Below are 288,358 nucleotides of genomic sequence, written 5' to 3' on the forward strand. Positions count from 1 at the left end.
GGGGGTCAGGGCTGGGGCAGGGGCTTGGAGTGCGGAAGGGGGTCAGGGCTCTGGGCTGGGGGTGCAGGCTCTGGATTGGGGCCGGGAATGAGGGATTTGGGGTACAGGAAGGGGTTCCAGGTTTGGGGGGGCTCAGAGCTGGGACAGGGGATTGGGGTGCAGGGTTGGGGCATGGACTTACCTCCGGTGGCTCCCAGTCAGCGGTGCAGCCAAGGTGCAGAGGCAGGCTTCCTGCTTGTCCTGGCAACGCAGACCGCTCTGTGCCCCAGAAGTGGCCAGCAACAGGTCTGGCTCCTAGGCGGAGGTGCTCAAGTGGCTTCGCGTGACTCTCGCGCTTCCCAACCAATGACAGTGTGGAGCAGGTGCTCAGGATGGGGGCAGGGCGTGGAGCCCTGTGGCCCCCCTGCCTAGAAGCCAGACCCGCTGCTAGCTGCTTCCGGGGTGCAGCATGGTGTCAAAACAGGTAGATACTAGCCTGACTTAGCTGGGCAGCACCGCCAACAGGACTTTTAACATCCCAGTCAGCGGTTCTGACCAGAGCAACCCAATGCCAACATTCTGCGAGCCAGTACTGGGTCGCGGCCTGAACTTTGAAAACACTGCCAGAGTGTGTCTATTTCTACCACCAGCACAGAGGGTTTGCACTAGATGGGAGGATCCTCACTTCTCCACGGCTTTCAGGGTGCCTTTTCCACAACAGATCTCCTAGTACCCCACACAGCTACTCAGAATGGGTGTTGGGGATGGGATTTGCACCCTAGAGTAAAAACAAGTGAAACTGCTTGAACAAAATAGCAGCTTGTTCTGACTTACGCAACTCAATTATACAAATTGTGTTGCCAATAATGTTCCAATACAAAAACCTGAAGGCCAGAAAACTTATGCTGTACCATTCAGAAACAACCAGTGAAGCTAGCTAGCCACGCCGGGATATGTGCTGTACCCTCTGAAAGGGCCTTACAATGGAAGGTTTAATTTCTTCCACAGTTTCCTCTGGGGCAGGCGAACTTTCTTTGTCCTTTGCCCCCATTGGACTGTGTGTCAAAATGGCATCACAGATCTCTAAGGTAACAAGTCATAAATCAGTCTGGGTAGGGCTAGATTTGGATTTCCAAAATTAAAAGCCAATGGGTCAGCCAACCTGATTGCCCAAACAGCCAACAATATTTTCAAATTGGTTAACTGTGGGTAAAGAGGATTCGTCCTATTAATGAAACCTGAATTGTGAAAGCTACTCAGGCCTCGTCTACACTACTGGGGTAAGTCAACCTAAGTTACGCTACTCTAATAATGTAGCTGGAGTGACATAGCTTATGTCAACTTACTGTGGTGTCTACACCATGCTGCATCGACGGGAGACACCCTCCCATCAACTTACCTTACTCCTCTTGTTCCGGTAGAGTACCAGAGTCAACTGGAAAGCGCTCTGCAATCAATTTAGCTGTTCTTCACTAGACCTGCTAAATCGACCCCTGCTACATCAATCACAGCAGCGCCAATCCCCGGTAAGTGTAGACATGGCCACAGTTTAAGTGATATGAACAACAAATAAGCATTAGGTAAGAAAGGAGAGAGACTTGGCAAAATACACTTTCAAAACATCCATACACGCAAACAACATCATTGTGCTATTGTCAGCATCAGTTCCCACATAACAAGCTAATAATCCTTGCAATGAAGTGGGTCTCGTGGCAAAATGTTTATCAACGGGTGATGACTCAGAGGTTTGAGTGTGGCCCAGATGCAGGTTACACTTTTACTTCCTAACTGAGTTTAGACAGGTTGGGTGATTCATATGAAGAAATGTCTTTAATGGAATAGCCTGCTGCAGGGGAAGTTGCATTTGTTAGAGAATTCCATGAGGGTTACATTTTGATTGCTCAGTGTTTATGGGGGAAGTGTCAGGACCGGTCAACGTTTCTGCAGTGTTTATATGGATTAAAGATCAGAGCTGTGAGACTCCCCTGTGAAAAATCTTAAAAGACAATTCTGCTTTTATAGTACACAAGCAGCAGGAGGGTTGCAAGTGATGATACTTCAACATTTTTAGAAAAAGTGTAAGAATTGTCTTGGGATTCCCCATTTATTCAAATCAACCTCATTCCACGCACTTTCAACTAATCTTATGCTCCTAACTCCATTGGGTGCTTTCGAAAATCTCCCATTACATTTTGCCTTGTGACAGGCACAGGCATGCATTTCATACACAGTACGGAACTGCATGTCTCCGTTTCTATGCTAAAGATAGCCGGGACAAACTGTGGCCATTAAATACAATGAGAACTGCTCAGATACTTAGTGGGTAAAATCCATATCACATAGTGCACTCTGAAAGAATGACAGTTTAGTCCTGGTGCCATCATTCAGGGTGAGGGACTGGTAAGCCCAGTAACGGGGAAAGTGTCCAGTTATTGAAATAAGAACTCTACAGGGTGAGTACCAGGAAAGAAGAAAACAACGGTGGCCAAAACAACTTTACATATCACTGTGCCACATGAAAATGGAGCAGACAGACAGTGAACAACAAAAGCACACATTCTCTTTTTTTCTCCGTGTGCTAATGAAGAGTTTGCTTTATAGGAGGAAGAATTGGGAAGAGGGGAGGTTTTTTAATCTAATATTTATCTAATGAGTTATGATAATTAATACTAATACTTCTGTGATGCTGTCCTCATGAAAGGATGCTAGGAGTTATGAAACTGTGGCTGGCAGATAAATGGTACCTGCCTCAGCCATCGGTCTTACAAATGATCCTGTATGTACAGCTATTATTTCCAGATGCTGGCAGCTCTGCAATTGTTCACGGTCTCAGTGAAGAATAGTAGCTGTCAAGAGGTTTGAGTGTGTTACAACTTTTAACAGACCTGTTTTCAGCTTGTCTGAAATGCTGAAGAATGGCACATGGAAACAACAACAGAAATGAACGCAAGGCTTATTGCTGAATAGAGATGGCATATTTACTATTTTTTGCTGTGCTGTGCATAAGTATTGCAAGGCAGGTTTGTGTGTCCTTTTGGCTGAAAACAGCATGGAAAATCAGGACAAGAATAGGGCACATGGGTGAAAAGAAGTGGCGTGTACACACGATACACACATCTCCGTGGACTAATATTTAGAGCACTTCATCCTCCCATAGTCCTAATTTACAGTAAAAGGAGATGGGATGCCTTCAGATAGCACTCTATTTTAAACCCACAAGGAGTGAACGGAACTTAATTAACCTTTAATGTGAGTTTGCGTGTAGTGGATAATAGGCCACCATCTATCACAATGGTAACATTTTAACAAATGACCCCCATATTTTGAGTATGTGTATCTTAAAACTTACCAAAGACATGTTATAGTTAATAAAGATAAAAGATTTCTGAATGAAAAATTCTCACTGGATAATATAGTTTTGTCAAAATTGTAATTTTCTACAGGAAAGTGTCAGTTTTGAGTTGTTTTCATGAAAAGAATTAAAATGCAAAAATTCAAAGAGATTTAAAATTTAAAAATTGTTTTGAAGTGTCAATTTGAATAGAAAAAAAATCATTTTGACATGTTGAAACATTTGGTCAAATATGTGGAAATCTTCCATTTTGAGATTCCTGATTTGAAACGTCTCCGAATTTTCCATTTGGTGAACTTTTTTTGACATTTTGTTCAGATTTGGAATGGAAAATAATTTGCAACTGTTCAATTTTTCCTTGAAAGAAAATCCCCATTTTCCAATAGCTCTAATATTGAATATTGCTAATATGACCAGAGAGTTGAGCAGCTACTCTATCATTTTGTTGTTCCTTTGAAAAGCACGATGGTGAACTTTAGCCATCCATATGCAGCATACAGCTGCAGTTTCATTTTCCACTTAAAACCCTTCTCTGTCTGCCTCTCTGTATCCTCCCAGTCTCCCTTGCTAAGAGTCTCACTTTCATGGCTTTCCCACCAATATTTCAGAATTCTTGGCCTTTCCTAGCTCTAATACAGAAGAAACCATGTGACAGTTTTTCTGTGAAGCAATCCCTTTATACCTATCCAATTCAGAGTCTTATTAGTCTAGTTATTGTGCAATCATACACTAAATGACAATCCCTGCCCCAAAGAGCTTATGATCGAAAAGACAAGACATAACAGATGGATGAAAGAAGCAGGAGGGAAGGAGCAGAGTAACTAAAATAATAGGATGTTACTGCCTGTGTGTATGCAATTTCTAGCCAGTCAATAGCAGTTATCACAGCTCATCACAAACCTAGCCATGATCATATTAATTTGCCTATTCAAAACTGTTGCTCTTTGTGGCTACAGAGCAAGTCACACGGTGGAAGCAGATGAAAGGAATCAATGCAATCAGAGACATGTACAGTGACACACACACACAAATGCAGCCCTTTCAGATGATGTGTAAAATCAAAGTCCAGAGCAACTGGAGCTATTAAAGACCCAGTGGAAGAGAAGGATCAGTACTTTTACTGATCTGTGATATTTCTGGGCTGGTAATTCTCTCTCTCTGTGTGTGTGTGTACGTACACACACACACACATTTTTCAGTTACTTATCTGAGTAGCATTATCTTACCAGGGATAAAACTTTCTTCCATCTGTGAGCAGCGGGAGCTCCACAAGAAGTTAAAACACATTGTTAGAAACTAGAGCCACAGATACCACAGGGGAGATATATTCTCCTGTCTGCGTAATTATATCAGCTACATAAACAAATTAAAACTTGTAGCATTGTGGAAAAAAAAGCTCTCTAATTTAATTTTTTTTCACAGGGCAAGACCAGCAGAAGAGGCAGGTGGAAGAATCCACATATTATTTGGAAACAAGGATGCTCCCTACAGGATGCTGTTTTAGCTGACTAGACATTTTGTTTCTCCTTGGAACATTAATGAATATTTTCCAGATATCAAATTGGCTTCCGTTAGCAAGTAGCTAAGGGGAGGGGCAGAAAGAGAGAGAACAGGTTCAGAACCAAACAAAAAGGTTGATGGGAGTAACTCAGAAGAGGGAGGCTCAGAAAAGAAGAGCAAAGCAAAATGCGAGATCTAGACATAGGATTTTAGAATAAATAAACTTGTGACGGGAGGATGGATTTAATGGTTTGGGGGTGGGGGTTGAGAAAGAAAGATAAGTAGAGCAGAGCAACAATAGAGAAAACGGCAAAAAGGAATTGGAAAACACAAAGGGAAGACAAAGTATTCCTTTTAAGGAGAGCTTGAAATCTATTAAAAATAGTTTTATTATAATTTCTAAGACACTACCTTGAAGATTTGATGCTGGCATCTGATGCTTTTGGTTTACAGTGAGAAAAGATGCAAATACATTTAAGTATAAGGTCCCATTGTAGGCTGTGGTCATTCACACACACCCTCTGCAGGCTGAATGTAGACACTAGCCCAGTCAGGGCTGTGCCTCTCTTTCATTTTTCTTCTATTACTGCACTGACTTTTTTGTATTTCATTACCCCATTGCTCGTTTGTTAACATTACAGATAATTCTGCCCATGCTCCTTAAAGCTTGGTCAATCCCTACTTCTCCACACTTGCTTCTTCAGGCATTCCATCAACTTTTCCTGGGTGTAAGCCTCAATTTTTCCCCAGGAGTCAACTGGTAATATCCACCAATCACAGGATCGGCCTAGTCTTTTGTTATTTAAATCTCTGCCCTCTCTGGGCTTATCCTCTTTCCAGAAGGGTTTTCAAGCAGCTTCCTGCTGTTCTCTTTCTGGCCCTGTCTCAGGATTCAGCTTTCCACAGAGCCTGTCCACAAGCTCAACCCTCAGCCCCTTGCCTATGTTGCCCATCTGTAGCTTCCCCCTTTTCCTGTATACATCTCCCTACTAATCCTCTGAGTCAGGTGTGTCCTTGCCCCTCATTAAAGCCAACCTCAGAGCACCTGACTGGTTATCAAGACAGCTGGATTCACTTATTTTAAAGGGGCCAGCCACCCTGTGATGGGTCCCAAGACCATATGCTCATATGGTTGTGTGATATGGCGGTTTGATTGACACCACACAATTGTATATTTTGTTTAGGCCAGAGATTTTAAAACCTTCCCCTTCCCCAAATCTGTACCTACCTCTCCCAACCTTCCAGATACAACTCTCTCTCCTGGTAGCAAGGAATTAGCCTGTGGACCAGCTCACTCAACTTCTCCCTGTAGTTTGGGAGAGATATGGGGACACTATATTCAGACAGAGATTACTCTGGAAACATGGGCCCAGATCCTCCAGACCAGCAGAGCTATGTTTGGCATCTGACCAGGGGAGGAAAAAATCTAACTTTTAGCCACCTTTGTGGCTCCTTGATCATGGTGCAAATCCTGTCTACCCAGAGTGCCACATGGCTGATTGCACAAATTTGGATCCTGGTCACATACCTCTTACCTTGGCCATGCTCCCTACAGCAGTAGCCAAGAAGCGAATAGCATAAGAGCCACTATTTAGACCCTGCAGCACTGGGAGAATGCCAAGGCAGCCAGTTTACAAGGTTTGAAACTTTGGGTAGCACATATACAAATGTACAAATAGTACATATAAGGTACAACTGCATTACTTGTCTCCACATCTCATAAATTGTGTGGGCCAGGTCAATCTTGCGAAACAGCCAGCAATCATGGGGGGGTCTCTTAATTAATAATCATAAAACAGCCAGTAACTCAGGGCTCGTGCAGTGTTATAGGCACTGTATACAACTAAAGGCTGCACAAATGCATGCAAACATGATTAGACATTCCCTCTTTAGACCCATTAGACTTTCACACAGATGAAACAAACATTAAAACAAACAAAGTTCCAGTTTTGTGAACTTGCTCCATGAGATATGTATATATTTTCATATACAAACTAACATTGGCTCTTTGCTTACTGTTTCCAAAGGATGAGAGCTACAATAACAGCCATTAAAACCCTCTCTTCCAAAAAGCAGTATACATTTTTTCCCCTCTAAATGAAGGCCCCAGTCTGGCAGGCTGTCAGAGCAGCCCTAATGTGTGTTATTTAGAAAATAGAAATGGAAAGAAAGAGGGTGGAAAAGCATTGCATTAAATGTGTTACATAATAAAATGCAAACATGAGGAAAATGGCTTCTTCAGACTTCCATGCTGTGAGGGGTTGTGCTTAATTCAGCACTTTCTGAAAATGAGTTAAATTTTTAGTGAATTTGGGGGTAGATGGGATGCTGAATTTATGGAAACTCTCAATGGACATAGTGCTCCTGTCTGTAGTTATGTCCTTAACGTGCAGGGTGCTGAGTGCTTCTTAGAGATGCTGAGCCTCAGTTCCATTGACTTTAATTTGAGTTAAGGGACTCAATACCTGGCAGGATGGGATCCTTAGGATAACTGGAAGTTCACGTCTATTCTCTGCTTGCCACTGTAACTTTGCAGATTTAGATTGTATCATTATTCATATTGGGACTTAATACTTAAAAGGATACTGTGAGGTTAATAAGCATGTTTAAAAAACTGCTTACCTGTCTTAACCTTAGTGCTTATCAGGATCACTTCCCCCCCCCCTTTGCTTTACTGAAAATTGGTAAAACCTAATATTTTTCCAGTCTTTTATTGACAGTTTAGAAAATTGTTAGTGCTACAGTAAGTTTTTTTGCCGATTCCATTAACTCCCTACAAGTTTTATGTAGGTCAGTTGGGCTGCATAACGGGTTTAAGTTTTCCACATTATAAAACCTTATTAATACATTAAAAAATATTTCATGTTAGATATATTCTTTACTTCCTAATTGTATATATTTGTTTTTCTTTTACACAAATTTGAAAAAATGCATTTCAATAATCTCAACCATGTGAATAACTAATTTCATCCCTGTTTACATGTATTCATTAGCAGTTTCCTTTCTAGTACTACTTTTTCTGCTGAAAATTACACAAAAGACCTTCATATTCCTCTTGAAAGTATCTTCCTACAAGAACTTGAACGTTGGCCCTCCAATTAAAAATTAGATGCTCTACTAACTGTGCTCCTATTAAATTATAGGTTTCAATTAAAAACTTCCATTGGATCACTACAGATGAAAATGTAATTCTCTTTTATACAGTGAAAAGCAATTATGAAACTGACCACAAGTTTTTTCTGTCCAGTGCTTAATCATCATTATAAATGCACTAGAAGTGAATAATAAAGAATAACTAATATATGGTACAAAGTTGATATATTTATCAATATTTATGGTATACATCAGTCATATTCCAGTATCTGAGGTACCACTGTATTTCATTCAGCAATAATTGAAATTTGGTGGCATTTGGCTGCAGGACATTTTTATGGCACAACTGCAGTGAAGAGCTATACCAAAGCACGATCCATAACAAAAAGAACCACGGCTTTATTTCATAGACAATGAAATCTTTACTGAGGAAACAAAGAAAATTCTTGTCCTTATATATTTTTGAACCTTATAGGCATCATCATAATTAGTATAACAGATGAAAGAAGACACTTTTCTCAATTATATATTATAACCAGTGATTAGGAAAGGTTTTGTCTTGTACAATATATTCTTTCATGAAGATCAAAGTTTCAGACAATCCGTCAACATGATGGATTTCATTTAAAATGCTTCACAGTATGCATGAGGTGCATTGCAGAATCATAAAAACAGTCTGCATTTCAATAGCATAAATATATGCTCAGGATAGTAAAGATGTAATTGCATTATTAGCCAAATTAATGTAGCATAGTGCAGAATGATGCCAATAATATAAAAATGCTTTCACCATCAGATGTTGCATATCCATCAGCAATCCATTTCTTCTGGTAGAAGAGAAGGTTACTTACCTATAGCTGGAAGTTCTTTGAGATGTGTGGTCCCTATTTGTATTCCAATTGTGCATGCACATGCACACCATCCGCCAGAGCCAGGTTTTTGTAGCAGCGTGTGCTGATGTGCACATGTTGTGCATCCCCTCTTACTCCCAGCCAAAGGTATAATAGGCTGTGTGGGTCGATGCTTCTCCAGTGACCCTCTTACTGCCGAGCATGCCAGTCTGCAGCAGAGGGGATGGAGGGCAGGTATTGGAATACAAATAGGGACTATGCATCTCAAAGAACCTCTAGTTACAGGTAAGTAGCCCTCTCTTCTTCGAGTGATGGTCCCTTTATGTATTCCAATGTGCATGAATAGTGAGCAGTAATCAGCATGGAGATGGGATCAAGGATGCAGGAGGAAATGCAGTCTGTAATATGGCGCAGCCCACGGAAGCATTTGCAGCCACCCGTTGGGTGATGGCATAATGAGAGATGAAAGTGTGAATGGAGCGTCATGTCGCTGCTTGACAGATGTCTTGCCACGAGACATCTGCTAGGTATGCTGATGTGGTAGCTTGCACTCATGTAGAGTGCACTGTGACTGTATCTGGCAGCTGTATGTTGGAGAGAGTGTAGCATGTCCGGATGCACCCAGAGACCCATTTTGAGATCCGTTGGGAGGAGAGCGCTTTACTTTGGACTGGTCTGCAATTGATACAAACAACTTTGGTGATGCCTGAAAAGCATGGGTCTCATGGGGATAGACGGCTAGTGCATGACGGACGTTGAAGGAGTGAAGGATCTTGTCCACATTGGAAGAGTGTGGCTTCAGACAGAAGACTAAGGGAGGCAAATGAACTGATTGAAGTGGAACTCCAACTCCACCTTCTGGAGGACCTCAGGATGCAGCCATAAGGAGACTTTGTCCTTGTAGAACATGGTTGGGGGGGGAGGGGGTCAGCCATCATGGCTGCCAGTTTGCTGACCTAGCTAGCGTAAGTATTGGCTACCAAGAACAGAACCTTCATAGAGCGATGGGAGAAGCAGCACATTGCCAGCAGCTCAAAGGGTGGCTTCATGAGAGCAGATAGGACGAAATTAAGGTCCCACAGGGGTATGGGCTAGAGTATTGGGGGAAAGGTGTTGAGGAGACCTCTCATGAAGCAGATGGTGGTCGGGTGGATAAACACTGAGGTGCCATCCACTGGGTGGAGGAAGGCACTAAGTGCTGCCAGGTGGACCCAGATAAAGCTTAGGGTGAGGTTCGACATTTTGAGCTCGAGGCGGTAATCAAGGATGATGGGAATGGAAATATCACTGAGGTGAGGTGGAGGTGGTGATGGTGAGCTCGAGCAGTGAAATGTTTCCATTTAGGTTGGTAGCAGGCCCTGGTGGATGCCCTCCAGCTTTGAGTAAGGATGTGGAGCAGGCTTTGCCTACCTTCGAGCTCCATCTAAAAAATGTGAAGTGAAGCAGGCCTGGATTGGGATGCCAGACTCGTCCCCGCTGTTGCATGAGGACGTCTGGGATTATCTGAGGCAGAGAGGTGCGGAGTGTCTGAAGAGGTCTGGCAACCAAAACTGACGCGGCCAGTATGGGAACCTGGTCTCATCAAATCTCGCAGTAGACTTGTAGTAGAAAGATAACGGGGGGAAAAGGCATAGCAGAGGTCTCCTGTCCAGGACAGGAGAAGCACATAGTTTTGAGAGAACTGCCCTAGGGTTTTGCTGGAGCAATAAAGAGGCAACTTGCAGTTCTTGCAAGTGGTGAAAAGATCCCAACATAGGGTGACCCAGATTCAGAAGAGGTAGCAGAAAGTGGGGTTGTGTAGTTCCCACTTGTGGTTGAGATGGAGAGCTCTACTGAGTGCATCGACTATGGAATTTTGGGTGCCTGGTAGGTACATGGCCTGGAGTATGACATGATGGTGGCTGCACCGGTTCCACAGGTGTATGGACTCCACACAGAGAGATGGAAATTTGGTGCCCCCTTGTTTGTTGATGTAGGCGACTGCTGTGATATTGTCCAAGAGGAGCTGCATGTGCTGTGATTGGGTCAGAGGAAGAAATGCTTGGCAGGCTAGCTGAACTGTTTGGAGCTCCAGAACACTGATGTGCAGTCTGGCCTCTCATGGCACCTAAATGCCCTGAGTTGTGAGACTGTGTAGGTGTGCCCCCCAGTCCACAAGAGAGGCATCTGTTGTGATGGTGATGTGTGGGGTGGTGGAGATGAAAGGGGTACTGACCATAACATTGGAAGGGTCGGTCCACCAGGTGAGGGAGGCCTGAACTGTCTGGGGAACCATGACCCTGGCCATAAGATGGTCTCTGTGGGGACTGTAAACAGAAAGGAGCCAGAGTTGTAGGCAATGCATGTGTAAATGTGCATGTGGAGTCACGAATGTGCAGGCTGCCATATGGTCAAGGAGGGAGAGGCAATGGTGGACTGTGGTGCATGCTGGAGGTTCATCATGAGGGCCAGCAGCATTGTGAAGCAGTCTGGTGGCAGGTAGTAGGCGAAGGTCGAGAATGGGGTGGCACCCTCTGCCCTTCTTGGAGATGAGGAAGTATGGAGAATAGAAGCCTCTGCCCACATAGGGAAGTGCCAGGGTCTCTATAGCATCCTTTGCAAGAAAAGCTTCAGCCTCTTGTTGGAGAAGGCATTGATGTGTAGGGTCCCCTGGAAATGTCTGGGAAAGGGGTGGGGAAGGGGCTGTGCAGGGGAAACTAAAGAAATTCCATGGAGTATCTGTAGTGGATGATCTCCAGTACCCAACTGTGGTGATCTTGCCCCTATTGTGGGGAAACAGGGCAAGATAGCCCCCAAAGATGACATGTGGGGCCCTGGGTGGCAATGGGGAGGGTTCGCAGAGCTCCACCGACATTTCAAAAGTGTGCCTTGCATTGTTGGTAGATGAGGGTCAAGGCAGCGGCACAGACTGTGGGACACTGATGCCGGGGTCCACATAGGGGTTCCTGGTGCCTGTGGTAGCACGGTGGGTAGGGCATATACAGCTGAAAGTGACATTGTTGGCGTTGTTGTTTGCGGTGTGGGGCTGGGGTACAGAAACCCAGAAAGCGCAGCGTGGCCCTCGAGTCCTTTAACAAATGAAGAGACTCATCAGTCTAAGAATAAAATAATTTGCCCTTGTTAAAAGGGAGGTCCTCTATGGCCATTTGAGAGAAGCCAGACAACTGCAGTCAGGAGTCACGGTGCATGACAATGCCCGTCACAAGTGAGCACGAGGATGTGTCATCCACATCGACTGCCACTTGGAGGCAGACTTTGGCTAGGAAGCGCCCTTCATCCACCAGTGTCTGGAAGTGTTTTAGCTGGTATGGGAGTAGCTTGTCTTTGATCTCTGCCAGCTGGATGGAGGTGTTAAAATCATGTTTGACCAGCAAAGCCTGGTAGTTGGTGATGTGAAATTGCAAATTTCACCAAAAGGTGTAGCCTTTTCGCCGCCCAGTCTGTGCACCACCAGGGACCTGGAGGGTGGGTGGGAAAACAAAAAGTCTGCCCCTTTAGCTGGCACAAAGTAGCACCATTATGCTTGTGTTCGCATGGGGATACAGGAGGTCGGGATGTGCCGCATTGCTTGTGTGGACTGGAGGATGGCATCATTAATGGGGATTGCCATCCTTGAGGGTCCCTGGGCTGGAGGATGTTGAGCAGCTGGTGCTGCTGATCTTGCACCTCTTCCAGTGGTGGTTTGTTGCCACCCTTTGTAATAGGTCCTGATACTGCCTGTGGTCATCAGTGGGAGACATGGAGGCAGGAATGAGCACTTCATACAGAAAGCAGGAAGCGGCTGTAGGGACTGGCGGAACCAGCAGTACCAGCTTGACCTCTACCCAGTGGCATTGGAACAATTTCTATAGTGGGGGTGCTGAAAGCCGCTAAACCCTGTACGTGCAAAGTACTCCACTTAGGAAGGAACAATCAGTTGCATACATACAAAATGGGAAATGACTGCCTAGGAAGGAGTACTGTGGAAAGGGATCGGGGGTCATAGTGGATCACAAGCTAAATATGAGTCAACAGTGTAACACTGTTGCAAAAAAAAAAAGCAAACATCATTCTGGGATGTATTAGCAGGAGTATTGTAAGCAAGACACGAGAAGTAATTCTTCCGCTGTACTCCACACTGATTAGGCCTCAACTGGAGTATTGTGTTCAGTTCTGGGTGCCACATTTCAGGAAAGATGTGGACAAATTGGAGAAGGTACAGAGAAGAGCAACAAAAATGATTAACAGTCTAGAAAACATGACCTATGAGGGAAGATTGAAAAATTGGGTTTGTTTAGTCTGGAGAAGAGAAGACTGAGAAGGGACATGATAACAGTTTTCAAGTACATAAACTATTGTTACAAGGAGGAGGGAGAAAACCTGTTCTTCTTAACCTCTGAGGATAGGACAAGAAGCAATGGGCTTAAATTACAGCTAGGGCGGTTTAAGTTGGACATTAGGAAAAACTTCTTAACTGTCAGAGTGGTTAAGCACTGGAATAAATTGCCTAGGGAGGTTGTGGAATCTCCGTCATTGGGGATTTTTAAGAGCCGGCTGGACAAACACCTGACAGGGATGGCCTAGACAATACTTAGTCCTGCCTTGAGTGCAAGGGACTGGACTAGATGACCTCTTGCGGTCGCTTCTAGTTCTATGATTCTATGATGGAAACCAATTCAAGTCAGGGGGTGCGGCAGCACCCCCAGCATCACAAGTTCCAGCACCCCTGCCTCTGCCGCCTCTTAAGGGCCCGTTGGTGCCAGTGGAGGAGCTGGGAAAGACTGGTAGGAGGCCTGAGAGGGTGGGTACCGAGGGCGGTATGGGTCCCAGGATGTCCAACATGGCCAACGGGTAGGGATCTGGGGGTGCTGCGGGCCCCGGGGTATCAGTATCACACCATCAATGCCATGTTATAAGCGGCCAGATAAGGTGGGGGGGGGAGTGGAAGTGATATTTCCGTCTGAACACAGGGAAGAAGGTGGGCTCCAGTCCAGAAAACTCCTTAGAGTCCAAAGATGTCTCCAGGAGCGGGGGAGCCAGCAGCACAGACTACGGTGTGCTGTTGGTATGGTCTTCTCCGGCAGCTCGTCTGCCAGAGTGGGGCTGGAGAGCAACAGCAAAGATGGGTAGGACAGCCCCAGTTCCTGTGTGGACAGAAGGGGCTCCAGATGGCTGGGGGGTCCAGGGAGTGTCCTTGGAGGCAGCTGAAGACCGAGGTGGAGTCCACAGAGCCGGCTGCAGCGAAGGTTGTGGAAGCAGTGGTGGGACTGGTGGTGCACATGCAGGGGATGGCACAGATCAAGCAGGAACCAGGTCCCACGATGCTGCTGTTGGATCCTTTTTCCTCTTTGCCTGAGGTGCCAGTGCAGTGGTGTCGGCGCGCGACATCTCACCTGACCTGAAATGGCTCAGGTAGGAAATGCTGCTCTTAGAAGCAGCCCTTGATAAGGACTTGCTTCTATGTCCATGAGAGTGCTTCCTACTCTTGTGCCTGAGCTTGTTCGGGACTGCTGGATCCAAGGTGCGGGAGGTGCTTGGAGGAGCACTCACTGCTGGCGATGGCCAGTGCACTGTCGGTTCCAGTGGTCCAGGATCCGAGTGTGTGCACGGCCTCATAGCCTCCTCCTGAGGTGAAGTTCTCATGCTTCTCAAGTCCACAGTGGTAAACCTTACAGATGGCACAGAAAGCAGCGATATTGGCTTCCCGGAGGAAGCGAGACAACATTGGTGCTCATTGTTCACAGGAAATGAGTGAGAGTACGAAACAGTACTTGAACCCAGAACTGTGGGGCATAGTCGGGGGAAGGGGAAGGGGAAGGGGAAGGGAAGGAGGAGGAAAAGCAGGGGAAGTGGGGAAAACTATCACTAAGTAGGTAACCTCTGGAAAGGTTCGTAATTGGTTGGCTTCTTCCTCATAGATTGGAATTCCCTTCCAGGAAGTATTTCTGACTTTCTCAAAGGAGATGGTGTGAGTTACTCTTTCACAGTATTATCCATTTAGATACAACTTACTATTTTAAACTTCATTTTGAATGGATGTAAATTTTACTTGGATTTTAGTTTTCCACTGAATATAGGTATGCAGCTATATTAGCAAATAAAGACATTTTTGAGGTGATGTTCCTAGTTGGGTAATGATAAATGTAAAATTTTTAATTAAAAAATAAGGGGGGAAGGTAACTGATTCTGATACATATTGATTAATACCTTATTCCTCAAGCAGCTTCACTGAAATCAATGGAATGATTTGAATTGAGCAGTATCTTTCCCTCAAGTGAGAGAGAAACTGGCTTTAAAGAGAGTTTATTATGTAATACAATCATACTTGTATAGTAATACTTAGTCACGTGAAGGAGAGAGTAAATGTTCTGCAACAAAACTGAAGTGAAACAGAAACATGGACTTCTCTGAGCAGTGCAACATTTAGGTAGAAAATTAACTTACATTTGTGTTCATGTGCTCAATAGCAGTTTTTATGCAGCAGAAGAATGCTTAAGCCTAGAATGGCACAAAAATATTTTCAAATAGTTTTCACTGTTTTTCCCAGTAGACCACCATATTCTTTTGAGAGCAAACTATTGATCATAGTACAGAGAAAACTTGGATTTTTCTTTTTAATTAGTAAACAACCACATCTTTTCTAGAAGAAAGGAGAACAAAACAAAACAAAAACCAACCCCCCCATCTCCACTACAAAAAACAACACACCAAATAATCCAGGACATTTTTTTTTGTTACAGTTAAAATGTTTAATGACAAAAGTAGGGTTTGCGACAATCAATCAACAGAGCAGGTCCCACTTTTTTTAGAATGGCACAAAATTATTTTTACATTTTTGAGAACTTCTGAGGAATTAATTACAACATATATCTGCAAGTATGGATTTTGGCATATAATAGCAAAACCTACCTTTAAGATCACTTGTTTAGAGAGCACATTTTGTTAATATTGTCACGTGAATGCACTATTTTTGCTAGCCACAAAAGTAGCCTTTAAGACAGATTTTGCAGTCTCAAGTCCAACAATACATGATGTTTATTCTTTGCAGAACTTTAAAAAGGTAATGTAATAAGGAAACTATTGATCTTGTTACATTTTACAAATACATTCTTTAATATGAAACATTAACCTGAATTACTGTATATTTTATGTACACAAATATCTAATACTAGTGTTGTATACTACAGCTAAGTTCCAGGAGGGAAGTGTAATGTTGTAAAGTTTATCTGCAGTATGGGATGTCAGCACACTTCCTCGAAATCTTCCTAAGTGCCATTACATCTAGTAGTTTACTGAATACCAGGAATGAAACAGAATGCAAATAAATCTCTTTTCCTTTCTTGAATGCAGTGAGTTATTTAAACTCAACTACGAAAACCAGTTAATGGTACTAAAACATACATATTAAAGAACAACAGTTTAACTTGTGAAAAAGGGATCTGGAATTTAGCAGTGTGCCTGTAACCTGATCTGCCCAGGAGATGTTTAAACCTGTAGCCTCCTCAAGCACCATGGATTTTTACCTGAACTGAAATAACTCATCCTCCCCAAGTACATCTGATCTGGGGTTTAAACGTCTCTTCTAAATTATTTATAACCTTTGAGTAAAAGCTAGATAGCAACAATTCAAATCCTATTCTCTCTCTTCTTTAGTAGAACTACTTTTATGGTTGTAGTTCTCACTACTGAATTTTCATTAACATATAACTCTCCTTTCCATACTGACTACTCATGACCTCAATTTCATCAGGTAGCAAAATCCTTGAGAGTACAGTTTAAAAAAAAAAAAAAAGTAAGAATAGCTGTGGGGCTATAAAATTGCAGTGTAGACGTTTGGGCTCAGGCTGGAGCCTAGTCTCTGGGATCGTGCCTGCTTGTGGTGTCCCAGGGCTCAGGCTCCAGACCGAGCTTGAAGGTCTACACTGCAGCTGTATAACCCCACAACCTGAGCCCTGCAAACTCGAGTCAGCTGACACGGGCCAGCTGCAAACGTTTTATTGCAGGTTAAACATACTCTAAGAGAGGGGAATGGATAAAGACATCTGCTTTGCTGTCAGAACTGTACTGTACATCTGAAAAAGATTCTAATGACACATTTAAAAAAACCCAGAACTAACCTTACGTTTTGTTTTGTTTAATTCCCAATATGAGACTGCTTTTTTCCTTGCTGGTCTCTAGTAAGAGCCCTATTTATTAAAATGTTTCCTATTGTGCTTGTGATGCTACAGATTCTTTCAAGGCAAGCATTAGTCATAAGTAGCTCAAGTGGTGCTTGGGGCCTCACGCTTTAGTGGCCCTGTTCTGACTTGCAGCTTATGTCTGGCCAAATTCTTTCCCAGCTGGCAGCTTGGGATGTGACAGTTCTCAAGGTTGTCCTTGATGTGATCCTACAGTGCTAAACAGATGACAAACATGCTCCCTCCTCTAAACAACTTCCACTATGCAATTAAAAAACTTTGTACAAAATAGCATAATTAAAAATATACACCTACATACTATACATTTCACTAGATGACTTCTGTAGGTTGACTTAGAATTTCTTCACAATTCAGTCCCCTTTTTGTAATATCGATATTTCCAAGAGTTATTATTTCCTTCTTAGTTACTTTTCTCTTTCTTCCCTCCACCCCACATACTGCCTTATTATTAGATTCTAAGCTCTTTAAAATGTCATTAATAATGCAAAATCTTATTCTGCATTGACAATGAAAACTACGGTATATTCAGATTACACTGGCTGTCTGGCCCATCAGTAAGAGGGGAACAGAAAATGTTGAAGATGCATGCAGCTTAGGACCAATGTACTACAGCTGAAGGCTGAAAGCTCAGCTAGCATTTTATGTTTGTGTACTCTTGGTAAAATCAAGTATAACTTCTTGTACTGGCTTCACATTTTAATCCTATGAATAAATAACTTGAGAATTTCTGAAGGAAAATGAGGGAAACAGATGTCAGTTAAGGAAGACAATAGATCAAAAATAGTTTAGTTAATCAATCTGCAATGGGAAGGTATTTTTCCAGGCTATTTGATGTTAACAATATTTTCTGTGTAAAGTTTATGAAAAACTGGTAGCTTGGAAAGTTTGTTTTCAAACTTTCATTTATAAAGGCCCTATTCAGAGAAATCATAGTTAAAAAGAAACCATGCAAAGACTGCTAAATTCCAGACTGTGGTAATGGGGCACAACCATTTTGTGTGTACAGATTTAAATATCAGATTTTTCTTAGATCTTAAAATCTCAAGGTTACATTCTTTATATTTGATTATACAATCCAAAAATCAATCTGGAAAGTACAACAGGATATTTTCAAAAGGCAGCATGGATAGCAGGGTCACATCTGAAAGTCAAATTTGCACTTCTGAATGCTGGTACAAAAATTCCTACTGAGTGGCAGAAATGATCAGGTCTGCTGTTTCACATAACAAATCAGTCTGCTTTCCACTACAGGATTATCATCTGGGATGCATAATTCCAACGTTCAAATTCCACTAGCACTATACAAAAGGGAAAAAATATGTAACCATTGTTTGGGATTTTATTTCTTTACAGGAACACCTCTTGTAGCCAATTTAATACTTCTTCCTGTGTGACACCAGAAAAAATAAGATGGTGCTTATCTTGATCAGTTTCTCATTTGGTCCAGTTTCCATGTTTTTTAAAAACACCTACAATAACTTAAATACAAAATAAAGGTTGGAGATACAGCAGCATTGCTTAGTGAAATTACCATAAAAATGTGGAAATGCAACATTTTTCCTGTATGTTAACTGATTAACGCATCTTCACTGAGTTGGAAGGATAAAGCAGGTGAAAGTTTGGATCTCCAGTAAAAATTGCTGAACCTAGCTTTGCAGTTCCTCTTGGGAAGATCTCTGTGTCAGGCAGTATCTCAACATTTGTGCTTCATGGCAAGCTGAAAAAGAACGAGAGAGAAAAAGTTACACTATTTGCAATTATAGCCATTCCTGGCTAAAGCAACTAATCTGGATTAGAGATGGGCTGTACATGGAATCCTCCAAATAAACTATTTTCCAGTGGAAAGGTTGTTGAAAGCCAGACCTGAAACGAGATCCAAGTTTTGGCCCAGATTAGCCTTTCCTTGTTCTCCATTCTCCTATTCAGTGGGGAAGGGATTTGGCTGCTTTCACAGAACCAGCTCTATGGGGGCTCCATGCATCAGTTCTCTGTGAAGGGAGAAGGAGCAGAGACTCACTAGTCTGAGCTGGGGGGCACACACATTTCTCCTCCAATCCAATAGAGGTTTCCTGTAAAAGACCACTAAGGCCTGAGGCTTAACTAGTCAAAACAAATTAGTCTTTTGGTCAAGCTGTTTCAAAGATATATGTACTCAGAGGTGAACGCAAAATGGCAAGAGCCGGTACACCATGCCATACCAGACTGGCTTCCCCAGGCTGGCGATTTAAAGGGCCTGGGGCTCCAGGCAGCGGCTGGAGCCCCGGGCCCTTTAAATTGCCACCACAGCCCAGCTGCAAGAGCCCCTGGGTAGCAGAGGCAGCTTGGGCGGCGATTTAAAGTGCCCACAGAGATGGAGGAGTTTTTTTTGTTTGTTTTTAAATGAAGTAGCAATTTACTGGAAAATGTTCATAAGAAAGCAGTGTCAATGGCCACTATCTTTTCTGGAAGCATCATGAATAATCATTTAGGAGAAGTACATTTCTTTAAGTGGCTTAGATAGCAAGCTCTTGCTATCTAGTATCAATAGTTCCAGGTTCCCACTAGACTACAGACATATGAGAGGGAGCCCCGGGGGGTTTGGGGCTCACAGTATGGAAAAGGGGATCCCTTGGCATTAAAAAGGTTGAGAATCAATCAGCTAGAGCTACTTTACAGGTGAGAAACAGTAATAAAACAAAACAAAAATCTATTAGTTCCACCAGTAATTTGTCTTCTGACATAGACTTTGAACAGGTGACTAAGCTGTACTTTAAGGTTCCAGAAAGATTATTCCAATTCCTTATAACCCAATATTCACACAATCTTATTTCTTAAATTAATTTGACATGTAAGTATAATAATGATTAGTCGTATAAATATACAGCTGTGAAATACACCAGTATGTAGTCATAGCATATTAATGGTGAAATTAATTACAAGTTTAAAATAATACAAATATGTGAGCCATTTCTTTGAAATGGGGCCTACGCCTAGAGAATGCTGCCAGGAAAAGCATCCTAAATGGAGACTTTAATTGGCTGCAACAAATGTTTGCAAATGTTAATTTGGTGCTTGTTTCTTCTAAAGTTAATGAACAGTGATGTTCATTATCAGTATTCTGCCAAAGAAGCATTATTTTACCATTTAAAACACTGCATAATTAGATTCCTACTTTTCTCATTTGTTTTGGAATACTGAAATATGCAGAATTTAAAAAAAAATCACTTAATTCTTTATAACAATGACTCAGCCCTGTGTATTGATTGTCCAACTATTCCAAAGTGTTTAATAATTAAACATGAACAAAAAATGACAAATTTACTTCTCCATTACATAAAAGCCCATCAAAAACAAACCCAAGAACTTTTTGCCAATTAAAAAAACCAAAGCAATCGAGCATCTACAAGCCAGTAGGTCACCTGGGTTAGCTGCTCTACACATTACCACCAGACCATGTGAAGTGATGAGATTATCTGCAGAATTTTAATAAGCATCTTTCCTATTCTTTGTGGGGAATTTTAATTCATTCATAACCTTTACTTATTTTAAAGCAAGTTCTGCTTCAGTATAATTAATATTGAAAGAAAGCTGTTTACAAATAACTGATTTGGGTCACGCAGTGCAACTGGTATTAGAGCAGCTTGTGATGATGCCCTTTTCTAAGCAGGGGCATTCTCCCGTGACCAATGGCTTTCCTTCATGCTCTCCCTCATATATTCCAGAGCAGAAGTAAGTAGAATAGGCACAGTCTCTGGCATCCACTCCATGCTTCCGGCCACTGATGGAGAGAAAGGCCAGATTATCTTTCTGATTGCTAGCAGAGCTGAAGCAGCCATGCTGTTTCTTCTCGTTGCCACCCAAAATGCCAGCAGCAGATATCTATGACCCAAGATATGCTGCAGAACTGGAGGACTAACGCATTTGTCCAATACCCAAGAAAAGATTTGGGGTAGTAGTTCAGTGCCGGAGCTCCGCCCTTTACAGAAAAAGCAGAAGTGAAAAATGATCAACCCATTTTATTTAACTGAAATCACTAATTTATTCTGGGAAGAGGCTTCATTTATTTACCTTCCTGAATGTGAACCAGAAGCACTTTTTCTCTGCTTTGCCTTAATTAAAAAGAAAATAAATTCTATTGTAAATAACCCCATCACTTTTCAAGTTCGCCAACTCCCTAACCATTCCCACCAAACATCTGTGTCACTGTCAAGACATGCCACTGACAGCCAGGACATTTAGCAAGTGGATCATATTAATCCAAGCACGAGGTCTTTCATGATGTGTATCACTCAGTAAAGCTTGAGTAGCACGAACTTTTAGCCATCTAATTCCAGCATTACTTCCAAACAGGGTTCAGACAGACAGCCTTTGCAGAAGATGCATTTAGCTACAATAGTGAAAGCAAGTGAAAGTGACTGGCTAGAAAATGAGGACTGGAAGTTCTCCAGAATTCTTTTTTTCTGGCAAAGCTTTGTGTTGTGGTGACTTTCCCTTCTACCTCTCTCTCTCTCTCTCTCACACACAACACACACACACTCATTCTTCTAGCTTTGAATATCATACTAGTATCTTTGAGCTGTGCAATACCAAGCATACTGTCCGCATGCAAAAGAAAAATATTTAATGTGAATTTATATTGCATGTTTTAGTTCTGTGATTCCCAAATGGGATTTTCCTTATGGGGCCTGTGGGAAACAAATACAGCTGCCTTTTTGTCCACAGTAGGTCTTCATTTGTGGATTTGACAAAGTTCTAAGCAGACAGGACATGAAATCACTTAAATTACAAGATATTGTAGTGCTTTGAGAAATATTTTTAGCTCTTTAAAATGATTGTTCACGTGTTTAGCAGACATTTTAATATTATACGTACACATACAGTCTTCATGTACTAGTGAAACCTGTTTACACCTTCATATAAGTGGACCAGAAACGTCGAGGTAGTTGTGGGTAGAAGTCAAGGGAAGGTGTAGTGGAAAGCATGTGGTGATATTTTAATGGGGGATTCAGAGTAAGAGACGTGTTAGTCTGTATTCGCAAAAAGAAAAGGAGTACTTGTGGCACCTTAGAGACTAACCAATTTATTTGAGCATGAGCTTTCATGAGCTACAGCATGCATCCGATGAAGTGAGCTGTAGCTCATGAAAGCTCATGCTCAAATAAATTGGTTCGTCTCTAAGGTGCCACAAGTACTCCTTTTCTTTTTAATGGGGGAGTGTAAGATAAGGGGTTGCTTATCAAAGAAGGCCCTTTACTGCAGGTTTTACTGTACTAAGCAAATACAATATAGACTGTGGGTATAGCTCCTGAGAATAGTTTTGAGAGGCTAGAAATTCTACAGTATTGCTGGGCAATAAATGGTATTTTAAAAATAGAACAGTAGGAGCCACTAGGATATGACTGAGTGATATTGCCTTGCTCCTAAGCCTGACAGCTCTGTTTTTCTAATACACATTCGAATGCAAAGTGCACCATCACTCACTATAGGAACTTCAGAACTGTCAGTTTCTGTTTGCTCCTTCACTTCTCCCTTGCTCAGTTCCTTGCTATTGGTCCTATTCAGCCTTTATTTTGTTTTGTTCTATTCTACAGCATCCTGACAACTTTGGTTGGAGGCTGCCGTAAACATAAATGTATTAATTTTAAAATGATTAACCTATGCTATTCCAAACTCTTCCACTCCAAACACTGAAGAAAACTATGGAGATGGTGGGCTTGAAAGAAAGAAAAGCTTCTGAGAAGCTATTACAAGATTTTTTGTGACAAGAGATTTCAGACTCTCCCTTCTCTGGTTAAACCTATGCTGCTTCCTATCCCTTGCCACTGGCAATTTTCCCTATTCAGGTCAGGAATAACATTTGCAACACCAACCAGGCTACTTGAAATTCCATTATACACTTTGTATTGACTTTTTAGGCATTCATCTAATAATGTAGGCTATTCAATACTGCATTCAGTGTGCTAAAATGCTGATTAACAACTACTGCAAACAACACTTGCTCAATGCATTGAGTTGCTAAATTTAGTCTAAGAAACATGCAACTATTCATGTACAAAGACCATTAAATAACAAAACAATCCTGAACCAGGTTGCAGTGAACTAAAAAGCCCAACAATTATCAGGTCTGTATCTGATCTGAGAACATGAACTTATGGAAAAGTGAAATGCTGGAAACTTAACACTATCCACAACAGGATTTTCATGGTATATTTTCAGGAGTCTGTGCCTTAACTCCCTTCTAAAAAAAGTGAATGCTTTTTTTTTTTTTTTTTTTTAAAATCAAGGAACTCTTTCTGGACCCAGGTTACTGTGTGCACTGGATTATTTGAGTTTATTTCCAAGAACTGAAGCCCAGAAAGCTGCAGTATATAACCAAATCATTTGACTATGATGGGGCTTATAATGTCACTTAGTGTTACCTGCCACAATCTGTTCAAGTAACCTTGTAGGGATATCCATCAGTTGATGAATGGCGGTAAGAGCTGCCAAGAGTTGTGGGGCCAAAAAATAGCTATACATATCTGAAAGGGCTGATCACAATTCCTGCTTTAAGACAGTTCATATTTTAAGTTTCATAAGGAAGTGGTTGCATTTAATTTGTGTTTGTATGTGTTTATTGTGTTTTTAACATATAACAAAGATACTTAGTTGTCTGGATATGAACTTTTTATATTTTGTATACACCTACATAAACAAAAAATAATGGCCATGATTTTCTCAAATGGCTAGTGATTTTTGGTACCCAACTTCAGACCTGAAAAAGGCCTGATTTCAGAAAGTGCTGAGCACCTACCTTCTGAAAAACAAGCCACAAGGGGTCTCAAATTCTAAAACAAGGGGTCTCAAATTCTACACCGCAAAATGATGAGTAAGTGAAAAATTGACTTTTTTTTTGTATTTCATTGCACACTTTCAATGAGTGATAAGGACAGATGGATACATCACTGCAGGTTCTGTGTTATTTTCATTAGAATGGGCTGCGACTGAAATCATATACTGACTTATCACATTGTTGCCCAGTTATCTGAAATAGGGTGGTAAGGACCGACCGGGCAAATTCCGGGAGGGTAATCACTTTTGTTCAAGTCCACGGTGACAGTTTTAATGTGAATTGTCATGGTGAACTGTTGAAGTCTCCATTCAAAGACCGTTTGTGCCCTTTAATGTAAACCATTTCCAATAATATTTTCCCCTGCTTGTTTCTTTATGTGGCGAATATCAGGGCTTCAACGCCCTCTTTCTTCCAGAGGATTTTGGGAAGGCTTGCAGGAACTGGGTAGTGATGCCCTGCCTGAGAGGACGAATTCTGAACTGCAGCTCTCCATTTTCTAAGTGAGGGCAGTTGCAATTCCCTGGTGCCCACAGCTGGGGGCAGAGAAAACAGGAGCCCAGATTTCAGCCTCCTGACACACTATCATCCAGGTCACCCAAACATACAGTACATCTTAAATTCCCAGTGTCTCAATTTGACATATACGCCTACAACAAGGACAACTGCAAACACCTCATACTACTAGTGCTATAGAAATAAATAAAATAAGCAGGGGGTTGGACTAGATGACCTCCTGAGGTCCCTTCCAACCCTGATATTCTATGAAAATAACCAACAACTTCTCATAACGGGCCCCTTCTTTCCCTCCCAAATTCATCTAATTCCCCTGCTACCAAATGTCTGTTTTTCCTCCCTTTCGTTCTATTTTCCTCTAAGGCTGTGTCCTACACTGTGCAATTGATGGGTTGGAGAAGAGTGTGAAGGACAGCACAGCTCCTGGCTGTTTCCTGTTCTCTTTCATCTTAGCAGTTACCCTGCTGCTGATGTCTATCCAGGCTCTACTGTTCCTACTGCTGCAATGCAAAGTGAAGTACTACTGGCATCTAACCACTGCATACATGGTAGGTTTAAAAAAAAAAAAAGAAAAAAGGATATACTGTAGTACAACAAGCAAAGGAGTACTTGTGGCACCTTAGAGACTAACAAATTTATTTGAGCATAAGCTTTCGTGAGCTACAGCTCACTTCATCGGCATGCTCGGTGGGCCACCATGGAGCTTGCCCTTAGGGAAGCTTCTTTTGCACCATTTTGGATTCCACATATGATGGTAAGTCTGTCGGACATCTCAGTGTGAGAGTTGAGGGATCACTGGCAAAAAAGATGGAAGTCAGGCTAAATATTTATAATATCAATCTCGCTCTCTCTCTTTTTTGAAAGCATGTGAATGCATGCATTGTGGGGTGTGTGTGTGACACGGGGGGGACCAATCACACCTATTAGATCCCCTCACAGAATTCTATATGGCAGTTTGAACTGGAGTGGGCTAAGACTTACAGTAGTCACTTTCCTTTACCCGCTTCCAACACAATAAAAATGAGTAGCAGTCAGTATCTGCCAGGGGGAAGGACAGTGCTGCCGCTGGTGAGTCTTGACCACTGCCTTCAATAATTCTTGCTAACTGGCACAAAGACGAATCTGTTTCTATGGAAGTGGATTCAATGTTCGTGAACTCTGCCAGCTCCCGAGTGAGCAATAAACCAATTTTAGAATTTCAAAACACAGTTCGATGCAGGCACCCGTGCAACTCAACCCTGAAAAAGCACTTGGGGGAAGGAGGGGGCTAGTAACTCCTCTTGAACAGTAGAGACTCTTCCATAAATCCAGGCCATAAATTCCATGTTTCTGAAGCATATACATGGATTTTATTCTGACAAGCAACTTACTGTATTACTCTAGAGAGTATATTATTAGGTAGTATTGACATCTGGAACACAGATACCCTCCAATCCCTGTGCTTTTGGAAAGCATTTCTAAATGCAGAAAGCCTCCTTTACACTGCAGCTTAGTATCAATTTCTACCCCACTCCCTTGCAACAGTATTTCTAAGGTCGCTTTCGATTCTGGTAATGAACACACAGTAGTTACCATGCTAGTATCAATCATATGACTTCTGCATACTTTCATCCCTGGCACATAATGTACTTTGTGAGATGGTGCAGTATCTTCAGTATCAAATGCTTAGCAATGGTAGAGTAGATGCCCTGCTTAAGAGAACCAGCTCAACTACAGTCACTCTTTAAGAAAAAAAAGATGAGGATGAGAATGAAATAGATTACAACATGTACACTGCAATTCAAGACACATTTTGGGACACTATGAGGAATACACATTTTCCAGATTTATGCTAATATGGCTAATGATACTCATGCACAAACAAGGAACTAAATGAAATCGGGCAAATTTGGCAACATATTTTATCATATTTAGTACAAAGGTGAACCAAAATTTGCAAAATGAAACGAGTCAAAACTGATGTGGGAGGAAAAATTCTGGGTTCCTGAAGGGTTCTTACTATACACTAATGTATAGAAATGAAAATCTAAACATCTAGCTAGACAGGATAGGTGCATTTGCTTATTAAAATAAACCAACCTTCTCTTCAAACTGCAAGTTCTGTAAAAGTTTTGTTTAATTATTTTGGAAAATTACCCTCCAACATTGGATGCTGCTGCAGTCTGACATCAGGTAATCCCTTTCTCTCATGTGCCTTGGCCACTAGTTGCAGTCATATCTTACCACCCTGTGACATCCTAGAAGCACTTCTGAATGTATTTTACGCCCCAATAGCTAGATGTGAATATAACAGCTAGACTGGGAGCCCGAGAAACTGCCAGATCAGAGAATTAGACCAGAAACTGCCAGATTAAGAAATGCATACTCTTCAGCAGTGACTCTCCATCATCTACGAACAGCACAGGGTCTCTGTAGACAGCACTATAAGAGATAAGCCCTTTCTAGCTTGCAGGGAAATCATATCTCCAGCAACAAGCAGTCATTTTTTAAAATCAGAATGAAAACTTATTCTTTTCCCATCTCAGTTTTAGACTGAAATATGAAAGAGACTAAAAGATATTGCTGAGATACCATTTGCAACTCCTCTGATGTTCACCTTATCATAAAATGGACATTAAGATTATAAAATCAGTTCCTTTTTCATTTGATCATCAACAAAGTAACCCTCGTACTATAGCAACTAATATTGGTTACTCTCAGGATAAATCTCGGGACATCAGCTTGAAAGATGTGTGCATGGAATGGGGATGAAATAAATACTTAAACATTTTTGTTTCGATTTTGTAACATGGAAGTTACAACTAGTCAAGGGAAGCATTAGAACACCAGCTCTACTGCATAGGAGAGAGAAATTATAAACCAGAATTTCCCTGTCATTGAGGGACGTTGTGAGATAAAGGAATCACACACTTGTGAATCTTGGTGATCAATTGAAAAGTTCCCAGCAACTTGTACCTCCTGCAGAGGAGGGTCAACAAACATGAAACACCATTTTGAGCTACTATGATCCCCATTCCACTAAGAATCTTACCTTGTGTGCAGTTTCTGCAAACTGCTGGGCACTGTTTTTCATATCCTCTGTCTTTTCTTCTGCCCGACCTAACCTTTCGCCACGCTCATTCAAAGCCTGACTTGCCTTCTGTACTGCACTGGTCACACTGTCTGCTGCTGAATGAAGTATGCTGTTTCCTGAAATGCCAGATGTATCATTAGCAACCCAATGTTAACACACAGTGCAGCATAAAAAAAATGTGAAAACATTATCAGATTTTTCTTCTAAGTATTAAAAGAAGTTATTTACACCCCTTAATTTAGTCACTCTAGAATAGCATGTCTGATAATCCATTCCAACTACATGACATCTAGTTACATGAATCCTCAGCTAATCTGGGTTTGGTTGTCTTAAACCTGACCACCACCATGATTTTGTCCCGAACCATATCATTAACAGATTATGACCAAACCACATTAAAACAATATAATTTAGGAACATAAGAAAGCGCAACTATGACTGATAGCTAAATGAACATGGTGTGCTACTGCTAGTGGCGTGTTATCTTTTAAATTACGGTACAGTATGACGGTAGTTCATCTCAGGATACTACCTGAGTAAGTCAGTGGAACTGTTCACAGAAATTCACCACACTAATGTAACAGCTCATCTTAAAATTCTATACAATATCTCTATTATGTAAGGTTATCTAATGTTGTACTCCTTGAGAGGCTAGAGTCTTGCAACTCAGAACAACACTTCCTCCTGGATCCCCTTGTCACCATATCAAGTTTATTATATTCAGAATAATGAATTTATCATCTTTCCTCCAAATCGCTGTCTGCTTTCTCCCTTCTTTACACTCTTTGCAGCTCCATGCCTTCGTCATGCCCTAGGTGAATAACCTCGTTGTGATTCTTTTCTCTTTCCTTCATAGCCAGGCTTTCATTACATCCTGTTGCTTTTCCCCCTTTCTCACCACCAAGATCTGTATTCTCCCTCTTTATGCTTATTGCTAAAACCCTCAGCCAAACCTGGCCATCTGTCATCTCACCTCTCCATAGAAAATGGTGCTGCTGCAGTCATCTTTTATCTATTTGATCATGTCTTCTTCCTACCATGTCTTATCACAGCAAATTCAAGCATCACATTTATGGTTCTGCCCAGACTCATTCCATCTACAGTCTCTGTGCTCATTTCTTCCTCGTCCCCATCTTCTCTAATTTAGCTCTGTTTACTGCCCCCTCCCCCGTTTCCTTTCTCATGTATAACTTTTCACTCTCTCATGCGATTCCGTAAACTTGCAACAGCCTTCCATTTCTTGTCCACCTACCACCTCTACCTCCAAATCTTTAAAACTCCAGGCATTCTACCTTGGTTTCCTCAATACAGGGTTCTATGCCCTCATGAACATACTAATCGCTTGTGTTGCGTATGCATTATACTACAAATATTATCTTCCCACTTAAAGCCACAATACAATACCTGTAGATTTCATACTCTTAATAGATTGTCATAAATTCATGATTAAAAGCTAACTATTTAACTTTTTAATGTAACAAACTAATAAGGATTGGGTATTTCCCATTTCTATCGTACTGTTGATATAATAATCTTGGTGGCTTTCATCGGAGAGACTCAAAATGTTTTAAAATCTATTTCAGAAGATAAGTAATTTGCCTAAGTCACGCAGCAAGCTGCTGACAGTCAGGAATTGAATCTAGATATAACTCCTATTCTTCTGCTTTAACCACTAGATAAGCTATCAGTCTGGTGGAAATTAACTATTTGAAAAACTGCTTGGCTAATTTCCAAAACTACCTCTTGCCCAGTAGTTTGGGATTACTGGGAGGACAGATACATAAAGATATCTAGAGCTGGAAATTGGTAGAGGGGGAGAGAAACTTTGTTTTTCAGGAAGACTCCTTCAGGACATTGAGAACACTTTGGCGGTAAGAGTCATCCGATTTCACAGAGCAGTTGTCTGCTTCAATATATCTCAGAAATTCTTGTTTAGCTGATAATTTTCTTGTGTAAAACTGATTCTATTGCTTTTTCATGAGAGCTTATTTTGGCTTTTGCTCTTGCTCAGGTGGCTTGTCCTATAAACACATGTACCGGGCAATACGCCAGAGGAAATAACCTCCCTTTTTACGTAGGTGTGGTCAGCAGCATTCCAACCTCTTGTACTATTTAGTGTTGGTTTTTGGGATGAGGTTTTCAAAAGCACTCAGTGTTGGGCTAACTCTGCTCCCACTGAAGTGAACAGTATTGACTTCAATGGGAGCAGAATTAGACTACCACGGAGTGCTTTTGAAAAAGCCAAACCCTAGTGTTTGGAAATGGTTCATTAGGATGGATATTTTGCTGGTCTTGTATTACTGTCAATCTAAAAATGTAGCACACCTAGAAATTCTTCAAAATATTTTCAGAGAGAGAGGTCAAAATTCCGTATTTAATACTTTTCAGCAGAGAACAATATGGCTCTGATTTTGTCAGCAGGCAAAAGTAATTAGGTTATTTTTCTTCTTAGCTCTTATGGCATTGTATTGTCTCCAGGTGCTATTTTGTTACATTTTGCTGTATTCAGTGACCTGCAGAGGCAGCTATTATCTAACTGACTTTGGTGTCTAGTTTCTGGCTATTGGTTCCATTTGAACTGCAGTTTATTTGGAAGTTTAGCCTGGATCTCAAAATAAATGTATTTTAAAGCTAGTGACCAGATAGCTGAAATAGCCGACGATAATGCAGGCTCCCGTTCCCTTCATAGCAAAGGGTTATTGGAGGTGTGTGACAGGAAAGCTTTTCCGTCACATTGGCTCTAGGAGTATTAATACTCACAACTCTCTCCCCCATCCACATCCCACCCCGAGTAGTGCTGTTAGGAAGAAAACCAACATGATTGAAAGTCCCCATAAAATTCAGCTCCGCAATTGCGGATATGACTGAACTGTGCATGCCCAGAGTTAATATCTAATGCTGTCAATCAGCCAGTATTTACAAGTGCTAAATCATTTAAAAAAAATAGCAAAAGACAGTCCGTGCTTCTATTCTGTTCTCTGGGAAAAGGGTGCTCCCTTAACTTTGTCCCCACCTAGTTTTCACTGAAAGATAAAGTGGCTGAAATGTGAGCCATCTTCTCCCATTCTGTACAGAAGACTATGCAGCAGTCATATTTAATCACTCTTTTTGGCACCATTGAAAGTTATCCATTCCAAATATATAAGGCACCCTTTCATATCTTTGAAAATCATAGCCTCAAAATCCCCACAACCGTAAGATTATCTACTCCTTTTCTTTTTTACCCCCCGAGGAAAAAGCCTGCATGAATCTTGGATGTCAACATAATCATGCACTATCAGACTAGTGCAGTGGATTAGTTGAGGTGTGTAGCTGAGGGCCTGTGACTGGGAATACCTTGCCTGCAGCTCCACGATGTTTAAATCTGAGTGCATGTGTTATCACAGATGCTGCATGGTCACAACTTTCAGGTAACACACAAAGAGGGGCAAGTTTCCATTGGGGTCCAAAACAGGGCTTTTTTTAGATAATAACCAATGTCCCATGTACCAGGTGACTAGTCTGACCTAAATTCTGCATCAAAGCCTCTAGGTTCTGTGGCCCAGTAAAACAGGTTGCTGTAGATGGAACTAGAGAATGTCTTACTAATTTTTCTTTTTAAAAAAAAATTACCTGTTTTACCATTCTGAGAAGGGCAGACACACAATTTTATCTAGCTCAACTGCATACTAGAAGATAAAATGAGAAAACATGTATGTTATAGTGATTTTAACTAAATTATGTCAACGAAATGTGTGTGTTAAACCCAATTATTTCAGCCTGAAAAACAGAAAAGGATAATGAGCTAATTCTCTTCTTCAGTTTAATTTCACTGTACATGAAAGCACAAGCAGATCCAAATTTAGTGCCTAAAAAATTACTGAAGCAAGTGGCTTAATAAGATGGCTTTTAATGAAGCTTTTCCTATCGACGATGGCCTCTCTCATTATCACAGTTTTCTACTCACAAGAAGCCAACCTGCACTTTTACAAATAAATCAATATCCACAAATAAATTGGTAATCCAATTTGTTTAGCACAGATCTAGACATTTCATTTCTTAATTCCTTGTAGTGTGATATAAACCAGAGAAATAAAACCCCTCTCCATCCCTCAGCAACTTCTATTAGCATTTCTAAATGATATGCAAAATGTATCATGATCCTAATGAACAGCAGTAGTACAAGGACACAACCCCCTGTGTGACTGCTTTAGGCCGTTTATCAAACATAAGAAAAGTAAGCTCTTAACACATCATACACACAGAAAAATACATAGACAGATGTTGTCATCATAATGATCAGCATAGGAGTCAGTCTGTCAGATCAAGAGACTAATTGGTCTCCAGCGATATAATTTTTGCTTGTTTGCATGATCTGTTTTAACACATTCATAAAACGTTAATAACATTCTCTATTAACCATGTCATGAAACACTTCAGTCTGACTTACCCACGGGTTTTAACTGTGTGTCAATTATATTACTTACAGGGATTGCTTTGTAAAGAATTACAGTTCATTTTTAATTGTGTATACATTATCAAAAACATTTTAACAATTCCTGTCTGTTTTGAGGAGGAAATGTGTGCAGTTATGTAGATAGAAGAAATGAGTTTGTCACACTAGTAAAACATATCTGAGTTTAAAAGAAAAGCATTTTAGGTCATTTTAAAGAGGCATTTATAGCTCCCTCTGAACCCTGTAAAACTGGACTCATGCTAATTAACAAGGCTTCTTTACAGATATAATTTACTCTTGGCTCTGCAACTCATGAATAAAGCTGCTGTTCCAAACTCACAGAGAGAGAACATTTATACCACATCAACATATATTCCATATATATCCATCCATCTATATATATTATATATATATATATACACACACACACCCCCTAAAAATTTCTGTGTGTATATATGTAATACTGGCCCCACGAAATCAAAGAGATTTCAACCTTGCATGTGTTTTTTTTTTTCTTGAAAATTCTGTAGTTTATAATGAGTCTGCCCCTCAGATTACTTGAAGTGACACCCAACAGTTTAAAATACAACACTATTAAGACATCAGCCACCACATAAAACATTAAGTATCGAATGTGAAATTAAAGTGATATGGGTTGGGAAAGAAGCTGACCAATTCAAACGTGAAATATCTTTGTAGGGAAGAGGAATGTTTTCAACTGCTTTTTGTAAGTGGAAAGCGTGATCTGAGGATGCAAGGAAGCCACTTCCACACACTGTAGGAATCGAGCATTCTCCTGTCCACAAGAGGTGCAGCAGCAGGACTCCTGCTGGAGCGTAGAAACAGTGTATTTATACATGAAGACCAAATATTTAAGCAGTAAGAAAGGGTAGACCAAGAAAACCATAGCGTTAAATGTACAGCATGCAGAATACTTTCTCTGGGCTTCTGTTGGTACTTGGACATGCAGTATATACTGATTTGATTTCAGTGATAGGACGTCAACAAGTGTGAAACTATGGCATGGATATTACTGACGACAGGTTATATTTGAGAGTATTGACCAGTGCTAAAAGTTATTTCCAACATTTCCCAACATTCTTTGCAACTGGAACAATTTCATTTGTCTTTCTCCTATGTAGTATCTGAGGGTCTGTATTTTCACTTGACTGTTTTCCACTTCTGTAATTTGGTTCCTCTCTCTCTCTCTCTCACATACAGTAGGTTAGTCAGGTCCCATTAAAAATGCCATTAAAACTTTTGCCAGTAAAGTAATGTCAGTGAGAGGTTTGACTTTGCAAGACATTTTTAAACTGGCAAAAACCCTAGCATAGATTCAGTTATATTGCCAAAAATAGTGCTTTTGTCAGTATAAATCAGTATATATTGTTAATTTGGGGAACGGGTATAAGCTATACTGGCAGAAAAACTCTTTTGCCGGTATAAACTGTGTCTACACAAGGAGGATGCGTCAGTATAGCTATATCAGCAAACCTTTTTTAGGATTAACTAGGCCAAAAAGACCAAAATGTAGTTAAAATAAATGACTCATAAAAATTGTATTTCTTCCCCTTCTGTTGTCTACATAACATTCTGGAAATATGCAATGAGAAAAAGCTTTGGTCTCCATGAGTAAGAGTCTATTGTGTGGAAAGACTTATGTGACTAAATGAAGAATCACAACATGTAAAGGAATGCATTGCCAACAGAAAAAAAAACAAACTACCACCACTTAGAAGTCAGTAGCTAAAGTTGTTCAAGACACACAAAACTTCTGATAACTAAATGTTCTTTCAGGTTTAAGCTCTTAAATGGCGATAGGATCAACATATATTATATCGGCAAATTTGGCCAAACTCACTGTACTCATTTACATTGGTAAAACCCAGGTTGAGAATATGTTGGTTTGCAGTTCAGACAAGTCCAAACCTTCCTATGGGTGCTTATTAATGCAACTAATAGTGGTGGTGGTGTTGGTAACAAGTAAATCAATTTGGAAAAATTTGCAACATGGTGCATCTCCAAATTTCAACTTTAGAGCTTTGTAGAAATATTTGCTCTTGTGAAAGAATTTTTTTAAAGCAGTTTCAAAAACACCGTCAAAAAGTTCTGGCTTTTCAATGAAAAACATGTTTTCCTAAGGAAGAAGCAAAATCAAAGGTTGTTTTCCATAAACCAAAGGTCATCTGAGAGCTTTTCCTCTTTTCAGTCTCAGAATTGACTTCTTAAATCGTAAGCCAAAAAATATTGCACCTTTTGCAGGGGCAAGGGAGGAGAGAGGATTTTTTTTGGCACTATTTTCACAAAATTTCACTTCTCTAGCTCTATGACCTAGAAAACACCCGTGAAACAAAACTGTACCTATTATACAAAAGTATACACACACTTTGGACAAAGACTAATGAGAGAAATGAAAGATAAAGTGAAGCAAAATAATAGAATCAATCTTGTGATCAGTTTCAATACAAATGCTTTTATAATATAATAAACTGAATGTGTCAATCAGTGGATTTTTAAAAAATGGCCGCCATATAGCACAGGTATTGAAAGTAAGAAGTCTATGTTAGTATTGAATATGTTGATAATTAAGGTGTCAGGCCCATAAAAGGTCTAATTGTCAAGTGTCTCATTCACTATTTTCCCTTGCTTGTAGAACTATTTTATACAATAAATTTAGTGTTGCTCAGCACAACTGCAAGACAAAGTTAATTGTCTCATCACTACACACACATTCATTCTGGCTGTCTTTTCATAGTACACTAGATCACAAGGGCATGGAAATATAAAACAAGCAACTACCTATGTTTAAGGCAACTTATGTCACATTGACAACTCCCTGCCGATGGTCTTGGTACAGCAGTAGGCGATAACTAATCAAACTCTCAGTAGATCAGATTATTTCTCATTTAGTGACTCTCTTTTAGTGACTACTCTTATGTCAATGCACCAGAGAATTATGCAACAGTTCAGTAGGGTTAATAGCAGAGCTAGGCAAATAAGTGATTTTTCATTTTGGTAGGTGATCAGGAAAAAAATAAAATAAAATTCATTTGGGGTTGACCAGAAATAATATTTTTGATTTTTCTTGCCAAAACAAAATACCTAACACATTGCTGAGGATGAAATGATGTCTTTCTTTCAACCAGAAACGAAATATTGTTCGGGTGTTTTTTTTTTTTTTTTTTTAATGTTTTTAACTTCGGTACCGGGCAAAATGGTTGAAACTGTACTAAAGAACAGAATTGTCAGACGCATAGCTGAAAATGATTGGTTGGGGAAGAGTCAACATGGTTTTTGTAAAGGGAAATCATGCTTCACTAATCTACTAGAATTCTTTGAAGGTGTCAATAAACATGTGAACAAAGGTGATCCAGTGGATACAGTGTACTTAGATTTTCAGAAAGCCTTTGACAAGGTCCCTCACCGAAGGCTCTTAAGCAAAGTAAGATGCCATGGGATAAGAGGGAAGGTCCATTCATGGATCAGTAACTGGTTAAAAGACAGGAAACAAAGGGTAGGAATAAATGGTCAGTTTTCAGAATGGTGAGAGGTAAATAGTGGAGTCCCCCAGGGGTCTGTACTGGGACCAGTCCTATTCAACATACTCATAAATGTCTGGAAAAAGAGGTAAACAGTGAGGTGGCAAAATCTGCAGAGGATACAAAACTCCTCAAGATTGCAGTTTGCTTTGGACTAAACTAAGGGTTACAAAGGGATCTCACAAAACTGGGTAAGTGGGTGACTGGGCAGCAAAATGGCAGATGAAATTCAATGTTGATAAATGCAAAATAATGCACATTGGAAAATATAATCCCAACTACACCTATAAAATGCTGGGGTCAAAATGAGCTGTTCCCACTCAAGAAAGATCTTGGAGTCACTGTGGACAGTTCTCTGAAACCATCCACTGCATGTGCAGTGGCAAGAAAGCGAACAGAATGCAGGGAACCATTAAGAAAAGGGATAGATAATAGGACAGAGAATATCATATTGTCTCTCTATAAATCCATGGCACGCCCACACCTTGAATACTGCATACAGATGTGGTCGCCCCATCTCAAAAAAGATATATTGGAATTGGAAAAGGTTCAGAAAAGGGCAACAACAATGATTAGGGCTATGGAACAGCTTTTGTATGAGAAGAAATTAATAAGACTGGGACTTTTCAGCTTGGAAAAGAGACGACTAAGGGAGGATAGGAGAAGGGTCTATAAAATCATGATGGGTGTGGAGAAAGTAAATAAGGAAGTGTTATTTACTCCTTCTGAGAACACAAGAACTCAGGATCACCAAATGAAATTTAATAGGCAGCAGATTTAAAACAAACATAAAGAAGTATTTCTTCACACAGCGCACAGTCAACCTGTGGAACTCTTTGCCAGAGGATGTTGTGAAGGCCAAGACTATAGCAGGGTTAAAAGAAGAACTAGATAAATTCATGGAGGATAACCTCTGCTTGCCAGAAGCTGGGAATGGGTGACAGGGGATGGAACACTTGATAATTACCTGTTCTGTTTATTCCCTCTGAAACATCGGGCATTGGCCACGGTCAGAAGACAGGATACCGACCCAGTATGACTGTTCATATGTTCTTAAGTTAAATCTAGCTAAACTTCAAACAGCATTTCAAAAGAAAAAGTTGAAATCTTTTGTTTTGAAAATATTGAAATGAAACATTTTGACTTTTTCAGAATTCCCCCCTCCTTTTTTTGGGCCAAAATTATTTGCTATATTCAGAGTCAACACCAAACTACATTTTCTGGCCAATTAACTATTTGCCCACAAAAATGAGACCAGCTTTCTTTTAATAGAAGTACTGCATATAAATCCTCACAGTTATAGATCAAAATTCTGATTATAAACAGTAGCTATTACAAACATAAAAATATCAGAGGAGTTTGGAACCAGTATAATAATTTAGAGTGAAAAATCTATATTTCAGGCATCTGCTACAGAGGGGAAGGTTGGTCATTTGTGGTAAAGTCACTGAACTGGGACTCAGGAGATCTGCGTTCAGTTTCCAGCTCTGTCATAGATTTCCTAATTAAACTGTAACCTCATTAGGGCAGGGACTATTTATTATGATGTATTTGTATGGTGCCCAGCAAAATGGGGCCTTGTACTTAGTGGGGGGTCTCTAGTCTCTACCAGAATGCAAATAATTATAGGAGCCAAAAAAACAGAGGGAAAAGAATAAAAGGTAGAATGATAGTTCTGAACGTGTTCTGGAGGCATGATCTTGTAATTACTCACGTGCAACTAATTTATGCCACAAATGTAGATTTGTGGCATGAGTTAGTTGCACGTGAGTAATTACAAGTTAGTTGCATGTGAGTAATTACTCCGCAGGTTTTAACTGAAGGAACTTGAGCTAGGCCAGATGATATTATTGCTGGAATATAAATAGCTCAGGAAAATAGAAACTGAATTCAGAAAGTTACTGGACTATTGTAATATACAAATTCTCATGTTTCACAATTTGAAAGGCCCTTTCAAAATAAAGAATATACCAGTGTGTTTTAATAATTGTATACCGATTCCAAGAGGGAGTTAATTGGTTTGGAAATAATTGTGCTGCCTAACTGCTTTTGAAGCTTTAACCAGCTTGTCTGGTTAATAGAAACTCTGCAGGAATTTGACCTGGTGGTATACAGTGAAAGTTCACATCTTCTTACAATATCTAAAAGGTGACAAATACCCAGTTTCATATTCAATTCAATCAGTCATTTTATGAAAAACAAAAAAAGTACAATTTCACAGCAGTTCTAAGAGTTCTGACTTATTAATGGGTCATTTGTGAAGAGATGCCTAGTATTTCTGAATGCTAAGCCAAAGAAAAAAGTTTGAATATTTACATAGGGTCTGATTTCTTCTCCCATTTATACCAATATGAATCAGGCATAACAGCACTGAAGTTAGTGGGGTTACATGGGGTATACAATCATAAGAGAGAAAGATCTGGCTCATATTATTTATATATTTGAATATCATCTACCACTTGGCACCTTTCTCTGTTACAACTGTGATTCCATTTACTGTCATATTTAAAGTTTAGATGTTTAAGCTGAGCTCTGCACATGATGGAACTTAAACACCTGTACTGCAAGACGGCCCTCCATGCCCGTGGAGCAGAAGCCAGCATCTACCCCATAGAACTTCCAAAATGTCTTTGAATATAGTGGCAAACCTGCTATTTCTCTACTTTTGGTTGCGACTGCTAGGCTGGGTAAAGGAAAGAATCAGTATTAGCTTTATACTTCAGTAGATTTTATTGATGTAAACAGTTAAATTTATATGTCCACATTATCATTTAATAATTCAGTTTCAATTTAATTAATCTAGCTGAAGACTGTATCTAGAGAGGTAACACAGTACTGAACAGGTAGAATTTGGAAAGAAGCCCATTGTTTGATCGCTTTGGGACACTCTGCATTAACCTGATAATTTTTTTAAAAATCAGATTATGACTTATTTTTAAAAGGTTTTTCCAGTTTTCTTGCTTCTGTGTTATCCAATTTAAAAAGAAAGAGCTTTGATGTATCGCCAACAAAATTAAATACACTGTGAATTCATTTGGTCTTTACAAATCTTCTTTGGCAAAAGATTTGGAACTGTAGTCACATTTTCTTTTAATGTCTTTGATAGAGTGGTGTCATTTGAGACTTTATTTATTTACTTTATTTATTCACCACAACTGTATGCTTCATTTCTGAAGAACTCATGTCAACGGCTACATTTTAGACAAAGATGCCTCCTTCTGTGGGCAGCAAACTAATTCTATTTTGAATGGGGAACAGTTTATTTTTTGGTACAAGTATTGGAAATGCCATCTTGTTAACTAAAGGCTAGTCTACACTAGAAGCAGTATATCGGCGCTGTAGTACATCTGGTGAAGATGCTCTATGCCAACATGAGAGAGCTCTCCCGTCAGCATTATAACTCCACCTCTGTGAGAAGCGGTGGCTATGTCGGGGGTAGAAGCTTAGGTCGGTGTAACTTACGTCGCTCGGGTGGAGGGGTTTCCACAACCCTTAGCGACGTATATTATATCGACATAAGTGGTAGTGTAGACAAGCCCTGAGTATCAGCAAACATTTTAAAGAAAAACATGGTAGATTTCATATAATCCTACTACCCTTCATAAAAGGTATGTGCTCCCACTTGTCAAACAGTATGCAGTCTAGGAATCTTCCTGGATTACTCTCACTCAAATTGTAACGGCAGTAAACCTCATCTTTGGCTGACTAAGGAGACTATATCCCATACTATCAGAAAAACACACTTGAGCATAGTAGTCCATGGGTTAATGGGAAATAAGGATCCAAATCCCCTAATGTGGCTTGGAAAACTCAACTTTTAGACTTGAAAATCAAGACTATGAGCAGGCCCAAATACTAACTCAAAGACAGTCTCTCCTCCTGTGACTTAGACTTCTGAGACAACTGCTATCTTGGGGGATGCTGAAACACTCAACAGAAGGATTAGACTATGAGGGGCTGAAGACAGAGTCTTTTCAAGGGACTATAATTGGCTAGGGAATCCTTTTTACTAGAGCTGAGGATGACCAGACATTCAGGCAAAATGCAGAGTGCTACTGCCTTCCCATAATGCTATACTGACATTAAAAAAATTACTTATTTGTCTGCTTTCTGAATGGGGATGAAAAGAGTAAAAGTGGAAGAATAAGATCTGTGAAGTCCCTAAGAATTCATCTTTGCTAGTGAAAAGATAGAGAAAATTGGAATACCGCCTCATTGGGATTCAGGCAGTGTTGCAAGTTCTTCAAGTGTAGTATCAACTACTGCACAATTCCAAATTACTTAAAGTAGGTAAATTTCTAAACATGCTAAAGTGGATGCATTTAAAATACAAAATGTTTATGGTAACTGGATGTTGTGTTTTTAGTCCAACAGCATTGTGAATGCTGGAGGAAAGTCACGTAGTTAAGGTTTGAGTTAATATACTTTCCATTGCACTGGTAAAATCACATCCACAGGTAGTTTAGTAAGACAGCAGATAGGAAAGGGGAGAAAGAAAAGATCACAATCAAGATTTTCTGCATACAAAATCTGAGGAAGGAAGTAATATGAGAGAGAGAGAGATGCAAAGACAGTATATATTGTGGATGTTCTCTAATGCTGTCTACATGAATCTTTGTGAAGAGATTGATTCATTTGACCAGTTTAAAGTCATTTCAAATGTTGAAAAAACAGATTCAATGCATACCTGATGCTTCCTTTCTGAACACTGTATTCTGCTGCCCATGTACTACAGATGTATACCTGTATGCATTACTCCTATTTAAGTATTTCCATTTTATCTCACTTGACATCAGACTGTTCCATGAAATCTGAAAGAGTTCTGTAGGTATCATTGTGCCAAATTTCAAACACTTCCCTAATGTTCACATAAAAACCCCAACTATAAGAACAAATTAATCTTCATTATTATTATTTGAATTGTGGCAGTAACCCAAGGCACCAGTCAGGCTTGCAATCCCACTTTATTAGATGCAATACAAATATGTAAGAATACACACCTCTTATTACAATCTAAAGGCTGTTCCTGCAAAGATTTATACCCAGGCTTAACTCTATGCCCTGCAGGTAGTTCCTTTAACTTTTGGATCTATGCAGCCCCAGGGCCTAATTTGTTCAGTTAAAAATGAATTTTCCTTGGTGATGATTTAGGCTTTACTGCACAGCTGAATATTGTGGTATTTACCAATAAAGAGCTGTACTATGAATTGAGTCTCACCTCTCTGAACCTGTCCTGAAATCATATGAAACTATTTAACAATTGTAATTATTAATTACATTATTGTAATTAAAGTTAATAAAGATGCATATTTGCAACGTGGTTCAAAGAACTAAAGCTGGGCAGAGAATAGTAATTTTGTTTCAGTGAGGATATTGATATTTCAAAATTTGGTTCGGTTCCACTTCAGAATGAATCCCTAACACCTGAAATTCTCTGCAATATGTAATTACTATTCTCCACTCTCTCTATTGGAGCCCAGACTCTGAGGCAGTTTGCCTGGTGGGCTTCCCTAGAGCTGAGTATGATCTATGATTCTATGAGTACCCTGGAAGGCCTGGGAGTCTGGCCGCTGAGGAACTAGAAGCCCAGAATACTGGGGTGCTGAGGAGGGAGGTGGGCAAGCTGGCAGGAAACCACACACCACTGGTTTCTGGTGGAATTTCACAGATACATGACACCATGGAACATTTCAATTTCAACAAATCAGCAAATCCCAACGATCAAATGCGTAATCAAAAATGTTATGATGAATTCTACAAACAATTTTAACTTTTGCGTTTCCTGAGTACTGAACCATGCAACTATAACATTCTGTTACTATAGTGTTTGTATGGAATTGTATGGGAGAGGACAGAGGGATTGGTGTAAAGCAAGGAATTACTAAAACTAGATGTTTCATAGATAAAAGTGAAAATTTACATGAGTGTAATTAAGCCTTTTTACTGCCAAGATGTGCCTCTCTCAGGCATATGCACTTCCAGCTGCCAGCACTATACATTTCATCATGACAGGTTTCAGAGTAGCAGCCGTGTTAGTCTGTATTCGCAAAAAGAAAAGGAGGACTTGTGGCACCTTAGAGACTAACCAATTTATCTGAGCATGAGCTTTCGTGAGCTAAGGTGCCACTAGTACTACATTTCATCATGTCATCAGCCTATTGGCATTAGCTTTAAAAAATGGTGTGATCGCTTCACCTTGTAGATATTTTAAATCCTCTAGCTCATGAACATTTGAACTAATATGTTAGTTACAGCAGTTATGCTGGTATGTTTGATTTAGTAATTTTCTGGTTTTTTGGTAATCCAATGTTTTATTTATATTGAAATTGTAGAAGAACATCTATGACGAAAGCAGGTAACTGAAGGGACACAACTGAAGAAGGATTGATTTTATTTGCAATGGGACTTTTGTTCCCACTTACTTAATTTTGAAAATCCTATCCAATATGTATTTGAAAACAAACCAGTTGGGATAACTTTAGACTCTTCATTTGCATTTACTCTTGGCAAATAGTAAAATGATATAACTAAGTACAGCCTAAACTGTCAGGAACAGATTTATACCTTTACTTATTCCCAATCCAACATTTACATTTTTTAGATGCATCTAACCATCATGTTTGGTTAAGAAATAAGAGCTAACTACTATAAGTGCAAAGAGCAAAAACAATCCAGACTATCAGATCTAGATTTCCCCCATCTGACGGCCTATGTAATTATTCTTTCATCATCACTGGTAAGCTGTATTACTTGCTGTATATAATTTTAAATTAGTTAACCAGGTTAGTGAAAGCAGATGATACAGTTCTAGCAAAGTCAGCTCCAAGGATTGGACATTATTTATTTATATGCTGTAAATATTTACACACACACACACATACACACACACACACACACACGTATTTATCCAGAAACACAGCCAGATATATGTTCAACCTCTAAATATGAAGGTAAGGTACATGTATAAATCACTAGACACAAGCCTCAGAAAGAAGGAAATTGCAACCTTCAGGGCCACTTTGCAATTCCACTGAAATAATAATAGCTACTGTAGAAGAGTCAGTCTTTGCTACCATACCAGAAATGCATCACTCCACAAAATCAAACCAGTCTTGTGACCACTGTGACAGGAACAGAAACAAGATCTGCTGACATATTCTTGACCAGAGGCCAACCTGAAGGCAGCTTTGGTAATTTCCCAGGAGCCTGAGTTCTGTACCTAATTTGTACAAAATGCAATATCCCACAGCTGCCTAAAAGGGAGATTTTAAAGGGTAAAAGGTCAGTGAGGTGCCCAACTCCCACTGAAAGCAGTGCAGCTATATGCTCTTGCCTTTGAAAGTCTCCCTCAGCATCTTAATTCCAGAACGATGATCCACAGACTATAGGCCTCAGCGAGTAATGCTCAATTTTGTTCTGAGCAAAAAATGTATGTCAAAGAAAGGTAGAGCAGTATCACATCACCTCTGCAATGCAGTGAACTCTAGAAAGGATGGTAGTAGCAGGTAGACAGACAGTTTACAGTACACTACTCAACAGCAAGCAAAATAGAAGCTTGCTACAGGACACTCAGGCAAATCCTCCTCTTGTGAAAAGTGTCATGGAATTGTTGATGTCCACAAAGCGCCAGTTTGGTATCAGTTTTTAATGACTCATTAGAAAGCCCTCACACACATTAATTTCATAGACCTCAATGGAATGATAAAGGGCCGAATTAAATCCTAGGATTCTAACCTATGATTGCAGGAAGATTAGGTATTTCAAAACAGACATACACAGATTAATTATTAACATTACAAACAAATATTTCCAACCTCCGTAAGTCAACACTCCCTCTTACAAAGGAGTGCTGCACTTGTATTTCTTCTTGAAATGGTCATTACCTGAGTTATGTTTTCTAGATTGCTAAATCCCTTTTACTCAAGACTTTTCACTTCCAATACAATGTAACTGTTAGTGACAACACTTGACAAGGACTAAGTTCTCCAAATGCTAGTTGGATGGTGGTGGTTTGTTTTTTTAAACATTCAGCTACCACGTGTCATCTTGGGTCTATTTGCTGCATTTCACCAGTTCATGTGATATTTTTCAATAAATAATAAAATTACTGACATAATGAAGCAGGTAGCAAAGGGCTTGTGAGCTTATGTGCATCACTTATTGAAGTCCTTTATTTAAAAAAAGTATAGGTGTCAAACAGAATCTTAGAGAAATATTATTTCTATTCATGCAAATTTTATATGCTAATTCTCTCCTGTGGTATTAATGAAGAATTCTAATATGACATGTACATAGTGTGCTTGCAAACAAAACATTTCCAGTATGCCAATTCTCAGTTGGAAGGGATGCTGAAGGGATGTTTCAGTGCTCTAATTATTGGTTTGAAATACTCAGCCTCCCGCAAGCCATACATTTGAATCTGAGCATTATTGACTCATCTCTTCATCCATGCAAGATGCATAAATTAAGTTCCATGCAGTTTATTGTGAGGTTCCTTAATAATGGAGCACTATTACCTCTGCCATTAAATATCCCATAGGCATTTCAAAAGTAGAGGTATGCCCTGGGATAGTCAACAATTTACCTTACACGGTCTCACTCTTGAGCAGTGTTAACCTGGCTGCTGCCCTACACTCCAGAACGGGTTCATACCATTAACACTTCCCCACTACGGCTCAGCAAAAACATCTGAATTTCCGGTAGGTGGGATCACTTGGAGGGAGCACTTGAAAAATGAAAGGAAAGGAGGAAAAAAAGGCCAACAAATGAAACGTGTCCTGACCTAGGACTTCTGATTCTGATGCACTTCTGATTCTGTGACAGATAGGAGGCATTATCTCCAGAAGAGCCAGTTCTACGTTGGGAAGTGCCACAAGTGTCATAGTAAGTTGAATCACCTGACAAAGTAATAGTAATTAAACCCAACTCCACCTTTTTGAGTTAGGCAAGGCATGTTCCCCCCACCACAAAAAGTATCCATTTTGAAGTGGATCATAGCTCCTATTTAATAGCACCTAGCAATTCTGACTACAACAGAGAAAAATGTAGCACAGGAAAGGAAGAAAAATATTGTACCCAATTGTAACTGCAGGGGAATTTTAGACAGACAGAATGTAATAACCTATGTTGCTATTTAGCCCAACACTTGTGGAAAAAGAAAGAAAAGAGTTGGAGTATTATAGTCCCTTAAAACGTGATCCCCTACCTTTCACAATTCATTCCCTCAATGTTATAATTTTTACCTGTTTTGGCTGAATCCTATATAATAAAATATTAATTTCAGGAATTTAGAAGCTTTTAATGCTGTAACAGCAAGTTGTACACAGTCCAATTTGCCATTTCATTGTTTTGGACTCCATTAAATTTAGATTTACATAAGACTTCCTTTTATATCTGTGATCCTCCACTTAAAACCAAAAATGCTAGGTTTACGGCATTTACAAGCAATTTAAGGTTGCTTGTCTTCACAGGAGATAATAGTTTATTTGATCTCTGCTGGTGGATAATAATTTTCACATCCTCAACAGATTAAAACTATCAAAATTGTCAAGATTAAAAATCTAACCTCCTGAATCACAACAATTCTATTAAAAAATAAAAGCCCTACTGTACCATGAATAACATACCTTGGAAAATAAGGGCTGCAGCACTGATAACATCCCAGTTTGTCAGCTGGGCAACAACATCAGCAAACAACCCAGGGAAATGAGGCTCACTGATTGCCAGCAAACTTCAGTGTTGCTGTCTGCTTTGTTGTTGTTTTGTTCTATAAATATAGAGCTGCTAGCCATGGCAGCTTCCTTTAAAAAGGAATTTGTGTTTAGGCACTAATTTGTGATTTCCTCCACTATGACAGCCTGATGGGGAGTACGCTCCATTTCCTCAATACTTGTTTTAGTCTAATATTCAGCCAAATTTCCAGACAAAATTAAAATTAAAAGACAAAATTTACAAAACACATTATTGTTCCTATAATCACCAATAACCATGATTCCAGCACTCAGAGTTACACTGATGGGACACATACACAAACATTCTTCACTCTGGATACCAGTTCCTTAAAACCATACAGATAAGGTGGCAGTCCCTCACTGCATTGGCTCTGTGTAATACAGTACCAGGGAGATACTGATCATACTGCTCTTTCCACCTCACTGTATTACATCCACAGGAAGGGGAGGTACAGTAAGTACCAGAGTGACATAGAGGGTACATGTGTACACTGTAGCTGGAGGTGTAATTTCTATCTTGGGTAGATATACATGTGCTAGCTTTGACTGAGTTAGCATGCAAAAAATAGCAGTATAGCCACAGCGGTCTGGACAGCTACATGGGCTAGACACCCAAGACAATCCATCTGGGACCCTAGGTATCTACTCAGGAGGTTATCCCATCTCCCCACCTATGCCACAGCCTCTACACTGCTATTTTTAATGCACTAGCTCAGTCAAAGACAGTGCATGCAAGACTACCCAAACTGGAAATTACACCTCCAGCTGCAGCGTAGATGTACTCTGAGGTCAATGTAGCAGTGATTGAGCAGAAACTGAGTTAAATCAACACTTGAGAGAACTTTGGGTAGCAAGATGCAGAAAACAAATACACCAACCATCTTTTAAAAGGCATAGTTTTAGTACTTCCCCTTTTTTTAAAAAGTAGAGAACATCAATTACACTGGTGGACAAAAAACTGAGTAGAAATACTCTACAGAAGAAACACAAGCAACAACAAAAAGTTTTTGCCAAAGGTAAGTAATAAAAATGCCAGGAAGTTATTTCAGGCCAGATCCTTGTTCCGAATCCATCTAATTTGCACTAATCTGACACGAGAAAGGTGATGGCACAGCACAATCCACAATGGGTTGTAAAATTGATATAGCTGGCTTACACCAGCACAGAGTCTGTGTCAGGGAGGTTGTGACCCCAAGAGTACCCAAATGACAAATGGGACACTGTCATATTTACCCGCAAAGGTGGCATGTAATATATTACTGGAGAACTAACAATGCACTGACCATTACTATTTTGGCAGGATGTACATAACCCACGAAGACCTTTATAGATGTGCTGGAAATAGGTGACTAAAATGCGTTTAAACCAGGCAGGTCAGGGGGAGTTGGTCAACAGGTTTTCTCCAGACAAAAGAATGAGGCCAACCCCTCAGAGTAGGAGTGGCCGAATTCAATGGGTTACTTATTTGAACTGGAGGTTGCAGGAAGAGATCATTTACATCGTAAAAGTTACCAGTGGGGGAGGAACCAGCATGGAGTCCACACCCAGCTGGGGAAAAGGAACTTTAACTGGGGAGAATACATTTCTAATGGTTTACTGGACGATAAAGAAAAGGGGAGTGAGCTCCTAAGATATCCACCTCTTGAGGGAAAAAAGGAACTAGCATTTTAATTCTGCAAAGGTGGATCTTCGCTGGAACAGCCAGTCACAATGCAGAAGTTGCTGTAAGTAGGGAAACCTTCTTGAACAAGAACTATAGCTGATTAAGTTAAGTTTTAGCCTTATAAATGTGTTTTACTTGTTATTTGTAACCATTTTTATCTTTATTTTTCTTACTTGGTATTACTTAAACCTATGGCCATTTTTGTTAAGAAACTTGTTTTACTTTTACCATAAAGCAACTCATTGCTTTGTTTGAAGTGGAGAGTTTGTCACTCGCCAGTTAGATTAATATGTGGCTGGGTATTGTCTCTTTAAAGGAGCAGGCAACTTAACAACCTCTGAGTGTGTTCAGGGACAGGGCTGGACGCTGTAGAGAGATGTGTCTGAGGAATTCGGGAGTTGGAGTTCACTGATTGTTACCTGCTTCTGGACAGGCAGAGTTTAATGGCAAGTCAGAAAAGCTGGTGCGTCAGGGAGCTGAGGCATAATTTAGCATCAGCAATGCTCCACTTGCTGAGGCTGAAAGAGATAAACACGGTGGCTCACAATTCTGGGAAGCCTATCAGGTTGTCACTGAGGTGTCTGGGTCAGCTGAATGGCCTAGATGGGCCTGTTACTGCTGGCATAAGTTAAACATGATTTACGGCTGCTCTAATTTACGTTAGGGCTGAACTGGCCCGGGGCTGCCTGTAGGACTGGGGAGTAGAAAGGTGGCAGAAATCCTCCCATACCCCTCACTCTAAGGGTGTGTTGAGTGATGCTAAGATGCACGTGAGGATCTACTACTTTATCTTGAAGCTTTTAAGTATTACATACAAGGGAGAACAATAAAACCAGAGAAACCTAAAACATCACACAGTGCCCTTAGAAACGCCCTATCATGCAATCGAGAATATATTAGTTTAAAAGTTATACTGTCCCAAGTCACTGGAATATCACCTTTTCAAAATCACAATTTTTAATTAGGAAAGTAATTCTGTAATTGGAAAAAAGTATAACACAAGCAACAGGCAACATGCTGGACAGTGCTGGAGAAGAGTATGCAGTACATGCTGCTTCTTCCTGTTACTGAAGGACACTACCCTCATCAAATAAAGGAGCATCCAGATATAGGTAGCTCAAGGTCTTACAAGCAGTAACCTCTCTATGTTGTTAACATACTCTTTTTGCATCTTACCTTTCAAAAGAAATGTTAACGTATCATCTTATTAGTGTAGACCCCTCAGAAGCGCAAGTTCACTGTAATGGAAACACAACACAAGACAGACAACACCAGCAATGGTAAATTGTAAAAGGCTGTGAGGACAAAGCTTGAAAATCATTACGATGGAGCTAGGAAGCTGGTTCTGCTAGAGAATGCATAATATGCAGAAATGTACAAGATCAAGGGTTTCGATTCCATGTAATTGTGGCTTTTTAAACATAAAGCTTGTGTATTATTGTGTGGATGTTATTAATGTGTGTCAAGCAGAGCCAAATGAGGAACCAGAGCACGAGGTGGTATTTAGCCACTTGCTATAATGGGCGTAACGACTCAAGGAGACATGGCTTTGCAATGCAGATCTATTTGTGCTCTAATTCAATGGAGGTGAACGGGCCTTATTTTACAATGCTGTCCAATTGCCCACAATCCCTTGGCTTGTTAGACACACACAAGTTGACCCATTTAGATCATCCTGACTGTCCTCCCAACTCACTTAACTTTGAGACTAATGGAGTCAATTGACAAGTCTTATATAGTAGCTGCATCCCCCCCTCATTAATTCTCCACTTGGAATCAAGTTCACCAACTTAAGCAATAGTATTAAAAAGGCTGTGAAGTTGCTTTTATTTCTCCATCACAGTACTCATCTATCACAGATAATGAAGCACAAAGGCCAGTTAACAACATGCCCAATAAAACAGGAGATCAGATTGATTGGAGGCGACATCTTAGCCATGAGGCTGATTCGGGCTATGTAAAAATGGAACAGGGATAGCTTTAAAAAAAGCCCTAAGTACTGGAAGTCATTAGTCCAGAAACATTACTTGTAGTCAAATCTACTTTCTAGGGAGTATTCACTCTTTCCATTAATTTGCATTTTCGTTAAATACATTTGGTATTAGTCAGGGGATCCTATGTTGTCCACTCAACCCAACTTGCCTTTCCTTCTATGCACCTTGAGGGTAAGTGCTCAGTGCTCAAGAGTCTGACTCAGCACGTGGGAAAGTCACAATGGGGCAGATCATGAAGATTCCATCCTACCCTTTATTAAGGGTACTAAGCATTTGCTATGGTCAGATCAACAAGGACTGCCAGTTCAAATCCAGTAACTCCGAAGCCACTGGCAAAACATCACACTTGTGAGATGCTACCTTTTGGAGCTAGAGAATAACTTCAAAGTGTCCATGCTATTGAATACTTAATTTTCAATTCTGCAGCGTTTACTGATAGAATATTGAATTAGCTGGCACTTGTCCAATTTTCTTTTGTTGAACGTTAAATTTTTTTGAACAATTTCCAATGTTTAAATACTGGTCTTCGACTCACTTCTGGGAACGGCTGATGGTATATGCAAGCTAGCAAGAAGAGAAACTCAAAGGGCAAGCAGCTGGGATACAAAGCAGAAGGGAAAGTGTAGCTTATCAGAGAGCATTTCTGTCCCTTGGAATGTAGTATTCTGAATTGGGTGTTTTAAGATATCAAGGTAACATATCTGTTTTTGAGTCTTCTACCTCAGTTACCACAGAGATAATTTTGCTTGTGAAAGGAATTTGTAAAATATCCATCTTTTATGACTGACTCTGTTTACATAAACAAATTATGTATGAATGGTGATTTATTATTTGTTTTCAACTCCTGTTCAACAGGTCAGTGACATACACTGACAGCATGATCAACAGTTCACAAAGCATTATGAGAATACGAAATTCAGGTCATGCAGCTTAATTACTCAAGTAATTAAAAACAGAGCTAGCCAATACATACAATAAGTTACTTAAAATGTAATAACTTGTGGGCTATAAAATCCACAAGGACTGCAAGTTGTAATATGTAATCAGGAACACCAATAAATACACTATCCAAAAGAAATAAATTATCATTCATATATAATTTTTTTTGCATAAACATAGAGTCCATTCGTAAAAGATGGATATTTTACTATTCCTTTCAAAAGAAAAAATATCTTTATGGCAATGAAGGTAGAAAGACTAAAAAAGCCACCACTGTGGCACCAGATGGTAGAATTATAGATAGTGAATCATTTTTATGCATGTCAAGAAGACAAACTTGGTGACAAGATGGAAAATGTCACCACTGATTAATTTCTTTTCATTATACAAAAAGAAAAGGAGTTCTCGTGGCACCTTAGAGACTAACCAATTTATTTGAGCATAAGCTTTCGTGAGCACTTCATTGGATATATATTGCAGAAGTGAAGAAACAGACCAATAGAGCCAGAAGAGTTCCCAGAAGTCACCCACTACAGGACAGGCCCAACAAAGAAAACAACTTTGTTGAGCCTGTCCTGTAGTGGGTGACAAAAAAGAAAAAAAGAAAAAAAAAAAAGGGCGTTCAGTTGTTTTCTTTGTTGGGCCTGTCCTATAGTGGGTGACTTCTGGGAACCCTTCTGGCTCTATCGGTCTGTTTCTTCACTTCTGCAGTATGCATCCGATGAAGTGAGCTGTAGCTTAGCCCACAAAAGCTTATGCTCAAATAAACTGGTTAGTCTCTAAGGTGCCACAAGTACTCCTTTTCTTTTTGCGAATACAGAATAACACGGCTGTTACTCTGAAACCTTTTCATTATACAGTGGGGACTTGGAGTCCAATACACTGAAACTAGAACTCATCCTTTGGAAATGTAACAGTTACAAGACCACAGGCAATTCAAACTCAGTGGTCACCGTACTTCAGTCAGGTATACAAAAGGGACAAATATGTTTACCACCTTCAACCCTCACTACTTCTAAAGTGACTACTCACATATATAAGGAAAGCAGGATTTGGCTTGAAGTTTGAAATGATAGTTCTGGAGACAGACTGATTACTCTGAATGGAACTGAAGTGACTGAATACTTAGCATGACGCACACAAGACATCTTGGTGACAATACATCTGACAGTCTTCAGCAATGCATTTCAAATGAGCTATGCACTGTATAATTTTCTAACAAGATGAACCTGTAGTACAGGCTTTTCCAACATCCATTGCTAATTAACACTTTACTCTAGTGGCCTTGTTTCAAGCAATTCAGAAACAGACAAAGAAAGGGCTTTTGATACAGAAAGGCTGGGTTTAAACTGACTCAGGGACTTCTTTCTGATCCAGCAAATAGGCAGGATCATCTGTCCAAAGGTGTGTGCGCACGAGGGTGTGGGGGGGGAGGAAGTGGAAGGGTTGGACAGTTTGATTAGGGCCCCATAAGACTGATGGGTGACCTCTGATGAGCCTTACCATGCGTACAGGAACTTTTATTGTTTGCTCTGTAATACCTTTACTTTAACAATAAATGTGCTTTCTTAGAAAGAGCTATGCGGTAGCTTGTAACTACCAGCAATACACTATATGCAGCCATTGAAGAGAAAACAAAGCACAGGTGCTGGCCTTTAGGCAGACTGGCTTGCTGGGGATATCACAGCATAAGGCAGTGAGCTGTAGAGCCTTAAAAACATCTGGTCAGAAGGGAATGGGACAAGAGTCCCTGCCCAGAGACAGGTGGCAGCTGGAGACCTGACTGGACACTCCTGTAATGGACCACGGAGGGGGAAATACAGGTTCAATTGCCTCTGCCACCGTTTCAGGGTAACAAAAACCCCACAAATGGACAAAGGAACGTATGGGATAGGAAATTGTGTTACTGAAAGAGAGGTGTTTAGCCTTTGGGTACAACTGAGCATCCAGATGATGAAGATTTCCCAGATAAAGATTTTGATTGTTCCCCCGCTATCCCGTCCATGCCTTTTACTTATAGACGGTGACAAAAGGGGTAAGCAAGTAACTTTAATTCTGACAGTGCTGTCGTGAATTTGAACTTTCAAAGCTATAATACAGTGGATTAGACAGCAATAAGTAGATTACAAAAAGCTTTATGGAGGACCAGACTGTGGCTGGTCCTCTACGGCTACACACACCAAGGGGCCATTGGAACAGAGTCTTCACAAGGTGGCTGGGTAGCAGCACAGGCCTCCCAGACAACAGTTTCATACCCTGTTAATTTAAAAAGCACACTACTTCATTTTCCATTATTTTGAAATGTTCCATAAATGTTAGTGTGTGTGTAATTTCCTGTTTTTAAAAAAGTGAACTCCCTTCCCCACGCCCAAATTCCACCATATGGCATCATATTGACACCCACATGGTTCATCAGCAGGGTTGGAACCTTTTCTTCCCCGTTTCTTCTGACCAGTTTATACCCCAGTCCTGTCTCTTCACCACCTGTGGCTCCTTGTCCCACTGTACTCAGCTAGCCAGTTGCAGTCTCTACACCTCAGGCTTCTCCTTCCAGTCCCAGCCTCCTTGCTCAGCAAGTCCTAGTCTCACTGCTCCAGACTCCTCATCCCAGTACCAGTCTTACAGGAGGCTCCCAGTCTCCTTGTCCACCCACTCCCAGGTCCTTATCCCCAGTCTCCTTGCCCAATCAGTCCCAATTCTCCCTCCACATCTAGACGTTTCATCAGGTCAGTCTGCCCCCCCTTCATCTCCTTTCCCCCATCCTGCCTGTTCTCATTCCCAGTATCCATGTCCAACTGTAATTCAGAATTCAAAGATTTGATGCAGAGCAATCCAAGGTCAGGGAATACAGTTAGTGTCTCATTTCCTGGTTATTGTCTTCAAAGAAAATACTCTAATCCTACAAAAGTTCAGGTGCCAGATGAAAGGAAAGATTAAGGAATCCGGAATTGGTGTATCCAAGTTCCTATAAAATCAGAAGGGTCTCAGGGCTACTATACTGGAGGAGATTCTGCCTGACTCAGTCAAAACTCCTGCTGGGCTTCTCTTGGAGTATGACCTCTCTGTGCTCCTCCAGTGCAGGGCCATAAGGACACAATTTATTCTGCACATTAAAATTTTGCTAGAGGAGAAATGGAAATGGGATTTCAGGGTAAACACTAACTCCTCAATCAGCTGTTTTCTTTTCACTTTACAAACCAGAGATGACTAAAATGAACTTTCTAGTCAACAGAATAAATATCTTTTTCCTCACACTACATGAATCGTGAGTTGTCACCTCCATTGCAGAAATACTGACATTTCTCTTCTGTTTTAGTACATTCAATTCAAACAATGTTCAGCAGCCATATCAGAATATCCACTTTTATTATGCACTAGATTAACACTGAGTAATAAACTCAAAGTACTGCACACTGTGCAATTAACTCTGACTAATAAACTGCTGGTGGCTGCACTATTGAGAAGAGAGATGTGAGGCTTATACACTCTGCCACAGGGATGAATACCACTTTCAGGAAAGGAAAATTCAGTATCCATAATACTTCGGAGCCGTTAGAGGAAGCCATGAATAAAATACCTGTCCCCCTGAGCAGAATGCACCATGGCACTCATCAGCTAAGTTTTACAAATCTGAGTATGTGAATAAAATAAATGACTTGCCCTGTTCAGACTCTCTCTAGTACACAGTAACAATAAGGTGAAGAATTTATTTTTTCTTGGCTAAACTGGCAGCAATTTCTATTTAGTAAAGCCAAACAGAACATCAGCACCAATGAGGAAGGTTTAAAAGATTTTTTCAAATCTCAAAACACACACTAAGGCGTGACTGAGTCAGGGCAGTCATATTCTCACTTTTTTCAGTCACCCACCACTATTTTTAATATAATACACTTTTAGCACTGTTATAATGATTACTGGATCCATAAATGTTTGTTGCTCCTGTTTTCATCAGAATATACTGCAAATATGATTAACTTTATACTTTTGCCTAGGACCATGGACTAGCTGATAGCTTAGAAACTGGCTTCTAGCTCATGTTTATTTTTCTAGGCTGTTCACTGATTTCTCTCACAATAGATGACAAAAGCATCTCTTCAAACAAGGACTTTGTTATACACCAAAACCTACACAACTGCCACTTATTACATCATAATCAACAACATAATTCAACTTCAACTCATATTTCTAGAAAGATAGTTAGAAGGAAACACACAGTGAAACAAAATACACAGCAGTATATGTCAAAGGTTTCCTAATTCCCATATCCAGTACAGACTGAACAAGAGCTCAGGGGCAAAACCTAACAAAATAATTATGGAATTTATTTATTATTTTAAAGGGAAATGAATCAACAGGAATGTAGGAATTGCCAAAATGGATCAGAGTAGAGGTCTATCTAGTCCTGTAGTCTGTGTCTTATAGTCAGCAGTACCAGCTGTTTCACAGGAAGAAATGCTGCAGTAGACAGTCATGGAATAACCTGTCCCAAAGAAAGTTACCTGCGAAACCCTAATAGTTTCTTTATGCCCTGAAACACAAGGGTTTATATCCCTTTCAAAGGTTTAGTTTATATTTTATATAGTTATGATTTCACCTCTGGATATTCTTGTTATCCATATAATTCTCGAATCCTTTTTGAATCCTCTTTTCCTCCATGATACATTGTTGCAATGAGTTCCACAGTCCACCCGTACATTGTGTAAACAATTTTTTCTTATTAATTTTTACAATGCTGCCTTTCTCGTTAATTGAATGTGCCCTTGTTTTTTGCATTAACAAGTACATATCATGCTTAAAACATGGAATATGGGACATTAGTTTTTTTGGGTTTTTTTGGGTTGGTTACAGATGTCTATGTTCTTCATAGGGTGCTCCTCCATTCACCAATACAAGCAATATAAACATTAAAATATACATACGTTTAACAGACATTTATTATATGGTTCTACCCTTCTAAACGTTTATGAAAGTTAACTTTTTATCCAGAAAAAAAAAAGTGCCTTGGCTAAGTTAGCAAGAATGAAGAGGCATATTGTTAACCCCCATCAAAACATCATTCAGGAAACTGCTCTGTTAGCCCAGAGATCAGACCCCAAGTCAAAACGACAGGTTAAACTAGGATATGGGCAATAAATATAACTATGGAAACAGCCAATCTTTTTTTGCTCTCCTCCATTCCACTTGTTTTTAAATACTGAGACTGATCACAGAATGTGCCGACCACGTAACTGCCTCCAATGTCACTAGGGGCTTGACTACACAGCAAGTTACTGTGCTGCAAGCCAGAGCTTGAATCTACAGTGCATCAGTTTGTTGTGCAATAATGTCCTGTGTGGACATTGCTAGAATGAGTGGAAGGCACAGCGTGTTTACAGAGTTGGTCCAATAAAAGATATTACCTCACCTGTCTTGTCAGTCTAACTTTGCCATGCATTGCTATTTACAATCTGATACAAATTGTGCTCTGTGCACATCAAAACAAAGAGCAATTTTGTAAGTCATGAAGGTGACACCCCACTGATTTACTGTTACCGAGACACTGTTGCAAAATTATGGGATAATATTATGGAACTATCTGTTTTATGGCTTAAATTCTGTATACATTAAAGCAGTTTACCTTCCTCTCTTTCATTATGAATGTCCCTTTTGACTTAATCTTTTTCTACAATTTTTACAAGAACAAACATACTATTTATTTGATTGCCCTAGCATGTGTTTGTTTTAGGAAGGCAATTCTGAGATTTGATTATGTTCACCACTTTCCAGGAGAAAGCTTGGTCCTACTCTTATGCATTTGATCTCAGCACATGAGCCATCGGCTTCAGAAAAATAAAACCCAACAAATTTTGAAAAGTTTTATCTGTTGATTTATATGAGGTCCTTAAATCAAAGAATGGTGAAGTTGATTTATCTTGACATGCATAGGTAGTGAAGAAAAATCACCATATTTTAAAAAAATGCTCTTTGGCAATACACCTTCTATTGCTTTTTGTTTCCATCTCAACTTTCACTGTAGCCATTATTATCCCCAGAGTAAGCAACTGCAACTCATGGCACAAAAAAGCACTTCTGAAAAGTACTCAGATTACTTCTTGCTCACAACACTGCACTCTAGGTAGCAGAAATGGAAATAAATTCAAAGATTTGGCAGCTTTATATTATTTGCCTATTTATCACTGCATCAAGGGTAACACACTATTGATAAAAGAAAAGGAGTACTTAGAGACTAACACATTTATTTGAGCATAAGCTTTCGTGAGCTACAGCTCACTTCACTGCATCCGATGAAGTGAGCTGTAGCTCACGAAAGCTTATGCTCAAATAAATTTGTTAGTCTCTAAGGTGCCACAAATACTCCTTTTCTTTTTGCGGATACAGACTAACACGGCTGCTACTCTGAAACCTGACACTATTGATAGTTTTTCCATTAGGATAAAAACCTCATACCACCATTTTAAAATCTGAATTAATTATCCAGATTTATGGTGTTTCAACTTTATTCTCCTTATTTTCCTTGCTATTAATGGACATTTAAGTTTCCTCTAAGATCAAACCATTTATTTTAATTGTTCTCTTTTCTTTTAGGAACATTCATGCTTACTTTCACTGTATATAAGTATAGCACTAAAGCAGTTATCTTAAGAATTACTTTTTGAATAATACTATCGCTATCTTTATCCTACTTTCGATATATTAAGTTCATTAATGTGAGAGTATGTTCTTATATGCACCACAACTGCTGTGAGAAAAGGACAGAGATACTATGTCCAGTAAAAATTAGTTTTCTGTTTATTTTATCTTTTAGCTTGAGAACGCCTGGAAGCTAGCAATAATCAAATCTTAAGAATAGAATAGTTCAAATTCCTTATTTAAAATGCAGTCATTGTGTAGTTTTATTCTTAAAAATGACTTTGTAAAACATTTGAGAGACAAGGTGGGTGAGGTAATATCTTTTATTGGACCAACTTCTGTTGGTGAGAGAGACAAAGCTTTTGAGCATACACAGAGCTCTTCTTCAGGTCTGGGAAACATACTCAGGGCTTGGCTACATTTGCACATGTAGAGTGCTGGGAGTTAAACCAGCCTTTGGAGTGCTGCAAGCGCACTGACTTGTGACACTGACGCCGGGGTGTTTCAGCCAAGGCGCAGCAAACTTTATGCTTCTCGTGGAGGTGGATTACCAAGAGCACTCCAGCTGCAGAGTCCAGGCGCTCTACGTGCCTTGCCAGTGTGGACATCTCAGGAGCTAGGGCACCTGGGGCTGCTTTAATGCGCTCTAACTTGAAAGTGTAGCCAAGCCCTCAGTGTCACCTGAAATGTGTTAACTACTTTTGCTAAACAAACAATCTCTTTCATCTTGACTCTGCAGCTGGAGTGCTCCTGGTAATCCACCTCCCGCTGAGCCCCTCTAATTGCCCTGGTATCTAGCTGCTCAAAATCAGCAGCCGTATGATCTGCCTCAGCATACTACCCCTGGGAAAACTTCTCCTCCTTTGCTTCACAAATATTATGTGGAGCACAACAGGCTGTTATGACCATCATAATATTTCCCTCTAGATCTACCCTGCCAAAAAGACAGCACCAGCTAGCTACCTTTTAATCTGCCAAAGGTACATTCAATGGTCATTCGTCACCTGCTGAGCCTGTTGTTGAAACACTGCTTGCTGCTGTCTAGGTTCTCAGTTTTCAGAGTAGCAGCCGTGTTAGTCTGTATTCGCAAAAAGAAAAGGAGTACAAGTGGCATCCAATGAAGTGAGCTGTAGTTCACGAAAGCTTATGCTCAAATAAATTGGTTAGTCTCTAAGGTGCCACTAGTACTCCTTTTCTTTCTAGGTTCTCAGTGTAAGGCTTCATAAGCCACAGGAACAAGAGGTAGGCGGGGTCTCCTAGGATCACTATGGGCCTTTGTACATCCCCCAGTGGAATCTTCTGGTCTAGAAAGGAAGACCCAGCACGCAGCTTTCTATAAAGTCCAGTGTTCCATCATGAACTTCCCCTGACCAACCCACATTGATGTCAGTAAAATGGCCCAGGAGATCCACCAGTGCCTGCAAGACCATGGAGAAGTAGCGCTTTTGGTTGATGTACTCCATCGCAAGATGATCTGGGGCCAAAATTGGGGTGTGTGCGCCAGCTATCACCTCGCTGCAGTTAGGGAATCACATTGCTGCAAAGTCATCAGTTATTTCCTGCACATTACCCAGAGTCATAGTCCTTCGTAGCAGGAGGCGATTAATGACCCTGGACAGTTGCATCACCGCAACCCCCATGGTGAACTTTCCAACTCCAAAGTGATTCACGACTGACCGGTAGCAGTCTGGATTTGCCAGCTACCACATAGCAATTGTCAGTAGCTTTTCCACTGTGAGGGCAGCTCTCATTCTGGTGTCCTTGCACCGTAGTGCTGGGGTGAGATCCACGCACAATTCCAGGAAGATGGCTTTGCACATCCAGAAGTTCTACAGCCACTGCTCATCATCCCATACCTGCATCACAATCCGATTCCACCTCTCAATGCTCGTTTCCCAAGCCTTGTATCGACAGTCCACTATATGCAGCTGCTTCATGAATGCCAGCAGCAATATTGAATTGTTTCTTTCCATTGCACACAGCAGGGCAGGCTGCAGAGATTCATTTTGTTTTCCAGCTCCTGAAATACTGCAGAGCCAGCTGCACTGTGTTCATAATGCTCATCACCAGACTAGTCAGCAGTTCAGGATCCATGCTTTCAGGCAGAGATGGCAGGCACACAGTTTACAAAGGGCTGTTAAAAACTATACGAAAAGAAGTCGGAAGGCCATGGAATGACGGGATAGAAAACTGCATCTTGGGACAGTGAGCATGCTGCCATGATGCACTGCGATCCATTTCCAGCGGCAGAGGGTGGTAAGTTGCATAGTGGGATAGCTACCCATGATGCAACACTCTCTCTGTCAATGCAAGAGCACCGACTGAGGAAGTGCTCCGCTGACACAATGAGCATTGTGCACAGGTGCACAACCAACATAATTAAAGAGGCATATGGTTGTTGATGTAACTTAAGTCGACTTTAGTCTGTAGTGTAGACAAGGCCTTAGTTTCCCAGACCTGAAGAAAAGAGCTCTGTGCAAGCTTGAAAGCTTTTCTCGCTAACAGAAGTTGGTCCAATAAAAGATATTACCTCACCCACATTGTCTCTGTAATACCTTGGACATAGCTACAACAACTTTGTAAAACAGGTTATTGGGAAGCCCTATGTATATCTTGTCTAAATCATTTCTGCATCAAATTTGGTTATTTTACAAGTAAAAATGGGTTATTATTTTCTAATTGCCAGGCCTGCAAACTCAGCTTATGCTATAATGGTCAAGCTGCTGTTCTTGGCTCTCATCCCACCATCATCACTTATGCAGCTGGAACTTGGGGCCTGATCCAAAGCCCATCAGTGTCAATGGAGAGACTCTTACTGGCATTTGTTAACAAATCCACTGAAAATACTTTAGCAAAATTAGAATCCAGCTCACTCTCCCATGGCTGCTAGAGAATTAAACTCTCGGATAAGGTGCCATTTTTACAATCGCTCTTCTGACCATAACTACATTTTAAAGTGAAGGTATTTTTGATGTACTTCTACCTAGAGACCATGCTACTCCTATTTTGTTATAAAGTGGTAATAAATAAAATCTTAATGAAATGCAATGGAATGCGTCCATCACATATAAAGGTGTGGAGTTTCCTTCTTATTAGTATTAAGCTCCAACTGTAGCAAGACACCAAACTATAGTTATTAATATTTGTATACCTTTTTGTAAGAGTTCACTTATAAGTGGAAATCCACAAACAATTAAATATGTGCTGTGTCTTAAAGTCAGGAAAACTAGCATGCAAGGAAGATGCAACGTTAAACACAAATCAAGTATTTTAGGGAGAGAGGATATTGAGGAAATCATATTGCTTAATGCCATCAAAAAACATTATTGACTAAAGGGGGAGGGAGGGGAATCGTCAGGCTTATGCACTAATGCAAAAAGCCCATTAATTTTTTCCTACCCCTATTCTGTAACTTCTAGTTCTTTCCCCTTCATTCCCTCAGGAGTGCCTCTGGTAACAGCTGAATAGGAAAGATTTAGAAAGAAGTATTACTGAGAATTTTTGCTTTAAAGTAATATGACAGGAATTACATTTTAGTATTATATTGTCAACTGCTAGCAATACTGCTGGGCAAACATTTTATCTTGCATGCAAGGTTTGTTTCCCCAACATACAGCCTCAAGACTGCAAAGCCAAAGGTAAATGTTTACAGCGTTGCTTCTGTTTTCAAATAAGACCCAACTGGCTCACGTTTAAATGTCACAATGAACCTGAAAGCAGACCAGTTTTTACATATAAATATGTTTAAGATTAGCCCACAAGACTAGCAGAAGCACCATATTGTGCTATTTGTGCATAGCTAATCTGAGCCAATATATAGCTGATGAAAATCAAAGGACTCATTATCACTATTACAGTGGCAAATTATTCTCTGAGGAGAAAGAACTGGATATTCCATAAGTAACTCCTGCCAGCTGTCCTGGAGCAAAGGTTACAGAAGCCAAAGATGCAATATTTTGTAAGAATAAAGGTAACAGCTGAGCTGGTGAAGCTGCTTTTTTAATTCAACTGGCAGAGAGATTGCTTTGAGACCAAAGTGTGTAGCATGCAGGCTGCAGTAGAAAGTCCCAGATCATCATCAGTACCATGCATCAGGGGGAGGGATAGCTCAGTGGTTTGAGCATTGGTAAACCCAGGGTTGTGAGTTCAATCCTTGAGGGGGCCATTTAGGGATCTGGGGCAAAAATTGGGGATTGGTCCTGCTTTGAGCAGGGGGTTGGACTAGATGACCTCCTGAGGTCCCTTCCAACCCTGATATTCTATGATTCCATCATCACTCTGCTGTCACTGGAATTACTATATTTTGCAGTTCTCATATTTATCTACAGGTGGCAGCAACTGTTTGCTCTTAGAAGGGCAGTTGCAGTCTTGATTGAAATAGTTCAAATCTAACAGGGAGCTCTCAAAAAATATAGCCAAGAATCATAAGGGTCAAATTTGTTTCTAATGTAAGCCCAATGTAGACAGGAATTAATTTGGCCTAATGTGTTCGCCAATAATTTAGATCATAATAGCACTGTGAATGAAGACACCAGACTTTGCCTTTAAAGGAAACATATGTTGGGCTTGATTCTGATCTCACAGCGGTTTTTTGTTTTTGTATTTGTATTTATTTAGGAAGTTTTAACAAGTTTACAAACCCTTTGCATGTAAATATCAGAAACAAGACAATCATTACAGCAGTTTTTGCTTAAGTAAAAATCTTAAATGAACCAAACTGTGCCATAGAATCTCTATGGATAGTAATTCCAAGCTTGAATAATAAGAATATAGCAGTAGGGATATGTTACTGACCACCTGACCAGGATGGTGACAGTGACTGTGAAATGCTCAGGGAGATTAGAGAGGCTATTAAAATAAAAAAAAACCTCAATAATAATGGAGGATTTCAACTATTGTCTGGGTATATATCACCTCAGGACAGGATGCAGAGATAAAGTTTCTTGAAACTTAAATGACTGCTTCCTGGAGCAGCTAGTCCTGGAACCCACAAGAGGAGAGGTAATTCTTGATTTAGTCCTAAGTGGAGCACAGGATCAGATCCAAGAGGTGAATATAGCTGTACTGCTTGGTAATAGTGACCATAACATAATTAAATTTAACATCCCTGTGAGGGGGAAAACACCCAACACTGTAGCATTTAATTTCAGAAAGGGGAATTACATAAAAATGAGGAGGTTAGTTAAAGAGAAATAAAAAGGTACAGCATCAAAAGTAAAATACCTGCAAGCTGCATGGAAACTTTTTAAAGACACCATAATAGATGCTCAACTTATATGTATATCCCAAATTAAAAAAACATAGTAAGAGAACCAAAAAAGAGCCACCATGGCTAAACAACAAAGTAAAAAGCACTGAGAGGCAAAAAGGCATCCTTTAAAAAGTGGAAGTTAAATCTTAGTGAGGAAAATAGAAAGGAGCATAAACTCTGGCAAATGGATTGTAAAAATATAATGAGGAAGGCCAAAAAAGAATTTGAAAAAAGCTAGTCAAAGACTCAAAAAGTAATAGCAAAAAAAATTTTAAGCACATCAGAAGAAAGAAGCCTGCTAAACAACCATTGGGGCCACTGGATGATTGAAATGCTAAAGGAACACGCAGGGATGATAAGGCCATTGCAGAGAAACTAAAATAATTCTTTGCATCGGTCTTCACGGTTGAGGATGTGAGGGAGATTCCCAAACCTGAGCCATTCCTTTTAGTTGATAAATCTGAGGAACTGTCCCAGATTGAGGTATCATTAGAGGAGGTTTTGGAACAAACTGATAAACTAAACGATAAAAAGTCACGAGAACCAGATAGTATTCACCCAAGAGTTCTGAAGGAACTCAAATACACTCTGTGCAAATACACTCTGTGCAAAAGGTTTCAAAACTAGTGCAAAAAGGTAAAGGAGACATTGGACATCCCTGCTTAGTCCCTCTGTGTAATTCAAACAGAAGAGATTTAACCCCATTAACTTGCACAGCTCTGTGTCTAGTGATGACAAAAGAAATTGATCTTTTTATGATCTGGCATTATGAATGATTCCAAGTACTCTCTGAATATTGTCTGATATTTTTCCATCAGTGAATCCAGTTTGATCTAGAATTACATAAGCTGAGAGCATAGACTGCAATTGGCTAGCTAATATTTTTGCTAAAATCTTTGTTATGATTCAGCAGTGATTATGGGTCTATAGGAACTGCAAAGTAAGGTCTTTCCCATGTTTAGGGAGACAATCACAGTAGCTTCTTTCATAGGTTGTGGAAGTTCCTCCCCTCACAGGATAGCGTTGAAGATACCTCTCAAGGGATCCACTCATAATTCCTTAAAAAGAAAAGGAGTACTTGTAGCACCTTAGAGACTAACCAAGTTATTTGAGGATAAGCTTTCGTGAGCTACAGCTCACTTCATCGGATGCATACTGTGGAAAATACAGAAGATGTTTGTTTTTATACACACAAATCATGAAAAAATGGGTGTTTATCACTACAAAAGGTTTTCTCTCCCCCCACCCCACTCTCCTGCTGGTAATGGCTTATGTAAAGTGATCACTCTCCTTACAATGTGTATGATAATCAAGGTGGGCCATTTCCAGCACAAATCCAGGTTTACCTCCCCCCCCGGCCCCCAGGAACCTATCCTTGCAACAAAGCCCATTGCCAACTGTGCCCACATATCTATTCAGGGGACACCATCACAGGGCCTAATAACATCAGCCACACTATCAGAGGCTGGTTCACCTGCACATCTACCAATGTGATATATGCCATCATGTGCCAGCAATGCCCCTCTGCCATGTACATTGGTCAAACTGGACAGTCTCTACGTAAAAGAATAAATGGACACAAATCAGATGTCAAGAATTATAACATTCATAAACCAGTCGGAGAACACTTCAATCTCTCTGGTCACGCGATTACAGACATGAAAGTTGCGATATTACAACAGAAAAACTTCAAATCCAGACTCCAGCGAGAGACTGCCGAATTGGAATTCATTTGCAAATTGGATACAATTAACTTAGGCTTGAATAGAGACTGGGAGTGGCTAAGTCATTATGCAAGATAACCTATTTCCCCTTGTTTTCCTACCCCCCCCCCCGACGTTCTTGTTAAACCCTGGATTTGTGCTAGAAATGGCCCACCTTAATTATCATACACATTGTAAGGAGAGTGATCACTTTAGATAAGCTATTACCAACAGGAGAGTGGGTTTGTTTGGGGGTGGGGCTGGGGGGGAAGAAAACCTGGATTTGTGCTGGAAATGGCCCACCTTAATTATCATACACATTGTAAAGAGAGTGATCACTTTACATAAGCTATTACCAGCAGGAGAGTGGGGTGGGGGGAGAGAAAACCTTTTGTAGTGATAAACACCCATTTTTTCATGATTTGTGTGTATAAAAACAAACATCTTCTGTATTTTCTACAGTATGCATCCGATGAAGTGAGCTGTAGCTCACGAAAGCTTATCCTCAAATAAATTGGTTAGTCTCTAAGGTGCCACAAATACTCCTTTTCTTTTTGTGAATACAGACTAACACGGCTTTACTCTCAAACCTGTCATAATTCCTTGAATACCTTGTCAAATTCATCAGGAAAGCTGTCAGGTCCTGCAGTTTTACCACTTTTCATACTTGCTATTGCCTCTAGGATTTCTAGTTCTCATAGAATCATAGAATATCAGGGTTGGAAGGGACCTCAGGTGGTCATCTAGTCCAACCCCCTGCTCAAAGCAGGACCGATCCCCAATTAAATCATCCCAGCCAGGGCTTTGTCAAGCCTGACCTTAAAAACTTCTAAGGAAGGAGATTCCACCACCTCCCTAGGTAACGCATTCCAGTGTTTCACCACCCTCCTAGTGAAAAAGTTTTTCCTAATATCCAACCTAAACCTCCCCCACTGCAACTTGAGACCATTACTCCTTGTTCTGTCATCTGCTACCACTGAGAACAGTCTAGATCCATCCTCTTTGGAACCCCCTTTCAGGTAGTTGAAAGCAGCTATCAAATCCCCCCTCATTCTTCTCTTCTGCAGACTAAACAATCCCAGTTCCCTCAGCCTCTCCTCATAAGTCATGTGTTCCAGACCCCTAATCATTTTTGTTGCCCTTCGCTGGACTCTCTCCAATTTTTCCAAATCCTTCTTGTAGTGTGGGGCCCAAAACTGGACACAGTACTCCAGATGAGGCCTCACCAATGTCGAATAGAGGGGAACGATCACATCCCTCGATCTGCTGGCTATGCCCCTACTTATACATCCCAAAATGCCATTGGCCTTCTTGGCAACAAGGGCACACTGTTGACTCATATCCAGCTTCTCGTCCACTGTAACCCCTAGGTCCTTTTCCGCAGAACTGCTGCCTAGCCATTCGGTCCCTAGTCTGTAGCGGTGCATTGGATTCTTCCGTCCTAAGTGCAGGACCCTGCACTTATCCTTGTTGAACCTCATCAGATTTCTTTTGGCCCAATCCTCCAATTTGTCTGGGTCCCTCTGTATCCTATCCCTACCTGCCACCATATCTACCACTCCTCCTAGTTTAGTATCATCCGCAAATTTGCTGAGAGTGCAATCCACACCATCCTCCAGATCATTTATGAAGATATTGAACAAAACCGGCCCCAGGACCGACCCTTGGGGCACTCCACTTGATACCGGCTGCCATCTAGACATGGAGCCATTGATCACTACCCGTTGAGCCCGACAATCTAGCCAACTTTCTACCCACCTTATAGTGCATTCATCCAGCCCATACTTCTGTTCTGTTATTTCTTTATCTAAAGTTTCTTTATCAAGTTTACTTATCTCTGGCCAGCCTGCTACTTCCAGATATTTTGAATAACTTCAGAGCTTGGAATGTCTAAGTTATAAAAGTTGTTATAATACACAGCAAAAATAGCACATATTTCATAAGGGTGTGTAACTATCTTTTGTGCTGACTGTTCCTAACTGGTGGAATAATCTCACAGCAGTTTTACAGAGCCACAACAAAAAGATGGAGCTCACTGATCCACAAGATAAGTTTGGAAGAAACTTTGTTTATTTTAAAAAATGACATTAACAAAACTACTATTTTCTTCCATAGCAAAATATTGATAACAAAATGTTTAACCACACACTTTTTTCAAGATCCTGCACCAAATGACAGATTATTAGAATTGCAGACTTTGCTAGGTAGAAGTGGGCAAAATTAATATTTTTGTGAGGTGTCAGAACACATTATAGGACTATATAGTCTCTTCTGCTGTTACCTCCCAATGAAACTGCATAAGTATTGCCTTCAGAGACGCTAAGAACCAGCTTAATGAAAAATCTTTCTTCCTAAGAAAAGGATTGTTTGAAATCACTCAGCTGAGAATATTTAAATGACTGCTACAAGGTTGCTTGGAATTTAATGCAATACATATTGTGATGGTGTTACTTAAGATAAGCTTCTGCAGATATGCAAAAGATGAATTTTGACACCAAACACCTATTTTCTTCCTTGCTAACACAATGTAGGTCATAGGTAAAATCTGATGTACCATCAGCAAACGTAGACTCAAGATATCACTGCAGGGAGTGGGGAACAACCAAATACACTCTATCGGCAAAATAGCTAATGGCACAAGTGCCTGCGTCAATTGCGGTTCGCAGCTTTCTCGGGAAAGCACAGAATGAAGTGACACATTTTTTGTCCATTTCATTTCTGCCCACCTGGTACAGACTAGCAGTGCAACACTTGCCTTAATTTTGTTTAAATTCTCCTTAGCTGCTACTTGGCAAGGCTATACGCAGCAGCAAAGGCACTGAGCTATCTGAAGACTGCAGATTCAGAAAAACGGTATTGCATTGGTTCAGTCACACTGGTAAATGGAATGTTCAAGCCTACTGTGATGACCTTTGTCCTCTCTCATTTTTAACAGCTCAAGTGAGGGGGAGACTATTTCACAGTTTAAATGACCATATCATTTGCAGAGCATTGTCAGTTAGCAATACAGAAATAATGCCACCTTCTTTGTTACCTTCACCATTAAATCAACATCAACCAAGGGTCTGTTACAAAATGGAAGGAGTACTACCTCTGTTTAAAGCAGGGGTGGAGGTGTCCCCCCTCAACTAATAGGCGCCTTTTAACCTGTTGCATCAACGTCTGAATACATGGGAAGGGTCTGTGGTCTGTGATTCAGGCCCCAGCCCTAGTGATCAGGGTGACCAGAGATGGGGTGGAAGGGTCAGTTTGCTCCAGGCCTGCCGTTTCAGCGGGCCCCCAAACTGAGTGGCATTGTGACCCAGCATGTAGGGTTACAGTGCCACTCAGGGTTGGCGGTCCCTCTGTTGTGTTCTGGTGTGTCGTAACTCTCTGTTGTGACAGAGGGGCCATAGGGGCAAATATGAGTGGCACTGCAACCCTGTATGCCAGATTGCAATGTCCGGAGAGGAGAGCTGGGCCAAGCCCCATAGGACAGGAGCCAAGCCACCACTACAGAGTGATTACAGTGGAGGTTTGTTCTCCAACTCCCAGCCCTGGGCCACCCCTTACTGGTAATATTGTGGATGCATGCGGAGGGGGCCTCATTTTCAGATTTTGCCCCGGGCCCCGCAAAACTTCTGTGCGGCCCTGCTAGCAATGCCAACTGACTCTGCCTGCCTCAAAAACTTGTTCAGTAACATGTGGATGGTGCTGCTGCAGTCTGAGAGAGAGAGAGGGGGGGTTTTTTGAGGTGAGGGCGTTTTTGTGTGCAAAATATACATCTCTCTTTCACCAGCTCTACTTAACATATTTACACCAGATACTAATGAGACACTTGCATTTCATCTTCAATTGTACTTGTTATTTGATAAAATGTATGTTAATACATATTTCTAATGTAATCAAATGAGAAAAAAAAGAATGACCAGCCAGCATTAGACTTTAAACAACAGACTTTATCCCTGAAGGAACCGTATACTCCATACAGTAAGCCAAAAAACAATGCCTGGCCCATACAAAAGCTACCTTAAAGAGATGGGAGGAAGCCACAAGTTTCAATCTGGATTTTGAACACCCCAGAAGCTAGAGAGTATTTGAAGGATCTACTGTTTTGGTTCAACAAATTACTAGAAAAGGGTCACTTGAAAAGTCTGTTCTGAATTTAGATTCTAACTTTCCCCCAGCAATCCCTAAAACTGAGTTGTTTACACATGATGTTTTAGTTCAGGCCAATTTCTACTTTCCCCCCATTTTTAACTTTGTGATATATATCACTGCATTTTCTATTAGTGTCTCTGAACAGTGTGGTTTCAGACAGAAGTTCTTTGGAATATAATGGACTCATCCCTGGAAATAGTTAAAGATTTCTCTTCACTTTCTAAAAGAGTTGTGGATAATCCCAGTGAGACTTAATAGTCTCTTGCTTCATAAAACAGATTCTAACCTCAATGAATGGGGCTGTTTCTGGTCACTTAATAGCTATTCTGTTTCCTTTCAAAGTCATTGACCTACTAATGCATCTCAGGTTTGCACAGGTTTGAATATAAAGGAAACGAAACAGCACCAAACTCTATTCCATATTACTAAGAATCTCTGCTTTCAGATATCCTCTAAGACTTTTATGACAAATATTTTCTCTCACTCTGTAGGAGATACATGTATTTATATACAGGAAAAAGGTGAGACCATAAATTGTAATACAAGCCAAAATGTTTGTTTTAATATTATGAAAGCTTCTTCTTCTAGTCTATTGCTGCTATGTTGACTCTTTACAGGAGAAGGCTCATTGGTTCATGTGATAATAAAGATTAACAGATTAATACTTTTGCCATGTATTACACATGTAAGGAATAAACAGTAGTAACCAAATGTCCGCAGTGAAAAAAAAATCCCCAATTTTATATGACAGCTTTCTACCAGCTAAGCCAAACTCATCTGTGCCCTTTTCCTAATAATACTGACTTCATTTAGGTTTTCATAAAGATCTCGGCACTTGTGGTAAAACTGTGCTTTTAAAACTTCAGTAGATTAAGATGTACCTTTATGTATACATACACAAAACTACAATTTTGTAATTATACTGTATATTGTTTTATATATAAATTGTTAATGTTACATTAAGGTTATGGAACTGAATGCTCAAACTCAGGAAATACAGATGCTAAATTTGAAAGTTTAATTACCTTCCCATCCAGTGGTGCTTACATATTACATATGGCCTCTAATTATGAGATTTGATGGTATTTTAAAAATATTTCCCAACAGTCCTACAATAATAATGGATACAGTTTTTTGGTGAGGGATTGGCAGAGGATTTCCTATTGTCAGGTGGTGTTGAGAGGCAATGATCATTTGGGTTTTGTGGCCACACTGTTAGCATAGTTATTATTATTATGTGTTTCTGGTAGCAACTACAACTTGCTAGGCACGGTACAAACACAAAAAGGAGGTACAGCCTTGCCATAAAGAGCTCGTACTCTAAAACGAGAAAGCGCTGATAGGGGAAAAGGGAACAACAAGTAATCAGGTCGAGAGATTTGCCAATAACTTGGAGAGCAGTGCCTTTTAAAGTAGAGACTAACCTTTTGACTTTGAAGGCAACATCAGAAGATTCAAACTGCTACTATGGAGAAGTGAGGAACCAGTGGAGGAAGAGCTGATATGGTCAGAATGACATGTCAAGGAAAATGACTATGGAGGCACTGTTTTGTATGGGCTAGAGTGAAACAATGTGAGCGTCAGGAAAGTTAGAGAAAAGGTTGCATCATTCAAGAGTACAGATGAGGGTCTGCACTAGAGTTAACTTCAGAGAAGTAAAGAAAGAGGTATTACACATATGTTGGAAGAAGTGGCAGAATTTGGACACGTCTTAGATGTGCGAGGTGGGGAGAGGTACAAGTCAAATGAGCTCCAGGATTATGAGCCTGAGTGACAAAGCAAATACTGGTGTTGTCAAGATTAAGAAAACTGGGGTAATGGTTTGGGATAGAAGAAAACCAGCTCAATTTTGGCTATGTGCTGCTTGCATTAAGTTGACAGCGAGACATTCACAGTATTACCAACTTTAAGAGATCAAAAATCAGGAGTCGGACCCCCCCAAATAATGAGATTTTAAAAAAAGATTCTATTGTGTTTTTTAGGTCAGTCTCTTGATTTTTGACCCGTCCCTGCCCATCCCCAGGGTGTGTGCCTGTGACAATTAGCATTGCCTGCTCTCCCACATGTACTGGATAAGGGAATTTTGGCCCTTGCTGCAAGAGCTCTCACCCCCACATCTGCCTAGCCTGTTCTCCATTATCATCACCCCATCAGTTCAGCCCCTCTACCCATCAACGCCCACCACCCTCCCAGTTCACCCTCCCAGCACTCACCCCATCTGCTCAGAACCCATCACAACCCCCCCCCAACCTTCTCACTTCTGCCCCCCTGAAGTTCCAGGCCATAGTTCAGCCTTCCCAGCCTCTCCTCTGCTCCTCTTAGGGTTCTTCACTCTGCCCAGGCCTTGGGGGTTTCAGTGGGGTCCCCCTCTCACTTTCCAGGCTGGCAGGGGAGCCCTGGCTGCCCAAGAGCTGACTGACAGCAGGATACTCTCCTTGCTGTGGCTATGGCTCCCACTGTCAGCCTGCCCCACAAGGAGGGGCTCCCATTGTCATCCCAGGGTGGCTGTGGCTCCCGCTGTCAGTCCTGGGGCTGACTGACAGCGGGAGCCTCTCCACGTAGGGCCCCATGAGGAAGGGCTCCGAATGTCATCCCTGGGTGGCTGACAGTGGGAGCGCTGAGCAGGGCTGGCTGACAGCAGGAACCTCTCCTCGTGGTGGCCGTGGCTCCTGCTGTCAGCCCTGGGGTGGCAGCAGGAGGCATAGCCACCTGGGGCTGATAGCAGGAACCCCGGGAATGACTGACAGCAGGCACCACAGCTGCCACAGCGATTTCTAAGTAAAATTAATCCTGATTCATGATCTAGGGATAGAACTTTCAAATGTAAGGTGTCAGGATTAATTTTACTTCGAAATCACATCTCTCACGATTAATTCACGAGAGTTGGCACGTCTGCATTCAGGAACAGATGTCACAACAGGCTGTGGGGTTGGACGAAGTGAAACAGTTCAGAAGACGGAGAGATGTGAGTCATCGGCAGAGAACTGGCAGTTGAAGCCACATGAGCCCATGAGATTACTTTACGAAAGGGCATAAGGAAAAAGAGCAATTGAAATGAAAATCACCTCCAAATAGTAGAAGAAAAGCAGAGGGGGAACCCATCAACAGACACACACAAGAAAATGTCAGAGGTAGAAGGAAAATAAGGAGAGAATGGTATAATGAAAACTCAGGGAGGATAAGGTGCTAAGAAGACGGAATGATCATCTGGAGACGATAAGATTAAATTAGCAAAGAATTTGAGACCACAGGTGGGAAAGGAGTGTTCAGTGAATTTAGAGGTGAAGGGGAATAAGATTCACTGGGAAAGGCAGGTGGGGGGTCAAGCAATGGCTTTGAGGATGAACGGTGATAAGAATATGCTCTGCTTGTATGAGGAAGGAGACAAAGGCCAGTGAGGAGGTGGCAGTAAGAATGTAACAAGATAGTATTTGGGATCTGGTTGAGAACATCTGTGTCTGTTTACCTTCCTGGGGGAGGTATAAATCAGGTTATGCCTTTGTTTCACAGTTTGGAAGACTCAGCAAGAAAGAGATCAGAAGAGTTAATCACTCAGGAAACAGACTGAATAGCTTAATTAGACTGTTTGAGTGACAAGTAAATTTTCCTTAATTTCTTCAAGCAAAAGCACATTAGAGAATTGCTGCAGAGACTTATAAAACAAAGTGCTGCAGAACGAACATAAGAAATTCCAGCCTGTAGGATTAGATAAAACTAAACCTGACAGAGGATTCTGATAGTTCCACAGGTTTCCACCTGTAGAATCTTAAGTGGAAGAACTGGGAATCTTCCCATCAGATGCTCTTTCCACTGTTTGGACAAAGGGAAGAGAAGACAAACCCATATAAGGTTTCAGTAGATGTTTTATACCCAATGAATGATTCCGAGTTCATAGTTACTTTAAGCAACACACTTTAATGCTATTATATAGAAATTATGGGAGGTAGCATGAAACGGAGTAAGATGTTGGACTGATTTTCAGAATGGACTTCTGAAAGACAAGACCCAATTTCAGAATGGCTACTTGGAAACTGAGTAGAATAAGCATTTGTGATATAAGCAGCTTTTGGAAAAGCTTTTGGAGGTAATACAGAGAGTAGACTTTCTACTGGCACTTTATGAATGGCTAAAAAAGTTTCTGAGGGAGGTGACCCAGATGGCTGAACTGGATGAATAAAAGTGGAAAGACAAATTAGGCATTAATGTTCTTTTAGTTAACCAGTCTTCGCAAGAAGAGCTCCAAGTGTTGTGTCCAAGAGCTACTCACCATCAAAACAAATAAGCTGGAAGACTGCTGTGGCTCTTGACAGAGAAGTATCGTAAGGCTTTTGAAGATGGGAGCTTCATTTAACTTCCAATCTTGGCACATTCAGATCCATTACTTCCAAAGAATTAATGTGTGGACAAAAAGTACAGTTGGATACATACCAACTCAAAGAGTTAAAGATTTGTCAGGTGCAGTGAATACCTGTGTTAATACCTGTGAACACCCGTGTTATGAGCTGGTGAAAAATGAGACATTGCTTGGCAAACTCACACTTCATCATCTTTTCTGATCTCACCTCTATGCACTGGATCTTTTCTACTACTAAAAAGTATTGCAGAATTATTCATCATGTACTCGATCTTCAAGCAATTATTTTTGTGTGTGGAAACTAAAAGAAAGAATTTGGATTGTTTTGAGATAGTCAGTAATCCATCTGCCAGATCCATTGGGTAATACCCAGAAACTCTGTAAAGTAAGACTTGTACAGAGTCCTGGGAGAAGTAATGTCTCAGTCTTGTGCTAAGAAAAGTGACAAGGAGAAGAGAAGGCCTCAAACCTTTCAGACATAGTGCTCCTTTGATTCAGGTGTATTGCTTGTGAAAAATCTAGAATTGACAAGAATCCTGTTGCGTATACTGAAGCCACCAGGAAATGAGTGAGTGAACACTAAATGTGTGCTAAAAAGAATGAACCTTGGCAAATGAAATTCAGCAATGCCAAACAGAACCATCATATTGACATGTCACTCAAGAAATGACTTCATCTGTTCCTACGGATATGTTACTATTAAAAAAATTGCCTATTTATTAGTATTATGGGCAACTTTTTTGGATATCAGTGACATATAAATCAATGTGCAATGGCAGGCAAACATATAAAGTTTTCATTGAATGAACGTATCAAGGATATGCAGTATGACCTGAAATACTATCGGAGCCCAGAATTCTCGATCTGAATCACACATGAAGACAATCCACTTATATTATGGATATTCTGCCACTTTCATTACAGATTCTGCTGATGAACAAAAAAAACGTGTCTATGCTTCAGGAATGTGTAAAAGATGCCAAACATGAAGAAGTGAAAACTCAATGATTGGAATTGTACGTAACACTAAGGAGGAAGCAAAGGATTCACTGAATACAAAATTGAGACTGGATGAGAAAACCTCTGTAGTTGTCCCTAAAAAATACAAGGGATAATTAAGACCCTAGAGCAAGAGATGTTAGATAAGACAGTAACTGAGCCATCTCAGTTACTATGCCCAACAGTATGTTAGGCCCAACGTTTTTAATTACAAGCAACATTTTTGTATTCTCAGAAGCTCAATTTATGTACTAAAAGAGATGCAACAGATTCTTGAATCTCTGAAATGAGTTTGACTGTTTGGTACCTTAGATCTGACATTAGTACATGTGCAAATTGAAACAGATCAGAAAAGTAAGGTGGAGACTGTATTTACCATGTGACATTTTTTCTAATCCCCAAATAGCACCTTTTGGACTGAAGAATGCACTTAGCAGATATCAGAGGGTCAGGGATGAAGTAGTAGTGGAGGCGAAGGAAAAAAGTACTGTATTAATATATATATCTAGATCAGTGGTTCTCAAAGCCGGTCTGCCGCTTGTTCAGGGAAAGCCCCTGGCGGGCCGGGCCGGTTTGTTTACCTGCCGCATCCGCAGGTTCGGCTGATTGCGGCTCCCACTGGCCGCGGTTTGCCCCTCCAGGCCAATGGGGGCTGCGGGAAGGGTGGCCAGCACATCCCTCGGCCTGTGCCACGTCCCACAGCCCCCATTGGCCTGCAGCGGCGAACTGCGGCCAGTGGGACCTGCGATCGGCCGAACCTGTGGACGTGGCAGGTAAACAAACCGGCCTGCCAGGGGCTTTCCCTGAACAAGCGGCGGACTGGCTTTGAGAACCACTGATCTAGATGACAGTTCACTCATCTACCATGGCACAACACTTGTAGGCTATACAGATGATTTTTAGCAAGTTAAAAGAGACGTATTTGACCCTTCATGCCACACAAATGTAAGTTTCTTCACTGGAAAATAAAGTCCTTGGGACACTAGTAGTGGGAGTCTTACTTTAGAAAAAGCTCCACATACCTGTCATCATTTTAACACACGATTTTGAACAACACTTTTTTGAGCAGGTCAAAATGACATGTTGTGATAAACAATTCTGCCCTAGATTATATTAGCACTCTTAACATTGCTACCACTGCTGGATCAGCATCAGGGTTAGCAGCAGTAAAAAGTTTTGCAAAAGAACAAACACTAGTGCAGAAAATGCCATTGTGAGTCAACAAGGTTTGTAGTGGATATTGAAAAGATACTGGTGTCGGGAGTCCCTGGGTAGTCTGAAGCTGGCACAGCCAGCCTTATGCCACCCTCTCCCATCACCAGCATAAAAGAGGCATAAAGAAAGGGGGGAGGCATGGCCAAAGCACAATGCATGGCAGTGATCTCCAGGCACTGCAATGATCCCTTGGGCAATTAGTTAAAAAAGCTCTGAGTTTGCTCTTGCCACAGCTAAATGCAGCAGCCTTGTGGACCAGAGATGTGGAATAAACCCACCTCCCTTTATAACTTGGGTTTCACACCTAACACAACTCAGTCAGACCAGAGGACTGGGGCTCCAATATTTTGTCTTATACTTTCCAGTGATCTATGCAATTTTTTTGAGAGATCAAATATATGCTTATATAGTTGCCATAAGAAATTACAAAAAAAGAGCCAGCAATTATTGGGAGAGCTTTCTGCTCTCTGAAGCAGCAATTCACTAACACACACTGACACGTCTTAGAAAGGTGCTAACATTAATAATGCTGGTGCACAAACAGAGATGTTTTGGCATTATAGAGTACTGAATGGGAGTGGTTATTGTTTAACAACAGTTATTCTAATTTAGCTCTTTCAGAAGGGGGGGGGAGAAATCAATGTTTGCTAAATGGAAAAGAACAAAATCAGTGCGGAAAGGAATTAATTTTTCAAGCTTTTAAGTTGGTATTCTGAAGAACTGAGAGGAAAGGATGCAATTAAAAATGGGACAGTATTCTTACATCTCACGCATCTTAAAGCAAAATAAATTAAAACCTTGGGGGGTGGGGACGGGCAGGAAGGTTTTTCCAATAAAGTTACAACTCCACTTTCTTAGAGACCAAACTACTCAGTGCCACAGTTGAATGGTTGTCTATTCTGCTGAGCAAACCAGCTCTTTAGGATGACTGATGTCAGCTCATAACCCAGTGAGTAGTGTTATGAGTAATTCCATCAGAAAGAACATTTCTGTGGCAACTAGACATGGTTCTTTCTCTTTTGTGCAAATATATGCGACAGTTTTTACTTACAGAATCCAAAAAAGAACACTTACACAGAAATTCGTATGTTCAAAACAATGCAGACACATTAACACAACCGTGTATTCAGTCTACATTATAAAAACAATATAAAACAGATTGAAATACTTCTGGGGATTGAACATGAATTAATCTCCCTTTACTTACCTCCCATAATTTTAGACTGGCAGTTGATAAATTCTGGCTTCTTGTCTGTAAGGTAACGCTGACAAGTGTGGTGAAGAATCTGAAAGAATGTGGATTTTTCGGAAGCCGTGCTTGCTACCCATTGGTCAAAAGCATTTTCAAATAGTAAATCAAATTCTGGAGAATCCTAGAAGAAAAATAACATTTGAATCATTGGTACTATATTTTAAAACTGATTAAAAAGGTACAGTGACTCGAGTGAAATCCCTGCAAGCTGCATGGACACTTTTCAAAGACACCATAATAGAGGCCCAACTTAAACGTATACCCCAAATTAAAAAAACATAGTAAAAGAACTAAAAAAGAGCCACCGTGGTTTAACAATCATGTAAAAGAAGGAGTGAGAGATAAAAAGGCATCTTTTAAAAAGCAGAAGTCAAATTCTAGTGAGGTAAACAGAAAGGCGCATAAACACTCCCAAATTAAATGTAAAAATGTAATAAGAAAAGCGAAAAAGGAGTTTGAAGACCAGCTAGCCAAAAACTCAAAAGGTAATAACAAAATGTGTTTTAAGTACAACAGAAGCAGGAAGCCTGCTAAACAACCAGTGGGGCCCCTGGACAATCGAGATTCAAACGGAACACTTAAAGATGATAGAGTCATTGTGGAGAAACTAAATGAATTTTTGCTTCAGTCTTCACAGCTGAGGATGTTAGGGAGATTCCCAAACCTGAGCTGTCCTTTGTAGGTGACAAATCTTTGCAGGTGACAAATTGTCACAGACTGAAGTGTCATTAGAGGAGGTTTTGGAATTAATTGATAAACTTAAGAGTAACAAGTCTCCGGGACCAGATGGCATTCAACCAAGAGTTCTGAAAGAACTCAAATGTGAAATTGTGGAACTATTAACTATGGTTTGTAACCTGTCCTTTAAATCAACTTCTGTGTCCAATGACTGGAAGATAGCTAATGTAACGCCAACATTTAAAAAGGGCTCTAGAGGTGATCCCAGCAATTCTAGACCAGCAAGTCTAGCGTCAGTACCAGGCAAATTAGTTGAAACAATAGTAAAGAATAAAATTGTCAGACACATAGAAGAACATAAATTGTTGGACAAAAGTCAACATGGTTTCTGTAAAGGGCAATCATGTCTTACTAATCTATTAGAGTTTTTGGAAGGGGTCAACAAACATGTGGATAAGGGGGATTCAGTGGACATAGGGTACTTAGATTTCCAGAAAGCCTTTGACAAGGTCCCTCACCAAAGGCTCTTATGTAAATTAAGTTGTCATGGAATAAGAGGGAAGATCCTTCCATGGATTGAGAACTGGTTAAAAGACAGGGAACAAAGGGCAGGAATAAATGCTAAATTTTCAGAATGGAGAGGGGTAACTAGTGGTGTTCCCCAAGGGTCAGTGCAAGGACCAGTCCTATTCAACTTATTCATAAACGATCTGGAGAAAGGGGTAAACAGTGAGGTGGCAAATTTTGCAGACAGTACTAAACTGCTCAAGATAGTTAAGACCATAGTAGACTGTGAAGAACTTCAAAAAGATCTCACAAAACTAAGTGATTGGGCAACAAAATGCAAATGAAATTTAATGTGGATAAATGCACATTGGAAAAAAAGTAATGCACATTGGAAAAAATAACCCCAACTATACATACAACATGATGCAGGCTAATTTAGCTACAACTAATCAGGAAAGAGATCTTGGAGTCATTGTGGACAGTTCTCTGAAGACATCCATGCAGTGTGAAGCGGTTTAAAAGAGAACTAGTTAAATTCATGGAGGTTAAGTCCATTAATGGCTATTAGCCAGGATGGGTAAGGAATGGTGTCCCTAGCCTCTGTTTGTCAGAGGGTGGAGATGGATGGCAGGAGAGAGATCACTTGATCATTACCTGTTAGGTTCACGCCCTCTAGGGCACCTTGCATTGGCCACTGTCGGCAGACAGGATACTGGGCTGATGGACCTTTGGTCGGACCCAGTATGGCCATTCTTATGTTCTTATGAAGATTACATGCAGCAATGCACAGTTTTAATAAAGCTATTTAAAATAAATTAATTTAAATGACAGACATCCACTTTTATAGCTGGTCTGAAATTCTTTTTTCCTGAAGAAATTTTTGATGAAAATGAAAAGAATGTTTCTTAACGGAAATTTCCAGGGGTATATTCAAGTTTTCAATAAAAACTCAAAACTGAAACATTTCAGCAAAAAATTAGAGTTGTAGTGCCTCATGGGTGTCTAGTGTGCTCTTTCTCCTCTATGAGTGGACTACAGTATACCACCCATAATGCAACACACTCCCCTTTTTGGAAGGGGGAGCTGGCAACATGGATTCTCTGGTTGTGATGCATTATGGGAGATTACTCCAAATGGGCATTCCAAGCCATTGAGGAGAACAGGGACACATGAAGCAAACTACAAGTCATAGTTTGGGTAGGTTGTCATGTTTCCTAAGAGGCTGCAGGGCTGATTCAACTTTGGCAGCGGGCAGTCAGTGAACAAAATACAGCCACATTCCAAACAAACACTGAGCCAACTGCAAAAAGAAACAGACTCTGATCATGTGATTTGCTTCCTTCATCCAGCAATCTAGGACAATCCATCCATATCAATGACAGGATATCATATATACACTGATGTACAGCAATGAGCTACAACAGGACATGTGTTAGGCCATTGGTACAGGCTTCAGGTATGTTTAGCCTTTTGCCTACAAAGTGCTCCAGTAATTTAATAATGCATGCCCTGGCACGTCTTACTATTACAGCATGTCTGATTATATTGAAAATTAAATAGAGAAGTTCATTGCACTTAGGGTGACCAGATAGCAAGTGTGAAAAATCAGGACAGAGGGTGGGGGGGTAATAGGCACCTATGTAAGAAAAAAGCCCCAATTATCTGGACTGTCCCTATAAAATCGGGTCATCTGGTCATCCTCACTGAACTGTATTCTTCCACTAAGAAAAATAGTTCCTGGTAGAAGGAAAAGAGAAAATGGTATTGTGTTTTCATCCTTGTCAGAATATATTTAACAGTAAGGTTCCGAGTGGTTAAATGTTTCCAGACTGCTGCTGACAGGACAGCTTAGCACTTTTTGGCATGGGCGGTCTGTTTCAAATGGACTTTTCCCTCTCCTTCCCCCTTATATTCTCTGCATACATCACCCCTACAATGAAACAGCAGCCTCCATTATCTTTTCCCTCTCCACGCACTTAGTAGAACGGGTGTATGGATTTTTTTTTTTAATTTTGTTTTTCAGTAATGAGATCCCAGATGTGCACTGAAAGGAGCTGGTACACAGGTGCATCATCATTAAAAAAAATCATATGACCAATCAGAATGTGACTTTAGACAATCTAGAAACTTAGCCATACTCAATGAGCATGTTTCATTGTATAATGAATTTGTTTTACTTTATACTACATAATGTTTATGACCACAAGATGTGATTTAAATCCCCAACTCCTAATGCTGCACACATTAATTTCTAGCTGGTGCTTAAAAAGGTTTTATCTTTAACTAGCTTGTCCTTTGCAAATCTGTCTGGTGCACTTAACACAGATAGAAATTCTGAAAGAAGAAAGACCCAGATAATAAAAAAACAGTGTTATGTTGAATTACATTCATGTACCACTTTAAAGACTGCATCTTTGCTCTTTGGGACTGTAACATTATCTGATTAAAATATAACCGTATAGATCATTGTTGCAACCACTGTTATATATTTGCAGCAAATCTTGTACAAAGGTTGTCAAACGAGGTGTCTATGAAAAGGTTATGATTTGTTGGTTATGATTATGCTATCTGTATGCTTGTATCATTTTTGTATTTGAAGTTATAATTATTGGCTCTATACCTGGATTTCAAATGTTTGCTCCTGGGGTAATGCCCACAAGGTAATGCCCAGCACATCTTGGAGGGACTATTCAAATTGAGTGGCTCATCGAAAGAATGTTTAACTGACAATGGACCATGGGAGACGTCTATCTACACTTAATGGAGTTTCCTGCTGTGACTAGGCAAAATTCATGGACATGTGACTTGCCCATGTGACTCCACCCTCCATTTTATTGCTGTAATTTTCCACAGTAAGAACAATGGAAGGCCCTCCACATGGGAAAAGCTATAAAAGGCCCTGAAAACACCTCTGTTTTGTCTTCAGAACTGCTTCTTATCTCTGGAGGAACTTTGCTATAAACTGAAGCTCTGAACAAAGGACTGAATGACCCATCAAAGCTGTGGATGTACTCCAGAGACTTGACCTAAGCCAGCAGTTTATTCCATCACTGCTACAAACCTGAACCAAGAACTTTGCCATTACTGTATGTAATTGGTTCCTTAAACCAATTTTAACTCTCACCTTTCTTTCTTTTTATAAATAAACCTTTAGATTTTAGATACTAAAGGATTGGCATCAGTGTAATTTTTGGGTAAGATCTAAGTTATATATTAACCTTGGTGTGTGGCTGGTCCTTTGGGATCAGAAGAACCTATTATTTGATGAGATTGTAATGAACCACTCATCTAAATCCAGTGTTTTTGGTGGTGATATAAGAACTGGAATGCCTGAGGAAACTGCCTTAATGTTTTCTTGTTAGCCAGTGTGGTGAAACAGAAGTTTACTTTTGTGGCTGGTTTGGTATATCTTATAAAATAACCACCACCAGTTTTGGGTTGTGTTTGCCCTATTTTTCAGCAGTTCGTCCTAAATTTAGCATCCTCAGTTGTGACCCACTAAGGCATGGTTTCAGGGACAATGGACAGTCTACAGAGATTGCGAGTTTGTTGGATTAAGGGGGAGCCTGTAAGGAAGCATTGCACCAGGAAAGAGAGAAAGGTCTGTGACCTCTGCAAGGAAGAGATTCAGTTGGCATTTTAGGCAGAGCCAGTTCCAGGAACCCTCCTTCCATAGTCTCTCCACAGGTATTGGTCTATCTTATTGGAGGAAGCATCTAGGGATAGATTTTCAGGTTCTATATTGGATGCAGCTCCATGATGAACTGAAGGCCACCAAGGGTAGGCTGAGAAACGTGTTCTTCATAGGGGTAAGACAAAGGGGCTCTTCTTCCCTTTTGAAAAAGGGGAAGAGAGAAGAGGAGAAAGACAGGACCAGATATGTAGGAGTGAAGGAGCATAACAGGAGTGAGCTTATTCTGCTCAGTCTTCACCTTAAAATCGGGAGAAAACATATACTGCTCCATAGGATAGTCAAGAGTTAGCACTTAAACCTGGTCACTTGAGAATACTTGCTTATACATCAGCATGCAAGGCTGGAAACTGTCCAAGATTTTTTGTGAGGAAGAACCCAGGAAGAAGGGGTAACAGTCATGATAGGGCCCCTTCCACCTGCAATTCGGATAGCAGTAGAATGGCCTTGATCCTCAACAATAGAAGCAAAAATCCTAACAAAGTTACTTTCTCCTGAAGTACAACATACTCACCCGATTAGAGTCTATGCCATTAACCTGGCAAAGCTGCTCAAGCATCCACTGTGATCTCCTTACAAACGACGTGGAACCTTCGAACTGTTTGACTTTTGTAATAGACGCCTGGGAGGGTTTCTTGTTTGTCACTGAACACATAAAAGAAAGCAAAAAAGTATAAATACACACATGTGTGCGCGCGCACACACACACACCCCACACAAAAACACATTTATGTATGGCATAGCATTAGCAAAGAAGCGTCATTTACAGAACTTAGGATAAAACAACTCAACACTACCTCAACGCTACCTGTCAGGAAGGCACTACTTTCCACAGCCTCAAGTATAAGGGAGGAAAAGGATAACCACAAGGACTGTAAAGCACTTTGCAATCCACTGATGAAAAGTACTATATATCAAAATATCAACCAGAAATCATCATTTTGGGGCAAGCACACAAAGTAACAGTGACCTGGCATATTAATAAAAAAGCAATGGATGCCTTACAACTAAAACAACAGGAAATGAAAAATAAATTTTGAGAAAAAGGGAGTGTGCAGAATGCCAGGAAACACAGAGACAACCTAGAAAAGCACACAGCAGAATGACATGGAAAACTTGGATCACCATGTTTGTGCAAAGACCAGGAGAAAATGTGAGTGAGTGATTCTGAGTGAATGTGCTTCACTTGTGGCATAGAAACTGCACTGAGGATGGAGAATGTAAGTTTTCTTCTTTTCAAAAAATAAGTATGACTTGTATATTTGATTCAAAAACTATTCCCTTTGTTGTAAGTAACCTTTAATGTATGTGCATTTACATTTACTTACTACAATTACAGCATTTTAAAGTTATTAATTAATTACTGCCTCACAGTCTTCCTATACATTAGCTAATTTACTGTTAAGATTACTAATGGTAGATCATTAGTATAACTTAAAGATAGGGCTTAAACACTACCTGCCTTATTCACTGACGGATTTTGCACATTAGTAAAGCCAGCACGATTTGGCCCTCAATACTGAACTTTGTATATGTTAAATGATAAAAAAAAAAAACTTTTGCAATTCAAGATGAGAAAATTTGCATTCATATTACAACACCGCAAGCTTTGGTCCTTCTGAGCATACATCCCCAGACATTCAAAACTCACCAAGTCGGGCCTTGAAAAATTATGAGATAGACTTAAAAATCATCAAATTAGAAAGACAGACAGACAGAAAGAGATTTTAGGTTCCTTGCACTGTATTTGCCTTCTGGTTTCGAAGGCTTTAGGGCACATTTGCTTCATATTTGCATGCTTTTCTACAGAACCATAAGAGCCAGACCTTTTTTTTTTTTAAAAAGTGAAAGCTGAGCTTCTCATGAAATAACATGACTCCTAGAGCTGACACTTAAAGACAGACACCAAATATAGTTTGGTTTTGTATTAAAAATATCATATGCTATAGTTTCATGAACCGCAAGTTTTTTATTTTCTGGTTCCCTATAGTACTTAAGCGATGCTGGGCATTGAAGTCCACATGCCCTTGGTACCTGCCAATCAATGTCAGCTTTCCCTGGTTAGGGGGCTTCAGCTGGTGAATCTCAGCACTTCTAATAAGCACTGGGATAGGAAAGTGGGCAATGGGGAAGCATTCATGGAAGGCAGAGATGTACAGAAGCAGAAATCTTTCTTTTCCACCCACCAAGAGTCCAAAACTTAAAAGATTGTTCAAGACAAAAACTGCCTAAACCTTATTAACGGATATGAAATTTCATTGTTCAACACCATATACTCCTGTAAGCAACTTCTCTCGCTCTAGCATATCACATTAGCTCCTGTAATGGAAATATTCAAAATCTCCAAAGAGATGGGGACAAAGTTACTTCTATTCCAGTGTATCCTTGTTACAATGTTCTGTGGCACCACAGTGATAAATTTACTTCCTTGAGTCTCTAAACATAAATATCAAACAGTGTGCTCTACAGGAGATGGACAGCAAGCCAAAACCTTGCCATATACATAACCTATTTCCAGTCTTCAATTTTAACCAATAAATTGGACAAGCAACAAAATTTAGCATGCTAGAAAGGGAACTATGAGTATTTGATTGGCATTTTTATTAACTGTGTTCCCAACATTTACAGATCGTTCTTTACTTTTTAACTCCTGTGCCATGGGCTATATTTCCATCCAGGATCTTCACCTGCTTTAGGCTCTGGCTTTCACACTGGTATACAGAATATGCCAGGGAACATCTGTAAAATTGTCTCTAATTCATTGCATTACTGGCTGGTCTTTTGGTGATTTTTCCTGAGTGAACTCCAAGTCGAAATTACAGAGACCCTCTTTTGATATACATATGATGTGACAAAAATCATTGTTTCCTCTCTGATGCCATGTCAGGATACATATTCCTTATTGGTAAAACAAGTACGATACTTCTCAGGTCCAGAGGCATTACAAAGTTCCTTATAAGCCTTTATGCTGTTAAATGCTTCCGAAAACACAACCAAAAAGTTATAGATCTGTGTCCTTGTTACCAGTTAAATATTCTTATTCCTATACCCTTTCACTGGCTTGTTGCCCATGCCTTGGCCTATACACTCATTCATTTCTTCCTCCTCTTGTATTTTTGAGACAGTGAAGCAGCAAGATTGTAAATTCTTCAAATACCCACGTGCTGTTTGCCCACCTTCACTTGTCCTTTAATGTTACTGTGGACTTTCATGTCAGTGATTGATTCACAACCCTACAGAGTCTGCCAGTAGTCCCTAACATAACAACCTACACTGATTTAATATGCTCAACATTTAAAAAGTTTAGTTACTTATTTACAGTATATAGTCCATACACATAGTAAACTATATATAATAATGACAGGTTTCAGAGTAGCAGCCGTGTTAGTCTGTATTCAGAAAAAGAAAAGGAGTACTTGTGGCACCTTAGAAACTAACAAATTTATTTGAGCATAAGCTTTTGTGAGCTACAGCTCACTTCATTGGATGAATGAATCAGATGAAGTGAGCTGTAGCTCACGAAAGCTCATGCTCAAATAAATTTGTTAGTCTCTAAGGTGCCACAAGTACTCCTTTTCTTTTTGCGTATACATAATAATGACACTACTGTCCATTTCCCTGGATATTTCATAAACTTAATTGAATTTTGCACTAAAAAAAAGGAAGTAATTGAACCACAGGCAAAATACAGTTTGATATTTATTCTAGGACAGAACTCCCTAAATTCTCTCACTTGTTCAAATAAATAGGTTCCATATACTTCAGAATAAAACAGAGATCATGTAAATAAAAACCAAGCTCAATTGTAACAAACAATATACTGACTATACTCCAAAAACATTAAGAGTGGTGGGAACATACCACATTAGACTGCTGTTGCACTTAAAAAATATAGAAAACCATGCAACTTAAACACACTATCCTCAGTGTTTTGAAATGTGCTTAAAAGATTAAAGCTAACTTTCAAAAACAGGAAAAAAGGCTTCCTGTATTAGACTCACTCCCTAAACACAGAAAGGAGAGGTCTTTTTTGTTGATGTAAATCATATATATTTTTGACCTCTCAATAAGAAGTTTAGGAACCATCTTACAGTTTTTAAATAACTATATGAATTCTTTGTTATATCTTATTCCTGTCTCCTACTTCATATTTCTGTTGCCTTATGTTGTCTTCACTCACTTGAAAGTGCATTATATTATTATCCCTGCATTTCTCACAATGCTATTTTGTAAATTCACTGTGCTGGACAATCTGGTTATTTAATAACACTGTGTTATTACTGTTTTCCTCTTGTCCTCTGGATTACCTATATTTCTAAAATCCTTTTACCCCCTAGTGTGCCTGAAGCAGAGACTGTGAAGATTTAGGGAGACTTGCTGTGTTTTTTGCTTTCAGATGCTGACATTTAAATCTCTCACTTTTTGATACAGTACATAAAGCAGCATGTGAAATTGCAGAAGTATGCATTTTAAATCAGATCTTCTATAAACACACTACTGAATAACTGAACAATACCAAAAAGTTTTGTAAAGAACCAAAGCTTTGGTCAGGCAGTTTCTACTAGTACATAATACTTAAAAAAAACAAAAAAAAAAACAAAAAAAAACCCAACAAAAAAAACCCCCAATACCCCAAACCCTGTCTTCCACTGCCTCAACACCCATCAGATAAAGGGTTTACATCTACATTCATTAGTTGTTAGGGGAAAAAATAAAGTCATTTACCTTTACTATAACATTGTCACAAATCAATGTATCTGGTTATAAAAAGACATGGCTTTGCTGGTGCATTTGAGTAACAAATGAAGACCTTTATCATATGAAAAGTTCTAGTCTTTTGACATTATCTCAGATTTACACACATACACCCCCTATTGTTTCCCAGTTACAGGAGAGATTCAATACAATAACAGAAAATCCACTTCTGGGAGAATAAGGACAGGCCAAAACCCCACCACCTATATGCTTCCCAAGGCATACAGACAAGGAAACCCAGGCAGACCCATCATATCTGGCCACGGTACTCTTATTAAAGTAATATCAGGACCCACAGAAACCATTCTCAAACCGCTCACCACACAAAGGGCCAACTTCTTCTAAGACAAAACTGGTTTCCTCCACAAACTCTGCAACATTGACAATCTACCTCAAAACACCATTCTTGCCACCGTGAATGTCACTATCCTATACACCAACATCTCTCACAATGACAACATAGCTACCTGCTTCAAATATTTACAAGACAATGGACAGACAACTTAAACTCCCTCATAGACTTCCACCACTTCCACTGCAACAATCATCACCCATCCATTAAATTCCCTCTGGAACACTTCCACACTAGCATCAACTTCCTGAACACCATGATCAGCTTCAGCAATGGCACCTTACAGACAACTACAAAGAAGAAACCCATGGATCACCACACCTATCTTCATAGATCCAATAACCACCCCAAACACACTAAGAAATCGGTTATCTATGACCAGGCTCTCAGATACCACAGAATATTCTCCGAGGAGAACATAGAGGATACACACGTTAACACTACTAAAAACCACCTTCCCCAAACAAGGATGCTCCACCAGAGAAGTAGATGGCATCATGGAATGGGCCACCCAAATACCCTGAGAAAACCTGCTTAAGCACAGAAATAAACCCCCTCTGATCACACACCCCTAGTTGTTACCTACCACCCCACACTGGAATCCATAAAGGGCATCAAACAACTACAACCCATACTCATCCTGAAAGAAATCTTTCCTGAACCCCCTCTTCTGGCCTTCAAACAAGCCCCCAACCTCTCTAAGCTCATTATCAGAAGCAAGCTCCCTCAGACTAGGGGACACCAACTCAAAAGTGGCACCAGACCCTGCAAGAACAACAGATGCAAAACCTGCAGACACCTCTCCACTGCTCCAATGATCAACACCCCCCACAACATACCTTTCAAGATCTATGGCTCCTACACTTGCCTAACACAACATATGGTGTACCTCATCCAGTGCACTAACTGCCCCAATAACAAGGAGGTTGGTGAAGCCAGAAAATCACTACAGCAATCCAGAATGAACACATACAGGACAAAAGACAAAAACATCATGTCACCTATAGGTGTACACTTTTCACAGAGTGATCATTCTCTATCTGATCTATCAGTCCTCATGCTCAAAGGAAACCTGCACAACACATTCATGAGCCAGAGAGCTTAAAATTCATAACTTTGCTAGACCCTAAAAATCATGGTCTTAAGAAATAGACAGGATTTGTGTCTTATTATAACAATCTGTGACCTATTAACTTACCTTCTTTTCCTATGACAATAGGGGTGTTAACTGACCACTTCACCTTGAATGGTCCCTTATAAGTCGTTAGTGCATATTCTATTAAAAACTTATCTGTCCAATCTTGTATTTAGCTATGACACCGAGTGAGTTTCCCAGACCTGAAGAACTCTTTGTGCTTGAAACCTTGTCTCTCTCACCAACAGAATTTGGTCCAATAAAAAGATATTACCTCATCCACCTTATCTCTATAATATACACACACACACAGACATCACTTTTCCTTAAGGTATAGTAAGGCCCAGATTTAGCATTATATTTAAGCACTATGGTCCACTTTTGAAGAGCAGCACTTCTACTTCCATAGATCAGAGCCTTAGTACATGAACACTATTCTAAATCCTCATTCACAATATGAGCCAAAAGCTGTCATGGTACATCAACCGTAAAAACAATGTTCTATAAAAAACATTAGACTCTTTTAAAATCTGATGAGAGACTACTTTGATTTATATTCATTTGAAAAAACAAAACAAAAAAACCCAAAAAACGTGTTGCCTGAATCAACAAAAAAAGATAGCTGGCATAACACTGGAATCTTGTTGATGCTGTTCATTCAGCTGATGTAAGCCAATATTGAATAATATTAGAAAAAATGAAATCCTTGGAAACAGTTCAGGACAGAAGTAGTGATACTAAACATCCATTATGAAGTGCTGATGTTACAGGTGATACAGTACTGTATGAAAAAGGGAGATTATTTGATGTGTTTCCTTAACATTCTTTCAAGACTATCTACTTCTACCCTAGATGGGGTTTCCAGCTCAGACGAGAAAAAAAAGTTTGGAAAGTGTGTTCCATAGGTCAGTAACACATGCGATTGACAAACAAGTCATTTGAAGTTCATCAATATGAAACAACTTCAGTAAGCTGAGCCTCTGCAGAAGAAAGGGGACAAAACAAACCTCCACGGACAGTCCTAGAGTCAGGAGAACATTTCTATACCAATTTAGCAGAGCACTCATATCACTCCATTCATAAGGTTGTGGATTGATGGATTCATGGTCATTAAACGTAGAGTAATCAAAAAGACAGGTTCCAAACATCGATATTTGGGCAGGTCTTGCTAGTAGGAAACAAGATCTATAAGTGGTGGGAAAAGTAGTCGGAAAACCCACCAAAAAATTCCATGCCAGCTCCCTACCCTTCTCATGTTGGTTGATCTCTTCAATCAACCTCTTTACACCACTTTTTGTAGTAGGCTATGCTGTGGAGACATGAGTGTTCGAAGATACAGCTCATTAATGTTAGTTACTCTTTGTTTAAAAACCCTTTACTTCCTAGAAATTCAATTTGATCTTAATTGGCATGATACTCTTGGAATACTAGCTGTTCTCTCTTTGGGTCCCATTGACCTTGAACTGTCACATGTGATTGAACAGATCTAGTTATTATTTCTCCTTGCGTGTGTTAGTAGTTAAGACAAATTCTAAGCTAGAACTTCCAGAATGCCCAAAACCAATCTTCCCGTCCCCCACCAAACATATTTAAAAACAACTTGAAAACTTCCTTTTGAGCATGACGGCTTGACAGTGTTATGACAGACATTACACAAACGTATTGGCAGATAGGAGTAGCATGCCGACTACCTACTCATTACGTTGCTTTGCAAACTAGAGCATAAGAACGGCCATACTGGGTCAGACCAAAGGTCCATCGAACCCAGTATCCTGTCTTCTGACTGTGGCCAATGTCAGGTGCCCCAGAGGGAATGAACAGAACAGGTGATCATCAAGTGATCCATCCCGTCGCCCATTCCCAGCTTCTGGTAAACAGAGGTTAGGAACACCATGCAGAGGCTAGGGACACTAGCAGCACTTTCACACAAGCTACAGAGTGGGTATGAACTTTGCCAGCATCCTGTAAGTCTTGTTTTTTTTTAAATCAGTAAAAATAAGTAAAAAATCATTTTGTTTCTGTTCCTTGCTCAGACAGATACAAATAAATATATTAACTCATTTTGTCCTTATTTCTTTAAACATGTCCAATGCTTTCTGTAGTTTAAACATCAGCATTCTATGCTATGGCATGAGAAGTTTGGGCTGAGGGTAACCTCAAGGAATGGTGACATGCTATGGAACTCTGAACTAGGTTAATATACATCACATAATAGCAGAAATGTATTATGGAAAGGCGACAGTCATTCCATAGTTAAAGACTGTGCTAGCTTCTTGGCATTAGCCTGAATTTCGGCATCAATCACATGATGAAAAATAAGCAACAGTATCAAATGTAAGAAGGTTGCATAGGTTTAAGAGATATGCATCCAAGAAAAATATTGTTTCAACACCAGATCAGAGACAGCGGTAGAAATATATAGATCAGATCTAGCTTCTTCATATTGTGCCAAAGTCTTGTAAATTGTTATGACAATTTGACACAAACTGAAACAGAAACCTCTTCTAATTCTGGCTCTGAAGCAGTAAATGCAAACCTCCTCGCCACACACAAAATTAAAGTGGTGCAGATATGAGGCTCCAGTTTTGACCCATGTGTCATTTAGAACAATTTTATTTATTTCTTCTGTTTTCTGAACTGTAACTGCCTGATTTGAAGCTGCTTGTAATAATTTATGAATAATACAGTGTGCTTGAGGTATTGTGTTGTTTACTGTATGTACAAATTGAGTTAATTCACTAACACGTTTGTCAGGAAATGCACCCAGAAATGCGGGGGAGGAGAAGAGAGATCCTGGTATTCACTTCTCTACAATCACTTCAGGGAAAATACAGAGCTATCACTTTTAAAGTTCATCTTGACACCCTGCTGAGCCACCCAAACCAGTGTAACAAGACTCAGGAGACACAGGAGATGACAAAGGACTTTGGATAAAAAGGCAAGCCCCCGCAAGGACAGGAGCAGAGACACTATTGGGGAACCGACTGATATCCAGACCCCAGATGTCAGGGTAAAACATATCTGCCTAAGTCTTTAGGAAAGAGACACACATATAGACTGTTTAATGTTTTATAAACCTCTTATGCCTTGCCTTGTTCCGACTGTTAAGATTAAATGACACTTTGTTTTAAGGAAGACTGGTGTCACTCTATTCACAAGCTCCTGAAGGGAAGAACACAATGGAATCTGCTGGGTAAGCATGGCTGGCACACATTGTAACATAGCACCTGGTCTGAGAGTGGGAGAATAGCAGGATTCCACCGTATGGAGATAAAGGGAAGAGGCCTCACACTTGAAGGGGTATACTCAGATCTGAGACAAGCGAACAATGATGCAACTAGCTCTGTATAAGCACTTATTTCCCAAATTGGAACCACAAAATAATGCAAAAGCACTATTCCATGAATATATCTATCTATCTCAGACTACCCCCACCACAGCAGCCTTAGAAAAAAAGAGAGAAATAGGGTTCATTAAATCCTGGCTCTGGGGGACCAAACATTTTTTAACTGGACCAATTTTGAAATATAGGTTGCTGTTGTGGAGGTTTTTTTATTTTTATTTTTTTTAAATCTGCTTTTGAGGTCTTGATTTAGGATCGATGCATTTAGCTATGTAAGTCTTTACTTTGGAATAACAGATCTTCATTTAAAAATTCATTATTTTTTATTCAAAATACACTGTATGTAAAGTTCAAATGTACTAACTGCTGAAGATTAACAGCAGGCAGTGTGAAACTCTAAAATCCTTTAGCTAATCAGAAATTCTATGACAAATGGCTTGATTGCCTCATCGCAATACAACTGGAAATTCTATGCATTTATAAAGTGCTGAATGCATCAAATAACTGCTGATGCAAGGAATTAGTGTATAAAGCCTTGGAGCAGTTATAAAGGAAGTGATTGCTACAATTGTTTATATTTTAACAAAAAAGAATTTTAGCTTTAACTGTGAATGCAGGAAAAGTTGCCCACACTGCTTAGACTGGTTTCAGAGTAACAGCCGTGTTAGTCTGTATTCGCAAAAAGAAAAGGAGTACTTGTGGCACCTTAGAGACTAACCAATTTATTTGAGCATAAGCTTTCGTGAGCTACAGCATGAATTAAATTGGTTAGTCTCTAAGGTGCCACAAGTACTCCTTTTCTTACAGCTTAGACTATTTTTTATTTTATTTTATTTTTAAATCTAGAAGATTTTTTTTTAAAAAACCCTATACTGAAAACAATGGGGATGGATGCCACTACAATAAAACAAAACAGACTTTAAATTAGTTTTATGAAAATTATGTTAAAAGTGACTGAAGATGGGAAATTTGTCACTGTCCACGGAAATGTACTGCGTGGGTGTTAAGAGTGTGGTTAAAAGAATACCACTAACTTGGCATTTCCTTGCTTTTAAGGTTTTTAGCTGGGGTAGCGTCACGCCTAGCTAACCTTAATTCCTTCTAAAAGCTTATTTATGGAATCACAGACAGGTTAGAATAGCAATTTTGTCTGAAGAAAGAAGAGACATGAGCAATGAGTGGTTAGTGTAGGAGAGTTACTGTGAAAACTTAATAGCCCTTTCAAACCTTATGTACTATAATTCACTGTGGAGATATGTACAGTATTTAAAATATGTTTAATAATTATGAAAATCGAAGTGTACATTCTTAATATGGATTTTTTTTTCAGTTGGACACCTTAATTTCCCCTCACAGAATGAAATGAATTAGGGTTGACTTTTCTTTGATTTATGAGTATACAAAGCATCAAATATAAAAAAAGGTAAACATTTAAATTCTGATATTTTAGGGAGAACATTTGCAAAATATACAAGTAAATTTCCTTTCATTTTAACAATAGGGGATTTTTATGGCTCAGTATAAAAAAAAAGAATCACACACTGGAAACAGATTGACAATAGACAGGCTGATAACTTTAGTTTTCATATTATAGAATCCCTCTATAATTCTTTCTTAATTGTAAGAGTGCTGCTCCTTACAAATATCATTAAATAAACTAGGAAGACAATACTCCTACAGGCTTTCAGGTCCCACCATGTGTAGCACAAGTACATAATACAGACTCCAGTCCCAAATTTTATTTATCCTTACTTGCCTCCCTCTCTTTCCCAACCCCTCAAAAAGAAAATAGATAATTTAAAGAGAGGTGTGAATTTCTGCGTGTCCTAAATGTTGATGATCCAGGTTCTAGTGAAATTCGTAGTCCAAAAATGGTTAGCAGTATCCTGGATACATATGTGTATCTTCAGTTCATAGTCAGAATTAACACATCAGGCTTCATAACACAGTGTTTAATACCTGATACAGTCTGTATCTGGGAGCTATATCTTGCAATGGTGGTAGCAGCAGGGGAGAAAAAATATTTTTCTAATAGGCTTTTTTAATCTCCGATTTGAAGATTTCAATTAAATCACTGATGTTATGCATGGGTGCTGGAAGAGTTAAACTGCAGCTTTGTATCCTTAAATACAAGGGAACTCAGTACTCAAAAGCTGCCTTTTCCACTCCCTCTCCCCCAAACTTTTATGTCAATGCAACCAATTCAAATGAAGTCGGGTCCAATCCCAGAGGAATATGTAATATTTTACAAACTTTCAAAGACAACGTATCAATTGAAATGCTAACTTTCAAGTTCTCAAAACGTATGGGATGAATTATATATACTTAATATTGCCATTCACTAAAGGGAGCTGTGGTTTCTGACCTTCAAACAAAGTATCTTTTTTGTTCAGCTGTCCAATTTCCACTCAATTCCACACCACTTTCTGAGTCCACTTTTATATTCAGAAGGAGAAAATGGAAAAAAAGTGACCATGCTGAAATGGTACAGAAGTTTCAGAGACCCTATGACAAATCCTTTCTTGTAAAGATTATAAAGTACACAGTCTGTAAGAAGAAAAGATGCCCCCGACAGGGATTTCATAAAGGTTTCAATTCTTCTTTGAGATTCTTAAATCATTTTTAGTACATGAACTCTCAGAAAAGAGATGCACCTTTATTCCTCTAAAAGGGAGGAAGAACTCTCCTGTCTTCTCTCAGTTATATAGCTATCCTGGAGCAGCGTTTCCCAAACTTTCAAAAGCTAAGTCACCCTAATTCAGGAAAATAAAACCTTCTTCAAACTGCATAATACTAGCAAGGCAGCATGGAGACAACTTGCAGCGTCACTGCCCAAAGGGGCCATGTACCATGTGACGGGTTCGGTCACAGAGACCCCCTTGGGACTGTCACCTGATGTGCTGAGACTACCTCTGAGCCCGTTTTCTCTGCCAGTTTGGGGCTCCAGAACCCTGCCTTGTTGAGCCAAACACTCAAGCCTGCTGCAACACAGACTCAGGGTCTGAACCACACCCCCAAAACTGCAGATTTAACTGGGAGGGGGGGAGGGGGGAGTGTGGATGCTACTTTTCGTACTCTGAACTATGCTATACCAGGTAACTATCAGAAGGTCGCAGTACCAACACAGGGTCAGCATCATCCAACCAAGGCTCGCTGATGCAAATATGGTAACATTAAAATCTAGGTATCATTACCTTGATGCAGTTCTACGTTAAATCCATAATCTTAATATAACCAAAAGACTTTGAACAGACTTTGACTTTGGTTTCCAGGTAGTATTGGTTATCTTTAGCCCCAGTCCTGAAGTCAAGGGTTTACCATGGAGGCCCAACAGCCAAACCATGTGTTGTAAGTTCCAGGATCAGAGCCTCAATCAATACTGATTTAGCACGTCAGAATATATTGCCAGAACAATGCCAACTGGTCTGCAGAATATTTTTTTTCAGCTTCCAGAATTGTATAGGTTAAAGTTTTAAGAAACAAAGGACTAAAACATAATCTTCTGTCATACGGATGAATGATAATCAACAAAGGAATGAAAGCTACCCCGCAGATGCATACTTAATCACAGTACTGTTCAAACAATCACAGTACAATTCAAACAATAGATTAAACTCCCCTCCAAACACAGCTGGACAAGCTCTCCTTTTATTTATATATAAAAAGAGGAAGGATATTCTAGAAATAAAATCTGAACATTATTCTTTAGAAGCAACACTAAAAACAGAAAACCATGAATACAGAGTAGTAGATTGCAATATGGGATTCAAATTATGCAACCTTATTTTCTTCTTTTCTCCTTCTAATTCTGCAGCTTTTACAATAGTGGACTATGTATGAATCAATAAAAGATGTTTTCTTAAAAAAAAAAACCCACACATGAACTAAGACCAATAGTGAGAGCTACACCACCAGATTAGTTCAAGGAAAGTAATGAAGCATTCTCTTCTGACATTAGGAACTAGGATTTTCTCTCACACACACTTACACACAATGTAGCAGTATATTAAGTAAAAAGTTCAAGACTATTAGCAATGTGGGTAATTGGCTGGGGGGGAGGGAAAGCAGGATTACATTTTTGAACTCTTCTAAATTTGAATGTCACAGAGTAGCAAACACTGAAGTGCATCTAGGAAAAGACTCCTCTTACAAGGTTCACTGTTCTACTGAAAACAGTTAAGCTCCCTGTGTAAACTAGCCATGAACAGGACAGAAGAAAAAGCCTGCAAATTTCAGTAGTGTTAACACAATTTTAATTATAGTATTACTCATGCCTAAACATCTGATCTTCTGCTCCTTCATCATCTTCTTTTCAGACATACTAAACCCATAAAAAAATGCAGAAATTGGGCTAGTTTTTGGCTTGTTGCTTCTTTATTTTGATCAGCTCCCGACAAGCAAGGGCAAGGGGGGGGAGAGAGTCAGGGGTGCACAGAAGGCCCACCACAATCCCAGACTGCACGCCGGGGGAATCTAGTCACATAGAGTGTTAGGGTTTAGGGATTGGCTTGTTTTGAGATGGGATTAGCTTGATTTTTGTTTTATTGTGAAAGTCGGGGTGCTTATTTACCGTGAAATTTGGCAACTGTGCTTCTTTCCCAAATACCTAATTTAAGTCATTTTAAATTTAGTTTTAGAGTGGTTCACACATACATCCCTTTCTTTCATGCATTTTGTGTGGAAATTTTACGTGTACGTGGAGATGATCTGTCCCGAAAAGCTACCAGTCTAATGAATTACTCTCTTTCACGCACAGAAACTACAATTCTGTAATGCATGAACTAATGACATATTATATCAATCACAGTATTAGCATATACAGCAAAAAGCAAGCACATAACACACAAAGAGGAAGAACAGTCCAATCATTGGCATGGCACTTGGGAAATTAGTTTCCCTGCCCCACCACCAGCTTCCAGTGGAGCCTTGAGTAGGATGCCGAGTTTCTCTGTGCCTCATTCCCCCCCGCACCCCATATCTGTAAAATGGGAATAGTAGTACTACCCTACCCCCCAGGGTGTTAAAAGTATAAATATATTAATGATTGTGAAGCACTCAGGCTATGGTAATGGGGGCTCTATTATAGGTGGCACAGGTAGTAATACCTATATTTAAGCTTGCCCAATACTTTCTATTATTAGATCCTTGAAGTGGGGTAGCTGCTCCACTCTGGCATGGAATGGCTTAAAGCAAGCCAGAGAGGCTCCACAGAGCCCCAGCCAATCCTGGAAAGGCTTACTGGGAGCCAAACAAGTGGAGGTTTGAAAGCAGCGAATCAGACCCAGGCTGCTCCCTATAAGAAGGCTGCAGGGCAGAGAGGAGTGGAGTCTCTCCCTGGAGGGCAAAGGTAGAAGAACTGGCTCTTAGATAGAGAAGCACCTAAGACAGAGCAGGGCTGGGCAGGGTCAGCAGAGGCTGGGAGAGCCCTAGGCTGATGACTTCAAGACTGGGGCCCTGACACAAGGGGGCAGAGAAGGTGCTGTGGCTATGGGAAGGTGCCCCAGGGAAGCAGACAGTAGAGGAAAGTTGGAGGAGGACAGTAAGTGGCTGCTGCTAGAGGGTCCCTGGGTTGGGGCCCAGAGTAGCAGGTGGGCCCCCCGACTTTTTCCCCCTCAGGGCCTAGAGTAGCAGGTGGCCCCCCCCACTTTTCTTTCCCCCACCTGCCAGTGATGAGAGTGAATAAGCCAGGCTGCAGGCTGCCCTTGGAGCAAGGGGCTAGACTGAGGCCTGCAGTGAGCCACTGAGGCGAGTAATAGAACCAGAAGCTGCCGGTCCCCTGGAATGGGGGAAGAGCCAGCAGAGCAGGCACAGCCAGAGGGCAGTGTCCAGAAGCGGACGCCATGGTCTGGAAGTGACGTGGGTCCAACTGGGACGACGGTAGAGCCCAAGTGACTAATGGCGGGCAAGACACCAATAGCGAAGGTGCGCCTATTTTCAGTTCTTTATAAAACTTTGTGAATAACCACGTGGGATGAAAGTAAAGAGAAATGGTTTTCAGACCCAAAATGTAATAATTAGCTTAATTGTTTACATACTAGAAACACTCTGCTAACTGTTCTACCGCTGATGATGAATATCTCCTAAACACAGCTCATGATGGGAAAAGGAAAATTAAATAAATTGTGGCACAAGTTTAAATGTAAAAGAAACAAAATAGAAATTACTGAACTCACTTGCAGATCGGATGCATGAAATTAAAGCATCCTGTATCTCCAGTGAAGACTCATGAGTATGGTGGGATCTTGGAGACACGTCAGCATTCAAAAAGCAGAATGACTTTGTTTTTCACCACTACCAGAATGTGAGCAGCCAAAAACTAAGGGCAGTAAATTCACGAGAACAAGACACAATTATGCAACCCATTGTTTTCTTTTTTTGTTTTAATTCTGCTATTGCTATGAGAAGTACAAAACTTAAGTAACTGTTTACAGATAGAACTTTGCATTTCAGTTTAAGAATAAGAAGTTAGTTTTATTGGCAGAGTGAAAGTTTGACAATTAAACAGAACCACATTCCTAATTGAACTTGGCAGGTCATTTTGTGTTGTGTTTAAACAGAATAGCTGAGGTAATTAAAATGAGTTTTTATGAAACTACTTGTAGTCATTTATTTGAATGAATTGTTAGATTGCTTAAAAAACATCAATATTAATGACAGGTTTCAGAGTAGCAGCCATGTTAGTCTGTATTCGCAAAAAGAAAAGGAGTACTTGTGGCACCTTAGAGACTAAGAGCTGTGGCTCACGAAAGCTTATGCTCAAATAGATTTATTTAGTCTCTAAGGTGCCACAAGTACTCCTTTTCTTTTATCAATATTAATATTAGTTAATATTTGTGCTAATATTTTAATACTTTGTTGTAGTTTTGTATTTTAAAACACTGGTTTTACAGCATCATGTATATATGTTTATATGTCCTTAGAATGCCTCTCTACTATGCAAATTCTTAGTCATTTTTGGGAATGTAGCTTCCTGTTCTCACAGAGCTATTAACGAGGTCCAAAAAAAATAAAGAAGTGAAATTGGTATCCTATGCATCAAAACAGTTTTATTCAGCGTTCCATAGCTGAGCATTCTAGGCCCTACTGTTCATTTAGGAAATGCTATTGTACATGATTATTTTTCTATTTTGCAAGATTTTGTGGGTTTTTTTCTTTTTACAGGAGTATTGTCAACAAGACATCTACTCATTTGTAAATAGTTCATAAAAAGATACTTGCCATTCTACACTTACTTCTGAATCGCCATTACAATTTTGTTTTGTGGTAAAAGCAGTTTCTATGTTTAAAAGACCCACAGAAACAAGAGAGGAATATTGTGAAACTGACTGGAGTGTAAAGTGGCCTCCCCAGTCCAGCAAACAGATATCCACTGTGGAGATATCCGTGTGTTCATCGGTCCAGGCAACAGGTACAACTGGCATGAGGATCACCTAAGTCTCTGAATGCGACCAGAAGACCCAGCAAGGACATAAAGGAATAGACAGATATTCTGTGGCTGCCCTGATACCAGACTCTAGTTTTCTGGAATAGAAAGTCTCTTCTCTCTGGTATTGACATCTGCCCCCAGGACAATCCGTCTCTGTTGTGAATATTATATCAGGAAGCTCTGTTCCCTATTCATGATCAGCCCCAAGGTTTGGATCATCTGCACGTGACTGCTCTGGAAGTTTCCTGGAAGGTTTTTGTTCAGATGAGCCAGTTGGCCAGGTAGACCACATGAATTCCAAAGAGCTACTATCATGTACCAACATCCTCCTGGCATTTATATAGGACACTACTGTAGCCTTCCTTTTCCTGGATTTATCAGCTTGTAAAGCCGAATATTTAGAGTAGTCTTCAATAAATAGCGGTAGATCTACTATACATGCAGCTTAAAATAAAATCTTGTCAATAGCTTCACTTCTTGGTTTGCTGGGTTGGTTTTATTATTAACCTGCAAAGATCTCATTGAATAGGTCTTAGAACATATTTATTTAGTAGAAAAGCTTTGATGGTTTTACTACGAAGTACAGATTCCTTCCCCACCCCAACTCCCTTGCCCAGTTTTCTCCTTATGCTTTTCAACTTGCTAGGTTCACTACTTCCTACTGGGTAAAATTGAGAGCCAGCTGTTTATATAATAAAAGAATGTACGTTAACCAAGCAGTTTATTGTCCCCACCCTAGATTCCTCTCCTTCCCCAAGGTGTTTTTTTTAAACCTGGTTTAGCTCAGGATATTTGAGCAAAGTAACAGAAAACACAGTTTTTATCAATAGCCTTTCTAGAATATTCTGGGGGCTCTGTCATTTTGGAGTAATTGCAGTATGTACAATATGGTTTAATGTCACCAAAAACCTCTTTCCCTTTCTTCCATCCACAGTATATTTTACAACTGATGGGGAAAAATTGTATAAAGGAATTGAGGGCAGTTTCCAGATACAACGCACACAAGCTGCATCTGCCAAAATCTAAACATTCTCTCCACATCCCTTCCCAAGAGTTCAAATAATAAACATCCCACCACAATGGTATCTGTCTGATTTGGCAGCTACTCTATCTGTACCATTAAGCTAGGCATGTCAACCTTTCATTCCCATTTCCATAACCCTTCCAGATAAAGTATGAGATTAGCATAAATGTATATTCCCAAACTAAGATTTGCTTAGCTTTTCTTCGATCTACAGTGATTTTTTAAATTTTTTGGGGGGCGGGGGGTGGGGAGAGAAGAATTCTTCTTGTTTCCTGTAACATTCCTCTTATGCCTTATATAATCAAAAACACCATGTTATAAATCAAATCTTGTTTCCTTTTTAGCTAGGCCTCAAAGTTAAAAACTGTGGTTAGTCATCAGATCAAAATCACATGCTACTTTCCTGAAAGGAAAAGCTGAATAAAGCAGTTTTCACTGGCCTTCATAACAAAAGAGTTGGTTTTGCTCAGAATGCTATTTACAAATATCGATGCAAGAAAAATGTAAAAAAAACCCTGAGATTACTGATTATGAAAATCAGCATGTGAAATGTCTCTCACTCTTAAAATGTGCATGTATCATACTGTTGGGCTTCTTTGAAAACTATCACAAAGCACACGCAGAATGTGACCTATTTTTCTTGTGCAGATTTTCCTCCCCTTAATAATTGTTCTGAAAACAGACACTTCTGAACCCAATCTCACAAGGACCTTAGTACCTTGCAGAATCAGGCAGTATGAACTCTCAAAGGTAGGCAACAACTAGTCCTTGTGGAGCTATTCGAATAAATTTATGACATCCAGTGTGCCATACATATTCTAGTCTTTCCAGATTATTGACAAATAACTCATTTGTTATTATTATATTATTAATTTTCTAAAATGCTTGAAGGGGGAAAATATATCAAAGTATTACAAACTCACAGATGGTGTAAATTATTTCACACACATTATATTGCTCTTATATATATTATACTAAGTGCACTGCAATTAAAAGATCATGGGGGGAAATCCATACATTGCTAATTTACTTCGTTTACCATTTTTCTGCATAGCTACATAACTGACACAGATAAAAAACAGATATTGAAATGGAAGACTTGAAGCAGTCTGATAAAACTAGCTTTGTCATTAACCTTTAATAGATTAGTGTGGCCTTTCCAAAACAGCTTATTTCCTAGTCGCCACCTCCTTCTTCTATGCAGACATCCGAGCTCAATGTCCAGGTTCCATAACCAGAGAATGGCCTCTGTTTCAAGGCACTGTAAATCGCCCTCCAGCTGTCGAGGGCACTCTTCTACCACATGAGTTATCTGCAACGCTGCCCCACAGTCACAGCATGCACAGGAAACTATGTCAATCTGGTGTTTAATTGTCGCAACTGTGGACCAGCCAAAGTGTGGCTTGTTGAGCCTGTCTAGGATCTATGATCAAGTGGACAAGGAGGCAGTGCAGTGATGGACTCCTGAATTTACGTAGTGTGTTAGACTCTCTTTCCCACCGATGCGTCCATTGTATAAGAACGTAGTTTTAAACTCTCTGGAAGTGCTGACCATCTATGCATGGTAAAAGGCCAGTAGCACTCTTGTCCAGGATTGCATGAGCTGCCATACCAAAGAAGTGTCAAGAGATCAGCCTGGGAATGGGCGACAGGGGATGGATCACTTGATGATTACCTGTTCTGTTGATCCCCTCTGGGGCACCTGGCATTGGCCACTGTTGGAAGACAGGATACTGGGCTAGATGGACCTTTGGTCTGACCCAGTATGGCTGTTATGTTCTCTCCAACTTGTAGGATGAGGTTTCAGTTACTAATAATTTCCTGGATGAACCAAACCACACCATTGGCCTACAAGGAATAACTTGCAGCAGCTTGGCAATTAGTCCGATGAGCCACACAGTGTCATGGGCTGCCACCAATAAGGACTGCACCAAATTTATTTCCTAGCAATTCCCCTTGGATGCTACTTGCACACAATTGCAAATGCTTGGAGGGACATTCAAAATCTCACATTCAATCGAATATACAACTACCCTTTCATAAGCTAAATATGATTTTCTACAACTTGTCACAAAAAAATTACTCAAGATCTTGGTTCTTAGATGCATTTCGACTGAAGTCCCAATAAAACTCTCATTCCCAGACCAACAGTCTGCTTCTAACCTGCTGTGTCTCTCTGTCCTGTTATTTTGATCTCAAAACTGTATACCCCCCTCTCCCCCACCACCCCATTCAGCATTTGCCACTTGCTTATTTACTCAAGGATAACAAACTTGCTAGATTAGTTTCTTCACATTCATACAACAAAAAAGTCTCTTGCCTTTGAGTAGAAAAGCTAAACTCTCTGCGGCTTACAAATATTGTGCTTTACTCTCTGCACTTCTAAAACAGAGACAGCGTCTTAATGAGCAACATCTCACAGCTTTTGCTGAACAGTAAAAATATTTAATAAAAAGAATTAAGACTCGCATTTAGTCATGTATATTTAAAATAATCCCATTTCAAGCTAATTTAGAGTTTAAGGCTTAATATTCATGACATCAAGTGGACTCCTAGGAGGCTAGCTTAAAGATGTTTTTTTTTTTTCTTAATCATATTTCAACATCAGAAGTTTTGCCTCTGGAAAACTGTTTAAAATTTACACCAGGAAGATCTCTACAGATTGTAAATGGAATTTGGCAAAAATCCTATACCAGTCAAACAGATGTGCCTCCTTAAGCACACAGGACGCTAAGACCTATCTCACCAGCACTGTGAAAACAATGCTTGACCTTTATAGCAGAAAGAGGTCTCAGGGCAGGAAGAGACTAAGGAAAATAAGCTAGATGCTCCAGTTAATTAGGCAATGCATCACATTAAAAGTACTAGAATTGGGTGAATAATGGAGTTTTTGGTTCACTAGCACAGCCATTCTGACAAAAAAAATAAAAATTAATTTCAGGTCACACAGACTCCAAAAATTCTGAAAATAATTCAGTGAATTGAAGAAGTCAGCAATAATTTTGTATTGGGTTGACTGCAACATTTAATTCGACACAAAACTAATGGTTTGGTTTCTACGCTCTTTTTAACACAATGGTCTTTTGCAATGAAGGCATATTTGAATCTGGGTCTCCCACATGCCAAGGCAGTGCCCTAATCACAGGGCTAACAACTGAAAGATGACAGGTTTCAGAGTAGCAGCTGTGTTAGTCTGTATTCGCAAAAAGAAAAGGAGTACTTGTGGCACCTTAGAGACTAACCAATTTATTTGAGCATAAGCTTTTGTGATCTACAGCTCACTTCATCAGATGCATCTGATGAAGTGAGCTGTGGCTCAAGAAAGCTTATGCTCAAATAAATTGGTTAGTCTCTAAGGTGCCACAAGTACTCCTTTTCTTTAACTGAAAGATGGGAAACCCTTCCCCTCTTCCCTGTTCTGTGAGCGTCGCCTAAGGGCTTGTCTACATAGTGGGGTAATGTGCTCTATGGGGCTATGAGTCCTAAAGCACACTAACATGTTGCACATTAACTGGTCCACGTAGACCCTGCTGGTAAGCGTTAAACGTTCCCCGGTATGCTTTAACTTAGTACTCTCTCAAACAACACTATGTTAAAGCACATCAGCAGGGTCTATACAGAGCAATTAATGTGCAACACGTTAGTGTACTTGAGAAATAACACTCCTATAGAGTGCATTATCCCAACATGTAGACAAGCCATAAGTCCCCAAAAAATCTGCTTTACCAAAACTATTATAAGAATTAGTGTTAAAATTGTGAATAGTTTCGGGTTGACAAACTACATCCTTCAGTGAATAAACTATTCATTTAAAAAATTTTGCACAGCTCTAAAAGGTAGTGCATTAAGACACTCTGATGGTGTCCGACCCTGTTCTGTTGAAGTCAATGAAAGCTTTACCGCTGAATTCAGTGGGCCCTGGGACCAAACCTGTGAAGATCTTTACTGACTACATATGTGTAGGAAGATGGTTTTATGAATTACCAGACAGGCAGCACTTTCAGCAACAGATCCTAGGGCACTGGATCTGTAGAAATGGTGCTACTGTTGAACTGCCGAAATAACTCCCTATAGCACTTAATGCCAGTGTTTCATGGAGGTCTCCTATCCAAGCACTGGCCTGGCTTGATCATAATTAACTAGTAATGTCTAATAATCTCAATTCAAGGCTGAATTGCTGCAACTTTATACCATGTAATTAAAACTGTAAGTTGGGTATAGAGGTTAGGGGCCTTGGTCAGGAATGGGTGGGTGAGGTTCTGTGGCCTGCAATGTTCAGGTGGTCAGACTAGATCATCACGATAGTCCCTTCTGACCTTAAAGTCTATGAATCTATATTTGAGAGAAATTTTATTTGTAATTTTAGACGATAAAGATGGGCCACAGTGGATCAGATGTCAAGATTTTATCTTTCAAAAAGATCTTATCCTTCAGAATGTCATCTCACAACATCTGAAGTACATCTAGTAGTATTATAGTATACGTACCTCTTTTTGAAAACTTACATTTAACATAATGGTGAGTCCCAAATATAACACACCTCTCTTCCATGTGCACCATGGTGTAACAGTGCAGTTTAGATTCAGATCATAGTCTGTCTCTGTGAGACAGAAAGAATTTAAATAAATAGGCCAGTTAAAATAACGCACTGTGGCATAGTGTAACTAAGAATTGTGGAGGATGGCTCGGTCACTGAGTTGGCCTTCCCTTTTTTATGCCCTCTTCCATCCAACAATCTATGGTCTCTTTCCTTCTCCTTCCCCCTGTTCATCCTCCGATTCTTAGTCCTTTCAAGCTCCTCATTATTCCTTCATTCATCCCCTTTCCCTCAGGTTACTTATACACTCCACTCCTTATCCCTAGATCAGGCATCATCTCCTCATCCTTCATCTGTCAACCCTCCTTCAGATTCATGATTTGTTCAGCCAATTCTTCCCCCCTCTTGTAAATGGTTTCCCCCTTCTATTTGTTTGGTTGCTCATCTTTTCTCCCTTCTGGTATACTTCAGTTTAAGGCCTGTCTTCTATTCACAGTGTGGAAACATAGCTCTCATAATTCCCATTCTGTTAAAGCTGCTTCTCAGCATCTTAGGTACTTAAGTCCTTCCTACTGCCAAATGGCAATATGACAAGAGGAGAGTACTAATTGGAACTTCTGCAAGAATGGACACATTGTCTGGGACCTGGAAGCATAGTGCTTCCACACCAAATAATGGAGGTACAGTTTTTGTGGTTTTGTATGGCAAGAAGTGAGGAATAGCATGCTTATTTAAACTTCAAGAGAATTTTAGGCAGGTAGAATAGAAATACAAAAATAGACTCTCTGTCTAGCTTAATGTCTAACTCAACAAGTGCCGCTGGATCTTTGGTGAACATAAATGCTCAAGTGGTGAGGGATCTGTCTTGCATCTCATAGGAAAAACAGTCACTAGCAGCACAGTGCCGCCTCATAACAATGCAATCTAGAGAATCATTACCACAACTTCCAAGAGCATGGTCAAAGTACTGACCAGGCCAGATTCTGCTTAGATTGTACATAAGAACATAGAATCTGAAAAGGTCACAGTCTAGACCATACCACAGTATTAAGACCACCAAATTATCTGACCAACAGTTTAGATGGAAAGCTAATTATTTTAGCCTTATATATTCTCTACCTACCATAACACAACAAGGCTGCCTGTGAAAATTAATGTAAGCAAACTTCAATATCGCTGGATGAAAGACAGTATATAAGGACTACTTACGTAAAAGTAAATCAAGAGCCAAACGTGGTAACATGAAAGAAATTAATACCATGATTAAGTCCCTGATTGAGCAAGACACCTAAGCACATGCCTACCTCTAAGCATGTGAGTAAATGTGTTGCACGTGGCTAAGTATCTTGCTGAAGAGGGACCTAAATAATCAACTGGGAAAATGTAAATAATATAGCCAGGTATAAAACTTTTGTTCTTTTCACGGATACATAGTCAGTTAATCAGAGATTTCAGTTTTCAAAAAGCAACTGCTCCTCATATTTTGAAGGAATGAGAACTTATTCATGTAGTTTAATACATTGGGCCTATATAAACTAAATTTCAATTTATGTCATTTGACAGTGTCTATTTAAAATTACCTGGCTTGAATATTTAGTTTGTATTTCTTTGCATTACTTCGCTAACTCATCATTCAACTGTATAAGAGTGATGTTTCTGAACGTGCTTCCCCCCCCCCATAATTGATTTATTACCATCACACAATACTGACCTTGTTTAACTTCATCTGAAAAAGATGCAGATATTTAGAGTAACTAGAATTTGATTTAGCCTTCTTCTCTACAGAGTAATATCAGTCTATACTTAAGTATTCTACCAATCCTCTTTCATACACTAAAAACAACAAAAAGCCGTACCTCAGAATATCTCGCATGACAGAGTGTAACACCAACAGAGCCTGTCATGGGCGGGATCAAACCTGGGACCTCTGGAGCTTAGTGCATGAGCCTCTACCGCATGATCTAAAAGCCAATTGGCTGTTAGCTAAGGCTGTAGAGCAGACTCAATCTCTCTCTCTTTCTACGTGGTCTTGGTGTATGGGTTACAAGAGCACACACAGATATTTGAGGTTTGGAGGAAAACACATATTAAACTATTGAATGCTATTTGTTTTAAGTAAAATATTGGCTAAACTAGGATAGTCACTAAATATCCTATTTTATTTTTTAAAATGTTTAATTTAAAAAAAAATCAACATCTACTCACAAAACAGGTTACGTTTGATTTCTGTTAATTTACACTACAACCTGGTTTTGTTCCTACTCTTCCGATTTATTAAAATGGAAAATCCATACTGTTTAACAGCCCTGTGATGGGATCCCTCAGGCCTTCTATGCTCCCTTCCTTAAGGAAACCCACTGAGGCGAGGCTACCAACAAAATTAGGTTATGTCTACACTTGAGCTGAGAAATTTATACCTCCTGCTTGAAGTGTAGGTACACCCTTAGTCTTCCAGAGGCCTAGAATGGCCAGGAGAAGACACTGCACAATTGACAGACAGCAGGCTAGTTATGAAGGCTTGCCTGCTTCCTCTGAGGGGGAGCTCAGGGAAAGCTGGGGCAGGACAGGAGCTCTTCAATGCCAGCCCACAACCAGGTCAGGGACTCATCTTAAAGTCTCGTGAGCAAGAAGGTGAGTCTAGACTAGATGCGATAAATCGATCCCCACTGAATTGATTGCTGCCCGCTGATCTGGTGGGTAGTGAAGACATACCCTAACTCTGCTGCAGGCCCTGATTCCTGACAGTGCAACATTTAGTTGCAGAGCTGCCCATAGTGTAGCCTATTTTGCATCCCACCTTCCAAATTTTAATCAGTACATTAATCAGTATAGTTATAATGGACTCTTATTTTGGTACGGTAAGACATTAGCTTACTTATTTTGGTACTATAAGCCAACACATGTGCCACCAAATGGCAGATGTATCATAGTTTCAGAAACAGTATTGCAAATAAATAATCCAAACCTACTGTCAATATGGAATCTGGGTGTGGACCAAGAACCCCGCATCCAACTGGAAACAAAATTGATGCAAATTCATTCTGTTTATGTAGCCTTTATCCCTGTTATCTAAGAGTTTCAAGTAGACATTCCGCACTGCAGCATGTGTTGTGTAGACCCAAGGAAGCTGGTTACTTCACGGTGGGTTAGGACATTACTGGTGAACCAGATACAGTGTGAGCTAACTTTGGTTTATGTTGTGATTTAACCTGCTTTTAAATTTCCCCAATAAACTCAACCCCTTAAAGCTCATTTCTTCTAAGAGTATCTTCCTGACACATTTAAAAAGAATTCCATCACTAGAAGATTTGGTTTATATCATCCCTTAAAATAGACAAAGATATGGGGAATGCTTATATTCCAGTTTTTGCTAAGTTTAGCAAACAAACTTGTAGTTTATAGGGGTTGGGAGAAGGGAAGGGGATGAGGAAGAACTGTGACCTCAACCACCAACTTGTTTGAAAAATGTGTCTTCATATCAATTAAGACAAATCATCTAAGACATTCTTATTTTTCAGCAACTAAATTAACACAACATACGGTTGATAACCTTGCTGCTTTTTAGAAAGCAATACAATGCATGATACTGTACTTTCAGGAGTGTAATTCACATGACAAGTCTAACCTGAAAGAGCCTGGTAACTTTTTATAAAACTAACTCCATGCATTCGGAGTCAGAAAATTTGAAAGTTGTGTCCACTGGTCTCTGCATGTGCCCTGGCTCACTCTGTTCTTCTGTCTGAGGCAATAAAGGGCAGGGAGGACTGACCATGTCTTCAGTTCCTTCTCTACCATGAATTCACCAATCCACAGCAGAGAGAAAGGCAGGTGGAAAGTGGAATACAGACAGGGACCACACATCTAAAAGAACCTCCAGTTACAGGTAAGTAACCTCCCCTTCTTCTTTGAGTGATGGTCCCTATTGTATTCCACTGATGGTGATAGACAAACAATACTTAAGTTGGAGGAGAGTGTGAGGATGAGGATGGAATGGTTGTGAGGAGAGCTGCCGTGCCAAAGGAGGCATCTGCCGCAAAGTCCTGCACTACCATCTAGTGAGCTGCAAAGGTGTGCACCGAACTCCTTGTGGCCACTCTACATACGTCTACAAGTGGAACATCCTGAAGGGAGGCTATGATTGAAGCCTGAGCTCTCGTGGAGTGAGCCCACACCCTTGTTGGGCGAGGCAGTCCTGACAGTTGGTAGCAAAGTTTAATGCAACCATAAATCCATTTGGAGATTTTCTGGGTGGAGATGGCTTGTCCCCCGAGTCTCTCTGCTACGACAGAATAGTCTAGGGCACTGCCTGAGTGGTTTCGTTCTGTGCAGGTAGAAGTCCAGAGCTCGCCATACATTGAGGGAATGGAGTCGACGTTCTTCTGCAAAAGTGTGTGGTTTGGGGGGAAAAAAACAGGTAAGTGAATGGCTTGATTGATGTGAAACTGGGAGACCACCTTTGGCAAAAGTTTGTGGTGTAGACATAGGGAGACTATCCATGTGGAAAACCGTGAAAGGTGGGTCTGCCATCATAGCTCCAAGCTCGCCGACCTGTCTCGCAGCAGTAACTGCAACCAGGAAGGCAACTTTCAGGGAAAAGAGGGAGCAGGAAGCTAATGGAACAAAGGGTGACCTTGTCAGCACAGAGACAACTAGAATCACGTCTCGTTGTCCGGTGGAAGGGTCCCCTCATGGATTGGGAAGGTTCTGAGAGACAACATTGTGCCCAGGGTCTCAATATGGCCAACAGGTCAGATCCAACAGATTGTGGGAGGTCCCCAGGGCATAGAGTACCACTGACTTTGTGGTGGTTTGGGCACAGACAAAGGGGTTTCCATGGTGCATAAGAGTGCTAAGCCAAAGCTGGTTCTTCTCCCGGTTCTGAGTTGTCAGAGAAGAAGGTAGATCCTGTTTCTAATGGTGGTACCATCACAGCCGGTGGAAGAGAGTGTAGATTATCAGTGTGGAAGGTGAGAAGCCCCATCCATTGGTGGAGATATAATCTCTCTAGAAGTGAAAGGGCTCAATGCAGCTGGGGGAGAGAATCTGGCTCTGGGAAGGCAAAGACCTCATGGGGAGCAGGTATGACTCTTGATCCTTCCAGTGAGAGAGCACTCTCTCCTTGCCGGTCATATGAACAGGCACCGGGGTCTTTCCTGGTGCAGGAGGGTCCCGAGCCTTGTGGGGTGCCGGAGATGGTAGTACTGATGGATAAGCGCCCAGAACCACTGGATCCCATTGTTTGAGCGTCTTTTTTCTCATTCCTGTGAGACTTAGATCATGCTTCGACCCCGAGATGTTGGAAGTAGTGTTAAACTTTTTGATCTGGAGGAAGACTTAGTCCCGTGCTTATGGGAGTTCTTCCTTACCTTCCAACTAGGCCCTGTGGGGTCATTCCACCAGCACCGGAATCAGATGTAGTAGCAGAAGGCATGCTCCTCGTGGAATCAGGCCAATGTACGGGGGACAGCGGGAGGATGTCCCTGGCCTGGGTCTGATATGGTCACATGGAGAGATCCATGAGATGTTTCCAGAGATGAAATGCCTGGTCTTCTTGGGTGTGGCAGGCGAAGAACTGACAACTACTGTACTGTGCTGAGATATAAGCTTCTCCCAGGCAATAGAGGCAGCGTCAGTGGTCATCACTGACTAAGACGAATCATGGGCAGGAGGCACAGAGTTTGAAGCCTGGAGTCCTGGGCTTAGTCCAGTACCTGCACATGGGTACCAGGGGAAGGGAGGGGGAAACCCCCCAAGTCTATCTAAAACAACTGAGGCTAGTAACTATTAAGAACGTCTTAAAAATAAAAAGTAATAAACTTGTAAACTACTGTAAAAACTGTTTTAAAACTATATACATTTATCGTTTCTAGAAGGTGCGAAGCGAGATCCGGACCATGTGGCAGTGAGAAGGAACTGAAGATGCGGTTGGTCCGTCCTGCCCTTTATTGCCTCAGACGGAAGCACAAGGTGAGCCACGGTGCATGTGCAGACCAATGGACACTACTTTCAAATTTTCCAACTCCAGACGCATGGCACGCATGCATAACCCTCAGTAAAATACAACAGGGACCATCACTTAAAGAAGAATGACTGCTTATGACAAAACACTGCATGTTGATGAAGGTACTTGGTAGGTATCAATACATGTACAAATCTCTATAGTCTGAACTTCTGCCTACACAGTGGAATGACAAAACATTGTTTTTGAGAAATAGTCCATTCCCACCTTTAAAAAAAAACCCAAAAACAAACCCAACCCTCCCCCTTTTCCTTTAATCTAAACTGCTTATTTATTGTAGATTTAGCATTCAATGGTTTGAAACATTAATGGGTTTATACTTTAAGTTATTACCATTCTTTTTTCTTTCCTCATTCAGCAAACAGAGCTTATTAAATCATTGCTGGAGGCACTTGACATGAGACTGGAGAACAGTGAAAATTTGCTCATGCGAAAAGTTTTACTGAACCCAAATTGTTTCTGATTTGGCACTGCTTTCTGGCAGTAATGGTTGAAAAAGCACACTGCTGGGATGATGAATCTAAATTCAGTTTACCAGATTTTGTTTTTCTGTGACTTGAACTCACAGGCTGGGGGTAGCCCAGCTTCAAAAATTAGCCATTTCGTTCCTCTTGTAATAATAAAGTAAGTATCAAGATAAAATTAATAGAATCAAGAGCAACTGCTTTCATCTGAATTATCGATGAATGTGAAGCTTGCATAGATTTTAGAACAGTACATAATGTACATATTTCCCTGCCCTCACGTTCTGTTCTTTCCAGCTTAGGAGCAAAGTGGTGAAAGAATTGCTGAAAGTTAAAAGAATTAAACTAGATCATGCTATTCTGATGATATTGTTATAGGAGGTTATTGTCTATTCACAGCTACCATGAAACATATTCACAGCTACCACGAAACCCACCATGAACAAATCTGTCAAACAACATACAGTGGATAGATTTTTAAAACTACCTCAGGAGGACAACACATCATGCACTGCCATCTCCACACATTACTGTTTATAAAGGTAGTCACATGCTAGCCAAGTCACAGAGTACTCCTCATATTAAACATGGATAGCTTTGTGTTTTAAAAAAAAAAAAAGAGAGAGAAAAAGGAAAAAATAAAGTCTTTTTCAAAGGGATGTTAGTATTAAGATAGCTGTTCCCAGAACTGAGGCAAGAAATGATTTTTATATAAACCACTGTGAAAGCCTGTAAACTTCATTTTAAAAAACATTATAGGAACTTAAATCCTTTTAAGAAAAGCTGCTTTTACTGTCAATATAAAAGCACTGAAGACTGGTTATTTTTCCACGCCGTTGAGAGAAAAAATGTACTATAAAGCCCATATTGCAGATTCCCACGAGCAATACAGGGAGCTCCTCCTAGAACATCTCTGCTTCTGATTATCTTAACAAAATATAAACTTGCTAAAACTTTTAACTCAGAGTAAGTCTGGAGATACAGGGCCTTTGCATTGAATGTGGCCTCCAAGGGCTCCCCCAGAACCGGCAGGCTACAGGGGCTGAAAACCATCTCCTCCTAACTGGAGGTTAAAAACAGATTAGACAAACACCTGACAGGGATGATCTAGGTTTACTTGGTCTTGTCACAGCATGGGGGGCTGGGTTAGATGACCTCTGGATATCCCCTCCAGCCATACATTTCTATGATTCTATGAACCTCAATCCCTCCTTATAAGAGTAATCTGCAGGAAAATGCTGGAAGATTCACTTCTAAATTCTCCCTCTGCCCCCAGAGCACCACAATTAGGTTTTTCATTGCAGTTATGTAGGTGGCTTAAATGAACTCATTTCTGTGTTTTCCTATTACCTTTTCTATTTAAAAAAAAAAAAAGAAAAAAAGTGAGTCAGTATGCAGACTCCCACACTACAATACTGTAGTCATGTCCCTGTTAGCGAATTCCATGTGTTCTGATGTATCTATTTATTTTACTATGGTCACACCCACTTTTCACCAATCCTGGTTTCCTTTTGTAAGAATTGAAATTAAGGCATTATTGCTTGTACGCAGGAGCTCCTTCCTCTTAGTGCACATTCTTGAAGAGTGGTGGGCTTGGAAGGGCACATGTTCATCCTTGGGGCTGCACATGTACTATGTGAGGACCAACATGAAATCTGGGGCATGTCGGCAATCAAATGGACCTTTTTCGAGGGAATGGAAATAGGAATTTAAAAAGATATATACCGAATAGCTGAAGTGAAAATGAAAAACCTGTACCCTCCAGTGACGCTGGCAGACCAGGTGTAGACCCAGGCCAGTTTATTTATGTATTAGTATAGATCAAAGTGATTGTTAAATGTTTAAAAGTTTATTTGGTGTTTAAACTTCAAGAAAACTAGTGGGATGTTACTTGCATTGTTTTCACTTATCTGTATCCCATTATAATGTAGTAGCAAACGTTTAAATTGTGTATATCCCTGTAACTAAATAAACCATCAAACAGGAAAGAAGACTTCTGGAATGCAAATGAAGAACTTTAACAGAAAAGTTCTAAATTTCAAAGCAAGCAGTTATTGTGTGTGAGGATCAGATACAATCTTCATTCTCTGTCATCAAGGGAAAATCCCCTGTAGGTAGTGACACTGTCAGCATGCCTTCTGTGAGATGAAGCAGTGGTGAGCTGGAGCCGGTTTGCTAGAACCGGTTGTTAAATTTAGAAGCCCTTTTAGAACTGGTTGTTCCACGAGGATCAACTGGTTCTAAAAGGGTTTCTAAATGTAACCGGCCAAAAGGGGCGCCTTAGGCACCGACTCCATGTGTGCTCCAGCCCTGGAGCACCCAAGGGGAAAATTTGGTGGGTGCAGAGCACCCACGGACAGCTCCCCGCCCCACGCCCCACCCCAGCTCACCTCTGCTCCGCCTCCTCCCCTGAACGCGCCGCCCCGCTCTGCTTCTCTGCCCCCACAGGCTTCCCGTGAATCAGCTGTTCACGCGGGAAGCCGGGGAGGGCTGAGAAGCAGGTGGCGGCTTCCCGCTCAGTCCCAGGGAGGCGGAGGTGAGCTGGGGCTGGGGGGCGCAAGGAGGGCCGCCCAAGCCGCAACAAGTAACCCGAGGGGGGGGGGAACCGCTCCCCGCCCCAGCTCACCTCCGCCACCCTCAGCCTGAGTGGGAAGCCGCGGCCTTCTGCTCAGCCCTCCCAGGCTTCCCGCCGAACAGCTGATTCGTGGGAAGCTGGGGTGGGGCGGGGCACGGAGAAGCAGAGCAGGGCAGCACATTCAGCGGAGGAGGCGGAGAGGAGTGGAGGTGAGCTGGGGAGCTGACGGTGGGTACTCTGCACCCACCAAATTTTCCCCGTGGGTGCTCTAGCCCCAGAGCACCCAGGGAGTCAGTGCCTAAGGCGCCACTTTTGATGTGATCAGTGGGGGAGCAGCTGCTCCCCCCCAGCTATGCTCCCCTGCCCCTAGGAGCCAGAGGGACCTGCCAGATGCTTCCTGGGAGCTGCCCCAGGTAAGCACCACCGGGACTCCCCACCTCACCCTCCGGCAGGTGCCTCTGGCTCTTAGGGGTGGGTACCCACTACGGTGGCCCACGAGACCCTCCTGCCCGGTTCTGGGGGCAGTCAGAGGACAGGGGAGGGGGGTGGATGGGGCAGGGGTCCCAGGGCGGGGGTGGGCAATGACCCCCTCGTGGGGTGAGGAGGGAACCTGTTAAGATTTTGGCAGCTCATCACTGAGAAGAAGCTTTAGTTACTGATTCAAGAAAAGATCCTGCATCTCTGGAGTGTTTGCACTCTTACAGGGAAGTGTACCAGATGCAAAGTGGAGATCCCCAGAAACAATCTGGGTTCCCTGAAAAGACTTTTGGGAAACTGGCAATTAATTACATCAGTGCCACAATTTGGAACTACAAACTCTGACTCATCTGAGCATATATTTTACCTGCTTTAACCTCTCAATAAAACTCTTTTTTTCTTACCTAATAAACCTTAAGTGATTCAGGAGTTCATGTTTGCCACTGACTTGGTGAAATCTAATTACAGAACACACCACCAGCTTGGGGTGTCTGCCCTGAGGTAAGCACTCACAGTCATGAGCCATCTCAGGCAGTGTGTCACCTTCCCACTTCTGTTCAGAGTTGAGTACAATAAGTAACACCACAATGTGCATGGAGCAGAATGAAGAACATCTTGACTATTCTACTTCTCTAAATAGCTCTGCTGAGATAAGTTTTAAGTCACAACAATGCAGTGAATGTAATATGAAAACTGCAGTGGAGAAAGCAGCAGTTGCACCGAATTCTCAGCTAATGTAGCGTGAACATTGTCCACTGATTTGAAAAAACAGCCAAATGCTGTCCAAGTTTAACATTTCTTGGGACAGACTGTAAAGGTGTAACCATGTTTCAACATCTGTTTCTTAATGTAATTAAGATTCTGTTAAATGTTTTCATATTAATAGTAATAAAAATAAGTATTTCTTAGTTTAGCAAGAAAGTTTCAATACAGAGGTTATAGAATCATGCTTTGAATTGCCTGCAAGGTGCTGGAACTACTTAAAAGATTGGTTAATTTATCATTTAGAAGTGAGTTTCACGTAATAAAAATAACAGAATTTTAGAAACGAAAGGATGGAAGGGACCTCGAGAGGTCATCTAGTCTATCCCCCCACAGTAAGGTAGGACCAAGTATACCCTAGACCAGTGGTTCTCAAAGCCGGTCCGCCGCTTTTCAGGGAAAGCCCCTGGCGGGCTGGACCGGTTTGTTTACCTGCTGCGTCCGCAGGTTCGGCCAATCGCGGCTCCCACTGGCCGCAGTTCGCCGCTCCAGGCCAATGGGGGCTGCGGGAAGCGGCGCGGGCCAAGAGACATGCTGGCTGCCCTTCCCGCAGCCCCCATTGGCCTGGAGCGGCGAGCCGCGGCCAATCCTGCAGACACAGCAGGTAAACAACCCGGTCTGGCCCGCCAGGGCCTTTCCCTGAACAAGCGACGGACCGGCTTTGAGAACCACTGCCCTAGACCATTCCTGACAGGTGTTTGTCTAACCTGTCCTTAAAAGTCTCTAATTATGGGGATTCCACAACACCCCGGGTAACCCGCCTACTTTCCAAGCAATTTCCTACTTATAAGAAAAAATACGCAGGAGTCTAATCAGCTCTTTAAGAGGAGGAAGAGGAGGTTGGAGACACAGGATGGGGCAAGAGTATAAGAATAGTGCAGGAAAATATAACTGTACATAAGTTCCCAGTGAGTAATTTTTGCTTGTTATAGTTTTGCTTCTCTCCAATTTACTCATTCTCTTCAAAGTGAGGACACCTAAAGGAGGTGGGATACCTCCTTACATAGCAATTTTGCCACTATCCCTCTTGTGGCGACTATGCCATTTAGCCCAGGAATGGTCCTTCACAAAAGTTACACAGTTTGTAATTCCACAGCAACCAGGATGTCAATGCAAACAGCAGGGCCACTTCTGATAGTAGTGGGCTACAGTCCTCATTTGTTTGACATACACCACTGCTCCATAGCTGTTGCGGAACTATGATGTGAAGGCCGCAGAGGAAGGGTTTCCAAGATGCAGCTCTACATGAATCACCATGAGTTCCAAAAGGCAGATACAGAGACAGGAAACATTCCACTCCACTGTACCATCCATGAAAAGTGCTTTCTACCATCTGCTGGCCAGGAGACTCTGTCTCACCCTGGTGCATGACAACATGGCTTCATTTATTTGTGCCTTCACCATCTCATAGTTGACTACAGCAATACAATATACCTGGTAAAAAGCCTTCAACATTTAGAAAACTCCAGTGGGTACAGAATGCTGTAGCATGTCTCCTCATATCCCCTTAGCAACATAGGCTACCTCAGACACATCACAGCTCTCCTATGCTCCCTACACTGGCTTCTCATCAAACAACTAATCAAGTTGAAGGTCCAGGTCTTATCTTGAAGGTGCTCAATGGCCTGTGCTCAATGTATCTAAAAGATTGACTAAAGGTCTAGGATGAAGACCATGGCTGACAGCTTTGCTCCTCTGGAACAATGAAACTCTCTCAATAAGGATAAAGGTCATCTGTATGAGAGACCGAGCTTCCTCAGGGGCTAGTCTGAGACTGTGGAAAGAACTCCCCCTGGAACAAAGGACCCTCACAAACCTCACCACCTCCCACTCCAAGTGCAAGAATTTATTTGAACTTGCCGTTTCTAATATATATATATATACACACACATAGGGTGGTAACCCCAGGACGAACAGCTACAAAAAAGGGAGGGGTAGTAATTAGTCCCAGGGGATTAAAAGCCTCTCCCTGTCCACCCAGGAGAACCATGGGGAAATAAGGTTCAGCTGGAAAAGGGGCTGCTAGGGAGCTAATTAGGTTCAGCCGGCTCAAACTGCTGGAGACCTTTTTAAACCCTCCCCGGCGTGGAATGGGGGGGGGGGGGGGAGTTATAGAGTGAGAGAAGAAGGGAAGCTGCCAGTAGGCTAAGGGCAGCAAGACACCAAACCCTTCCAGGAAGGGAGGCTGCACTCCCTCTCCAGAAGGGAAGGAAAGCAAACACCAGGGACTGATCAGGGAAAGGAATAACCGGACCCTGTGCTACCTGTAAGGATTTGCCTTGCCCAAGCCAGTGTCTCCAAGGCTAAAAAGTACTGAGTCTGCTGAGGAGAACAAGGTACCTTGCCACAATAGCAACATGTATATACAAAAAAATAGTACCAAAACAAGACACTTTACTGCACACACTTCTCCCTCAGAGTGTGCAGAGATATGACTGTACACACAGCCAATAGGCATACACCACAGGCTTGCTACAAAATGTCCCCTACATTTCATTTTTATCCTTATTTTTCTTCCAAAGAAAATCTAGTGCTTCACTTGTTTCTCCTAAATGAAATGGCAGCCAATCACCTCTGCTTTCACTAGCATACTGTGCACTCTATACAGGTCCAAAATCTGTAGCAAGGCATGATATAGCAGGCTCTCCTCCTCTTGTGCCCCCTGCCAACGGCTGCTCTGGCTCTGCAGTGGTTTGCCTCGGCTCATGACTCAGCCCTCCAGCCAGGTCATGCTCAGTCCCACCCCTTCTGGGGTAACAAAGTCTAACAAAAACAAAATGTCTGAGCCCTCCAATCGGTGACCACCCTGGATTCTGGGCCTACTGGTCTACATACCCTTTTCTCAGGGGTTCTAGTAGTCTATATACCCTTCTCAGAGGCTTCATACAATCTTACCAGTGGCTCGCTGGGGAAACCCAGGCCCACCCTCTACACTAGTTTTCAGTACTTGGACCCTAGGGCAGGCAGTCATGGTTGACTCCACCAGACTTCTTGCTGCCACCTCCCTGGACTTCCTCCTAGCTAGCATTTACTGGGCTTTCTACTTGCACTGTAGAACTTGCACTTGTTCCTTATAGGTTTCTTCACTTCCTCATACCAGGAGATTGACTACAGAGTTTCCCCCTCTCTCCCTACAGCCCCCTTCTGCTCCAAACATTCTGTTTATAGCACCACCCAGTCCCTCCCAAGCCAGCTTTCATTTATTAGGGCTGGCCCACCTCCCAGTGCAACCAGGTGGGCTGAGTTCTCTGACTCCTGTTAACCCCTTTGTTCACCTATGAAAAGAATAGCGAGGTATGGAATGAGAGGACTTTCAGAATCTTAAGTGTATGGGCACTAGTAATTTGCATTCTTGTTTTTTTGGTCTAAAACAAAAAACTCAGAAAACATACAATAAAACACACATCAAACCAATCACTAGAACCTCAAAAGGTGGGATGTTCACGTATGGGCAACTTGAACAATAAAATTAGCTTATAAGAACATAAGAATGTCCATATTGGGTCAGACCAAAGGTCCATCTAGCCCAGTATCCTGTCTACCGACAGTGGCCAATGCCAGGTGCCCGACAGGGAGTGAACCTAACAGGTAATGATCTACTGATCTGTCATAAATATAAAAGGAAGGGTAAACACCTTTAAATCTCTCCTGGCCAGAGGAAAAACCCTTTCACCTGTAAAGGGTTAAGAAGGTAGGATAACCTCGCTGGCACCTGACCAAAATGACCAATGAGGAGACAAGATATTTTCAAAGCTGGAGCGGGGGGAGAAACAAAGGCTCTCTCGGTCTGTGTTGCTTTTGCCGGGACCAGAGCAGGAATGCAGGTCAGAACTCCTGTAAAGGGCTAATAAGCAATCTAGTTAGATGTGCGTTAGATTCTGTTTTGTTTAAATGGCTGATAAAATAAATTGTGCTGAATGGAATGTATATTCCTGTTTTTGTGACTTTTTGTAACTTAAGGTTTTGCCTAGAGGGATTCTCTATATGTAATGTAATGGTCTCAAGTTGCAGTGGGGGAGGTTTAGGTGGCATATTAGGAAAAACTTTTTCACTAGGAGGGTGGTGAAACACTGGAATGCGTTACCTAGGGAGATGGTAGAATCTCCTTCCTTAGAAGTTTTTAAGGTCAGGCTTGACAAAGCCCTGGCTGGGATGATTTAATTGGGGATTGGGTCCTGCTTTGAGCAGGGGGTTGGACTAGATGACCTCCTGAGGTCCCTTCCAACCCTGATATTCTATGATTCTATGTTTTGAATCTGATAACCCTGTAAGGTATTTACCATCCTGATTTTACAGAGGTGATTCTTTTACTTTTTCTTCAATTAAAATTCTTCTTTTAAGAACCTGATTGCTTTTTCATTGTTCTTAAGATCCAAGGGTTTGGGTCTGTGTTCACCTATGCAAATTGGTGAGGATTTTTATCAAGCCTTCCCCAGGAAAGGAAGTGTCGGGTTTGGGAGGATTTTGGGGGGCGGGAAAGACGTTTCCAAGTGGGCTCTTTCCCTGTTATATATTTGTTAGACGCTTGGTGGTGGCAGCAATAAAGTCCAAGGGCAAAAGGTAAAATAGTTTCTACCTTGGGGAAGTTCTACCCTAAGCTGGTAAAAAATAAGCTTAGGGGGTTTTTCATGCAGGTCCCCACACCTGTACCCTAGAGTTCAGAGTGGGGAAGGAACCTTGACATGATCTCTCTCCTGCCATCCATCTCCACCCTCTGACAAACAGAGGCTAGGGACACCATTTCTTACTCATCCTGGCTAATAGCTATTAATGGACTTAACCTCCATGAATTTATCCAGTTCTCTTTTAAACCCTGTTATAGTCCTAGCCTTCACAACCTCCTCAGGCAAGGAGTTCCACAGGCTGACTGTGCGCTGAGTGAAGAAGAACTTCCTTTTATTTGTTCTAAACCTGCTGCCCATCAATTTAATTTGGTGGTCCCCTACTTATATTATGGGAACAAGTAAATAACTTTTCCTTATTCACTTTCTCCACACCAATCATTATTTTATATACCTCTGTCATACTCTCCCCCCGTCTCCTCTTTTCCAAGGCGAAAAGTCCTAGCCTCTTTAATCTCTCGTCATATGGGACCCGTTCCAAACCCCTAATCATTTTAGTTGCTCTTCTCTGAACCTTTTCAAATGTCAATATATCTTTTTTGAGATGAGGGGACCACATCTGTACGCAGTATTCAAGATGTGGGAGTACCATGGATTTATATAAGGGCAGTAAGATATTCTCCGTCTTTTTTAATGATTCCTAACATCCTGTTTGCTTTTTTGACTGCCACTGCACACTGTGTGAATGTCTTCAGAGAACTATCCACGATGACTCCAAGATCTTTCTCCTGATTAGTTGTAGCTAAATTAGCCCCCATCATATTGTATGTATAATTGGGGTTATTTTTTCCAATGTGCATTACTTTACATTTATCCACATTAAATTTCATTTGCATTTTGTTGCCCAATCACTTAGTTTTGTGAGATCTTTTTGAAGTTCTTCACAGTCTGCTTTGGTCTTAACTATCTTGATAGTTTAGTATCATCTGCAAACTTTGCCACCACGCTGTTTACCTCTTTCTCCAGATCATTTATGAATAAGTTGAATAGGATTGGTCCTAGGACTGACCCTTGGGGAACACCACTAGTTACCCCTCTCCATTCTGAAAATTTACCATTTATTCCTACCCTTTGTTCCCTGTCTTTTAACCAGTTCTCAATCCATGGAAGGATCTTCCCTCTTATCCCATGACAACTTAATTTATATGAGAGCCTTTGATGAGGGACCTTGTCAAAGACTTTCTGGAAATCTAAGTACACTATGTCCTCTGGATCCCCCTTGTCCACATGTTTGTTGACCCCTTCAAAGAACTCTAATAGATTAGTAAGACATGATCTCCCGTTACAGAAATCATGTTGACTTTTGCCCAACAATTTATGTTCTTCTATGTGTCTGACAATTTTATTCTTTACTATTGTTTCAACTAATTTGCCTCGTACTGACGTTAGACTTACTGGTCTGTAATTGCCGGATCACCTCTAGATCCCTTCTTAAATATTGGTGTTATATTAGCTATCTTCTAGTCATTGGGTACAGTAGCTGATTTAAAGGACAGGTTACAAACTATAGTTAAGAGTTCCGCAGTTTCGCAATTATCTTTTTGATATCACTGTCAACTTAAGGGAAAAAAGTCTATTGTTCTGTTTCTAATACCACTATAAATTAAATAATTACTTATGCTGTTTTCCCTTGAATATCCCCTGGTCTGAAGAATGAAAATCAAGTTTCATCTTTGTTTAATATATTTCACTTTCAGGTTTCTCTGGACTGCAACGTTTGCGCTACAAACACTACAAAATATTTCTGTTTAAAATTATTTCCACTGATATTTTATTTTATTTTATTTTAAAAATAATGTATGGACACCTTCGTTGATCTTCAGTTTATTTTAAAAAAATTCTAAATTTGGGGGCAAATTTTTGTTAGCTGTGTCCCTTTAAAGATATAAAAAGAAGAGAAAACTTAAAAAGGCCAATCTAAACTTTATTCCTGGAAATGACTTGGTATGTTGACTCATTCTTAACTAAAATAGGGGGTTGGACTAGATGACCAATACACTACAGAAACTGGGGCATCTCATAAAAATACTCGTGTTGATTTGAGATATGTCTGGAAATAGCCACAACCGTTTAAAAATGAAAATTAAGTTAGATTTTTAAAAATTCTTTCAATAATTATGTTAAGATAACATTAGCTAAAGAAAATTGTTCATTTGCAGGAATAATTTAAGTTGACTCTCCTTTCAAAGACACAAAGTATATTTACCTTTTAAAATTCTCCTATATTTGAACATACCCCCTTTCAATCCTGGTGATGTATTTTTCTTTTGAGGTAACTTATTTTAAACTAAAATAAGTTACTAGGATATGTTTCTCTGCATTTACAAGACAAGACTTCTTCTCCACTCCACTGAAGGACTGTTCAGATACTTTCCTTTGTTTATTCATTCTCAGGTGGTGTAAATATATTTGTTTTCTATTTTGTAATTCACTTATAGGTGATTTATATTGAAAGGCTACATTATTGTAGCTAAAATCATAACTGAAAACAATGGGTTACAATCGAGAGAGAAAACTGATATGGCAGCCAGTAAACACATTTTTAGAAGTCTCATTAGTGCATCCCACCCAAAATGAGATGCAGAGTACAAAAGATCAACTGAAAAAAAAAAAAGCAGCATCTGTCTGGTTTGTACAGAGTTTCACTTATTGTGATGCTTCCCCCAGGTGTACCCAGGGTTGTGTGGCAGCTCAGCACCACATACCGTTAGCATGAAGCAGTTTTGTTTATGACTGTTGTGGATCAGCTCCCTTAAACCACCAGCCTCTGGCAACACAAGCACTGCCTTCCTGGCCCCTGCAGGCCTTGCGTCCTCTGTGCAGGTTAGTGATAAGCACACACCAACCCCCAAGCTCTCAGAGTGTTCCCATGTAGTGTTCATCCCCGTATCCACTGAGCACTCTACAGAGTTACCAGGCCTCCTGTTTCCAAAGGAACTTCAGCTTGTAAGATTCAACTCAGGAGCACCACTTTGCTTAGATATATTTATATATATACACGTTTATTATCAAAGAACAAAGATACAGGTGATAAGAATATTGGAAACAAATGTTCACATATGAAACAAAACTAAAACATGCTTTTTAGAGACTAAACTTTACTAACAAGTTACCCAGATGAGACTGTATTCAGAAAAAAGAAAAGGAGTACTTGTGGCACCTTAGAGACTAATTTCAGGTTTCAGAGTAGCAGCCGCGTTAGTCTGTATCTGCAAAAAGAACAGGAGCACTTGTGGCACCTTAGAGACTAACCAATTTATTTGAGCATAAGCTTTTGTGAGCTACAGCTCACTTCATCAGATGCATGCAGTGGAAAATACAGTGGGGAGATTTTATATACACAGAGAACATGAAACAATGGGTGTCACCATACCTGATCACTCTCCTCACAGTGTGTAAAGTGAGCTATTACCAGCAGGAGAGGAAAAAAAACCTTTTGTAGTGATAATCAAGGTGGGCCATTTCCAGCAGTTGACAAGAACGTGTGAGGAACAGTTGGGGGAAGGGGGGGGAATAAACACGGGGAAATAGTTTTACTTTGTGTAATGACACATCCACTCCCAGTCTTTATTCAAGTCTAATTTAATGGTGTCCAGTTTGCAAATTCATTCCAATTCAGCAGTCTCTTGTTGGAGTCTGTTTTTGAAGTATTGAAGAATTGCAACTTTTAAGTCTGTAATTGAGTGACCAGAGAGATTGAAGTGTTCTCCGACTGGGTTTTTGAATGTTATAATTCTTGACTGAAACCTGTATTCAGATAGTAACATAGCACACATCTGAGGAAAACTTCTCCCCACAAAAAAATATACACACGCAAAAAACCCCAAAAACCAAACTCACACTCCAGGTTGCAAGAAAATGAACCGATATAACAGCATTTTGTTAAGAATGCTGACACAATTTTCCATAGCAGTCAGATATCAGATCAATAGGTACCTTAGAATGATATAAAAGCTCAAAGACAACTATCCTATAGAGGCAGATACATCTGTATGTGTGTATACTGAGAGACTGATCAATTTAGTATCTGCGACACAGGAACACATTTTCCCCCCTAGTGAACACTACATCTCCCATGGTGCAGCGGGCCACATGGTGGCTGATGGGAGACATAATGTGGGGACACTATGTCTGGTCTCCACAATTCAAGAAATATGTTGATAAACTGGAGAGGGTTCAGAGAAGAACCAAATGAATGATTCAAGGATTAGATGGACCCAAGGAGCTCACTCTATTTAGCTGAACAAAGAAAAGGTTATGGGATGGCATGATCACAGTCTATAAGTACCAACATGGAGAACAAAACTTGAGCATGGGCTCTTCAGTCCAGCAGAGAAAGCGATAACATGATCCAATGGCTAGAAAACTAGACAAATTCAGACTGGAAACAAGTTGCAAACTTTTAACAATAAAAGTAATTAACCATTGGAACAACTTACCAATTAATCGGCAATTTTTAAATCGAGATTGGATGTTCTTCTAAAAGATACGTTCTAGGAATTATTTTGGGGAAGTTCTACGGCCTGTGTTACACAGGAGGTCAGATTAGATTACCACAATGGTTCCTGGTTTTGGAATTAATGAATATAAAGGGAAGGTGACAGCACACACAGGATAATACAAATGAAACATCTCTCTCTCTCTCTCTCACACACTCACACACACACACACACTGTACAGCATGTTCTTTGTACAGTAGTATTCACAACATTCCTAGACACACTACATTAATATCAGCAACTGGAAAAAAAAACAATTATTTTGTTTAGCAATCTGTGCACAAGAGTTATGCATTTATGAATTAATTTAAAACAGGTGACGGAAAGAATGGTTTCTCAGATCCTGATTTAATTAACCTTTAAAGGTTAATAGCTAGAGATTTTTTTAAAGCAGATATATAAACACAACTGGAGGTAGGGAAGAAGAACAAAACAGAGAAGCAACAAGGAGTGTGGTGGCACCTTAAAAACTAACAGATTTATTTGGGCATATTATTTTGCCCAAATAAATCGGTTAGTCTTTAAGGTGCCACTGGACTCTTTGTTGTTTTTGTGGATACAGACTAACACAGCTACCCCCCTATACTTGAAAACAGAGAAGGTTGAGGAAGGAGACAAGAATAGAATAGAATAGAAAAGAGATTGGAGAAACAAGAAACAAGGGATTCATTACAGGTAACCAAAATCGTTACCCAGTTCCTCCAGTAACCACTATACAATCAGGACTCTCAGCCAGCTGAGCACTTCTGTCAGCAGGCAGTAGTCCCATAGCTGGGAATCACACTGACAGTTTGGTATTAAAGATTCCTTAAAGGAGTGGAGCTACCTGCTGTCTGAGCCAGCTTCAAAAAAGGTGTCTGTAAGGAGGGCAGCCATCCTATTGCATCAAAAAGGCCATCCACACAAACAGGTCTCACAATTAAGGAAAGTGGACAAATTTAAAAAAAAAAAAGTTACAAAGCTGCACAATACAAAAACAAAAATTGTATTGTACAGTTTAAGAAGCAGAAAGCCCTAATGAAAGCTACTACCATACTTGGGATTAGAAGATCTCTGAGCTGATTAAGATCAGCATATGTTTCAGATCACATTAAACTAGAAAAAAGGTTAAAAAATCTGGGGACAAGAAGCAGGGAACAGAAAGCCTGAATATTTGCAAATAGAAAGCAAAGTGCCTGAAATAAAAGGAAATTGGTATTTTATATTTTGCCGGAATACCTTGTAGATTTCTACTGTCACTTTAAATACTCATTACACAAGCCAATTAGAGAGCATCTTTCTCATATGAGCAGCTCATTAAAGCCCTCCATACTTCATTCTTCAATCTACATAATGATTTATAGCTGCCTTATTTTAAAAAAAACGGACAAAGGTGTAGTATTAAGTGAAGCTGGCAATCAGCAGCAACATTGGTAAGATGTGACAAATTAAAAAGGGGGTTTGAAATGCATATATTTTAAATTCTGGTGTTTAAATATAGCCACCTCTAACAAGGCAGATGTGCAGACTGAAAACTTGAATCTTTAAATTCTGCAGTGCAGCTTGCTTGGCTCATGACATGGAATACAAGTTGTATTTGAACTGGGTGCAATTATGGGTGGCACATGGACACTTTCTCCCCAATAATTCTGACCAGAAATTAATATTCTGAAAGTATGCTGATTTACTGCTTTTCTTATGAAAATAAATTTGTACAAAGAAAAGGAGTACTTGTGGCACCTTAGAAACTAACAAATTTATTAGAGAATAAGCTTTCGTGAGCTACAGGTCACTTCATCGGATGCATACAGTGGAAAATATAACATTCAAATATAACATTCAAAAACCAGTCGGAGAACACTTCAATCTCTTTGGTCACTCGATTACAGACCTAAAAGTGGCAATTCTTCAACAAAAAAACTTCACAAACAGACTCCAACGAGAGACTGCTGAATTGGAATTAATTTGCAAACTGGATACAATTAACTTAGGCTTGAATAAAGACTGGGAGTGGATGTTTCATTACACAAAGTAAAACTATTTCCCCTTGTTTATTTCCCCTCCTACTGCTCTTGTAAAGTTCTGGAAATGGCCCACCTTGATTATCACTACAAAAGGTTCCCTCCCGCCCCCGCTCTCCTTCTGGTAATAGCTCACCTTTCTTGATCACTCTTGTTACAGTCTGTATGGTAACACTCATTGCTTCATATTCTGTGTATATAAAATCTCTCCACTATATTTTCCACTGTATGCATCTGACGAAGTGAGCTGTAGCTCACGAAAGCTTATGCTCTAATAAATTTGTTAGTCTCTAAGGTGCCACAAGTACTCCTTTTCTTTTTACAGATACAGACTAACACGGCTGCTACTCTGAAACCTAAATTTGTGCAGGTTCAGGAATGCACTGCAAAACCAAAACTGCAAGTGCTCAAATTAAAATAATTATCAGGCTTTACTCCAATGAAAAATCCATCAATGGGAAGTAAACACAGATTCCAGGCATACACATGTGCCGATCACTGTAGTTAAACTTTGATTAATCTTCGAGTGGTAGGGAATGAGTAAAGAACATGTTTATCCCATTAATACAGGACGGGTTTTGCTGGAAGTATTAGTTTAAAAACACAGTTTTAAGGTGACTGTTATAAAATCAGTAACCTCTGTTGTGTACTGTGAAAAGCAAACAAGTATAACCTCTCCCCTTTTGTCAGTTGGGAATGAGCAAGAGCAGCTTTCCACTCTCATCACTTTCAAAGTCTTGATCTTCTGCTTTCAAATAGCTAAACATGTCACTCAGCGTCAGAATCTCTCAGTAACTGGAGAGGGACTCAGTAAGATTCCTGATAAAGTCATGAACAATAACCTATAGTCACAGGAAGAATACAAACAATGACCTCTAGGAGTTAAGCAAAAAAAATGCAGCAATAAAAAACTACTGTGGAATTTTCACTGGGAAGGAAAGTTAATCTATCAAAGAAAGTGAAGGCAAATTATATTTAGTGCTTGGCACAGTGATCCCTTGTTACAGTCCTCTCTGTTTTATCTCACTGCTCAGTCTGAAATGGACAGAAGATAGTGTGACAAAGTTCCTCCTCTACCTTGGTGGGTCTTGCACTTATTGGCAGATTTGCTCGCCTTGGAGCTTCATGGTAGCCCTCAGTTTGGCCGTTTTCGTGAACCCACAGTCCAGGTCAACTCCTCCTGTGTCTGACCAGGAGTTGGGAAGTTTGGGGGGGAACCCAGGCCCGCCCTCTACTCCGGGTTCCAGCCCAGGGCCCTATGGAATGCAGCTGTCTAGAGTGCCTCCTGGAACAGCTGTGCGACAGCTACAACACCCTGGGCTACTTCCCTAGGGCCTCCTCCCAACACATTCTTTATCCTCACCATAGGACCTTCCTCCTGGTGTCGGAGGACTGAGGAGTACAAGCATTATCAATCAGTCCGCGTTCTCACTCTCAGCTCCTTGCGCCTCTTGCTCCCAGCTCCTTACACGCGCACCAAGAAACTGAAGTGAGCTCCTTTTTAAACCCAGGTGCCCTGATTAGCCTGTCTTAATTGATTCTAGCAGCTTCTTGATTGGCTGCAAGTGTTCTAATCAGCCTGTCCGTCTTAATTGTCTCCAGAAGGTTCCTGATTGTTCTGGAACCTTTCCTGTTACCTTACCAGGGAAAAGGGACCTACTTAACTTGGGGCTAATATATCTGCCTTCTGTTACTCTCCTGTAGCCATCCGTTCCAACCCTGTCACAGTAGACTGAACGAAGAGGCAGTTTTGCTGTCCGTTGCTATGTACGGAAGGCCTTAGTGTCCACCTCCTTTCAGTTCCAATGAGCTGATAGAGTTGAAGGTTCTATCAAGGTCTTATATTTGCCAATAAGCTGTTCCTCCTGCAATGTAGCAGCTACTGCAACCCACACCTTGAGATTAGCTAAGGGCCTGGTCCTGCCTGTAAACTCAACCTTCAGAAACTAAGCATGGAATCCTGGCCCCATTTAAGTCAATGGGAGTTTAATATGGCAAGGATTTCCCCTTGAATGTTATAAAACAAAGTCAACCCGGACTTCATGTTTGCCTTCTTTCCCAGTACACTATTTCTTTTAGTAAATTTCTTAAATTCCATTATGAAGCTTTAAAGGACCTCCCCTTGTATCTAACATTCAGGTTTCTTGTGTTTAAAACCCTTGCGGGCTGTCCACAAGTTACATAATGCATTAGGGGGTGAGTGGTTTGTAATTTTGTGTGGTTGTTTCAGGATTACAAAGTGTTACTGGTGGGATGAGGTCTATTTAAAAAAAAAAAGACACCAACATATGTGTTATGTAATTTAGGAACAGCCCTTTGTGTTCAAAAACAATTTCAAATTTAGTGTAACATTTATAGAACAGCTCCTTTTGGAACTGACTGGAAGTAATATCTAAATTATTTTCTTAAACATTTCTATTTTCATTTGCTGCCACATTGTCATTTTTACAATTACTACACTTTTATACAGATATTGTGTGGTGCTAGATTCATGTGGAACTTTGTGGGGTCCATCATAAGAATCACCATATTGATGTTAGTGCAGTAAATCCGACGAGCAAGCTACAATTTTTCAAGTCTTTTGGTACCTAAATAAGTTATTTGATATCCACTGGTGCTGAGTTTTTAACTCCCTTAACGTTAATGGGAGTTTCAGGAGCTTAAAGTTGCCTGATTGTCAGGTGGCCAAATACGTGGGTATGTACCCGGGTGTCTAACTTTAAGGAGACAAGTTTGAAAATTTTCATTTAAGGAATATTCAGAAAAACCAGGAGTTAAATGCTTAGCAACAATCATTACTCAGTGAAATCCTTGTTTGCAAATAAAGAGATGACAGAATTTTTTTCATTAAAAAAGACTAAGGTCACAAATGTTTTAGTATACATTGTGCACTGATCATGAAATTAAAAAACTGGAATGACAACAACTAATGTTTGCACATAATTTTAAATAGAAGGGATTCATAATTTTATCGTCTGGTTTTGAAGTTTTATTAGCATACTTAAGATGGCTGCTTTAGTCACGGGTAATGAGTTCACAAGTGATTTACGTAAGCCATTCCAACATAGCATCAAATCTTTACACAAGACTATATGCCATCAGAATTTTTTTTTGTGCCACACAGATTACAGAGAAACTATTTTAGACGAAATCTCAAAAGATTTTTTTTTTAATTTTTGATACTATTTTTCACATCCCTATGTAAAAGTTGGAGTGAGTAAAACAAATTTTAGATACCTTAAATAGTGATCTAAAAGAAATGTTCTATACATAGCAATACAAAGTTAATTGTGATACTTCCTCCACTAGTGTTGGAAGCAAATGCATATTTATTATAGAAACTAAGGAGAGTTGTCATGGTTAAAAAAAAGGGAGGGGGTCAGTTTTGTGACAAGAGTGAGAATTTGAAGCTTACAAAGGAAAAAGTCATACTTCACAATATTTAAATTAATATCAAGTTTGTCATGGAACACCACGACTAGTTAAACAAATGTGTTATTTTACAATATAAATTGGTTAACATTTAATAGTATTTAGCTAATAGTTTAAAATTATTTAAAAACCTATAATATTCAACTACATTTTCCATGTGTACAGTCTAATTTTTAAAAGTACATGGAGGAATTTTCTTCAGTGGTGGACTGACCACAATGACAATGACCACGTCTTTTTACTTGGGGGAGATAGAGCTACTCTTGAAGTGCTTCTTTTTGTCACTGGACTCATGGCTGTGACAATTTTATCTAGGGACATACATGTTGTTTACAGCAGTGGCTCTCAACCTTTCCAGACTGCTGTACCCCTTTCAGGAGTCTGATTTGTCTTGACCCACTTAAAAACTACTTGCTTACAAAATCAGACATAAAATACAGACGTGTCACAGCACACGGTTACTGAAAAATTGCTTGCTTTCTCATTTTTACCATATAAGAAATCAACTATTATTAATACTGTACTTACATTTCAATGTATAGTAAATACAGCAGTATAAACAAGTCATTGTCTGTCTGAAATTTTAGTTTGTACAGACTTTGCTAGTGTTTTTTATGTAACCTGTTGTAAAACTAGGCAAATATCTAGATGAGTAAACAGTGTGCCCTTGTTGCCAAGAAGGCCAATGGCATTTTGGGATGTATAAGCAGGGGCATTGCCAACAGATCGAGGATGTGATCGTTCCCCTCTATTCGACACTGGTGAGGCCTCATCTGGAGTACTGTGTCCAGTTTTGGACCCCACACTACAAGAAGGATGTGGAAAAACTGGAAAGAGTCCAGCGGAGGGCAACAAAAATGATTAGGGGACTGGAACACGTGACTTATGAGGAGAGGCTGAGGGAACTCGGGATGTTTAGTCTACGGAAGAGAAGAATGAGGGGGGATTTGATAGCTGCTTTCAACTACCAGAAAGGGGGTTCCAAAGAGGATGGATCTAGACTGTTCTCAGTGGTAGCAGATGACAGAACAAGGACTAATGGTCTCAAGTTGCAGTGGAGGAGATTTAGGTTGGATATTAGGAAAAACTTTTTCACGACGACGGTGGTGAAACTCTGGAATGCGTTACCTAGGGAGGTGGTAGAATCCCCTTCCTTAGAAGTTTTTAAGGTCAGGCTTGACAAAGCCCTGGCTGGGATGATTTAATTGGGGATCGGTCCTGCTTTGAGCAAGGGGTTGGACTAGATGACCTCCTGAGGTCCCTTTCAACCCTGATATTCTATGATGAGGTGATGTATCCCCTAGAAGATCTCTGCATACCCCTGGTTTACAGTACCAACACACTGATTAAATGGACAATTGTTTGCAGTATTGTAGCTGTGTTGGTCCCAGGATACGAGAGAGACAAGATAGGTGAGATAATATCTCAACTTCTGCTGGTGGAAGGGATAAGATTTTGAGCTTCATGGAACTCTGTCGGATCTGGGAAAGGCAACCAGTGTCTCTAAACTAAATCTGTCCCAACTTCTATTTAGCTTAGACAGTCTGCTTACCTTCCACAGACCTGAAGATCTCTGTAAGATCAAAAACTTGTCCCTTCCACAAACAGAAGTTGGTCCAAAAGAGATATTACCTCACCTATCTTGTCTCTTTAATGGACAACATTTTCTAGAGTTAGAACTCTGCCAAAATTGTTTTTAAACTATGTTTAAGGTGTAATCTTGATCATTAAGCACATTTTCATTTTTTAATTAAAATAAAGGTAAAAAGGAAAAAAAAAGGTATGCACAATTCCATTTTAAACACAACCATGAGGGTACAGCTCTCTCCATGGCCGACACAAGTGTTGACAAATTATAAGCTATAGTAAATTCTGCAGCCTGCCCCAGGGGTTGTCAAAAGAGGAGTTTTCCCCCTTGATAAAGTAAGTCTGAATTTGTGAGGCTGTTTTCTGGTCTCATTTGTGAGAGAGAGAGAGAGGGAGAAAGAATGCTTTTTCAACATCAGATTTCATCATTGTGCCAACTTCCATAAACTAGAAACTTACTGGTAAATAACAGGGGTCCTCTGTTGATATCTCCACATCAAGTCACATTACAGCTTGTGGTCACTGGAAAAAACATATCTTGACCAGTTTTCAGAGTAGTAGCCGTGTTAGTCTGTATTCGCAAAAAGAAAAGGAGTACTTGGTGGCACCTTAGAGACTAACAAATTTATTAAATGTATTTGTTAGTCTCTAAGGTGCCACAAGTACTCCTTTTCTTATCTTGACCAATTATTGTTCAGCCAGACCACTAGTCCTACTTATGTTTCACTGATTTTGAAACATGGAAAAAAAATCTGAAATGTTACTATTTCTGTGATGGTCTTTTACTATAATCCCTAATGATCTAAATCACATCACCATCACAACTAAAACCTGTAGTGCTATTTGTCTGTTTTGATAGATTGGCTATATTACACAATATTGATCCACAGATCTAATTGGGAGATCATTTTAATTCTTGTACCTTCTCAAAAAAGTCTCTCTTTTTTTTTTTTTAAGTGGATTATCGAATTTGTGGTTGTTGTCTGTAAACACTCACTTCATTGCATTAAAATCACTGTTGAACAAGTGTCACAGCTGATATACAGCAAAAAAAGTCTAGGCTAAAGTAAAAGCCAAGTAGTGATGCTGGTTTATGCCAATTAATGTTTTCAAGCTGTCTAGTGACACAAAGAAAAATAAACCTAGTGATTAGTTCTTAAATCCGAGATTTGTGCTTTTGTGTTAGAAACACAGAGACTGAAACTTGTAAATAGTGATAAATTACAAAAAGTACTAAATTGTATTTGGACACACTTCCAGAGAAAGCAGAATTTGAGCACTTTAAATACAAACGTATATTTTTAAACAGCTTACGATCACCAGACCAGTTTGTTTATCATCCAAAAAATGATTTTCTTTACTGCCAGAAAGAAGCCTCTGGAATAGCCTGCAAATTAGAAGAATTTCTAGATTATATGAAGTGTTACCAAGTGAAAGTCTCTCATTAGTATTAGAACTTCTTTAACACACTGATGGGGCTTACACTGTCCAGTTTCAGGGGCCGGGGATGAGAAGCACGGGACTAGACCAATTTATCACTGTTTGTCAGGATTTAACCAAATTGCACATTTGTATTACATGCCACTGCTGTCTATAGGTCAGACTTGAAACTCTTTTCTTTCCTATCAGAGTCCAGCACCAATGGCATGACAACCTTCTATGTCAAGATAAGAGGAATACAAGCCAAGCAATCTTGGCATAATTTGTTTTTCCTTAATGGCCCTCTTCTGCATGATTTAGCAGTCAGCCATCAATAGCTATCTTTGTTTGAACTTTGTGCCTTCAGATGCTAGTTTATGTGGGGAGGAATACATTTTCCAGAAACAGTGTTATGTAGTTAGCCTAAGGCGAATACCTTTTGTTCACCATTCTATGTTGAATAAAGTTCCTGGCACTAGTTAGTCTCAACCTCAATATTACTGAATTGCTTTAATTTGCTGCATCTGTCAAAGACACTCCTGCACTGAGCATTGAGGATTAGAAACTTTCTGATTATTAAAACCTATGATTTGCTGCCTAATGCCAGGAATGAAATTTTGTGCAAACAGCTTTTAAACACTGCTAAAAACAAACAAACAAAACAAACATCTGGCACTTCCCACAGACGGGCAAACCTTGTGTATAGATAGAGATACCTAAACCAAGCCAGACGAGGTACAACCAGACTCAAAAGAAAGTCACAGGGGATCAATCCCATGCAGACTTTTTTCCTAGAGTGGGTAAAGTATAGGTATCTTTCATTTCAAAAGAACCAAGCAAAACAAAATGATTTTGCAGAACTTTCATTATGGACAACACTCCTGTATTTTTCTCTTTTTTTTTTTTTAAATCACTGAATCAAAATGTTGCATAATGTATTTCCTCAGATCAGCACTAAAACTGTATCACTTCCTTCAACACAAGTTTTTAAAATTACAAACTGTATTAAAGATAAACCATTGACTTTATAAACCAAAGCTTTGTAACATGTACTGCTCTGAGCCAAAAAACAAACTCGTGCAAATTAACAAACCTCGGTACTAAAGGTTCTTCAGAACGCTCAGTACATCTTTTTAGCTCCATGGGAAAATATCCATCAGACTGTAAAACCCATATCATGGAGATTTCACTTTTGATGACACTATAGTAATGTTTAATTTGCAGCAGGTATGGAAACTTCTGCAGGTCTATCTTTACCCCTCGCTAGCATGGAGCTGGAAACCCCCTTCACCACCAGTCCAAGTGAAGAGTGAAGGAGATGGGAATGAAGAAATAAGGCCTTTGGAATACTTAAATCTATCCAGCTAAAAATCAGAGCCAGTGGAAGAAATATAAATCCTCAGTGGACAATGTGTATTTTAAAAGTTCAACACCACTTGCTTAGCTAAATTATACATTAATAGCAGCAGTTAGATATGGGACCTTAGAGGAAAACCAAATGATTCTTCTTCATGCAAATCCTCTCAAATGAGCAGACTTTCACTCTTGTTTCATAAAGAGACTATTTCTGCTGCCTTGTCTCTGTGGAGCACTTCACATCCACTAGTTTGTTAGGAATCACTAGAGCTCTCTCATTTGAGAGACTGCTCAGAAAAGAAACCTTCTGCTGAAAGTGAACAGCAGCAGAACAAGGGTAGCTGCATCTCCGGGCAACGCTGCAGTGTGATGCTGAATGGAGAACACCTGAAATGCATCCAACAAAGGACTCAGCAGCAGTGACCCTTTCCATACCAGGCCTTTAAATTATTTTTTTGGAAGGCAACTCTTCACAGGATGCGATTAAAAAAAAACATTTTACGAAATTAAATTGAAAAAATAAAACAAAACAAAATCAAAGAAACATTGACCTAACTGGTGTTCTTTTCCCTAAAGTCTTTGTCGTCTCCCCTGCCACCCGTTTCTTATGGAAGAGGCCACTTTCTGTTGAACATTCAGTTCTCTCTTCATGAAATGATAAATGTGATGCTAGAATGTCAGATAAATGAAGTGGTACATCAAGGAATGGGATGGCACAGCATATGTGCATCCGTTCACCATTACCATGACAGCTCGTTTTAAGATTTGTCAAAAAATAGGGATAGCCTGTTTTGTTTCTGTTTGACAGTTGTTGACCTTAGTATTACTCCCAACCCTACCAAGAACGAACTTACAGAGCTTTAAAGCCAGCAACTTCCCAGTAAACCTAAAAATCAAGGCTTCACTAACAAAAAATACCTAAACTGGCAACTTGTCAAATCATTTGGACCAGAGGTTCCTGAACCGGGGTCTGTGCACAGCACTTCCAGGTGATTCACAGACCTGCTTCCATCCAAACTGGTGAAGCATATGCCCCCCTGTCCTAGAAAGTTTCAATTGCACAGGCATCAGTGTTCAAGCACTTTCCTCTTTGTCACTTGCCAGAGCTCCCCTGCATGCTTGTTCCTGTTAGAATGCTTGTACAGGAACTGAAGTATATTAATGGGTTGATCAAGCATTGCTTGGGCATCAATTTAACTATCTCCAAAGTTTTTACTGAACATAACAAAATCATAATAGTAGCCAACACAGGAAGACCAAACCAATCTTCACAGTGATCTGGAAGGATTAGAGCTATTGGGAATGCAGGCAACCACAGATCATCTGGTAGTGTCCTACAGTTGGGGAGGGAAAGTAAAAAGCACAAAGACAAAAAGAGTAGAAAGTAACCAAGCAGCGATACACATTCATAGACTCATAGAATATCAGGGTTGGAAGGGACCTCAGGAGGTCATCTAGTCCAACCCCCTGCTCAAAGCAGGACCAATCCCCAACTAAATCATCCCAGCCACGGCTTTGTCAAGCCTGACCTTAAAAATATCTAAGGAAGGAGATTCCACCACCTCCCTAGGTAATGCATTCCAGTGTTTCACCACCTTCCTAGTGAAAAAGTTTTTCCTAATATCCAACCTAAACCTTCCCCACTGCATCTTGAGACCATTAGTCTTTGTTCTGTCATCAGCTACACCTGAGAACAGTCTAGATCCATCCTCTTTGGAACCCCCTTTCAGGTAGTTGAAAGCAGCTATCAAACTTTCTGTGAGAAAGTTTATCTTTATCTTTTCTCCTTCATACGGTCCTATTAATATTTCATACAGCCAAATACTAAAGCTGCCACAAGGAAGATATGGGATCAGGAGTGGTAGGTGAAGTTTCCATTAACAGACTTACATAAAGGAGTGGCCCACAGTACAAGAAAAACAGTCCAGGTATTCTCAGGCTTACAGTCTTTTTAAGGGCCAGATTCTGCCACTTTTCTGGCTGTTGATTTAGACTGGACTACTCTACTACTAGAGTAAGGCACTACACGATGAGTAAGTGGGGGGGAGGAATCTGGGCCCCATATTCTTTATGCTTACAATACTGTAACTAAATTGTACCTGTTTCAGTGTAGCAGCCGTGTTAGTCTGTATCCGCAAAAAGAAAAGGAGTACTCGTGGCACCTTAGAGACTAACAAATTTATTTGCGCATAAGCTTTCGTGAGCTACAGCATCCAGTGAAGTGAGCTGTAGCTCACGAAAGCTTATGCTCAAATAAATTTGTTACTCTCTAAGGTGCCACAAGTACTCCTTTTCTAAATTGTACCTGTTGATTTCTCCTGAGTGGAGCTGCAGTGGATTATTAGCCAGCAGGTGTTTCTCAGCGACTTAAGTCACACATAATAGATGTTTAAGAGTGACAAAAGAGGAGACAGCTTTCTCACCACTTCACTTTTGTCAAACTCTGCCCATACAGAAGAGGCTTAAATTTGTTTTTAACCAGCTAGCTGCCTTGAGGGAAGGTTTTAGTCTCCTGGGAGAGATAATAAGCACCTTCAAGCTATGGAGCTTTTGTTCAAATTCACATAGCAACAAACGTGATATTTTCACCCACAAATGCAATTGGATCTTTCCTTCTAAATGCCACCGTGGCAATTTTCTAGCTGGTGGGCCCCCTGCGCTAAGGGTTGGAACCTTGTCCTGAGCTGTTGCCCAAAGCACTTTCCCTGCTCCCAGTCACATGGGTCTGCAGGAAGGTGATATCAATGTGTCCTTGGTTTGATTGTTCCACTTACTCCCCTCCCAGAGGGGCTAGGGAAGGGGTGTGTCTGGGTGTGAATATCAGAGTCTGTGTAGCTTTGGTTAATTTTAACTCCTTTAAGTACTGCAGAGTTCTGGAAGAATGATTGGCTCAGTGCTGGCACCAGGCACAGAAGTATGAACCATAAACCTTCTGCATCTTCTTCCCTACTTAAAGGCAGATTTTAAGTTCAGCAAATCAGAGAATCAACTACAAGTTATCAGTGGATGAATTAGCATAATTACTGGAACATTACTGATATTGGAATAGAATAGGTTTATTGCATTATAACCAGTCTGATTTAGCTCTGTGCAAATACCCTCTTTACAGTACATCCAGATTTAACTGTCAGTACAATAAGGACAACTAAAACCATAATAAAGATCAGAAAATGTATGGTGCAAATAACGCTTTCAACTTAACTTTACCATACAAGTGAGAAAGGGACTAACAGCGTTTGAACAGTTGTTTCTTAATTTCTCTTCACTTGCATTCCAATTCAATAGACTTGACAGAATGCATTATGATGTTATTAGACGTGAGACCAAAACAGAATAAGACCTAGCAGTATTACTCACAAATGTTATGGTACATCATCTAAAACTGCAGAACTCCAGTATACAGTATCTCATTTGGGGATCTTAGAGAGCTTTTTAAAATCTGTGAAACTATCATCTTATACATGGAAAAGGAATGTGCATTATAAACTAATATAATTAGATACAAGTGACAATTTTCAAAGGCACAAAGATTCATTTTAGGATTAAGTCTGAAAAGAGTTTAAACACAAAAACCAAACTTGATTTATATTCCCAAATTATGATTCCCCCCCCCCTTTTTTTTTAAAAAAAAATTTTAAAAGCTTCCCCACACGACTATCTGACACATAACCCAGGCTGTTGACTTATCAGGTTATATTATAGACTTATCAGAAGACTAGTGGCTCAACTTTTTGCGCTTTTGTTTATTTTTTGTTTTACCAGGTTAACTTTCAAAAACAAAGTCATAGGCCTTCAACTGGCCACTGAATCCCCAGACCAGCCCCAAATTCCACTTGAGTGCCCATCACTATAGCAAATAAAGAGCCATCTGAGACGTGCCACCACACTATTATATGTAAACATGGTTTGAAATGTATTGTAGAACCTGAATGAAATCAATTTGCTGAAACAATTGGACTAGAGGTAATTAATAAATCATGTTGACTTGTTTAAAAATATTTTTATTTCTATAGCTTCTTGGAGAAACAAACAAGTTCTGCACAAGATTAACTGGATTTCTTAACCTTCCATGCACTTTACATAACCCAACATTTTCATGAAGACACTTGGGTAGGCTGGGGATTCATAGCAAGTGGGGCTGGAACTTGCAAGATTATATAGATAGGGTCTTAAAAGATGAATGAGCTTTTTGTCTAATTGGTGTTTTTTGTGTGAGAGCCTATAAATTGGAAAGATGCATCAATATTGTACTGAAAAATGGTTATATTTTCTAATAGTCTGTTTTAAATTTTGGGAGGCAGTCAAAGCTCTGAGTAGGAGCTAGGGGAAAAAGGATAATCTGCAGATTAATTGTTGGAAAAGTATGTTTTTCTTCCTGGTCTTCTGTGGCTCTCTGGTGCCTTTAGTCTCATATCTTTTGAATTTCCAGTTCATTGTTGATGTTCGGAAAAATACATCCACCACCCTAGTTTGCCTGTGTCAAATATAAAGGGAAGGGTAAACACTTTTAAAATCCCTCCTGGCCAGAGGAAAAATCCTTTCACCTGTAAGGGGTTAAGAAGCTAGGATAACCTCGCTGGCACCTGACCAAAATGACCAATGAGGAGACAAGATACTTTCAAAAGCTGTGGGGAGGGAGAAAAAGCCTCTCTCTGTCTGTCTGTGTGATGCTTTTGCCGGGAACAGAACAGGAATGGAGTCTTAGAATTTAGTAAGTAATCTAGCTAGATATGCGTTAGATTCTGATTTCTTTAAAATGGCTGAGAAAATAAGCTGTGCTGAATGGAATGTAGATTCCTGTTTTTGTGTCTTTTTGTAACTTAAGGTTTTGCCTAGAGGGATTCTCTATGTTTTGAATCTAATTACCCTGTAAGGTATTTACCATCCTGATTTTACAGAGGTGATTCTTTTTACTTTTTCTTTTATTAAAATTCTTCTTTTAAGAATCTGATTGCTTTTTCATTGTTCTTAAGATCCAAGGGTTTGGGTCTGTGTTCACCTATGCAAATTGGTGAGGATTTTTATCAAGCCTTCCCCAGGAAAGGGGGTGTAAGGGTTGGGAGGATTTGGGGGGGGAAAGACGTTTCCAAACGGACTCTTTCCCAGTAATATACCAGTTAGACGTTTGGTGGTGGCAGTGATAAAGTCCAAGGGCAAAAGGTAAAATAGTTTGTACCTTGGGGAAGTTTTAACCTAAGCTTGTAAAAGTAAGCTTAGGAGGTTTTCATGCAGGTCCCCACATCTGTACCCTGGAGTTCAGAGTGGGGAAGGAACCTTGACAGCCTGTGATAGAACTTCCTCCTTCTGTAGTTCATTACTTTAATCTTTTTGACACATGCAGATCCTGGAGCAGCTCCTACTGTGTTGGGTTCTGTCACCAGATTAACACTACTCTTAACTGGATCTCTTTTGCTGATTTGGTGCCCTAGCCAGGTTTCTTTAACAGGGAGCGTGTCCCCTTTCTAATCCAGGCAACAGATAAGCATAATCATCCTTACTCTTTTATTCCCCATTATCTACTGATTTTAGCATCTTGCATTCCAGGCAATTACCAATCCCTCCTTAGAGACAGCTTGTCAGTCATGTGAGCTTTCTCTCCAGCTCCTAATAATGGTGCAGGAATTAGTTTAGCTAATGGGATGAAAACCAGCTAATAGCGAGGCCAGAAAAGAAACTGTGATGTAAGAACAGTTGAATTAACTTGAGAAACTACTGACAGGAAATACAATGGTTAAAACATTTGCTTCCTGTTGTGTTTTCCCACATATTTGTGCCATAATTGCTTTATGCCTGTATTTTAAAGTGTCACATGTTTCTACACAATAACAGATCTGACCTCTACCCATAAATTTCTAAACAAATAGAACTATACTAAGAAGTTGATGATTCCCACATATGTTGGAGGGGAAGCAATTTTTTCCCCTCTACACTGAATAATCTTTCTGGGTGGAGGTATTCATACCACATATGTGCTGCCTAGATTCTGGCTTGTAGGAGCTGAAACAGTGTAACATAAACGGGAGCAGCCCTGGAAGCTGCTCCATCTAACAGCAATCTCTCTATGGGCTGCATTGCCAGACTATCCATAGGACGAAGTGCTACAGCTCCTATTCTGGTTTGCACTAGGCATGAAATTTGCTGGCCTGAGTATACCACCTCCCCACTCATACCCTGTCAGGGTTTGCAAGGATCAGTAGCACAGGGCCACTAATGAGAGCTCTACAGTATTCCTGCTGTGCCTCTGGTAAGCCAAGGACTAGCTCTGGCCAAAGCCTAGGCGTCAGCTGAGAACAGACAAACTCATAGCTGGAAGTCAGGCCTATTCACTTATGTACTAGTACAGATCAAAATGATTGTTAAACGTATAATAATGTATTTGGTGTTTACACTTCATGAAAACTAATGGGGTGCTGAATGCATTGTTTTCACTTATCTGTATCCTCTGATAAGGTAATAGCAAACATTTACAGTGTATATACCCTGTAACTAAATAACCCATAAAACCCATATAGGAAGAAGCCTTGTGTAATGTAAATGAAGAGCTTTAGCAGGAAAGTACTAATTCTTGTGCATGTGAAGGAAAGTGGTCATTGTATATGATGATCAGAGATCAAAGACTAACTGTATTCCTCTCCCTCTGCCCATCAAAGAAAGATGGGTGGGAACCCTGTCAGCTTGTTTTCTATGACAAGATGCTATCAGTATGAACACAAGGAAAAACTCCTCATCTCTGGACTGTTTGGATTCTAACAAGGCATAATAACTGAACGAGAAAATGGAGATACCCAGAGTTATTCTGTGTAGCCCAGAGTGACTTGGGGAAACTGACCAATTACTACATCTCTGCTACCATTTGGAATTATGGACAATTATGGACATATGGAATTATGACCACCTGTGCATATATTTTTATGTAACACGTCTCAGTAACTCTCATTCCTTTTTCTTAGCTAATAACCTTTAGTTGGTTTACTATAGAATTGGCTACTGATGTTGTCTTTGGTCTAAGATCTAGGATAAAAACAGACCTGGTTGAGTGACTAGTCTCATGGGACTGGATGTAATCTGAATATGTTGATCACTTACACCAAAAATCACATCTATCACATAGACTGGAGTGTCTAAGGCAGTGATATTCAGACTGAGGCTCACAAGCCACAAGTGGCTCTTTGCAGCGCATGATATTAAAATACTGTGTGATTTAATTATTAGCCAATCACAGTTATTAACCAATCAGGATGCTTTTACTATGTTATTAGCCAATGGTAGTTGATAAAATAATAATACTTGGTCAATCATTTTGCTGTGAGATTATATATATATATATATGTATATTTCCCTATCATACTGTTTAAATATGAACATACTGTATAGTACCATATTAAATGAAACAATGAATTCTCACTGCTGTGACTCTTTTGGGTAATGCTGATCACTAATTCTGCTCCTGAACCACTGATGTCTGAGTATCTCTAGTCTAAGGGGACTGTCTGTGATTCCATTACAAGACTACTATAGTACTTTATACGCCTGAGGGAATTCTGTGCCAAAAAATTAAAAATTCTGCACACGATCTTTTAAAATTCTGCAAATTATACTTGTCAATAAATAAATGTGGCTCCAGCATGGCAGTGAGGAGCACAGGCCAACGGCTGCACTGAGGTGGGAGATCACCCTGAAGCCCCCAGCTCCTCCAGTACAGGGACTCGGCAGTGAGGCTGCACGTGACCCTGATACAGTGCAAGGGCTGGGCCTGCCCCAGAAACACCTCGGGGCCCTGCCTCTCTGTGGCAGATGCACCAGTTGTGGGTAGACAGGCTCAGCCCAGCAGGATCCAAGTGTGGAGGGGCTTAGTGTGTGTGTGGGGGGAATCCAGGTATAGGGTGAGAGGTTTCTGTGTGGGGTAATCTGGGTGTGGGCAGCTCAGTGGGAGATCTGGATGCACAGGGGCTCGTTGGGGGGTTCTGGGTGCAGAGGTAATGGGACTCTGCAGGGGATCCAGGTGATGATGGTTGGGCTCAGCAGGGAAGAGGGGGGGAGAGGGAGGGGAAATGGGGCTTGTCGGCGGCTGTCTGTGTGGTGGGGCTCAGTGGGGGGGTCTGTGTGCTGGGGGCTTGTCAGAGGGGTCCAGGTGTAGAGGGGTAGGGCTTGTCTGGGTTTGATGGGCCTGCTTAACGGGGGAGCCCCAGCTGCTGCCAAGGGGATGCCGCATGCCAAGCTCCCACTTCCCCCTCTGATTCCCCATCCCCTTTTTTCTCCTTCCCCCTCCCCTCACTCCCACATTCCACCCCCCTTCCTTAAGTGACCACCTATAAAACGGGTGTGATGATACCTACCTCCTTTGTAAAGTACTTTGAGCACTATAGATGAAAAGTATTACATAAGAGCATTTGTAGGATGTCACTGCCTTCCCTGCAGCTCTGGGACACTCAATGTTATGCTGTTGTGGCTCAGAGCCCTGATACCAACAGCCAGCACACAAGCATGCAGGTCCCACCCTAGCTTCCACCACACAATGATTTTCGGGACCAGCATGTTACCAGTTTGTATATGATACATGACACCTTTTAGATACAGATTATGATAACAGCACATTAGGGGTCTGTCAGTCCTGACAAGAGTTGTGAACACAAAGTAGCGAAACACCAGTGGGCCTCTGTGTCACATACAAACACTTTTAGTAATACTTCCAAATTGTTCATATAACATCTTTTAAGTATTTTCCTTTTAAGCAGCCCTGTAGTTGCTTAAACTGTAGCTCAGCCAGTTTAGAATAATTAGTATTTGTTTTCTCACCACTATATTTGTAAAGGCAGGTCTAATTCCCCTTAAAGCTGTATGACTAGCATTAACTCATTTCTGTGGAAAATATATTTTCCTTTCAGAACTATTTTATCAATATATATTATCTGAATATAATAAAATAGTTTTGGTACTTGTACTTATAAGAACAAACTTTGGTTGTTTTTTTCCTCCAATTGCCAGGTTAGAAATATGATCAGCCAGAGATTTAGTTCACATTAATCTCAGTTTACAGAATGGATGGCCCATACGATACAGAGCCTAGTTCAGTATTTTCCATAATCATGCCATAATTGGGTAAATCTGTTTTACTATCACTAGGAAAAACTGCACTGGGTTTAATTCTGGAAGGGGTAAAGCAAAGTGGGGTATATTCTGGGGGAAAATGTACATTGTTAATATTGCTGAAATTTAAAGCCAAATACAAAATGACACACACAATCAACAAAAACTGTGCTGGCAGTGGTTTAATCTTTCATTGAGTTTGTATATATTAATTTCCATCCTCACTAACTTTTACATTTGTCAGTCTTTCAAAACAACAACATCCTTTGCTATTTTCTATGCTCTCCGAGTACTTATTAAGCCATATATTATGTCACAGATTTGTGATGTTAATAGTGTCTCAAATTCATAAAGCTGTTATTTCTTCTGCTACCAATCTATTAGTCTTGTAACAGTCCTGTACTGTTAAGAATTGGAAAAGCACAAGGTTCTCAGCCTTTGACACCAATCTTCCAGCTCTTTGTCGATTTTACAATATTGAAGGACTCATACAATACCTATCCTACTTGAAATAATTTTGTAATTTAACAATCTAAGAAAAAAACTGTAGTAGATATCCCCAGAGATTCCAAGTTGTACAGTTCTGTGGCAACTGGAACTATCATATTCAATCACTGTTCGTTCTGATCCGCTATTGCAAAGGTCCTTCAGACTCAGTACCTCAGCAGCTTAAAAACATTAAGCAGAGAAGTACGGGAAATCCATCCTCAGAAATAGGTTTCCTCTCCATTGTTATTTTATTAGTAAACTATAGCACATAAAGAGTGCATCTAATGAAGAGAATACAACAGAATGTGAAGCAATGGAATCTCTGATCCACAAAACCTATTACAGTGTAGGCTGGTAGCTTCACAATCTCACACATGCTAACTTGCTCTGAAGAGTGCAGGATAGTGTACATGTTATTCAATTTTGTGGTGAATGAGTATTCTCCAAGGATGTTTACAATGTAATCACAGATAATTCCGAATAGCTAAGAAATCCATCATGTTACAGAGAAGAAACTTATTGTGTTTACAACAGTGCTAAGTTTATAAATACATCATATTAAATTTTGTTAATACTTCTACAAATGAAAAACTCAATCTGTTTTGGAACATTTGGGTTGATCTTGTCTCTCCATTTAAGCTGCTCAAGAATTTTTCCACAAGGCTCCTTCATTCTCTACTGAAAAAGGTGTGACATTATAAAATGAGAAAAGAGAGGAAAGAATCAAATACATGTGATGTCATAACTGTCAGTGGCTGGTGTACTTTGTTCAGTTCCTCATGTTACCAGGAATTTCACCCAACTGAATTTCAGAAAAACAGACTAGGCAAGTTCACACAGCCTACTGCAGCATTAACCAGAAAGGCAATTCTACCAACTGGAGAATCTAGGCCATGCTGGGTTTTACTGGGTCCAGCAGAGAGACAACCTTTGAAAAATAAATCTCTCTTAAGAGATCATTATTTCCCTTATCATCTGAATCTATTGAACCTAGCCTTTTTGGAATATTACAATATGCAAAACAACTCTGTAAATTGAGGTTACTTTGAAGATCACATAAGTTCTCCCTGAAGTAGGGCCTAGGACTGATAGAGCCATAGATATACTATTGTCATCAGACATGGACCTTCAAAAGAAGGGTTAATATTTTTTTTTTTTAAAAAGGGCTTATATAAAATCCTAGATGGAGTTTTCAAAACTAGTCTCTCAAATAACAAAAACAAAAACCAGATGTTTTTATCATTTCACCCATTGAAGGGTATTAAGCTTCCAAATTCTTGGGCACTTCCAGCTCCCCAAAGGCATTTCCACACGGTATTTCAGAAAACACTGAATATCTAAACACTCAAATGAGGCAGGGCCCAAATACCTTGTGGACCCAGCAGATGCCACTTGGGAAAAGGAAGTTTCTATTCTCGGAGTGCAGTGCATGAAAAATCAGCCTGACCAAAACCTGGAAGACATTCAGCACAATGCTTTATTTTGAAAATCATTTTAAAAGGTACTGGTACTTCAGTATCCTACTGCTCTGCTCTAATACAAATACCAGACATCTCAGATACCGAAGGTGCTGTGTCATTCTTTAACTATGTCCTGAGCAAGTCCAGACACCCTACATTAGATATAAAATAAAATAACATACAGAGATTTACTGGAACTGTGTCTGGTATTAATATTAATTTAATTTTATAGATTAGTTGGTCTGGCAGCAGGAAGCTGAGGCTGCAGATTCTAAATATAACTGCTCTCTCTCTCTCTTTCACCACTCCCCCCAACTGGTTAATGCTTTCTGACACCCCTACCAATCCCCCTAGAAAGTGAATTTTCAAATGGCTGACACAGAGGCTGGAAGAAAATAGCGTGAAATTCTAAGGTCCCCTCAGAAAGCAATGGTATTACTGTCATCAGTTGAAAGCGAGAAATCCAATAAAAACTCAAGGGAAAATGCAGGATAATTTTAGAACACACCACACATTTCAAACAAAGAAAGAATGCGGGATGAGTTCGAATACAAGGGGAAAGACATAGATTACGCCTGCTGAACATTAAGTTACAAAATGCACTGGCCTTTTTTTTTTTTTTTAAAAAGACGTCGATTTAACAGCTTGCTACTCTCCCCAAACATTATGGTACCTCTCCAGACACCAACTGCTACCACCACCAACAGATTTACATGTTTTTAGATGCAGTTATAAACTAAATCCATCTCACCTCTTTACCTCCCACTTCTTATCAGTCAGCTTCCTTGACCTGCCTATTCAACCCATTACTTCCCAAAATTAAATGAAAGGCATCCTGCTTCATCAATTCTATTACTCCTTTCTCCACTCCTCTGCCAAATATAATTAGGATGGTTTAAAAAAAAAAAAAAAAAAGGTCACAAGATGCCCAACACTATTTCAAATGTTCAGAAATACTGTCCATCCACTGCTGCTTTATAGGATCTAGACTTTGGGATCCTGCAGAAGTCATCAGTTGCAATACCGACAAGTCTCCATTTCCTTTGTGGGTTATTTTTAGCTCCTCGTCCTTCCATCTCAAATTCAAAATCACAAGAGACACCATAAGAGCTGCTTCGATAAGAACTTCTTGAAAATAAGGAAAAATACCTCCAATGTTTTAAGCAGCATTTTTCCTCTGGTCTTTGAAAATGTAGTTAAATAAAGCACAAAGGGGCTGAATTAAGGTTGACCAGGAAACCTTGTTTCTGGTATTTCCTAAGTTCTGAGTCCTTGACTTTGCAACCTTAAAGTTTTGTTAAGATGGGTTTTGTGTGTCTCCATTAAAACTTAATATCCCTTTACTACCCTATTTGCTTCTAGACAGAATTCAGCTTCTAACTTTTCATCTTTGACAGGTCTGCCTTCATTTGGTATAAAAAAGTTCATTTACAATCAACAGCAAAATAATTTCTTGGCTACAAGGAAAAAAAGGGGTGAAACATTAATAACCCTTCATACTGCAGGGCACAAGCCAATTTATTATGGTGTTAGGAAACAGCATTTCCTATGAGCAGGGTATACCATAATTGGCCACTTCAAGATTCTTGCACCTTGCTCTGAAATATCATTTACTAGTCATTGTCAAACAGGATACTCTACTAAATGAGCCACCATTCTCGTCCAATATGGCAATTCCTATGTGAGCTGCATCAACAGAGGCACTTACCAATAGAGCATGTTGCCTTCAAAAACAAAAAAATAAGGTACTCCTTGAAGCATGACATTCTCCTATTTCCTTGGAGAGTATACCAATTTGCTAGCGGATCCTGGTAAAATGCAATTTTACACAGAATACTAGTAGGAATCTGTCAAGAGGCAGCCCCCTACCAAGGTTTACAGTCACACAAGGAATTTGGTGATAATTGCCTTTTTTGGTCAAAGTAGAATGAAAATAATTTTTGTCAAGATATAGACGTGCTGAAAATAGTGTGAACATTCACAAAAAAGCACTTTTTTTTTTTTTAAAGTTAGTTGGGTCTAGTATAGTAAGTTCTAGTTGTACTTTCAAATTACATGCTATATATAATGCATGTAAGGGATATTGGAATGCTCGGGACTATGTCACTTTGTTACCCCCGCCCCCCAGCAAGAGAGAGATTTGCTGGTGCTTAACTGAGTGTCCATTCCCTGACACCACCAGCCTGTTAACCACCCAAACAATCTCTTCTCGGCTATGCCGGCCCTTACTGTGCTTTGCAGGTTAATACATGCTCCCCAGTCCCCAAGCCCCTCTGAAGCTTCCCCCTGTAGTATTCAGCCCCTTATCCACTGAACATTCATATTAATACCAACAATGGAATACTATTCACACCAGCCTGATTGACTCAACTAAAGATCAATTCCTTGTACAGTATAGTGAAAACAATCATAAGTTTATTGTCAGCTATCAAGATTTCAGAGATAGTGAGTAAGGCCACTACCATCATGGCAAATCCCAAAGGGTAATAGCCTCCTCGCAGGTCAAGCACTACTTGGATCATCTCTAGATTGGTCCTTAAGATGGCCTGAGTGGATGTTCGGTCTACAGCCATCTCTAGCAATTTTATTGTGCCAATTAAACTTTTGGCAACCACATGATTATGGCAACCGAGTAGCATTTTGTCAAAGACATATTTATTGTTAAAACTTCCAAAATCTTTTGAACACCAACTGATTCTAGCCAAATCCCTGGGTTATTTGCAACTGTATTGGATTTAAAAACATTACATCTTCAGAAAAATAATTTCTCAGTATTTTAATCAGTTTAAATGCCTGTTACACCTAAGGAAGAAATTACCTTTGCATGGTGACGTAGTGCCTTTTAAATGCCTAAAAAATTCATATTTCTTTTAGTCTGCATCCTGTGCTTTCCGATTACTGTCACGAGTGTATCACTATAATGTGGCACATTACCAAATGAAGAGCTAAGGCAGTTGAGGGGTGGGGGGCAAAGAGGAGATAAACCACCATATTATATGATTTGTTACTTCTAATCTTTAAAAGACAGGTTATTCCACACAACTGATACCACAAACACAGAAACAAGGACAGATGCAGCAATAGTACCAGATCTAGATTTACATATGGAGGGCAGGAAAATAGCTGAAAACCTCTTGAAGTGGTCCAAATTGCATCAGGAGGGAATTTAACCTAAATAGTATAATCCTTCTTCCCCTGTTGTCCGCTGAAGTCTCCATATGTACTTCAAGCTCTACAGAATGTATTAACATGGCTGCATAAAGAAGGGAAGGAGCCTATAACGTACCACCACCAATAGCTTTCTTCCTTAGACCTCAGTGGGAATGATGCCATAGGCTCTCCGTAGAGGAAAGCTGCAACGGCTCCGGCTGCTCCACAAGCCTCAAAGCCAGGCATTGCGATCAAGCAGCCAGAGAGAGAGTCAGGAGAGAAATATTACCAGGTGTGAAATACTAGATTGTCAAAGGTGGTTATCTTCTGCCCCCTCAAAAGAAGGTCATAGATACCAGACAAACCATTATGGAACATCAGAGGACAAAAATTTTGATTCAGAAAAGGTTCAGAAAATGATCAGGGGTATGGAACAGCTTCCATATGAGGAGTGATTAATAAGACTGGGCCTTTTCGCTTGGAAAAGAGATGACTCAGGAGGGATATGATAGAGGTCTATAAAATCATGACTGGTGTGGAGAAAGTAAATAAGGAAGTGTTATTTACTCCTTCTCATAACATAAAAACTAGGGGTCACCAAATGAAATTAATAGGCAGCAGGCTTAAAACAAACAAAAGGAAATATTTCTTAACATAATGCACAGTCAACCTGTGGAACTCTTTGCCAGAGGATGTTGTGAAGACCAAGACCATAACAGGGTTCAAAAAAGAACTAGATAAATTCATAGAGGATCGGTCCATCAATGGCTATTAGCCAGCATGGGCAGAGATGGTGCCTCTGTTTGCCAGAAGCTGGGAATGGGTGACAGAGGATGGATCACGTGATGATTACCTGTTCTGTTTGGCATTGGCCACTGTCGGAAGACAGGATGGTCTAGCTGGACCTTTGGTCTGACCCAGTATAGACGTTCTTATGTTATGTTTTTATAGTTTATTATAGGATTGGGCATGGGCATTGTCTTTGGTGTAAGATATAGGATACCAATTGATCTTGGGTAAGCAATTGGTCTCTTGGGATTGGCAGCAACCTGAATGTGGTGTAATTTTTTGTGTCAGTGACCATTTATCACCAAGTCCAATTTTTCTGGATGGCAAGATAGACTAGAGAGTCTAAGGGGACTGTCTATGACCCCATGGGAAGACTGTTATAGGGATCCAGCAGTTCACATTTGTTACTGGCTTAGTGAAATCTAATTACAGAACACACCATCAGCTTGGGGTGTCTGCCCTGCTTTTGACAGTCTGCCCTGAGATAGACACAGAGTCATGAGTTACTCTAGACAACTTGACAGCGACTATGTCTACACAATCACACCCCTAGCTCATAGTATAGACATAATCTTTCCCTCCCCTGCCACAAATTCAGGAACTCAAGTTTCACTGCCCTTCTACAGGATTTTTGGACCCAAGGTTGTTTTAAGCAAAGCAAATATAACTTGCTATGCAATGGCGCACCAAAAATGTGCAACCTATATGTAATATAGAAGTATATACCTTTAACATGTAATAAAGAAGTGGCAGGGTGAACATATTAAGCAAAATTAGTTAAATTGGTACTGTACAAACTCTTCTGCTGCCACTGTTATCCATTGCTTACATGAACACTTAGTGATGTTGAACAAATCTCTCCTGAATAATGCATATCAGTGCTAAATTCCAATATGAGAAACAGCTGATACTCTTCTACCACAGTCTTAATGATTCACTGTCATGCCATTTCTCTGCTTGGAACCTAGTTGAAGTAGGATCATCCAAAGGTGATAGCTGGTTTTTAAGACCGTTTTAAAAAACTTTTCTTTGAACATATCAACAGTCTAATTATTTTCATTTTAACATCCTGGGATTTATGTTATCACACCTTCAATCAAGCAATATCCAGAAATTCTGCAAAAACTCAAATAATTCATGAACCTCTTCCTTGAGAAAAAATGAAGACAGTAAAGCTCTGAATGCCAGCAAGGCCACACAATCTACTGAAGCAGAAAAGTTACATTTGGATACTGAAGCAAAAAGAATCTGATGCTTCTTAGATCTACTCTTCTTCTCACACCCTAATATTAAAAATATGTATTTATTACTTGTCACCAAGAACAGAACCTGGCAGGACATCAGAAACACCAGGGACAGGTTAGGAGGAGTAAGTCTGCTAGGTACAGCCAACATGAGGGCACATGCTCATGGAATCCAAAGAGAAGAGCAAGCAAGGAAGAAGGAGATGGTAATCAATTGTGTTAAAGTTATCTTAGCTTAGAAGTCCGAGGTGAGAAATGATGCCAGGTGGGAGGGAATCAAAGAGCTGTAGAAGTATAGGCAGCTTGAGTTGACAGCATACCCTAGGATTCTGGAAACAAGTAGGAGGAGAAAATAATGATAACTGAAGCGCCAAAAGGGACTTTGAAGTTAGGCGGTAAAAAATGTGCTTGTAGGCAAGAGGGAAGGGCCAGAGGAGAGAGGGCCATTAAAAAATAAGGGAAGAAAAAAAAGGCTAAAAAAGGAAGCAACAAAGGTAAAAAGGATTGGAATCCTGAGGGAAAACTGAAAGGAGATACTTGACAGTGTCGGAGAAAGGATTGAAAGAGGAGAGGTTGGGATTATCTGTGGAAGAAGAGGAGAAAGGAGGCATTGGAGAATATTAAGTTTTATTTTTAAAAACATTTGGCAAGTTCTTGTACAGAGGCAGGGGAGGATGGAAAATGGGTTAAGAAGTAGGTCAATGAAGAGAAGAGTTGGCAGGAGATGGTTACCAGTGAACAGTCAAATTTAGGAAGGAAGAGAGCAAAGTTGAATGAGCTTAGAATCATAGAATCATAGAATATCAGGGTTGGAAGGGACCCCAGAAGGTCATCTAGTCCAACCCCCTGCTCGAAGCAGGACCAATTCCCAGTTAAATCATCCCAGCCAGGGCTTTGTCAAGCCTGACCTTAAAAACCTCTAAGGAAGGAGATTCTACCACCTCCCTAGGTAACGCATTCCAGTGTTTCACCACCCTCTTAGTGAAAAAGTTTTTCCTAATATCCAATCTAAACCTCCCCCATTGCAACTTGAGACCATTACTCCTCGTTCTGTCATCTGCTACCATTGAGAACAGTCTAGAGCCATCCTCTTTGGAACCCCCTTTCAGGTAGTTGAAAGCAGCTATCAAATCCCCCCTCATTCTTCTCTTCTGCAGACTAAACAATCCCAGCTCCCTCAGCCTCTCCTCATAAGTCATGTGCTCTAGACCCCTAATCATTTTTGTTGCCCTTCGCTGGACTCTCTCCAATTTATCCACATCCTTCTTGTAGTGTGGGGCCCAAAACTGGACACAGTACTCCAGATGAGGCCTCACCAGTGTCGAATAGAGGGGAACGATCACATCCCTCGATCTGCTGGCTATGCCCCTACTTATACATCCCAAAATGCCATTGGCCTTCTTGGCAACAAGGGCACACTGTTGACTCATATCCAGCTTCTCGTCCACTGTCACCCCTAGGTCCTTTTCCGCAGAACTGCTGCCTAGCCATTCGGTCCCTAGTCTGTAGCGGTGCATTGGATTCTTCCATCCTAAGTGCAGGACCCTGCACTTATCCTTATTGAACCTCATCAGATTTCTTTTGGCCCAATCCTCCAATTTGTCTAGGTCCTTCTGTATCCTATCCCTCCCCTCCAGCGTATCTACCACTCCTCCCAGTTTAGTATCATCTGCAAATTTGCTGAGAGTGCAATCCACACCATCCTCCAGATCATTTATGAAGATATTGAACAAAACCGGCCCCAGGACCGACCCCTGGGGCACTCCACTTGACACCGGCTGCCAACTAGACATGGAGCCATTTATCACTACCCGTTGAGCCCGACAATCTAGCCAGCTTTCTACCCACCTTATAGTGCATTCATCCAGCCCATACTTCTTTAACTTGCTGACAAGAATACTGTGGGAGACCGTGTCAAAAGCTTTGCTAAAGTCAAGAAACAATACATCCACTGCTTTCCCTTCATCCACAGAACCAGTAATCTCATCATAAAAGGCGATTAGATTAGTCAGGCATGACCTTCCCTTGGTGAATCCATGCTGACTGTTCCTGATCACTTTCCTCTCATGTAAGTGCTTCAGGATTGATTCTTTGAGGACCTGCTCCATGATTTTTCCAGGGACTGAGGTGAGGCTGACCGGCCTGTAGTTCCCAGGATCCTCCTTCTTCCCTTTTTTAAAGATTGGCACTACATTAGCCTTTTTCCAGTCATCCGGGACTTCCCCCGTTCGCCACGAGTTTTCAAAGATAATGGCCAAGGGCTCTGCAATCACAGCCGCCAATTCCTTCAGCACTCTCGGATGTAACTCGTCCGGCCCCATGGACTTGTGCACGTCCAGCTTTTCTAAATAGTCCCTAACCACCTCTATCTCCACAGAGGGCTGGCCATCTCTTCCCCATTCTGTGATGCCCAGCGCAGCAGTCTGGGAGCTGACCTTGTTAGTGAAAACAGAGGCAAAAAAAGCATTGAGTACATTAGCTTTTTCCACATCCTCTGTCACTAGGTTGCCTCCCTCATTCAGTAAGGGGCCCACACTTTCCTTGGCTTTCTTCTTGTTGCCAACATACCTGAAGAAACCCTTCTTGTTACTCTTGACATCTCTTGCTAGCTGCAGCTCCAGGTGCGATTTGGCCCTCCTTATATCTTTCCTACATGCCCGAGCAATATTTTTATACTCTTCCCTTGATGTATAGTCACAAGATTTTATCCAAAATTGCACTGCTGCAGCCCGAGAACTAAATGGAAGCAGAAAATGAAGCGCGGAGAAGACTGACTGAGACATTAGAGGGGATGGCACAATGGTGGGAAAGGGAAGCAAAATGAGTCATGTGTAAAGAAAAGACCTAAGTTGAAAATAGCAATGAAGTAAAGCAAGGGTTGTTTTGTGGATACCTCCCCTGCCCACTGCAATCCCTCACATCTTTGTAGCAACTACTTACACTGAAAAGTAATATAGGAAGAACAGTTCATATATTTTTAGCTGTCTGCAAACAAAGATAAGACAGCACCACATGATCAGACAGCTCTCCTCAGATCACAGCTTAGGAGCCTCTGAAGTGGACTCAGGTAGGTCTATGCTAAAATGTTAGGTCGACCTAGCTACATTGATCGGAGATGTGAAAAATCCACACCCTGAGTTACATGGTTAAGCCAAGCTAGCCTCCAGTGTAGATCTCTTGGTGAGGTGGATTAACTACAGCAACGGGTTAACCTTCCCATTACCATAGCGATGTCCACAATGAAGTGCTAGAGCAGCACAACTGCAGTGCTGCAACTGTGCCGCTGTCTAGTTTAAGTGTAGATGTAGCCTCGAAGGAGGGAAGTAAAGGAGCTGAGAAGCTGATGTAGTGTAGGCTGCAACAACAGTGAGGGGAAAGAGGACAAAAAAAACATGCGATAGGCAAAGAAGGAATTCAGAATTACATGGAGAAGAATGAGTAGTCTATGGTAAAGGTCATGTTCAAAAGTGAAGGTTAAGCTTGGAGGCTGTCAAAAGAAAAACAGTAAATGTGAATTTTGTAAATATTAGAAACCTTTTAATAAATCCACATCATTTTTCAGTCTGCTCGTGAACACAGATACATTTTATGAAATGTGTATATTTGGCTAAATGTCTTAGGCCTGCATTGATCATCTGCTTTCAGCTTTTCTGATGCAGGAAGCCCTTAAGTGACCTTTCTGATAAACCAGCTGCTTGCAAATTGATAAATAATGAAGGTCTATTTTTGTCCTTGTGAATGTCAGCTGCTGGTTGACCTGGTTTCAAAGGGTTTCTGAAATCAATTGTTTCTTCTGTGTACTACTTCCCCTCCAAGAGGTCATAATGTAGCTTAGCACTTGCATGGAGAATGCTGTTTTGATGTGTTCTGAATTACTGGTCAGAGGGTTAGAATCGACAGTATCAAAACACCGTGTACTCATTCTCTTCTACCTTCTCCCTGAATAGTCTCACCTGATACAGTACATGCTGTCAATTGTGTTCCAATAATTGACCATTAGAAAGAGGAACTAAAGCACATATTAAAGGCGTGTGGGTTTAATTTGCCCTAAAATTTAAAATAGTATAGTGATTTCAGAATTCAAGGTTGTATGAAAAGTATCACTTTCTTCTGCTGGGATGAGATTGCGTGAAATTGATGACTTCTCCAAGGAATAACATTTTTAAAATGTTACTTACTCCGGTTAGCTAAGCAGCCTCAAAAAGCTATTTAATGAACAGTCATCATCATTTGCTCCACTGAAAGACTATCTACCCTTAACATTTTTAAATATGGCACAGGGTGCCCTGACAATTCCTCTGATGACAGCAAAACCTGAGCGGTCAACTGAAGACTATTTATTTGCAAGATGGCTAACATTCAGGACTGAAATTCAAGCTATTAGTGTTTTAATGCTCAAGGACTCAGACTCCATGTCAGCAGCTAACAGCACAGGAAAGATCCCAGGTGGAAACAGCAGGAACATTTTGAATTTTTTTTTTTTTTAACTAGGACTTTAACCTGAAATTTGGATTTGTGCAGGATACAATAGAAAGAAGTCATTTTTTCCCCCTTACATGATAGTTTTTATTGCATGGCAGAATGCAGCACACAGACTCCACCTCACTGCTGTCTATAGGCAGAAAATCATATTGCAGATTTTTGTTCCCTCCAATTGGTCTCCTTTATGATGCCTACCACTTTCTCTAAACTAATCCCTTCATCTGTGGCTTTTCTTTGAAAAGATATGTCCTGGATAGTGCAGGCACTCGTTCAGCTGAGCCAGGAAAAACAAATATGCATATAAGATGAAAAATAGGAATTTACCATGGCTTGTTTTTCACCAGCACAGACTATGGGATACAGTACAGCAGTTGTTTCACCTTTCTTAGTCCTCCCCTCACCAAAGAAAACCATCGGGATAAAAACAGTCCAGATCCAAGACAACTGAGGGTAAGGAGGGAAGATTTGGGGAAAGATCAAATATACTGAAACCACTGGGCTTAAGTCACCAAAGCAATATTCTAGTTTTGTTCTGATTAAATTCTATTTAAATAATTGGAGCTAGTATGTTGTAAAATGGGAGTGACCCAATGGTGAACCAAGCCCACCATGTCCCATTTTCTCTCCTTCAACTGGCTATTCTGCTGTGGCTAATGCTTCTAAGCACCAAATTACCAACACTGCATCAGCAGATGTCTGAATAATCAGATAGTACTGTGTCTCAGAAGCCCAATAGTGTTAACTGGCAAAGGGTTCACTACTGTTTACAAGTTACTCCTGTCTCATACCTGACAAACTCACTACAGCTGATAAGCACCATGAAAGTAGTGTATCTATAAAGAGTAACATGTAAGGTCACCACTGAAAGCAGGTAACTTACCAATTCTCAAATCATTATGAGTTGTGTGTGTGGGTAATATTTAAGGAATAATATAACTAGATTGACAATTAAGCCCTTATGGTCCTGGAGTGAAAGCGAGTCACCATGGAACAACATATCTGGCTGATGGCCCATTCAAGTGGCAGGGAGTTGTCACCCCACCCTGGCTAGCTGATTATGTAATGCATTTTGCAATTGTCTACCTTTGCACCAACCCAGAAAAATCCATGGAAAACTATCAAAGCTGTGTGACAAACATGGAGACCACTTGGAAGTGAAAAGGAATGATATGACAGCAAAGGGATTACGCAGTCTATGAATAAAGACAAAATACTGATTCAGTATGTCATAGTGTGGATCCATTCACTGAGCAGGTTTCTTGAAACATCAGGGTGCTTCATGAAAGATTAGGTCCTGGATACTTGGGGCCAGCAAACACTACAAAAGACTGAACTTTGGGGGTGATAATCTACTTTATTAGATAGGAAAGCTAAGTATTAATAGAATTCAATTTTTTCCTGGTGTGATTATGAAATATTCCTGTACATGCCCACTGGAAATTAACTTCTCTTTCCAAAGTAGACTGAATTGGCCTGAGTATGCATGCATAAGTCAGAATGAACACTCCTCTTAAAATTTAAGTTCTCAAAGATGTGCATTTCAGGACAGATTGGTTACTGATATTCATACAACTCTAATCTCTTAGTTGTCAGGAAGTATGTGTGAAAAACAAACTCAGCATATACTCTAGAGTGCTGGACTAAGATTCAGTAGGGGTTGTGAAGGTGTAAGTGGTGGGAGAAAGTAGTATCTATAAAATCCCACAATATGTACTTTAGAGAAAACCCACCTGTCAAAACAAGAGAAAAATGTTTGGTTTATAAGTCCCTCCACTCCTCACCACTGCCTAATTAAAAATGGATCTCACTGTATCATAAAAACCAAATCCATCTCCAAGATAGCAACACATAAAAGTGCCACTTCACTAAGGTTTTATCTCACCTTGCAGTCACCTTAACTGATAAGATGCACATAAATACCTCTAGAAAAGAAAACACGATTGTTCAATTCCTCATACACACACTAAGAATACCTAAAATAAGCATTCCACTTGCTCTTTTTTCCCTGGTGTCTCACATCATAGAACAAAATCTTAACACAACTTTTTGGATACATTTTGAGAAATGAGAAACTACTATTTCGGATGCATATTATCCTCTATTCCCCCAAACCTTTTAGTCACTCAGACATAGTAACCAGCTCAGGCTCAGCTCCATGGTGGCGGGGGAGGTGTGGGGAGAGGCGGGGCCGTCCATCATAAACCAATCTTGACTCACGCTAAACATGATCTTTCAGTTTAGCAGCTTCCTGGCTCCTGCACTTGGCAAACATTTACAATATTCACATAGTCCTGAAACTCAATCTTCTGAAAAATTCTGTTGCCCATGTAGACTCAGATTTTTCTAATGAGCAACTGTACAGATCATGAACATCAAAGGATTTTATCTGAACACAATTGTGTTTGAGATAGGGTAAAAGGGCAAGGGTGAGGAACACCATAAAATTGCTTGTTGAAATGAAACCATTGACAGAAGCTCTGAACCTCACCATTTCCATCCTGCATTGTCCTTTATCCACTGGCCCTTCAAACGCTATAAAAATCTACCAATTGAACCATGTCCAAAATACAGGAATATTGTTAGCAACAAGATAATACAGCATCATTTGTTCAAGTTCTGCAAAATTTCTCCCAAGTCCTTTATTACATGGATTTCTCCTAGCCATTAGGTTTCAGATCTAAAGTTACATGAAGCATACAGCTCTGACAATTCCAATCCGTACGGGGCTCAGATCTCCAAATGAAGCCAGGCTGGTACAGTTCTTGACCATAATTTACACTGTTGATCTGAATAATCCTAGTAGACTGCCTGGGATTTAATATAGCCACAAGGTCTCATTTGACACTACATTTTTGGACAGCCTGTTATTTCCTATTGTTACCGAAAAACTCACATGTAAACAATTATCTAAATAACGTAAATTAGGGAGAACTCCATACTTACCATTTTGGAGGTTATCTTTAAAAGGCAAGTAAAGCCTTATAGAACTGTTGTACTTTTTTTATTAATTATTATTATTATTAATTACCAGTTTTTAACTAGAAAACAATTTTGACAGGCTGTTACACTGGGAGTGAGGGAGAATTCACTGAAGTTACACAAGTTCAGACTTATCTGGATTGATTTCCAATTTTCCCCACCTTCCTGATGTTAGAAGCCTTCCTTTATTCCCACTCTGCCATAGCCATACCACACTTCCCTTGCCATTAGTTATCAACAGGGGATCAACAAGCATTCCCTATTGGAAACTGGAGTCAATCTGGAGTTGGCTGAGAGCAGGAAGACAGAAAGAGAGAAGGAGAGAGAGAATTGGAAGGACAGATCAATCTGTAGTTCTGCTTCACAGAGTTGTGGTTAATAGCTGAGGGAAAATAAGGCAGGCAAGAGTGTCTTCAGTGTTGGGAAATAAAAGAGATGGAAGTGGAGCATGACTATAGTTTGGACGCAGTGGGAAGGGGAAGGAGTTGAAAATAAGAACTCTTCTGCAATTCCTCAGTGCATAAAAATGCCACACAAAAAACAAAAGAGTGAGTCATACTTGTCTTCAGTGGTTTGAGGTTTAAATGGATAAAAAGCTATCTGATGATGAATTTCTTCTGATCTTTTTACTGCAGCCTATAGCTTAGAACTCAGAAAAAGAACTAACATTATCATCTAAAAAAATGGGTTAATGCATTCATTCATGCTGAGTTAATTTGTGGCTTGTTTTGTGGCTAGGGAACTTACCTGTTTCTTAAAAAAAAAAAAAAAAAGTTGTCATAATTCTTACACAGCCATTAAGACCAAAATGAAAGGAGCTCTAATTCTACGTAGCCGGAAATAGATGTCTGCTTATTGGTTGTGTGTTGTTTTGCCCCTCCTCTTCCAATCTGTATATGCGTGCACCCAGGAAAATGAAAACTGTATTTTAAATATCTGGCAGGGAAAATTCTTCTGTTGAATCCAACAGTGTGAACCTCATACAAAACTTGGGCTCTTAAACGCAGGGAAATAAGTGATATAGAACACTAATCATGGCACATCTGTGTTTTTCTTCTCCCTAAAACCTGAAGATTACATCAATCAAAATAAAATGGTGATATCAAAATACACTTTTCCTGGAAACAAACAAAAAACAAACAAAAAACAAAACAACAAAACCCATAAAATAGACTTGAAACAGTCAAAAATATTGACAAGCACTATTATATTCAGACTAAAACCAGTGGTTAATTAAGATTAAAAAGGATCCAGAGCCAGTTCAACCAAAGGGCCTCTTACAAAAAGCCAATGTCCTGTACCCTCTGCTCCAGTCCCCGTGGCAGATCACATCACTCTCTGGCAGTCAATCTGATACAAAAGACCACCTTCCACTTTAAGCACAGCCAAGGTTTACAATAAGACCGGTTTTCGCTGTAGGTGGAGATAGGGTGACCAGACAGCAAATGTGAAAAATCGGGATGGGGTGGGGAGTAATAGGAGCCTATATACAAAAAAGACCCAAAAATCGGGACTGTCCCTATAAAATCGGGACATCTGGTCACCCTAGGTGGAGAAAACTTCTGATAGGCAAAAAAAAAAGCCAAGGTATTGAAGACAAGTTTTAGGAGACACTGTGCATAGCACAGACATTACATAATAGGAAGTTTCCATAAGTGAACTGGCTACATTTACTTTTGAGATCTGAATGGTAAAAAGTATTACAGCACAGCTCACTAATAGAAGACAGCAGGTGTCCTCACGTCACCTGCAAAACCCCATTTTCACTGTACAGTAATGAACACATTAACCTTAGCAGACTGACAAGTTTAATTTTGACCTCAATTTTCTTTACTTAGCCTTACCACATTAATTCAAGGTATTGGAGATTTAAGTCTACTTGTCCTTGCTTTCATGTTTGCTTGATATGGAATCTTTTAATGCAGTCCCTGTTACCTGGATTTTAAAAACATGTTCATGTTAATTGCTTTCATCAGAACTTTGAAATCTGTGGAAGTCTCTGATAAACTAAAGTATCAAATTATTAATATATTCATCTTGCAAACAATTTGTTTGCAAACATCCATCCATGCTTTCTGGAAGGCAATGGAAGGTTTTGCTTTCCATCACAGAGAGAATTTGGTTTACCCTTGTGATAGAGATATCTCCTGGGCAACAATGATTTCATTTCCTATACTAAGAGATCATGTGAATTGATTTTTTTCAAGCCCTTATTCCTATAAAGCTCCCCTCTCTGGTGGTCATTACGACAAGCTTTTAAAGGGCACCTATCATTGCGGTAACTGGAACTTTTTAATACACTTTGAGACAAGGCATAAGTGATCTTAATGAGATACATACGCACGCACACAAAAAATGAAAGAAAACATGCTGCCGACAGACTTTAATATGACCTAATCTGCTAAAGAATTAATTATTCAGGAAGGTCTGGATAATGATGTAAATCTTGCAATGAAAAATTCTAGCTTTTATTTGCATCTGGTAGGGAAGCAATTTCAGAGACTTGAGCCTGTTACGGACGGTGCCCAGCCTCCAGCACCCACAACCTTCACTCTTTGGAATAATGTTTGACTATTCTGGATGAGCATAGAGTGTGCAGTGATCTGGAAATGGTAAAGAAATCCTTAAAGAAATATGGTGCTAGTTCATTTAGGGCTTGGCATGTAGTAACTAAATGTTATATGAAAATCAACTGGTGATAACTGGCAGCCAGGGCAAGAACCAGAGCACAGGTGTGATGTACTTTTATCAGTCCACCCACTCAGAAGGCTGGCAAGTATATTCTGAACCAGCTGGAGCTTCCTAGTGACTGTTGCTAGTAACAGTGACAGGTAGAACCTACGGCAATGGACCTGCTGAGAGGTTTCAAAGGGCACGTGATTAAGGAAGATTGACAGAGTTACTATTAGCTGATTACCTATCCTTGAAAATCTGGAATAAGGAATGAGTGAATCACTTTGGATAAGAAAAGTGGTGACCGAAAACATTCAATATACCTGGATCTTTTTGGAAGTTGTGGGACATTTAATTGAGCTCTAACACCCTACCCAAATTTTTGTACATTTCTAATTTCACCTCTGGATTTTTCCAGTATTCCCAGCCTGAATTGATGAGGAAAGGATCATCAAACTTGTTAAAGAGCCTGCTTTCATAAGGTCAGAAGCGTAGTATTGCTATCTTAAGCAGTATGAAGAAGGCTTCATATACATATTCATATACATGAAGAAGGCTCCAGATATACATTCCATCAAAACACTTGAGATTTAAAAATTAATCACGAGTAATTTTGAAATTCTAAATATTTTTATTCAAAAAGAAATAGTTTCTATCACAATCCAAATGGTATTTCTATGCACTTAGATCATATTCACTAGACCTAGTTTTAAATTAGATAGCTTTTATAGTTTTATATTAATAAAGCTCTAGTTTTATCCTTCTCCATTCTTCCTTTGTCTCAGCTCTCACCTTGATCCGTACATGGCTTTTAAAAGACATTCCTTTTTTTTCTTTACACTGCAAATTGAGCTAAATGAATATTCGATACTGTATGTACAGCAGTATAGTACTGGGAGAAAAACAGATGTCTAGGTCTGCCATATATATATTCAAAGCAGCACAGTCTACTCATTCGATAAGATTTATCTTTGCTTATCACCAATATCTTTAAACGTCATAATAGCTAAGCATAAATATACCTATCCAGAGTTTCTTTAAATCCCTAAAAAAAAAAAAGTGGTCAACTTTTAAGTGTTTTCTTCTCAGAAAACCAATATATCTTTAAAATCTTAAGTGATATTGAAAACAAAAACCGTGTAAGCTTTTGGAATTTTTTTTAATACCTATCTTCCATTTGGGGAGTACTTATTGCTGCCACTAGTTAGCTTGCACTCCAATCCTTTCCACAAATCTTTGGGGAAAACCTGAAGGGAAAAAACTCAAAACAAACCCAACTTATTTCCCCATCAACAAAAATTTCACTACGGATAATTTTTGCAATTCTTTCTCTGGTTTGATCTCCATTGGATAGTGCCATATATTCACTGCCATAGTTAATTATCGGTAGGATATAGAAGTCCAGAGACATACTTTGAGCATGGACGCACAAGACATGCACTGAGCAATTCCCAAGGCCAGCCAATCCTTACAGTTTATACAAGGTCGTGGCAAGAAAATCCATTAGGTGTGTTCCTTGCACTTGTCAGGGGATTTCCTGGTGTCAATAATTACACAGAGCCAACAAGCTATTTACAACACGCTTTACCATGTGTTTACTTGTATCCAAAGCATCTCTGCCAGTGAATTGACTTGAACATGTATCACATGTTGCCTTTACGGCTTAACAACCTGGAGATAAAACAAAGTGACAGCAGAAGATGGTTTTTCTCTCACCTATGTATAGTCGCTTTTAAGTCACTAGCAATTCAAGATTTATGTTCTGGAAATGCCAATTATATTTATCATCTAAGTAAAAAAAGGTGACAAAACTCAGTTGCTTCATGAAATACCATATTATACAGCTTTTAAAATAACCTTCAGGAATAAGATTAGATTTAAAATACAGAGAACAGCACAGAATGAGAGGGAGAAACAGAAAAATGGTTAGCTTCCACACCGTGACCATTTCTGAAACACCTACCTAACAGCAAGCTATTGGATTAATTCACTTTGTTAGCATCATTTATCAACTCTCACTACTTGGTATTTTCACTAATATAGCACCTAAAATCCCTATGACCAATAGTATAAACAAGACATGGTGTTATGCAATATCAGGCTACATTAATACTGCAAAGTTAATTACTAATACAGAGTTCCTTTTTAAAAAAAGATAATATCACTCCTACACTGAAATTATCGAGGACTAAGTGTTAGGGGATGTCTACACAGCAATCAAACGTGTGGCTGCAGCTCTCGTAGGCATACCTGCCATAGCTTTGATCTAGTTAGCAAGGCTAAAAATAGCAGTGAAGACATGACGGCACAGACCTGAGTGCAGACTAGCAACATGAGTACATATCCGGGATGTTGGGCGGTCCACACTGAAGCCTGTGCTGCTACATCTTCATTGCTATTTTTAGCTCTGTTAGGTAAAGTAAAGCTAGCATGGGTAAGCCTGCACAAGCTGCAATCACACCTTCAACTGCAGTGTAGACATACCCATAGACTACGGGAACATATGTCTGCTATGTTACCAGTATAGAGTTAATAGAGAAGATGCAAAGTGATATTTATCCACAGGATCATAGACAGAAACTTTATAATAAGAGGTTAATGATAAAATAAGAGTGCCATGGTCCTCACGATATCAAATTATGCATGGTTATGATCTTTAGGCAGCATTTTTGAATGGCAACATTAATTTTTTTAACTGTATTTTACGCATGAGCACAAGAGGATTATGTTATTATACAGCCTTGTATTGTTATATAGATTGATTCCGCCCCTCTACCGAACTCCCTGGCCACTCTCACCTTCAGGAATCTTAGTCAGACTTGCACTAATGACTAATAGCTTATTGGGTTGCATCAGTTTCCTGCTAGAAAACAAACATTGGCTTGATAAACATAAAAGTCTACAGCCTCCTGCCACACAGAAGCATGAATCCGTATTTCAGCCCATGGTTCAGTACATCCTAAGTTAAAGAGTAATCTCTCAATTCTTTTGGATTTAAGAGAAGTCTTTGCAGAAAATGTTTGACCACCACATGTAGTTCATTTAGTTTACAAATAAACTTTCTAGAACTGCATTTCAGACTCTAGTGGAGACAAAATCACAAAATAGTAGTGTCTTTTTGGAGACACTACTATTCAGCAAGTACAGCAATCTACCTATTATCCTACAAACTTTCCAGCTCTATAACCCAAACTTTCCCATTCCCTTGCAGGATTTCACAGACTCCACACCCTTCAACTCCAGGAGCTCTAGACGACTGGAACGTTTTTTCAACTTATTCCTGTTGTACCAGAATTTAGTAGTGCACAGATGCCAATGTTAACATTTTTCAGTAAAGAGTCCTCCAACTATACAAAATGGTTGGGGATGCTTTGGCTAGAGGGTTTGTGCACATTTTGGCAAAATGTAGGGTTGTTGTAGTTGCTTTTTGTATTTATAACCTCTCTACAAGTGGGTCTAAACCTTTTTCACGTGGGATCCCAAACTGGACTATTTATCACCACAACCTAAAATATCAAGAAAGGAGTAGGTTCAAGGAGCTGCAGTGTGGTTTTGGGGGGTAAAGGGGAAGAAAGAGGGGTGAAGAAAAGGCAGCAGCAAGAAAAAAAGCTTCATTTTTCCTTTCACTGCCACTGGATCTAAAGACTCATTGTATTTTGCTGCTATGTGTTCGTTTTCTGAATCCTTACATGCCATTCAGTGGGCACCACTCACAATCCAACAATTAAATGTGCTCACAGGTTATGAAACTGTGCTCAACACTGCATACTGTAGCATTGCAACTGTGAGATAAAGATGTTTGCCACAATATTGCAAAGATACAACGTGAAAGCATGTGAAATCCCACCATAATGTTGAATGTAAGTGTATAAGTAAGAGCAGAGTTGAGAAAGCTCCTAAAAGGTTCAGAGATTAGGATGTTAATCAAACCTTAGACTCGTTAACCAGACTGATCTAATCCTAGAAATTTTCACTCCTACGCAGCCTGCCTCCTCACAGCAGTCTTTACAGGACATCATCTTCCTTCTCTCAATCTGTTCCCAGGCCCACGCCACGAGAGCTCCCACTGGGGTCCTTTTCGTTCCCCCATGCCGCTTGAAGTTAGGTCATATCCCAACCACCTCTCCTATTCAGCCTTCTCCCAGTTTAAGATGTGGAAACTGGATGCTGCAGATACCTCAGACAGACATCACTGATGAAGATGCCTTCTCCTAAGCCACATTATCTCCCATTGCTTTGTCTGGGGCAGTGCACCTATATACCACCCCTTACTCAGGGCTGTGCCATAAAGCCTAATCTAGCCCATTCACAGTTTGAGTCAAAAGCAGTATTCATTACTCAAATGAATAAATAGGAAATGTATTACTTAATATTTTTGTACCTTTTAAAGTATTGGAATTTACCTAATATAATGGTGAAAGCTCCTAGAATATAGATTCATGATGTTAATTAGCAGATCCTTTGTCTGAAACTATGCCAGCAAACTGCCTTCCTAAGAAAATAGCAGAAAATGCTTTCTCTTTTTGAGAAAGACACCAGGACCATCATCAGTTATGTTTATATTAAAATACTGCTGCTAATTAAACGTTGGGTTTTTTTTCATTAAATAACCCTGACTTTTCAATGAGAGAGTGTACACACACACTTCAATTTCAGCTGCCGATTTAAAGTTGCTTCTACAGTTTTCCTTTAAGTAGGTTTAACAAATTTCAGCTGCCAAAAATCTGCAGCTAAAGATCCATCACGTGATATTTTGCACAATTAATTTTAGGTATGCAGGTTATTAACCCCAGGCATTAGGGTTTTCTAAATTTCTTTGCATGAATATCATTATTCTGGATGAATAATCATAAATAATGCTTGGGAGTTGAAAGCCTTTGGCTATTTAAGCTTTTTAAATCTATCTTTTCAATCTGTCTCAGAAAGGGTATACTGTATAAACAGTTCTTTCATTTGAGGATATCCTTGTGACAAAATTGAAAAGCTTAGTTCTCAAACAATTCATTAGTCTGCTCATGGAAATCAGCTCTTACCACGATTATGTGGTTCTAGATATAGAGGCAAAGGTGAGACAATGAAAAAACAGAATACGATAGAGTTCTATTGTACCAAAACTATTACCCATGGAAAGTATTTAATATTTACTTCATCTGGTAAAAAAGTCTATGTTATAACTTCCCTTCCATCTGATACTGCCTCCAGTAAGGCAAAATTTGAGAAGACAGGACTAACGTACATGACTAAATTCTTAATAAGTTTTTCTAATATTCATCTAGACTCAAGAGATGAAACTGCCTTAGGAATCTTATGTGACAAAAATATCTCAAGACATACTGTAATTTCTCCCTCTCTTCAATGTCTCAGAATGTTAAGACAATCACTCACATATACAAACTGAAAATACTCATGTTTAGTCTAATCAAGCCCTTTCACTCTCTTTCCTTATCCCAAAGTTTAGGGTAACTTGTACTAAGTGACCACTCAAGAGATACACAAATATATTGATTGTTTTTTTTTTTTTTAAAAAAGGTCTTCTAAGTAAGATTGAACATGAACTTGTTAGATTTTGGAGATACTTTTGGGCACTTTCTTAAGACAGGACAAGTCTGTGAAGTAAGGGCAGACTCTTGTGCAGGTTTACTGTACTTCATCTGTCCAAGAGGAAGCTGGTTACAAAAAGGTGATCTGCTAATCTGGTGTATGATTTCAACTGGGAAAAGTTACTTAGGTGTGATAACTTGGGCTTCAGTCCCAGGCGGTGGGGCTCGGGCTTCAGCTTTGGCCCCGGGCCCCAGCAAGTCTAACACCAGCCCTGGCAACCCCATTAAAATGGAGTTATGCCCCACTTTGGGTCCTGACCCAGTTTGAGAACCGCCTCACTAAAGCAAGAGCTCACAGGTCTCTTTGCTCAAGAGAGGTCAAGGATAGAACAGTAGAATGAACATAGGGAGAATGGTGGCAACACTTACTAAATATGTATCCACCCTAGGCATTAGGCTGAGACAAAGGCTATTAGGATCTCGCTTATGAACACAAGGTGCATTTAAAGGATGTTGAAAAGTATGCATAGTTTGTATCTTTATCCACTCTGTCAGTAGCGGATCTAATGCCGCCTATAGTTACATATATTCAGATTCATTATTGTTAGGCCAAAACACGAGGGGAAAGGAGGAGAGACTGTCTGGTAGTTAAGGCACTAGACTGGGACTCAGCAGATCTGGGTTCAATTCCTGGCTCCTCCACAGTCTTCCTGTGTGAACTGATCTCAGTCAGGCTACTTAATCTCTCTGTTGCTCAGACCCTGTCATAATATGAACTGTCTGCTTAAGCTCTGGTGTTGCTGCTGGGGCTTGGAGCCTCTCTTTGTCCTTTATGTCAGCAGGGGATTTCAGCCCAGAGACTTCCTATTGAATGCTTCCCTCAGTCCTTTTCCTCAAAGGAAACCAACACAACACCTTGAAAATACACTCCGGGGAGCTTAAACTCATAACTCAGCTAGACACTAAAAAGTATGAATTTAATAAAGACACTTATTGCAATAATCTGTATTAATAATAAACAAATAATAAATAACTCCCCTTTTTGTCCTATGACTGCAGAGGTGTTAATGGGCCACTTCACCTTGAATGGTCTCTTACAATATGTGATAATTACTTATGCTAAACAATCTGTTCACCTTGTATTTCAGGGATGGCCAACCAGAGCCTGAGAAGGAGCCAGAATTTACCAATGTTCATTGCCAAAGAGCCACAGTAATACATCAGGAGCATCCTTGCCCCCCAACAGCTCCCGCCCTGCTCCCAGCGCCTCCCACCCACCCGCAGCCCCACCGATCAGCACCTCCCCCTCCCTCCCCGCAACTCCTGATCAGCTGTTTCGTCAGGTACAGGAGGCTGGGGGGGGGGGGAGAGCGAGGGCACGGCAGACTCAGGGGAGGGGGCGGGAAGGGGAGGAGTGGGGGCAGGGCCTGTGGCAGAGCCAGGAGTTGAGCAGTGAGCATCCCCCGGCACATTGGAAAGTTGGCACCTGTAGCTCCAGCTCCGGAGTCGGTGCCTATATAAGGAGCTGCATATTAACTTCTGAAGAGCGGCATGTGGCTCCAGAGCCACAGGTTGGCCACCCGTTGTATTTAGTTGTGAGACCCTGAGTACCTTTCCCAGACCTGAAGAAAAGCTCTGTGTAAACTTTTTTCTTTGACCAACAGAAGTTGGTGAAATAAAAGGTATCATCTCACCCCCTTGTCTCTCTTAATTAGGAAAGAGAGACACAATTTTTCCACAAACACTTGTTTGTGGTTCCCCCATGAACCCTTTGTTGCTTCCTAAGGGAACCATTGCTCATAGTTTGGGAAGCACAGCCCAATACACATAGGTTTTTAAAAGGTGAAGCAGTGCACAATTCGAATCTGACCCTTTTTTGATGGAAAGTTGGAGGAGTGGAGGACAGAGAATCATCATCTGCAGAAGGAAATTGAGTAATGTAATCCTGTCTTGTTCCTTCACTATTGAATTGACTTGCAAAAGATATTAGATACTGTTTGTTACACAGAGATTTTCCAAGTTCAAGAGTGCATTATTAATTTTTAAGGCAACAACAAAAAGTAGTCTAGCAGATGAAAATACTGTATATAGCATTCTAATTTGACTAGGCATTCCTTTATATCATTTTTCCTATTTGCTGTTCTGTATTCAAGAAGACTCATTAATGCAAAGCTCAAAAGAGCATATGTGTGACAGAAGCTTGTTTCTCTTAGTTTCTTTAACATACAGCTTGATATAAGATAAAAATATAAAGATCTAAAATGAAGTCTATCAGCTAGAAAATACTACGAAAGAGGGAAAAAAGGCAACAAACAGGTTCAAAAGCCTATTTTTAAATAATAATTTTTCTTATTTAATAATGTAAAAATACAGTATCTGAGAGACAACCACCTTCTACAGTGCAGCTGCAAGGAAACAATACAAAGTTATTCATCTGATAAAGATTAGGTATGAAGTTCAAAAATTTGTGACACCACGTGTCCAGTATTGCAAATAGAACTCCCCGCCATCTAGAAAGCTTGATACAGGAGACACTGCCTCAGCAAAAGTGTTACCACGATGCATAATTGGGTCTTGCATCTATTTCCTATAGCTTTTAAACACTACAGTAAACACAATTTCGTAGCAGAAAGTTAGCCATCAAAACAGGTGATTTTACTCTCCTGCCCATCTTTTTGTGTATGGTTCCTACACTATAACCCCAAATTTTATTTGGAAGTTTCTCTCTCTTGGCACACTGCCATAGTTTTGCCACACAGAAGGCAAAACACCAGCCTGCCAATAACTAGCTTGATGAATTAACAGCTCCCAAAGATAGCATTCAACACTTAAACCTGACATTAAACTCCACATCGGTGTCTGCTTTATTTGAGAAGGATGTAACCACAGCTCTACTCCAGTAGAATGGATTCTACTTAACCCCAAAATTTTCTGCAAACATGTAGTCCCTGACCCTACCCAGCAAACAACTCCAACCTGCACTATGAGATGGTCGTGCAGTCTCCATCATCTGGTGAACTGAAGGATGGACTGGCAAGGAATTTCCAACACCCATTCCAGTGACAACTCCCAGTTGTGTTGAGATAACCCTCCATAGTGGTGTTCAGCTCCCTTATTCTGATATAGAGGATCTTCCTCTCCTGGACATTGGCCTAGCAAAGTAGTCAGGAGAAAACATAGGAGAACAGCTGAGCCAGTGACTTAGATTCTACCTTGGGAGAGTCCCAGGGGCAAGCGAGTAAACGTTTTATTATCCGGCATGTTGGGGGAATCGGGGATACCTGTTAACCAAAAATTCTGGTTAACTAAGAGTTATACTTACCAATGGAATAACAATTTTCAAAGAATTAATATACAATAAAATGAATATAAAATAGTATACAGGTACTCAACAATCCTGTAGTAGTACTGCACTGCCGAGTAGTTGGTTTCTTGAAGCACTTAGGTGTATACAAGTAAAGTTTTCTATACAGTTGGTTCTCTTATGACACTACATATCACTATGGGCAGTGCATGGCGGACACCCAGATCACTAAAAATACACTTAACACTAAAACAATACTGACCATAATTTAATCTGTCTTTGATGATTCAGAAAGCACTTCAGGATCCTGCAGTGCTTCAGGGTCATCATTATCAACATCAATTATCACTGTAGATGTAGAAGATGCAGGAGATTGGGCTGAATCTGTAATGACCCTATGACATACCCTGGAAGCTGCTTTTTTGAATAAATCCCTGAAGTCTACTTGTTTACTTTTGCATAAAAATAGATTGCAGAATGTGTAATTGCATAATCTCCTGGGCAATATACTAGCATTACTAGATTAAAGATTTGTACTGGGAGAGATCAGAAATGCCGGTTAATGGAGCTTTCTGGTTGATAAAGTGCCGAATAACACAGGCTTTTACTGTATTAATGCTTCATGTTTCAGAACAATACCATGTACTATCTGACTGTTGGGGACAAAAAAACACACCTCAGATGAATCTAGGAGTCTGGAACTCCCTCTACATAAGTGATTATTTTTGAAAAAAGTCAAAAAGTCTTGTTCCTTCACTATTGAACAATACAATACAATAATATTTCTGAATCCAGTATTTAGATTTTGAAATGTTCTGTTGCACTGAAGAATACTTGATGAGTCTAGTAAGACTTAAATTGTAATCACAATCCAAGTTGAAAGAGTGGTCAGGAACCTCAAAAGCTGTTTTCCTGACTAATAATTTCCTCAATTAGAAACAAATGAATGTGTAAGCCAAGGTACCTTTCATACCTTGGACAAAGAAGGAACAGGATTATATAAATTAGCTACTAACACCAACTTCTTCAAACCTATATTGGCACCAAAATCCACTGTTAGTCAGCTAAATAAATGACCTGTTTTTCCAGAGGTGCTGAGCAACACAGCTTTCATTACACTTAATGAAAGTTGCAGGTGTAGAGCACCTCTAGGAAACAGGCCACATAGCTAAATGATGTACCTCAGGCATCCAATTTTGATCTAAACTCATGTGTATTTGGGAGGCCGGGGGGGGGGGGGGGAGAGAAACATATGGTATAAAGCAATTACAGACTATCCTTGGGGAAGGATGTAAAACCTTTGTGAAGAGAAAAAAAAAAATACTAATATCAATAGCACTGGATCAAACACACACATACCCCGCCAGAGGGAATTTACTGTTTCAACATAAATTACATGCGTTTTTTTCAGGATGGGATCAATACGTATAGCCTGCTAAAAAGAAATTCAATTTTAACTATATGAAAAAAAAATGAAAAAAAAGATCAATACGGAGGTCAAAAAAAGACAAGTCAGACTGCAAACAAAAAAGCAACCACACCTCCTACCACCACAAATGGACTATGTGCAAAGTTTTCAAAGAGTATTTAAGTGACTGAGGTCTGGTTTACACTAGAAAATTAGCTCGGCATAACTACGTTGCTCAGGGGTATAAAAAAATCCATAATCCGGAGGGTTATAGAATCACAGAATCATAGAATATCAGGGTTGGAAGGGACCTCAGGAGGTCATCTAGCCTAACCCCCTGCTCAAAGCAGGGCCAATCCCCAATTAAATCATCCCAGCCAGGGCTTCGTCAAGCCTGACCTTAAAAACTTCTAAGGAAGGAGATTCCACCACCTCCCTAGGTAACGCATTCCAGTGTTTCACCACCCTCCTAGTGAAAAAGTTTTTCCTAATATCCAACCTAAACCTCCCCCACTGCAACTTGAGACCATTACTCCTTGTTCTGTCATCTGCTACCACTGAGAACAGTCTAGAGCCATCCTCTTTGGAACCCCCTTTCAGGTAGTTGAAAGCGGCTATCAAATCCCCCCTCATCCTTCTCTTCCGCAGACTAAGCAATCCCAGTTCCCTCAGCCTCTCCTCATAAGTCATGTGTTCCAGTCCCCTAATCATTTTTGTTGCCCTCCGCTGGACTCTTTCCAATTTTTCCACATCCTTCTTGTAGTGTGGGGCCCAAAACTGGACACAGTACTCCAGATGAGGCCTCACCAATGTCGAATAGAGGGGAACGATCACATCCCTCGATCTGCTGGCAATGCCCCTACTTATACATCCCAAAATGCCATTGGCCTTCTTGGCAACAAGGGCACACTGTTGACTCATAGCCAGGATCTCGTCCACTGTAACCCCGAGGTCCTTTTCTGCAGAACTGCTGCCGAGCCATTCGGTCCCTAGTCTGTAGCGGTGCATTGGATTCTTCCGTCCTAAGTGCAGGACTCTGCACTTGTCCTTGTTGAACCATCAGATTTCTTTTGGCCCAATCCTCCAATTTGTCTGGGGCCCTTTGTATCCTATCCCTACCCTCCAGCGTATCTACCTCTCCTCCCCGTTTAGTGTCATCTGCAAACTTGCTGAGGGTGCAATCCACACCATCCTCCAGATCATTTATGAAGATATTGAACAAAACCGGCCCCAGGACCGACCCTTGGGGCACTCCGCTTGATACCGGCTGCCAACTAGACATGGAGCCATTGATCACTACCTGTTGAGACCGACAATCTAGCCAACTTCCTATCCACCTTATAGTCCATTCATCCAGCCCATACTTCTTTAACTTGCTGGCAAGAATACTGTGGGAGACCGTGTCAAAAGCTTTGCTAAAGTCAAGGAACAACACGTCCACTGCTTTCCCTTCATCCACAGGACCAGTTATCTCGTCATAGAAGGCAATTAGATTTGTCAGGCATGACTTGCCCTTGGTGAATCCATGCTGACTGTTCCTGATCACTTTCCTCTCCTCTAAGTGCTTCAGAATTGATTCCTTGAGGACCTGCTCCATGATTTTTCCAGGAACTGAGGTGAGGCTGACTGGCCCGTCGTTCCCAGGATCCTCCTCCTTCCCTTTTTTAAAGATTGGCACTACATTAGCCTTTTTCCAGTCGTCCGGGACTCCCCCCGATAGCCATGAGTTTTCAAAGATAATGGCCAATGGCTCTGCAATCACATCCGCCAACTCCTTTAGCACTCTCTATTTCTAAATAGTCCCGAACCACTTCTTTCTCCACAGAGGGCTGGTCACCACCTCCCCATGCTGTGCTGCCCAGTGCAGTAGTCTGGGAGCTGACCTTGTTCGTGAAGACAGAGGCAAAAAAAGCATTGAGTACATTAGCTTTTTCCACATCCTCTGTCACGAGGTTGCCTCCCTCATTCAGTAAGGGGCCCACACTTTCCTTGACTTTCTTCTTCTTGTTAACATACCTGAAGAAACCCTTCTTGTTACTCTTAACATCTCTTGCTAGCTGCAACTCCAGGTGTGATTTGGCCTTCCTGATTTCACTCCTGCATGCCTAAGCAATATTTTTATACTCATCCCTGGTCATTTGTCCAATCTTCCACTTCTTGTAAGCTTCTTTTTTGTATTTAAGATCAGCAAGGATTTCACTGTTAAGCCAAGCTGGTCGCCTGCCATATTTACTATTCTTTCTACACATTGGGATGGTTTGTCCCTGTAACCTCAATAAGGATTCTTTAAAATACAGCCAGCTCTCCTGGACTCCTCCTTTCCCCCTCATGTTATTCTCCCAGGGGATCTTGCCCATCAGTTCCCTGAGGGAGTCAAAGTCTGCTTTTCTGAAGTCCAGGGTCCGTATTCTGCTGCTTTCCTTTCTTCCTTGTGTCAGGATCCTGAACTCGACCATGTCATGGTCACTGCCTCCCAGGTTCCCATCCACTTTTGCTTCCCCTACTAATTCTTCCCGGTTTGTGAGCAGCAGGTCAAGAAGAGCTCTGCCCCTAGTTGGTTCCTCCAGCACTTGCACGAGGAAACTGTCCCCTACATTTTCCAAAAACTTCCTGGATTGTCTGTGCACCGCTGTATTGCTCTCCCAGCAGATATCAGGGTGATTGAAGTTTCCCATGAGAACCAGGGCCTGCGATCTAGTAACTTCTGTGAGTTGCCGTAAGGAAGCCTCGTCCACCTCATCACCCTGGTCCGGTGGTCTATAGTAGACTCCCACCACGACATCACCCTTGTTGCTCACACTTCTAAACTTAATCCAGAGACTCTCAGGTTTTTCTGCAGTTTCATACTTGAGCTCTGAGCAGTCATACTGCTCTCTTACATACAGTGCAACTCCCCCACCTTTTCTGCCCTTCCTGTCCTTCCTGAACAGCTTATAGTTATAGTTAAGCAGACCTAAATCCCCATGTAGGCAGCACTAGGTCAAAGGAAAAATTCTTCTGCTGACCTAACTACTGGCTCTTGGAGAGTGGATAACCTACACCAGTGGGAGAATCCCTCCCATCAACATATGTAGTGTCTACACTGAAGCAGCACAGCTGTGTTGTTGTAACCGTTTAAATGTAGACAAGCCAATAGATTTCAAAGTCACATTTTCAAAAGGGATTTAGGATCTTAAATCCCATTAGACCTCTAATTAGCATTGGAAGTCAACTTCTTTCAGAAATGGGATTTAGGTACTTTTGGAAACGTTACCCTATATCAAACAGTGAAAACTAAGCCACACGTGTAAAGGAAGAGGTTTGGTTAAGAATTTTATTGAAGAACCAAAACAAAAAAAAGAGTACATATGGTAATAGGCGGATGAAGAAATGATTTAATTACATTTAGAGGACTTAAAATAAGTAATAGTCTCAACAAGATTAACACAGAAGCTAAATTCTCAGAGCTGTGAGGTGACAGCAAAATTAGCTGTGAAGAGAACATTATTCATGTCACTGCTGTCCGTCTTCCAAACCACAATGTGGTGTATGTTTCTGCATAGCAAGTTACATTACCAACTGCTTCAGTTTCACCTAGCTCTGAGGCAGGGGTGACTTGGAGGACTGATAATGGGATATGGAGCTTCTCATAGTCGGGCAAGTGGTATGAAACCACCCATGTTAAGTAGTGACCTGAAAAAAATTGCTGCTCTCAGATGCTCATTTAGATGAGCTACGTGAAGCAAGTCAGTCTTACTCCGGTTTCTTGTGCATACATAGCCACATCATACACATGTAGCCATCATTTTTGGCATTCTTGCTGGTAGGATCTTAAGAGCCAAGGAGCAGGTTGGACATGGAAACTGACCTGCCCTCCAAGCCCTAGTAGTAGCCTCCTTAAGAGCATTCGACACAATTGAGACAAAGATGGTAAACTTGTCTGCATTGTGACTGCCATATTTATTTGCTCCCTATAAAAAATAAAAACCATCCGTTTTCAGTGCTGCCGCAAAAGAGCATCTTTCAGAAGCAACAAAAGCATGGAAATATTTAAAACAATTCCACTAAGTTCTTCAGCAGCTACATGGATAAGGATTAATCAAAAGGAGAATACTATCCGTGAGTTTATATTAAATTAACAACTTAAAGGATTAGTAAGGACAAATCTCAGTCATTAGCACAATAAGTTTTAAATGTATTCTCCTTACATTTACATTGCATCAGTTTTAAGTGTCAATTCACTTCACACATGAAAGTGAAAGTAAATATCTGAAGCACAGGAATAGGACAAACTTTGCACAGTCTTACAGCACAGGAAAGTTGGCAAAGTTCATTGTCTGGAGAGGAAATGCTATTCACACACATGCTGCAAAAACAACAGGGGGTAGGAACGGACTAAATAGCATGGAACACACCTGCTAGCAAGTGTTTCTCTCCTAGGGTTTATGAACATCTCCTCATCCACTGCAAGGAAGTGTAGTGCTTATTCAAGTCCTGTGCAGTCTCCCTTAGCTTCAAAAAGTCAGACATTGGCAATGGATCTAACAGACATTGATCCTGGAACCTACAAAGAGCCTATTTTCAACACAAACTGAAACTTCACATCTGTCCCTTCACCTAGCTGTAAGAGTCCTATGACATCATTTCCCTGACTTTGATTAACTTTAAATATTTCAGAATGTTTTCCATAAAACTTCCTCAAGGAAAACAATGTCTCAAGAAACTAACACAGACACCCTAAGACACAATGATGATCAGGAAGGCTAAAATTGAAACATTTAAGTGTGTATTCTTCACCTGCAAATTCCAGTTATTTGTATTTTGATAGTGGCTAGATGCCCTCAGTCAGGATACAGACCCCTCTGGGCTGGGTGCCATCTTGACACAGGAAGAAGAGAGAACCCCTGCCCAGAGTAGCTTGCAGAGACGATGGTGGGGAGCTGCAGAGGGGAGCAAAATGTGGCAAAGTGGGCAGAGACTAATTTTTTTTACCCAAGACAAACAACATATGAAGATTAAGGGAGGGCAGAGGTTATATGTATATACCATATATCTCTAGTTATGCTCGTAGGTGTAAATGGCAACCATTAATCACAAACCTGGTAAAAGTCTCTGGGCATACTAAGCTCGCTTCATTCAGGCGAACAGAGGGAGCAATTAAATGTGCCTTTGTTTAGTGATAGCTGAAACAGTAGAGGCCACCAACCAAGTCACAGGCCAGCATTGCAAGGACTGAGCAGAAGCTAACCATGTGGACCAAAGGATTTCCCTGAAGACTGAAAGCAACTGAAGGGGCTATGGAATTGGTTTGGTTGCAGCTGTGTGTGTGAGGAGGAGAAAGGAACCAGAAAATGAAGAGAAAACCAGCAGGCATTGAGAGCAACAGTGATGTGTGGCCCTGGGAAGAATCCAAGAGACAAAAGCTTCAACTAAGCATAGTACTCTCTGAAAAGGCAGACTTGGATTTCTGAACAAGGAGACTGCCTCATGGATTTGTGTAAATTCTCTGTAAACAAAACAGGTGTGCACCAAAGAAATACCGGGCTCTTATAATCAAATTCTCCTCCAAATGAAAACAACCCCCCAAGCCCGCATACTGGCTAACTAGTCAGCCTACAAGAGGCATTTTATTATATATCTTATAGCACATACAGAAAAGAAATTAACATATCAACTATATCAATCTACCTATTAAAGGCTGGCCAATTTCTGGCAGCTACCTCAGCAGAGGTGGGTTTTCAGACAGCTGCGACCTTATGATTGGTTAAGGGCGGAGATTTCATTCCATAAGCAAGAAACAGTATGGAAGGAAGAACAGAAATACCTATGGGAGAAGTGAAGAAAATAAGTGGTCAAGATGGGTGTCATTGGTAGTGGAAGTGAATGAAATGTGATGTTTATGCTGGTACTGTAACTGAATGGAGAGGGTCAGTGATAGTTATTGCAATTTGTAATTTAAAGTCCTGTCAAGTGAATGATATAGAAGTTTCAGAGTAGCAGCTGTGTTAGCCTGTATCCGCAAAAAGAAAAGGAGGACTTGTGGCACCTTAGAGACTAACAAATTTATTTGAGCATAAGCTTTCGTGAGCTACAGCTTATACATCTGATGAAGTGAGCTGTAGCTCACGAAAGCTTATGCTCAAATAAATTTGTTAGTCTCTAAGGTGCCACAAGTCCTCCTTTTCTTTTTGATAGAGAAGTGTAACTGAATGTTATAGTTATTTTCACACATTTAAGGTTATAGTGGTTTTTTTGTTTTGTTTTGCTTTGCTTAGTTTTTTTAATGGCAAAAACCTAAGTATTTTGCATACAGATTATATACCACAGCAATCCTTAACTTCAAAAGTATTCCTTCCAGCAATGCTGTTCTGCAACATGAGTGGTATTTGTGGTACTTGAAACATTTCAAGGGAAATGGAAGCCACATTCAATAACATTATATGGGGAGCAGCAGCAAATTAAACTGCACCTTAAAAAAAAAAGTTGCATGGAGAACAGGAGGACAAAAACAAAGCTTAACTTCAGAAATTCACATTTATACTTCAAAAAGTTATTTTTAGTGAGTTTAAAATGGTCTAGTACCAGAGCAATCCTATTATTAAAATAAAGTTAAGCACATAGCATAATGGTCCTTGTCTCTGCAAGCTTTGGGGCAGAGGTTAGTAACCTGTGGCATTTGAAGCTGTTTGTTCCTTCCCCTGTGAAGAAGTCTCTGAGAGAAAGTTGCCTCAGCACTTCACTTAGGGTGAGGAGTTTACTCCTCGGGGGGGATTCTGCGTGATTGCGCGCTCGCAGAAAACACTCCCCCCCGCAGAATTCCTGTGTTTCCCTGCAGAAAACAGCAAGGAAGCCAAGGGAAGCCACACGGTGGTGGGGGAAGCACTAACATGGGTGCAGTTTTGGAAGGAGATTCCCCCCCAAAAAACAGAGGCGAGGCATGGGAGGTGCACATGGGGTTATGTGCCACTGTTCCCCCCTCACTTCTGCAAGCGCAGAGTTGCCCAGATGAAGGAAGGAGGCTGCGTCTCAGGCTCTGCTGATTCTGCAACTGAACACCGCCTCCTGGGTCCTAGTGCCAGTCATGCTCCCCTTCTGTGTGCTGGGAGCCTTCCTGTTTTCTGTGCACCAGTGAGTGCCCGTGGTGGGGCTGGGTAAGGCGGGTGGTGGAAATCAGGGAAGGGGGGTAGCGGGAAGAGGCAGTGGGGAAGGAAGGGGAGTGCAATAGGATGGCGGAGAAGAATGTGGGAGTGAGAGAGAAGAGAAGAGAAGAGAAGGGGACAGGGGAATCGCAGGGGGAAGCGGGAGCTCGGCATGTGGTGTCCCCTTGGTGGCAGCTGGGGCTCCCTCGATAAGCAGGCCCATAGAACCCTCACCCTGACAAGCTCTACCCCCCCTACACCTGGACCCCTCCGAGGAGCCCACTCACACCCAGACCCCCACCCCACTGAGCCCCAACCAGCTGCACCTGGACCCCCAACCCATCAAGCCCCACTCCCCCAGCACCCGGACCCCCACATTGAGTGCCCCGCACCCAGACCCCCTGCCGAGCCCCATCTCCCTAGACCCCCCCTCCCCCGCCCGCTGAGCCCCAACCACCTTCACCTGGATCCCTTGCAGAGTGTCCTGCACCCGGAACCCCACAACGAGCCCCTGTGCACCCAGATCTCCCACTGAACCACCCACACCCAGATTGCCCCACATGGAAACCTCTCACCCCACACCTGGATCCCCCACACTAAGCCCCTCCACACTTGGATCCTGCTGGGCTGAGCCTGCCCAACCCTCACCAGGTGCGCCTGGCACAGAGAGGCAGGGCCCCAGAGTCTTTCTGGGGCAGGCCCAGGCCTTGCACTATGTCAGCATCAGGTGCAGCCTCATCGTCGAGTCCCTGAACTGGCTGAGGTGGAGGCTTCAGCGTGATTTTCCACCTCAATGCAGCCAGTGGCCTGTGCTCCCCACTGCCATGCTGGAGCCACATTTATTTACTGACAAATAAAATTTGCAGAATTTTAAAATATTGTGTGCATAATTTTTTGGCGCAGAATTCCCTCAGGAGTAGGAGTTGCTCCGAGATAGAAAAAATTGGAAAGAGTCCAGAGGAGGGCAACAAAAATGATCAGGGGACTGGAACACATGACTTATGAGGAGAGGCTGAGGAAACTGGGATTGCTTAGTCTGCGGAAGAGAAGAATGAGGGGGGATTTGATAGCTGCTTTCAACTACCTAAAGGGGGTTCCAAAGAGGATGGATCTAGACTGTTCTCAGTGGTAGCAGGTGACAGAACAAGGAGTAATGGTCTCAAGTTGCAATGGGGGAGGTTTAGGTTGGATATTAGGAAAAACTTTTTCACTAGGAGGGTGGTGAAACACTGGAATGCGTTACCTAGGGAGGTGGTGGAATCTCCTTCCTTAGATATTTTTAAGGTCAGGCTTGACAAAGCCCTGGCTGGGATGATTTAGTTGGGGATTGGTCCTGCTTTGAGCAGGGGGTTAGACTAGATGACCTCCTGAGGTCCCTTCCAACCCTGATGTTCTATGATTCTAACCGTAGGGAAAGAAAAAGGGATAGTGTATGACCATGTGAGAGAGAGAGAGAGAGAGAGAGTCAATTCTTACTATTCCTTTGGTCTTCTGTTGGTTTCTCTTAGCGCTTGGAAGATCTGTTTTTTTCTTTGACAATTTTAAAATGAAAATTTTCAGCTGTAGATAAAAGCCATAAGAAAAAGTAGGATGTTCTCACATTCAGCATTTTTCAGTGCACTGTTATACGACGAAGAGGAACGAAAGTCTAGAGAAGGCCTCGTCTAGAGAAGAAAATTGTATCGGTTTAACTTAAAGTGAGTTTTTATGTCCACTTGGTATAATCAGTGCAACCTCCTTTGAACACTTAGCATTGGCAATACAGTTAAGCATCATGTTTTATGAAACATGATTTCTTAAAGTATACAGAGCTTATTCCACACTCTCAGCACTTTATTCACACGTTTCTTTAACAATAAGGCCAAACAAAAAAAATCTTTTTAAAAGAACTTTTGTTTAAGGTTATATAAGATGAAGTCCACAAGACTCAAAGTTAAGTCTGACTCACTTAACATCTTGTCATTCTGTCTGGTGGTGTGAACAAGGCGGTAAAGTAATACAGATGGAATATCTGTTTTTAACTTTGAATTTACTAACTTTATGTCAAATCCTTTCCAACTCTTTTTATAAGAGACAGCCCCGTTTTCATCCTCTGTTTGTACTATCTGCAGTCACTGCTTTTCTCCATTTCCCCTCTGTCTACTGCTTGCTTGTTTTCTTCTCCATCTCCACAGTTAAATGGTATATGGCTCCTCCATGCTTGTCCGTCCCACTTTATCACTACAGTATAATAGAAGGCTTTGTGTAGGCAAACAATAGGGTTTCTTCCCCGCCCTTTGACCTATTATTCCACAGTCTAATAGACTGTGAGGCTATGCGTACACTACAAATTACTTCGGTATAACTTAGGGCATGTCTTCACTAGCAACATTAAAGCGCTGGCCACAGCAGTGCTTTAACGTGGATATGTAGTCGCGGCATAACGCTGGGAGAGCTCTCTCCCAGCGCTCTAAAAAACAACCTCCACGAGGGGAATAGCTACCAGTTCCCAATGCTGGTGCACTGTCTACACTGGCACTTAACAGTGCTGAAACTTGCAGCATTCGGGGGCTGGGGGGAGAGAGAGAGGTGTTTTCACACCCCTGAGCAAGAAAGTTGCAGCGCTGTAAAGTGCCAGTGTAGACAAGCCCTTAATTTGGCATAATCAACACCTCTGATCAACTTACGTTATACTGACCTAACCACCGGTGTGGACCATGCTATATCAGTGGGACAGCTTCTCCCACCAACACAGCTACCATCGCTTGAAGAGGCAGCAGTTATTAAGCTGATGGGAGAGCTCTCTCCTGTCGGCTTAAAGTGTCTTCACCAGACATGCGGCATTGGTGCAGCTGCGCCGCTATAATGTAGACATAGACTGAGGCAACTTTGTAACGCTGTTCCTAAATTACCTTTCAATTAGTTTCAATCCATTACAACTCCTTATACCATCATAAACAATTCTTTCTAGCCTTCGATCCCAATACAGCAAAGCATTCAAGCATGCAGTTAAGCATGTGCTTAAATTTTAAAGGGTAATTTCTTGCTCCCTCTCCTTCAGCTAGTAATGTTTAGCAGTTGACCTTCTCACCTGTCCTTCTCTTGGGAACCTATAGACATGGAGCAGAGAGGTTCTTCACAGAGATCTTTAGGTCCCCTAGTAGTTTTGTACAATACATACTGAATTTACATTTGGAATGACAAATATGTTTACCTGATTGTTAAACACAGCTACAACCTGAACAGTGAATATAGTATAACCATTACCATAATTGAGTTTCAGGTTTCTGTACATATAAGAACCTAGATTCCAACACTAGGACTTAGCAGGGACTTCTTGTACATGGAATATTTACCATCATTTAAAAAGTCACTTCATGTGGGCTGATTGTTTCAGTTTGCAAGTTAAGCTCTCATTAAAAACGAGTTATCAAAATTACTTCAGTACAGCACAAAGTAAACTAGTCGGTGGAAATGAGACCCACAAAAGCAGTAAGACACCTCAGTCCTTAAACATTCCACTATAATTTTAATATCCTTAGTTTTTATATAAACAAACATCAATAAAAGTCAATCCAATGAATGAGAAGAACAAATTACTAAAATACAAGTACACTAGAGTGTGGTAAACTTCACAGTGAATTTAAGTTTACTTCCCTGGCTAGTTAGGTTTTGCTGACAATACAAATAATCCTAGTTTTCAACTTTTCCACCAGGATTCTGTTCAATACAAGCAAATTCTTCTACAGCCATGTCTTCTACATATCGTGGGGGAGGAGTGGCTTGGCAGAATTCACTATTTTTAAAAATAATTTTGATGTATATCTACATTCATTTTTAAGTGTTTTTAATTTATCAATTTAAATTTTCACAGTTGCAGGAAATTGGGGAAGTCAGGCAGTTCAGGGGAGTCATACAATTATTTAATGTATGACTCTCCTGTAGACAACGATATTCAAAAAGTTAAAGCTTTATAACCCTTAAAAAGACAATAATTGTCAATATTGCATGTAAAAATATATAAAATACCTATCCTTAAACTCTAGTAAGTTCTTAACCAGCATTGCTCTTACTTTGCCTGTCTGTAAATTTCTATTATTAACTGATGGAAATATTTTATCGTCGTTTGTGTGTTTACATTGAAATCAATGTTTACCAACGTTTACCGACTAAAATCTGATCCTTCCAAACCTAAATACATAGTGACTTTTTTTGATGTCTGGTTGGCCCTTATGTGTACATACATAAACACATTATATATTTGCTATACATGTTAACATATATACATGTATATTATGCATACATGCTCTAAAAGGAGAGTTATTAATAAGTTTTGCCTTTTTATACTTTGGTAATTTAAGTTAATTTGTATTGGAAAGAAATTATTCTGGAAAAGACAAAACCAAGAAAAGCAGACTTCTCTGGACACACTTCAAGTCTGACGCTTGTTTACTGAGAAATTCCAATGGTATTTTCCTAATATGAACACTGGTATTACTCCAGGTCCTGACAACTTCACGAAAACTCAGAGCTTGCATGTAGGGTTAGACCACAGGAAAATCAGGCCTGAAAACTTCTTCTCCAGTCAAACCAAATAACTGAAACTAATTTTAAACCGTACTTCAAAGTGTTTACACAACTATATTCCTAATTCATCTGCATATGTATTTCACTCTGATAATCCTGAAGTATTCAGCATAAAAGTGCAATTCCTTCAACTCTTTAAAGATCGCAGTAGAAAGGCGATGGAGGAAAAATGAAAATGAAAACTAAGATCCTATGATACTAACAGCTGAAAAGAAAACATTACAGACTCCACAATTCAGACTTAAACCTCATATTCATATTTCAGGGTTTCTCTTTCTTTGGCTGTCAGCCATATCATTTTAGCCAGAAGGTGGTATCAGTTCACCATGAGTTTGAAAACAAACAGTTTAAAAGTGTGCGTTAAGGAAAAATAATATGAAATCAGAATATTAAACAGATATGTTCTTGCTATATTTGTTGTTCAAATGGAGATATAAATAATAAGAATAGATGCTTGGGCAAGACATATCAATCCGACTGACATCTCCAAGCAGCTCGCAGTCTCCCCCAGCTGCTCCTGATTTTATAGTGATACACTAAAAACAATTATAGAAAGACTATTCGCAACTTAGCCTGAAAAGTAAGAGGACATTATTACCCAAGACATACTCAAGAGTTTCTGGGCAACTATTAGGTTATCTATTACTGCAATGCCTACAGTGCACAAGTATTATAATTTTTTTCTAAGGTATTGAATACATAAATGGCAGTTCCACTTCAAAAAACTAAAACACTTTTTATTTTAAACCAATCACTTTAGATCAAAGAATGTTCATAAAAAGGCAACAGCAAAAACGAAAATCCACTCTATTTCATACTTTTCTATTTAAAGGGTATCGACTTAGTTATGTCAGAGACAAAAGGTTAAAGGAAATCCAATGTACTGTTACTATACATCTGGCTTAGTTTTTGCATTGTTTACAACAGGAACAATGAAAAAAATCAATTAATCGCTTCTTTGCTCTTTAACATGCTGCTGGGGAATATTTGTTAAAAAGTAAAATAAATGAAAATGGTGTTTTTAAATTGTGGAATCATTTCTATTGGTCTTCAGTTTTATGAAAGTTTGTTTGGTTTCATTTATTTGTGTCAAGGCTTATTCCCCACTCTGGCACTTCAAATTTAGAAGGTAGGGGCCCACAAGGATTCTAAAAATTTAGAATCTCTCCACTCCAGGTTTTTATTAAACTCCCAAGGTTTTAGCTTTTCTCTGACCTTGGATTGGTAGATGTTGCCACCACCCAAGTGCAGAACCCCCTTGAGAACCCAGGAAGGCGCACTTGGGAATTCCTTCTTTTGGAGTACCCTCGAGCCCTTTCACACACACATACCCCCCTGGGGAAGAGCTGAGAAGGGGGGGGGGGGGAGGTGAGAAATCAGCTGTTGCCAGCAGCTAGTTAAACAACATGTGCACTCTTAAGACACAAAAATCCAGTTCTGTTCTTAAAAAAAGTAAATTTTATTTATAATAAAAAAAGAAAATACATCTGGGAACTTAGGCTTTTGCTAGATTTAAAACAAAAAACAAAAAAAACCTCACAACTACAAGGATTAAGCATCAAGAATAGCTCTCTTGAAGTCCAGCTTAAAGGTTACAAGCAAAACAAAAGCACCTGGGGTTAGCATGGAGGAATCCACAAGCCAGAGAGAAATAAAAGGGATAAACCTAATCGCGTCTTCCTAGACATTTCCTGATCTACTTATATATCTGTGGTTTTAGATGAGTAGTTTCTAGGTATCTACTGACGATTTTTCATACCTGACCCAAGCTTCTCACAGCATAACTGCCTCTCCCTGAGAGTAGACAGACAAAAGGGAGTCTTTGTTCAATTTTTAAAAGTTCTAGCCTTCCCATTAGCTCTTTTGGCCAGGCCCACTCACTTCCTTTTACCTATGCATAGAATTGAGACTTTTTAACCCTTTACAGATAGAGCAATTAGATAACAGCTACTAAGAGGGATTTTATAGCAATGGCTGGCTGGGTGTCCATAAAAGGTAGCTCCCCCACCCCCGCCTTCATTTATCATAATTTGTTTTAACAAAATTCAAATGTGGGCAGAAATTTAAAGTGTTCCTTCAGGGATTTACAAATAGTTTAATAACTCTTTTTTGTCTCCATACAAAGAAGTCTGTCTTCTTTTGGTAGTTGAAATGATATTTATTTATGCTCTAACACATATATAGCATCTCAGTGCTTAAAAACAAAACAAAAGACCCGTCAATCCTAGGAAAGCAATTAAATTCTGGCATACATATTATGCTGTCACAGTATTGAGTTCACTCTCACAATCTGAATGAGCAAAAAGGGCACTATATAATACTTATGCTTTAACATCAGGGTAGGAAGAAAAGAATATACAAATTTAAAATAGCAGAAAACATCAAGGCCATGTTATCATATTACCCTTGGCCCAAACTCAAATTTGCAGCCTTTTTGCTAGCTACCTGGTAGAATCCTAATGAGATACTGCAATGCATACTAAAAACATGCCTAAACACATCAGCAACAACGAGACCATCCTTCTCCTTTCTACATGACCCCTCAAAGAGATTTTTATGTTCTTTCTTCCCATCCTCACCCAAAATCCTTTAAAGTAGTAATACTTCTGTTTTTCATCCCCTTTTTAAATTAGGTGACAGTGACATTCTTCACAGAGCTGAAAACAGCTAAGTTGCCATGGTCCCAATGACGTAATCATACACAGAGGGGATCTTTGAAAGGAACAGGGGAGTGTATTAGTTTCAGACAATTGAAGGAAATACAGGAGAAGCAGGTACAATAAAAAGTTCATCCCTTAGAGGAATAGCTGAATCAGATTAACAAAGACCTAATATTTCCAAGTATACTAACTACAGGATAAGTTCATACTGTGCAACTATGCCACCAACAGTTTTAATAACTGTGAAACCTTCGGATAAATCAGCTATATCTGTCAGCTATATCATATGACAAACCACACACTTCCTGCATTCAAACTTATAAACATTAAAGATGTAACCATCATAGATCATCCACTTGCATTATTAAAATGCAAGTCACACTGTTCCTTATAGCAACAGATGATAGCCAATCCGTTAATCAAACTTCAAAGATAAACCAAAAGGATAGCTAGATGTCAAAATCATTTATCTTACCTGACAAGCAGATGTAGGTTAAATATTCACCCTGGCCCCCAGTTGCTAGGAAAGGGATCTTTTTCTTCGTTCTCCTTTTCACTTGGACAGCTCCCAGCATCCTTTCATCGTGTGGGGCGAAAATTTCTTTGTTGATAGCAGCTTTGGCACTCATCGTAGATCAGAGATGGAAGAGGCTGCTGTCTTCTCTAAAATAAAATAATCAATCAAAAATTTAAAATGAAATGCTAAGTTACAAGAGACGATGGTTGACTTTCACGTAGATCAATTATTCTGGGCTTCAAATTAAGTCTTGAATGACTTGAAAGGCTTTGCACAATAATTTCACCTCTTGTCATCTACAGATGGGATTTTCAAAAGCAGCTAAAGGTATGTTTTCACTGCAGAGTTAACTCAAATTTACCTACAGACAAGTTACTCCTCTCGAGTTAGCCTTGCTCGAGTAAGAGCAGCCACACTGCAAAAGACCTGCAGTGTCTGTACTGGTGCTGTATTCAATCATGTGTAGCATATCTCATGGTTCTCAGTGCTGCAGTAATCCAAACTGTTCTATGAATTCTTTACCCGTGAATTGTGCGAAACCACGTCTGTCCTTTTCGAGCGCAGAGAGAGAATTGTGGGAAGGCATTGAAGGACTAGCAGCATGTGAACAGGCACCAGAACTGGCTTCATCCAGGCCCTAAAGGTGCTCAACCACCCGCTCCACCCCAGGACCCACCCCCACCCGATCCCTTCCCCCAATTCCCCACCTCTGCCCCACCTCTTCCCACACCCACTCCACCCCCACAGCCGGCCCCATCCCACCCCTTTTCCCAAGCCCCCATTCCACCCCATCTCTCCCCACACAGTTCTGCCTCCTCCCCCCCCAGCACACCACGGGACAGCTGATCGCAGCAGGTGGGAGGCGCTGGGAGGGAGAGAGAGGGAGGAGTTAATCGGCAGGGCCACCAGTGGACAGGAGGCGCTGGCTGACGGCGGGTGCTAAGCATCCACTATTTTTTTCTGTGGGTGCTCCAGGGATTTGGTGCCTACGCAGACATGTCCTCATTACAGAGTGGTCGTGTTAGTAACAGATGAATCATGTTCACTTGACTTACAGGTAGAGGTCACTCAAGATACAGGTAGCTTATACTCTCTCTTGAGCGAACAAGTACAGTTAAAAGCACCTCCACAATGTAGTTAAGAGTGTTTCTATGTGAACAGGAATCAAGTCAGGAGCAATTCTCAAGTTGTAACTCCAATTAACTCATCATTGAGTGACTCCACTAGGTCTTAAGAGACTATATGGCAGCTAGTTATGAGGAAGCGTGCCTCTGTCACCACAAAGATTGGACTCTTCACCCTCTTTCTGTCACTGACCCAAGCCCTGTTTTCTCTGGAGACTTCCAAATAAATTAGATGACCTTCTGTTTGGCCTCTTCAATTAGTTTAAACTTATTTCCCCCTTGGGAGCCACTCCCTTGATACCAGCCTATAGGGTAGGGGTGAGCAAACTACGGCACATCTGGCCCTCCAGGCATTTTAATCTGTCCCTTGAGCTCCCGCTGGGGAGTGAGGACCGGGGCTTGCCTCCCTCCAGTTAGGAGCAGGGTCGCAGGCTTGCCCCACTCTGCGCGGCTCCCAGAAGCACCAGCATGTCCCTCCTCCTGCTCCTATGCATAGGGGCAGCCAGAAGGCTCTGCACACTGCCCCCACCTCAAGCGCCACCTCCACAGCTCCCACTGGCCAGGAACCATGGCCAATGGGAGCTGCAGGGGTGGTGTCTGCGGACAGGGCAGCATGCAGAGCCGGCTGGCTGTGCCTCCACGTAGGAGTTGGAGGGGGGACATGCTGCTGCTTCTTCTGGGAGCTGCTTGTGGTAAGCACCCCCCAGAACCTGCATCCCTGACCCACTCCTGTGCTCCAACCCCCTGTACCACCCCGATCCCCTTCCCACCCTCCAAACCCCTCAGTCCCAGCTCAGAGCACCGTCCTGCACCCCCAATCCCTCATCCTCAGTACCACCCCAGAACCCTCACCTCCCCCTCCCCAACCCCCTGCCCCAGCCCAGAGCCCCCTCTCGCATCCTGAACTCCTAATTTCTGGCCCCACCCCAGAGTCCACACCCCCAGCCGGAGCCCTCACCCCCTCCCACATCCCAACCCCCAATTTCGTGAGCATTCATGGCCCACCATACAATTTCCATACCCAGATGTGGCCCTCGGGCCAAAAAGTTTGCCTTCCCCTGCTTTAGGATATGTCTACACTGCAAAATTAAGTCGACATATAGCCACCACAGTAATTAAATCACTTTTGCATGTCTGCACTACACTCCTTGTGTCAATTGTCTGCACCCTTTCCAGGAAAGCTTGCACCAATTTAACTGTTAGTATGGGGCATTGTGGGAAGGCTTCTGAAAGGCAGCAACAGTCGATGCAAGCAATGCAGTGTCTACACTGACACTGCGGCGACCTAATTACATCGCCTTAAACACTACGCCTCTCGCGTACGTGCAGTTATTAAGCTGGTGTAGTGGGCGAGTTACATCGGTGGGAAATACTTTTTAATGTGAATTAGGTTGATGTAAACTGCCTTATGTCAACCTAACTCTGTAGTGTAGACCAGGGCTTGCTTATTTAGTACCTAGAAAGAATGAAGAGTCTTAGTCCCATTCAGCACCACTCCTTTCCTTTGAATTTTAAACTTAATTGATTTTCAAACAGATTCTGTATTCAAGTTCATTTGTAAGTTAATGAAATGCCTGCTTCCCCCCACCACCATTCAGCCTCTCTATCTCCACTATATCTAGAATATTTAACATAAGACTCAAAAAGGAAAGGGCAGGACCTCTGAATTTGCAGGAGGAATTAATGAAGAATCTCTTAGTTCTATTCAATATTATTTAAATGACTCAACCCAGCTCTTTATTCATCCAGCCATCTGAGACAAAGACAATGGTTAACCCTTGTTTGCCTAGTTTCAAGCTCATAAGCAAAGCAGGTCAAAACTTAGTTGAAACAACAACTGCCCCCTCCCCCCCCCACCCCCCAAACCTTCTACATAACAGTCTAGGCCCCGATGTGCAAACCATTACACAGGTGCTAAACTTTACGCATGTCAGTAATCCAGATGAGGTTAGCGTTATTCATCCATGTATTCAAGTCTGCAGGACCAGGCCCTTTTTCTCCCAAAAAAAACTTCTTGGATTTTTTTTGAAATTTTTCAATTTTAAAAATTTACTCTGTCCTTCATAATGTACTACCAATTTAGATTGGTCAGGTTAGTCAAACAATGGGGATTTTTTCTTCAAAATCAAATTTATTTTTGAATAGCTATTTTGAAAATTTTAAAATGTGCTTTTGAAAAGGAAAAAAAAAAATCTATAAAAATACTACACAAATTTTCAGTCACACTAATTAATCACTTTTGTAAACGAATGCAAGGCTTTTAAGATTTTCACTTTTAAACAAATTTTCCAACCAGCTCTACACAAACAAGACAGGAATTTAAAATTAGGCCATGTCAATATGTACAGCACTGCAGCATCGCAGATGTACTGATACAGCAGCAGTGGTGCAGCGCATCTATGAAGACGCTCTGTATCGATGGGAGAAAGCTCTCCTGCCCACATAAAAAAAACCCACTGCCGCGAGCGGCAGAAACTGTGTCGGCAGGAGAAGCTCTCCCATCGACATAGTGTTGTGCACATGAGCGCTTATATCAGTGTAACTTATGTCACTCAGGGGAGTGGAATATTCACACCCTTGAGTGACATGAATTTTATCCACACAGGCTGTAGTGTCAACATAGCCTTACCCTGAACTATTTGTTAGCAGTGGCAATTGTGCAGTTTGATGGCTGGGTTAAAATCCTGCACCCAATTTAAATTGCAACTATAATTCAGAGGCGTGGGTTTTCTGTTTGTTTGTTTTTAATTAAAGTTGGCTCCCTTTGTAGGGAATTTTACTCAAGGTAAACCAAAGGCTACTTTGAAGAAGTCTACAGTGAGCCAGCAATATGTGAAGTCTTACTGGTATCCTGTCTAGTTGCCCTCTTCACCCCCCCCACCCCCCCCAGCCTGCACCCTTTTCACAGCACCTTTTCGTTCGGTGTATCGTTGCATAGTGCACAACTAAACTCCATAACTCCAGTCATAAAGGCATTCAAGCACTATCTATACTGGGGGGTTAGGTCATCTTAACTATGTCCGCTCACGGGGGTTTTGGTGTAGACCTGGCTAAGACTGAAAAATTTTAGAAGTTGGTCCAATAACAAATATTAGAGAGGTGTGGTCAGATGGTTACCTCTTCCGCCTCATCCGGACGAGCCCATCACAACAAATCTATGAGCAGCAAGAGCCAAGCCGCTGGAGTGGGGAGCTGGGCCCAGTCCTATAGGACAGGAGCCATATTCTGCACCAGGCCAGGATAGAAACAGTGACACCCCCTCACGCGTGCACACCTGAAAGTGGGGCCTGACAGTTTTACTCAGCTCCACTCTGCCCAAAAGAATATCTTCACCAGTTGCCTATACAATGAACGAATTACTGTATATTGACCTACGCTTTATTTCATGGATGTCTGAGGCAGCGGGATGGAGGCATGCAGACAGGTAGTAATATCTGAAATGCATTGAACTGGAACAGGAAAGAAGGATAATTAAACACAAAGGGAGCCTGGGCTGAGTTTCAGTTTCTGACTAACAACTCACTCACTCACTACCAAGTGCCACAAGCAATCAGACTGTTAGCCAGAGAAATATAATTTCAACCCTAAAACTAAGCAATTTGCTGTTATCGTTTCATCTCTCTCCTTTCTGGCTTGTGTGTTTGTTTCCATCTCCTTTTGCTCCTAGATCCCTATTTGCCTCTGCTGGCCAACCCTCAACCACATGAAACTAACTTTCAGCTACCAACATATGATGTGCAGCGCTACAGAAGGAGGAAGAGAAAGTACACTGTGATCTTCTGTCATGGTTCTGCTGCTCCAGTTAGGGAAGTATCCTTTACAGAAGCAACATACTCAAGTGAATGGAAGCAATTCTCCATTGAAGTTGGAAGGGAGAGAATCTCTCATGTAAGTGTTTCAAGGTAGGCAGAGGTGTTGATAGAGGGGGGAAATGCAGGATCCGCTTGGAAAAAATAGCTCCCTGTTCACATACCTACTGAAAGCACCTCCACGTTGTTGACAACTCTCATGATTTTGTGGTCTCATCATATCTGGCTTTTATTTAAAAGCCCCACCTCTTGAATGTATATGACTGACAATCAGCTTTCACTTAAAAAGAAGTTATTCACCCTCATGGTTGCAGAAAGGTTGAAGATGTGGACCATAAATGCCCAAGAACCAGAAGGTAAATAAGAGCCACCAAAAAAATAAAATAAAAGTGATTATCTTGCAATCCACTCAATTTTTTAATATGTGGGGAAGGCAATACTGCTAGTAAGATAGAATTCTAAAAGAAAAAATAAAACCTCACTGTTTTAGCTCCTACCTCCCGCAAACTTACTAATGTTTGTTCCTCAAATTGTCTTTGCAAAATCTGCTTCATCTCACTATTACAACATATAAAAATGCTATGGTTCCAATTTCAGAAATTGAAAATAGTTGGGTACATGGCTAGTTATTGTCTTTGGAACAGCTCTCTTCAGCCACAGTACAAAATACTACCAGGTGCCAGCAATCTGAGTAATCAGAGCCCAATTAAAATCTACTCAGCTGCCTGATTTTCACCCACAGCTGAGAAGCATCTCATTTTGTAAATGAAATAGCTATAGGTTCATTAGAGGCTTGTTACTAGGTGCTTAACTCTTATCACATGCAGAAATGTGTTCTACCCTGAAAGCCAGAAACAGCTTGGTGGAAACAGCATTTTACATCATGCAATATGCCTGGATTCAGATGCCAATCCATAAAGGATTTACAAAGCTCTCATATTTAACAGTTTTGTACTGCCACCCATCACCATGTATGAGCCTCTTCCATGTAAAAATTCAGATTTCCAATTTATGTCCGTAATGGATTTCATAGAGATGCTAGTTCATCAGGAGTTATGGGAGCTCTGCTTATGGTATGGTCCATATTTTTAATTTTTTATAGTCTAGGCATAACTTTTCTAAAGTGATTAGCAATTTTGGTGGCCTAAATGTTTGGTGACAAACATGATACCTTAAAAGGTGCCTGCAGTTTTCAGATAGTGCTGAGCACCTTCCTGCTGAAAATACGCAACCCAAAAAATCACTGGACGCTTTTGAAAATGTAAGCCCTTGGTTTTATCATCAGTCACAGGTAGTCTCCGAAGAGTTGATGGTACCAGCCAAGAACTGAAGGGGTAAAAGACCTCCTCCCCTCCTGATCAGGCTTGGGGCACATACCTGAGCCATATGGTCTTTCACATTTGAGTATCCTGCCTCCAGTAGCAGCAGCCAAGCTAGATGGCTCAGAGGAAGATGAGCCATCCTCCTCTCCCCCTCAGTGAATGCACTCCTGCTAGACAAGAAGTTAAATGTTTTGCTCAAGGTCACACAAAATTGTGACAGAGCTGGGAGAAGAACGCAAATGTCCTGACTGACTTTTTGCTTTAAGCAATTAATCTCATTCATATTACTGTAATGATAATCTTGGAGGTATTGAGAAATTGCTTCCCCCCCCTGCAGATTTTCACTCTAGCCATGTTACAGTTTTATGGATATTACAGAATTTACACTCCAGAACGCAGACCAAACTGAAACACACAAAGAAAACTTCTCCTGTCTATTTAAGCAAATATGAATCATGTGCAGCATCACACAAATCCTTCCATGCTCAAATCTTTCTAAATGAAATCTATGCCAAGTAGCAGCTTGCAGTTAGACAGCTCACCCATTATTCAGTGATACAAGAAAAAAAAATCAATTAAGCAAATTTACAATAGTTCCAAGATTGCATTAAAATTAATAAACTACTTATGATCAAGCAGATCTGTCCGAGTGAAGCCCAAAAGAAGTCAAACAGTGAGCCACTCGGAAAGTTTGCTGGAAGTCTCAGAAGAGCTGACATATCACATGGAGTTGTCTTGTCCTGGCTTGCAGTTGCTTTTAGTGGATTGTGGAAGCAAGAGGATCCAGCCAATGTCTTCATTAGGGCTCCTGCTACATAGGAGGGGTTAAGGAAACCTGACCTACAGGGAACAGAATTATAGTAGTAGAACTGGAGCTGCCAGTTGGAAAGGTTTCAGAGTGGTAGCCATGTTAGTCGGTATCAGCAAAAACAACAAGGAGTCCTTGTGGCACCTTAGAGACTAACAAATTTATTTGGGCATAAGCTTTCGTGGGCTAGAACCCACCCAAATAAATTTGTTAGTCCCCAGTTGGAAAGGAACGTCCAGTGGAATCAACACAACTCAAAATGCTGTGCAAGATGAGGAAAAGGACCAGATGCCCAGGAGAGCGGCAGAAAAGGAGGCAAGACGCATGCTCAGAGAAGCAAGAGGACATAAACATTGGGAGGGGAAAATGAAATGACAAAAGGAGAAAGTGTAATTCATCTATTTGCCAGCAAGGGGAAAACACTCATATTAAACACAGTTACAAATTAATGTATAAAGAAAAGGAGTACTTGTGGCACCTTAGAGACTAACATTTATTTGAGCATAAGCTTCTCGCTATTACTTTTCAATGTATGAGACTGCTGTATTCACTAGGATAGTACTCAGGCATAAACAGGACTGTGTCAGGAAGACAGCCTCTCTATTAAGTTATGGTGCATGCTATGGAAGTGTTGAGTAACTAACTGTTGCTGAAATCACCAAGAGCTATGAGACAGTGCTTAAATCAACTTCAGTCAATGGTAGTGTCATTGTAAAACACGACTGTTCATAAGAATAGCCTCTGCTGCTTTAGGGATGTAGGGGCAAGGTTGCGGAAGATTGGCGAGGAGCTAAGTGGTGGACTGAGTATGTGACTGGATGTAAGCAGAGGATGCAGGCAGTTTCAATGAACTTTGTCTGACAGACCCTGCCAAAAGACATTGTAGCATAGCTCAGCATATTTTTGCCTGTAAACGAGTCAGTAATAAGCATAAATCGTACATACAAGACTGTAGCCAGCTGTTGACCCCATGTAACCCCTAGATAAGCGCATAGCGTCGCAGAGGACTTCCTCCCCCCCACCGGCGGAGTCCTGCCTGGTCAGCTGTCCCGAATGGCCAGAGTCCCCTGCAGCCCCTCCGCGTGTCCTAGGGGCTCCCCCGCGCAGATTGGAGCGTAAGTTCTTCCTTCCTTCCTTCCATAAAGCATAGTTTACTATTCTTAGGCCTGAGTGTCCTCCTTTCGCTGGTATCTCTCCCCCCCCCCCCCCCCCCCAGCCCTTGAGGGCACAATGGATCTTGATTTTCCCCTGGATATTTGCTTGCTATAAATGCTAAGGCAAAGCATTTGACCTTTACCTTTCATCGATATTTTATATCCATTGCTGCCTCAAGTAAAACAGTTAACACAAAGTGTTTTGAGGAGTATACTGCCATTCTGAACACAGGGGTAATCTAACTTTTCAAAATCCAAACTTTAAGACACCCAATTTCTAGACTTGATCCCAGAAGAGGTTTTGGACTTAAGTTTATCCTTAAAATGTAATTAAAGAATTTAATTAGCTCTGCATACAAGGATTAAACTAAATAGGTCAACTTCACTTACAGAGCCAAGGTGAAATCCTGAAAAGGCTGTTAGTTTAGTAGAATAGCATGATCAGAATACCTACCTGTACCATTCTTTCAGTCTGTTAGTTGTTATTCTCCAAAATAAATAAAAGTAAGAAAGTGTCTTTGCTCAAAAGATTCAGGTACTGCTTAAAAGATTCAGGTACCGCACAGGGGAACCGCTCCCTGCCCCAGCTCACCTCCGCCACCCTCAGCCGGAGTGGGAAGCTGCGGCCTGCTTCTCAGCCCTCCCAGGCTTCCCTCCGAACAGCTGATTCGCAGGAAGCCGGGGGGAGGGGGATGTGGAGAAGCAGAGCGAGGCGGTGCGTTCAGGGGAGGAGGCGGAGGCAGAGAGGAGGTGAGCTGGGGCCGGGCGCAGCACTGGGCATTCTGCCCCCACCAATTTTCCCCATGGGTGCTCCAGCCTAAGCCTAAGCTTAGTCCCGCCTAAAGCGCCACTTTTGATGTGATTGGGCATTGATGTGATGCACAGCACTGGGCATTCTGCCCCCACCAATTTTCCCTTAGCTACGCTCCCCCACCCCTAGGGGCCAGAGGGACCTGCCGGATGCTTCCTGGGAGCTGCCCTAGGTAAGCACTGCCAGGACTCCCCACCTTGCCCCCCAGCAGGTGCCTCTGGCTCTTAGGGGTGGGGTGGGCAGCCGCTACGGTGGCCCACGAGACCCTCCTGCCCGGTTCTGGGGGCAGTCAGGGGACAGGGGAGGGGGGTGTCAAGGAACACGAGGGGGTTGGATGGGGCAGGAGTCCCGGGGGGCGGGGGTGGGCAACGACCCCCTCGTGGGGTGAGGAGGGAACTCGTTAAAATTTCGGCAGCTCATCACTGGGTGATGGTGTAAGTCCATACAGCCAAGAGACAGCATGACAGGGCTGGAAAGCTTCCTAGATTTCTTCCTACATCTGCCACTCAGTGGCAATAAAAATTTTGCATTTTGTCCAGCACTGTTTGCTTGTCTCCAGCTTATCAAGTTATCTAGATAGCTCTCTACCAATGACCTGTCCTCTCCATTATTTACCACTCCCACAATTTGTGTGTCATCTGAAAACTTTATCAGTAAAGGTTTTGTTTTCTTCCAGGTCACTGATAAAAATGTTGAACAGCGTAGGATCAAGATAAGAATGAATCCCTACAGGGTCTCACTAGAAACACCTGTCTGATGGTGATTCCCTGTTTACATTTTGAGATCTATCAGTTAACCAGCTTTTAATCCACTCCATGTTTTATATCTCTTTAGTTTTTTTACTCAAAATGTCATGCAATACCAAGTCAAATACCTTACAGAAGTTTTAGTATAATGAATCAACACTATTATCTTTATCAAAGCCAACTTGCAAGCTCAAAAAAAACCTGATACCAAGTTTGACAGGATCTATTTTCCATAAACCCATGTTGATTGGCATTAATTACATTACCCTCTTTTAATTCTTTATTGAGTCCCATATCAGCCACTCCATTATCTGGCCCAGAATTGAAGTCAGGCTGTTCCTATAGATTTTTTTTGGACAAGACCTTAAATGCCATTAAGTGTATAAGACACTAAAGAGCCTCTGACATTTTAAAGCAATAAGAACCGATAGAGGTTTGCCCCAGTATCCAACAAATTCTCCTCCCTCTGTTGTTGTGCAGTGCATTACTTTGGCCAAGGCACTACACACCAGAAGTAACTTACAAACTGTTATGAACAAATGTGTTCACAGTATTCTCTGCTTAAGTGGAACGCAGTAAGTCAGGGTTGCTACTTTAATGAGGTGTCCCATAGTAAAATGATTTTGCCTAATGACCATGAATGGTAATCACTGCTGCTCAACAGGGACTAACTCAGCTCATGCTAAGTAACAACACAATGAATAACAAGCTGTTAAACAGGGATGGCCTGGTAGTCCTGAAGTACATGGGTGTCCAAAGCGTCATGACCCACAGGTCGACAGGGATACTGGGAATCATCACATTCCAATTCGCCACCCAGCAATCTACTGGCATCAGCTTGAACTGATGGGATTCCTTGTAGTCCAGCTCAGACAGAAGCCTCCAGCCTGAGGCTCCAACTGGTTGAACACCAGAGTTTCTGATTGGCCCGCTCCCACTACATAAGCCAGAAGAAGGAACAGCAAGTCACCATACAACTGGGTTCCACCCTGTTTTGGACTGTTCAGCCAGTTCTACCTGGTCCTGTCTCCTGATCCTGACCTCCTGATTTGGCCCGATTCCTGGTACCTGACTCTTGGTTCCTGACCTCAGCTCCTGGTTCAGAATCCCAGTTGATGTGGGAACCCAGCCCTCCACTCTACACTAACCACTAGGCATAGCCACCTACATCCCAGCCCTGACACAAAGAAAGCAGCATGGAAGTTGAACAAGTCAAGAAATAACAGAGAGTTAGGATTAAAGTTCGACTACAATATTGCTCCCTTGGGCTTATTTCTTAAAATGAGTCTCCAGCCAATAGATCATTATACACTGTTCGATCAGGAGGTCTTGTAAAGTATATTTTGAGTTCACCCTCCCCAAGCCAATGGTGCTAGCAGCAATACATCTCCTGCTGTGTCTGTGCCAACAAAAAACGATGAGCACTGAATGTACTGAGGAGAAGCAGGGAGCAGAATGCAGGTTTCTGATGCTGAAGAGGAGGGCCAAGAACCCAACAGCAGCCCCCAGCACCCAGGTCTGGGGAGGGAGCGAAGCAGGCTCTGCGACTACGTTCACCACTCTTCACCACTCAATTTCTGAGGGTAAGAGGGGACAGAGACTCAGAATGCAGTGATATCACAGATGATGCATGCATAGATTAATGTATCCAGAAGACACCAAATTTATGTCTGCTACATGAGTAATAAATTGAGAAACAGTAGCTTTCTCCATTCACTGTGACAATTCCTTCAGCCATTCTGAACACTCAAGGTGTGTCAGATTTCCATTTTCTGACTATTTCATATTTTTCTAATAAATGACATCAGCCCCCATTTCTTGGTGTCCATTGGACGTTTTAATCAATTCCACCATACAGATTTTTAGCGAGATGGAGATATCTTTGTATCTATGGAAAGATCTTGGGATAGATTACTCCAATATTTTTGTACTTGGAGACAAGCAAGAATTATGTGGGACAGAAACTCTCTCTTGGCAGCATCTTGCGTATTTGCTGTGGTTAGCTAAACATGCTTTCTGTAGCCATTATTCTATCTAGAAAAAGTCTGCTTCGGATTTTATTTCTGGTAAATGATAGATAAACTGGAAGTATTGCTGACAGACTACCTACTTCCAAGTCATCTTCTGACAATAAGCGTCACCCATTTCAATGTCCCCTTGATGAACTTGATGCGGCCTATTGCACAGTGAAATGGCTCAGAAAGCAGGTTTGCAGACATTTCTTTTCCAATATTCCCTGAAATATTTTGAATAAGAAGTAAGAAATAGGACAAGTTCTGCTTGACTTTGCATTCCTGGCCAACCTTAATAAAATGATGAAAACACTCAATTCAGAGCATAAACATGATATTGCACATGGTAGACAGTGATTTTTATCTTCAAAGAAGTTTGTAGATAACCCATCACAATTTTGGAGAAGTTTGAAAAGAGTAGAAGTTAACATGAAGGGTCAGAGGTGTACACCTGAAAGAAAAAAAGTCACAAAATTTGACAGAAGGTTTGAAAGTTGAGAAACTGGAGCTACTCGCATTTTTCCTCAAAAAACCTTTCATACGAGTTGACAGTCAGCTGGCTGCTAAAGTGACTGAACTGTTACATTTTGACACATGTGCATCAGAAATAGAAACTGTTACTATGCAAACCAAAATCCAGTTGAAAGTCAGATGCCAGAGTACTGGGGTTTTTTTTGTTGTTGTTGTTTTTAAAGACCAAGTAATAAACAATGTTGCTGGCTTTACCTATGAACATGAAAATTTTCTTTGGGTCTCTGCGTCTACATAAGCCTCCACTCTCTAAAATGAAAACCAACCAGACGTTAGTTCTCACAGTCACAGAGCCACAGAGTTTAAGGCCAGAAAGGACCACCAGATCATCTAGTCTGACCTCCTGTATATCACCACTATCACTCAGCACCTGCAGGCTAAGCTCAACAACCAAAATTAGACCAACTATTACAGCTAACAGGAGATACACTATTATGCACCACAGGCAGAGAACAGGGGAGTTGAGATGCACCAGTGCCCGAGATCTCTGCAAAGGAAGGAAAATGATTCAGTGAGATATACCCAGACAATCCTGGAAAATGACCTATACCCATAAGCTGCGGAGGAAGGCAAAAAAAATATATAACCAATCTAACCTGGGGGGAAATTCCTTCCCAACCCCATATATAGCAGTTAGACCTGAACATGTGAACAAGAACCAGCCAGTCAGCACCAGCATTCCCTCTAATTTTTTACATCCATGTGCAGAATTAATTTAGTTATGTGCACCAGTATGGAGATGATGTGTGACACATCACCTTCATATTGGTGAACATAACAAAATTCATGTGGTGGGGGTGGGGCCAAGGGTTTCGGAGTGTGGGAGGGGGCTCAGGGCTAGGGTAGAGGGTTGGGGGGGCATGGGGGCAGGTGAGGGCTCTGGCTGAGGGTGTGGGCTGCCCGGGGCTGCGGTGGAGAGAGAGGACTCCCCTCTTCCCCCCCCCCCCCCCAGAGTCCTCTCCCCACTGCGGCAGCTCCGTGCTGGCACTGGCGGGGAGGGGCGCCTCTCCCCGCCATAGCCCTGAGTCTCTGCACCGGATTTAATAGGCAACTGCATGGCCACACAGGTTAGAGGGAACTTAGGTCAGCAGCTGAGAGAACTTAGGTCAGCACACTTGGTTCTCCCTCAGAGCCCTGGCCCTCCTTCAAAGCCCTGGGCCCTAATGTCCCATCTCTAGCCATGGCCATCCCTGACGCTTCAGAGAGAGGAGATTTTTTTAAAAATTGAATACACTTGTGTGTGTGTGGGGTGGGGTGGGGGGGGCTGTGAGGAAATCCCTTTCCAACTCCTGCAGGTGGCCGGCTGAAAAGATTCTTAGCATATCTGAATGACAGACTCCTAGTTTTGCTGGTCAATTTACTATGTAGATAAACCCTAAACTCACCTAAATTACTATCACAATCCTAGATTATTAAAAGTGAAACTCTATTATATTCTTCATTCATTATTTGTATTTATTTCAGTTTGGTTGCTGAAAAATCAATAGTAGCACTTTTGACAGTCACTTTCAGGTTCTTAGTGCTACAAAATTTGCATTACAAACATTGCAGGGGAATTTCTTTACTTTAAAAGCCAAATAGAGTACACAAGTTTTGGGCCCCTGTTACATGACGTGAATGCTATGTTCAATACCCAATACCCAAACTGGTGGGAATGCCAATCAAATGCAGAAGAGAAGCAGAATTTCACTTAGGCTTGTACCAACTGCTGCAGTTTTTCTTCCAAGCACTAAAGCCATGGATTGAAGGAATGGGGGTAGGAAGAAGACAACTACTAAATGATCAGACCTAAGCAAAAGCATTATTTTACTTGGTCATGCTGTGCAGACATGTCCACTAATACTGATATTTTAAGAAAGCTCAAAGACATGGGCAAGTGTTTGACAAAACCATTGCCCTCAACTCCTAGTTCTTCGCATTAAGCATGACACTTCCAAAGAAATAACAAATGTGAGTCAGCAGACATACTCCCAGTTGGAATATGCAGTTCAGCTACATCAGAGAACCTGGTTCACTGGCAGCTTCCTTCTACAGTTCCCATGATTACATGAACACAGATTACACGGTAAATGGCAACTTCATCACAGAACATTTTTCTCTATCATGTTATCAGCATAAAATAAAACACGTTTTGTTGTGCCAACCGAGAAAGACTGAAGCTGAAAGTGTTAATAATTTGAACGAACAGCACACAGGAAAGAAGCCAACCATTTTTACTGAACTGAGGAATTTTGGCGTATCACAAGATACTTGTACTTATTCTTCAACACTAAGCAAGCAGACAAAGCTTCCAATTAACCTGCTATGCTAATACAATGCCCTAACAGACAGTGGAAACAATGTGTGGAGGAAGAGAGAGAGGGAGGGAGAAGAGGGAGTTGGAGATGATCCTCCATCAACCAAGGTTTAGAAATAGCTAGTTGTCAATGTTTAAAATCATAGGTTTATACCTCTAAAAATGATTACCAAATTTTAATGAACCTTTAGATTGGAATAACATCAATCTGTTCTTTGTAAATACATGACAAATTAAATTTGACAGCATTTCTACAGTCTATCCAGCTTTCAACATGCTTCTGAAACAAAGCTGAAGTAGCATTCCGAAGAGATTCATTTTACTTTTGCTCTGTTCCACTAAATGTGCAGACAGAAAAAGGATAACTGAAGTAATCCTGTTAACAATGGTGTCAGGTTAGCAAAACCCATCCCACACTTCAGTGGTAATTTAAGAGAAGAAAATTCACAAGCTCCAGGAACTATTTGCACAAGGATGATGTATATAAAAGGTATCCACTGCAAACATCCTGAGCAAATATTTTACTGTGTATCAGGTTCTAACGTCTCTGTTTATTATTTCATTTGTTTGTCATAATTTGAGGTCAGTGTGTGCCTTCTCATTTTTGATTGGGGGAAAGGAGGATGAAGGAGAAGACAATGAGGCAATGACAAAATTGTTCTTTATTTACTTTATGGGAATTTTTACACCATTGCAGACCAAGGAGAGAAGAGAAGAGAAGAGAAGAGAAGAGAAGAGAAGAGGACTACTTCAGCAGCTATAGCCTCACCATGATAAACCAATGACAGCAGGGGAGAAGGGTGGAAAAGAAAATAGCCTTCCACTCATACACTACAAAATGAGAATGGCAGTATGTCATACCCACCATATGCAACTGTAAGTGACTACGCAGGGAGCAAGTTAGAGAAAATCATGGCCACAGTGTCCAAATACTGCATCAGTTGATATAAACACCTGGAGTCTGTAGTGCATAGTAAAGGTGGAAAAGGGCTGCAGAATAGCTGTCATAGTTCTTTACCAGGGAGAGAATAGTTAGAGGTCTGTCAGAAGACATGACCCTTATGATGTGGGCTTTGATCTTGAGAAGACATGGGGTTTGTTCTACTCTGGCTTCTTCTTGGATATGCATAGGGTGACCAGACAGCAAATGTGAAAAATCGGGACAGAGGGTGGGGGGGTAATAGGAACCTATATAAGAAAAAGACCCCAAAATCGGGACTGTCCCTATAAAATCGGGACATCTGGTCACCCTAGATATGAACTTCAATCTGTTTAAAAATTGCTAACCCCAAAGCACTGCAAAACATAATAATGGGGTTTCCAGAAACTCCCAAGGTTACTGTGCTTTAAGGAGTCTCAATTGTTCTGCTGTAAAATTCTTCATCTCGAGAGCTAGTACAGAAATGAATAGGAGAATCCTAGTCTAAATGGGCATGTGTGGGAGAAACTACCTCCAGTAAGACTGGGCAAGTGCAGAAACTCAAATTAAATGTGAGGAAAGTACCAGTCGAGTGTACCTCCCTTCTTTTGGCCAAGGTGATGAAAGGGACAATTATCCTAAGTGGGGCTGAGCAATTCTATCATGTCACGCACTGCTTTGTTGTGCATCCCCAAGTAAATAGGCCCAGATCAATTAGTAAACGTACATAATGAAAGATTCTTTCCTGTTTGAAAGCAAAGGGATGGGTACAATATAAATAGGGGGATGGACGTGGTGTAAGAAACTGGAGAGACTGCCACAATGCATTTCAGTCTCACCAACGTCCTTTGGATCTACAGCAGTTGAGAGACTGAGAAGGAGAAGCACTGGATAGGCCAGAAAAATGTTTTTTACAAGGAACTGCCTTACAACTTCCCTGAGTTCAAGATAATTAAGTAACTGCAAAGTTGCTGGATAAAAGGGGAGGATCTAATCCAGAAGGTATGAGGGAGTGGGAAGAACAATTTGACTCCATGGACTTGCATTTTGTGACTTAGTTACCACCAGCTAACTGTTATTTTACACCTGGAGGAAGGATTCAGTGAGGCCGTATAATTAGCATAATCAGATTTTTAAAGCAATTTATTTGTACAGATGATACCTAGAAAAGAGATCTTGAAGCAGCTTTATAGCCTGTCAATAAATTTAACTATCCACAAGACACAGAGTACACATAGTTTAATACTTTAACATAAAAAAGTAGATTTATAAGTTTTATTGTGATAGTTCCTGTTCTCATACACATAACTGTAATAGTTTAACTGTTCTTAAAATTTCCACAGGCTACCAATTGATTAACTCTGCCTAACCACTGTAGTTTTGCTGGGTTCGGGAATATTTCCATAAAGAGTAGAACTGTTACTAAGCATTTCTCAGCACAGCTGCTTGAAACTTTAAGAATACATTTTGCAATGATCTGTGGTGAAAGTAGAAATTTCATTATTTCCTCCCACTTCTCTCCTCGCTCATATTGTACTATTGATTTTAAAGCATGACTCCCAACAGTAAAAAACTAATGGCACGATATGGCCCACTGCTTGCAATGCTAAATTTCTTATGTCAGCTTTCCCATAATATGGATTAGTCCTTTGTGAAACAAAGAGGGCTACTGAGGAGTTGAGATTCCCAACCAAGTGTAAGACTGCACTTAGGGCTTGTCTTCGCTACCAGGTCAACACTGCTGTAATCGATGCAACGGGTGTCGATTTAACGAGTCTAGTGAAGACCCGCTGAATCGACGGCAGTGTGCTCTCTGGTCGATTCTGTTACTCCAGCTCACCAAGAAAAGTAAGGTAAGTCGACCGAGAGCGTCTCCCATCAACGCAGCACAGTGAAGACTCCATGGTAAATCGACCTAATCTACATCTGCTCCAGCTATGTTATTTATGTAGCATAACTTAGGTTGACTTACCCTGGCAGTGTAGACAAGGCCTTAGCTAATGTCCAGAGACAAAGGGCACCAAAGAAATTTTCAAGATTTACCTGTTGTTGTTATCTTCTTGTTTGACATAGTACATATCCTTTTCTCTCGGCAGGTGAAACTTTAAGTACAGAATGTATACTATGTGAAAAATCACTTCCTTAACGTCATTAACAAAAACAATGGTTTCCACAATGCCAAGGAATAGAGCAGAATTCATATAAAAAACATGTATCTAACAGAAGAAATAGAACAATGAAACAAAATATAGACACATTAAGATCAACTCTTAAAACAAATCATAGAGGCATACAAATATGCCACCAACGTGTTAAGATATTCACAGCCCTTGATCATTTAAAGTCCATACAAGTTCCTTAGAGACCTGTTTACTAACAGTAGATAATCCATACAATTCCTTCAGACAAAACATACTGAAACAATATTTTTGGGAAGAGTTCCAAAAAAACAAACCAAAAAAAAAAACCCCAACCACACAATCTTAACTCTTATCCCATCATATGTAGTTAAAAAGTTCATCCTGATACAAGTGGATAGTGCCTAATGTGTTACTATTATGGAACACACACACTGTTATGAAACTAGCCCCAATAATTCAATAGCTGAATAATTTACATGGAGTACCAACACATGCAGTGTTCTTTGATCAAATGAGAAAAAGCCATCTGCCCTGTGCAGTAAAATGTGGTCACCCATACAGCTTTTAGGATGCTTTGAAGTTTGAAGAACCACTAATTTGAAAATGTACACAATGTGGGTTATAGCGTCAACTTAATTTATAGCAATTCTGACAGGGAAGACAGCCTGCTCACAGAAGGTTGATAAAGGTGATAGGAAGTGCATGACCACACATGTTAAAATATAAGTGTCTATAAAATGGACTGATCAAAGAAAAATAGATTATTATTATTTGCATTACAGTAGCACCTAGTAGCCCCAGTGATGGACCAGAGCTCCATTGTGCCAAGTGCTCTACAGACACAGAATCCTAACCTAGACAAGCCCCGAGACATTTTTTACACCACCTCAATAAAGCCATCCATCCACAGTGTGATGATGAAGTGAGTTCTAAGACCTCTCTGTTCAGGACATGATTAATCATGTAATCAGACATTTATAGTACAATTAAGGCTGAGGTATATATTGTGCCAAAAAGAGATAATTTGCATTACTTACATCTGTCTGATATGACCAGTGGGCTGTGGTGTTGTAGCCATGTTGGTCCCAGGATATGAGAGAGAGGAGGTGGGTGAGGTAATGTATTTTATTAGACAAACCTCTCTTGGTGAAAGAGACAAGCTTTCAAGTTTACACAGAAAAGAAGAGCTCTAAGCGTGAAAGCTTGTCTTTCTCTCACCAAGAGAAGTTTAATCCAATAAAAGATATATAATTCAGCCACCTTGTCTCTCAGATATGAACAGTGTATTTATGTCCTGTTTACACCACACCCAAACTTCTCCATCAAGTATCTCAAGTATTCTTCTATTACATCAACATTCCTTGTATTACACAAGAGACCTGTGCAATGTGCGCTTCTGGCACATTGCACCAGGAAGTAATTGCAATGCTTGTACCTAGGATGAATGTATCCAACAGTTTCAGAAGTCACGTGTAGCTGAGCCTGAATAACTGAGCACATTAACAGCAGTAGATAGTGCACTGTATCACTTATAAAAGGTGATGCTGGCAAGTGTCACACAAGATGACAAGACTCCTTCTGAATGCTACAGTGATATTGTCACTGCAAATCAGTTGAGTTGTTGTGATGTTATTGAAATTGGTGATATCACAGTGTGGTAATGTGGCAATTTATGCAAATCAATAAATATGCTGGACAAACTTTTCAAACTCAGGTGCCTACGTTTTCGGTTAGATATTAGGAGGAACTTTCTAACTCTAAGGATAGTTAAGCACTGGAACAGATTACCTATAGAGGTTGTGGAATCTCTGTCAATGGAGGTTTTTAACAACAACAAGTTACACAAAAACCTGTCATGGATGCTCTGGGTATACTTAATCCTGCCTCATCATAGGGGAATGGACTAAATGACCTCTTGACGTCCCTTCCAGCCCTACATTTCTACGAGTCTATGAAATCTGAATAATTTGAAAGCTGGAAATACATTTTGCATACATTGTCACTTACAGCTGAACTAAAAAAATCAAATTAAGACAAATGACACATATGCCATGTATGTTGGTGTAGGACAGGAGTTCTGGGTAAAGAGCTGAATTAGAACATTAAATGGATTTGGTCACTCTTCAGGAACTCCAGAAATCAACTGAGAAATCCATGATCCCTATTTCTAGTCAAGTTTTTTTTTTTTTTTTTTAATTAAGTGTATGCCTTGAGCTACATGAGTTTTTTCCCTATAATAAGTGAGTTCCAGGGACACAGATAATCACCAATTCTTCTTAGTCTCCAAAAATAGGTTCAGAATGAGCAGAGTTTCTGGGATGATTAAACACACTTTTGGCAGAACTTCATAATCTAGAAAAATAGCCATGTAAAACTCTGGATGGTTTCCAACCTGTTTCTTACACTGCCAGCGTACAGTATGATGCACTGCATGAATCAGTTGCCAGGAAGAACTGCAAATGAAATTCATTAAAGTATCCTTAGAGAGGAGCTCTCTTGCAGTATACAGCAGTATCTACTGTCCTGTAGCACAATAATTTAAAGGAAGATAGTCTAAAACAAACAAAAAATACCAGTGACAGTGAAGCAAACATTTGCTGCTTTTTAAACAAATGTATAAAAAAATTAAATTTCAATCTGAATAGTCAAATCCAGACTGAGTGCTGGACAACTAGGTGCATGCCCAGTGGCCCCAAAAGCCAGTTTCTCACAACCCCAAACAGCGTGTTTAGTAGCGTCTTGAGTAGCTGAGTACATATACACTGGACCTCAGATCACGGTCTCCCATGCTAGTGTGAACTGGTGATAGAACAGAGTACACACTCCTAGTGATCTGGTCACTCCAAAGATTGGATGATTTAGCTTTCCCTACTGTAGGACGTGTAAGAGAGATCAAATATTCCCACCAGATCTAAATCCCTATTCTCTTCAACCTCAGAAAAGAAGAGTTAAAATCTACCATATCTGATCCAAATATGTCTCCCTAGGTGAAATGACTAAATGGTGCAGGCTGCTAAGTTTCTTATCCAGAGGGAAAGGGAGGTTGGAGAAACTGATCATGGGTATGATGAGAAGAACAGAAAGAGGATGGCGGATGAGGGAAAGAACACAAAGGGAAAAGGATCAATCACATCCTTGAACACAAGAGTAGAAAATGAAGTGTCATGAGAGTAAACAAGCATGTTATTCAGGTATATAAAACTTATTAATATTTAAAGTGAAATGCTTTTGAAAATGCCCAGCTATTAGAAACCCCCTATCAACAGAATACACGTAAACACTTATAAGTATAGGTCCAAATTCTTAGCCACACAAACAGTCCCGCTAACGGCAGTGTGGCTACTTGTAGGATTACAAATGTAGCTCAGAAACATTCTGAACCAAAGTCATTTCAAGTCTGGTCCTCGACTTCTCTGTCAGGGCCAGAGTTCTGGCTGTATTTTTCCACCTTAGACCGTTGCTACAGCTGATGCCAACCCCTAACACAAAGTGGTACAAAGAATACAACTCCTGTTCCAGTTTATAACCTATGATACCAACAACGACACGGGAAATGGGGCACTAAGGCTCATCTCAGCAGGTAGCCTCCTTGGATTCATCTGCACCACAGCTGGAATGTGCTTCCCCACTCAGATCAACTGACACGCACTAGTTCGCCAAGGTAGCAAAAGCAATGGCTGCGGTTAGCTGCCCAAGTACTTATTCAAGGGGTCCAGGTGGGTTTGTACTCAGGTGGGTAGCCCAAGCTGCCACCTGTGCTGTCCCTAGTTACTGTGCACTTTTTAGTGTGTTGGCTCACACACAGGGTTGCCAACTATCTAACTGCACAAAACCAAACACCGTTACCCTGCCCCGAGGCCCCACCCACTCCATTCCTCCTCCCTCCATCGCTTACTCTCCCCTACCCTCACTCACTTTCACCAGGCTAGGGCAGGGGGTTGGGGTGCAGGAAGAGGTGAGGACTCCAGCTCGAGGTGCGGGCTCTGGGGTGGGGCCAGAAATGAAATGTGTTCAGGGTGCGGGAGGGAGCTCCAGGCTAGGGAAGGAGGTTGGTGTGCAGAAGGGGGTGAGGGCTTCGGCTGGGGCTGCAGGGTGAGGCCAGGGATGAGAGGTTTGGAGTGAAGTAGGGGGCTCTGGGCTGGAGCTGAGGGGTTTGGAGTGCAGAAGGGGGCTCACGGCTGCGGTGTGGGAGGTGGTGAGGGCTCCAGCTGGGTGTGTGGGCTCTGGGAGGTAGTTTGGGTGCGGGAGGGGGTTCTGACCAAGACAGGGGATTCGGGTGCGGGAGAGGGTGTGAGCATCAGGAGGGAGAAAGTGGTTCTAGTCTGGGGTGTGGATTTGGGGTGTGGAAGGAGGTTCGGGGTGCGGGCTCCGGCCAGGCAGCGCTTACTTCAGGTGGCTGCCAGAAGTGACTGGCATGTCCGGCTCCTAAGCAGCCAGGGAGCTCTGCGTGCTGCCCGCCCCCACAGCTCCCTTTGGCGCGGAGTCCCCATGGCCACTTCTGGGAGCCGTGCAGAGCAAGGGCAGGCAGGAAGCCTGCCTTAGCCCCGTTGCACCACGGATCCGACTTTTAGCGGTCCAGTCAGTAGCGCTGACCCAAGCCACCAGGATCCCTTTTCGACTGGGCATTCCGGTCAAAAACCAGATGCCTGGTAACTATATTCAGGCAGAGCTTGTGTGTGTCTGTCTCGCCACACTCGGAAGAACGCTCCCAGCTGCAGTGCATATGTACCCTTATTTTACTAATTAAGGGTCCAACATCAGACTCCTCAGAATTAATAGGAGTTTTGATTTTTGAGTGCGAGAAACCTGGCCCCAAAGTCCATAAATGTTCCATAAGCAACTTAGAATTTCATGTAGTGTTAAATCTATAATACCATTTCCATGCATATTTATTAACATTAATTTTTGATAATATTATAGTAGAGCACATAGGCTTTGAGACCACGGCATATGTAAAACAGAGGTCATACACAAAATGACCAGGATCCTTTGAGAGACACTGATTATGCTTGACAGAAAAAAAAACACACAAACGAAAAAGTGACATTTTACACATACAATTATTTTAATAAAGGGAATGTTTATATCAGAAGTGAACCTATCTACGGTAAAACTGAAGCAGCATGCTAATACCTGATATTCTGATGTTTAACCATAAAAGACACCTGAAATGTCAGTGAACAGACCTTGAGACATATTTTTTACCACCAATATTGTGAATTTCAAGCTTTGGAAAGTCTTATCAGTCAAGATATCCCTATGATAATTAACTCTACAAATTGTTACATTTAATAAATTAGTAATTTGTAATATTCCCACTACACTGTATGAAAGAGTTGAGACGAAATGATTTAACACGGGTTGCAGTAATGTCCATCATTATATTACCACCTTCAAGCTATGCACGTACTGTATGCAGATGACAATGCTAGTAGGATTTTTTTCCTCCAAAAACATAAATGGTTCATGAGGGGGAAAATAATAAACTAAAGCTTAAAATCTAGTATAACCAATCTGCTCACAGGGATACATCCCACCCCAGAAATCTTACCTGCTTAAGTAAGGAACATAATCCCATATTTAATTTACATAATCCCCCATTTTCTGGGCCAGCAACATGGAGCTATCTTTAACTGCAAGAAGGTGTGATTCAAGACAGACAGACCCTCTTGGAATATAAAACAGCAGGGGATTCATTTTATTAGTTAGCCTAGTTGGGTCTGTCTTATTTCCTGCTCTCCCATCCCCCAATAGATCATTCCCCCCAGACACACACACAAACACGCTTTTTATCAGTCAGACAGATATAAGAGAGAGTTGGGGGGGGGGGGGGTAGAAGGAAGAGGGAAGGTGATTTGAAATATTTCGCATCCATATGTACATCTATTAGATCAGGCAGTCTAATCAACTAAAAATCCATATATGACACAAACTTAGAAGCATACAAAGGGCCATATTCCCAGGTCTGGCTGAGCTGTGCTTATTAGAAGACCCGAGGTTGGGGAGGAGACACATTCTCCTCTCCCCAGTCCTCAGCCCAAACTCTGGTGTAATTTAGAACACCACATGGGTTGTTTTAAGTTTTCCCTACTACAACAGTCCCCTTGAGACTACTGTGACATCCTTTTCATGCCATAGGAGTAGCATGACAGAGACACGGGTTGGGATTTGACTCCAGGTATTCTCTTCTATAACTGGCCGAAATGCTAGACAGAAAAATAAGCTCAGGATTTAATCTGATTTATGTAAGGAGCCTGCATAGCAAGAAATATTTAGGCTCTAACATGATTGTATTAGTTATGCGTAGTTATTTAAAATCTTAGGATGTAATAGGCAATCTTGAATCCTAATCATGTTCTCATTGGAGCTCGATTGACTCTTACTGATTTACAGGATCAAACGACCAAAAAAATTGCTTGCATTAAGGCTCAAGAGATTTTGATGTCATCCCTCAGCCTCTTCTTAAGAACAGAAAATTCCTATCTAGACAGGTTAATAGACTGCTTTAATAGATGACATTTGTAGACTAAAAAGAAAAAAGAAAAGGAGTACTTGTGGCACCTTAGAGACTAACCAGTTTATTTGAGCATGAGCTTTCGTGAGCTACAGCTCACTTCATCGGATGCAAAGCTCATGCTCAAATAAACTGGTTAGTCTCTAAGGTGCCACAAGTACTCCTTTTCTTTTTTCTTTTTACGAATACAGACTAACACGGCTGTTACTCTGAAACCTGTCATTTGTAGACTAATATTTCCCTCTTGATTCATAAACAATCAACAAAAGCTCACAAAAAACTCTTTTGTAAAAAAAAAAATTTCACTACAATATAGCTCTTTAATGGCACTGCAGGCTTTGCCACAATCAGCTGGCCTACTGATTTATTATCTTAGAAGGGATAATAAAAAAAAATTACTGAAATTATTTGTAGTTAAGAAGTGGAAAAAATATTTGTCTTCTTGTTGAGAAGGCAATAAATGCTATCATCCATATCTATCTGTATAGATTTCCAATCACTGCAGTATTAAGACATAATACAAATACAATCTATCAAATTCTGTTCATTAAAACCCCTCAACTCTCCACCTCTACGTCCCTCTAGTTACAGTTACTGTCCCCACCAATACCACTTAGATGGCTGTCTTCCAAGAGACCATCACAAGGAAAGCCTGAGCAAAGAAATGGCCTTGCAACATGACTTCCAAGTATCAAGACTAGGCCTCATGCTCATTAGCTGAAAGGGAATTTCTCAGCAGAAGGCCTTCCTTGAAAAATGACCTGCACACCATGCTCCACCCACTTGTCACCCAAAGGTTTCATGCTATGACCTACCTACCTAAGAAACTGCCTCTCAGAAGGTACTCAGTCCACGCCAACTTTCAACTAAGTGAATTACTTCTTAAAATGCTAAAAGCAACAAAATGACTAGAATTTTTCAAGTGAAAAAAATGCTTGTGACGAAGTGGGAATGTTCTTAATGTTTTTTCTGAATACTGTGTGGGTGCCTTGGTTTCCCCTATGCAGTTCTTAAGTATCTAGGTGGTAGGATAAGGGTGTGTGATTGTTGCAGAGCCCTAGAGGGGCTGCACAGAGAATGGCCGACACCCTGTCTCCTGGCAACTGATGGCCTGGGCCCCTCTCCTCTGCAAAGGTGCCAACTGAAGGTGTTGGAGAACAAAGAGATCAGGTGACCTCCTGGCCTGGCAAAGTGACAGACCGGAGGAGGAGCCGGGGGGGGGGGAGGCTGGGGGAGACTGCTGGAGAGGGTTTCAGTTTTGGAGCTGGCTGGGAAAATGGAGGGAGGGCCAGATGGGGCTCTGGCCTCCCTGCCCCCCACAGACAGACCTGACTGAGGCGTCCTGGTCTCTGTACCTACAAGTTCCTTTTTAGACAATGTTCCTGTCGTCTAATAATCCTTCTGTTTTACTGGCTGACTGAGAGTCACGTCTGACTGTGGAATCAGGGTGCAGGGCCCTCTGGCCTCCCCAGGATCCCCATCTGTGCAGACTCGCTGTGGGGAGCGCACGGTGTGGAAGGGGATCCTCAATGCTCCCAAGTCAGACCCTGGAAGGTCGAAGCTGGGTAAGCTTCTTGCCCTGGAGACAGTATACTCACAGAGAGGAGGCTTCCCCAGAGTCCTGACTGGCTTCATAGGGAGTAGTTCCAGAGCATTGCCCAGTGACTCCGCGACAATGCTCAATACCCCTCAGGTCAAATATTGCTGAAGGGCTTCTGCTCAAATAAAAAAAAACAAAAAAACACCTCTCTTCTCAAAATCTGAAGTTATCCAGGATGGGAAAACCATCAGGTTCAAAGTTGAAAATTCTGCAAAGTTGTTAACACATGAAAACAGGACAGTGGTTTTAAGAGAAAATGTTATACAACCATAACCATGGCAATTGTTAGCAACTGATGCCCCGATGCTTATATGTACTTTTTTTGGGGGGGGGAGGGGGGGGGGGTAAAAATGTACTTCCAGCATCCAAGTGAAACATGAGACAGAGTTCCTGGCTTCAGCCAAGTCCTAACAACTATATCATATAGGGTAGGTTTACATTACATTTTTGTACCTCACGTTTATTGATGATCAGTTAATAAGAGGTAGTTAACACATCAATAGAGACAAGCATGGACATTACCGGCATGTTTGTTCTCAGCTACAAATGTTTGTTCTTTATCCTAGGCCTAGTCTACGCACAATCTGTGAACAGAAAAGTCTCTTTCAAGAAGGGGGTGGGATTTTGGGGGGGGGGGGGTGTTTTGTTTTTTTAAATATTAAAAGTGTTACACCGGTAAAAACTCCTTGTGCAAACACAGTTATACCAGTACAGCACCGTGAACTCCAGAAGCTAAAAAAACACTAGTGTTTATTTGTTTTTGTGTTTTAATTGATTTTGTGCTTTTTGGTCCATCGTGATTTTTGATCCTCCCCTCAAGAAGAGCAAGACTGCGAGTATGTGACAATTAGTTTTGTCAACTGCCTCAAATCCACTGAGAGAGATGATTCTGGCCCCTGCTGCTGGAGCTCTTCCAGGCTGCCTGATAGCAGGAAGCTTCCAGGACTCTCCCCTGGGCCCCAAAAAGCTAATTAACTGTGTCCCACAGATCTGCCCATACCCCCGCCCAGCAATACATATGCATGCCCCACCCCCATACCAGTTGTATCCTTGAAAGTTTTTCCCCTCATCTGCCACCTATCATCCCCACAGCCCCCATCTGGTCCTGCAGCTCCAAAGGTTTCTCCCATCCCTCTCACAGGCCTAAGGAACAGGGAATGCAGTCTTCGTCTCCCCCTTGTCAGGCCTGGATTTGCGGGGATGGAGAAGGGAGTGGAAGAAGCAGAAAGCAGACTGACCCATTTTTCACAAGGCAGGGTAGAGGAGGGAGCAGAACCACTGTGACCTGCTGGGCTCTTTCTGCTCCCTCTCGGGTGAGAATGGCATCTGCTGCTCCCTCTCATGGCTCCCCAGCCCAAATGCTCCTCTCTGGAGATAGGAAAGTGGGGAAGGCACCTAACTGGTATGGCGGCAGGTATCAGAGAGAGGTTCCCCCAGCACCCGTGAAATTCACGAGAGCTGGAGCTTCTCATGTCATTGAGAAATTGATTCCAGCCCCAGCCAAAACTGTGTTACTCCTGAGGAAATCATGAGAGTTGGCAACACTGGGGTGTAAGGGACCTGTATACAGATAAATGTCTCCACCCTAAGTGGATTTTAAGACTTTTCCTGCACTAGAATAACGAAAACGGTACAACTTTTGTGTTTAGACAAGTCCCTAGGGATCATCCTATGTTTAAGGACAAACATTTGTAGCCTTGTTCAAATGTGTGCAGAGGGCCCATACTAGTCTTTACAAACATTTAAACTACCTAGTTATTTGGCAAATGACTCAACATACAGAAATTTAGTGAAACCCTTAGAAATTGGAACTGCCATTCCCCATCTCCCTGTCTGGAAGAGCAAGGCAAGAACTTCCTTGTGATTATCATGTGGCTCCTGATCTAGCATGCTGCCAACACATTACAGCGTGGTTGGTTAAATAAACTACATACATTAAAACAAACATCCAAGCCCATAACGTTTATTGTTCTTTAGCTTTCTTTTGTGTAGTAGCAAAGACATTGCTTACTACCCTACAACCTTCCCTCAACCATAATAAGAACAATGTAGATTAAGTATAACCTGGATTCAATTCTATAGCTGAAGTGGATTAATTCCAAATCCCCTCCTATCCCCCACCCAACCCCCTCCCCCAAAATTGTTGTTTTCTTAATTCAACACTTCTGAACCTATTCCAATATAGTGAGAAGTGCGAATACCACTTAGCGTGTGTGGGAAGAATATAAATTGTGATCAAAAGGAGAGCACTGGTAATTCAAAAGAAAATCACTTTTCATTAATGAAATCTTGTTCTACTATTGTTAAAACATACTGCAGTTATTTTATCACCCTCATTCTTCAATTTAATTCAGATCATGTCCTGTACTGAGTTTAACATCCAGTTTTAGTACATTCTACTGGATTGCTAAGCAGTCTAATACCAGTTTCACCCCTCAAAGTCTTCACTATTGCTTTCAGGTAACTTTATACACACAAACTTCATTTACATATATCCACACACACACAAAACTAAGAACAATTTCTCCTGCAACTTTATACCAATAGGAGCAAAGGTGCAAATCCTACCCAACTTTCACTCCCATTCACCTCTGATAGAGAGTAAGTCTATTACGCAAGTGTTCTTTAATAGAATGAATGCTCTTTACAGTGGGTGGAAATGACCCCCTGAGATTACCGCCTGCCCCCTGGCAGAGAGCCTCCCTAGCTGGTGTAGAACGGATGTAAGAGCTATACACTAGCCCTGTACTCATGCCTGAGCATAGGGAATGAGGCTGTGGGGCTGTGGTCAGAGTGCACTATGCCTATTCTCTGCTTGCTAGGGCCCAGGAGAAATAGGGTGTATGTCAGAGCAGCCATTTGGCAGGTATGAGACTCCACATAATATCACATCAGCTAACTACTACTGGACTAATATTTTGGCAGTATTTTTAATTATTGCCAGTATAATTACAAGCTCTCAGGGCTTAAAATTCCAGCTTGAGAGATTCCTCAGGATACATGTTTCAAAGACTCTCTCAATGATGCATCTACTGGGTGGTGGGGAGAGACGGAGGGGAGAGACTCCAAAAGATCTGCTTGTATTACCACTCAAGTCCTTTTTTTAAAAAAAGGGATGTTTCACCCTTAAAAAAAACATTCATAGCCATCTGTTTCAGTGATAGTGACACTACTGTACTTTAGGCCTTTTGCTCTCACCAACCCTGGTTTCTCTGTAGCTAACTAAAATGTTGACCTATTGGCTCCCTTTCTGGAAGGGAATGATGAGGTAGAAAGCAGATGACCTGCTTTTGAAGATGGGAGGGGGGGGAGTTCAGGAGCAGAGTATCTGGAGCCACTACATTTTTCATAGGAAAAGATGGAAATAGGGAGCACAGCAGCTTCTTTCACAGTGGAAGAGTGGGAGTGAGGATCTGAGCCTTCCATGTACCCTGGGCTGGGCAGCCGCAGGAGTGTCATCCTGCTGATCGCTAATGGTCAACAATGCCATATGTCCACTACCATCAAGAACTAGAGAAATTCCAGTGGGAGATCTTCAAAGTTTCAATAGATATTGGAAACCTTGTAGAAAAATAAAATCTTAAACTGAGAATAGTACAATTAACAGGTTCAGCCAATGAGAGATCTCATTATGCAAGGAGGGCTTCATCCATAGGGATAAGATATATTTACACTCTTGCCATTATTTTTCACCCCTACAATAGTGGAGAAACCAATTCTGTCAGTGTTTGTGTCTTGATGTTCCACAAATGCAAAGAGTCAATAAGCATTAGAAAAGATTGACTCCTCAAGTTAAATTCTTTGAGCATTTTACATGTGCCTGCATGTGTTTTTGATATCACCAACTCCCTAATGTAAAGTGGAAGCTGCATTTCTTATAGTACTTTAGTTGTTACCTATTTCACCAACTGTAGGAAGAGAAAATAGAAGACTGAAAGTCCGATCTTATGACTTGGCAGGTAGGTGAAGGCGGAATGGATTTTAAACAAGTATTTATTTGTAACTTAAGTTCACAACTGTATGCAATTAGTGATCTGGAATCCTAAAACAAATTAGTATTTTTAATAGGCTGCATCCAATATTGCAGCAAACTTGTGGCCAAAGTAGTGGAATCACAATGTCTATTGATGCAGTCTCAACTGGGATAATGCTGAACATAAATGTTGGACCATGTTAAAGAAGTTCTGTATTAAAATCACAAATGAGTTTGATTCCCCATAGTTTAAATTCCAGGGTATTACTAATTAAGAGGTCTCTTGGTTTTTGGTACTGTTTCTCTCCCTCTGTGTGTGAAACTTGCAAGCTACTAATTGCGTTAGTACATTCTAAAACAGAGTCTGTTCTCAAAGCAATTCACAGAGAGAGAGACTCAAAGCAATACTCTGTAACAACAGAAACAACACCCAGAGACTCCCTGCCCTTTTGTTGTATTAACAATTGTGATTAAAATAGAGATAGAGGATGTATGTGGATGGACGCTTGGTGTGGATAATAACTGAATGATCAGGGAGGTGCCAGCCTAAGAATCCAGCGTCCATCGGCTGAAGAAGGCATCAAGTGGAAATAACCAGAGGACCCTCGGAGGGCAGACTGGAATCCACCCAACAGCCTCAAGGATGGGAGAACCAAAGAACAAGATAACATCTAGCAGCATGGAGCTGTCAGGAATGTGCTATCTGCTGATTGATTCAGCAACAGCATGATGAAGCAATTCCCATAGACTGGCATAGGAAGAAATTCCTATAAAAATGGACTCTAGAAAGTGAGAACTTTGGGGGGTCTGATTCTGCAAACCGACTTCCAGGAGCATCAGATGAACATCTGACAAGGCCCTGCTCCCTCCTCATGTCCAGGCCACCTGGCCAGTGGCTTGGCATGAGCAACTCTAAGGCTGGTAACTATGATAACAACCTTTTATATGTGAGTGAGTGAGTGAGTGAGTGAGTGAGTGAGAGAGAGAGAATGTGTGAATAAATATGAGATTGAATGGAATGTTATAGCTATAACTAACTGCTTACTATGATTCTTTCTGTATTCACAATAAATGTGGTATTTTGCCTTTTTCCCTTTAATAAGATCCTGCTGGTTTTTAATTTATTGGTATAACAAATATTACAGGGGTAAGGGGGCATGTCTGGCATATGGAAACACCTGCTTTAATCTTTCTTTTTGTCCTTCATTCAAGCTGCTGCAAAGGCAGGATTCAGATGCTGGAAAGGATTCTCCCAGCACTATATGCTTTAGAGAGGTGGGGCACTACTTTGGTAAGTTTTCTTCTTTTTTTTTTTTCTTTTACTTTCATTTTTATATTTTAGGGTGTTCAAAAAAAAAAAAAAAATGAACAGGCTGAACACTGAACTTGCATACTGTTTTTTAAAAAAGAAAACCTAGTTTGGCCCAAGTAGAAACTGAGCTCCTCTCCTCTCTCAATGCAGTAGATACTCCTTGGGACCATAGTAGCATTTAGTAATCCTCCATCACCACGGGATTTCATATGGAATAGCAGGAAGTGACTAAAGAGAGCATCAGAGCAGACACATGGGTGCAGCTGCAGAGAGGGGCAGTGCTGTACCAGTGATCTCACAAGCAAGACTCATGCTCACAGGCAGACAATAAGGGTAGGTCTACACTACCGGTAAAGTCGATCTAACTTATACTGCTTCCCCTCCCCAAGCCATTCAAGTTTTGCGCTGTCTGCACCAGCGATACGTCAGCAGGATACACTCTCCCATCAGCATAGTGTGTCTTCACCAGAAGCAGTACAGTGGCGCAGCTATGCCAATGTAGCGCTGTAGCGTAGACTTGCCTTAAAATACTAGTGCTGCTCTTATAGTGTTTACTTGGATTTCTTTTTTTAAAGAAAGAAACTTTCAGCTTTCGAGGAGCTTTAGTCAACTTTTCAAACAATTTTTTTCTTCAACATTTTACCCACTATAGTCCCAAACACCACCTAAGATTAGGTGTTTTCAAGTTTACTCCATGTAGTTGACAGCAGTGTATGGAAGTCTCACTGTCCCTGAAAACAGGAGTCAGTTCCCCCTTCAAGAGAGTCATTCACATAAAAAAAAAATTTCTTGCCTGTTGCTTTTTTTTTTTTTTTAAACAGGATTGCAAAAACCACATCTAACAGGGAGATGTAGTACCTGAAACTACTTGCAACTCATTTTTTAAATTGACTTGATTTCAGATTGACAAAACCCCTTTAGCAACAGGGTTATTCAGCCACCAGCAGTGCAGAATATGGCAGCAACATGTGCTTTCTAAGAGTAATTTCAATGAAAACTCCAAGGGGATCTTCAGTTATGCAGAAAGCAATTACACAGTTGGAAATAGGCCAGGAGACTGGGGTTAATAAACCTACTCTTCCAAAAAGTACCTTAGTTTTATCGGGGGGGGGGGGGGGGGGAATTGTATCACCACAGTAACCCAATCAATAAGTCATTTACTAGCATTTACATTATTAACCCAACACACAATATCACTCAAGCCACTAACCCTCAACTGTGAGGTCTCATGCAGTGGAAAGACAATTTTAAAAGGTCCAGAAAGATCAGTTTGGTTTATTCAGCTCTCCAATCTTTATACAAACATGAGATCTATGCAAATACTTTAGTTAGGGAAATTTGTATTTGATTTAAGTTCTGCTTTTCAAAATAAACATCCTCAATCAAAGGAAATGAACCAATTCAATTATTCTGTATGTCAAGAAAAGAGGGCATCTGTAAATTGGAAAAGAAACAGAGCATCAGATAAATGTTAATTAAATTAGGGATAGCATATTTGGAATTAGTGAAGGAGATGACAGAGACATTTTTAAGGAAGTTTGTCAAAATTCCAACTTCTGAGTTTTCTACTATAGATATTATTTAGCTGTATATTCAAGCGAGCAGTTCAAGCACTTTGGGACTAGAATGCAGTTTACCTGAACAACAGGGACACCATGCAAGTGAAGAGAACTGTGCCTTCAGGAAAATAAAAGACCTGTGCTGGACACAAACCATCCCCACAGTCTCACCAAATAAGACGTTCAGTTCTTGCCTGCAGTGTGCAGCAATGTTCATAGAGTTTAAGGCCAAAAGGGACAGCTGTATATCACTGGCTACTACATTTCACCAAGTTATCCCTATAGTGAGCTCAGTATTATGTGTTTGAGTAAAGCATAACTGGTTGTCTGAATTTGAAGACCTCAGGTGATAGAAAATCCACCACTTCCTTGTTAGTTTGTTCCAATGCTTAATTACTCTCACTGTGAAAAAACTGTACCTAAATCTTAATTTCAATTTGTCTGGCATCAACTTCCAGCCACTAGTTCTTTTTATGACTTTCTCTGCTAGATTAAAAAGTTCTTTAGTACCCAATATTTTCTTCTTGTGAAGGTATTTACACACTAATGAATTCACCTCTAAAACTTTTTGATGAGCAAAACACACCGAGATCTCTAAGGCTATGTCTACACTACAGCCTATGTCAGCATAATTTGTGTCACTCAGGGGAGTGAACAAACCACCCCCCGAGCAATATAAGTTACACTGACAAAACGCTCATGTGCGCAAATGCTATGTCGGTGGCAGAGCTTCTCCCGCCAACATAGCTTCTGCCGCTCATGGAGGTGGTTGTTTTATGCCGACGGGAGAGCACTCTCCCATTGGCATAGAGCGTGCTCACCAGACACGCTGCAGCGGCGCAACTGCATCGGTACAGCTGTACATGTAGACATGTCCTAAATTTCTCACTGTGAGGCATTTTCTCCAGCCCTCAAATAATTTCTGTAGCTCTTCATTACACCCTCTCCAGTTTTTAAAACAGATTTTTAAAAATGTGGTCACCAGAACTGTACACACTATTCTAGTATCAGTCTCGCAAACGCCACAAAGAGATGAAAAAAAATCACCTCCCTACTCACACCCACTTCTCTTGTTTATACATCCAAGAATCACATGGGCTCTTTTTGCCACAGAATCACACTGGGAGCTCATATTCAGTTCTCTGTCCACTAGAACCCATAAATCCTTTTCAGAGTCACTGCTTTCCAGGATACAGTCCCCTGTTCTGTAGATATGGCCTGCATTACTTGTTCACATTTGGCTGTACTAAAATGCTTTTTGTCTGAATGGGCCCAGGTTACCAAGCAATCCAAATATCCAGACCACTCCACATGACCGCCCAGTCCTCATCATTATTTACCACTTTGCCAATCTTTCCGTCATCAGCGATTAAAAAACTATAAAAAATAATAATAATAAAAAACAGCAGCAATGTTATATTTACTTGCAGGCTGTTGATGAAGATATCGATTCCGCAAAACCCCACTAGAAACACCCCCATTCAAATGATAATTCACCACAGAAGACTACCTTTTGAGATCTGTCAGTTCTTAATCTACTTATTGTGACCTTTATTTATACAGTGTAGTGCTATTCTTTTAAATCAGAATATTGTGCAATTTCTAAGTCAAACACCTTTTAAAAAGTACATCTACAAGGAGACCTGAAGAAGAGCTCTATGTAAGCTTGAATGCTTGTCTCTCTCACCAACAGAAGTTGGTCTAATGAAAGATATTACCTCATCCACATCTATGCAGTTATCTTTAACAAACACAAACTTGTAATTTCACCAAGGAATTACATCAGGTTTGTTTGACAAGCCCTATTTTCCATGTTGATAGGTATTAATTATATTCCTGTCTTTCAATTCTTTATTAATTGCATCCCCTTTCCATTATTTAGCCTGGAACTGATGTCAGGCTTACCAACCTATAGTTACCTGGGTCATTCCACTTGCACTCTCAGAATACTGGTACAACATTAGCACTCGTCCAGTCTTCTGGAAGGATGGTAAAATAGCTAGGGCACCAGCCTAAGACTTGGAATACTTGGAAAATTCCAGAACCTAACATCAGGAAGCCAGAGATAACCTCAGCCAACTCTTTTAGGACTCTTAGTGCAAATTATCCAGGCTTGCTGCTTTAAAAATATTTATCCCCAACAGATGCTAACATCCTCCTCAGTTATTAATGGACTGTAATTTACTCTGTCATTCTCATATGATACAAGTCCATTATCCTGCTTCTTTCCAAATATAGAACAGAAATATTTATGCAATACTTCTTCCTTTTCTGTATTACTAACAATCTCCATCTAATAATGGGCCTGTACCATTGTTAGATTTCTTTTGTTTCTAATATAACATTATTATTATCCTTAAACTGGCCAGCCATGGATTTTTCTGTGATGTCTTTAGCTTCCCTTATCAATTTTCTGCACTTAAATTCTCATTTGTAATTATTGCTTTCTATTACCCTTTTTTTCATTTGTTCTATATTGCTTTTTTATTTCTAATTGCTGCCTTTATTTTACCATTGAACCAAGATGGGCTTTTAGACAAAATTGTTCTCTGGTTGCAGAATTGTGGCTTTTGGATATTTAAACTCGTTAGTAAACTCCCAATTTGGATTCACATTTTTCTGTCTTCTTTTCCTTCCAAGATGATATCATTCAATTTTCCTCAGCCCTCTTGTAGCTCCAAGTATATCTATTACTAGTTGGGAGTACTAGTTCACTTTGACCATATTAAATGTAATAAGGTCATTGTGACAGGTTCGGTCCCGGAGATCCCCTTGGGACTGTCACCTGATGTGCTGAAATGAACTCTGAGCCCATTTTCCCTGCCAGCTTGGGACTTCCAGAACCCTGTCTTGTTGAGTCAGACACGCTAGCCTACTGCAACATGCCCACAAAGCTGCAGGCTTTAAGTGAAAACAGCACAGCAGGTTACCTGTCTCCATCACCCAGACACCCAGTTCCCAATGGGATCCAAACCCCAAATAAATCCGTTTTACTTTGTATAAAGCTTATACAGGGTAAATTCATAAACTATCCGCCCTCTATAACAGCGAGAGAGAGAGATGCACAGCTGTTTGCTCCCCCAAGTATTAATCACTCATTCTGGGTTTATTAATAAACAGAAGTGATTTTATTAAGCATAAAAAGTAGGATTTAAGTGGTTTCAAGTAACAGAAAGAACAAAGTAAGTCACCAAGCAAAATAAAGCAAAAACACGCAAGCCTAAGCCTAATACATGGGTGGCCAACCTGTGGCTCTGAAACCACATGCGGCTCTTCAGAAGTTAATATGCAGTTCCTTGTATAGGCACCGACTCCAATGCTAGAGCTACAGGCCGGGGGGTGCCCACTGCTCAACCCCTGGCTCTGCCACAGGCCCTGCCCCCACTCCACCCCTTCCCTCCCTCTCCCCTGAGCCTGCTGTGCCCTCACTCCTCCCCTCCAGAGCCTCCTGCATGCCATGAAACAGCTGATGGGGAGGTGCGGGGAGGGAGGAAGAGGCACTGATCGGTGGGCAGGAGGCGCTGGGATTAGGGATGCATGGAGCTGATAGGGGGCTGGCGACATATTACTGTGGGTCTTTGGCAATATACATTGGTAAATTCTGGCTCCTTCTCAGGCTCAGGTTGGCCACCCCTGGCCTAATACATTGAGAAACTGATTACAGGTAATCTCTCACCCTCAGAGATGTTCCAATAAGCTTCTTTCACAGAATAGACTCCTTCCTAATCTGGACCCAATCCTTTCCCCTGGTACAGTCCTTGTTAGTTTCAGCAGACATCTCAGATGGTAAGCAGGGGTTCTCTCATGACTGGCAGCCCCTTTGTCCTGCTTTGGCACAAGGCGGGAATCTTGTCTCTCTGGGTCCCCCCCTCTTTCTAAATGGAAAAGTACCAGATTTCAGATGGATTTCATTATCAGGTGACATGGTCACATGTCACTGTAAGACCCCTCGTCTCCATTCCCCATGGGCTGGCCCACACATACACAAGAAGGCTTTCAAGGCCATTTATAACGGATTGTTTCTGGAGCACCCTTAATGGCCTCCACTTAATGTGTTTACATCAATGATACAAGTTTAGATCTTTTTTTCCCTAACTCCAGAAATAGAAATAATACATGCAAACAAATAGGATGAACACACTTAGTAGGTTATAACTTTCTAATGACACCACACAAGGGGGATTTAGCGTAAAGCATATTCCAGTTATATCATATTCATAAGCATATTTCCATAAAACATATGGAGTGTAACGTCACAGTCATGATCACTTGTCCCTATGTAACCACTAACTCCCAGTCCAGCGATGAATTCATGTTTATTATAATGAGGTCCAAACTCATGTTGGGTACAATACCTTTTGTGCTGGAAAGTCACCTATAATTTTTAGAAACTCTAATGATGTTTCACTATTGGTTGCATGAGGCCTCCAGCATGTCCCTCCCAAACTGATGTCCCCGATACCACCACAATTTTTCTTTTCACACACATTACAGACAGATGTCTGAGGAATAACTCATCCTGTTCTTTTATTTGATTCAGTGGTCTGTAACCAACAAATCCCTTCCCTCCCTCCACCCCATTTGGAATACCCCCTCCTTGACTTCATTTATTAGCACATTGATTCTTACGCATTTGAGAGCCTGTGGTTCTGGGTTATCAAATAACTCGGAAATAAGTAATGGTGTCTTTAATGTAGAGTGAAACTCTCCCTCCCTCCCCCTCTTTTGACTACTGTATCCTTCCTGGACAGGTTATAACCAGTGTTTTTAACATTCCAATCCTGTGAATTGTCCCACCAGGTTTCAATAATGCCAATCAATGAGAATTTCCAATTCCTTGTGATTGTTACCCACACTTCCAGCACTGATATATAAATGATTTTAAAAGATCTTTTCACACTCATCATGTAGGCTAAATTTGTTCACAAAACCAAGTTTGAGTTTGTACCACATTTGACTCCTTAGCACTCTCCCTTTGCACGATTAGTTTAATGCCCCCCTAACTACTCCAGCTAGTCTCCAGTCAAGATTAGCTCCCCCCACAGTCTAAGATGCAGGCCATCCCTTTTGTACAGAACTCTCCCCCACTAGAATATAGCCCAATTTATTATTTGGATTACAATAGCACCTAGGAGCCCATTTCCAAACAGAAAGACAGTCCCTGCCCCCAAAGAGACAACAGATGGATGCAGACAGATGGGGAAACAATGAGAGCTTATGGGTCAGCATAATGAGGAATGGTCTCACCACATCATGAGTCCAACCACTGTAAATTTTTTTGTAGGCATCAGAGACAAAAAGAGTTCTGAAGGAGGACAGTGAATTGGTTTTGCAGATGTTTATGGGGAGCTCTTCCCAAGCATTAAGGGCAGCACAGAATATGCATGAAGATGCTGATTTGAAAATTTAACAATTGGCTGATGTCTACTCCCACTATCCTCTGATACTAGCCTCCATCTTCATAGTGAATGAGAGCTGATTGATAGATAGGGTGGGGACAGGCCATGAAAAGCCCTGAAAATGAAGACAAGTAGTTTATGTTTGATACAACAGAGCAGGGGTGGGCAAACTACGGCCCATAGGATTGCTACCCCTGTGGTGCTGCGAGCCCTGCGCCGCTCCCAGAAACGGCCAGCACAACATCCCTGTGGCCCCGGGGGGGGGGGGGGGGGGAAAGAGGGCTCAGTGCACTGCCCTCACCTCCAGGCACCACCCGCCGCAGCTCCTATTGGCCGGGAACAGGGAACCGTGGCCAATGGGAGCTTTGGGGGAGGTACCCACAGGCAAGGGCAGCGCACGGAGCCTTCTGCCCCACCTTCTCCAGGGGCCACAGGGACATGGTGCTGGCCACTTCCGGGAGCAGTACCGCACGGGGCCAGGCAAGGCAGGCAGGTGGGCAGGGAGCCTGCCCTGGCACCAGCACACACTGCTACCACCCTGGAGCTGCTCCAGGTAATCGGCGCCAAGCCGAAGCCCAAACCCCTCCTACACCCTGCTCCCCAACTCCCTGCCCTGCTGCACCCCACACCCCTCCCTGCACCCGTGCCCTGAGCCCCCTGCTGCACCTTGCACCCCAACCCCCTTCCCTGTGCCCCCTCATACACCCCACACTCCTCCTCTGCCCAAGCCCCTTGCCCTGAGCCCCTTCCTGCATACCGCATCCCCTTCTACACTCCGCACTCCCTCCTGCACCCGAACCCCCTGCCCCAGCCCTGCTTGCAATTTCCCCACCCAGATGTGGCCCTCAGGCCAAAAAGTTTGCCCACCCCTGCAATAAATGGGAGCCAGTAAACAGCTACAAAAAGAAGGGACACACAGTCAAAGCAACAGCTAGGAAAATGATCTTTCCAGAAGCATTCTTAATGGATGCAAGGAGGGCAACACTGCATGCATCAAGGGCAGAAAGCATGGTGTTGCAGTAATCAAGATGAAAAGGAGTACTCGTGGCACCTTAGTGCCACAAGTACTCCTTTTCTTTTTGCGAATACAGACTAACACGGCTGCTACTCTGAAACCAGTAATCAAGATGTGAGCTGATGAGAGCTTTATCTGTGTGAATGGCTAGGAAGTCATATCTTGGAGAGTTTATGCAGAAAACACTTGCAAGATTTAGGGTATGTCTACACTTGCAGAGTTTTTGCACTGCAAGTTTCACCGGTGAGAGGGAACCGGTGAAAGTAAAGTGCTGGTTTGTGTACTCACTTAATTCCTCAGTCCTCAGAGAGTGTTTACATCAGCAGCACTTCCATCCCCAATGAGAGCAGTGGTCTAAGGCAGCTATCCCACAGTGCAGCTCTCTCCATTTTGATGATGGGTCTTGTGAGAAGAGGAGGGTAATCACGGGGCATCCTGGGTCCCTGCACAGCCTCCTCTCCCCAAACACTGATCAGCTCCAGTAGCTCATCATTGCTCCAAGCAGGGGATTGTTTGCTCTGTGGAGCAGGCATTGTCACAGGGCCAGAGGATAAGTGAGTACTTGCCAAGAAAACAGGAAGGGGAGTTTCAAAGTTCCCAGAGGGCTTTACAGGGGAGGCACTGATGTCTGTTTACCTGGCATCAGAGGTGCAGAGCTGCTGGCCAGAGTGGTTACCTAGGCACTGTGGGATACCCTCAGGAGGCTAAAAGCTCTGCAAACAGGAAGAACATATCTTCACTTGCACATCACCGGTAAGAGCTGTACGCCTCTCATGGAGGTGGTTTTCTTTTTGCAGTGAAACTCAGAAGTTTCCGTTATCCAGGACCTTTTCATCACCCTGGAGCCAATACCCTCCCGTGGCGGGATCCCCGACCCTGAAGCCAGAGAAATCAGTTCTGGTGAGTGCACATTTGTAACTACAGTACAGGGTTTAAAAGCAATAGTGTTTAATGTTTGATTTGCCCTGAAGACTTGGGATGCATCCGCAGCCAGTACAGCTACTGGAAAAGTCTGTTAACGTGTCTGGGGATGGAGCAGGAATCCTCCAGGGACATCTCCATGAAGCTCTCCTGGAGATAGTCTGCAAAGCCTTTGCAGACTGTTTCTGGGGAGAGCTGCCTTATTTCGTCCTCCACAGTAGGACACTTTACCACGCCAGGCCAGTAGCAAGTAGTCTGGAACCATTGCAGCACAAAGCATGGCAATGAATGGTCCTGGGCTTTGGTCGCATTCAAGCAACATTTGGTCTTTATCTTTCTGTGTTAGCCTCAAGAGAGTGATATCATTCATGATCACCAGGTTGAAATAGGAGAATTTTTGTAAGGGAACAGTAAAAGGACCCCGTTTCATGCTGGGTTGCTTGCGCTTGGCTAAAAGGGATCATCCTGGAGAACAGCCACACGGCTGGGGGTGGGGGTGTGCTGCACATCCACCCAAAAACCGCAGCCCCTCCTTTTAAATGTGAAACCCAACCGGCATTGCTTGCTAAGGGAAAGGATGGCGCTGCACTTTGAAACCATTCCCACATGTTATGAAGGCAGAAGCAGCCAACCCGGTGTACCAAAACCGTGGCTGTCTGGAACCCAAATTCTGTTGCCCAGCCTTTTATGATGTGTCACCATACCGGCAGGCACACAGTATAAAAGGCAAAATGCGACCTTGTACCTAAACCACATGTGCTGTCTGCTGTGAATTGCTTGATTCACTGTGAAAGAATCTCCCTTTTGTTCTCAGAAATGTATCATCTTAAATTTTACTCTCCCTTTTTATCTCCCCCCAGGTGCAAATGTTTCTATGCTCCCCCTCTCATTTCTGTCCCTGAGGTTATTGCAGATTAGAAGTCGAAAAAAACCACACTTGCGATTACATGTTTTCCGAGCTCAAGCAGTCCTCCCACACAGCTGAGTGCATGGAGGCATTCAGTGGCAGAGGCCAGGAAAGTATTAAGTGAGCGCGAAGAGTAGAGGCAGGAGGCGATGCTGAGGCTAATGGGGGAAGCAAACTGACATGATGAAGCATCTGTTGGAGATACAGAAAAGCCAACAAGAGCACAGACCCCTGCTGCATCCATTGTATAACCGCCTGCCCTCCTCCCCTAGTTCCATATCCTCCTCACTAAGACGCCGAGGAACGCTGGGGGGGCTCCAGGCACCCAGCCACTCCACTCCAGAGGACGGCCCAAGCAACAGAAGGCTGTCATTCAAACAGTTTTGTTTTGTAGTGTGGCTACAATAAGCAATGTGGCCTTGTCCTTCCCTCCTCCTGCACCACATCCCACCCGAGCTACCTTGTCAGTTATCTCACTTTTTTAAGAAAGAGAGGTTTCAAAACAATAGTTACTTTATTTCCTTTGCCAGCTGTGATTAAATGGGGGAGGATGGATGGCTTACAGGGAATTAAAATCAACAAAGGGGGCAGGTTTTCAGCAAGGAGCAACACACACAACTGTCACACTGTAGCCTGGCCAGTCATGAAACTGGTTGTCAAAGCCTCTCTGATGTGCAGCTGCGCTCTTCTAATCGCCCTGGTGTCTGGCTGCTCAAAATCGGCCACCAGGCGATTTGCCTCAACCTCCTACCCTGCCATAAATGTCTCCCCCTTACTCTCACAGATATTATGGAGCACACAGCAAGCAGCAATAACAATGGGAATGCTGGTTGTGCTGAGGTCTAACCTAGTCAGCAAACGGCGCTTGCGAGCTTTTAAATGTCCAAAGGCACATTCTACCACCATTCTGCACTTGCTCAGCCTATAGTTGAACTGCTCCTGACTACTGTCCAGGCTGCCTGTGTATGGCTTCATGAGCCATGGGAGCAAGGGGTAGGCTGGGTCCCCAAGGACTTAACTATTGGCATTTCAATATCCCCAATGGTAATTTTCTAGTCTGGGAAGCAAGTCCCTTCTTGCAACTGCTCGAACAGCCCGGAGTTCCTAAAGATGTGAGTCATGCACCTTTCCCAGCCATCCCACGTTGATGTTGGTGAAACGTCCCTTGTGATCCACCAGTGCTTGCAGCACCATTGAGAAGTACCCCTTGCGGTTTATGTATTGGTTGGAAAGGTCGTCCGGTGCCAAGATAGGGTTACGTGTTCCGTTTATCGCCCCACCACAGATAGGGAACCCCACTGCTGCAAAGCCATCCAGTATGGCCTGCACATTTCCTAAACTCACTGTCCTTGATAGCAGAACTTCAGTGATTGCATTGGCTACTTGGATCACAGCAGTCCCCACAGTAGACTTGCCCACTCCAAATTGATTCCTGACTGATGGGTAGCAGTCAGGCGCTGCAAGCTTCCACAGGGCTATCGCCACTCACTTCTCAATTGTCAGGGCAGTTCTCATCTTGGTATTCCTGCGCTTCAGGGCAGGGGAAGGCAACTCACAAAGTCAAGGAAAGTGGCCTTACGCATGCGAAAGTTTCGCAGCCACTGTGAATCACCCCATACCTGCAACACTATGTGGTCCCACCAGTCTGTGCTTGTTTGCCGGGCCCAGAATCAGCATCCACTGTATCAACCAGCCCCACGGCCGCCATGATGTCCCAATTGCCACAGCCCTTGCTTTCAGGAACGTCTGTGTCCATATCCTCATCACAATCGTCCTCGTGCTGGCATCTCTGAGCCTGGTTCTGCACGTACTCCAGGATAATGCGCGAGATGTTTACAATGTTCACAACAGCAGCGGTGAGCTGAGCAGGCTCCATGCTTGCCGCAGTATGGCGTCTGCACAGGTAACCCAGGAAAAAAGGCGCAAAATGATTGTCTGCTGTTGCTTTCACTGAGGCAGGGAGGGAGGGGTGACTGACGACAAGTACCAAAACCACGCTCAATAATGTTTTTGCCCCATCAGGCATTGGGAGCTTAACCCAGAATTCCAATGGGCTGTGAAGACTGTGGAAACTGTGGGATAGCTACCCACAGTACACCGCTCCGTAAGTTGATGCTAGCCACGGTATTGAAAACACACTCGGCCGACTTAATGCACTTAGTGGGGACATACACAATCAACTGTATAAAATCGATTTCTAAAAACTGACTTCTATAAAATTAACCTAATTTCATAGTGTAGACATACCCTTAGCCTCACAGCATCAGAAGGTTGGGACTTATGGGTTATATGTATAGGATACATTAGAAGGGGAACTTTCTTTCCTGGAAGTTGCTAAAGACCACAAAAGATACAGAAATTCATCAAGTGTGCATGAAAGCAAATGAAGCACCCCGTTTCAGCCATAAGTTCCAGTTTTCCAAGAATAGTTTTGAAGTTGTAGTTAGATTCTTCCCAAGTACTGAGAACGCAGCATACATCAAACCCATGTAAGTCGAACTATAATGCTCAGTTCCTGCCTTAGTTTAATATACATTTCATTGTGTTCTGTCATCCCTACAGTTTAGAAGGAGAAAAAACACATGGCAGAGCAATGGGAGCCAGTCCATCCAGCTTTCATTGTAGGCAACTGGAGTCCTTCCATTAACTTCAAAAAGAGTCAAGTAAGTCAATGCATGTTTTTAAAGTTTCAAATCATGCATTTGTATGTGCATATTTTAGACTCTGGTAAATTGAAAGCGATAATCCTCAGGCAGCTTTCTGAGGTATTCAAACTGGTTTGTGAAGCAGGAAGTAATTTCTAAGACATTTATACATTCAGTCTCAGGTGCCTATTTCAAATACAAATCTTGTTTTTTTACTAGGGTCTTGGAAAGTAAGTACCACTTTACAAATTATTTTATTGGGATAAACTAGTCTTCACCCTGTGATGTGCATTTAAAAAAAATAAATAAATCAACAGCTGCCAATGTGTGTTGAACCTGGCAGAATAGAAAATTTAAATACACAAATATTGCACACATTCATTTTTAAATTGGTGTGTTTTAGAAAAGGAGAAAATTGGAACCTAATAAAATAGTCAGAAACAAAAAAAAAAAAAAAAAAAAAAGATTATTTTATTATGGAATTTAATTTCTGTCCTGAATAAGAGAAATAAACACCCGGAGAGTTTTCAAAATGTTCAAGCCACTCATGCTTTTGAAACCTCCAGCAATCACATTTATAAATAGAGTTCTGGTACAGCAATTCCCAGTACTGGTATTACAAAGCTATTGTTAATCCTAAATTTCTATCAGTTATCACGAAGGAGCTAGGATATCAATATCAGACCAGAGCAAAGTATTAGGGTCACAGTCAAAAAGGAGATATGGGGGAAGACAAGCCTGTGCTCTTGAAAACCTCACAGCTCCTGTAATAACCCTGTGATAAGAGATGCTGCCTACAAAACAGTAGGGGATGCCAGTTTTACCTACCATATATTCTCGTTCATAAGCCAATTTTTTTTTTAGTAAAAAAGGGGGTCGGCTTATGAACGGGTATAGAGCAGGAGAGGTGGGACACAGCCCCTCCCCGCAACAGAGGGGGCAAGGAGAGGCAGCACATCCAGCAGAGCCAGAAGGAAAGAGGCGGGGCCAAAGACTCTCCGCTTCTGGCCATGCTGCTCTCCCCCCAGCCTCTGAAGCAGTGGCCTGGCCCCGCCCGCCGGAGTAGGCTGCGGCCAAGCCACCTGGCCTGCCGGAGCAGCTCCAGCCAGGCCAGAGACATCCTCCCCTGACCCACCCCAGCTAAGGTGGGAAGGGATGGGATGAATGTGGGGATCCCGGGCTAGGGGTAGGGTCATGTGTGGGGGTGATCACACGGATTACTCCCCTGACCCCCAGCTTCTCCCACCACCACCAAAAAATTTCCCCACCAGTTGCTGTCCCGGCCCGTCAGGGTAAGCAGCTGGTGGGCCGGGACAGTTTGTTTACTTAGGTTTACCTCCGTGCCTGCGGACGCTCGTGGTAAACAAACCGTCTCTGCCTGCCAGCAGCTTATCCTGATGGCCCAGGAGCCAAAGTTTGCTGCCCCCTGAATTATAGGGTCGGCTTATGAATGGGTCATAAAAAAATTTGCATTTTTACTTATCCATCTTGGGGGGGGGGTCGGCTTATAAACAAACCAGCTTACGATCAAATATATACAGTAATTTGGCAAAGTATAATTTCAGGCTCCTTACTTTGAAAGGACCACTTCCCGATTTGCATCTCAAGAACACAGGAGTCAAAATGCAGAAGAGTGCCTTTTCTTTTATTTCATTTTTTAAATACCATGTTTGTTTTGTTGTTAAAGGACCCAGATGCTTCAGCAATGGATGCATGCATGTATATAAAGAAATGTATAGCCATTTTAAAAAATACTTCCTTTACAACAGAGTCAAGATCATGCCATTACCAAGTGCCAGAAAATTCAATGTAAAGTTGACACCCATGCCAGTGTGAGTTTAAGGGGTATTAGCATCCACGCCAGAATTTCACTGCTTTAACACAGAAGTGTTTACATTATTTTTTAAAAAATATTTATAAAAAAAGCTTTGTAATCTAAACATTATCCTCTAGGGCCTAGCAAGTGCAAATAAATATTCATAACCTACAACAAGGGTAGTCAATAGGCAGCCTGCAGACCAAATCTGGACCGCCAGACACTTTTGAATGGACCCTGAAATCTTTTTATTTACTTATTATCATTATTGGGGGGCTTTATTATTTTCTCTGAAGTCTGGACCTTGACTATACCTTGACAAAGAAACTGGAACCTTGACAAAAAATGACTACCCTTACCAACAGCATTACAAAGCCAAACAGACCAGCACCGTGCTAACGAATAAAAGTCAGACAACAAGACTTATGTAGTTTCAACATGTAAACTGAAGACTAAACACTGAAAAGCAAGAGTAAAAAATAGTACCCAAAAAAAGAATTTCCTTCCTTTATTACTAATTTTTAAAACTCAGTGCAATTGTCACCAAAGGATGTGAAATCTCATGCAACATGCTGGACCTGTTGAACAAATATTACATAATGGAATTTCTGAAATTCCTTTCTGACCCTTCTTGTTTATAACCCAAAACGTGAAAATAATAGTCCTCGTTTTTTTGTCCTAGCTAATGTCATGCAGATATTCTTGTTCGGGTATCAAATCCCTTTTTGAATCCTAGAATTTGTCTTAATATCCTTTTTAAAAAAGCTAAATATAGGAGACCTGTAAATAAGCTGAGAATATACTTATCTACTGTTCTCATGGCTTTGGATATTAGAAAGATGCTATAAAATGCAGTCTCATAATTCCATATTTGCCTATTTAGATATTAGTATAATTTGTTGTATTGTATTTAAGTTTACAATGTTCCTTTTTTTAAAATTAAAAAAAAAATTAGACATGACAGGCCAGATTCTCTCTTGCAGCTGCGCTCTTCTTGGTGCAGGAATGAGTTCAAAGTGTCCAGAGCCAGTAATGGCTTCCCAATTTTGAGGGCCAGTCTGCACCAGCCCTGGAGATCCATAGAACAGCCCCTCAGCATGCAGAGTAGCACTGTTTCAGTGTCATTTTTAACTCAATTGGTTTAACTCCTGGGTGGACAATCTGATTCTGGTTTGAACCAGGCTTGTTTAGGTTTAGTTCCACACAGTTAGAACAAGTATAAATTAAACAGCCATAAATCAAGCAAACTGAAGTAAGTATCAACAAAGGTGTTTGCACCATTTCAACTAGACAGGTTTTAACAAACTGCAAGTTTGTTTGTGAACTAGACCTATGATAAACTTCTCTAGATGTGTTTCAAAGTAGCAGCCGTGTTAGTCTGTATCTGCAAAAAGAACAGGAGTACTTGTGGCACCTTAGAAACTAACAAATTTGAGCATAAGCTTTCGTGAGCTACAGCTCACATTTGCCCCAACCCCTCACACAGAGACAAACACCTACAAGATCTCTATCAAGTGTTCTTACAACTACAATACCCACCTGCTGAAGTGAAGAAACAGATTGACAGAGCCAGAAGAGTACCCAGAAGTTACCTACTACAGGACAGGCCCAACAAAGAAAATAACAGAACGCCACTAGCCGTCACCTTCAGCCCCCAACTAAAACCTCTCCAATGCATCATCAAGGATCTACAACCTATCCTGAAGGACAACCCATCACTCTCACAGATCTTGGGAGACAGGCCAGTCCTTGCTTACAGACAGCCCCCCAACCTGAAGCAAATACTCACCAGCGACCCACACAACAGAACCACTAACCCCGGAACCTATCCTTGCAACAAAGCCCGTTGCCAACTGTGCCCACATATCTATTCAGGGGACACCATCATAGGGCCTAATCACATCAGACACACTATCAGAGGCTCGTTCACCTGCACATCTACCAATGTGATATATGCCATCATGTGCCAGCAATGCCCCTCTGCCATGTACATTGGCCAAACCTGACAGTCTCTATGTAAAAGAATAAATGGACACAAATCAGACGTCAAGAATTATAACATTCAAAAACCAGTCGGAGAACACTTCAGTCTCTTTGGTCACTCGATTACAGACCTAAAAGTGGCAATTCTTCAACGAAAAAACTTCAAAAACAGACTCCAACGAGAGACTGCTGAATTGGAATTAATTTGCAAACTGGATACAATTAACTTAGGCTTGAATAAAGACTACACAAAGTAAAACTATTTCCCCATGTTTATCTCCCCCCACACACACACTGTTCCTCACATGTTCTTGTCAACTGCTGGAAATGGCCCACCTTGATTATCACTACAAAAGGTCCCCCCCCCCCCCCCCAGCTCTCCTGCTGGTAATAGCTCACCTTACCTGATCACTCTCATTACAGTGTGTATGGTAACACCCATTGTTTCATGTTCTCTGTATATATAAATCTCCACACTATATTTTCCACTGTATGCATCCGATGAAATGAGCTGTAGCTCACAAAAGCTTATGCTCAAATAAATTTGATAGTCTCTAAGGTGCCACAAGTACTCCTTTTCTTTTTTTCTCTGGATGTGGTTTGCAGTGTGTCTGCCTAAGTGTGTCATGCATACAGTTTCTTTGTTTTAATTGAATTCTCTCTTGATTAATAATAAATCTTGTTTGTATTTTAAACACTTGAGTATTATGCTGTCTGAGAATTTCGCACAGATGTAAAACCCCCTATAACTTCTAAAAAGCCAGAGTACTAGGAGGGTGTGGTGCAGGCTTCCTTTGAGGTTGAGGATGGAGAGGTCACATATGGAGCAACTGTTTGTGAAAAGTGTTTACCTGCTTAGGGCTTGTCAACACTACAAAATTAAGTTGACTTAAGATAAGTCGAGATACAATCTCTTGCTCCTTCTGTCAGCGGTGCACATCCTCACCAGAAGTGCTTCCACCAACTGAAGTAGGGCATTGTGGGATACTAACAGCTGGAGCCTGTCAGCCCTGCATGGAGCTCACAGCTGGCCCCCACTGCAGCTTAGGTTGTCAGCACAGGGGCAGGAGAGGCCCCAGGTGTGAGCCCAGGCCTGGCTGACAGCTCAGGCTGTCGGCACTTTGGGGGGGGGGGGGGGAAACGGGGACGACACGACACGGGACGGTGTAGCTGTGAGCTCGGGCTGTCAGGGCCAAGGCAGGGGTGGGAGGGAGGCTCCAGCTGTCAGCCCCACTCAGGGCTGACAGCCAACAGGCGATGTAACTAATAGTGTCCACATGGACACTGCATCACCGTAACTACATCGATATAAGCACTACACCTGTTGTGTAGGTGCAGTTATGTCAGGGAGAGGGGGAGAATTACTTCAGTGAACGCAGCATTCTAGAGTAGACACTGACATAATTAGGTCAGTCCTTGCGTCGACCTTTAGATAAGATAGGGTATTTTGTCCTATTTTTATGTGCGAGTTCATTCAAGACCACAGTGATTGTCTAGTTTCACCCACAAGGTAGAGATGGGGCACTGGATGAGGTTCACTACATGTTCTGATAGGCATAGGACCCCTGGATTTTGAAAGGTGTGTTATAGGGCGGGAGGACATATCAATTATCATAGCAGTGAAAATACGGTTGCAGGTTTGTCATCTGTTGTTATGGGAGGTCAAAAGCTTGTCTCTCTCACCAACAGAAGTTGGTCCAATAAAAGATATTACCTCACCCACCATGTCTCTTTCATACCCTGGGACCAACACACCTACAACAACACCGCAAACATGAAGGACTTCATTTATAAAGAAACCTGCTTAAGAATGTGGTAAAACAGAATTTTACCTTAATGCCCAACCATGAAGAATTAGAACATCACAAACAAACAAAAATTATGCCAGAAGTTAATGGAACTGCAGCAACAAGTACACATGAGAGAAAGGAAAGGAAGCACACTTTAATAGATTGCCAAATAAAATGACAAGGGCTTTAAGGAGAAGTTATTGCTCAAATACCTGCATTTTACAAAGGGCCACGGAGCAAAAAAGGATAGACCACTTTACCTTATGAGTACACTATTTCACAAATCTTGTCATTGTGATTATTGCCCAGTGAATGTCCTTTCCAATTTTACTTCTGCTATATATAGCCTTAACGAACATAGTATCTGCTTTCCTGAAAAAGCACGGTCACTACTGTTGTGGTATCTCAGGTCCAAAAACCCCCCTACCAAACTAGTTACCATCCATGGGATACTCCTGAGAGAGTTGGACTCAGGGCCTTTTTCTGAACACCCCCATATCTACATGGCCTATGGCATCCTTCAGGGCAGAGCTCTACCTTTTTCTTATGCTGTAGTTTTATTGTACGTCAGAAAAGATTATTTACTGTATGCGGTAAGCGTCTGTTTCCATTTTGTTCTATTCTCCAGAGGTTGTGGGGATTTATCTGGAATATGACATCTATTTTCAAAATATTGGTTTAGTTGTTTTCTATTAAACAGGTGCCTAGAAGAGGTTTAAAAAAAAATAAAACAAAGATTTATTAGTAGTGGTAAGATATTGCATTGCCCCCAGGTTGTATATGTAGATCTCAGTTACTTGCCTATTCACAAAAAGTTTAAGTGGAAGTTAAGCTGCCTTATTTACATTCACCAGTACAGATAGGGTCAGTGTGGTTGTATATACAGCAATCCACCATATAGGTGGATTTGTAAACTGTCCAGAGTGTATAGCTTCAAGACACAAATTAATTGGAAGATCTACGAGTGCTTCAACTCACACACCTCTTGAGCTCCACAATGTTGCTAAGCTTCAGAGTCAAGGAAAAGTGGATCCAGGAAACACTTGGATGGCTTTGCCATATACACTATACAGCTTTGCCATATACACGACAGAACTGTACAGCTAATGTGATATCAAGACTACAGCAGCCTTCTGCCTCCTGTTCTACATCAAATCGGGGGAGCAACAAACCAAAGCTGGGATGCAAACATTTTTGTCCAACACTGCTGAGAACAACCTTAAACAGACCACTCCCTGATGTGCAATCGCCAAAGTTGGGAGGCAGGGAGGGAGGGGAGAGAGAGAAAGAAATCCACCACTACTGTAGATAGCTCCAAGCTCTACGATACAACCGCATTTGCTCCAACCCCTCAGACAGAGACAAACACCTACAAGATCTCTATCAAGTGTTCTTACAACTACATTACCCACCTGCTGAAGTGAAGAAACAGACTGACAGAGCCAGAAGAGTACCCAGAAGTTACCTACTACAGGACAGGCCCAACAAAGAAAATAACAGAACGCCACTAGCCGTCACCTTCAGCCCCCAACTAAAACCTCTCCAGCGCATCATCAAGGATCTACAACCTATCCTGGAGGACGACCCATCACTCTCACAGATCTTGGGAGACAGGCCAGTCCTTGCTTACAGACAGCCCCCCAACCTGAATTGGAATTAATTTGCAAACTGGACACCATTAAATTAGGCTTGAATAAAGACTGGGAGTGTATGTGTCATTACACAAAGTAAAACTATTTCCCCATGTTTATTCCCCCCCTCGACCCCCCCACTGTTCCTCACATGTTCTTGTCAACTGCTGGAAATGGCCCACCTTGATTATAACTACAAAAGGTTTTTTTTCTTCTCCTGCTGGTAATAGCTCACCTTACCTGATCACTCTCATTACAGTGTGTATGGTAACACCCATTGTTTCATGTTCTCTGTGTATATAAAATCCCCCTACTGTATTTTCCACTGCATGCATCCGATGAAGTGAGCTGTAGCTCACGAAAGCTTATGCTCAAATAAATTTGTTAGTCTCTAACATGCCCCAAGTCCTCCTTTTCTTTTTGCAGATACAGACTAACACGGCTGCTACTCTGAAACAGTAATTACAGTTATTCTATCTAGATTCAGCAATGAACAGGCTTTTATTTATTTCACTGTAGAAGAGAACATGTACATAACATGTAGAAAATGGACCTGGCATGTTTGTTTGTGTGGGGGGGTTGATGAAAGACAGGGCAAAGTACACTCCCACCCCTTATTTGTTTCTGAATGCTATAGTGTAACCTATTGAACACAACAAACACAATGGAAAATCCATGCACTTCTCAGGGAACATTTCTCTTTCAAAAGTTCAACTGGCCAAAATATATAAAGTTTGAAGTGTCATGGGATATTACAAAGAACACCCAAAAAAAAAAAAATCACATCAAACTCCCTAAACAACTAATTATTTTCAACCCATCGTCTGTTTTCAAATCAAAATGTACTGCTGAAAAATCATGAACCTCCTCACAGGAAAATAAGTTGAATTGAGTCTGAGCTACAAGAAAAATCTACTTATCTTAGGGCCTTTTTCAGAACACATCATCATGTTATCTCTAAATGCAATCACTATAAGTGCATCAAACTTTCATTTTACTGATCAGGATCTTTGCCCCAGAAGGCAAACTGACATACCAACAACTCCAGGAAGTTTGTTTGTAGGACTAATTCTTAGAGATAATGGCTTCCACATTCCTCCCTTGGCTGAAGGAGCTGTTAAATTTATCCAGTGTTGGCAAAGTGAGGAAAAAAGCTTCCTATTTGAACATCGATATGGTTAAACCATCACAGGGGTTTCTTTTCTGTTTTTTTCCTTCAAGGGGAATTTATTTTCTTTTGGTGATGGTGGTTAAATTACATTAGAATAGCTACCTACACCTACAAAGAACACTGCTATTAAGAGGACACAGGAAAATTACAGATATGGAGGGTGGGGAAAACTGTCTCTTGCTAAATGTCCAGTGCTGTTTAGTCATCCAATTTAACCAATGCTATGTCTGTTCCTTTCCTCTCACCTTAAGGAGAGAAGAAGAGACACAGCAGGTTTGAGTGACCTCCTCCATAGAAGTGTGCTGCAGCCTTGATTAGATATACCTAGCTGAGGAGACTCAGAGTAGTGCACTGCCCATCCTCCAGTTTCAGTAAGGGGAGATGGAAGAGTCTATTCTTCCTTGTGAATAGGAACAGCAGAATACCTGAGGAGGTACCAGCACTCTTCTTGTCAGATGACCTGGGAGGAGAGAGTCTTTTAAGAATTTCTCTGTTAAATTGCAGAGTACTGAATTTGTTAATTTCTTTGTTAAGTTGCAGAGTGTTGATAACATCAACTCTGCCTCACAATAAAGTTAGACAAAGGATAAAATGAAGGCATTCCTGAGAGATAACTCACATGAGCTGAGATGGAGGTTAAAAGGGGACATTCAGGTGACTAACTTAAGCCATAAAATGTAGACAGTGGAGGAACAGAATGACAGAAGTGAGCTCAAGATTTTTTTTAATGCAAAAGATTCCATTGCAGTGTGTTGGATCTTAACAGCACCACTGAATGAGGCTTACAAATCTAGTGGCACTGTCCACAGTAGATGAAATGGAAAACAGTAAACAGACAACATAATTGTGAGCAAAAGTACCTTGACAATCAAGTGTATTGTTTTAACATGTTTTATAAGTAACACACATAAAGCAGTTTAAAACATTATACACTTATTTTTATCCTGATCTTTATCCCTTTAAGAATCTCACCAGTAGCAAATAAAGGAAAATGACCATTTCTAGACTGCATAATCCTTTCTGGAAGAATTCCCTACCTCTACGTTTAACAGCTATAGGAGAAGCATATTTAGCTACTGAGCAGAAAGATCCCAAGGAAGGAGGACGACGAAGACCACAGGAGCCTTCTCTTCTGCTCTTCTTCTTGGTCCCTCCGCTTTCAAAGCCTTAGAGTGTAAAGGTCAAGGGTAGACAGGCTGAGTCACACTCTGATCTTGGTTACACCAATAGCTCCAGGGACGCTGTCCTGATTTCTACAGAAAGTGCAGCCAATTCCAAACTCTGAGTGGGGGTGCCCACCCCCACGCAAAAATCTCACCCTACCCCAGCCCCCACGCAAAAATCTCACCCCCACCCCGTGAAACCACCAAACAAACACGAAGCAAGAAAAACAAAAGCCACAGTCAGCCACTAGAAACCCGAACGATCAGCCTGTAAATATTTAACTTTTGCTACTGTAAATATCAACACAGGAATGCCGTCAGGAACTGGGAACTGTGCCACCGACATCAATGGGAGCAGGATCTGGCCCTTAAAAACGCACTATCCCAGGCTGATCTCTCCGCGCCAGAGGCTGATCGCAGCACGTAACAATGTGGTTCTCCTAGAAGGAAAGCCGGGCTGGGTTTACACTGGGATGACGAGCCCCAGCCCTTCCACGACTGGCACATGTGGGCTTCCAGAGGCGGCTTAATCCTTCACTCTCGGGGCTGCTACTTCTTCAGACTTCGCGGGAGAACATCGCCCGGCAGCGTCCAAACCCAGCACACCCAGAAAGAAGCGAAACCAGCGGGACAGCCGCTCACCGGAGCCTCTGCACCACAAGAACTTCAGGGCAGCTCAGCTGACTGACACATGCTGCTGCTACTACCCGCAAGTTACACTGGAAATAGCAAAGCCTCCAGTAACTACTGCAGCAGCCACAGCCCTGCCACGCCGCCCTGCCCGCGTGTAACTCCCGGCTGCAGCGGGGCAAAGCAGCAGTGGCCGCGGGCAGACCTACCTTCGTGCCCGGATCCTGCCGCGGCTCTCCGGGCTGCGCGCGCTCTGCCCGCGCTCCGCCTGCCAGCCGAGGGCTCTAGCGCGCCGCTCCCGTACTCGCCGGCGCCTGCCCCGCCAGCCTCCCGCACTCACTCAGCCACCCAGAGCCTCAGCCGCCACGCAGCTGTCAGCCCAGAGGCTTGAGTGCAGCCTCACGTGCAGATGCTGAGCCAATCCAGAGCGCGAGACTGCCCTCCCGCCCATGTGAATTGTGATCGCTCCAAGAGCTTACTTCAGGTTTGGGACTTTCCAGAGGCGGGAGAAGGCGCAGGATCCCAAGTGAGCAGGGTTTTGATCCTGCACAGCATCCTCCTCCCCACCAATGTCCAGTGCAGGCTGGGGGCCAGCAGTGCCCTCTGAAGCAAGAGAGATCGTGTAAAATAAAATATAATAATAACTAATGACGAGGATTGAAAGCATGGACAGAAGGAGAAAGAGAGTGTAAGGGGGAGTGGAGACAGAAATCTTGGAAAGAAGGAAACAGAGAAACCTTCGAGAGAATTCAGAGTAGCAGCTGTGTTAGTCTGTATTTGCAAAAAGAAAAGGAGGACTTGTGGCACCTTAGAGACTAACCAATTTATTTGAGCATAAGTTTTCCTGAGCTACAGCTCATTTCATCGGATGCATAAAGTGGAAAGTACAGTGAGAAGATTTTATACATACACACAGACCATGAAAAAATATACATTGTAAGGAGAGTGATCACTTAAGATGAGCTATTACCAGCAGGAGAGTGGAGTGGGGGGAGAGAAAACCTTTAGAAGTGATAATCAAGGTGGGCCATTTCGAGAGAAGAAAGTGCTGATCATTCAATGGTTTTCCTTCCCGGTTTGAACACTGATGGATATGCAAAAGTGTGTTACAGCAATTCTAAGGTATCAAAACTGTCCATTTAACAACAACAAACAACGACAAATCCTAAACTAAAACCAAGTTAGTGAGAAAAGCTAAAGGAAGAGTAATTGCCCTAAAAGGGGTTTATTTCTCAGTCACTCCTTGAAATCAACAAAGGGAAATCAATGAGAGTTAGGTGGCTAAATACCTTTCAGGATCTGGGCCTTAAACTCAGTAACGCTGTGGTTAAAAACTGAAGCTGGCCAAAAAAAAATCTATCAAAACTTCTTTTTCCCCAGAAAATGGCTATTTTGACAAAACAGAAATTTTCACAAAAAATGTCCATTTTTGTAAAAGAAAAGTCACAGGTTTTTAGTAAAAAAAGATATAATAGTTTGTTTTTTCAACAGAAACACATTTTAAACAAAAATATTTTTGCTTTAGACAAAATAATCTGCACTTTCTTTCACAATCTGCACTATAGTAGTAGCAGGATGTGGCTTTTATTGACTTCCCAGAAAGGGAGGCTTATTGGTACAGGAGCAGCTTAGAGGAATAGAGTCTAAAGCAAACACATATGAACATGAGTGGCTTCACAAATGAGTTGTATTCAGGGAGGCAACTGGCATGTTTGCAGGGCTGGATCTTAAATATAGAATTAAAAGAATTTTGAAGAGGTGGGAAATCCAAACAACATGGAATTCATTTAGAAAATGTAATTCTAGTTTTCTGTATCATAAGCTTCACAATACTAAATTTGCTGAGAAAAGCTGACATTATATCCACCTAGTGACAGAATACAAATGAGTATGGGAAGGAATTTTTGCCTTATTGAATGAATTCAGGGACTGAATCTTAAACAGCAATGGATAATGTTACGGTAGGAAGACACAGTAACTACCAACATAGGCCTTGATCTTGCAATCTTTTCTGTCTGCATGGAACCTCTGTTGTAAGGTCCACCTGCATGGAACAACTTGCAGGATCAAGACCGTATTTTGCTACAGTACTTGTCAAATTACTTTGATTATTAAATGAAAAGATTTGTCCTACTTTTGGGTTGTCCCATGTGACATAACATTAGCATACGATGTCACCGTGACATCAGTGTCAATTCAATGTTTAAAAACAGGTAAACCAGCTAGAATGAAAATCCTCTTGATCTGTTTTCATGTCTATAATGTTAAGAGGGTATTTTGTAATGTTTTCAGTTGCATCTTTTTTCATTTTTTACAGCATTTGAGGAGAGCCAGTATTTAATTATACAGTTTTAGTCAAGAGTTTTATATTTACAATCATTTTATCTAACACTGCAGACTAACAGTTCACTAGCCACTTAGTTCAGTTTTGTTTCTTAAACTACTACATTTCCCACTAAAGTTAAGTGAAGTGTAATCATCAATCATTAGAGGGCACGATTGGGCCCTGTATCATTACAATCTGTTAAATTGTAATTAATTTAGGACTCAATCCAACATCCAGGGAATCTATGGAATGACTCCCATAAATTTCAGAGTGTTGGATGGGGGCTGTGGAAAACATCTAGCTGACTCTGTGTTAGACTCTGTAGCAGAACCTCCTCCAGGTGTCTGACCTTCTCCCTTTTTGTACTGAAGACCTGTTATTTTTCATTTGTCCAGCACTGGCCTTCCGTTTTCCCTATAGTGTGAGGTTAAACTCTCAAATCAGGTCCTTTCTTTCTGAGACTCTCATTGCCAATACAGCCAGATGTTTCCAGCACTCACAGATTTTTATCTAATGCACAGCTTTGGAAGGAAGTCAAGGGCAACTGGCCAGGACTTCCAAAAGGGAAAAGCCACATGCAAAGCCAGACAAAGCCAGACAAAGAAGCTAGCCCTCCTCACATTGCTATAAAATGCAGTATTGCTGACACCAAGAAATCACAAGTCAGGCCTAAAAAAAAATGAGATTTTTTCAAAATACTAGATGATGTATGCTTTTTTATTTGCTTTCTGGTTTTCTAAGCCTTGAAGGTACACCTGGGTCACATTTTCAGACTGTTCTCTTCAACGAGTGCTAGAAACTTGAAAGTGAGGAGCCTAAATACCTTTGAGGGTCTAGACCTTGCTTCTTTTTAAAACGGAACGCTAAGATTTCATGTAATTTCATCATTTCAGGAGCGGAGGAGAAAAACATCAAATATCATGAGAAATGACAGTACTGAAAATGGCAGTTTTCAGCCCTATTTTACCAGCTCTCTTCTTTTTTCTTCCTTCATTTCTAGTTCTTTTCCTCGTGGGTTCCCTTTACAATTTTTTATGCCACACCTAGGAAGGTGAGTGTTACATTTTATGCTTAAAAGCTGCGTCCCAAGTCCAGCTGCTACTCTTCTCAGCCTCAGTCTTACTGCCAGCTGTTACCCATATCTTTCAAATGTTCTTCATTTTTACCTTCATCGTCTATTGGCCTTATGGTATCTCACATTCATTAGTTAATTACTGATATCAGAAATGTTGAATCATGAAGCTGAAGTAGTAAGGTCTAGTGCAATTGGAGGAAGTAGGAGATCCCTAGGAAGAAGAGGAAAGATGCATCACTAAGAAGCAATTCGTATTATATAAGTAGCACTGTGGAGACTCTGTGTGCCATTGCACAGCCCAAATAATAGTAGATAAGCAATCTTGTAAAACAAGTCTGCTGTTCCATCAAGGGAATCTGGTGTGGCAGCATCCTAAAACAGAAGAGAGATGCTTCAATACTTTTAATATCAACAAGAATCTAACATGCAGAGAACAGCATTGTTATCCATGATAGTTTTCCCCGGCACATGATTTTTAAAATCCATATTGTGCAAAATGAAACATTTGCAACATTTAGAATAATCTTTGTCATCTTTTTGTTCCTTCTATCTCCTCACTTTTATCTCCTTCTGCTTACTCTTTCCCCATTTGTATTCTAACTGATGTCCCTAACTGAAAGTTCAGGTATATCCTAACTCTTACCGCCAACTGAACATCAAAAGTGTAACTAAATCTAAGTATTTTCCAAAAAAATGGGCCTGATTCTCCTCTCACAACATTTTTATTGATATAATGCCATTTACCTTTCTGGAGTAACTCTGGATTTTGGATAATATTAAGAGGAAGAGTATGACCCTAAACTTTTCATTATGAAAATCGGAAGAAGGAATGTGATTTGGGTATGAATACAAGCTATGGAAGGCTCTGACTGGCTACTGGTTATAGGTTTTAGAAAATGGAAACATTTTATTGATTCTGATTGGCTCAGCTGTTAATTGCAGGGCTTGCTTTACCAACTGATGGATCTAGGTATAACATTTCTGATTGACAGGGAAGTTTATTATGCATGGCTGTGATGTCACTTGCCTTCTTGACTGATACCTTAACAACGCTTATAATTTGCCCACACAAATTCTAATATGATTTGTAATAAGGTAAGATAAATACCACATAAAATTATATACCATTTGCATGGCACGCCTTTCTGTTAATCATTCCTAAATGCTTATTGTCATAGCCATGTGGAGACACTAGTTATGTATCACTGGTAGGATCTAAATAAGGACATAGACACATGTTTTCATAACAGTTTGTTGCACTTTTATGTTTTGGTTTTTTTGGCTGACGGTATGGGGGTGTCAGAGTTTGTGTCTCAAACACTTATAACCTAATCATTTGAATTCATTAAAAAAAAACCCCTTCCTATCAGTGCAGAGTGGAGGAAAAAGCAGACATTGCTAGACAGATTACTGTAGAGGATGTATTAAATATATGTATAATGTTTGATTGGCTCTGTGGTATCCTTTTTTAAATTATTTTCCAGCTTAACTAATACAAACATATTCCTTTTCTCAGAGGGAGCTGTCTTGTCCAATTGAAAATATGGCTTTGAACTGAAAGAACACTAAAAGTCTGATGGGTATCAGAATTTTTTTGACTCCTTTCAAAAACCTCCTGATTTGTTTCTCATTGTTGTAATGATTGGTCTCCCTTAACTTTTTTGTATTTTTTTTCCATAAAAATTGCAAAGGAGGTTTGAAAGAGCATGGCTTTTATGAGGAAGAAGGGGCTGAAAATCCAGCCGATGTTAGAAAACATATGGCATATCATAAATACTTGAAAGAAGGGAGAGAGTGTTGAAGTAGCTTTCTTAAATTCGGTAGCCACATTTTATTGGTATGACACTAGTGCCTTCCACACTGCTTCTGAAGAGCCAAGTTTCACTTTGACCTCAATTTTCACAGGTGCAAATGACAACATTAAGATGTCTAACTACCTTTACAGCAGCATATGACAGAAGTCTCAGTGCTACCAGTTGTGCCGACAGCTGATTGCAGGCCTTAGTGGACATTCTTCCAAAAAAACGTTCCTATTTTCTAAAAAGTATTTATAAGCCAGAGTCTTACATATAGTCTTGTGAGAAAAAGAAATCCACAGAGAATCATGCTGGAAACGTAATGTTTTAAAGCAAGCTATTAATGCCACCGAAACAATCTTTTATAACCAGTTATATCTAGACAGATTATATCAAAAATCCATAAATGGGACATCATTGCAAGAATAATTCCTGTTGATATCAGTGGGAGTTCTGGATGTGAACTGAGGGCAATATGTTGCCCTAAGTATTAAAGCGATAGTCATGTATACTATATGAAATTCCTTTAATGGAAAGCTTGATTGGCAGTTTAAATTCATAATCAAGTCAAATAAAATCTTATCACTTTACTCCTTCTAATCACTGTACAAACTTCAGCAATTTAATTCTCACAACACGCTGTGAAATCAGTATTATCGTCTGAATTTTATAGATGGGAAAGTGAGGTATAGAGATGTTAACAACCACCACAGAACATACCAAGTGAGGTATCTTACGCATGGCGCCACCGAGTGGCTAAACTGTATAATACAGTTTAGCATTTAGTTATTGCCCGAGACAGGGCCAATGCTACTCCCTGCTGCACTGCTAGTTTTAGCCCACTCGCTCAAGCGGGGCTAGACGTTTGTCTATCTACTAGCACTGGGAAGCACATTCTCAGCTGCAGTGTAGACCTACAGTAAGTAGCATTAGAATCAGGGAAATGGAATTGGTTCCCTGACATCACACCATCCCCACACCCATGCTAAGCAGATCCATGACACAGGAGAGAATAAGCCTCAAATTGCCATTCAAAATTTTGTAAGAAACTAATATTATATAGGTTTCAGAGTAACAGCCGTGTTAGTCTGTATTTGTAAAAAGAAAAAAGAAAAGGAGTACTTGTGGCACCTTAGAGACTAACCAGTTTATTTGAGCATGAGCTTTCGTGAGCTACAGCTCACTTCATCGGATGCATAGCTGTAGCTCACGAAAGCTCATGCTCAAATAAACTGGTTAGTCTCTAAGGTGCCACAAGTACTCCTTTTCTTTTTTCTTTTTACTAATATTATATAATAACTTGTTTTAATTCATTATCATACTGTATTTTTTAAACTGCAACTAAAGAAACAGAAAAGGTGCAAAGAGGCATTTTATTGTAGATCAGCCATTTAAACGCTGTTGAGGATTCTGCGTTGTGTGTTAGTAATCCATCTCAGCCAGGAGACACTCATGCTTTTGATGCTGATATTGGAACTCTAAAATATTACTCTGACCAAAACATTCCCGCTCATCTCCATCTCTCAAAAGGATTCTGGAATTAAAACTTTTATCCAATTACACAGAGCAGCTCAGCCTGCATCAACCAGAAATCAGAAAATAAAAGCTAACAACATGCAGGAATTCATAAGAAGCTTCAAGATCCTGCCAAACTCCACTCTCTGGGACTAAATATTATTGTTTTAATGATTATGTTTACCTATGTTTCCACAGCCAGTTTTGACAAAGATACAAGAAGACAGTTAAGAAAAACTGTCCCAGAAACAGTTGTGCACAGCTACTTCCTGAATTATTTTGTTACCTTCATTATGTCTAAAAATACTTTTAAAATAGTGTAGACATGGACTATTCACTTTTTTTTCCCTTTCTTTTTCTATCAACATCCAACTCCATGCCCTTTGTGAGGACATGTCCAGCTGAAAAATCTCAGTATCAGATCTCACCAAGCTTGTTGTTATACCTGTAACTAGATTCAGCACTGCTGCTGTGGGAAAGTCAACCCAGAGTGGGTTGCAGCAGTGTAAAATGTCCACAGTGTAAATGTCCACAAAAATAGGGACTTGCAGCCAGATATAAATTACACTGGCTAGTAAAGATGCATTGCCAGGATGTCTGGGCAACGCATTTGTTTAGCATGAACCCCCAGCAAAGCTTCGGCTGGTGGAACCCCAGTCCCAGCTTAAAGCTGTCTTCCCTCAGGGAAACACTTGGGGGAAATTGGGTAGTACAAATTCCCCTAGATGCAGAGGGACTGTTAGCTGAGGGAACCGCAAGTAATACACCTCAAGGCAAATTCACTTTGAGTTCATAGATAGAAAGGATCAAATAGTTGCTTCTTTTTCAAGAAGTCCATAGGTTATTAGTGTGTATGTTTTTCAATTTTATTTGCGCACACTAGGTTAGAACTCTGTGCACACAAAAGAATGTGCGCATGTGCAAACTGAGTAACTGCAACTTACTACCCAATTTGAATACTCACAGTGTGGGTTTGGATGTATGCAATATGGCAGTCCTCTGAAAATTTGTCCATTAAAGGTGAAACTACCTTGTGCAGTGAGGCCTCAACAATCCATGTTTCTTTCTAACCAGAGACCCCAAATCATCAGCTAACTACACACATATGTCAGGAATAATATAAATCACAAATTTTGGCTTCAAAGAGAAAGGACACAGAGGCAGCTCAGTTAGATCAAGCAGCAGAAACATATAAACCCCTTAAAAGGCTTGTTAGTTTCAGCAGAGAACAGCAATACACATATACCCATAACAGTTCCTTAGTTACAATATGCATCAAAATCATATATTAAATTACAATAGAATGTCAACACATACATGGTCCAATGCACAACATGTCCAAAGCATTTTAAAATCAATTAGCTGAAGCATTCCTCTTCATGGTTTTTGGCATTTACTTCAACTTCTGGCAGATAAATTATTAGGGTATGTTTTGCACTCTTGGTTACTCCACATTCCCTGAAGGACCTAACCAAACCAGAATTGTGAAAATAAGCAGATATGGGGGAGGGGGGGTGAGAGAGAGAGAGAGAGAGAGAGCGCCAATAGACACATAATCTTTTCCACATTTAAAAAAACAATCACCACATTTTATCAGAACAGTAGGTTTAGTCTTTTATTCATTGGCTGAATGATTTCAGCTTATAGCACCCACGTACAATTTTGTTCCATAGGATTTCTTAGGTACAACAAAAGTCAGTGCATTAAGTGGCCATAGCAAATATTGAGAATCATGGAAGTGACTCTAGACAATTCAGAACAAGACCATTATAGTTGGTATACATACAAGACTGCATTTGAAAGAGTTTAGCATGTGCAGCAAAATATATTTCTACAAACTTTGCTTTATAAACTACTAGAGCTACCATCTAAAGGAAGGCTGTGGAATCCAGGGGAGGTTGTACCATAATTGGAGGTTTTTAATTTGGTCCTGCCTTAACACAGGCATCTGGGCTTATGACCTCTTGAGGTCTCCTCCAGCCCTACAATTCTATAATTCTATGACAATACAAAATTGCCTGTGATCGTTCAAATTTGAAAGTCAACTTCAATATAACCATGTTCATGGTCTATGATGTTTGCTTTTGGGAACATTTAAGAACTTGACCATTGCTACAATGTATAATCAATGAAAGCTAATATTTAAAATGGGGTTCTAGTCTGAAAAGTTGCTCTGTAAATAATGGCATCATTATTCTTTCCATCACTGCCAATAATAAAGGTTCCACAGGCCAACCTAGGCCCTCACTGACACATGTTCATTGTCTTCGTTGGGTTTAATTAGGTGGCACTGGTTGGAACTGTGATGCTGTGTATAAGAAAGGTGACCACTTACATCACTGTTGTTACCACTGTTACACAATTTCCATAAGTCTGTACAAAGTATGTTATGTAAGGCATCAATGGAAAACTTATGATTTGCCAGATGGAAGATCCTTTCATGGATTGAGAACTGGTTAAAAGACAGGGAACAAAGGGTAGGAATAAATGCTAAATTTTCAGAATGGAGAGGGGTAACTAGTGGTGTTCCCCAAGAGTCAGTGCTACGACCAATCCTATTCAACTTATTCATAAATGATCTGGAGAAAGGGATAAAAGTTCAGGTGGCAGAGTTTGCAGATGATACTAAACTGCTCAAGATAGTTAAGACCAAAGCAGACTGTGAAGAACTTCAAAAAGATCTCACAAAACTAAGTGATTGGGCAACAAAATGGCAAATGAAATGTAATGTGGATAAATGTAAAGTAATGCACGTTGGAAAAAATAACCCCAACTATACATACAATATGATGCAGGCTAATTTAGCTACAACTAATCAGGAAAGGGATCTTGGAGTCATTGTGGATAGTTCTCTGAAGACGTCCACGCAGTATGCAGTGGCAGTCAAAAAAGCAAACTGGATGTTAGGAATCATTAAAAAAGGGTTAGAGAATAAGACAGAGAATATCTTATTGCCCTTATATAAATCCATGGTATGCCCACATCTTGAATACTGCATACAGATGTGGTCCCCTCATCTCAAAAAAGATATACTGGCATTATAAAGGTTCAGAAAAGGGCAACTAAAATGATCAGGGGTTTGGAATGGGTCCCATATGAGGAGAGATTAAAGAGGCTACGACTTTTCAGCTTGGAAAAGAGGAGACTAAGGGGGGATATGATAGAGGTATATAAAATCATGAGTAGTGTGGAGAAAGCGTATAAGGAAAAGTTATTTACTTGTTCCCATAATATAAGAACTAGGGGCCACCAAATGAAATTAATTGGTAGCAGGTTTAAAACAAATAAAAGGAAGTTCTTCTTCACTTAGCACACAGTCAACCTGTGGAACTCCTTGCCTGAGGAGGTTGTGAAGGCGAAGACTATATCAGGGTTTAAAAGAGAACTGGATAAATTCATGGAGGTTAAATCCATGAATGGCTATTAGCCAGGATGGGTAAGGAATGGTGTCCCTAGCCTCTGTTTCTCAGAGGGTGAAGATGGATGGCAGGAGGGAGATCACTTGATCATTACCTGTTAGGTTCACTCCCTCTAGGGCACCTGGCATTGGCCACTGTCGGTAGACAGGATACTGGCTGGACTGACCTTTGGTCTGACCCCGTATGGTTGTTCTTATGTTCTTATTATTTTATTAATAAATCTTTAGTTAGTTTACTAATGATTTGCTGACAGCATGATATTTGGATAAGATCTGAGATACATATTGATGTGGGGGTAAGTATCTGATCCTTTGGGATTAGTAAGAACCTCACATATGGCAAATAGAGTTTCCAGTAACCTCTCACTACATTAGACCTGTTTGTCTAGATCGGCGCCAAGGGCTGGAATGCCTAAAGGGGACTGTGTTTGGCTTCTGGTTAACCAGCGTGCAGAAGCTCTTTTGTTACTGGCTTGGTGAATCTAGTTATAGAATAAACCATCAGTTTTGAGCGATTGTCTGCCCTATTTCTGGCAGCCTACCCTGAGTGTGGCATTATCACTGTGGTCCCTCCCAGGCACCTGGTCACAGAAACATCAAACATGATTCTGACAGAAATTCACAATAAGGAATTGGATACCAAATCATGCCCTCTTTACTATGCTGGCACTGCAAGGATAAAGTTTTCAGCTTGTAAAAAGGAACAAATCTGTTCATTAAGAAGGTCACTTTTCAGAGCAGATCAGCAATTCTAGTAGAAATGTTGTAAAATTAGATGGAAAAGATTACCAAAATATTACAAATGAATATGTTTCAGATTTGGATTGTGTTGGTTAGTTTCATAACTAATCCAGTCAGGGAACAGAAATAATACCACTTGACTTAATATGACCAATCAAAACAGTGCAATTTTTGAATATTTGCAAGACTTCTTAAAGAGAATAATGAACAGGGAAAAAAACTGAATACTTTCATGCTATGAATTATTCTCTCTACTTGCAAATTGATGTTGTAGCACAGACATAACTGGTATGTATAACAAATGAGAACACATGAAAAGAAGTTATTTTGTATATTTTAATTCATTATTCATCCCTGCTCCATTTGTAGAACAATTGTCTCCTAGTCACTTTGTTTTAGTCTAGTTACATAATTTTTGCTTCACTATCAGCAATTTTTAACTTGGATAGTTAGGGTAAAGTGATGGAATAATATCTTTCCATTGCAAAAAGCACTTTACTGTCAAAGTCGAGACAAGCAATCTTTTGAGATCAACTTTCATAGGCTCTCTATGTCAGACACAATCAGCGTTGGAGATATTTGCTATATTTTGTGAATAGAGTCTGCTTTGATTTTGTATTGAAAAAGAAAAAATGTTCATACAGCTTTTTATTTTAAATCTTAATCCTTCTCCCATTCACTTCAGTGGGATTATATTCCGGCAGTCAATGAAGTATAATAAAAACTATTGTATATCAAGTGAAACATGAAGAAGAATACCATCTCTGTAGCATAACTTAGATGTAGGGTGACATCTTGTGACCCTCCTTTTCCCCTCAAACTGAATCTTTATAGTTATTTCCTCTTTAAGTAAATGCTTTTTCACTGGTGGATATGAGTGAAGAAATTACTTCCTAAGGACAGGAATATGAAATGTGTGTTCATGTAACAGTTTTCATTTAAACACAGCCCCACAAAATACTGCACAGCTATGGGCCAAATCCCAAGGACCTTGTTCTGCTTCTTCTCTGTCATCTTATCTGAATATTTGTAAATTGTCTCATTGTGAAGCAATAAAAAAATGCAATGAATAATCCGAAGAGATAATAAAGGGCATATGGGAATGCCACATATTACAAATTCCAGATAATCACTTTCTGTGTGTCAAGAAGTTAACACAGTTCAAACTAAAAGTGAAAAATTGTCCAATTTCTGCAGCTTGCACAGACTAAGATAATCTTCTGAATACTCAGTAGTTTAGGAATCATCCTTGACAGCCAATATGTTTTCTATGGCTAAAGTGTTTTACCCTTTTTAGAATTGAAAAAAAATAGTTTTTATTTAATATTTACTCATACTTTAGGTTAGGAAGAGAGTAAAGAGACTTTGCTTGAGCAAGAATGTAATAAAAATTGAGAAAGGAACTCCTAAGCCAGTGGTGGGCAACCTGCAGCCTGTCGGTCGCACACGGCCTGTCAGGGTAATTCGCTGGCGGGCTGCAAGACAGTTCATTTGCATTGACCATCCACAGGCATGGCTGCTTGCAGCTCCCAGTGGCCATGGTTCACCATTCCCCGCTAACGGGAGTTGTGGAAAATGGCGGCCAGCACATCCCTGAAGCCTGCGCTGCTTCCCGCAGCTCCCATTGGCCAGGAATGGCAAACCGCGGCCACTGGGAGCTGCGGGCATTCATGCCTGCAGACGGTCAGTGTAAACAAACTGTCTTACGGCCCCCCAGAGGATTATCCTGATGGGCCATGTGTGGCCCACGGGCTTCAGGTTGCCCACCACTGCGAGTTTAGCTCTTCTTCCTTTTCAGAGTAAAACCTCTACTTGGGATATTTGTTTGATTGTGGTTGGTCAGTTTACTTGTTCATTACAGAGTTTTATTTTATTTTATTTACCTTTGAGTAGGAGTGAAGTCTTTGTGAGTGTCATTCTTGAGATGGTGGGGAAAGAATTGGTTTGGTTTGGTTTGATTTTTTGAAGTGGATTCACCTAATCTTCTCTGAAAGCAGAGCCAGTGCTACCAGGGTGCGAAGAAGATGACATTCCACACGCACCCACGTGATCTTCAGTGGGCCTCAAGTCACAGGCGCCAGAGGGGCATTACACATCCACCTTTTAAAACCTAAATTTCAGGTCCTGACTCCTGAATGACTGGGTTGGGGGACACCTGGGTTCTGCTGCGCCATACGGCACCCCATATGCAGCATAGCAGCTGGATCCTGCTCTGTGTGTCACATGCTGCCAGGCCTTTACCTGTCACTGACTGCTGAAACTCCAGTAAGGACTCCTTTTTTGGCAGTAGGGACCGGCTGGGTCCAGGAAGTAGGACAGACCCATCTACTGAGGGTGTTCGGCTTGCCAGCAGGGAGGGTAAGTTTAAGGAGTGGAGGAGAAGCCAGAGGCTCTGGGAGACTTGGGCTGGTGGGGCAGTAGGGGATCCTGGAGTGGGGCAGAGGCTCTGGGAGACTTGGGCTTGTGGGGGCAGGGAGAGGCCGGGGTGCTGGGAGATTTGGGCTGAAGTTTTGATAAAAATAACAGAAGGGACTGAGATCATGATGGGGCCATGATGCTATGCTGTAGCTCTCAGTGCTAGGTTCTTGCTTCTACCACTCATACTCCTGACCCTGCCATGGTGACAGCCCATAGTTCTAATGAAATAGTGAAGAGATTCCTTTTGGTTCAGCTGGAGGGGAAGATTTCAAAAACCATCATGGTGCCATGGCTGGGATTAGTGACTACAACTGCTTTTAATTGCCTTGGAGTTCTCTCTCCATGAGCTTTAAAACTGCACATTTCTTCCCCCTCCCGCAAAATTGACTCTCTCCCCATCCCTGTTTCGGTGACATTGCAGCAGTGGAGGTTTTCTACTTTTGACTGGGGAGTTCGGGAGCAGGGAGAAGTATGGCGAGGAGAAAGTATTTCCCTTGCTCTCCCCTCTCTCCCAAATATGAAGTTGCTTCAGGGAGGGTCTCTGTTACATTGGGCTGCAATGGTGGGAGGCAGGGGCGGAGAGTCAGGATGGTGGGGGAGGCAGGGGCAGGAACTGGTGAAGTTGTGAAAACTGGCAGATCGGGAGAGGGTAGTAAAGTGACATTTTCTAATCATGACACAGGGCTGGTGAAATAGCAGTTTGAGGTGCATGTGCAGTAGAGAGCCATGAAACAGACACAGGCTAAACAGCCTTTGGAATAAGAAATGAGGTAAACAGTTCTTAAATAACATGGATTGGTCACATCTATTCTATCAAGGAAAAGGGGCCAAATAAATTGAAAAGATGACTAAGTAAATGTGACTCTCACATCCCTTATATCCCTTATTACCTGAAGAGCCCCTCAGATTATCCTGTTCTTAAGGATAGGTGAACTAGTTCTGATTTGGACTGATATGTGTTTGAGGCAGGGAGGAGTCATCTGAGAATAGAAGATGAGAGTTGGGCGGTGGGGGAGGGGAAAGGTGTTCCTTTTAAGGCCCAGAGAAGGAGGTGTTTTGGTTGCTTGTTTTTGAAGCACTTCATTTTACTGATTGACTTATTTTGTGAATGTGTGTCTTCCTAACTGCTGAGTAGGTCTTAGCAGAGATTTTACTGTTTCAAGTTTTTCTGGAGCACTAGCTGAAAATTAAAATACTGGTGTTTTGTTTGCTATATAAGCAGATTCCATCTGGAGGCTCTTCACAATAAGAAGAGTATAATTTAGCACATCTTGATAATGTGCTTTAAACTGAGCATTTGCATTTGGGGTTATCAGCAGAAATAATCCATAAATAATTCATAAATTAGGTAAAAAGTATGAACTGTATCTCCTTTGCCTTTATGGTATATAGAAAGCAGCACTTCGACAATGTCAATACTTCATTTAATTCAATTTTCATTTTGGGAGTTTATTGGGTTTTTTTTCCTCGTGAGTCTGACAGGGAAAATTATGCTCAAAACAGCAGCAGATTGGAGAATCTTCATCCTTTATGTAAATTATACATTACAGCAAAATACTGACACCAAATTTTCAGTAGCCAAATTTTTCTTTCTATAAACTCTTAAAATCCAAGATTTTCCACGGATCTAACTTGCCCCTGGACTCCTGGAAGATTTGTATCTTTAATAGGTCCAACCAGGGGCCCCCAAATACTCATTGGCCGGGAACGGCGAACCAGGGACACTGGGAGCTGCGGGCAGCCGTGCCTGTGAATGGTCAATGTAAACAAACTGTCTCGCGGTCCATCAGCAGATTACCCTGATGGGCCATGTGAGGCCTGCGGGCCTCAGGTTGCCCACCACTAAGCTAGAAACTTTTTGAAGCGCACTAGAGATTTTGCCATTACAACGAGAAACTGCAGAACTGGAATTAATTTGCAAACTGGACACCATCAGATTAGGCCTGGATAAAGACTGGGAGTGGATGGGTCACTACAAAAAGTAATTTTCCCTCTGCTGATACTCACACCTTCTTGTCAACTGTTGGAAATGGGCCACCTTGACTGCACTGGCCTTGTTAGCACTACAAAAGTAATTTTCCCTCCCTTGGTATTCACCCCTTCTTGTCAACTGTTGAGAATAGAAAATGAGTACTTGTGGCACCTTACAGACTAACAAATTTATTTGAGCATAAGCTTTCGTGAGCTACAGCTCACTTCATCAGATGCATGCAGTGGAAAATACAGTGGGGAGATGTTATATACACAGAGAACATGAAACAATGGGCGTTACCATACACACTGTAACGAGAGTGATCAGGTAAGGTGAGCTATTATCAGCAGGAGAGAAAAAAATCACTTTTTGTAGTGACACTTCCACCTTAATTGAATTGGCTCGTTAGTACTGACCCCCCACTTGGTAAGGCAACTCCCATATTTTCATGTGCTATAATATATATTCTGCTTACTGTATTTTTCACACCATGCATCTGATGAAGTGGGTTTTAGCCCATGAAAGCTTATGCCCAAATAAATTTGTTAGTGTCTAAGGTGCCACAAGGACTCCTTGTTGTTTCTACTTCACACACTCTCTTTGTAAGACCTAAATGAACCAGTGGAGCTCAGTAGACTCCCAGCTTCTCAAACACCAATTTCAGCAGGCTGAATTTAGAGGGCCCTTTTAAAACTTTCATGTCTGCTGCAGCAAAGAATGCTAGAATTTCCAACAATTCACTCACCACAGATGTTCCTGCTATTCCTGATCATGAGACCATTAACCTAAAGCCAAGTCCTGCATATTAATTGGTTTTAAAGCCTTCCCAGCATAGGTCTTTGCTGCCCATGGGGGAGACATCCTGCAGGAGATAAATTAATGAAGTATCCTGGAGGGAGGGAGAATTGAAGCCGTCTGATAGTTCTTATTAGGTACCTTTGGCACACACTCTGGCCTTGAATTTGGGAAAAGGACTCCACAGGCTGCAGTTTTCACAATTGATAAAGGTTCTTTGCATTTCTATAGCATGTTCACTAAGGATTGCAAAAAGTATGTCAAAAATATAAATCTCCACAGCACCCTTTTGAGATACGTAGTGAAGGTAAAGAGGATAGCTGTTCCCTAAGTTGGCAAATTGAGGCACAAAGATGTTAAATGGAAACCAATAAGCCTGACCAGCCCCTGTGGTCAACCACCAGGCTACCCTCCCTCCCCTTCATACACTCTCTGAAGGGAACTCAATAAAAAGTGAAGCATTAATGTAAAAGGCATTTTTGCCTTCTGAATCTCAGCAACTTGAAGTCAGAATCTGACGGGTTTATGGTGCAGAGCGAATCACAAATATTCCTCTACAATCTCTAAAAGCATGTATTGCAATAGTTACCCATGGGAGAGACAGGAGCTTTATTTGCAGATGGTACACATTTCCCCCTGAAGATCTCTACAAGTTTTATTTTCCTCTGTCAGTACAAAAGGGTCAGAGTTCCTTCTAAATGCAAACTGGAGGCATATAGCCTTTTGAAATACAAATTCTTTTAGCAGCAGACTCACACATCCCTTGCTTCCTGAAAGCACTAGCCCTTCTGCAATCCAGAATCAACCCGTTTGTGGCCAGATGAAATTTATATCTAATTTTTAAAGACCTGATGAGAGCTCATTTCAAGCCACTGAAATAGCTTTTTATATATAGGTTGATCAAGGTGCTCTTTTTAGAGCTGTAACCTCAGTTTGATGGATCAACAGCTTGGGGGCCTTTCAAATAAAAGAACACTATTAGCCTAATTTAGCCCCTGATATTTAGACTTGGGGGTACAAAAGGGGGGGGGAGTGATCCGACACTTAATAACGGAACATGAAATATTTTCATGATAATTAATCAGTTATTTTTGGATTCCCTTGCAGTGTTGTTACCCCAAACACAACATCATTTGGTTCAAGCAAGAAAACTGGAAAGTGAAAACAGCTATTAAAAACAAATAAAACTAATAAATCTACTTTCAGAGGCCAAGCTGAATGAAATTCCTAAAAAGGAAAATAGTAAAATGTTTGAAAGTAACTCATATTTAATATCCCCCTACCATTTAAGTGATGTTAGGAATCAGTAATACAGAAAACTTTGGCTGATAAAACACATATTATTTTCATCCTTCTTTATCTTAAAGAGTTTTTTAAAGTGATATTTTATTGATTGGGTGGAATTAATTTATTTCCAAAATAACCATAGCTCATTCCTGTACAATGAAATTGTAGATTTAATCTTTTTGTGTCATTCCTTACAAGCTTACGGGACTGATCTTGAATGGTGCTGAGAGCTTCCTATGCACCTTTAAATCCCATTAACTTCACCAGTCCCATTATATGAGAGTTGTGGGTATTCAGCAAATAAGAGGAGGTTCTCAGCAATTTGTATGATTGGGTCCTGGGATGCTATAAAACACTGAAGTGCTGAGGACTGTGTAATGACTTACATTTGTTATATGTATTTCTCATTACTCTGGAAAAACTTAACAACTAGCACAAGTCTAGACTTATAATTGGCTATAATCCCTCAGCAGTTTATTGATCGGCATATATATTTTTACCAGAACAGTGGCAAACTCAGATAAAATATATCAGGCTTCCTAGAAGAAGCAGGGTGAAATCCTTTGCCTATTGACTTCAATGGGGACAGGATTTCATCCATAGTATTTGAAATATACTTTGGCTCTTAACCTGTTCCCTTTCGCAAAACATTATATGGCATTTTTGAAGACTTATGCATGTACTTAGCTTTAAACATGAGTAGTCCCATTGGTGTCAATGGAACTACTCATGTGCTTAAAGTTAAGCATGAAAGTCTTTGCACAATCAATGCTGTTTTCGGTTTACTCTTCAACATAATTGCTGTTGGAAAAATGGATCCTATTTGTTGGTTTAGTAACTTTTTTTTCTTTCTTTTATTTTTGGGATCCATCAGATTTCTTTTTACCTGTTGTTTCCAATATTCCAAGTACTGCATTGTTCCACTGCTGTCTAGTCTGGTTTGTTAGATGGCTAAGTGAAGTAAAAGTGTAATTTATTTACCTATGCAATATATTTGTTTTAACACTTTTTAGAAAACTGGATTTTCATCTTTGTCGTATTCTTTTAGCTCTGGACAATTTTAAGACCACTCTTGTGCATTTTTGTTATACTTTTTGCTTTAGAATACATGTGGGGAATTTGGCAGGCAAGAATCTTATCAGTATTTGTAATAAACGGTCTAGTTTTTAAAATGCCTTTTACCAGGCTTCCTTTTATGTGCTCCCAATATTAGAATCTGTAAATAATTGTGGACACAAAGTTACTATTAATATATAGGGTCTGATCCTACATTTGCTGAAGTCAATGGCAACATTCCCATTGAGTTTAATGTTTGAAGGATAGTATCCATAGGACTCACAGAGTGTAAATACCAGATATTATACAAATGGCAGGGAAACCTAGGACTTGCGCTAGTTATCTAGTTAGATGTTTACATAGCTTAATTTTTATCCACAAATAATTATACCTGCAAATCACACCTGTAGTTATATGCGAGTTAAAAAGGGAACCAGAGTTATAAATTGGGTTGAAATCTTAAAATCACATATAATTAAGTGAAGTAAAAAGCATATTTCAAACTGCTTTGAACATTTGTTTGTGCTCAGAAGTCACACTAAGCCAACTTTTAAGATGTGAGTGCCTAAGCTGCATCTGGAAATAGGTACTCCAGTAGCAGAGAGATAATTGTTCATGCAAAATCCAATATAGTTTTGTTCAGACCAAATGACTAATTTTGTGAGTTTGTATGCAAATGACCCAGTTTATGGGTCAGCTCCTCATCTGGCATAATTGGTATAGCTCCTTTATATGTCCAAAAGCAGATTGTTAGGTGCAATTTGGAAATGTAGTTTTGAAAAAATTGCCCCGTTAAGTTCAGTTGTAGTCTGAAAGGTGATTATGTAAAAAAAGCAGCTACTCAAAACCTGCTTACCTTCCTCACATAATTTCATTAAAAGCAGATGTATCAGAGGGGCTAGATTAGTTCTATTAGTTCTATCAGTTCTCTCAAAACCTTCTAGGTCAAGACCGGTCTACACTTAAAATGCTGCAGCTGCGCAGATGCAGCACTTCAGTGTGGACACAATCTATACCTATGGGAGTGGTTCTCCTATCGGCATAGGTAATACACCTCCTCAAGAGGCAGAATTCTTCCATCAATCTAGAGCCGTCTACATGGGGATTTAGATTGTCTTAACACTGTTCAGGGGTGTGGATTTTTCACATCTCTGATTGATGTAGTTAAATCAACCTAATTTTCCAATGTAGACCAAGTCTAGATCATATTTGCTCATTTTAAAAATCAGAAGGTTCCCGCCCCCGCACCCGACAACCCTGCAATCTCCATTTGGGATCTGAAAAATAAAGCTATGCTTTCTCTCTGATATCACTGTTAATAGTGATTGTGCAGTGAGAACTTAGCTGACAATTTGGATGATGCAAGAAATAAAAATAGAATCCAGCTCACTCTTCCATAACTGTACTGTCTCTTCAAGGCAGAAAAGTAAAAACACCGAAACCCACTTCTCTTGACATTAAAGTAAGCAGGCTTGACTCCAAGACGTACATGGAATCGACATATTGAGTAAAAAATGTCACTTTTATACTGTTACTTTTCCTGACTATAAACCTCTGCAGGTTACTTTTTCCATTTTTTCCACCTAGTTCTTAATATGCCCATATGTTTTGCATCACCAGGTATTCCTTTTTCTGAAGGAGAGAGAAAATGTGTCTGTGTTCAGTCACAGTATAAGATGGCTTTAGCAGTCTGGAATATCTTTCTAGCTGGAGATATATCCTTATCTCCCTTTGTCTAAATGTCATTAGTGGTAAATACAAAGCTTCAGCTGACCACTGAACTCTATTGTGATGCATTAAATGTTTTGCTGTAAAAAATGAGCTGATTTCTGAATTCACAATAAAATAAAAGAGAGAAGATTACTATCCTGCAAAGTATCTAGCCCATTGCAGAAAGGCTGTTTTGGGTTACTACCAAGGTACCAGCTAAATCCTGCATGTGCAGCTGCAATTTTAGCATCGGAAACAGATATAGAAATAGTGCAACTATAACCAACTTTCTGGGATACGCTAACTATGAACAGATCCATGTTAATTTAAAAACATATTGGAGAAACAAATGCAATCTCCACATTGACATCTGTCATTCTACAGCTTTTCAGTAAATGCATGCCAGCTAGGAAAGTGGATTATTTTCCTTTCTGAGACCATTAAAAAAACCTGGACACATTCAGTCATTTATTGGAAAAGACAACAATAAATTAGTTTACAAAGGTAAGATAAGACATCATGAAGAGAATTGTTTATGACTTTGGTGAACCTTTGTGTACGGTATTGAATGAAATAGATTACATTAAAAATGTCTGGCTATAATCAACAATAAAGTGATGCTCAAGCTGAAACTCTGTATGCCTCGGTATTTCAAAGGAGTTTGTGATCAGTGGTTGATTTTAGATACCATAAGCATTTTAACATCTAAGCACATTAGGGCAGTGTAAGGGTGTAATTTCAATCATAACTTTGAATTGCTTGATTTAAATCAGCAGATGCTAAACCAAACAATAATATGGCTTTTGTTTTTCATTTCTTTTTTATTTAGCAGGGTGTGTGTGGGGGGGTGGTGGTGGTGGTGCAGGGATAGGGGAGGCATTGTAGGGGACCCATACAATTGTCATTAGAGAGAAGAGTTGGGCAATGTCCTGTAACACCACACTGACAGTTACATTTATCAATATCTCAGAGAGAACAGTGCCACCTACTGAGCCATCACTTCCAGCAGCTGCAATATCTTGCTGTTTTGTTCCCTTTAAGATGAAGGGGATCCCACGGTTTTTCATGCCTGGCAAAATAATGATGGGGTGAATTTGTCTCTAGAGCAGTCTGGAAAATGGGAATTTTTCCAGTGGGAGTTTTCACAGGAAAAATTCCCATGAGAAAATTTCCTGATAGGAAATACATGTTTTCACATAGGAAAATTAGGAACAATGTCCAACACTTCCTTACTCTTCTTTCCCCCCCATTTTCTCACTATTTTCCAGTTGTTATCATGATGGGCTTCTGCCCCCAACCCACTAGGAAAAAACATAAATAAGAGAAGGTGGACATTTTCCCACAATTTCTGAATAACAGAAGTTTTCTTCCCTAAAGTTTTTAATTACGGATTATCAAACCACAAAATTCCACCAAAAAAGATTTTGGTGCAAAAACTTTTGTTCTATGAAAACCCATTTTTAAAATAAAAATGTAGTCAGAAATTTTGTTTTGATCAGCTCTATCTCATGGATCTCTTATGCTGCTCCTGTCTGAATCCCTGATACTGTTTGAGATCATAAAATACCCCTATTGCAACTACAGCAATTGCTTATGTGGAAAAGAAGTACATGGAAGTATTCACAATTCTTGATCAATCTTTAATGATATAAGAGTTCAATCCTTCTTGGGGCAGGAAGAGGGAGTGATCACTCTTGTATTTCTCTTTATGTCACCTCTTCCTTCCCATCTCTTCTGTTTTTTTCCCCTGCTTTGGGAACATGGTTTCCCTCCATCGGATCCTCCTCTGACCCCTTTCCTGCACATTCTTCTCTCACTGGAGACACCTGGTGGTCCCACTGGTGTCAAGTATTGCTGATCTCACTGGTAGCTCTGGTCACTCAGGACAGCTCCCTTTGTATCGGCTCAGCTTATATATTAGCTATCCCTAGGGGTATCAGCTAGGCTAGTGCCTCTGTCTTGTTTATACCTGTTGTAGGGAACTTGCATACCTGTGGAAGCAGTTGGAATAAATGCAGAAGAGCCAGCATAATGTTTTCTTCAGACTCACTATGGACCACCAGCAAGCACTGTGCAGTCCACATTGAGGACTAAGGATCTGTAGGGCTCCTCTCCAAAGAGTCCATCATGCTCCTGCAGAAGGTAGTAGCACAACTCTGCTTAACATCATTGGGAGTAGGCTCCACATAGTGATCCACCCCAACCCTATTTAGTTTAGGAGATTTAATCCCACAGTGATATAGCCACAGACATGGATGGACCAATATTGTGCATCATTTACATTTTTAGTTTAGAATAAACCTGCTTCTGGGCTGTGAACTTTCGCTTGGCTCAACATTTCATATCTAGGCCTATTTCCCCCCTCATCTAAGAAGTTGTAAACACCTGAGAGGTAAGCCTTATAGTGGATATTTTGGCAGTTTCTATGACTGCCCAGCAATGCTGCTACATCTCATATTAAACTTTCTCTGGAATATGTTATATGACCACTAAAGTATCATCATGAGATGTTTACTTGACTAAAGTTCCTAAGTGAATGGCATATTACTCTTTTGTGTCCCATCAATCTCCTTTATTACTGGACTTAAACATCTATCAGTTATATATATTCTGGTGTCTACTGCCATGAGCCAAGGTAATGCAGACTAATGTATTAATAATGAGATCAAAGCTCAGGGTGGCATGGCTGCAAGTGAGAGGGGCATAGGAGATAGGATTTAATCTCTTGTACTCATTAGGGGCCAAATTGCAGCTGACCCTGCACAGCTATGCATTGAGTAGGGGGAAGGCCACAAGGAATACGGAAGTGTGCAGCCCTCGTATTTGCAAGTACTGGAGCTCTCAGACAATCTGACTGAATAGTAAAGCAAGGGGTTGCTGAGAGCAGTAGTGTAGTCAAGGGTAAACACTGGTAAATGGAGTTTGCAGACTTCTCATTTGGGGAAGATGGAGTTTAGGTTAGTTTACCCCCCTTTTTAAAACCACTATGTCACTGGTGGAGAGTTTCCATCCACACCACAATGGAGCCAAAGGGGTGAGGGAGATTCTCTCAAAGAATTTCCCACCCTATCCATTGTCCATCCACTCATTGGTCTTCCTCTATAGGGACCACAAATGACCTGTAATTGTGTGTGAAGTGGAGAGGGAGGAGAAAGACAAAATCAAACCTCCAGTAGGAAGCTCTGACAAAACCTCCATCCTCCCCAACGCACATGCACGTATGCACACACACAGAAAATTAGATATTGGATGATATCTGAAGAGCTCTGTTCTTTTTCATGGGGAATCTTCTAGCCAGATGGGTTCCTCATTCCAAATCTTTTTCTTTCATATAGGATGGCCGCACAGATGCTAAATCATTTTTGGGGTACAACGGGGTGGCCACAGAAGGGCTCTGCTACTTGATCAGTCTCGACTTAGGATGGTATGTGCAAAAGAAGCATTCCAAACTACAGAAAAGGAGGATTTCTAGAGTGTCTGAAACCACAAGTCTGCACACTGGTCTGACAGTGAATCTGACTAACTTGGAGCAGGCAAATGTCAGATGATAAATTTTGCAGAGATAAATTGCTGTCAATCTCAGAATGTAGTTCATATTGTCCTTTCAGACAAAGATTCACTTAAAGGCAAAGACATGGTGAATAAGTAAAATTAAGGTAATTTATACTGGTGTGGAAGGACTCTGAAAGGAAAATAAGGGATGATTTCCTGATAAACCAAATCGGCATTGAATCAAATAAAAGTAGGAGAAACCAAAGATGAAGTTTCAGTTAAAATGACTACTTCCACTGGGTACTGGACAGCAGGAATTTTTAATTGTACCATTGGAGTTGATACAGGTAGAAGATAAATCTTCAGCAGAAAATGTGATCTTTCAGAAAATAAAAACCAGGCAATTTCCCTTTAAATATAAACAGTGGCCTGTATCTGGTAGCTAAATACAGCAGCACAGCAAATTGGCCTCATTATATGTTATTCTAGTTTCTTTGCCTGCCTGAAATATGTCAGGGCAAAAATTACCATAAGATTGTTGCCTGCTCAACAGTCCTGTAGGAACTAAGAGAAAGTAAACATTAGTTTTCATTTGAATTAAATATACATTACTGAAGATAATCTCAGACAGCTGATTTTAAAACTTATATTGCCAAATTCAGACCTAATGTGTAAGGATGTGTATGTTTTGCATCAATAAGTGGATGTACATGGGTCTAAGGGAGTCTAAGTTTTGGTAACTTACACACTGCAGGGATAGTAAAAGATAACCTCAGATCAATTTATCAGACTAACTTATAACCCTATACATATCACCTCTGAATTTGGCTCACTGAGTCTGATGGAGTCAAAAATGGTTTACTCACATGCTAAGGGGAAAAAAAGGGTATAGCAGGAAAATCAGGTCAAAGGAAAGGTAAGGTAAGGTAAGCCACATTCAATATTAATGACCCTCATCTGGCTCTTAGGCATATGTCAGTAAATTACATCAGTTTACACTCAGGACTTTCATACATCCACTCAGAATTTGGCCTTGCATCTCTGAAAAATTGTCAGCTACTTATCCATAAAATGCTGCTTCAATTTGCTTTTTGTTGCAGTAAATTTTTAGTTACTGCTTTGTCAACTTGCTACTAGATGAAAATAAGGGAAATTAATGGATTAGGCACTAAATAGATTGGTCCAATTCCACATTCGTCTTGTAATACAATGCAATGACTATCATGTCATCAGTGAAAACAGCTGCTTACCATAACATGTTTCCACCCTACTTAACAAATAGTTACTTGTCATTCTACTTCTAGAACTTCTCCTTCCCTCTTTGAATAGAAACCTTGCTATCAGAATGGGACATATTAATTTGTATTTCATCAGACCGTAACTGTTTCAATGGTATACGGTCGATTATCTTCTCTTCCATTCAGACACTCAATCATCAACTCTTTTCATGGTTTCTGCTCTTTCAGCAACATTATCTCCCTTTAACTCTTGAACAGCTTTTGAAGCTCCCCATCTCCTGTTTTTCTTGAAGTTTCAAAATGTCCACATATCTTACTACGGCCAGTACAAAAAACCCCTCAGCAGTTGTCACTCTAAAGCGATTGTGTTGCCAACTCCAAGCTTTCAGAAATCATGAGATTAGCTTAACAACCATGATGTTATGTGCATATATAAATAAATGTAAATGAAAGGGTCTCTATTTTTCTTTTATTTAAGCCGTTAGGGGATCACTTTTCCAAGCTCCTCTCTACAACTGTGAGAGCTAGAAACTGGCATTTAATTTAAAAAAAAAAAAAAAAAAAGCTCAGATTTTCAGGTTATCACATGATACCAGCAGCTGGGACTTTAAGAAAGACTGCCCACTAAATACCATGAGGTTCAAGATAAAAAATCATGACAGTTGGCTATACTGTGGTTTCATATTATCTCCTTCTCAAAATATGGATAGATAGTAAGTGCACGTACTTGGGGCAGTGAATGCTGGGATTCAAATAGCACCTGGTTCTCGATATCTCACAGCTTTGCTTTCTCAACACACAGTGGCCATTTGCTGTGGTTACTTATCTGCCCATTGGAGGGACAAGGTGTGATTATGTAGTTCAGACCCAGTACGTAAATTCAGGGGACTCCAAATAGTTGTTTTGATACAGAACCACAATAGTCCAGCTAACTTCCCAAAGATTTTGGCTTATTTTTCTCAAAGACATACTTATGTGAAAACAAGACATTATTTAATTCCCGAGGTCAGGGTAACATGATAGTTAGAAAAAAATACAGGAGAGCATGTTAAAAACAAAATGCGCTAATATCTGTTCACCTTGCAGAACAGTCAGAGGTTTTCCTTGGAACTCCGGTTCACTTTTCCCTTCCCACTACCTCATTTTACCCCTCTACAAAAGATATACAAAGGCAAGTGCCTCGCTACAATTTCTTTACTAGTCCAATTTACCTATTCATTGATTTGTGTCCTTTAATACCAGACACATAGCACAGGTAAATCATATGGAGAAAACTATGTTCCCCAGTACAGAATGCTAAAAAAAGGACAGCAGCAGTTTTTATTTTTGGCCATAGGCACAACCATTGGGTCAGGAAGAAGGGGCACAAGTGACCCCTAAACCTTTTACTATCCTATTAGATTTAATCTACTTCCACTACTTGTGGTACCACTCCCAAGTCTTTAACGCAGTTACACCTTTTATAAATAGTTACACCCCACTATCTATACATTTTTGGAGGCAACTGCACACATACTGTTCCAGATAATGTTTCATATCTGGAAAAAAATCCTGTAAATAAGCTTAAAGTTTAAGGCCAGATCTCACCTGGAGTAAATTGATATACCTCCATTAAAGTCAATGGAGCTATGCCAAGTTATGTCAGCTAAGGATCTTTTGAACTTTGAACATTTATTTTGATCTCTATGTGGCCAGCATAGATATCCAAGATACCATAATTATGCTTTTATGAACTCAGGACAGGGATTGAATATACACTTTGCAACCTTTTATGCAGTTGTATCTGTGGGTGATCTGTAAGGCACCAGACATCTGCTACCAATCAACAGAGGGAGGACAATGGTGTCAGAGCAGGACATGATATTAGAAGAAGGAGCAACAATATTATTAAAATATCTTAAGAACATATTAGATATAGAAAAATCAACTGCATTTCAATCTGCCCCCACCCCTTATCATACTATTAAGGCAGTATGTGTAACGAATAGATCACTGGACTATGGCTCACAATACCTAAGTTCTATTCCCAGCTCTGCCAGTGGCCTGCTGGATAGTCACTGTTAGGGGGCTTATTCCTTCACCCACTTACTTCCCTGGTCCTTCTCACATGAACAGAGAGCAACTATACCCGAAGTCCAAAGGTGCAAACAATTTGATGTTTATTGGGGTGAACTTCCAGCAAGCATGATTCCAGTTTCCTTCCTTAGTGTCCCCCTTCCCAGCTCTGACACCACAGAGCCTTACCTGTGTCCCTGTTCCCATTCCTGCCCTTAGCTAAACATGATTCCAATTTCCCCACCCCCATTCCCTGTTCCCATTTCCCTATCCATCTACCCACACACACACTTCCTGATTGACTGCAAAGTATATATAGTAAAACTTGAGTAACTATAACTATAGTAAAAACTATAGTAAAACTTGAGTTCTGCTTAGCTATTCCTTAACCAATCATTTTACTGAAATTTAACTAACCAATCAGAACATATTGTAACATGATTATTTAACCAATTATATCCCACCGCCTTAATTAGTTTACACCCAGCAAAATTAATTATACAGCAGACAGAAACAATCACAGGACCAGACACAGATTATACAGACAAACAATAGGGAAATAGGGACTACAGTGATAGAACAACAAAGAAATGAGGATTTCACATCCCAGCTATTGATAAGTGAGTTCTTGCCAGACAGGATGCTATCAAACTAAGTTTCCTTTTACATCTTCTAGGCACTTCCCTTTCTCTGGAGGCGATAGGCATTATCAGGACAGGATTGTATTCCTAACAACCCAATAGCACCTTATTTCAATGTGACTAGGTTGGAATGTGAGGATGTGACCGTTCACTTCCCAGCTTATGGCTGCCTCTGCTGCTTAGCCAAAGACCTTAGCCTAAGAACAGGGCCTCAGACTGTCACAGTAAGAGAAGGACCTTACACTGGCAGACAGTGATTTTGATTCTTTCTTTTATACCTCCATAACTGGCCAAGTGATAAGAATACACCCAAATTCTTAGAGTATAGGCCTTTACAGACAGGCCTGAATATCTATATCCTAACAGTCACCTTGGCCAAGTCACTTCATTTCTCTGTTCCTCAGTTTCCTCATCTATAAAATGGGGATAATGGTACTTACCTCTCTCAATTGAAAAGTATTTTGAGATCTACTGATGAAAAGAGCCAGGCATCATTACTGTTATTTTAAACTTTACCATTAACAATAATGCAAAACTTGAAGTTGTGTTGCAGTTGAATGATATTACTTCACCCACCATGTCCCTTCAATAGACTGTACAGTTGAACCATGGGGTAGGCAAAGTAAAGTTCAGTCTTGTTCTTTAGTATAATTCTTTTCTATTTACACTATTTTAGACAATAAAAAAACACCCATGTAAAGAAGCAAAATATTAAAACAAGCTTTTCTTTTATCTGTTTCGAGGTATTGTACATCCTGGGTTCCTCCAACCCCTACGAAGAAGTCTAAACATTTGGATGGAAAGTATCTATTCTAGAAAGTTTACAAATTAGATTGATCAGAAAGTTATTGTGTTAAACAAATAAGATCAAAAGAGAGAAGAATGTTGAAGTAATGTTGACCAGAAATCTTGCAATAATAACTGTAGGGGTTTCCTACACCAATGATCTCACTTAGCCACTCATAAATTTGATTATTTTTAGTTCTTACGAAGGTGAGAGACTGAAAATCACTGGTTTGATTTAGGCACGATGCTTGCAAGTGTTACATAAACCTCTCTCTACTGTTCTGACATAGCATCTGTCAAGGTTCCTCCCCCCACTCTGAACTCTAGGGTACAGATGTGGGGACCTGCATGAAAACCTCCTAAGCTTACTTTCACCAGCTTAGGTTAAAACTTCCCCAAGGTACAAATTAATTTTATCCTTTGACCCTGGATCTCCACTGCCACCACCAAACTCTAACTGGGTTTACTGGGAAACGTAGTTTGGACATGTCTTTCCCCCCAAAATCCTCCCAACCCTTGCACCCCACTTTCTGGGGGAGGTTTGGTAAAAATCCTCACCAATTTGCATAGGTGACCACAGACGCAAACCCTTGGATCTGAGAACAATGAAAAAGCATTCAGTTTTCTTACAAGAAGACTTTTAATAGAAGTAAAGGAATCACCTCTGTAAAATCAGGATGGTAGATACCTTACAGGGTAATTAGATTCAAAACATAGAGAATCCCTCTAGGCAAAACCTTAAGTTACAAAAAAGACACACAGACAGGAATAGTCATAGTTCCTTTCTCAGCCATTTAAAGAAATCATAATCTAACACATACCTAGCTAGATTACTTACTAAAAGTTCTAAGACTCCATTCCTGTTCTATCCCCGGCAAAAGCAGCATACAGACAGACACAGACCCTTTGTTTCTCTCCCTCCTCCCAGCTTTTGAAAGTATCTTGTCTCCTCATTGGTCATTTTGGTCAGGTGCCAGCGAGCTTCTTAACCCTTTACAGGTGAGAGGATTTTTCCTCTGGCCAGGAGGGATTTTAAAGGGGTTTACCCTTTCCTTTATATTTATGACAGCATCTTAATCTATAAAACCTTGTTCCAGTCATGTCTATTAAAGTAGATATGGAGGCTGATGTCAAATTGTGTAGTTTTGTAATGTGAATAAACTTTCATTAGGAAACAGCTCAAGGGAACTAGAATCATTTGAAATGTAATTAAATCTATTTGTCCTAAAGGCAAACAGTGACCATCCCTTTGGTACCACCTAATCCTGCCCATTTACTTACAGCAGTTCCACATTTTGTTTCAAGAGGTAAAAAACTGGAAATCAGCCAATAGGAGAAGCACCACTCACATTAAGCTCAGGGCAAACTATATCTGTTCTTTGCCAATAACCATTAAAGTGTCTTAGATTTCAATCATTGCCTTTGCATGCTGTGTAATAAGGACTCAGGAGGTAATTTTACTACTCTATTCAGCACTGTTGAAGACTCAGCTGGAGGACTGTGTCCAGTTTTGGGCACCACACTTTAGGAAAGATATGGACAAACTGGAGAGAGTCCAAAGGAGAGCAACACAAATGCTAAAAGGTTTAGAAAACCTGAGCTATGAGGAAAGGTTAAAAAAATGTGGACATGTTTAGTTTTGAGAAAGAGGATTGAGGGAGGAACTTAAAACGGTCTTCAAATATGTTAAGCGTTGTTATAATGAGCACTGTGATCAATTGTTCTTCATGTCCACTGAAGATAGGATGAGTAGTAATGGGCCTAAGCTGCAGCAAGAGAGATTTAGGTTAGATATTAGGAGAAACTTTCTAACTATAAGGACAGTTAAGCAGTGAAATAGGTTTCCAAGGTAGGTTGTGGAATCCCCATCATTGGAGATCTGTAAGAAGAGGCTGGACAAACACCTATAAGGGATTGTCCAGGTATACTTAGTCCTGTATCAGCCAACGGGATGGACTAGTTGACAGTTGTAGGGCATTTCTGCCCTATAGTGTCCCCTGCTGAGTTAATGTGGTGCTCTGCATATTCCCTGCCTCAGTTTCCCTTCTCAGGAAGTCAATCACTTAATTTCAGGCACATTTGACACTTGACTCAATACCGTCCTTGTTAGAGCTTGTTTACTACAAAGCCTCATACAAAAAGAAACATAACAATAAGTCCAAAATAAACAAAACATGCTTCTGGCTTACATGATTGCCTGAAGACTGCCATCTAAGGTCTGTTCCCAGTCCCCACAGGGCTCAATCTCACTCTCTCTCCCCACTTATGGGAAGAGTCTCAGCCCTCCTTCTGGAGCTTGGGTAGTTCAGGCAACTGTTGTCCTTCTCTTCACCAGATATACCCAGCTTGACTCCTGGAGCTAGGTGGCAATTCATCTCTCTCAGCTGGCCCCATTCAGTCCTCAGACTCAGAGGGTTTGTCAGGCTTCTCCTACAGGTGTCTGCTCCCTGCTAACTCAGGGCCCTGCAGGAGCCTTCTTACTCCCTGAACTGTCTACGAGCATCTCCCTTCTGTGAAGGAGGAGGTGGTATTTATGCTCGCCTCTTCTCCCAGCTTATTCCTTTTTGGCTGGGTGAAAGGGGAGTCCTGCCCCCACCCTCTCTGCAAGGCTCCATGTCCCAGGTCCTTAAAGATACAATAACAGGATTATTTCTAAATGGACTTCTTCCTGGGACCCCTTCCTCTATCCCCATGTCTCCTTGGGCTTTGTGTATCAGACCATCCAAAATTCTTTAAGGGCCATACCTTGTGACAGGTAGGGCTGACCAGTAGGCAGCACAGCCCATAAGGGGAAAACTACCCTGTCACAATGACCTTTTGAAGTTCCCTTCCAGCCCTACATTTCTATGATTTTGTGTCCTCTGATTATGCTGAGAACTTTAGTTCCAAGCACGTTCAATTTCTGTTGACAGGGTAAGTCCTTTTCAACACTAACAGATTTTCCTTTCTTCTCTCAGTCATTAGTTTCAGCAGTAACAACTAAACTCAGTCTTACAACCCTTTAACCTTGTTTGTTTAATTTGCATTAAGGGCACTGAACCTGTCTCACCTCACTAGTGTCTATGGACAAGTTATGTAAGACATATTAGATTGTTCCTGAAAATGCACATACATTTTCATTACAATAGACTATAGTCTGTACACTCAACCTTAGAAGAGTTCATCCCCCAGTGTTTGCTCCTTTTGAGCAGCCTGGAAATTATACAATTTCTAGTATGCTTTTCAGTATAAAAGACAGTTCTGGCAGCTAGGGTCCATAATTTAAGTTTGTAAAATGGGTTTGTGAACTTGTTTGCCCTAATTTTGAACATTTGTGCTCAAAAGTTCAGTTCTGACTTGAACATTATTGGGTTCAATTCTCTTTAAGAGACTATGGAAAAGGGACTGAACTACAAGAGGAGGAGCAGAAAGAAAAATAGATTATGAAAAAAATGGAATCAAGAGGGTAAGAGAAAAGTTTCTAATAAAACTAGATACTCTCTGTGTTTCTGTATACTACATAGACTTTATGTACTATAAAGGCTTTATATACTAGATACACTTTATGTATGTGTTTGTATATACCTTATACACTATATGTTCCACTTAAGGGGTTTCTGGGGGTGAGGGATTTCCCATCCAATTCATAGTACAATTTTCCCTTGGGCTATGAAAACTTGTTTGTTTTTTTAATTTAATTACTTAAAAGTTGTATGTCTACAATACAGGAATATGAGGTTTGTGAACTGGACCTAGTTTTGCATACCAAGTGAACATAAAATATGGTTCAAGTGATTTGCAAAACCTCCAAGTCCCTGAGGTTCACTCATCCCTAGTTTGCATTGAACAGAGCATATCCTGTTTTATTTCTCTGGTGTGAAAGGAAAACTAACAAAGTGGTTACATTAATTGTGTAAAATTAAGTTTAGCAATTACCAAGATGTTCAGAAGTCTTGGAGGCTAAAGCATTTAGTACTAAATTTTACTGAGGAGTAACTACACACACACACACACACACACACACACACACACACATATATATATATATATATATATATATATAGGAAACTTAATTAGATGCACTGCCTTTGAGCAATTGCGACATGAAAGGGTATGTTTAAGCAGAAATGTTTCATAGACTTTTAATAACCAAAATAAATTAAACTACAAAAAACTACAGATCTTACTGCCACAAATTCCTCCCAAGTAGACACAAAAGAATAGTTTGAGAATTCCAAACTCACTTGTAGCTTTTCCAAATTCAAAAGTTAATTTTGCACTAACATCTGAGACAGACTGGCTTCTATTTCAATCAGTGGGACTTATGTCATGAATTGCAATAGGAGCAGAAGCGAGATGCATATTAAAATTAATTCTGAAGGTAGTGGTGTATTTGGAATTATACTTGGACATTGTTATGTTATGCCTCTTAGCCCGAAACAACACCTATACAGTCAATTCACGAGTATCTCCCACTGTACAATTCATGGATCCTTCAGATGTTCTATTAGTGAAATTCATCACAGTTGAATTAATATGAAATATAAAATGTCTTCTCCATTCTCTACAATAATCAAAATAAGAAATTCCTGTCTGAGTTTTATGTAAAACCTTGACTGAAGTGAAAAAGCAGTTTCTGAGGCCAAGTTTAGGAAATGTCATTTTATCCACAGAGAGCTAGATTTTGCTCAACCTCTATTGTAGCTTGCAGGATCAGGGGCTTAAAGATGATGGAGATGAGCTGATTTGGACCAGATTCTCAGATGGTAAGTCAGCACATTACACCAGAGGATAGTTAGCTATATTAGTACCCAGATCCTCTTCTAGCGTAAACTATAAACTTCAATAGAGATTTTGAAGTGTGTATGCACCTGCACTTACAACATTTACTCTCTGGGGAAAGACAGAATTTTCAGGCATGTTAGAAGTAAATCTGTTCAGTAGTTTAGGAGTTGGAAGCAGTTAAAAATGACTCATTTCTGAAATTCAGACTGGCAAGCTTACTTTTCCCCTGAATCCATCTAACTAATAGATGGTTGGGCTGTAACTCTTAGAACTAGATGGACCTAAACTCAAAAACTAAATCTCACACTTAGGCTGGTTTAATTTTTTACATGTACAATTTATTAGCATATGTATATAAATGGGCACGTGCACACACACACACACACACACACACACAAACACAAAACCCCTACCCCTTTTTCCTTGGTAAACTATTTCATAAAAACAAAACAAAGATAAAGGTAGTCAAAGATGCTACTTCAGGGCATAAACTTATCATTGCAGTCTGGAAGAAACTTTTCCCCTATGTGCATTTATAGTGTATTTATAATAACTAAGAATATAATATCCTGGCTGTGAAAAGAGTTCTCTTACAATAACATATTATATCTTAGCACGAGTAACTACAGATGTTGTTTCTGGTTGCAACATTCTCAGTTTTAGCTCCTGAAAGAAGAAAAAACAATTGCACATGTGTGCGTGTGCACACACATGAGGATAAAAAATCCCTCAGGACTACTGACTGAAAATTGGCCTTGTAAAAACAAGTGACCAACTCAACCTAAAAATATTTGAGCTGGTTGTTTAAAAGGATTGTGCTGAGGTTAAGAAAACAATATTAGAACTTCTCTTAGATCTGTACCAAATAAAAAAGATCTCCCAGATGGGATTCATGATAAATTTTGTTTTCCAGTGGTGATACCATATGCTTCTTTGAACTCAGACTAAAGAAGCCATGCTAAAAGTTTTTTTACATAAAGAGCATAATCATAAGAGGCATTTTATGGAAAAAAAAATCACAGGCTGAGAAAAAGAAGGTTCTTGAAAGAGCGGAAATGAATGAAAGTTTTGACCTCTTTTGGATTCAGTAAAGTATTGAATTTATTTTGAAAAATATAAGCATAGAAACTGCAGCCTTAAGGTGAGAAAGCACCACAAGTCTCAAGTGACCATTTAAAGTAAGGCTTGCTTATTTTATCTAACAATCTCTCAGGTACAAAGATCACCTCAAAATATGCAGTAGCTGTTCTTGAAATAGCAATGTCACTGGTAAGTAGACTCAAAATGGCAGGTTTTTTCCTTATCCAAGCAATAAAGATTTTGCTGCAGACAAATGTATTCCTGCAATAAACATCAAGCCCAATGCTGTGTTCACAGTCAAGCAAGACTCCCACTGAGATCAACATATTTGGTCAGTCAATAGCAGTTTGGCCTGAGTAAAGACTTCAGGTTTTGGCTCAAAATTAGTCCAAGGGCAAAATGAAAAGGTCAGCATGGATGTAGAAGGTCTGGCTATGTGGGAACCATCTCTCTTTTTACATTCTGAAGACCGGACTGTATACTTCACTGCATGCAAATGCACTGCAGTGCCTGCACGGAGCTCCCTGAAGTTAAGGGGGCTCTGTGCTGGTGCAGTGAATTGCAAAAATAGAGCCTAAGGGTGAATATCACTTCACCCCCATAAATCTGAAGTAATTAAAATCAGTTAGGGTATGACTACACTGCAATTAGACCCCGTGGCTGGCCTGTGCCAGCTGACTTGAGTTTTCAGGGCTCGGGTAAGGGGCTGTTTAATTGTGGTGTAGATGTTCAGGTCTGAGGTGGGAGGGTCCCAAAGCTTGGGCTGCAACCTGAACGTCTAGAACGCCATTAAACAGTCCCTTAGCCCAGTCAGCCACAAGCTTTTTAGTTGCAGTGGAGACCTACTTAGTGGCCTACAGGAGAAACCCAGAGCCACGACGGTAGGTGTTAGTGGTTAAAAACTTTCAGTTTACTTTTAAATTCAGAGAGGATGAAATTCACCCAAATGCCTGTGCCAAGTCTCCCGCACCAATCCAGGTTTTTACTTCAAGATTTAAGGGGTGTAAGTGCCTTGCATGTATTCTTTGCACTGTGGTAAATTTCAACCATAATGATTTAAGACCTAACAGGTGCATTTTTACATTAATTAAAAAAAACTCTATTTCAGTTCACTTTATCTGCCTTGAATGCAACTGACATTCCCCAAACATCTCGCGTTTGTGTATTCTGGGTTATTTGGGATTCTGAGAATACTTCAGACTACTTTGTGTCAACAATTTACATCACTAAAGAGCCCAGTATTTCACTAATGAACTGTATAGAATTTCCCAGACAACAAGCTTCTCATACAGAATTAAGGTTGCAAATATGTATCAATTACTTATGAGAACACAGGGTAATTGATAAGTGAATGAAATAAAGTAATAATCCATGCAGTATTTATGCATATTACAATGGTAATAGCACTATTGATTCAGGGCTCTTTATATGCCGATTAAGATGTTAATTCAGTTAATCAGGATATTAGAATGTAATCATGTAGAAAATGTGGATTTAAAACAGTATTAGAAAGATCAGACAGAAGCTCAGATTCCATTCACTAAGATACCATGGTGAAGGTGCAGTACAAAAACGTAGATTAAATTGGATAGATGTACAAAAATAGAGAGTGAGAAAGTATTTAGCTTGAGACCCACAAGCAGTAAGATAGGCAAACCGGTAATAATTAGTGAGGGACAGATTCTGCTCTAATATACACCTGTGCAAACCTGATGTAATTCCAGTGAGTACTCTCAATTTACACTGGCTGTACTGAGAGCAGACTTTGATCCATAGTAGTGTTTTATTTAAATGAAATAAAAATCTAATAAAAAAGTACACTTCATTAGATGCATTATGTTTGTTTTCTAAATATAAGTAAAAGGTGGCACATGTTCTTAGATATGCAGTATGTGTGGGGATGGCATGATTTGTTTAAAGAGTTAAGAGATTTCCAGATGTTACATCTGAAGGCAAGGAACTGCATCTCAAAAGGACAACATTTCCCATCCAGCAGCCCTTCATCCTCAGAGTCTTATTGAAGGCAGTGGGCTTCTCACATGGGCTGCAGGATCAGTGCCAATATCAGCAGAGACATTTGGCACAGATGACCTCTTTTGAAAAAGGAAATTAACTGGAGTTAATAGTTTTCTTGATAACAGGAATAAATAAAATAAACTGAACTGTGGTGCTGGGTGGAAGTGGTTATCAGTAATCCATGTTTCCATCCTGTAAATCCTGGCTCTGTGTTATGTGACAATAAAGCAGCATAAACTACTGCCATCACTGCCAACTACTGAGGGACTAGAAGTTGATAATTACAGACAGGAATGAAGAGAAACAGTCAAACACAAAAGAGTCCCATTCAATGCCATCACATGAAGACAGACAATTAATTATTGACAAATTTTAAAAGTGCTTGTATTCAAATGCTAGAAGTCTAAATACAAAGATGGATGAACTTGAGTGCCTGATATTAATGACAGGTTTCAGAGTAGCAGCCGTGTTAGTCTGTAATCCCAAAAAGAAAAAGGAGTACTTGTGGCACCTTAGAGACTAACTAATTTATTTGAGCATAAGCTTTCGTGAGCTACAGCTCACTTCATCGGCTGCATTCAGTGGAGGATATTGACAAAATAGGAATCACAGAAACTTGGTGGAATGATGATAATCAGTGGGACATGGTAATACCAGGGTACAAAATCTATAGGAATGACAGAGTAGGTTGCACTGGTGGGGGACTGGCAGTATATGTGAAAGAAAGCATAGACTCAAATTAATACAAAATCTTAAATAAATCATACTGTACCACAGAATCTCTGTGGATAGAAATCCCATGCTTGAACAATAAGAGTTTAGCAGTAGGAATATACTACCAACCACTTGACCAGGATGATGATGGTGACTGTGAAATGCTCCAGGATATTAGAAAGGCTACAGAAACAAAAAACCCAATAATGATGAGAGATTTCAACTATCCCCATATTGACTAGGTATGTCACCTCAGGATGGGATGCAGAGATAAAATTTCTGGACACCATTAATGACTGTTCCGTGGAGCAGCTGGTCCTGGAACCCCTAGAAGGGGACAGGTAACTCTTGATTTAATTCTAAATGGAGCACAGGATCTGGTCCAAGAGGTGAATACAGATGAACTGCTCAGTGCTAGCGACCATAATGTAATTAAAATTAATATCCTAGTAAGGGGGAAAATATCAAAGAAACCCAACATCATAGCATTTAACTTCACAAAGGGGAACTATACAAAAATGAGGAAGCTAGTTAGAGAGAAATTAAAAGGAACATTCAGAAAGGTGAAATGCCTGAAAACTGCATGGAGACTATTAATAAACACCATAAAAGAGACTCAAACTAAATGTATACACCCACCCTCACTTCCCCTCCACCCCAAGAAAAACAGCAAGAGGACCAAAAAATGCCATCATGGCTAAATGACAGAGTAAGAGAGGCAGATAAAGACAAAAATACATCTTTTAAAAATTGGAAGTCAAATCCTACTGAGGAAACTAGAAAGGAGCATAAACTCTGGCAGTTCACATGAAAAAGTATAATTAGGCAGGCCTAAAAAGTATTTGAAGAGCAGCTAGCAAAAGAGAAAAACTAACAGCAATTTTTTAAAGTACATAAGAAGCAGGAAGCCTGCCTAACAATCAATGGGCTCACTAGACAATCAAGGTGCTAAAGAAGCACTCAAGGAATACGAAACAGTTGCGGAAAAGCTAAGTGAATTCTTTGCACCAGTTGACTGTGGAGGATGTGAGGGAGATTTGCACAAGGAGCCATTCTTTTTAGGTGACAAATATGAGGAATTGTCCCAGATTAAGGTGTTAATAGAGAAGGTTTTGGAACAAAATTGATACAATTGTTAAGAGTAATAAGTTAGCAGGAGCAGCTGGTATTCACCCGAGAGTTATGAAGGAACTCAGCTATGAAATTGCACAACTACCAACTGTGGTATGTAACCTATCACTTAAATTGTCCTCTGTACCAGATGACCTGAGGATAGCTAATGTGACTCTGATTTTTTAAAAAAAGGCACAAGCGGCAATCCTGGTAATTAAAGGCCAGTAAGCATAATTTCAGTACCAGGCAAATTAATTGACACTACAGTAAAGAACTGAATGATCAGACACATAGATGAACACAATATTTTGGGAAAGAGTCAACACGGCTTTTTTTTAAAAAGGCAAATCATATCTCGCTAATCTATGAGAATTCTTTGAGGGTGTCAACAAGCATGTGGACCATGGTGATCGTAGATATAGTGTATTTAGACTTTCAGAAAGCCTTTCACAAGGTCCCTCATCAAAGGCTCTTAAGCACTATGGGATAACAGGGAAAGTCCTTTCATGGATCAGTAACTTGTTAAAAGATAGAAAACAAAGGTCAGTTTTCACAGTGGAGAGAGGTAAATAGTGGGCTCTTCCAAGGATCTGTACTGGGACCAGTGCTGTTCAACGTATTCAGAAATGATCTGGAGAAAGGGGTAAGCAGTGAGATGGCAAAGTTTTCAGACAATATAAAATTACTCATGATAGTTAAGTCTAAAGCAGACTGCCAAGAGTAACAAAGGGATTTCACAAAACTGTGTGACTGGGCAACAAAATGACAGATGAAATTCAGTGCTGAAAAATGCAAAGTAATGCATGCTGGAAAATATAATCCCAACTATGCATACAAAATGCTGGGATCTGAATTCACTGTTATCCCTGAAGAAAAGAGATCTTGGATTCATCCTGATATAGCTCAGCTCTCTGAAAACATCTGCTCACTGTGTAGTAGCAGTCAAAAAAAGCCAATGGAATGTTAGGAACCATTAGGAAAGGGATAATAGGACAATAACTATCATAAAGCCACTATATAAATCCATGGTATGTCCACACCTTGAATATTGAGTGAATTTCTGGTCTCCCCATCTCAAAAAAGATATATTAGAATTGAGAAGGTACAGAGAAGGGCAAAAAAAAAAAAGGGGGGGGGGTATGGAGCAGCTTCTATACTAGAAGAGATTAAAAAGTTTGGGACTGCTCAGCTTTGAACCATGCTCTAGGTGTCCCTGAACCTCTGACTTCCAGAAGCTGGAACTGGACAACACAGGATGGATCATTCACTGATTGCCTTGTTCTGTCTGTTCCCTCTGAATCACTGGTACTAGCCACTGTCGGAAGACAGGCTACTGAGTTAGATGGACCATTGTTCTAACCCAGTATGATCATTCTTATGTTCTACTACACAGTGGCCTCAGAGATGAGGGTTAAGACAGTGGGGTTGCACAGGTATAGCCAAAGGCAGAGTTCACCCTGGCAGGCTTTCTTAATGTCCAGTACATTCTTCCATACACCTGAGATATTGTGTATTTGCTGAAATTGGTACCTATTTCAGAAACAACTTACAATGGGCAGGGGCAAGTTTTCACGTCCTATGTTTAAGTGGAGCACTCACGGAAGAAAAGGCAACATTTTTAGTCTCATACTGTGTTGATAGAAAGTGTTAACCTATTACTTGCTATCCCATAACAGTGAGAGTGAAGAAAAATGTGTCTTGCTTGTCTTTAAGTGAGTATTATTGAATCACTGCCACTGACATCAATTTTCACACAGACTAATCATGAAACTTTTCAGTCTGGTCTGATGTAGATCATCAACAAAAATAACGTGAAAGGAAATGGTTACATGATCTTTCAAGTGTTTGCTACTGTGTATTAATTTTTGTGGGGAATTTGCAATGACGTAACTATTTGCTAGAGGGTGTCAGACAACATTGTTTCTTATGTCCATTTTTCACCTTACCCATTCCCCCCCCCCCCCCCGACTTGATCTTTAGACTATTTTCTTTAACCAATGAGGGGATCCAGAAAATAAGTTTTAAATTAGTGTACCTGCTGTTTGGACTGATACATAAAAAAAAAAAACCTTTTAGTGTTTTAATGATAAATCTTGATTTTAGGGAATAGCTCAGGGGAAAATATTCACAGATTACTAGCTTGCAAACTATCCCATGTAAAATGAGTTTGGTGGTTTTAGTCCATTTCCCAGTATACAAGTGTCCATTTTACCAAAAAAAAGTGTGCCGACAAAAGTATTGCCAGTGCCACCCAAGAGAGGCCAAGAACTGAATGGGCACAAGGATTCAACTCTTCTCTGACCTATTCTCCACATAATCTCTCCATGTTGATGGGGAAGGACAGTCTTGCAGTTCAGGCAGTTGGCAGAGATTAAGGAGATGTGGATTAAATTTCCAGCTCTGCCACAGACTTCCTGTATGATCTTGGGAAAGTCACTTAGGGCAAAATTTTCTGAAGTGCATCAGTGACTTAGGAGCCCAAGTCCTATTAAATGATAATGGAATTTAGGAGCCTAAATCACATAGATGCTTTAGAAAATTTTGTCCTTAGTCTCTTTGCCTCAATCTCCCTAGTGTAAAAATGGGAATAATACTTCTGTACTTCAGGGATGTTATGAGATTTGGGAGAAAGTCAGCCACTACAGCAAGTGCTTCCATACAAGAATGACAACATAAATGGGAGGACTGATGCAATTTTGCAAAATTTGACAATGCAAAAGAGACAATTTTCTCTTTGTGACAGCTGCTATAAGAGACACCTATTCATGGTAGTGACACGCTTCAGTTTCATTACCTTTGGTCTCGTAACTGTCACCTAATGACAACAAACGACATTTGTTTGAGGCTTTTCATATAACCATCTCTCCCAAATTACTTTATAATTTCTTACATATCCTGAAAAAGATGCAATGCTATTAGCATTCTGCGCTGTTCGACTGCAATAAGACAGTAACATTGTTTCTTAACAGGCATCACAGAACTGAATAATGGAAGTATCAGAGGGGTTAGAAGTTCACAGACAGGTGTGAAAAATGCACTGAAGATATGTTTGATCTCTCTGTTAGCTAGTGAGCCAGCAGGGAGAACATACACATTGTTGTGTCTGTTCACATAAACCAGATGGAAGCAAAAGACAGCAAAGGATGTTCAAACTGAGATCAATCCCATAAATAGGACTTTGTCACAGCAAATGCAATGGATTAAAAATGGATGAAAAATACAGATTAAAAAAAAAAGTGTAGTATGTCTATGCTAAAAGTTACTTTGCAAATGTGGGAGAGAAACTGGCTAACATGTATCTACTATGGCCAAATTGTTCAAGAATCCATGTTAAGGCACCAAAATAAGATTGGTCTTATTTTCAAAGGTGCTGAGCACATGCAGATCAGTGTTTTTCTTGGAAGAAAGGATACTTAATTAGGTGCCTAAATATAGATTTAGGAGTCTCATTTTAAAACCCCAAAGTTTCAAAGGTAGGTGCCTAGAAACATATAGGCCAACATGTTCAGCACCTTAGAACTCAGTTCATTTTTCAGTTTTCCCAGAGAGAGGATGAGATTGGGTCTCCTTGACACCTGGACAAAATGCTAGCTTTAGATGGTTGTCGTCTGAGGAAAGTCTCCTAGCCATGTTGTAGTTTTCAGGAATTTTGCACTTGGAGTATTCCAAAATTTAAAGAATAAGGGCAGGATCATGGTTGTAATGCACTGCCTGCATTAGGAGATAGGTATGTGAGCACTAGCCACTGCTCCCAACTGTTCCCTCTACTGCTATTCCAGGATGAGATTCAAACCAAGATGGTGCTGTTGGAATACAAATCTGTACTTTTTTTTTTAAACACAGGGTGCAGAGTATATTTCTCTCATGCTGGCCCAGTGCTCTTAAACATCTGCTTTGCTCAATCTCTTTTGGGATATCTAACACTACTATCAGTGCTGGAGTCCCCTGCTTGTCTTTGCCTGTCAACTGTGCAAGCACTGGGATTGAGCCTGGCCCATTAGCTAAGGTGAAAGGTTCTCTTCACCTTCGCCTCCTCAGCACTACACGCCACCATGGGACTAAATACCATCTTAATCTATGTGTGCAACTAAAGTTAGGATTAGAGACAGGCAGGAAACAGTTTTTCTGTCCCACAAAACTTTTCAAGATTTCAAAAATCTTCCAATTCCACATCATGGAAAAAAACGAGACCTGCCCCAAGTCAGGCAGAGCAGGGACTTAAACCTGGGTCTTCCCCATCATAGGTGAGTGCCCACTGGGCTTTCAGCTAATGGCTATTCTAGAGTTAGGTCTCTCTCTCTCTCAAATTCCACCTGGATCTGAGAAACATTTCCAACAAAAAGTTTTGCTGAAGCTGGTACATTCCCACTAAAAAATTCAGTTTTCATTAATTTGCATTTTCTAGAAAAAAAAAACTCCCAACCAACTCTAGAGAAGATGAATGATAAATTCAGTCTCCAACTTCACATTAACCACCAGTGTCTGATGCCTGAAAGACATGTGCAACTCCCATTGGCTTCAGGGGGAGGTGAAAGTGTACCATTGAGTGCAAAAATTGGCCCTAAATGTGTATTCTTTGAACATGTTGTGATTCCTACATGGTAAGACATGTCTTCAAAGGGATGAAAGAGCACTATAGCTTTTGTCCATCTCTAAGGCTAGACCACAGAATGGTTTATGGGTTTGCTTGTACCTTACAGCTAATGGATGTGGCCCTTTAATAAACAGTGCATGCTTTGAGATCCTGAGGTCCTGGCTCCAAACATCCAGAGGCACCAATACAAGTAGTGGCCCATAAGGGATTTGAATTACGATGCACTTCTAAAGCTTGGGATAATCTTTCCCAGTCAGGTAACTCTTGCTTTTACAATGTGGCTCTTTGTCCCCCTCTACTGGCTAAATAGTGAATATAGGTTTATGGATCTGCTACCAAATTAAAACTAGCAGATACAAACCTTTATCTTAAACAACAGAAGCTTATGCCTTTAGATTCAGAGGTCCTGAGTTCAAGCCATGCAGATGATGTAATAAGAGGAATGATTACACTTGTAAAAACAAACCTGATGTTTTCCATTAGGTCATGTAATATTTTCCATATGCTAACACCTAAATGTGAACTATACTACCCAGTCTGTTCCACCCTGCACCCTTACAAATCTGCTGGAGGAACAAAATTCATATACTATTGAGGGAGATTAGGTGCACTCATAGTCCCTAGATAGTCACATCCAATGAAGTGAGCTGTAGCTCACGAAAGCTTATGCTCTAATAAATTGGTTAGTCTCTAAGGTGCCACAAGTCCTCCTTTTCTTTTTGCGAATACAGACTAACACGGCTGCTACTCTGAAACCTAGAAAGAAGATATTTCATGTACAGTGGCCTGTTTTTGAGAGCATTTCTTTTTATTCTTACTTTTCTTCTCTAGTTGCCTTAAAGCAAGGACATGTTTCATTTTTATCTGATGAGTCATTCAAATCATGTAACCAAAATTATATTTTCATTGACACTTATTAATAGTACTTCACAGTATATGTCCTTTCAAGGGGCCGGATGGTTGGCAATTATGCAAATATTCTTTAGCGTTCCCCTTTCACATTAGTTACACCAGTAACTCTCTGGCTTATACTAGTGGGAGAACAACATTTATGCTTACAATAATTCATCTAACTTTTCAGAGATGTGTGTTAGTGAGATTATATATGTATCTTGTGAGATTATATATGTATCTTGTGAGATTATATATGTATTAGTGAGATTATATATGTATCTTGCCCTTTGGCATCCACAAATTCTATACTACTTCATAGGACTCATATTGCTTTCCTCCTTCAAAGTGCTGCACCAGCATTAGCTAATCAATTTTCACAATACCCATATGTGTTGGTTCGTGAATATCTGTATTCTCATCTTCCATATGGAGAAACTGAAGCAGAAAAGTTAAGAAACTTGCTCAGGACCACAGAGTGAATGTGTGTTCAGCCCAATCTTTATAACACATGATGTGCAGACATCTTTTTCTGACTAGTAAACATAAAAGATTATCCACCCAAGTGGAAAATATACTAGATCAGTCACCTTATTTCCTATATTAGACTTTAGGTTTGTAACACTAAGTATTATGCAGCCAAGTCTGTTTTTTAAGTGTCCCATCTGAATTGCATTTTAGTGAATTTAGTGGTTGTGGAAATTGCCATATTTGTGATCTTCCTTGGGGAATGAATTCTTCAATACCATTCTGTCATTGACCTTTCTACTGAGATTATCAATATGTTTGTGTGATATGGACATATCTCCTTTGAATTGGACTGGGGCCACTAATTAATTTTACGTAGGTCACCAAACCATCATAGAAGAATAATGGTGACCTTTTGTTACCACTGACTGAGCCAGATTTCACGAAACAACCATGAGGTAAAAGGTTCCGTATCTTAATGAAAATGTCTTGAGGGATCTAGTCCTCCTTTGCCCTTACTCTTATTTAAAAAGTCTTTATGAATACTTCTTTTGTAGTCTCTTCTGAGTGTTTGTTTCTGTACTTTCCAATGAGAATATTTACAAGTTATAATTAGAACTTCTCATTCCTATGGCTTTTCTTCAGAGGACAAAATATGTTAGTAAACAGATGTTTGCAATTTTTTTTAGATAGTTTAATAACAGACAAATAGAAATAAAATGAAAAAGAATTATCCTCAAAAGCACATTAAGGTTGTGGTACTGAAAAAAACCCAAGATACTGTATAAAAGTGATGCTCTGTCAGAGATAAAAAGCATTGCACCATTAAACAGTTAGGAGTGTAGTTCTCTGTGGAGGATCATAAACATGGACACTGTAGATTTTATGCAACAGACCATAACAACTTGGATAGATTTTCACATTTGCTTCCCTTAGGGGAAATTAATTAAGAAATATACTGTTTGGCAATATAAGAATAAATGAGTATAACCTACATAACAAATACAATATTATCACAATTTCCAAAAGGAAACTTTGGATAATTTCTCCTCTTCTGAAGCCTGGCCCTTATCCTATTGAAGTCAATAGCAACACTCAGTTTGACTTCAATGGAAGCAAAATAATAGTAATAACTACCTGGCATTTATATAGCAGTTTTCATCCATAGGTTCTCATAGCACTTTACAAAGGTGATGGACTGGGTGCTTAATTTGCTGTCCCAAGTCTTTCTTGACAACCAGAGGAGTCTGTGAACAAAGTACTCACCTGAATGGAAGTGAATGGAATCACCTGCAAAGTTTAGTGCAGTGGCTCTTAAGCTATGACTATGGAGATCTGCAGAGAAACCAAGAAGAGTGAGGAGGGACTGTTAGAAAGTGGGGCGAGGACACAGCCCAGGAGTGTGTCTTCTTCTTACCACCTGGTTGGTAGAACAGAAGTTAGAGAACCACTGATTTGTTCCTTAACTTGTTGATCAACTGGATGGCTCTAGCTTTCAGAAGCAAATTAATACAATAATGCAAGTGTACAGAGTCAGTGCTAACTCTCAGTCAATATACAATTAAGCTTCACTATGATGTGATGTCACAAGACTATGGTTTAGCACTGCTCTTTAAGCAAGCACTCTGTTATGTAAATAGGTAATGGTAAAAGCTTCCCATAGCACAAGGCAAGAAAGTAATAAAACATTTTAAGTAGCATTTGAAACCCATGTATTCTAACAGGGCGATTGCTGTTTCAGTGGCCAACAGCACAGATTGGACCTAGCCTTTGCTAAGTGGCTGGGTCTTCATATCAATGGCCATGTACACCTACTGTACCCATGTACAAGTGCCATGTACACCTACTGTCTAAGGCTTCCTATGAGAATGATTAAACAGCATTATTTAAAAACCACAGATGCCAGGTAGGGCATATGTGTGGTTATGGGAAATTGCTGCTTCTTAGTGTATGTCTTCTTTGCACAGTTTGGCAGGGCTCTTTCCCATGTGTTGCCCCAACCTTCCTCCCATCCACATGGGACCCTTAGAAACATGACAGATTGGGAAATCCAAAAGTGGCTTGGATTTTTTTTTTAAAACTACATACTTAATTTCCATAGGAATCACAGATTTTAGTATATATAGTAAAATAAATTCTACTTGGTAAATGCGGCACTTGATTCATTATTATATTTTTATATTTTGACTATACTAAGATTCTGCATGGAAGTTCCCACTGAACTCTTGGCTGTTAAAATTTATAAAATTATTAATATTTTGGGGCAAATTCATCCCTGGGATGACTTCACAGATTTCAACAAATTTGGATCAAGGATGAATTTGACCCATTCTTAATTCTGACCAACAGTGAACAGTCTAATCACATCAGATACTTATATTGGAGGTGATGCATGGTTCCACCATTTCAGGCATCAGTAGGCCTAAACCAGAGGGGAGAATTCTACCATCAGTAAGATTTCCCTCTGCTTCAGTTCACATAACTTCTGTAATTAAATACAATAATTTACTTTTTGGAAACCTACATGATGTGAAATTCTTAGCATCTGAAGACTGATCTGTGTGGTCTGTGCTCCCTCCTTCCTTTTTTAAATACTTACAAATCAATAGAACTCTTTCCTATCAAAGCCCCACACAAGTCAATAAAGGACCTCCCACAGATGTGATGAACAATGACTATGAGAAGCTTTAAAGAGATGGATACTGCAGTAAGTAGTATGTGGACTATATAAGGCACCAAGGTGTTCCCTTAAACACAGTTGACAGAAAATTAAGACAGCCATTAGGTCCTCTTATGAAATGATCTGTGAAGAGTGATATATAATTCTTGCAAGCTGATGAGCACCACCCATTGAATTCATTTGGGAGCTAAAGGTACTTGTTAATTTATAGGATAAGGTTCCAAGGCCCCTATCCATCAATGGGCTTTGCCCTGCCAGAATTGGGACCTAGGCTTGCAGTACTGAAACACAGCTAGCACATTTCAAACACATTATCTGTGAGCAAGAAAAGCCAATTCCTTATATCTGACAGATATGAGTTAACGAAAATGAAAATGTACCTGCCAGGAAAAGTTCTGTAAGCCGCTCCTCTGATGTAACTTTGTTAGGATGAGTGATATACATTTCTACAGAAAATGATTGGCTACATCTGCATTTTCCTGTTCAGATAAACATCTGAAGATCAATTTACTTGCACCTGGAAGTTTTTACTTTGACCAGTTAGCTAGATTCCAAAGATCTAAAGAATTAAACATGAAGCAAAGATAACAGTATTACCAGTTGGACAAAGAATAGAGCATGAAATTGGTTAAAAACATGACAGTGCAGTTAATTAAAACAGAAGTTATTATGACAATACTTTTCTTATCATCAGAAATTGTCAGCATATACCACCAGATTAGATTTCAGGATGGCACTAGAGAGGTTAGCCTTATGTGGACTTCAGTGCTGCCAAAAATTAGGCAGAGTGTGAAGACATGTGGTAGATTGTCATTTTCTGCCCTGAAAGAATTCTGTCAAGAAAAGGCCTCAGCTGTGTAACATTAGAGAGGCAGAGCTGGCCACAGAAGAGTAGCTGTATACATGTGGGACCAGACTTGCCCAAGGACTCAGCAAAAAAATTAACATTAATTTAAAAAACAACCAACCCTCTCCTGGCAATCTGCGGTCAGAATTTTCCACTTGAAAGAGGCAAAGAGACAGGATGAACAACCTCTGCCCAAGAGGCAATACTGAACTGTGATGCATCAGGGTGAAGTTTTACTTTTGGCAGTTCTACGGTCAGGACCAAGACCGGAACCTCACTAGGTTTGCACCGAAAGGATCCTCTCACAGAACTGCAATCTTGAGGCCTTGCTGACTCTTCAAACACATTTTGATCTTTTATGATCTGCAAGGACGACACATTTTGGAATCACAAAGAAAACTAGACCTACAGGTTTCTTTGCTGACATGAGAGAGTCTAACACACAGAGAAACAGATTTTTGAACCGGGAAACACAAATACACTAATTTAGGTAGTCAAATTGGTAGCAAGATTGAGTTTTAAGGTTCAGATCGCCTTACCCTTTCTTAGCCCAAGTAGTCAGGTGGCATACTGGACTGAGGCATGTCAGGCAGTGGTTAGGGAGGAATACTTGCTTCCAGCCCAGCAAGTGGCTGCAGATTCAATGAATGGAGGTTACCTCAAGTGGTAGAAGCAGCCCTCTGTGCCCGTCATGGGGCAGAGGACGGGAGAACACATGCAGTGATGGATCATCTGGATCCTGTCCCATCCACTATGCTACTACACAGGGAGCACACATGGAGTGGGGTTCCCAATATCCTCCCAAAATCTCCCCACAAGCTTGTGCAGAAGAATCACACCAATTTCACTGTTGGGTAATCCTCTGGTCACAGACGTGTGAGCACTTTTTGTCCCCTAAGTGCCAACTTGATAGTCCAAATGCAGAATGGGACAATCTAATTTCGACACAATTGAAAACTGGGCCCTGTGCATTAATCTTAGGATGACAACAGTCAGTTAGCATCTCATTTGGGCCCTCTGGTTATCAAAGTCTGTCTCACACTGCTTTCATTTTTCCAGTACATTTCATGCACTATGTGTTGGTTTCTGCTCTTGGGCATCGTTCAGAGCCAGGTCTGCCAATATAGCTTCTCTACTATTCCAAAAGAAAAATCAGGGTCCATTGTAGTATTTTTCTTCCTGTGTTATGATGGGTGTAAAGATGATTCTGTACATTAGAAAGCTGCTTATACAAATATATATAATTCTACTGAGCATAAGCAGCATAACACCTTTAAATCTCAGTATCTCTCCTACTTCATGTTATGGGTGTTTTTGGAAAGAGAATTAATATACATTAATGTAAAAATTTCCATTTGACTCGGTATTTAAACTTTTGGAAACATTTTCTGAACTTGAAAGCCAAACATCTTTCTTTTAAGCTTCAATTCCAGTTTACACTCTATTTAAAAAGTGCCCAAATTTTATTATTTAACAATTGGATCACAAACTGGCAATTTATAAATCAGATTTAATCTTTAGTCAATTTTTAAAGCGGCATTATAAATTCTTTAAATCTGCTTTTCATACTCTTATTTCATCTTATCTGTAATAGCAAGAACAGCACAGCTACAGTGTATTGTATAGACTGAGAACAGAGGGCCCAGTTCTCCTTTCACATACATTGGTGCAAAAGCAGTGTCACTCCATTCAGGGGAATTCACCCTTCAGCTGTGGCTCCTTTGTATCAGCTAAACAGTGTGAAAAATCCACAAAGGGGCTCAAGACTTTTCCAGGGAATAACCCTTGCACAGGGAGTCACAGAAATGATTCTCCCAGCTCCACATTCTGCCATTGAATGTCCCCTGCATCAAGGCCTTCTTGGGCAGGAGTGTGTGTCTGGTAGGGTGGGGAGGCAGGGAGAGTGGTAGTGGCCAGGTTAGTTCTATGCCACAGTGAGTATGCTGCCAACACAGGCCTCTGCTTATCAGCAATGTTTCTTTGTACTCCCCACTTGTCTGTATCCATCTGTTATCTTATTCTTGGATTGTAAATCCCTTGGGGGCAGGCACTGTATTTTTGGTCTGTGTTTGTACATCACCTAGTATAATGGGGGTCTCCTAGATGCTATGGTAAATAATTCTCCACTACTCCAATGACTCATAGATGGACTTCCATAATTTGCAATGTGCTGAACTGGCTTCCAGCAATCTCTGAATAGCGAAGTCAAAAGCTGCTTGTCTTCTGCCCTAGCACCATCACTACCATTGGTGCAGGGATGAATCTTGTCCGTTGTCGTCAGGTTTCTCCTGATTTACACCAGCATAAGTGAAGGGAAACTCAGAGCCAGAGTTTTAAAACTTTTGTGTTTCATTAGAAAGTTGTTATATGTAGAGAGAAGTGGTCAGATGTGCACTTTAAAGATTATGATGGGTGTTTGGTTGTTGGTTCATTTCTATTGACTATTTTTCTTATAGCTCAAGCTGGGAATAATGCCACTGTATAACAAATCTGTTCCAGAAAAGAGAATTAAGAAAACAATATTCAAGAGAACTTCTCCCTTATCAGGGACTCTGCTGCACTTTAGCTCCCTTGACTAAAGGGGAAGCTGGCTCCTGTTATTTTTCTGCTGCTGTTGCTGTTTCTCAAATTAGGCTGACAGCTTGGTTGCCACAATGTGGATCTTTTCATGAGGCGAAGCTCAGTTTAATCATCCACAGACTGAACTGCCTGTGGAACGGATCAAACATTATCTGTAAGTGTTTGATCCTAAAAACCTGAAGAGGATGGAATGTCGGATGTGATACCACACCCCATCAATGTGTTGGGGAACTGACAGGTAATCAGTAGGACATGGAAGAAAAATCCAAAAATAATCATTGGAGATTTCATGGATTATACCCCAACCTTTATTAATAAACTAAGGTCTTTGGATGAAGCCAAAAAGCGATCACGCACTTGAGGCTAGGATTGTTCTGTGTTGTCTCCTGTGAAATTCAGGACTTTGCTTTGTGGTAGAATCATAGACTATCAGGGTTGGAAGGGACCTCAAGATGTCATCTAGTCCAACCCCCTGCTCAAAGCAGGACCAATCCCCAATTTTTGCCCCAGATCCCTAAATGGCCCCCTCAAGGCTTGAACTCACAACCCTGGGTTTAGCAGGCCAAAGCTCAAACCACCGCGCTATCCCTCCCCCCAGTAGCACTTGTTTCTTCTCCAATGTTTTCTGTAGAAGGGGAAATCTGCAATATCCCACACTGTCTCTACTATTCAATGCTGAGGTTTTCATTGAAGGTCTTATTATAAGGCCTACCAAGATGCCAGCTCTGCCAGTGATGCCCGCCTTCTTCAACCATTTGTTAGATTTTCCAATACTCACTTTCATGCTTTCTCCTATGTGTCCCCCTCATACATACTAAGAACTCTCTGTAAATCTATTGGGTAAGCATCTAATTTTCCTTTTTCAAACCCCTCCTTAAAATTCTCCTTGGTTGTGGTGTTTCCAAAGAAACCCCCAAACAACAGTTCGGCAGCTGACGTGCTGATACTACTACTTAACACGACAACCAGCATTGTCTCATTGTTTCCCTATGTTCCCCACTCTCCATCCACCTGTTGTTTCTTGTTTTATACTTAGACTGTAAGCTCAGACAGAGACCATCTTTTTGTTCTGTGTTTGTACAGTGCATAACACACTGGAATCCTGATCTATGATTGAGGATATGAGGTGCTACCACAATACAAAGAAACAAACAAGTTAGGCACCTCAATCCTATTGAAATCCAATGGAAGTTGGACACCTTGTTCCCTCAAAAAGAACAGGAGTAGTTGTGGCACCTTAGAGACTAACACATTTATTTGAGCATCAC

General features: G+C 40.7%; 1 protein-coding gene across 2 annotated transcripts; it reads right to left on the bottom strand.

The window, feature by feature from the left end:
- Positions 1-15,529: 15,529 nt before the first annotated feature.
- STXBP6 (syntaxin binding protein 6) lies at positions 15,530-237,418 on the bottom strand. Of its 2 annotated transcripts, none has more exons than XM_074957087.1 (6): positions 237,232-237,418; positions 183,279-183,466; positions 80,585-80,715; positions 75,150-75,315; positions 27,308-27,465; positions 15,530-18,669 (listed from the first exon to the last, which is right to left on the bottom strand). In XM_074957087.1, the coding sequence occupies exons 2-6, from the start codon at positions 183,430-183,432 to the stop codon at positions 18,646-18,648; spliced, it is 633 nt and encodes a 210-aa protein (XP_074813188.1). In that variant the 5' UTR covers positions 183,433-183,466; positions 237,232-237,418; the 3' UTR covers positions 15,530-18,645. The 2 variants fall into 2 exon arrangements, with proteins under 2 accessions (XP_074813188.1, XP_074813189.1); XM_074957088.1 differs by lacking the exon at positions 237,232-237,418 and adding an exon at positions 236,267-236,397.
- Between the last annotated feature and the right edge of the window lie 50,940 nt (positions 237,419-288,358).

The sequence above is a fragment of the Natator depressus genome, chromosome 6 (assembly GCF_965152275.1).
Source record: "Natator depressus isolate rNatDep1 chromosome 6, rNatDep2.hap1, whole genome shotgun sequence".
Lineage (NCBI taxonomy): Eukaryota > Metazoa > Chordata > Testudines > Cheloniidae > Natator > Natator depressus.

What these genes read in the sequence shown, in the direction of transcription:
- STXBP6 (XM_074957087.1), bottom strand. Translation starts at nt 183,432, where the DNA reads ATGAGTGCCAAAGCTGCTATCAACAAAGAAATTTTCGCCCCACACGAT. An exon ending in AACCTACATCTGCTTGTCAG is followed by an intron (nt 80,716 to 183,278) that starts GTAAGATAAATG and finishes TTATGTGTTCAG; the next exon opens with TGACAAACAAGAAACCCTCC. An exon ending in ATGGCATAGACTCTAATCGG is followed by an intron (nt 75,316 to 80,584) that starts GTGAGTATGTTG and finishes TTTTTCTTCTAG; the next exon opens with GATTCTCCAGAATTTGATTT.